The following is a 279,639-nucleotide window of genomic DNA, read 5'->3' as shown; positions in this document are numbered from 1 at the left end:
TAGTTTAATATCTCTTTTCTAATAACAGAATAATAGAATAATATTCTAATAATAGAATATTTTTCTAGACATTTCTATACAGCTTAAAGTGACATTAAAAGGCTTAACTAGGCTAATTAGGTTAACTAGACAGGTTAGGGTAATTAGGGAAGTTATTGTATAATGATGGTTTGTTCTGTAGACTATATAAACAAAATTTCTTAAAGGGGCTAATAATTATAACCTTTAAATGGCTTTTAAAATGTAAAAACTTTTTTATTTTAGCCAAAATAAAACAAATAGGAGTTTTTACAGAAGCAAAAATATTATGAGACATACTGTGTCTATATCTAAAATCTTATCGATATCTAAAATTTTCTTCCTCTGTTAAAATAATTTGGGAAATATTTAAAAAAAGGAAGAGGGGCTAATAGTTCTGACTTCAACTGTATATATATATAATTCACATATATATGGCCATATATGATAACTAATGATAGATAACATAGAATTTTACTAATTATAATATTTTAGCTAATATATAGCTAATACAGGACAGATCCCATGACAAGGTTTAAGAAAAACCAATGCAATCTCACAGTAATTCATAACTATTTGTTTTAGTGGCTAATTCATATGAATTCGTACAATCTAATTCGTACAATTTAGTACGATTTGCTCATCACCCAATGACGGTTGGGGTTAGGGGTGGGGTTAGGTGCCATGCCTACTTTTTAAAATCATTCATTTTTGTATGACTGAACTTGTACAAATTTGTACGAATTAGCCACTAAACTGACAAAACGTAAAATACTTGCGTTTTCTTGTGAGATCAGGTTGGAAAAAAAAGTTTAAACCTTTCACAAAATGGACCAATTTTATGCTACAAAATAGTAAATGAAGAAAAGTAAAAGTAAAAAATAATAATAATGTTGTGCACACCAAAATTATAGCATCAAGGAACCTTACTGTGAAGCAGCAAATTTTGAGCTTCACAAATAACACCTTTAAAAAATCAAACAGCTTGCACTTGTACAAAGCAGTCCTAAGGTTAAAAAAAAGGTGTTGAAGGTGGGTTTTCATTTATCTCTGAGTTTTCTTCAGTAACGAGGCATCTCCAAATGTAAAGTTGTTTTCCTTCATGCTTCAACATTATATTTAATACTATTATTTATAATAATAATGATAATAATAATAAATAGGCATACAAATTAAACAAAAACATACACAAATCATGAACCAAGCAAAAATTCACATTTAGCCTGGGTTGCAAAACATTTTGCTATATATATTTTTTAATAAATGTTTAGTAGGAACGAGTGCCAGATTTGCCATCTTCCGCTTGGCCAAAGGGGTTGGCAGAGCTTCCAGATTGATCGTTGTGGTCAATAGACTGGTAGGCATCTCTGTTTCGAGATATTGATGGGAAACCTGAAATTTAAAAAAATAAGAAAAATAAATCCAGAATTAATGAATGGAAAGTCCAACTCAATCTCATGTACAATTCTTTAATGATTAGGTTTACTGGGGGGGACTTCCATGCTTACTGTTTTCAAGAAACACACACTTAAAAAAAATAAAAATACATATTGACATTGTTAACTCACCATATGATTTCTTGATATCAGCAAGAGCAATATTCAGAACCTAGCCTAATCTTTTCTCATTCATCCAGAATGATCATGATCCATTAACTGAAGAAACTTCATTAGTAAATGAGTAAACGGACACTTTTTACTGCACATTTATAGTCTAATGTTCTAAATGACATTTTAGACCTTATTTCTTTAACATGCAAAACTACTTTGTAAAAAAAAAAACTAGTAATACAAAAGGAAAGAAAAAAGAAATCAAGCCAAGTAAAACGGATCAATTTGATTTTGCTTCTATTTATTTAAGCACAACCTGAGAAGTCCAGTCTAAATAAAAAATTATTACACGATTCCCTTATAATGTGCAATAAAAACACAGGCAAATATTGACAACTAATTTAAATGCAATAAATCAGCACTTCTGTGCCCATTCAGTCAGACGTTATACAGCTAGAAAATGAACTGTTGTGTTACAGTGTGGATATTTTCGAGATAATCATGAGGGGGGACCTTCGAGACCTTCATAAAACAGTTATTATTATTATAGCAATACAAAAGTTATTATTATAAATTCCTTTTTAACATAATATTATAGCTAATTTAACTGCTGTAAAACATGTTAAATAACAGTTTCCGTATTTCGTGATTCACAAGCATTTATCCATTTATTTACGAGTAGGAATTGCATTATGGGATCTTGATCTTTGCTCTGTCGACTTTTGATGTTGAAAATTTATTCACACTTTAGTAGTTTGAAATAATATAATGTATAAGAAATTATATGTAAAGAGTAAAGAAAAAAGTCACAGAAAATGTACCATAATGCATTTCAAAAACATAAATAAACAGAAAATAAAATAAAATACACAAAATATGGAAAACTGCTAATTTAAAGGGCACCTAAACATCGTTTTTAAGCAGTTTGAACATAACTGAGTTTAGGTATAATTTGTCCACAGTCATATTGAAGTGATAAAAATACACTAAGTCTCTTTTTTTTAATTTCCTGACAGTAAAATAGGATCCAAATTTTCCCCATTTTGCGGCCCACCACAACGTGACGTAGGAGTGTGGTTCCCGTACCCACCAAAATGATTGACGTCGCGTATTAACATGTCTCTGTAGTAACGCCTATAATCATATCAACAAGACAGGACATACACAAAGAAACTGGTATCGCTGTGAACATCAATCATCATCAAATATGATCAAGAATGAGTTTTACAAATTTAAAACCTTTTTAAAACTTTATTACAGAGATTTTACCGTCTTTACTTTATCACCACAGCCACATATCAGTACAATTATAAAAGAAGAATCCCGGTTATGGACATTAAATCAAGTTTAATATGTACATTAACATAACAGATATCCACACAGCAGAGGATATTAACGTGTATCCTGTCACAACTGCGTGTGTGTGTGTGTTTGTGTGCGTGAACTAGAGGTCTGCATTCAACCCGACCAGATTTCTGCGGTGCGGTAATACATTTCCGAATAAAGCGCGGGAGCGGTCGGTAACTGGTTTAATTTTGGACGGGAGTAACTGTCCAACAATATCGCTCCCGACTTCCGAGCGAGCGAGCACGCGTATGTATGTGTGTGAATGAGACAGCAGCAAACAAGCTAAACACAGCATCACTCTGTGTGTGTGTCTGTGCGTGTGTGCGTGTACGAATGAGAGAGAAAGCTTTGTGCTGTCTGTGTGTGTGAGTGAGAGAGAGAGAAAGAGTGTGATGCCTATGTGTGTGTGTGTCACTTGCTTGGTGCTTATGTGTGTGTGTGTGTGTGTGTGTGTGTGTGTGTGTGTGTGTGTGTGTGTGTTTATACAGACAGTTTGTTATAGGCTGTCTGGACTCTGTATAGCTGGGTGGTTTTCGGTTTTGTTCTCCCCCCACTCGTTAGTGGAAACGGGCGCGGCGGGTAGAAAACGGGGCGGGTTCTCTAGCGTAAACTTTATGCAATGATGAGTCTCACACAATGACGTTCCATAGGCTTGAATTAACTCCACAACAAATACATCAAATAATATTTGGGAAAGTTGTTATTGTAGTATTTCTCACAAACGTTTAAGAGATCTGCTTCCTTCGTGTCTGTCACTGTGCTGTTTATCTGATGCAGCTGGAGCCTGAGGCACACTGACAGCCACGTGGGAACAGTGGGCAGGGAGAACTAGCATTAAAGGCACAGGCAACAAAAACAGCTACATTAGCTATGTTTCCAGCCAAAAATGTGAATTAACTTCATGCACAAAACTGAAATATCACACAAAAGACGTGTGAATAAAGAAGTGTTTCCATCCAATGAGTCAAAGAGAGCAATATCATCACATCACAAGTGACTTGCACCGCAGAAGACAAATGCTGACATGCAATGAACTTGTGGTGGCATTTATAGGCCTGAGACGCGGAGCACAGACTCTCTTGACAGTCCTGGAGGTAATTAATAAAATAACACTAATACTGAAATTACTGTTATGGCATTTTAGATTGACCAAATCAATATTTTCAATGCTTTACAGTGTGCTCAGCCTGCTGGTTTATCCTTTCACACACATTTTTACTATCACATGATCTCCTATAACAAAGTCACATGACCTTTTTTAATGTACATAAAAATAATTTGTTTGGTAAAAGTGTTTCCATCGTGGTTTATGCACATTTTTTTCTTGCCGTTTCCATCAACCATTTTCTGGGCGAATGTCTAAAATATGCATAAAAATAGATGGAAATTACAATATTCTGAAAGGTATTATAAATAATCTGATGGTTGTTTTGAGCTGAAACTTTCCAGACACAGTAAATGAACACATCTTAAATATTGAAAAAGGGGTAAAATATGTGCCCTTTAAAGTTTAAATTAAGTTTTTCAGCTTTATCTTTATTTTTTAGTTTATACTTTATCTTCTAGATATTAAAAATACTTAAACATAAAAAAAAACAAATAGGTACGTATGAACACGTTTAGAACAATGACCAACCAAATACTACTTGAATCCAAGTTACAATCTGTTGTTGAAGAATTTCGTAAATAATTTCTAACATTGATGATTGGAACCTCCTGTAATGCCTTAATGAATAAAGTACTGCCATAAAAAGACTGTAATGCTGAGTGCATTGTATTGTATCTTTACGCAGACACTTCTTGATCAAATAAACTTCACAACTGATGATTTTCTTTACACACACACGCACGCACGCACACACACACACACATTCAAAGAGAATAAAAGAATGTCATAGATATATAAAAACAGAAAAGAACAAAAGAAGACTTACAGGAAACACTCAAATGCACAATTATTTACAATAAGCATGGTGATGGGATGCATAAATACAAAAACACAAAATGTGAATAGGAATAAGAAAAAAATGAAATTAACCACAACAGTTCACAGATGAAAATGTCCAGTTATTAGAGGAAGCTGAAGAGGACTGCAGGAGGGAAAGAAGGGAAGGTTCAGTAGCGACGGCCAAGCAATGTGCTGTCCGCACTGTCTGTGGTGCAGCGACTATCCATGGATGTTTCCAAGTCTGAGAGACAAATACAGAATACAGCGAGACAGCAAGCAGGGCAGTGAATGAAGAAAAGAAGTCACATACAGAACATGAAGAATTAAAAAGAAAGATGAATAATGGACACACGAAAACCACATCAGAACCCAAAACTAACATGATCAGTGTATAAAATAATAAAAAGTAATAATTAAAAAGTTAATAATTGAAATTACAATAAAAGTTCAGAATAAAGAAAAATAAAGAAAAAGAAAAAAATACATCCACCATACAACAATCACCAGTTGGCAACCTTAACATCATACCTAAAATTAACCCTGACATTATTCTGCTTTTGTTTACTGAATTAATCTAAAAAAATATGAATATAAAAATGATTTTGAGTTTAAACTAGTTGATTATGTAATTTATTGGAGAGATGTAAAGGATTTTCATATTTTCTTTGCAGCAAAAAAGCAGAAATGTATGAAAAAAGCCAATGTAATGTATGACATGCCACAGCCATGTCACCCTGAAGCCCAAGACCTTTTACTCACTGAATCTAAGCAGGGCTGAGCCTGGTCAGTACCTGGATGGGAGACCACTAGGGAACACTAGGTTGCTGTTTGAAGTGGTGTTAGTGAGGCCAGAAGGGGGCGCTCAACCTGTGGTCTGTGTGAGTCCTAATGTCCCAGTAAAAGTGAGGGGAACACTACACTGTCAGTGGGCGCCATCTTTTGGATGAGATGTTAAACCGAGGTCCTGACTCTCTGTGGTCAATAAAAATCGCATGGCACTTCCAAAGTCCCTCTATCGGCCCTCACGATCATGGCCTCCAAATCATCCCCTCCCACCGAATTGGCTCTATCACTGTCTCTCCACTCCACCAATAGCTGGTGTGTGGTGAGCGCACTGGCGCCGATGTCCTCTGGCTACCGTCGCATCATCCAAGTGGATGCTGCACACTGGTGGTGGTGTGGAGATACCCCCCCTCATGATTGAGAAGCGCTTTGGGTGTATGGCCATACACAATAAATGCGCTATATAAATACACATTACATTACATTACATGTTCAGCCATTCTATGCGTGGTCCACATAAGTGTGTGTGAGAACTAAACATAGCATGTGAAGAGATGAAGTCAAAATTATAAAAAAAAATTATTTAAATAAATATATATATATATATATATTTCTTAAGGGGGCTAATAGTGTTGTAAACTGCTTTTAAAGCCACAGCCATATCACTCTGCAGCAAGATCAGTTACTCACTGAAGTTAAACAGGGCTAAGCCTGCTCAGTACCTGGATGGGAGACTACATGGGAAAACTAGGTTGCTGTTGTGGAAGTGGCATTAGTAAGACTAGAAAGAGGTGCTCAACCTACGGTCTGGTAGGTGAATCATTTCAGGCTTGACTGTATATTAGTTTATCATATTGGAAAAATACCAATGTGCGCCAGCACCAAAGCCAGCTTTGATCTTATGTATTTTTCCCGAGGAGGGCCTGAGTCTGGAAACAAATCAGCTGGCAATGTGTGGAAGCAAAAAAGGTTCTCTGAAATGTGTCCATATGTGCTAGACCAGGGGTTCCCAAAGTGGGGGTTGCGAGACAATGACAGGGGTCACTTGGTAATTTAAAAAAGTAAAAAAAAATGTTATTAAACTATTTAAATAACAATGTTTTAACCAAAAACCATAGAAGAAAAAAATAGTACTTTTTAATAGTAAAAAAACAACAACAAACAAATAAAAAGCCATCAGCCTTTACATTATTACATTACATTATTTTTCATAGGACTGAGTGTTACTTTAAATTTTGATTTAAAAAAACACCAGGGTAAACTTTCTGACACATTTATGGCAATCAAATAAAAATAAATACCACAACTGAATATTGAGAAAGACCTCAGATTGGCGGTCTCCAAAATTAAACCAAGAATAGATTTGTGCTAAAAACATTGTGTCCACCAGTCTCTTTAGTTGAGGTTAATATTAAATGAAACAAATTAATAAATGACTATAAAAATAATATGGTTGTTAGGCTGTTGCATGTTTTCTGTGTTGTCAATATACTCATGTTTATATAGGTCTATTGTTGTATGAGCAATGTTTGCATATTTATAACCTTCTAAGAGGAATTTGGGTGTCATTTTAAACATGAGTATCTGTACTTCTGGTTGAGTAAAGGATGTGTGTAGTTGTGTGTAGCATGTCTGCTGATTTCATTATAAATCAGGAATCAGATCGTACAAGGAGCCCTGCATTAAATTTAAATTTTCTGCACCATTTCATTCAAATATGGAAATGTATATTACCCCAGTATTTTCAATAGAGTTTCTGCGCTAGCCTGCTACTAATGAGGCCAATTGCATATCTCATTACCCTTTATTTACATTTAAGTGCTGTAAAAGGAAACTTGTGAAATTAAAAATAGTCACAACCTTTCACCAAAAGTTTATCATTGGCTGAAAAAACATTTACATATTGTAGGTCATCAATTCACATACATTAAGGTCATCAAGGCCAATGACTATATTGTCAAACGCTGTTCTATTTTATTTTATTTTTTAAAGATACCTGGTTCTCCACAGGAAAAAAATAAATAAATTTGTGCGGCTTTGCCTCAAGGACACCTCACAGTTCATTGCCAGACTACACAGTGCCCTGAGGCAAACTCGACTGCTCTTTTTGTGTGTATGAAATGCAGAACACAAGACCCAGGATCTGCGGCTAAATGCAACATTACACAACTGGAACTTCTCTTTCTGCACTTCTCACAGTAACACAAGTTTCAGAGAGACATGCTGGCTCTGAACTGAAAGTCTGATGTGCAATTCTGCAGGTCTTTTATAGCCCTAACTGTGGGAGTGGCTGCACATGCAGATTGCAATCACCATTTTCATAGGCATTTCAATTGACCCGTTTCATACAATTTAGGCCATGCCCATTCTTATCCAGAAACTATTATAAAAGGGAGTTTTTCCTGTCTTTCTTTAAAAAGAATCTCTGTCCACATCAAAGCGCAAAACCACCACACAATGATCCACTGTCAAGGGCATTAAATTAAATTAGAGTGAGACCGGTGATAGTTGTAACAAGGGTCAGTTGTAACATTTTCAATCTCTAAAATCAGGCACTAGTTACAAATCAGCTGAATTACTTCACACATGTTCATATTCATATATGAGTCCCGTAGCAAATGCAGCACGTTAGATGGAAAAAACTACATTTCACAGAAAGTCATAGTTTTATTGAAATAATTTTTGGGATAGCAATGCCTGATTTGTAGTTAAATCCATCAAAGCTAAATGATATTTTAATGTATGTTGTCAGTAATTATGCTTTAGCTTTTAGCTGTAAGTTGAGCAAATTCATGTCTGCAAGACTATAGGGAAGTTGTAACAACAAACTCATGGTTAGCAACATCAATGAATTGTTACCACCAACCCCAAGCAGATTAAAAAGTGTATTTATCCATTAAATTTTCCTTCGGCTTAGCTTCTGATTTACCGGAGGTTGCCACAGCAGGATGAAACTATTCCAGCATATGCCTTTCCAGCCGCAACCAAGTCTCGCATTCCCACACACACTCATACACTACTAACAATTTAGCTCAATTTTTCTTTAGAGCAAGTCTATGGACTGTGAGGGAAACCGTAGCAACCGGAGGAAATCCACACGAACACAGGGAGAACATGCAAACTCCACACAAAAAATGCCAACTTACCCAACCGGGACTCGAACCAGTGACCTTCTTGCTGTGAGGCGACAGTGCTAATCACTGAGCCACCATGCCGCCAACTGTATTTATATGATTTAATTTTATTATTTCTACAGGTCTACAGAAAGACCTCAAAGCCAAATAAGTTAGTCTTCAGTTGCTGACCTGTTCTCTGCGGGCTCATAAAGCCATGTTGAAGCTGAGACACACTTGCACATTGTATTCAGCTTTGCAACACAGAGACACACAACAACTATGCTGAAAACTCAGTGTTGAATAAAAAGCTTTTAAACTCATTTTTGAAATCATAATTCTTATTTTATACAGTTACTTCTCACCCTGGGGGGAAATCCTGATGTTATTTAAGCACATGGTGATTAAGAGGTGAATTGTAAGATTTCACTCATCCTGTTTAAAACTAAACTAAGCACTTACTGTTTGTGCTGCAAGGATAACATTTATGTAATTAATAGCACTTTTCATTAAAGTTTTGAATGCACTGGCGTAAAAGATCTCAAAGATATATAGAGAAATGTAAAAAATGTTACAACTATTCCCGGTCTCCCCTTCTGCTATTATGATTTGCTGTGTTCTTACATTATAAGTCAAAATTATTTCTGAAAGTTTCATATTTGTGTGTTAAGTGGCGAACAGGGGATTTGATTTTAAATGTTATACTATAAGCATTATCCTAAGAAAAGGCATAAGAATCATTCATTCATTCAATGCACATACACAGACTGTATACACACACATGCACACACAGTAGAAAGGAAAATTAGGGAACTACAATTTCCTAATTTTGAGGTCATCGCTTAGTCCTTTTTTACGTTATCCTAACAGGACTACAGGAGCAGTTTTAAGCATATTTTTATAACGTTACAATCACCAGCAATCTAGCTACCGCGGATTGCTGGTGATTGTAACGTTATAAAAATATGCTTAAAACTGCTCCTGTAGTCCTGTTAGGACTATAATTACACCTCACTCACTCACACTAGTTGCTGAGTCTTGTTGTTCTACCTGTAGCATTACAAAGTGATTTGCCTTGCTGTGTCTTGATTTCTTGCTTTGTTGATTTTTTGATGTTAGCTGCCTGTACCAATCTCATGTCTGGTTTTGGCTACTCTTTTGGATTGTTCTTCGGATTCGGTTTGCTTCTTTGATCGACCCTTATCTGCCTGACCATTCTTTGTGTAATAAAGACTCTGCAATTGGATTCTCACCTCCGTTGTCAGCATCTGTATGTTACACATTAATTCCAAATATTTGGTAACACTTTTTTCCCCAGTAATGGATTGTGACTGGAAGGGCTACGTAAAACATATGCTGGATAAGTTGGCGGTTCATTTCGCTGTGGTGACCCCAGATTATTAAAGGGACTATGCTGAAAAAAATGAATCAATAAATGAATGAATGGTAACACTTTATTTTGATGGTTTATTTGAGTATTAGTATACTGTCTGCTTCATTTCTGTTGATACTGCACCTTCAACAGACATTTAACTGACTATAAGAAACTTCACAACTTACACTAACCCCAACCCTAACCCCAACTGAACAGTCTACTTATAATCTTTTGATAATTAGTTGGCATATAGATGCAATGTAACTTAAATTCAACAAACTGACTATTAAAATAAAATGTGACCATTTATTTTAAGCAGAGTTCTCGGAAAAGTAAAATCTTGAAAAGCAATTTCAGCCTAAGCAAGAGAAGATTCCATAACTATTATTTCTAAAATCTTTACAATCACTAATTCATTCAAGTTTCTTCAAAAGGCAGGTCATTCACAAAAAGCAAATACACAAAGGGACAGGATTATGTAAAGATTCTCGATGGCCAATCAGTTTATTCTACAAATACCAACTCAATTGAAACACAGCCAACCCAATTTAAAATTGAATCATTCATTTATTTATTCTCCTTTGGCTTAGTCCCTTTATTATGAACCGCCAACTTATCCAGCATATGTTTTACACAGCGAAAGTCCTTAAAGCTGCAATCCAGTACTGGGAAACATCATACACGCTGATTCATACTCATACACTATGGCCAATTTAGTTTATTCAAGTCACCTATAGTAGTCCGCATGTGTTTGGACTGGGGGGGGGGAACCAGAGCACCCGGAGGAAACACATGTGAACAACATGCAAACTCTACACACAAATGCCAACTGGCCCAACCAGGGTTTGAACCAGCGACCTTCTTGCTGTGAGACAACAGTGCTAACCACTGAGCCACCGTGTTGCCTTTGAGCCATTCAGTCAAATCATTATCACTAAATTACTGTGAATCATAGCAGATAAACTATACAAATGCTAACAATTATTGCATTACAAAAACGTACTTGTTACAAGTTACTTGTCATATTTCAGTTGTAAAAAAAAAAATCATTCATTCATTCATTTATTTTCTTGTCAGCTTAGTCCCTTTATTAATCTGGGGTCGCCACAGCGGAATAAACCACCAACTTATCCAGCACATTTTTCACGCAGCGGATGCCCTTCCAGCCGCAACCCATCTTTGGGAAACATTCACTCACACACTCACACTCACACACACACACACACACACACACACACACACACACACACACACAGCTACGAATAGACAATCACTCCCTGTCCCCTCATCCAACGCCTTCATGTGCTTTCACCCACTGGAGGGGTAGGCGGGTCTGTGACCAGCTCCTCCATGGCTACAGGACCAGATAGGGCTGTGACGGTCACCTTGATACACTACGGACAATTTAGCCTACCCAATTCACCAGTACCACATGCCTTTGGACTGTGGGGAAAACCGGAGCACCCAGAGGAAACCCACGCAAACGCAGGGAGAAACTCCAACACAGAAACGCCAACTGAGCCAAGGTTCGAACCAGTGACCCAGCGACCTTCTTGCTGTGAGGAGACAGCACTACCTACTGCGCCGCATTTTAAATAATAATAATAATAACGGGTGAGGCAGTGGCGCAGTAGGTAGTGCTTTCGCCTCACAGCAAGAAGGTCGCTGGGTCGCTGGTTCGAGCCTCGGCTCAGTTAGCGTTTCTGTGTGAAGTTTGCATGTTCTCCCTGCCTTAGTGTGGGTTTCCTCCGGGTGCTCCGTTTTCCCCCACAGTCCAAAGACATGCGGTACAGGTGAATTGGGTAGGCTAAATTGTCCGTAGTGTATGAGTGTGTGTGTGGATGTTTCCCAGGGATGGGTTGCGGCTGGAAGGGCATCCGCTGCATAAAAACTTGCTGGATAAGTTGGCGGTTCTTTCCGCTGTGGTGACCCCGGATTAATAAAGGGACCAAGCCGACAAGAAAATAATGATGAATGAATGAATAATAATGAGGTCACTTCTATGCTTTTATTTGTATGTGAATTATTTGTCGATAGTTTGTGTACAGCATAGGGGAATCATAAGTACTATATACCAGCAGTTTACAATGTTAGCAAAATGAAACTGCTGACAGTGATTAGCCTGCATTACATCCAGGAAGCACATGATCATGTCGTCAATGACCATAGACATAGAAGTAGGGGGAAAAAGTCCTCAATTGGAACATTAGCTTTTTATTTTTGTCATGCTGTTTAAACATTAAGCAGAAAAGAACGGATAAGAAATATCATGCTAATTGACTGAACATTGACTATGTTTACATGGACATCAGTAATCTAATTATTTGCTTTAATCTTAATAAGCCAACAATATGATTAAGGTGTTTACATGAAGAATGTTCCTTTCATGATCCCATTTTACATGTCATAGCACATAATTCGATTAACGTCATTGCGTCACCAGGCTATCCAATGTTTTCTATGGAGTTTTGTGTAATTTTGTGTGTTTCATTTTTAATTTGTCGACTTTGACTGCAGTTTGACACTTGGCCCCTCTATGCAGGTGTCTGTGGTCCTTCACTGGCTCTGTAGGTGTAGAGAATAGAGTCAAACAGCCATGCGTGTATAGACTATTCTGTCGCAAAATGCAGCGAAAATCACTACACAACGGTTGTAGTTTGATTTTGGTGTTTACATGTCTAAACTGCACTTCAATAATGCCAGTAAAATTGGCATACTCCACATGTCTTAAATCTGATTTCTGTTTAGTTTGATTATGAACTTAATTGGATTAATCAAAAAATGCTGTTTACATGTGTGATGGCCTATGTGGTGGCCACACATTGAGTAAGGCAAGCACGCACACATGCATACACTTTTATACACACACACAAACACACACACACACACACACACACACACACAACATATATATATATATATATATATATATATATATATATATATATATATATATATATATATATATATTAGCGCTGTCAAAAATGTGGATAAGACCAAGGAAGCACTTTTTGAAGGAAAGTTTTACTATAAAACAATTAGTTGCATTAGAGGTCATTCAGAGTTTCATGCAATTTCGGGTGTTTCATTTTTAACTTTCGACTTCGGTTGTAAGTTGATACCGCATGGCGAACAGAAAGAAAATCCTCCACATTTCGTGACTCGGTGTTCCTTTAAGGTTATAAAATCGCTGCTTAGGCTACATGGTAGACTTTTAATAAGAGTATAATCTTAATCATATTAAAATCGGAGTATTGGTGTCTTATGTAAATGTACTCAGAAAGTCTCTGGTGAAGTCGCGAACTGTCAAAGACAGGGCATTACTCTGCCTTTCAGCATGAGCCCTCCATGTTTAGCATGTTTCCTCATTAAACACAACAAAATCGTTTGCTTGGCGCTGTTGTGTCAGAATGCTTGTGTAATACAAAAATACTTTAGGACGCTTAGTTTAAGCAAATTTGATGAACGCGATCATGCGTGTTTAATCTGAAGGGAGTCCCTCCAGCGTGTTGTGTGTGTGTCTGTCTGTGTGTCTGTGTCAGGCTCATTGATGGGTGTCAGGGGTGGAGTGAGCGATTTGCGGGATACTCCTAGTCTTAGCAACTAGATAAATGTATAGGAGGATTAAGCAAAATTGTTTCTACTTTATAATTAATGTTCTCAACTCACAGCAATAAAACCTTACAATGAGTGCAACTGTTTGTATTCAATAGTTCATTATTATAATTTTCCATTTTCCATATCTGTAATGCCTGTATTTTGGCATTTTTTTGCAGTCCACTAAGAATCCAACATGGAAATCAATGTTTTTTTTATTGGCATTGATTGTTTTGAAATTCAAATGGCATTAACATGCCTCTGTTTTAATTTCTGTAATAAATATGGCTGTCAAGCCAGGATCTTGATGGTTTATTGTGGTTATGAACAAAATTCTAATAAACAATTATATTTTGAATTGAAATAGTTTTTGTCTTGTGTTTACAGTAATTTTACATTTGAATAGCCAAAATGACAAGTTTCAGTATTTTAAATGCGATTAATCGTGATCATTTTTTTTAAAAGGTGCAATTAATTAGTTTTTTTAATCGGTTGACACCACTAATATATATATATATATATATATATATATATATATATATATATATATATATATATATATATATATATATATATATATATATATATATATATATATATATTTATACACACACACACACACACACACACACACACACACACACACACACACACACACACACACACACACACACACACAAACAAACAAAATACACATTCATTTAAGCTAATTTCTTATGTTGCCCAGTCATGAAAATAAGCTGCTTGCAAAGTGGCAGGGGCTGTATGAAATCAAAAGGAAAGTGGGTCCTACCACACATGAAGTTGCATCTGACCATGCTCATTCTACACGTACACTGCATATAAATCTGCTTAAACAATGGTTTCCTCATCCTCCTGGATCTAGCCACAGCTTGATGATCCGGCAAGACAAAGAAGAGGATGATTCTGAAGTATTTCTGCACCAGTCAGCTCTAGGAGATGTGGATCTGAGTCACCTGTCCCCACAGCAACAGCATGTGGTAAGAGACATTTGTTTAACAGAAGTCTTTTCAGAGTACCTTGGCTTTACTATCTTGATCGAACATAATATTAAGTTGAAACTCGATGCTGTAGTGCGAAGAATGAGTTACAGGGTCCCTGAACGTCTCCAAGAAGCACTGAAAGAGGAGGTGGATCTCATGCTGAGGCTGTGGATTATAAAGCCCTCTAAAAGTGAGTGCTGCCCCCCTATGGTCCTTGTTCCGAGAAAGGATGGGTCTATAAAGTTCTAAATAGACTTTCGTTACCTCAACTCTGTGACCAAGTTTGATGCTTACCCTACTCACGAATCACAAATCAGTGATCTCACTGATCGACTGGGTACCTCAAACTGATCTTTCAAAAGGTTATTGGCAGATTCCATTGACTCAGCAGTCCAGAGAACTTACTGCGTTTAAAACCCTCTAGGGCCTATTCCATTTTAAGGTTCTAGCCTTTGGACTGCATGGGGCACCGGCCAGCTTCCAAAGACTAATGGACCAGGTACTGCAAGGACTACCATTTACAGCTGCTTATCTGGATGATATTGTGGTTTACAATATCACATGGCAGCAACATCTGCAGCATCTCCAGGAAGTTCTGCAACGCAGAACTGACAGTTAATCCCCAAAAGTGTTACATCGCAAAGGCAGAGACAGAGTACTGTCTGTTATCAGTAAAGGGGTGCTCCGACCTCAGATGGAGAAGGTACGGGCCATTGAAGAGTGTCCACAGCCACAAACTCATAAGGAGTTGAGGTCCTTTTTGGGTATGGCTGGGTTCTATCACAGATTTATTCCCAACTGCAGTATTGACAGACATGGTTGGTTCAAGGAGTCCCAATCAGCTGAAGTGGACCCAAAACACCGTTGCAGCTTTCCAAGATCTCAGAAAGGCCTTGAGTAGAGATTCTGTCTTGCATAACCTCGATTTACACCAACCCTTTGTTTTGCAAACTGATGCTTCAGATCTAGGCCTGGGAGCTGTATTGCTGCAGGGTAGCTCTGACACACGACGCCCAGTGGCCTTCTTGAGTCGAAAGCTCTTCCCCAGGGAAGTTTGCTATTTCATCATGGAAAAGGAATGCTTGGCTGTGAAGTGGGTATTGGACTCTCTGAAGTATTATCTGCTAGGCTGGGAGTTTATACTGAAGACCGATCATAAAGCACTACAATGGCTTCAAGAAATGGCTTCAAGAAATGAAAGATACCAACAGTCGTATTACCCACTGGTACCTGGCCATGCAGCCCTTCCGTTTTTCAATCAGAAAATCTTTTTTTGTCAAAGAAAACCTTATGGCTGACCATTTGTCCCGATGTGCCAGTGACATTCCCTAAAGGAGGGAGTATGTGATTGGCCAGTGTGGTGGCCACACATTGATTGAGGCAAGCACGCACACATGCATACACTTATACACACACACACACACACTACATATATATATATACACACACACACACTATACACATTCATTTAAGCTAATTTATTCGTTTAGTTCAATGAAGTTGTTTTATATTTAGTTTCTTTCATATCTGATTTAATTAAGACACATACACTTTCTGTTTCTTATTACTTTACTTTATTATTCACAGTACATGCATTACTATTTTGGGTGCACACTAAATCGGTTATCTGTACTGTATGTTTTGTTAATTTAGTATTCTTTTGAGTTTAAGTTACCATGCTGCAGTGCCGATGAGGAACAGTTTCAGGAACAGTGTTGTCCGACAAACAAAAGGGCTGATGTGCCGCCAAGTGCTGTCTTTTAGATTCGTCTACCGATACCATTGGCTTAATGGCTTGGAGGGAGAGCTGATGTTAAGTTTAAGTTCATTAATAATTTGCAGTGTTTGTTTGTTCAGATTTATATTTATTTTTGCCTTATTTAGAATTTATTTAACTATTTAGATTTGTATTTAGATATTTGGCTTAGTTTATTGTTTTTGCAAATTGTCTGTTTTTGTATCCCCCTTCTTGTTTACTGTGGACTAGTCCCTCTTGTATAAATGTGGTCTGTCTTGTCATTTCATGGAGTTCTGTATTTGGTTTAGACATGATTTGTTTGGTTTGAACTCAGTTTGTTTTCTTTGTTTAGTTTATTGAATTTTCAATTGATTTAATTATTTAATTCATTTGTTTTTTAATTTGAAACTTTTTTTTTGACTTTATAAAAAATAATTGTTTTGGCAATCTTCTTTTTGTATGCCCCTTACTATATGTGCTGGCTCGGTCCCTTACAACATGGTAGACTTAAAAAATTAAAATCAGATTATTGGTGTCCATGTAAACGTACTCGTTGTGTGCAAACAATAAATAGTTTGGGGTTAATGGTATGATGACAACAGGTCAATGTTATGCTAGTTCTGTTTAGAGTTTTGAAAATGTAACTACAGATTGGAAAAAGCAACATTAGCAATTAAAAGAAAAAGTGTAAGAGAAATTTGACTGAAACCTACTCTGCAGTGGCTGAAGAAGAAATAATCAAAATGGTAGACTTTCGTTTGCTGAGGAACATGAGGTGTGAACAGGCGAGAACTGGTCCAAAGTTCAATTTAGTGATGAAATCATGTTTCATTTTATTTGGGTCAGTAAATAAATATTTTCAAGAATGTTTGTCATTAAATTGAAGAAAACTGAAACCTACATATATAAAAAAGTTGGTGAAATGTGGATGAGGAAGTGTCACGGTTTGGGAAATTTTCTTCTGCAGCAAGACCAATATATTTAATCATAGCAGTGTGAGATACTATTAAAGTTCTTTGTACGCATCTGTGCTGGTCATTCAAAGCAAGAGCCTGCATACTTCCTGCTGCTTTCAGATATGCTGCAAACTCAAATGTTAGTTGTTATCTTTCTCCATGCTTTCTCTATTGCTGTTCTATAATCTCCATCACTGTGTTTTCCACAAAACTTTTTATATGTGCCTTTTGGCTATTTTCCAAAACACTGGTCTACTATGATATCCACACAGCTAAACTTTTGAACTATGAAGATTGGATGATTTCTCAAAAAACAAAAACTTTATTTTATTTTTTATATAGGCCTATACTATTAAAAAACCACAATCAAACCAACTATGATCAAGGATCATAAAGATCTAACAGTAAAGAGTCAGTGAAAACAGGCCTAATTCCTTTAGACCCAATGCTGTTCTTAAAATTATAGTCAGGCTGTTATTTCTGGGGGCCACTCTGTCAGGCATGTGTCTTGTGACCGGTTCTAAAATTCAATTACCCGCTCCTATTTTTTTAAATACTTATTTTTCTTTCCATATTCAGTGAAGTACTGCTCAGAACTATATAATTGAAATAGGCTCAATAATGTTTTGGACCCTGAGCAAACAATGGTGGTATTTTATCCCTACTGAAATACTTTTCCATGCATCACAAACCACTATGGACCAAAATGAATCAGTCACCAATTATTCTTTCTTCCTCAGGCCTTCGGTTACTCACCAAAATTGACATTGTATTCACCCCCTCGCTCACGGTACATTTGGTAGACAAAGAAGCAGGAGACAGGTTTGAGCAAGAGGCTCAGGATGGCCATGCCTCCACTAAAGCGGAACAGGTCCCGTGTGGATCTCTCGTATAGGAGTTCAGCTGCTGCATAGTAGATCCCAAAATGAACAATATCAGTCAAGATTGTCACTGCCAGTCCGATCAAGAACTTCATGGAAGAGAGCAAAGACCAAACATTAGTATAGCAAATATATTACACACACACATGCACACACACTAAAACATTTAACCTCGACTTGAAGATATATACAGTAACAGTAGTCATCAACTTTTTAACCTTACACTGAATGTTTCCTGGAATTTCTTGCTACAGTATACATGCTATTCCAGCTGTTCTTTTCCTTAGAGCATTGTGCTTAGCTAAAAAGGGCTAAGCACCATGCATTAAAGAAATGCATTGAGGAAATATACTCACGGGCCACTTTATTAGGTACACATTACTAGTACTGGGTTGAACCCCATTTGAATATAATGAATTCATTGTCATGTTCAAGCAACCAGTCTGAGATGATTCACGATTTATGACATGGTGCGTTATCCTGCTGGAAGTAGCCATTAGAAGATAGGTACAAAATGGGTACCCTGTGGTCATAAAGGGATAGACATGATTAGCAATGATACTCAGGTAAGTTGTGGCGTTGACACCACGCTCAATTGGTACTAACGGGCCCAAAGTTTGGCAAGGAAACATCCCCCACACCATTACACCACTACCACCAGCTTAAACCATTGATACAAGGCAGAATGAATTCATGCTTTCATGTTGTTGACACCAAATTCTGACCTTACCAACCGAATGTTACAGCGGAAACTGAGGCTCGTCAGACCAGACAACGTTTTTCCAATCTTCTATTGTTAAATTTTTGTGAGCTTGTGCGAATTGTAGCCTCAGTTTTCTGTTCTTAGCTGACAGAAGTGGCACCTGGTGTGTTCTATTGCTGCTGCAGCCCATCCGCCTCAAGATTCAACGTATTGTGCATTCAGAAATTCTCTTGCATACCTTGTTTGTAACGAGTGGTTATTTGAGTTACTGTTGTCTTTCTATTAGCTCAAACTAACCTGGTAATTCTTCTCTGACCTCTTGCATCAACAAGGGATTTGCACCCACAGAACTGCCACTCACTGGATATGTTCTCTTTTTAAGAGCATTCTCTGTAAACCTTACAAACAGTTGAGCATGAAAATCCCAGTAGATCAGCCGTTTCTGAAATACTCAGACCAGCCCGTCTGGCACCAACAACTATGCCACATTCAAAGTCACTTAAATCATCTTTCTTCCCCATTCTGATGCTCAGTTTGAACTGCAGGAAATCGTCTTGACCATGTCTACATGCCTAAATGCATTGAGTTGCTGCCATGTGATTGGCTGATTAGAAATTTGTGCTAACATGAAGTTGGAAAGGTGTACCTAATAAAGTGGCCGGTGAGTGAATAGTCAAAAGTCTAGTTATGGATTTTTCATCGGTCGTTAATAAAGAACAAATCAATTGCCTAAAAAGCCTTCATGCATGAAAAAACCCACCTACCAATAAAACAGCATCTATGGAGTCTCTCTGTGCTATGGCCCACACTCCCACTGCAAGAACACTGAAGTTCCCCAACACATAAGAAGCTGGGAGCCAGGAAAGTAAGCATGCCCTGTGTAAGCACATATTCAAACTGTTAAAAAAAACATTGTACTAACATAGCACTCTCCTTTAACTCAATTTGGTTTATTTTTTTGTAAAAAAATATTGTGTTTAAAAAGTACACCAATAAATGGCTTCTGTTTAAAACAAACAAACTTATTTATACATTTTCCTGTTGTCAAGATTAAAGTTCCAGAAATGCACAACTATGCAAAATTACCTGACCTCAGACCAATTGAGGTGACATTAAGAATGCAGTTTCTAAAACAAAACCCAAAATTTATAGGAACTGCGGGATGTAGTTTGTTTAATATACTGTATAATGGCTAAAATAAAAACAAAACCGAACTGTTTCTGTGTGCCTGAAGTTGGCTGACTCTTTTGATAATGATTATTTTTATCAATTTCCCAGTCAATGGGCTCTATGCACAGCTAGAGAGTTTAAGCCGACAATAAACGTCCGGTGAAAGTTCAAGGTGGCTATTTTCAATTTTACAAGGTTGATTTTACAGCACTGATGTTGTAATGTAATTACAATACATTCAGTTAACCACTTAAACTCTGCTGCTATTTGGGGATTTCCGCCTGGATTTTGCCTACCCAAATTTAAAAGCTTTTCAAATCCACATAAAGAGGTGTAAATGCAAAAATTTGGTATAATTTTAAAGAAAACCCTTTGAATTTTCATAAAACACTATTGAAAGTGTTTAAAATAACTGTATATGTTGTCTGTGTTATAATAAACACCTAAAAAAAAGAGGCGCTTTATGTTTTTTTTTTTTTAAATCTAATTTGAAAGTGTACCTTTTAGGTTCTGTGTGGTCTAGCGTGCTGTAATTAATTTTAGTGGTTCCTGCACATGTCTAAAAAAAGAAAAAAGTCTCTACCATAATCTATGCAAAAGTTATTGCATTCCAACTAATGAGAGGTGCTGTACAAGCCACAGGGACCGATCATTGTTTTCATATTTCACTATTCTTTTGTTTGATCAAATATAATTCACTGAGTTTGGACCACATCAGACATATAAAAGGATTACTTATGCACATCACCTCAAAAACAGAGGAGAATGGCCCTGAAGGGCACAGCATAAGGTAAGAGATGACAGCTGTCTGTGCTATCTGGGGCTGCTTATTGATCATAAATGTATTGTTTACATTTCTGCGCCATGGAAACACCACAATTCATTCAACAACTGTTTGGAATATGAATATAATTCAGTAAAAAGAATGCTAGAACTGAATGAGCACCGGCAAGAGATTTCAATTGAGCTATAACTTGTGACATGTGTCATATAAAAAAAAATATGAAAATGAACAATGTAAAATACCTAGCTGGGGTATCCAAAATACTGTGAATTTAAGTGTAAATAACTTTTATACAGTAGAATGAAAACCAAAGTGATGCATATGTTGATAAAATCTAGATTCTACACTTTCAAACCACACCACTTACGGGGGTCTGGTGCAATGCTAGCCCTTTAAATCTGAAAGCGAAAGTCGATAACATTCACAGACTTTAGCATTCATTTAGTTGTTTAGGTGTAAAACAAGATGAAAGACCGTTGTAACCACTAGGACTGTCAGTAGCAACAGGCTACGCAGACACTTAATTGAAAATACTGGGTAAAAATAAACTGTCATATTTTAAAGAAATGGCGGGAGGAAATGTAATTTAATGCAATTCTTCTTCTGTTATATCTAACAGGCAGTGAAGATTGCTGATTTTTAAAGAAATCAGATCTTAAATGTTACAATTTTGTAATGAAAAAACAGTTTTACTGGAAGCCCTTGGGCTGCCTGGCTGAAAATTAAAAGTCTGTGTGCAAATACCCTATATAGCCAATATATTTATATCCATAAATCCCTAAAATCTATATCCATTAAAATAAGAGATTGGCCACCTAATTTCTTTAGTAATAGAAAGCTAATACAACTAAATTCAAACATTAAAATAAAAAACCCAAATTCTAACTAAATTCTCTCTTTTTAATGTTTTAAATTTTTCCTGTTTATTAGAATTGTGTGCAATATTTTTCCCAACATAATAAATTGGCCTGTACATATTTATGGACTGTTATCTGTCATTTTTATTTAATTTTGTTAGATTAGTTTCAGTTTTAGCTAATCCAATCTACTGTATATGCTCAAATATATAACTGTATAGCATCCTACGGATTATATTAATTTCAAAGAGAGATCTGTGAGGGGCGTACTCATTTAAACAATGGCTATGGAACTAAATATTTCTTCAGTAATTTAAACTGATATGTAAAAATGTATTTAGAAGTAATTCAGTTTAAAGAAGAAAATATTAAATATTAACTATTTTTTGAACAGCTGAATTAATTTGATTGATTTGCCTCCTCGAAAAATGCACACAGTATTAATGAAATACTTTGACCTTTAACTGAAAGTGTAAAGCTTCCACTATATTTAAAATATGCAAATGGGGGATATTTGAAAATATGTGCACTTTAGTCACTTTTTCAATGTACTACTACTTAAGAAAAACAACTGTATGTTTAGGTGTTTAACAGATATTTAGAAAGCTTCAATTTGAAGAAGAAATATTTCTGATGAATAGAAAACTGGAAGATAAACATTCACCGAAGGTGAAATTCCTCAGGTTAGTGATGAAAAACAGCAAAAATGTGCCATAACTCTCACCAAACTGTCAGTATCCAGTGAACCAACAAAATGGCCTGCAGAGAGAACACATATAGTGCAGTTCATGAGTAAATGCACACATATAGTATATTATTTTCTAGAGACAGTGTGTTGCTGCACTTATAATGTGGGGTATTTATAAAACAGAAAATGTGTTATGGTCAGCATGCTTTGAACAAATTCTGCTTTAAATCAAAAGAAAGAGCAAGGATTTCCTTGTGTTTCCATTCAGAATGTTATTGTTTCCTCGCTGCACCCTCACAATAACAACAATCAACTTAATGTAAAAGCTTGCTTGCAGTTATAACAATAGCAGTTACTGATAAATTCTTTAAGAAAGTGATCTTTGAAGCCTCCCATTTGGTTTCATAAAATGTAGACTCATTTTTAAATGACAAAACCACAATGACACCACAATGACAAAACTTTTTATCTTTAAACTTTTAATGGATACTTTACCAATCAAATAATTATTTGATAATGAATAATATCAATGTACTCACTGTAATGCACAAATGATTGAAAATAAATTACCTTCAGATTTATGGCTGGTATCTCCATATTTTCACTGCCTGTTCAGAATTAAATGGTCCTATGTAGTTTTCAGTATTTCACTAAGGAAGCATGAAACACTTTCATCATAACTGTGTGTAGAAATTTGTGCTGTTCTGAAGTGACTGCAAACACAAACCATGTGACTTCAGCCTGACAAGTGTCATGTGACTACACCTCCCACCTCTGCTCATTACTCCTTCAGAGCATATAAGCACAACTAGAAAACCTGAAACAGAGTGTTATTTTAACATTAGATTTTTTTTCCTACAACAACATACAGCTAAGCGATAAATTTACATTTTTTAGGCCTAATGATACTGGAATAAAATTATAAAAACCCCATAGGTCGGCTAGTGTTAAGTAATTTTAAAATGGTAACAGTACAATTGTTTTTATTATAGATATCAAATTTATGATTTGTTTATCACAGAAAGATATTTCCAGGAAAGTTTTTTTACTCAGAAGACAAATAAAAAACTTAAAACCAGCTAAGAGATCTTTTGTATTTGAATATATTAAGACTGCACAGCTACCTTTGGATGTTTAAGAAAACAAGTTTCTTGCTATGGTATGAACTTGCCAGCTAATATGAGATTGCAATTAACCTATTTTAGTTTTAATTAATCTTCACACATTACCTTATTATAGCTATTCTTTCACTTCCACTGTTTTCTTCCTTTTATCTGTTTTCTGCTACAGAAGGATTCTTCAGCTACATCAGTCAGTTATACTCTAGCTGTGTGTGCATCTTTTTAGCATAATATTGACAATTTTTATTCATTGACAGAATATTAACAAAATACAGTAATAAAGTAGTGGGGCCCGAAGCAGGGACATACATGAATATTTATTTTGTCAATTTCCATTCCAGAAAATTTTATTGTGTTTACAAAAGCATTTATGGACCACAAGTTGTTTTTCAACAAGGTAATTGATTTTCAGCATCAAACAATGTTTGATGAAATTGTTTCATGTGTCAAAATTAATCCACGATAAAATTCATTCATTTTCTTGTAGGTTTAGTCCCTTTATTGATCTGGGTCGCCACAGCGGAATGAACCGCCAACTTATCCAGCAAGTTTTTACACAGCGGATGCCCTTTCAGCCGCAACCCATCCCTGGGAAACATCCACACACACATTCACACACACACTACGGACAATTTAGCCTACCCAATTCGCCTGTACCGCATGTTTTTGGACTGTGGGGGAAACCAGAGCACCCGGAGGAAACCCACGCGAACGCAGGGAGAACATGCAAACTCCACACAGAAACGGCAACTGAGCCGAGGCTCGAACCAGCGACCCAGCGACCTTCTTGCTATGAGGCGGCAACACTACCTACTGCGCCACTGCTTCGCCCACGATAACATTCAATAACTAATTTGCCAGAGGGATCTTAGGCCCTGTTGACACCTGGTATTAAGCTGTGTTTTCGCCAAACAATTTACCATTCACACCTGGGGCCTCATGTATCAACGCGGCGTACGCACAAAAACTTTCCGTACGCCAGATTTCACACTCACGTTTGGATTTACTAACAATGAAATTAACGTGAGAATGTGCGTTGGTCCACTCTCACTTCATGTTGGGCGTATGTGTATTTCTTGTGTGTGTTTGTTTTATTTTAACTGGCGACTCCTAGGGGCAATCATGTTAATTCGCACACTACAAAGTATCTTTGAGCCGTGCAATGCCAGCTATATAGGACGGGATCACCCACATGTCTAGCAGGTTTCCATACCATGCAGTTGACCAGCCAAACAATAAAGCGCAATTTGCAGTGATCGCCGTTTTTTCCAATGTAATCAGAGCGATCGACTGCATGCACATTGCTATAAAGGAGCCATCTGAAGACGAATTTGCATTCGTGAATCGGAAACTTTTTCATTCAATAAATGTGCAAATAATATGTGATGCTCAAATGCGCTCAACAAATATTGTAGCAAGGTGGCCTAGGTCAACCCATGATTAATTCATTCCCACAAACAGCATGATTGGGATGAGGCTACAAGATGGCAGGCACTCGTTCAGTTGTAGAGCAGGCAATTGGGCAACTGAAATGCCGGTGACGTTGCCTGATAAGAGCTGAGGTGTTCCCCTAATATACATCTTTGTCTCCCACAAACATGGAAACTACTCCAGACAGTAAAGTGTTTCCCACAATTGAGGCAATTCTCTCCTCAAAGGGTGTTAGTTCAGCATTTCCTGTTCCCCCGCCTGTTTGGTCCACACTTTGATGGTGCGCCACTGTTCTCCTCTTAATCTGCACTTTTACATCGAACCATTTCTTTTTATTTCACTAACATTGAATTCACTTACAGAATCGCAGAGAGACGCCACGTTTTTGTTGGCAAAACAAGTGGAAGAACAAGAATTGTTTGGAGACATGGGTCATCAGTGTTAGGTTTATAAATGTGCTTCAACAAAGGTTTTGTTTTAATCTCCCGCTATGAGTACGCAGCTGGGGTCTGTTCTTCGTAGTTGGATTATTCAGTTAGCTGGATTTGTATATTGACGATATGACATGATCCAGGATTGTTTAGTTCTTCAAAATTCATTTTAGATTTGTTGTCATAGCAACAGTTCTGGTAGCTTAAACCTGGTCGGGAGCAGGCTCATTCATATAAACAGGATTAGAAAGGGTCATTTTAAGCAAAGATAATACTGAAAGTATGTACCAAATGCTAATATTTTCTCACAGTAGTTATATACAATTGGCAAAATAGTAAACATAAAGTAAAAAAAAAAAATACAATGAAACGTATGCACTCTGCACTCCAAAATAAAGTACAAAGATTGCCACCTGGTGGTTCAAAGAGAACATTTATCGATATGAACTTTTTAGTTACAAACGCATACATGCACAATATTCAACTTTTTAAAAAAAGGATAATTTATGCAGTCATGCACGTGTTTTGACCGCTAATACTAGCAGTGATTTGATACTTCACAAAAGTTGCAGACACCTTTACCATTATAAAAATGCTTTTTTTTGGTAGCAAAATTTATTTATACAGTTATTCCAAACACCGATTAAAAAAACTTGAGTAGGCCTATATAGGCTACTTTAATAAAGTAAATCTTCTCTAAATGTAGAACTAAATATACATTGATATGCATTGAAATACATAATGAATACTCTTGACACATGAAAGTGTAAAGCCTGCAGCCCACAACAAACGTGGAAAGTTATTGTGTGTTATATTTAACAAACCGTTTGCTGCTAATTTGATGTGATTTTGCTCACATGGATAATTGAATATTAATCAGATGATGTCATTATGCAGCTGTGCCGTCAACCAATCTTTACATTGCTGGTCATGATTTTGAGGATCGATAGATCTATTCTTCCCAACACACGCAGCGATCTCAGATCAGTTTATCCAGACATTTTAATCTGATTTGTGAACTTGTTTGAAGAACCAAATTAGCCAGAGATCAGTTATCAGGATGAACTGATCCAGGATAAGGCAAATCATCTTAGATCATTTAAGCGAGGTACGAAGAACAGACTCCTGGACTCACGTGTGGATTTCAATGCACGACAGAAATACATTTGTAAGGAACATTTTTTACCCGAGAGTTTTCTGCATCTTGAAATGGTGAAATTCTGATTTGCCACATTTCTCCTTTTAAAAAAGAAGCAGTTCCAGTTCCAGTTTGTGGTAATTGTCCTGTCTCTACAGATTTGGTAAGTAAGCAATCTTTGTTTGTTTATTCAGATGGCAAAGTTAGTTTCTATCATCAGCAGTAGTCTTTCAGTGTTTAAACAAATACCTTAGTCAAAATGATTTAGCTACTAAGTTTACAGTACGTTATTATCACTATTATGGACTGAAAGATTCACTGTAAATGCTGCTCTCCGAGTGTAAACAAAATCAGAGCGTGCCCAAACAGAAACTCCCATTTTTATGCAAATTCTTCCCTCTTTCCCTCCCCCAACATTCCCACCTAAACAGAAATGGACACACCCAATTTCCTGACTTTTTCCAAACTAGAGGTGTGAAAACACCCTGCTGAGACAGAGGGGTTTCGTGGGCCTTTAACTCTAGGGCAGGCCCGGCGCTACGGGGGGGCAAAGGGGGGCATTGCCCCCTCAGAAAGAATTTGTGCCCCCCAGTTTTTATAAAGGATTGTTCACTCAAAACTGAAAATTCTTTCTGTCATTAATTACAAACACTCCCGTCGTTCCAACCTTTAGAACACACATTTAAATATAAAAAAATATATGACATAGCAATTAAATTGTGAGATTAAAGCTAGTACTATAGTCCAGAGATCCGGTCCCCGCGTCAGGTCAGGTGCGCCCCTAAATAAAACGCGCACACAGCGATGGAGGCGCACTCAGCTCACAAGGGAGAAAAGTGGGTGACATGAGACGATCAGCTTAATTAATTGCATGTTTTGGTCAACTAAATCTTTAAACACAACTCTCTTGAGCTCTAAAAGGAAGAAACGCAGAAGAAATTTACTGTTAAATAAATTTTAGCAGAGCAACTGCCAGTCATTTTCACATTAGTTATTCTGGAAGATGTAGCCTAATAAAATGTTTTAATAAAAATAAATATTCACTGCACAGTGCCACAGAAGGCTACACTATAAATAATATTTTAATTAATTTATTAATATTATTATTAATATGATTACAATTAAGCTAAAATTGACAAAAAGCATAGCCCTTTGAATGTTTGCTTTCATTTTGACATTGCTAAAAAGCGCACTTTTACAGTTGTGTAGAGAAACATCCCATTATGCAGCAGCAGTCTAGGTATAATAAATGCCTTTTGCATTTAAAGATGATCAGCCTGCGAAGTCAAGTTTGCAGTGTTATAAATGGAATAGGTATATAGTGCTAATAGGCTACCTAAAGCGGAATGACTCGGTCAAGCTGATTTTACTATATTTATTTACGGTTATACGAATAGTCTGATCGTGGGTCAGCTTGCATGTGTGGGCATAATTTGACCTTTACCTAAAACTTTTAACATTCATATGCCTGCTATTTGAAATAAAAGTGAAATAAATAAGGAGAAAAACATGATTTAAAGCACTCGTTTGGCACTGAAGCCATGATCCGTCTGCATTAATAAGCGGTATCGTTGCATTACCATCATTAATAAAATCAGTAATAGTGAAACTGTGCATATTAATATTACTATTAAAACGTATATTACTGCCTTAGGTCAGTAACAAAGTAAAGTAATAATAAATGTGAATAAATAGCCTAAATGAAAGGAAGAGAGACCAAAATCAGCCACCAGGTCTAGTGCCCCCCTATGGATTTAAAATGCCCCCTCAGTTCTGATATCCTGGCGCCGGGCCTGCTCTAGGGGCTCTATTTTGACGGTCAATGAGCAAAGTGCAAAGCGCAGGGCGCAAACGCTTTCAGGGCATGTCAGAATCCACTTTTGCTAATTTAAGGATGGAAAAAAATCCGCTTTGCGCTGTGGCGCATGATCTAAAAGGGTTGAGCTTATTTTCTTAATGAGTTACAGGTGTGTTTTGAGAATAACCCAATCCGAGTCTCATCTCCCATTACCTTTAAGAGCCAGTTGCGTCGTGCCATAAGCCCATTTGCTATTAACATGACGACTTTGTAAGTAAAAAAAAGTGATAATTTCACTAGTAAGAAAACAGTTAAACAGAGCATCTGCAGCCTGAGAATGAGAAATAAGGCATCACACAATCTACTTTCACTTTCGCTCTTGTGGATAGGGAAACCTTGTAGGCACAGACATCCATTAGCCTATAAATAATTAATTTAGTTTATTAAGCGCAAAGATTTGTGTCAAAACTATTTCTAAATGCAAACAAATAAATCAACAATAATAACAAAGTGTGTTCAAAAACCTGAGTTATATCCAAATACACATGCTGTGCCCCATATGGTCTGAAACCTGAAAGGTGGGCAAATGTAAGCTTGTTTTTAATAAAAAAATATAAATAATCATATAATAAATAATACTGCTAATAATGATAACATTATACAAAAGCAAATTGTTATAAATTAACTGAAAAAGCCTCCCGAGGTGAAGAAGGCATAAAGGCACAGTTTTTGAATTTATGTGGACGAGAAAATAATATGTTTTGTAATATTTTAATCCTTTATATTTATATCCTACATATATCCTTAATATTTTAATTTTATTTCATTTGTAAAGATATTTGTGTATTGCTCTACATCTTGTGTGTATTAAGCAGTGTGTAAGTGAGGCGCACAACTAACACACTCTGCGGTGGACAATAGACTGGCTTTGTTTTGGTCTATTGAAAAATCTTTTATAGTTTCTCAAAATAGCAACTTGCCAGCAATGCGCCTCAGAATGCCTTACTTTTTAGACCAGAGCGCCTATGGGCAACATCAAAACGTCTTTTGCACCAAGCTGAAACTAGCAAAAAACTATTGCATCGCGCCTTGCTCCACATTGCGCCGGGTGTATGATAAGGCCCCAGAACCGCCGGAGGTCGCAGTATTCCTAAAATTGCCAGTGTGGGTAAATGTTACCCAGCACAAATTGCCAGTTAACAAAAAATGTCTAGACTCATGAAGTTTCAGGATGACAAGATTATTTTAGGGAGTAGGTTATGACTAGGTTAAAATATCTAAATTTGAGCCATCATCCTTTGATGCATAACTTATTTCTCCAGACTCTCCATCATTCATTGCAGTTTGTGTTTTTAATAGCTCTACAAATCGCCTTCTTTTAGTCATTGTGACTTTATTCATTTATTATAACAACTAATTCAGTGAGTAAAATTGAAAGTAAATGTCATTGGTGAGTAATTTCAAACATAAGCAGTGCATAAATACAAGTATTTTTTTTTATAGTTGGTAAATTTGACCCCCACTGGAGCTTCTAGGTATAAATGTAATTGGTATAAACTTTTTAATTTATTTTATGTGAACCTTTTTTTTTTAAATTTGGGAATTGTAAATAAGGCAATTTTAGTAAAAGTCAGTGACTAGGAGGTTTGAATGTTTGTTGTGTACATTTGAATAACAGTGATGGGTAAAATTGACCCCATGGTGTTTCTATTGTTAAGCACTTTCAACCATTTCTCTGATAATAGTGGGTCTGTTGGAAGGGGTTGAATTTCTCTTACTTTTTCTAATTTACAAATAAAAATATATTTTTTAAAAGTACCACAGCAATTAAATCACAATGGGTTACTTTATGCATCAACTAATGAAATTATAAAAACATTTATTTTCTTTCTGATAAACTATTATTAGTCCCTTTGATCTGTTTTAGTTTTAACATTTATATATGATGTTTGTTAATAGCATTTGTTAAACAAATCATCACGTTGGAATTATACGGTTCTATCTGCATTCTAAAAGATTTTGAGATATTGAGCTTCAAAGTTTTTGCAATCCATATAGCAAACAATATGATCTCTATCATACATTAACATGACAGAGACCCTAAATGAACTCTAAATGTAAATGATCAAAATTCTCTCCAATTTTCAAATTGGGGAAAAACAAACAGGGCAAATTCAGATAGAACCTTCTAAAACGTCATTTTTTGCTTAGAACTATAAGGTTCTATCTGGCAGATCATTAATTAAAGCATTAATTTTCAAAAAATACAATCACTCTGCTGTTGTAACAATATGTTGATGTTTTAGAAAGTTACATTTTTGCTTTCTATAACTTTTTTTTTATGTTTTAGGATGAATATGTTTTTCTTGTTTAAATTAATCATACAAGGCTGTGCTTAATATTTTTCCAGTGCAGGTGTTAATTTTATGTAATTAATTTGGTAATCTTTATTGAATTGTATGCTTTATATAAATTATTAAAGTAAATTTATTGAATTATATGCCACATTCATTAAATTAAGTATTTACTCTTCAAGGCTTATCAAATGTAAAGACTTTAAAAGAAAACAGACATTGAGCAAACGAGATGTTTAACAAAGTTTAATAAAAACTGAAAATGTTTCACTGACTAATTATACTCACACACAAATTTATTTATTTTTACATTTAATAATTGCGTTAATAATTGCGTTTTTTAAATAACTTCTTTTTCAACAATGTGAAATTTTACATTTCATCTCCATGTCAAAAAATGCTTCTAAATCATGGCATTTACACACATCTTTTTAGTTTCAGGTTTCTTCTCAATTTTGTGTGGAGTGGCATTACTTTGTTGATTATGTGTTTCTTTCCTGTCTTTCCCACTGTCAAAGGAGAAGTATGGCGAAATGACAAAGAAAGCTGATACTGATTGGTCCTCGTACCTGTAATTAAAATGCTGATTGGCTCACCGAAAGAACCTTATAGAGCCAAGCTAGAGTTTGTTTGTTTGTTTGTTGTTTAAATAAAAAGTCTTAAAATTAAAACACTTTATAAAAAACATCACAAAATGTAAATAAGTTGTCATCTAATAAGAATATGTGGATAACTCAATTTTGACAAAAATGTCAGAAAGAACCTTATAATTCTAAGCTGAAAATGTTTTAGAACATTGAAAGTAATTCAATTAGGTGACTAAAAAAAACTTATGCAAAGAATTGGAAAAAAAATGATCACACAAAAAGACTAATCATTCAAAACATGCAGTAATTTCACCTTTCTGAGAGTTGCTCCGAATAAAATAAAATCATTAAAAGGGCAAAATCTTACAAAAAATACTAGCTCATAGCTCTGCATGAGATCTGCTGCATGTTTGAAGAGAAGCCATGTTTCCGTTGTAGCCAACAGATTCAACCACCATAAAGATGGTCGGTTTGAAAAGGAAGAAAGGTGATTTAAGTGACTTGGAACATGGCATGGTTGTTGGTACCAGACTGGCTGGTCTGAGTGTTTCAGAAACTGCTGATCTACTGGGATTTTCACATATAACCATCTCTAGGATTTACAGAGAATGGTACTAAAAGAGAAAATATTTAGTGAGCGGCAGTTCTGTGGGCGCAAATGTCTTGTTGATGCCAGAAGTTAGATTAGAATGGCCAGACTAGTTCTACCTGAGAGAAAGGCAACAGTTACTCAAATAACCACTCGCAACAAACAAGGTTTGCAGAAGAGCATCTCTGAACCCACAACACATCAAACCTTGAGGCGGATGGGCTACAGCAGCAGATGACCACACCGTAGGAGCCACTCCTGTCAGCTAAGAACAGGAAACTGAGGCTACAGTTTGCACAGGATCACCAAAATTGAACAATAGAAGAACAACAATTTTTGAACAATTGAACAATTTTTGCTGCAACATTCAGATGGTTGAGTCAGAATTTGGCATCAACGACATGAAAGCATTGATCCGTCTTGCCTTTTATCAGTGGTTCAGGCTGGTGGTGGTGTAACGATGTGTGGAATATATATATATATATATATATATATATATATATATATATATATATATATATATATATATATATATATATATATATATATATATTGTAACATTTTTCCTTATATATATATATATATATATATATATATATATATATATATATATATATATATATATATATATATATATATATATATATATAATTATTATTATTATTTTGCACATTTTGGACCTATTAGTACATCAACGCCACAGCCAACCTAAGTATTGTTGCTGACCATGTCCATCCCTTTATGACCACAGTGTACCCATTTTCTGATGGCTACTTCCAGCAGGATAATGCACAATGTGTTAATAAATTACATTTGGTTTAAAGGATTACAATATCATTCGAAGTATTTAAAGATGAAAGGTGTTTCACACAGATTTGACTAAAGCAGAATCTAATAAAGCATCTTTGGGATCTTCCAAAATATTATTTAGAAATACATATAGAAAACATCTGGTTCCAGTGATGGAGAATAATTTTTTTTGACTCTACAGAAGTTGAATGTGATTATATGGAGTTTGTTCTCATATGTTATTATTTTATATTCATATATTTTTTCTTCATACATGTGTGTTGCATGTGTCATTTATTTATTTATTTATTTATTTTGGTGTGTTGACAAATATTACGGTAAAGCAATAGAATTTTGTATAAAAGCTTATGAATTTTTGATAGCAGACATTTGAATTTGAATTAACATTGCATCAACAGTCAGGTTGAAACTTTAGCATTGAAACCATGCAGGCTCATCTGGTGGCAACCAGGGGTTCATTCTTTGTACCTTGCTTAAACGATCTAAGATGATTTGGCAGATCCTGAATCATTTAATCTTGATAACTGATCTCTGGCTAATTTGGTTCTTTAAACAAGTTCGTGAATTAGATTAAAATGTCAGGATGAACTGATCTGAGATCACTGCATGTGTTGTGAAGAATAGATCTAGCGGTCTTCGAAATAATGATCAACAATGCATTGATTGGCTGACCACACAGCAGTGTAATGGCATCATCTAATTAATATTCAATTATCCATGTGAGCAAAATTACAAAAAATTTGTGGTGAACAGTTTGTCAAATATGATACGCAATTACTTTTCATGCTTGTTGTGGGCTGCAGGCTTTACAGTTTCATGTGTCGAGAGTATTTAGCAGTTTATTTAGTTTTACATTTTAGATCGGATTTTCTTTACTATAGTAGCCCAGGCCTATTTTAATTTCTTTATCGGCTTAAGGAATTAAAATTAATTTTGCATTAAAAAGCATTTTGATGTTGTTAAAGACTTCTGCAACTTTTGCAAAGCATCAATTCACCATCATGTTAACATGTGCATGACTGCATAAATTATTATTCCGTTATAAAAAAACAAATATTCAATTTGTGCATGTCTATTATCTTACAGAAACTGTTCTAAAGCTGGATCGGTAACTTTAAATAGCACGCTTTAAATTGTATCTAAAAAAATCCATATTAATAGATGTTCTCTTTGATCCCCTTGGGGAGAGCCACCTTTTTTTTTGTACTTTTATCTACTAAGTTTTATTCATATATATTTTTTAACTTATAGCTATATAAACATAAATATTATGAATTCTTTATTATATGAAATATTATAAATTATTATAAATTATAAATGTGATATATAAACTTTTTAAAACTATTTTACTTCCCCCCCCAATTGTATCTAATCTATACTACTGTCAGAAACTACAGTCTCCCTATTTATTTGTGCTTTTCTAATTTCATGTTCAAGGCACACAACTGGATCCATTGTATTTCTCCCCCTCCTAAACCCACTTAGGTATTTAGAAATACATTTATTATTTTCTACATAATACATTAATCTTTCATTCACCATTTTCTCCACCATTTTCCCAATATTAGATGTTAAAGCAATTGGTCTGTAATTTCCTGCATTTGTCCAATCTTTTCCTGGTTTACGTATTATCAATGCTTCTTTCCATTTTTTTTTGTGGTATTTTTTTCTTTCTCCCAAATTTTATTGTACATTCTTAATAAAACTTCTTTGGGTAATTCACTAAGATGACTTTTCATTACGTACCATATTTGATCTTTGCCTGGAGCTGATTTCTTCATTTTCCTCAGTACACGATTTAACTCTTTATAAATGTCATGTTTAATTGTTCACTGTGGCCTTCCTCAAATTGTGTTAGTTCCTTATACTGTTCTAATGTTCTTAACCTTCCTCTTTTTCCCTCTTCACAAATATTGTCATATTTATGAATTTTGACAAAAAATTTTGCCAGCATTTTCGCTTTCTCCTCATTTCTCACAGCAGTTTTCTCTTCATGTCTCAATACTAAATAATTAAATTATCTCTTTATTCCACTCCATTCCATTTTTTTTATCATTCCCCATACTTGACTAATTTCTGTTTCCTTCCTACTGTATTACAGAATTTCCTCCAATATTCCTTTTTACTAATTTTATAACTCTTCTTTACATTTGCTTTCTCTTTAAAATTCTGAAAACTATGGTTCTTTTTTTTTTATTTTTTAAAAAGCTTTATTTCGAAATTAATGTGCTTTAACACATTTGTTTGTCCACCATGGTACAATCTTCTTTTTTTTCTTATGCCCCTTCTTCGGAATAGCCTGATTTGCTGTATACAAAATAGCATTACAAATATCATTATTCACCTTGTCAACATCTTCATCAACTATAATATTTATAATTTTTTGCTCACTTATATCTCTGAATGTCAGAATCCCAGTCAGTTTCTCTTAAATGACATTCTTCTATACTTACCCTTATTTCAACTACTATTGGTTAATGGTCACTTCCTAATGTTGTTTCCCTAAACATATCCCTTAAGCATTGTCCTGCTAAGGAATTTGAAACAAGCTTTAGGTCAATGGCAGTTTCTTTTCCTGATCTTACATTAATTTTGTACCTCTTCCGTCATTTAAACATACAATTTCTTTGATCTCCAATAATTTCTCGATAACTAATCCATTCCCATCATTCTCATTGCCCCATATCGTGCTATGAGCATTAAAATCTCCACAGCATATAATTTTCCCTTCTAAATGTACCATCAATTCATCTAAAACTTCAAGTGATAATCTTTTACATGGGTTATAAAAATTTATAATTTTAATAGTCTCTTTATTTATAAATACTTCTATTACTATGACTTCTAAATTTTTCCCTTTCTCTAAAACTTGTATACCTTGTTTAACAAATATTATACATCCCCCCCAATCTCTTCCTCTCTATCTCTACGTACATTCTCATACCCTTTAATATTAAAGTCCAATACAGGTTTAAGCCAGGTTTCTTGATTATGTCTATTTATTATTGTCTATTTATTATGTCTGGTTTATCCCTAATTCCTTGTATAAAACCTTTAAATTCGTGTCCGTTAGCTAATAGTCTTCTTGCATTCCATTTTCAGTTTGGTTTATTTCCAGCTCCTCCTGTTCTACCCTCTGCTTCTAGCCTTTTATTGATTACCTCCCATGATATATTGTTTATTCCAAAAAACTTTTCAGCTCCTTTCACAATTATTTTTATTTTCTTGGTTTTGTGTTTGACTTAATCAGTACAGTTAATTACATAGGCAATGAACAAAATCAGCTTATCAAGTGTCAGTGTTGTATCTTCTTCTACTTGGTCATTCTCTTTTCTCACTATTTCTTGCTTTTTGTGTACTTGCACTTTTCCATTGTTCTTAGACCTTCTTCACTGCCTCTGCATAGCTTAGATTGTTTACAGCTCTCATTTGTTCAATTTCTATCTGTCTGATTTAATAATATATATATATATTTTTTTAATCACCTGACATACCGGGAACATAATGTGTAACACCTGACAATAGACAACTGAAACTAATTATGAGCCATTAGTGACTTCTGAGACAACTGATTAGCAATTGCTAGTTACACACACTATAGAAAGGCCAGATCAGAAGCATCACCACATGTTGTGTTGAAAGCTTTTCTTTTTATTTTTTTGTGAACAGTGCATGGTTGGTTTGACCTGAACTGGCTTACTATGGGTGCAACAACAATGTGGATTTTAAGGTATGTTGTTTTAGGATTTGTTTATTTATTACTTTTTTGCAGTTTAACATTTACTATATGGCTGATGTTCTTTTTGCAGTTACTATTTAGCAGTACTTGTAGCCCTTGGTGCATGTGATGTTGCAACAAGTATTATTATTATTATTATTATGTCCAGCATTACATAATTGATCTGATGCTAATGGTTTATGTAGTTTTTTGCATATAGCCCTGGTAGCAATGGTGGACTTCCTGGACCTAACAATCCCAGCAAGAGTACAATTTACAGTGCTGCAGTTAAAGGGGGTTATGACGCCGAAAGCTACAGTTCCCAGGCTGGCTCTTCAGGCATTCTCATGGCGGTAGATAAAACGGGCTCTGATTCTTCCACTAAAAGCCAACTTCAGGGATCTGGGGCCTCATGTACGAAGACTTGCATGGAAATCTTACTAAAACATTGCGTACGCACAAAGCTGTAAATGTGCGTACGCAGAAAAAAATGTATGAAACACTGCGTACGCCGAATCTCACGCATATTCTTTTGTACATCTGAATGAACGTGAAACTGAGCGCAACATGCACGAGCACAAAACCCCTCCCTGCCTCCTCCCCCGTATGAATATGCAAATGACTATGCTAATGGCAAAACCCAACGAAAAAGCAATGTCAAAAGCAAGCAAAAAGAGAAACTTTGAACAGAATGTGAATTGGAGGTGCTGCTTTCGGAGGTAGACCGGAGAAAAGCGGTGTTATTTGCAAGTTTGTTCTCCGGAATTAACAACAAAAGAAAAAAATAGAGTGGGAGAGTTTAGCTGATGCGGTCAACACAGTTGGGTCTGAACATCGCACTGAGTGCATTAAAAAAAGAAATAGTGTGGTTTATATCTGTAAAATGTTGCAGTACGCTTAACAGTCTCAGTGGCGCTACTCATAAGACGAATGTGATCATAAATTGATACGTTCGAGCATGAACTCGGCTCGAATTCAGCGTCTGATGAACTCATTTTTGTTTTTTCCCCGCTACATATCAGATTTTGCCAACTATTTATCACGAGAAAGACAAGTAGGGATCATCAGTAAGTTCATATCAATAAGCATCATATTTTATTTGCACATTTATTGAATGGAAATGTTTCTGATTCACGCATGCAAATTCATCTTCAGATAGTGTCTTTATAGAAATGTGCGTGCGGTAGATCGCTCAGATTACATTGGGAAAACAGGCGACTGCTGCAAATTGTGCTTTAATGTTTAGCTGGTCAAATGTATGGTATGGAAACCTTATATACCTGCTGAACCCGTCTCAGGCCCCGTTTACACTAGTGCGTTTTAGTTTTAAAACGGCGTTGTAGAATGAAAACGATCCGCGTCCACACTCGCGTTTTACCCAGCATTTCTGAACAGCTCTCCGTCCACACCAAAACGCTGAAAACGCACATCAAGTGACCACACACACACACACTCTCGGGCAAGCGCTCCAGCATTTCTACCCAGATAAGAGCTCTGCTTGTCGGACTGCTCATCAAGCATCTCCCGCTGGATCTAATCTCCCTATATTTGCTAAACGTGATATTTCATTCATGTTGTTGACTTTATCTAACGACATAGGCCAATTCCCTGACTTTGATCATTGGAATCTATTAAGTTACTTGTTCACGGGTAACATGTTTTGGTTAAGCGCAAAGATAAGTTAATGATTAATCCAGGTACATTGACGGATCGCTTGCCTTTATTTCCTACAATGTATAAACTTATTGTATGTTATACTTTTATAATTATCGATTATTAAAACTGATATTCAGCAAAAGAGAGGGTGCGTTTCGTATTTTCACTGAAATTGAAAGGAGGCAGTTGTTATAGGCTCCGTTTTGTTATAAATATCCACACAGTGAAGATGACGCTCATATTATACAGCACGACGCCTCAACATTTCTGCTGTCTGTTAAGTTGCTAATATTAAAAAGAAAATAGGCAGTTCCTTAAATCATGTTTACATTTTATTGTTGAGAAAGTGAAACAACGTAGCCAAGGTGATGTGAATGAAGTTATAAAGTACACTGTTCCCTTTGAAGATTTACCCGTGTCCTCTGTATGTTTTCCATATCAAACTGGGAAGGGGGAGACTGCAGCCTTGATCAAACTTGCGAAGTCTGAACTTACAAGAAGAGGATGCGAGACTGAACTGTGTGTGGGCTACTTAATATTGAGGAAAAGCCCTAATCAGATAGGCGAACGTTTGCAGCCCCGCCTCCGTTTTCAGATGTCTCCGTCTTTCCCCATCCACACTGAGACGGAGCAGCAGCGTTTTAGAATGAAAACAGCCTCTCCAGCGTTTTCAAAAAGCTCCGTTTTCGGCACTCGAGAACTCCGGCGTAGTGTGGACGGATGGCATAACCGTAGCAAAACTTATGCGTTTTCAAACTAAAACGCACTAGTGTAAACGGGGCCTCATACAGTTGCCATTGCAAGGCTCAGACACTTTGTAGAGAGGAATTTAACACAACTGCCTCTAGGAGTCGCCAATGGAAATAAAACAGACACGCACAAAAAATGTGCGTATGCCTGCCAGAAAGCTGCCGTGAAGCTGCGCACATTCCCACGTTCAGTTCATTGTTAGTAAATCCAAACGTGAGCGATTCTGAGCGTGAAACCTGGCGTACGCAAAGTTTTTGTGCGTACGCAGCGTTGATACATGAGGCCCCTGGTGTTTATTCAACGGGAAGTGGTAGTCTTGTTTATGGTACTGTGGGTAATGCAGTGAATGTTGGCATGTCTGGGAATGATGCAAGTCCATCAACTAATGTCCAACAATCTGAAGTCATTAGTTCTTCTGTCTTGATGCCATTTTAGCAAAGCAGTTATTCTGTTCCTAATCCAGTGCTGCTGACTAGTTCCCAGTCTGCAGTGCATGCTGGTAGAAGACCCAATAAGCCTCTAAGTGGTAAACGCCACCAATCTGGTTCCAATATTGTTTTAGGTTCCAGACCAGTTCAAAATCCGATATTTAACACTTTGAAGCCTCTTAAACCAATATTAGAGTATGGCAGTGTGCCAAGTAGCCTAGCAGTGGCCAGCTATGAACTTGTCAGCCAGTCCAGTGGCCAGACTGCAAATCAACCAAACGGTGTGCAGCCTATAGATGTTGTTGACATCTCTGTGGTCCAGCCCAGTAGCCAGCAGCTTATTCTAACAAGCCAATCTAGTTCCCAGTTAAATGACCAGCAACCAGTTCATGGTAGTTCTGTCTTTACGGCTCAGCCCAGTGGTCCAACTCCCCTCAAGCACCATAAAGGTAAACCTCAGTTTGGGTCCGAACTTCCATCCAGTACAAGTACTCTCCATACACCGAGTTCTGGTTTTGTAGTGCAGTCAACTAGCCAAATGCCAGTACAAACCATCTACCAGTCTGTGCCCCAACCTGCTCTACAACTGCCAGTGCAAGCCAGCTACCAATCAGAGGCCCAGTCTGCTTCTCAAAAGCCAGGACAAACCGGTTCCCTGTCTGTGCCCCAAATTTTTGTCCAACCAGCCCACATCAGCTACCAGTCTGTAGCCCAACTGATTGTGCAACAAGCCAGCTATGAATCTGTGTCTCTTTCCAATGGAGCAAAACTTGTACAGGCTGGCTCCCAATCAGAGGCCCAGCCAGGACCTATCAGCTACCAGTTTGTGGCCGAGCCCATTGTCCAACAGCCAGCACATGTTAGCCTTTCTGTAGTTCAACCGATCAACCAGCAAGCAGGACAATCTACCTATGAGTATGTTGTCAAGCAGAATGGGCATCCCCTTCTCAAGCCAGTGCATTCCCATGGAGTTCATCAGATTGGCTCCAAGGTTTATTCATGCCAAGAGTTACCTCAGCATGGTTACCAGAGGAGATTTCAGTCTCCACCTAGAACAAGTCTTTCAGCCCTAACTCGGCACTCCAAGCCTGTTGCACAGTCCAGCAACCAGGCACCTGCAAAGCCTAACCATCCCAGACCACTCGCATCTACTCTACAATCCATTTTAATCCCAGCTCAAGCGTTATCTAGCCAGCAGTTTCTTTCTTGGCCCAGCTACACTCCCCAAGCTTTGCTAGTGGAACCCATGTACCAACCTCTGGCACAATCAAATTCAGAGACCATCTCCCTCGCTGAACACCTGATATCTCCTGTTCCAGGGCAGTTTGTTTCCTAGCCTCAAATGCTTCCTAGTAGTCAGTCTCTCACTCAGTCAAGCTCTTCTTCCTCAGGCATGCCAGTGCAGTCCAGCTACCAGCCTCTGGTATCATCAAGTTATGAGACCGTCTTACAGCCTGGATTTCAGATCTCCTCAGTGCTTGTGCCATCAAGTTACCAATCTACAAGTTCCAAAGCATCGAGTGGTCCGTTATCTTCAAGCCATGAGTTTGTGTTTCAGTCGGTTCAACCTGAACTTGCAGTTCCACTACAGGTGGATTTATCAGTCTGTCACAGGCCAAAATGCTCCTGGAACTGCTCAAAACAATAGGCATCCATCCCAGTTGTTCAGGCTGTTGCAACAAGTGAAGTCCTAGATACTTGTGTTCTGGTTCCAGAGTCATGTTTGCTGTCTAATGTCAATAAAATATTATTTAAATATCTTTGTGGATCTGTTTTATAACTTACCTTTTTATTGGCAGTTGCATCTGCAATATCAAAATACAAAAGTTGATCTACGTTGCTGTCAACTTCATTTTTAAATTGCTCCCAATAGTTTCTTTGATGGGTTTCATGCAGTGACAAGTCTGCTGATATAGTAAGGTTTTATTTGCTAAATACAACTGACACTGCAACCAGACATGTAACGTGTACTTCAAATAAAAAATGATCTAAAATGAAGTTTTTGCAATTGAAGTTTTTTCCCACTATGGGAACGTTTGCAATATTTAAATTATCCACAGGTTTAATTATTTTAATGTAAAAATTATTTAATTATTGATGTGGTACACAGCTTTTTGTCTATTTTTAAAATTATAACTACCTTCCAGTTTATAAGCCCAATAAAAAATTTGTTGTGGACTCCGAACAATATTTTACTGATCACACTTTCCCCACAGAAATTAATTTATTGCATGCAATCTTCAAAAACAAGGATAATATGGTCTTAAGGCAAATCTGTATATGTTAACTTTTAAGTTCATGATCTTTTTAAGTTTGAAAATGCGTGAAATGTATCTGCTTTATGGTGAATATGCTAAAATAACCAAATAAAACACTTTTTTTTTTTTTTTTAAATCTGTCTGAAATAACTTCTATAACTAAAATGTGTGATTTGATTGCTGCTACAAATAATGCACCGTAGTGCCAGTTTTCTAACGCATCTGTTTAAATTGTTCTGACACGGCTAAATACAACTCTCACCACAGGGATGGTTCTGCAAGATATTTCCTCACAATACATTTGAATTAATTGGTTAATCAGAAAAATAATATCAGTAAACTAGTTAATAAGCAACTTTATATAAAAGTGTACCACTTCCATGCTTGTGCCATTAAGGTACCAGTCTATCTACTAGTTCCCAACCATGGAGCAGTCCAATAGTCTGCGCTTTCAATCTGAACTTGCAATTCCACTACAGGTGGATTATCAGTCTGTCACAGGTCAAAATGCTCCTGGACCTACTCAAAACAATAGGCATCCATCCCAGTTCAGGCTGTTGCAACATGTGAAGTCCTAGATACTTGTTTTCTGGTTCCTGAGTCCTGAGTGTTTGCTGTCTGATGTAAATAAAATGATTTAAATATCTTTGTGTGGACCTCAGTTTTATAACTTGCCTTTTATTGACCGTTGCATCTGCAATAATAAAATACAAAATTAAAAAAAAAAGTTAATCTTCTGCATTTTTTTTTAAATGGCTCATACATTTCTTTAAAAGATTTCATGCAGTGACACGTCTGCTGAATATATTATAAAGTTTTGTGAAATACAAGTAAAACTACAACCAGACATGCAATGTGAACTTAAAATTATCTTTTTAAACGCTTTCTTTTCCCCACTATGGTAATGTCTGCAGTGTTTAAACTATTCACTATCTTTTAATGTGTAAAAAAATAAATTAAAATTGAGCATTGTCAGTATATCAAATTGTCATTTTGTTTTCTTTCTGATTTAAAGTGCTATTTTGGTATATTGAAACATTTGGGTAGGTAAATTACTTTTATATGAAAATTAAAAGTCCACTTGAAAGTTTTCATTTTATCTGGATTTACAATTTATAGATGCATGTGTGCTAACAATGGTATGATAGAGGAGTGTTTGGTACGCAGCTTTGTCTTTCTCTGATTTTAACATCATAACCACCTACCAGTTTATGAACCCTATAAAGTTTGTTGTGGACTTTTTCAGAACAATATATTATTGATCCCACTTTTCTGACAGAAATGTATTTATTTCAAGCAATCTTTAAAAACAAGAATAATGTGGTCCTATGAAGTCTTAAGGCAAGTCTGTATGTTAACTTAAGTTCATGAGCTTTTCAGGTTCAAAATAATGTAAGGCTTCAAAAATAATCACACAGATGAATAACCTGAAATGTTTCATGCTGAAATTGCTAAAATAACAAAATAAAGCACTTTTTTTTTTTTTATCTGTCTAAAAGTAATAACTGAAACTAAAATGTATGGTTTGATTACTACTAATAATAATGTACTGTAGTGACAGTTTTCCAACACATTTGGTTTTTTGTCTCAAAAGTTTAAACACATCTGTGAAAATAGTCCTGAAACACAGCTGAATACAACTTACACCACGGGAATGGTTCTGCAAGATAATTCCTCGCAAAACATTTGAATTAACTGGCCTACCGGACATGCAGTTAATCAGCAAAATAATCTCAGGAAATTAGTTAATAAGCAAATTTTATTTATTAATAAAAAAAGTTTACTTTTACCTTTAAGAATATTTTGATTAACACAACACAAATCATTTGACTTCAAACCATCACTAAAAGCACATCTGTTTTAAAAAATGTTTAAAGTTTTCTACTTAGGATTTTTAATTTTTTTTTAATCAACTGACATACCGTGAACATAATGGCTTACACCTGACAATAGACAACTCAAACTAATAATGATCCATTAGTGACTCCCGAGAGAGGTGATTAGCAATTGCTAGTTGCACACACTATAGAAAGGCCAGATAAGAAGCAGCACCACATAGTGTGATGAAAGTTTTTCTTTTATTTTGTTGTTTTATTTGTTGAGATTATTGCATGGTTGGTTTGACTTTGCTTACTATGGGTGCAACAACAATGTGGATTTTAAGGTATGTTTTTTTTAAGACATGTGTTTTGTGCGTAGTTTAATATTTAATAAGTGGCTTTTGTTCTTTTGCAGTTATTGTTTAGCAGTACTTTTAGCCCTTGGAGCATGTGATGTTGCAGCTGGTATTATTATTATTATTATTATTATTATTATTATTATTATTGTTGTTGTTGTATTCTTCATTGTATAACTGAACTTCTGTTCGTGGCATTGTTTTATGTAGTGTATGCATATAGCCCTGGTAGCAATGGTGGACCTCTTGGACCTAATAATCCCAGCAAGAGTACATTTTTACAGTGCTTCATTTAAAGGGGGCTATGACACCGGAAGCTACAGTTCCCAGGCTAGTTCTTCAGGCATTCTCATGACTGTTGATAAAACAGGCTCTGATTCTTCCACTAGAAGCCAACTTCAAGGATCTAGTGTTGATTCAACAGGAAGTGATAGTCTTGTTTATGGTACTGTGGGAAATGCAGTGAGTATTGGCACGTCTGGAAATGATGCGAGTTTGTCTTCTACTGTCCAAGGATCTGACGTAATCCGTTCTTCTGTCTTGATGCCATTGCAACAAAGCAGTTATTCTGTTCCTGAGCCAGTGCTGCTGACTGCCCAAGTGCAGACTGTCCCCTATTCCAACAGTCAGCAACCAGCAAGTTCTGAAACCATGGCCCAGTCTAGACCTCTGCTGTTGTTCCAGTCTAGTGACCAACGACTACCACAGCCTAGTTCCCAGACTGCAGTGCATGCTGGTAGAAAACCCCATAAACCTCTGAAAGGTAAACACCAGCAATCTGGTTCCAATATTGTTATCGGTTCCAGGCCAGTTCAAAATCCAGTATTCAACACTTTGAAGCCTCTTAAACCAAAAGAAGAGCCTGCATCACATCCTAGCTTACAAATAGTAGAATATGGCAGTGTGCCAAGCAGCCTAGCGGTAGCTGGCTATGAACTTGTCAGCCAGTCCAGTGGCCAGACTCTAAATCAACCAAGTGGTGTGCAGCCTCCAGATGTTGTTGCCCTCTCTGTGGTCCAGCCCAGCAGCCAACTTATTCAACAGGCAGTTGACACCTCTGTGGGCCAGGCCTCCAGCCAGCAGCTAGTTCTGACAAGCCAATCTATTTTCCAGTCAAATAACCAGCAACCAGTACATGGTAGTTCTGTCTTTACAGCTAAGCCAAGTGGTCTGACTCCTCTCAAGCCCCATAAAGGAAGACATCAGCTTGGGTTCATGCTTCCATCCAGTACAAGTACTCTCCATACACCGAGTTCTAGTTTTGTAGTGCAGACCCCTAGCCAAATACCAGTACAAGATAGCTACATATCAGGAGTCCAGTCTGCTTCCCAAAAGCCAGGACAAACCAGCTACCTGTCTGTGCCCCAAATAGTTGTCCAACCAGCACAAATCAGCTACCAGTCTGTGGCTGAGCCCAGTGTCCAACAACCAGCACATGTTAGCCTTTCTGTTGCAGCGTCTGCTCCCCAACCGGCACAACCCAGCTACCAGTGGGTGGCACAGCTAGGTCTCCAACAGCCAGCACATGTCAGCTTATCTGTAGCCCAACCAATCAGCCGGCAAGCAGGACAATCCACCTACGGGTATGTTGTCGAGCAGAGTGGGCAACCTGTTTTCAAACCAGTGCATTCTCATGGGGTTCACCAGATTGGCTCCAAGCTTTATTCATGCCAAGACTTGCCTCTGCACGGTTACCAGAGGAGATTTCAGTCTCCACCTAGAACAAGTCTTTCAGCCCCAACTCTGCACACCAAGCCTATTGTACAGTCCAGCGACCAGGCACCTGCAAAGCCTAACCATCCCAGACCACTCGCATCTACTCTACAATCCATTTTAATCCCAGCTCAAGCGTTATCTAGCCAGCAGTTTCTTTCTCGGCCCAGCTACACTCCCCAAGCTTTGCTAGTGGAACCCATGTACCAACCTCTGGCACAATCAAATTCAGAGACCATCTTCCTCGCTGAACACCAGATATCTCCTGTTCCAGGGCAGTTTGTTTCCCAGCCTCAAATGCTTCCTAGTAGTCAGTCTCTCACTGAGTCAAGCTCTTCTTCCTCAGGCATGCCAGTGCAGTCCAGCTACCAGCCTCTGGTCTCATCAAGTTATGAGACCGTCTTACAGCCTGGATTTCAGACCTCTTCAGTTTTTCAGTCGGTTCAACCTAAACTTTCAGTTCCACTACAGGTGGATTATCAATCTGTCACAGGTCAAAATGCTCCTGGACCTACTCAAAACAATCTGCACCCATCCCAGAAGTTGTTCAGGCTGTTGCAACAAGTAAAGTCCTAGATGCTTGTTTTCTGGTTATGTCTTATGTCAATAAAATATGATTTAAATATCTGTATGTTTGGACCTCAGATTTATAACTTTCATTTTTATTGTCCATTGCATCTGCTAATATAAATTTTACAAGATGAGCTTCTACCTTGTCAAACTTAATTTTCAAAGTGCTCCCGATAGTTGCTTTGATCGTTTCCATGCAGTGACATGTGTGCTGACAGGGATGGGCAGAAATGCATTAAGTTTATCCACAGAATCAGTTACCTCATTTTTACATGATCGACTTAAACTACAAAATACAGCAGGCACAACATGTATAAATTAAATGCTTTATTTTTGGAAAAATACTTTTTTTTAAATTTTTTTTTTTTAAGTATAACACTGCTTTGCAAACCTCCTCTCAATAGGCATATTTAATTGATCCCTTTAGTATGTTTGACGGCAACTGTTTCTGAGCAAGTTTAAATTCCCTTCTTTGCCACCTCATTCACCTCTACTTCTGTACATTTGAAGATGATCTCTTTAACCACAGTGAAAACCATGTAATGCAGATGAGTTGGATTTATAGTACTATATCTGATCTTGAAAATTGCCACCATCTCGTAACAGTTCTCTATTTAAAAAGGGTGAGAAGTTATTTAATTCACAATTTTTAATAGATCCCCCTTTTTTTTTTTTTTTTTTGCACTGTAGGACTTATGTTTATGTGTTTGTCTTATTTTCTTGGAATCTACATCAGTAATCCATCCAACACTACTGTATGTGCAGTTTACTTATTGTCCCAAGATTTAATCCGTTCTTTAACTTGAAGATTTCAAGTTTTATTGTGAAAAACTGGGATAGTCTGTCATTTGTGCACAATGAAGCAAGAGATGTCCGAGCTGCACATGGAAAGCAGGCTAGTGGAGTCATCGGCCATGAGGCCCATTTTCTTTACCATGTTTATATAGAGCCTGCGAGTAAACGGGTGGTTTCATCTTTGAACTTGGATGCTCTGGTAAGGGCACATCATGAAAATGTTACTTGCGTTGCTGACTTCAAGAGGTCCGCTAAAGGTCTACGTATTACTCATTTAAATGTAAGGAGTCTTCTTCCAAAGATTTCTGAGCTAAGACTGTGTTCGGATAAACGGTTGTCAGTACTTGGGTGCAGTGAAACTTGGTTGGACGGTTCAGTGTTGGACTCAGAAATTGAAATTACGTATTGTAGTTTGATAAGAAGAGACTGAAATCGTAACGGTGATGGCGTATGAGTTTATGTAAGATCTGATTTGTCTTTTAATGTTAGAAATTATATGAATAATGCATCCACTGAAGCTGTGTGGGTGGACGTTTAAGAGTAAACCTATTTTATTTGGAACCTTGTGTTAACCACTAAAGTAATTTTTATGAATTGTTGGAAGGATTTTTAAATGGTTTCGTGAAACCTCTCGGAATGGAAATTATAATATGTGCGGATTTAAACACTAAAATGTGAAATATGGACTTTTCTGTTGTATAAAGCTTTTAAACATTTTTTTAGATTTCTTTTTGATTAAAGCAAATTAAGGTACGAACTAGAATTACTCCCAAATCGCAGTCTATTGTTGATTTAATTCTGACATCTGATTCAGCTAAGATACGTTGTAGTGGTGTAACTCAGTGTAGTATAAGTGATCATTTTGAGTATATTTATGTAGAAAAGTGCGAAAGGCAAAGTTTATGGGCCATAATACTGTTTTAGTGAGGTCAATGAATAATTATAATCTTAATTTATTTTGTGATATATTAGATAAAGTTGATTGGTATGGGGATCTAAGGATGTGGATGCAGCTCGGGGTTGTTTTAGGGATCTGTTAAGTATGGCTTAGAATAAAATAGCACCACATAAGAAAATAAGAGTTAAACAAAGATTAGACTCGTGGATTACAGATGAAATATTACAACTGTTAAAGATAAGAGATAATAGTTTTGCAAAGTTTAGGAAGGGGTAGTGAGTGTAGCAGTTACGAGTTTTTATAAAATAAAGAGAAATGAGGTTAGGAATAGAATAAGAAAAGCAAAAAGGTTTTTTTATGAATAAGATAAAATGAAAATACATTTGAACCAAAAAAAAACAAAAAAAAAAAAAAACCGGGGGGTGTATTGAAAAATCTTGATTATTCAAATGCTATAAGTAAGAAATCATCTAAACCTAACTTAAAGGTGGAAGACAAATTAATAGTTCATCCAAAGAATATTGCCGAATCTTTTAATCAGCAATTTTTATTGTTAGCAAAAAAAATTAATAAATAAAAATATGTGGTCAGCTTCCAGGGCAACCAGCTATTTACAACAAAGATAGAGTGATTTCTTTTTATAGACAATGGGGCATTTTTCCGGATTCATTTCAGTTTGATTGGGTTACAGAAAGTGAAGTTTTAAAAATGATTAGTGAGTTAAAATTAAATAAGGCTCCTGGAATTGATGATATTACTGCAAGATTTTTAAAAGACTCTTTCACTTTGTTAAAGTGATTGCCCCCTTGGTATCACATATTTTAAATTTATCTATTGAACAAGGAACAATACGATGTGATTTTAAAAGTGCTAGAGTTATACCATTATATAAAAGGTTGTAAGTTAGATATGATTATTTACAGACCTGTTTCAATCTTGGGGGTGATGTCTAAAATTCTGGAAAAAATTGTACACAAACAGATAGTCAGCTATATTAATAAAAAAGCCTATTTTGTATGAGCTACAGTCAGGATTTAGAGCATTACATTCCACTGAGACTTATATATATTAATGGTCTAAAATAGCTTGTTCAGAGGAACTTTATATTTAAGCTAATGATGCTGCAATTTTAGTATTTCTTCAAGACATAAGGGCCCTGGAAGAAATCAAGAGTTCCCAGTTAAGAAGTGTGAACAACCGGTTTTTAGATAAACTTTCTTTACACATAGGTAAAACAGAGGCTATTTTATTTGCTTCAAGAGTGAAATCAAAGAAAGATGATAGTTTTGTAGTTAGGATTTATTATAGAAAAATTGGCAAGAAGTTAGGTTTATAGCAAGGTAAGCTGCTCTGTCGGATGTTCATTCTTTAAAATTATTGGCAGCAGCTTTGATTCAACCCCATTTTGATTATGCTACCTCATTTTGGTAAAGTAGCTGCTCACAGAATATGAAGGAAAAATTGCAAAAGGCAAAAAATAAATGAGTATGACTAGTTTTAAAAATTCACTCTAGAGCACATTTGCACAAAGATTTTTTTTAATGAATTAGTCATGTTAACTGTTAGTAAAAGTATGTTTTTTTTATTATTTAAATGTGGAGGTACTGTTTGTTTTATGCATCATCTGTATTTTGAAGCCATACTTTGTTTTATTTAACAGCGAGGACCGCAATGTACTTGTATTTTTGTACAGATTGTCTAAAATATGTCAAATAAAATTCAATTCAATTCAACTGGACGAGTCTCGGTTTACCCCCATAGTGAACACCAGTACACCATCTTTAGGTGTTTTATTATTCTAAAGTTCGTAAGAGACTGAGAATAATTATGTACTAAAGGCTCTTCATCCTGTTCTTAAGGACTGAAATTTTATTCCATCTAATTTCTTAAGCAAAGATGTTGATTCAGAATTGTACACTATATTGACATCACATGCTGTATAACTGGTCTAGGCATTGTGCAGTATTTTTAATAGTTGTTGACTTGCTCTTAAATTTACCATGGCATTTGTCAGTTATTTTCTTTATGTCTGCATAACTTCCATCCATACTCCAAGCATTACCCATTTTCATAATCAATTTTCTGTTCTGATCTCAAGCCTGGGCAAATAACAAAAAGCTTCAATCTGAGGCCGCATTTTTTGGTTATCATGTAGACTTCTTACAAGGCATTTTACAGTATTATATAAACCTTATTAAATACAAAATACAAAATACTATTTTGTATTTAAATACATATTTGAAACACTTGTTTTATAAATACTACCCATCTGTCACCGACTCAGTCCCAGTCATTCCCCTCGCTGTCCAGCAGAGGTTGTCATCCCCGGACTTCTAGCATTACATCATTCACTTAGACTGATTGTGCAGACACCTGAACTGAATCACAGTAATGACCCACGCCACCTATATAAGCCACACTCAAACCACTGTTCAGTGCGAAGTCTTGTTTAGCCCCGGCCAGCATTTCTGAGCGTTCTTTCCCGCCTGATCTCTTGTGCATAACCCCGGACTGTTTCTGACTCTGAGTTGCCTTCTGCCTGCCCACGACCCTTGCTTGATACACGGACTCTGAACCACGCTACCTGCCCTCGACCCACGCCTGTCTTAAGGATTCTGAACCACGCTGCCTGCCTCTGATCTATGCCTGGTAAATCACTCTGTGTCTGTCAGCCGCCAGCCCAACGACCTCTATTGATAACTGTTGATGTGAGATCGCACTTTAGTGCGTGTTGTAAGTTTGACTGACTAATAAATACTGCAAAATGGATCCCTCCGTGCCAGTCTCCCCGTTACACCATCCCTGCCTGCTGATATTATTATATTAAGAGACCAGCTCCCTAGCTAAATACCAGATATCTCCTGTTCCAGGGAATTTTGTTGCCCAGCCTCAAATGCTGCCCAGTAGTCAGTCTTTCATTCAGTCCAGCTCCTCTTCCTCAGGCATGCCAGTGCAGCCCAGCTACCAGTCTCTGGTTCTATCATATTATGAGACCGTCTTACAGCCTGGACTTAGACCTCTTCAGTGCTTGTGCCATCAAGTAACCAGTCTAAAATTTCCCAAGCATCGAGTGGTCTGGTAGTTTTAAGCCATGAGTCTGTTTCAGTCGGTTCAACCTGAACTTTCAATTCCACTACAGGTGGATTATCAGTCTGCAAATGCTCCTCAACCTTTTTAAAACGATCCATCCCAGAAGTTGTTCAGGCTGTTGCAACAAGTGAAGCATAGATTCTTGTTTTCTGGTTCATGTGTCCCATGTTTGCTTTCTGATGTCAATAAAATATAATTAAAATATTCATATGTGTGGACTTAAGTTTCATAACTTTTTTTTTTTTTTTGACCGTGCCATCTGCATTATTAAAATATCTATTTCTATCTATCGCCATCTTTTTTTTATATGGCTCTCAATGGTTTCTTTGAAATGTGGTGACATGCCTGCTAATATAATATATTTGCTAAATACAAATGATACTGCAACCAGACATACAATGTGAATTTTAAGTTTTTTCATCTTTAGTAAATGTATTTATTTTATTTCTCTAAATCATGTTTTTTTTCTCTCTCTTTCCCCCCACTGTACATACTTTACTAAATACAAAGCATCTGGACAGTATTCATTTTTTTATGTTCCAGCCTTATTCCAAAATGGATTAAATTAATTTATTTTCTCAATTCTACACACAATGCCCCATAATGACAATGTGAAAAGTGTTTTTTTTTTTAAATTGTTGCAAATTTCTTAAAAATAAAAGTCACATGTACATAAGTATTCACAGCCTTTGCTTAATAATTTGTTGATGCACCTTTGGCAGCAATTACAGCCTCAAGTCTTTTTGAATATGATGCCACAAGCTTGGCACACCTGTCTTTGGGATTTTTTGCTCATTCTTCTTTGCAGTACTTCTCAAGCTCTATAAGGTTGGATGGATGGAAGGAGACTGTTTACAGCCATTTTCAGATCTCTCCAGAGATGTTCAATAGGATTTAGGTCTGGGCTCTGGCTGGGCCACTTAAGGACATTTACCAAGTTGTTGTGAAGCCACTCCATTGATATTTTTGTGGTGTGCTTTGGGTCATTATCCTACTAGAAGATGAACCGTTGCCCCAGTCTGAGGTCAAGAGCACTCTGAAGCAGGTTTTCATTCAGAATGTCTCTGTAAATTGCTGTATTAATCTTTCCCTCTATCCTGACTAGTATTGAGCAAAGGCTGTGAATATTCATGTTTCATGTGATTCTTACAGTGAAATTTAAAGGCTTAAGCAAGTCACTTTAAAAGAGACTTACTATTAATATTGAGCTATTTATGGTACACACACTGTACATGTATTTGGATGTGGGCACACCTTTGTTTAAAACTGATTAATTTTTAACTGACATGCTTTGTAAATTTGGTCATTTTTCCAATTCATACTTGTTTTTTCTCTGTTAAACAACTGATGATGGAGGCAGTGAAAGGAATGAATGTTGAACCATTAGAGGAGAACACAAAATCTTCTGCCAAAGGAAATAATGTATGTGGCTGTGGTGTTAGAGGAAAAGGTCGGTTGTACTTGAGGAATGTGTCAAATGCTTTTGCTCTGCTAATAGGGATTTTTATGTCCTGAATATCACTTATCCCAGGGTCAAATATACATTTAAAATCCTCTAAAAAGTGATCATGAAAATTGCTGTTAAAGCTCTGCAAAAGTTCATGGAGTTAGAAACAAACTCCTAAGTGTTTTTGTGATTTTGCTCTACCATGCTCAAACTTACTGATATTCATGTTGTCCATTCAACTTTGAGGACTAAATATCAATCAAATGTAAGTTGCTCACTCTAAATTGAAAGGAAAAAAATCTGTTCAATGATAAGCAACTTCAGAGTAAGTTATTATTTGTTGCTTGTTTTTACATTACACAATTCAAATCAATGAGTAAGATATAAAAACAGAGGTAAAATTGCACTTTAACGCAAACTGAGTTTGAATAGAATGGCTGTAACAGAATGTTTATTTTAATATCTGTTTGTTACAGAACAGTTTTAATCACACTTTTCATTATTAGATTTTATGACTTAGTGTAAGCCTTTAAATTGTTGAAAAAAAGAAAAACATTTCATAGGGTTCATTTTAATCTTTTTTAAAGTTTGTTGTGATTTCAAAATTTTGGCATGATATATAAAAAATAATTACAGATTGCATCTTTTTGCTTTAAGGAGTTTTAGTATTAAGTTATTGAACTAATATGACTTTATTTTTGCTTGAATGAAAATATTTTCTTATCCATGAAAGACAGAAAGTGAAAGTAAAGGCCAATTGTAGGAGGCTTGTTCATTATCCTCATGCTGCAGATGCTCTGTTTAACTGTTTTCTCGCTAGTGAAGCATTCAGTTTTTCCACTTACAAAGTCCGCCATGTAGATAGCAAATGTTCCATGGCGTGACGCAACTGCTTGTAAAGGGAATGGGAGATGAGACTCTGACTAGTTTATTCTCAAAACACACCTACAACAGAGAATAAGCACAACCCTTTTAGACCATGCACTGCACAGCAGACCGAATTTTTCCATCCTTAAAATAGCAAAAGTGGATTCGGAGATGCCCTTAATGCTTTTGCGCCATGCGCTTTAGACTGTGCGCCTAGATCGTTAAAATAGAGCCCACAGAATGTCAATGGTATGGCATGCAAATAGTCCAGACCACAATCCAACTGAAAATCTTTGGTGGAAATGAAAGAAAATGGTCCATGACAAAGCTTAAACTTGCAAAGCCGATCTGGCTGCTAATAAGATAAAGATGGAGACAGATTGATGAAGAATACTGTTTGTCATAGTTACAGAGAATCAACGCCTCAAAGAATTTAAGCTGTTATAAAAGCCAGAGGTGCTGCAACAAAGTACTAGTGGTGTTTTTATTTGGTGATTCCATGTTACAATGTTACACATACAATGTTCTTTCTTTTTTTAAGGAGTTTCATACAGCCAGAAGGATGGATTGTTGAATATAAAGTTTTGTGGCATGTATATTTTTTATCCTACACAATTAAACATTTGAATGAACATCTTCCAAAAGTGGTAATTCCATACTTTTTGCCAGGGGTTGTAGAAAAAAAATGCTGTCTTTAAGAAAGTTATAGGTTTTAAGGTAGAGGTAGTATTTGTTTCAGTTTTGTGTGGGCAGTTAGCTCTGTAAATCTCATGACAATGTCATTAATAAAATAGACAACAGGTCTTTAGGATGTGCTAGTTTGGGTAAAAGACAATAATGCTGTTGTGACGTAAATACCTGCAATAATATGTACAACATATCACAGTTAAATTGCATTAGAACATGTATAAAATAAATGAAAATGCTGTTACAATGTTAGTGTTCTTAGTGATGTTTATTTAGAGATTTTCAGGTAAAAATAATTGACAATTGGGGAGCTTACATTTTAAGAAAAAAATATACTTTAAGACAAAAAGGATGTTACAAAGACTAAAGTGTCTCTAGCCCCACTAACTTAAGTCTATCAAACAGTTTAATCAAGACAGCGATGGGACACAGAGATGAAGCCAAAAGTCATAAAGAAGCTCAGTGATTTAAAATGACAACTCATTTATCTTTTCCTTAATTCTCCTTGGTCCATCTCTATCCCTCTAACCTATAGATAAAACTCACTTATCTTTCAGTCAGGACACACAGACGATTAGAAGTCCACATTTCCAGTCTACAATAAGATATCTAAATGAAGAAAGCTGTTTGGTACAACAATAAATAAAGTATATATTACAAATAAGTCACACAAATTAACCACAGAGTTCAGAATAGAAGAGTGGCTAAAGTTATCGACAGTGATTCAACATTACAAATCAGAAGAAAAAAGCCTGTAAACATTTAAACAGCAGGTTTGGGCAACTTGTTTATGATTTAAAATGGCTTATTTTTTAATTATAGGAGCAGACTGTAGAGTTAAGTTACTCACTGTCAGAATAGTGAAGTACAATTTAAAAGACCAGATTTACTAAACTGTAATTAGAATAATCCTTTTATAACAATGCATCTAACTATAGCAAGGATGCACCTTGTGCATCAAAATGACACAAAATGGGTATCTTGTGTACTATAAAGTAATTCCAAGGGCCCAAGCATAAATTGGATGTAAATGTGTTGCTCAGATCCTCCATCAAATTCCACTGACTGCGTGTGGATGGCTTTTCTGAAAACGTAGCCCTATATACGTTTTTAGAGATCACAAATTATGTAGCCGGAAGTATGATGGCTGCATTTCGTCTTTAAAATAAACGCTACGATGCAGTATGACCCGGTTTTCGTGCTCACCAGCTGACCGCGTACCTTCGTGTGGATGGCTTTCCCGCTGTTACCAGTTTTGCCAGTTAGCTCGACAAGTACTTTGGCGGACTTAAGATGCAGAGAGGAGTTGACTATGACGATGGGGTTCGAGTCTAGCGAAGAATCATTTCAGAAAGCAGGTAAGACAAAAACCACTGCCTCGCATGGTTGCCACTGCCTCGCATGGTTCAGGATTGGTAGAGCTACGCATCGATGAATTGGCTCTTAAGTGTTTGAACTCTCAGTAATGATTAAATCACACTGAACTGAGCTAAACTGAACTGAACTGTACTTAAACACTAAGACATGAACCACACTGTTCCATTTACTATGACCATTTATGTGAAGCTGCTTTGACACAATCTACATTGTAAAAGCGCTATACAAATAAAGCTGAATTGAATTGAATTGAAAAACAGAAGCCAAATGATAAAATAAACAAGTATGTAACAGGGTGAGAAAACATAGTGAAAGTCAGACGAGGGCTTTTCTTTTTCTGGATTGCTTTTTAAAACCGTCGGTTGGGTTTAGGGAATGGTTGGGCGGGCCAATCAGTGCTTATGGAAACAATATTGGTTGGGTTTAGGGAAGGAGGAGGGTGGGTCAGTCAAGCCTTTAATGGATTCACGCTAGAACAGCAGGCGCAATGGCACTGGAGAAGGAAATTTGAGATCCTAAAAAGCATGCACAGCGGCCTCTGGTGGATTTGCTAAAACAAAAACTGCAAAAAAAAAAAAAAAAAAAAAAACGTAGCTCCTGGAACGTATTTGGCGATCTCCAGGAAGGTATCTAGCAGTAAGTTTTTCCGAATGAGCCTGGGTTGATTTTAAAGCTATTCAAAATTTGAAGTCTGAAAATTGTTCAACCCTCATGGGAAGATGAACAATATCTGTACATGTATACTGTAGGTTGACTTAAAGCAAGGATTGATTTATGTTTAACTATAATGCACATTTTTCAAGGCTCATTATTAGTTTTTAAGTTTAATTAATTTGAAATATGTATAAAGATGCCATTTGTGTTTAAAAACTTTAATCAAATATGCCATTTTGTTCTCACATGCAAAAACGTTTACCAACTTGCATAATAGGTCTATCAGTAAGCTTATCATATTTTTTTCATCTGGATACAGATATGAGATATCCTGTTGAGTCAGGTTCATTAAACAGGGTCAAGAATCAAGTCATGGAACTCCTTTTGTGCTTAAACTACTTTAAAGTAAAAGATTTTCACCTAAAAGTTAAAATAAGCTGTTCAATTTCTCACCCTCAGGCAACCCAAAATTTAGGTAAAATGTTTCTTCAGTAAAACAGTAAAAACAATATTTAGCTGAAACTGTAGTCCTCTGGTATATAATGGTGGTCAGTGGGTGCCATTACTTTGAGAGAAAAAAAAAAAACATGCATGCATGCAAAACATAAATAATCCCTACACTTGCATACTCTCTGACTCTGCTGTCGCCTCACTGCAAGAAGGTCACTAGTTCGAACCTCGGCTCAGTTGCGATTGCGTGGGTTTCCTCCGGGTACTCCGGTTTCCCCCACAGTCCAAAGACATGCGGTACCAGTGAATTGGGTAGGCTAAAATTGTCCGTAGTGTAAGAGTGTGGATGTTTCCCATAGATGGGTTGTGGCTGGAAGGGCATCCGCTGTGTAAAAGCGTGCAGGATAAGTTGGCGGTTCATCCTGCTGAGGCAACTCCGGATTAATAAAGGGACTAAGCCGACAAAAAAAATGAATGAATGAATTACGTTTTGCTTGCGTATTTTTGTACCTCAAAGTAACAACATCAACTGACTTACATTTAATGTATACCAGAGGACAACATGTTTAGCTAAAAATCTTTACTGTTCTACTGAAGAAAAAATATCACCAACATCTTGGATAGTTTGAGGAGGTATTTACAGTAAATGTTTATTTTCAGGTGACTATCTAGCAAAATACACTATACATACATTATTCAATAAATGCCATTATTGGAAAAAAAACAAGCATAAATCACGAGAACTTATGAGTTGTTCCCTAGATAAATAGTTATATGATGTCTAGTAATGTGCTGATCACACTTATATTCAAGGGCAAGGGTGCCAAATTATTATAAATAAAATTTAATTTAACAGCTAAACAGCTAACAGCTAAAAAAAAGCAAAACTTCAGAAATGTTTTCAAGGAAGGGAAAACACCCAAGCAGACACACAACATCTTAAAACATTAATATCAGGTTAGATTTAGGTCATAAGCATCTAATGACAATGTTATTTTGACGTCCAAAAACGTTGTGAAATGACATTGATATTTTGTTGGTTTGGAAAGTGACCAAAATCCAAAGTCGGGCCAACATCTTAAACCACCATATTGATGTCAATTACTGACATTCAATCACCAAAGTCCAATGTCATATTGGTAACATCCACACAACGTCAAGCTGTAACATTATAAGACATTGATATTTTATCGTTTTTAGATTGTGTTGGAAAGTAACCAAAATGCAACGTCTGTTTGACATTGGACATTGACGCTGGCCTGACTTTGGATTCTGACGTCAACCTGATTTTCATTTCCAAACAAAATGCAACGTCCCATGATGTTGGGGTACAACATCAATCTGATGTCATGTTTTGACATCCTGTGCCTTCTAGGATTTCTTTATCTCTTTCTTAAGTTTATCAAATGACACTGTTAATTCTGGTTCTTTGAACTATAACTTGTAAATTTAGTTTGTCTTTTAGTGTTTCCAAAGGATAAATTACTTATAATTTAAATAAAAAATATCAGCAGTAATTGTGTAGTTTATGTAAACACATTCGATGAGCAAGTCTTGCATGTCTGGTAATGGGGTATTAGGGTATAGGCTCTCATCTGTCTTTATACTGCATTTGTTACAGTCAGACGGTAATAAAAGCTCCTTGGTTGCTGTTGACTGATTCAGGGTCCACACAGCGACCACGTCTTCGGGTCACTCTCCGCTTGCGGTGGAACTTGGCGTAACATCGGAGACCTAAAAAAAAATAAAATACATTTGTACTGCTTTCATCATTCATTTAGAAGACTTTGTGTTGTGAATTTATTTGAAATATGAGTGGAAAAGAGATTTCAAGATATAAAAATGTACAGAATATTTTCTTTCATTTAGAGCTGTCAATCACTACTTAAAATATAATTTTCAAAAACCCATAATCAGGGCACTTTAATTCTGGACGCTTACCTAAAGTCAAATGTTAAACAGAAGTTTAACATTTTGACTGTTTAACATTTGACTTTAGGTTTTAAAACTATATTTCATGTAGTGATTGACAGCTCTAAATGAAAAAAAAAACTATTCTGAAAAGTTTTAAATCTTGAAGTGCACAGTAAATTAAGTTATTTTTTCTCGAAAGAAAGAGTTAATTCAGAGTACAGTTTAGACTTAAAGGTGCTGTGTGAAAGTTTTTGACTTCTCTAAAACATAAAAATACCATAATATGTTTGCAGATATTTCAGAAGCATGCTAAGTGAACATAATTGTTTATCTGAAAAACAATGCTTAAGTCAGTTATTCTGCTTTGAAAATGTCTGTTAAGTTCTGGAACAGCTGTCTTTGTTTTAGTTATTTTAACCCACCCAATGCCACTTTAGCCAATTTTATTTCAGCACCTCAGGTTGTCTTCATTCATTCAGTCAGAAAGGCTTTCAAAGTATGTGCCCATGACCAAAATGCAACCTCCGGTGGACAGTAGCAGCCTCCGAAATGAGACACAGATTCAGAGTTCCACATGAAGGGGTTATTAATTAGCAAATCATTTAAATACTACGAATGTAAACAATAGGTGAGCAGGTTACATTGTAACCCGTGTCCTAACAACATGCTACGTGATGAGATTTGCAGTGATACGCAATTTGGCTGTTTGCACCAGACAGAACGCCAATGAAATGGTAAGGTTTATAATCTACATAATACATATTAACCCTCTTTAACATTATTATTGTACAAGCTGAATCACTGATATGTGTGGGTTTTGAGTCATAGTTCTAAAGTTCAATTTCAAATGGTTTATTTTATTTTCAAGATCTGAGGTGAAGATCTGCTGCTGCTTTCATTATAGCAATAAATGTTATGTAAAATGGCATTCAAACTAACATTCAAACTAACATTAGTAGCATTTAACACTAAATAAAGTACATCAGGTGTACCTGAGCTGATCATTGTCAGTTTTCTGTTGTTCAGCTGCAAGAAATAAAAGCTGTTTCTAAGATATAAATTTCAGGTGTTGGTTAAGACAAAAACTTCTTTTAATATGGAAATATTCCTTTTATCACATGCTGTTCCTTTTATTTAGAACATGATTTAAATCAGTCTTTAATCAGCTATTAAATCACTCCCTTTGGTCCTCAGTCTGGCAACCTGCTCTAGCGTTTTTTTTTTTTTTTTTTTTGATCCAGCAATACCTAGTTTAACCACTGGGTGTCAAACTTACATACTGCACATTTAAAACCATTTATTTTCAAAACACATACAAAGCCTTTTCATCTTGATTTCAACATGAAACTTTAGCAGAGTGTCTGCCCACTTGTTGCATGCTTTCTCTTTCCAAAATGTGTGGCATGCAGTAGACCAATCACAATTGAACCAATTACAGCAAAATGTTCAGTTGAGTAACTTGTTTGAGAGTCATAAAGCAAATAAGGTAAAAATACATGCATATTTTAAGACAAATAATTAGTTTGTGACCTTGCATACATGTCAGCCTGTTCTTGGGGAATCTCAAAAACAAAATAGTTTTCAAAATCCTTAATAGGGGTGCTTTATTGTAAAAATCTTATTAGTCCTAAAAAATAAAATTTATATATACATATCTTTGTGTAAAATACTAATTAATTTAAATGTTATTGGTGATTTGACACGGACATGTTTCTTATTCTTTATCTAGTTCTCTAGTGTCTCTAACAAAAAACAAAATGAAATAGTCATACCCACCCTCCTCACACATGCAGTCATCAAAACACTTGTTATTTAGGCCACGGTTGTGAGGTTTACATTCAAATTCTCTGAGGTCACAACAGGAACCTGGTCGAAGCACAATAAGAAAAGTTTAAATGTAAACAATATCAGACATTATTTATCATGTTTTATCCATGTTTATCCAACCACTTATGTTGAACAACAAAAAAAAAAATAAATCATTAAAACCTTAAAAAATGAGTTCTCACCCACTACTACATATCATTCCTACCCAAATGTAACACTTTACAAAATCCTGACCACTCGATATATAAACTACCCTGGTATGCTGCTACATTATAAACACCTTCAGCCCAAAAAATTGGCGGGGTGGTTATAATGTAGAATTGACCCACTTTTCCAACTTAAACCACAAATTCACAATTGGGTTAATGTCAACGCAAGGCAAGTTTATTTATATAGTTCATTTAATACACAGTGGCAATTTAAAGTGCTTTACATAAACAAGAATAAAAAGACAAGTGTTGGGTGAATTCACAAGCTAAGGCATTAAGAGAAATTCACCAGCATGTTCCTTGAACCACTCTTGAACCATACAAGCTTATGGCAAAGTTATTTAGGTTCACTAACTGCACCTATGTTCAAATATTGATAGCTGTCAGGCATTGTGCTAACAGGTGATTGAATGAAAGTGGCCCAAGAAAACCTTCACCACAGTGTAAAGCTGCGGTCAAACTAGAGTTTGAGCATGCAAAATTAAAGAAAGCAAGTGTCTGGTCCATATTTTAAATTTCTATACTGAGAGGTCGTGTTTTGATCTTCTATTGATTTCATGCAATCACGTGATGTGATTTTGCTGGTCAGAGTTCACAAACCTTGAACTTTACAACGCAGCAAAATGCAAAACTTTTTTAGTCTGCCGCATTTGCATGCATATGAACAGAACTGCTCTGAACCCGAAGTGCAGTGTGAGGTGGGGTGCCAGACCAATGTTTTCACAACAGATGTAGCATGCTAAGATTACAACAGTTCACTTTTTCAAAGTTGAAATATTAAAAATGACCAGCACTGTCATCAACCAGATAATGTGACTGAGGGAAATTTGGTGGAATCTCAGATACGCTGTAAACGCTGCTCTCTGAATCGCTGTCCATCTCCCCTGCGTCTGTGTTTGGGTAACCGGTGTAAATTAGTTTTTTTATGCAAGTGTAAGAGTTAAAAATGTGTTTAGATAATGTTGGATTCTACTCTCGCGATATCTCGTGTACAGAGGGAAAGGAAAAAAGAAAGAGAACGAGAAGTGAAGCGAGAGAGTTGCACGAGGGAGATGCACAAAAGTAGTCTGTGAATTCATGCAGAGATTATGCTGAATAACGCTGTGAAAATAAACGTTCCAAGGACAGAAGTTGATTGGGACTTTTCTATCTAATGGCCTTAACAGACCGGGTAATAGCCAAGAACCCACGGATAAAACTCGGTAAGCACGAACTGTATAAAGCTTCATCGGGCCGAGTTTTACACTAGTGGCAGCGCGGTTGGCTATCTGTGCTTTCGTTTTTTGTATGGATGTTTTCTGCTTGACTTTGTACTTATACAAAATACAATCACATTGACTTGCTGGCACGTTTGTATTGTTCACAATATTTTACGAGCTATAATTTTTTTGCAAGCTGGACTACGTGCCGTTTTTTTCCCCTCTTTCTCCCCCCTTTGCTGCCGCTGCTCACACGTGAATGTCTGACGACGACAATATTGCAGCCGCAGCCACAAAACGCGATGCTTGCTGCAAATTTAAATGCGCCATTTTAGGATAGATCTTCCTGCTCCTTTTTCGGGTGATGGTGTTGAATCATTTGGCTCATGGATACAGAGATTTGTAGTTGCATTGAATGTCTCTGCCACACCACCTGATAAAGCTGCACTCCTTCCTGCTAAACTAACAGAACCTGCATTTGCATACTGGCAGTCACTTTCTCCTGCTCTTAAGACCGACTATGATCTAAGATTCAGCCAGATTGAGTGCTGTTTTTGGATGTGCAACATTTTTTGCCACATTTCAAACATATCTGAATGCTTGACCACGCAAATCTCAGGAACCCCTTCAGGTTTATGCAACCGAACTGGCTAGCTTAGTGACCGAAGCTTTTCCGCAATAATACGTCACATCTCAAAATTACAATGAATCATTCCAGCACAGGGTTTACACCAATTTACTTAGCGCATAGCGGTGAGGCCCGGGTCCCACATACTGAGACATACTGTCTCATAATAGCTCCATTGTCACTTCAGTGACGCCTGAAGTAAACCTGCACGCCTGCAGCATTTGCCAATTCACTACGCCAAAGATTGTCTGCTGCTCATCGTTCAGCAACTGCTTTTAGAGACAAGAACGTCAGCGACATTATAAAGATTGGCATGTTAAATACAGCCCCTACCAACCTGGTGACAGGGTGCTCATTGATGACCCGGCCAACATGCATAATAAACTTCATCCTTACTGGGTGGGTCCTTATAAAGTTCTACAGTCAGTCGCACCGCCTGGTACCTTGATCCCTGTAGATTTCACTGTTCGTGACACATCCAAACCGCATACAAAGCCTAAAGTCATTCACTATAACTGTATGAAGCCATATATCACTAATCACTCACAGACATGCACTCACCCCTCACCTTAGCCCATCCCCAAACCAACAACCCTGAACACGCTATCAGTTCTCCTTCTCCCCTTTTTTACGCCAGTGACCCCTGGGCCCCCCGCCGGATCACACTTGCCAGAAACAAACAAACTTGTGGTGGAATACAGCTCTTTACAGGATATTGTGCCTGCGAATGCAAGAGTCATTGCTCCCACACCACCCGTAGTGCAGACAGCCAAGCGCCAACCTTAGTGGTTGGGGAAGGACCAACTCGGGCCCCAGTGCCTTCTGTCACAACACACAGACATATACGGTCACATCGACCACCTGCTTACTTGAAAGACTTTCAACTCTACTAGATTACGTACTGTCACTGAACTGCTTTGCCTTGGTTATACTTTTAAGCTGTTTGTCTAGGGATATGGGTGTGTGTTGTTACTAACCACTGTTGTAAGTCTGTATAATTGGTTTTAGGGCTATGTTGCAGTGTTGACAGATTGTTTTATTGTTTTCAGTTATTGGCTGGTGTTTTTGCTATGCAATTTGGGAGAATATACTATTATCACTATTCTGTAATGACAAAGTAAGTTGAAAAAAATTTTAAAAATAAGGACATTTCTAAGAGGAAGGGGAATATTATGTTATAATATTTATTATTAATGTTAAAAATATGTTTAAATAAAGTTGGTTTCTACTCTCGTGATATCTCGGGTATGGAGGGAAAAGGAAAAAAAGAAAGAGAACGAGAAATGAAGCAAGAGAGTTGCACGAGGGAGACACACAAGAGCAGTCTGTGAATTCATGCAGAGATTATGCTGAATAACGCTGTGAAAATAAACCATACGTTCCAAGCACAGACACGAGTAATATAAAAATTCGGTAAGCACGATCTGTATAAAGCCTCATCGGGCTGAGTTTTACACAAGTAACGAAAATCCGCTGGACTTCCACGTCTTAACAAAGCTGGGTACACCCACTATCCTTACTTTTTTCAAACTAGAGGTGTGAGACAGAGAGTTTCATGGCCTTTTAGAGAAACTACTAAAATTAGCATTTATTATTATTGAGGTACATAATAATAGTTGCTTTGTTTTTTAATAAATGTAAATTAAAACAACTTTTGTGACCTAATCTGATGTGAGGATAATTTATGCCTATAAATCCCTTATAAATGACAATTAAAGGTTCAGTTTTATTCTAAATTGAAAAAAGGAAATAAACAACTGAGTGATTCAGAACAAAAAAAAATATTTCAAGATACACAAGTGAAACCCTATTAAATCAAAAAGCTATATTTGGGCTGGGGGAAAGAAGTACTGAATGCACTGACCAGAAAGGCAGTCAAGATGATGGTCACATGGTTCAACAATTCCAGCCTCAGTTGTTGTGTTTCCATTGCTCTTGTTTTTGCTGCGACGTTTATCTTTTAGGAAAACAGACAGACCACTTTCTGTGAGTTTGCAGGTTATTTATGCTCAGATGTGAATAATAATAATAATAATTATAATCTAGAGAAAATTTATTCAATATTAAAATCACATTTTTAATCACAGTATATATCTTGACATACAACTTCTAAAGGAAGCTAATTTTAAAATAAGTCTTACTGATTTAACTTTGAAAATGTGTTTTCTTACCTTTTCTTTTGTTTGATGGCCAACTGTCTGCAGGCTTCATATCCTCATAATCAGTCCAGTCAAAGAGGGTCATGTCCAGAGTGGGCATCACTTCACCTTGAGTCCTGCCTTGGCTTGACTTCTGAACAAAACATGATTAAATAAGTTTATTCTGGGTGACCCATGTGATGTCACTTTTAGCAAAGTGTTAATTTAAAACAGCATATAATAACTTTATGCTAAATTTACATCCCTGAACAGCTGTGGAAAAAAATGTCAGCAATGAATATTGCACATGCAATGAGTGTTAAAATGTGGTCCAAATTTAACAAAGAAAGTCTATAAGATACTTAATAATATATACACAATCTTAACTTGAGTTATTTTGAGCCTGCCCTGGCTCACATAGTCAGACAAGGCATCACAAGAACCAAGTTTAGAGACAGAGCCACCTAATGGTCATGAAAAAATTATTTTGAACAAAGCTTTGCTCTGTTTCTCCAAGATGTCCTCGCTGCAGTCTGTATCACGATGACGTACTGGACCAGGTCCAAAACGTAGTAGACATTGTAACCCCCACCAACATAATGTCCATGCTACCGTGACGGTTGGGTTTAGGGTTGGGAGAGGTGTAAATGTTTTTCTACTATGTAATGGACCTGGTCAAGTAGGCTATGTCCTCAAGCTGCAGCAAGGACTGTCTCTGTTTTTCTGAGCAAAATTAGCTGTAGGTTGTGGGACACATTCAGTAAAGCCAAATGTTATAAATTCAAATTCCACTTTTATCTTGAGTATGTTCCTTGTTGGAAGTTTCACATATTTACATATCAAGACCCCTTAATGTCATACTTCGGAGCCCACCTCTCCAGCCTTTATTGTTTTAACTCTAAAACAGCTAACATACTCTGAGGGATACATGCAGTACATTTTGAGAGGCTCTGGTGAGAGATTGAGTGTGACTAATTTCTTTGTTATCAGTTTGAAAAGTTTTTGTTGTGAAAGCAAGAATTTGTTTTTGTTGTGAATTAAGGCCCAATTCCAATTCTACCCCTCAGCCCTTCCCCTTACCCCTTGTTTTGCGCGTTCACGCCAAGGGTTAGGGGTGTCCCAATTCTCTTTAGCTTGTAAGCGTAAGGCTAAGGGGAAGGAGTGAATAGCCCTTTGAATGAAGATTTTTTTCAGATTAATAAAGGGACTAAGCTGGAAAAAAAAAAGAATGAATGAATGCTGCTATTAATTCCAATATCACTTGAATAACTTTTAATACAGTTTATTTGTATGACATTATCTACACATGAATGTATAAAAGTTACTGTGACCATTGTCCCCCACAAAATTTCAGTTATCCCAGAACTTGACGTTCTTAAAATGGTGATAGCGAAAAAAAAAGAGCATAACATTTTAGAACTCTTTTTAATTAATTTGTGCCATAAAACGTTATGGGTCAGTCAGGATAATAAAAACATGTAGCTACAAACATAAATCATATGAATAATCACTATTCAGTCGACTTTACTATTGTGTGCCAAGTGAAAATTAGTAATTAAATGACTTACTCAGTCTAATTTTCAAGAAGAGCCTTTACCTCTTCTCTCATGTTTTCTGGCCAATTTGCTTCTGTCTCTTGGTATCTTGATCCATTTGCACAGTTTCATCTTCTCAAGATCTTGTTTGATTAGGCTCATAATCAGATAAAAAAAATAATTAAATATGCGTGGCTACCTCTCTGCTATTTTAAAAATACAAATATTATTTAGATTGGTGTTGGCCACTTTGCTATTATTTATATTATTTATTTTCGCTGCACACGCAAAAAAAATTATCACCGATTAATGAGAGTGATTATAAACATAAGAAAGCTGATTGGCTAAAAATATTGTTAAGGGACCAATTGTTAATTGTGACTTTTGCTTTAAATTGCATATAGTGACTACCGTCATGTGTGAGTGCGCTCAGACAGTCCACACAGCCTCTTTCACACACACACATGTACTGTAAGTATTCACCACTCACAAGTTGAAACCGAATTATGGAACAAAATCAGTGCCAAAAGACTTGAATTAAAAAGCTTGTTGAATGTCACAAACTGAAAAAAATAATTCACCGTATTAACAAGTTCTTGCATTTTAATGACTTGAATTCCAGGGTTTGTATTTTTAGGTCCTGCAATTTAACATATCTGTTTATTTAAGCTGTGAATATTTCAACGAAAAATATTTCAAACACGTTTTCATACTTAAAAATTCAATAATTCATATTCAATTTTCAGATTTCACTTACAAAATATTCAATACCCTTTAAAAATACAATGTATAATATTCAAAAGTTAATTTTCAGTTCATTTTATTTCAGTTCAAATATTCGCTTCTATAAATTCAGTGAATCAAATTCGACTGTTAAAATTCAACATTACATCCGGGAACTGCAGGAGAAGCAATAGATTGCAGATTGAAGATCGCCAGCTGCTCTAGCTTTCACCAGCAGGTGGAGATGGAATAATGTAAGATTTTTAACCCAGTAAACAGGCGAGAAAAAGGCTAATAAAGGCACAAAAGTAGGATTTAGTATTAATATCAATGCCTTGGACATTATAAATGATAAAAAGTATGAGTAAAATGAGTAAATGCATTTCAGGCATCTATATTTGCCCTTATGTAACAGAAGCCAGCTGGTGATCTCGTAAATCTCAGTCCTCGGATCCAGCGACAGACGTTGTTCTGCAATCTTTAGCATCCTCGGAGCTTGTCTCCCATGCCGGCTCGCTCCCTGCTCGGACCGGTGCGGTTACTTGCACATAAACCGTCTTTTGATGAATATGATGTTAAACATTGTCTATATTATCTACTGACTCTTTCTTCCATAGACGCAAAGCCATCTTAACCATGCATTCGCACGTTATGTTAAATTATTTTAAATTAGACGCCCCATCCATAACCAACCTTAAATCATACCTGAACTCTGTTTAACAGTTCCAAGTAAACTGTTTTCTGTGACATTCTCATAAAATCTCTAATTGTTCTTAGCCCTGTCAATGTTTATCTATTTTGTATTACTATTATAATATTTCCTCTCCTGTTTCTCTTACGTTTATATTCTTTAGCTCACTATATAATACTTTGCGTCTATGGAAGAAAGAGTCAATAAAGATAGACAATGTGTAACATCATATTCATCAAAAGACGGTTTATGTGCAAGTAACCGCACCGGTCCGAGCAGGGAGCGAGCCGGCATGGGAGACAAGCTCCGAGGATGCTAAAGATTGCAGAACAACGTCTGTCGCTGGATCCGAGGACTGAGATTTACGCGATCACCAGATGGCTTCTGTTACATAAGGGCAAATATAGATGACTAAAACCGCATTTACTCATTTTACTCATACTTTTTATCATTTATAATGTCCAAGGCATTGATATTAATACTAAATGCTACTTTTGTGCCTTTATTAGCCTTTTTCTCGCCTGTTTACTGGGTTAAAAATCTTACATTATTCCATCTCCACCTGCTGGTGAAAGCTAGAGCAGCTGGCGATCTTCAATCTGCAATCTATTGCTTCTCCTGCAGTTCCCGGATGTAATGTTGAATTTTAACAGTCGAATTTGATTCACTGAATTTACGGAAGCGAATATTTGAACTAAAATAAAATGAACTGAAAATTACCTTTTGAATATTATACATTGTATTTTTAAAGGGTATTGAATATTTTGTAAGTGAAATCTGAAAAATTGAATATGAATTATTGAATTTTTAAGTATGAAAACGTGTTTGAAATATTTTTCGTTGAAATATTCACAGCTTAAATAAACATATATGTTAAATTTCAGGACCTAAAAATACAAACCCTGGAATTCAAGTCATTAAAATGCAAGAACATGTTAATACGGTGTATTATTTTTTTCAGTTTGTGATATTCAACAAGCTTTTTAATTCAAGACTTTTGGCATTGATTTTGTTCCATACACAGGGGTGTTGCTGTCTTTAATTTGTGTTAAAAATCAGCAAAATGATCATTTTGGTTTCACCGCTGGCATAGAATATCTGAGACAGAAAGAATATGTGTGTGTACAAGAAAATAAAGAACTAATCAAAGTAGAAATATAATACATCTGTTTAACACTGTATAGAGTCACTGTTTAATAAATGACAAACAAATATTCACAAAGCTTAAATTCCTAAAACAGCCACTGAAAGAAACTGTACATAACTCTGTACTGCATAGGCTAGATGAAATGAACATATATATAGCAGTACCTTAAATGTACAGCAGGTGGCATGTCTATTCAAAAACAGATAAATGCAACAGCACTTTTTTTCATGAATATGTCTGCCAAGCATACACTGCAAAACACAATAGTCTACTTTATCAAGTGAAATGAATGTAGTTTCAGTAACTCAAAATTTACTGAAAATTAATTCTACTCATTTGAAAAGAGATTTGTATGTTCTCCCCAAATTGCTCTCAATGGTTTGTAGCAATCGGTTTCCCCAAATGGTTTGAGTTGCCTTAACTTATTGGGTTTTACAGTACTCAGTTGGTTTGAATTCTTTTCATTTATTGGGTTTTACTGTGCTCAAATTGTTTTGTTTACTCATATGTAACTCAAAAGTTCACAGTACTCATTAGAATGTTTTTGAACTTTGATGGTTTGTTGCAATCGGTTTCCTCAAATGGTTCTAGTTACCTTGACTTTGTGGTTTTACAGTGTATGTAAATCGCTATTTTCACTCATTTATTTATTATTATAGGGTGAGTAAATAATAAAAAAAAAACTATTTTAGGCTGAAACATTTGAAATACTCTAAATATAATAATAATAAAAGTTGTCAGTAAAATTGGTAAATTTGTAATTACAATAATGGTGTTTTTATCATTCTCTCTGCAGTTATATAATTATTATACTGTAAGCCTTCAGGTGATGGAACAGCTCTACTTCACAAACCTTTGAAAAAATCTAGTCAGTTTCACCTTTTTGCAAAGAAAGAGGTCTGGCTTTGAAAACAACATCATGGTTTTCCCTGAAGATGCTTTGAGCAACAATTCAAAAGCTGATCCAGCTGAATGAACTGCATGAGACCAATCAAGGATCCAAACATGAACTCTCTGGACAGAAATTTAAAACATGGAGCAATCACTCGCTTTTTTAAATGTCTAATAAACTTGTTTAATCCCGCCCTTATTCGCAGCGCCGCACGACAGAATTTTGGAGTATCAAACTCTAGTTTGACCGCTGCTTTACGCTTGTTTGATGCCTTATATGTGTTGAAACAGGGCTGGAACTAAGCTCTGCGGGATTGCGATGCTCCAGGAATTGAGCTTGACACCCCTGGTTTAGTTCATTCTTTAAATTTTTTTTCAGCTCAGTTCCTTTTTTAATCCAGGGTCGCCACGGCAGAATGATCTGCCAACTTATCTAGCACGTTTCTACGCAGCGGATGTGCTTCCAGCCGCAACCCATCTATGAGAAACATCCACACACACTCATACACTACGGACAATTTAGCCTACCCAATTCACCAGAACCACATATCTTTGGACTGTGGGGGAAACCAGAGCACCCGGAGGAAACCCATGTGAACACAGGGAGAACATGCAAACTCTACACAAAAATGCCAACTGACCCAGCCGAGGCTCGAACCAGCGACCTTCTCTACCTTCTTTGCCACTGCGTCGCCAACCATGGTTTAGACATTACATTATGTTAATAGCTGAATATCCCGATTTGCACACAGAAAATAATCAAAACTTGTATTTTGAATTTAAAGTTGCAATTTAATAGTTATGTGTTTGTAAAATGTCATTCACAAAAATACAAAATGACAGACACAAAAGTCTACGGCAGTTTTACCTACAGTTTTACCTACGGCACTTTATAGTAGTTTCGTTGTACAACCAACTCAAAATTTGTTGGCCACTTTATTAGACACACCTGTCCAACTGCTTGTTAACGCACATTTTTCAATCAGCCAATCCCATGGCAGCAACAATGCATTTAGGCATGCAGACATGATCAAGACAATCTGCTGCAGTTCAAACCGAGCAAGAAAGGTGATTTAAGTAAATGTGGCATGGTTGCTAGTGCCAGACGAGCTGGTCTGTGTATTTCAGAAAATGCTGATCGACTATCTCTAGGATTTACAGAGAAGTTGATGCCAGAGGTCAGAGGAGAATGGCCAGACTAGTTCGAGCTGATAAAAAGGCAACAGTAACTCAAATAACTACTTGTTACAACCGAGGTAAGCAGAAGAGCATCTCTGAATGCACAACACATCAAACCTTGAGGTGGATGAGCTACAGCATTATAGAAGACCACACCGGGTGCCACTCCTGTCAGCTACTGAGCCTATACTTCACACAGGCTCAACAAAATTGGACAAAAGAAGATTGGAAAAATGTTAGCTGATCTGATGGGTCTTTATTTCTGCTGCAACATTTGGATAGTAGGGTTAAAATTTAGCATCAACAATTTGAAAGCGTGGATCAACCCTGCCTTGTATAAATGGTTCAAGCTGGTGGTGGTGGTGGTGGTGTAATGGTGTGGGGGATATTTTCTTGGCACAGTTTGGGCCTATTAGTACCAATTGAGCATTAGCCGCATTTCCACTATCGGGCCAGTGCGAGCCAGGGCTTTTATCGGGCCAGGCCGGGCCAATCGCCCTGGAGGTTGAGCAGTGAGGCCGAAATCATGTCGCGTTTCCACTGTCGGGCTAGTAGCACGCAGCGCGTCATGCCAGCCCCGCCCCCAGAACATCCCCCGAATCGAACGTCACTCAATCCGCTCACTTCAGCGGGAATCAGGCAGATAAAGCACACCACATTATCACGAAACTATTAAAATTAGGACAACCAAAACAAACAAATGACACGTTACTGTACAGCAGTACAATGTATGTCTATACTCACATGCCTGTGTGTTCTCATTCATCATATTCATTTACTCGCTGACCGGCTGTTGGCATCGAAATCCAGTGGTCTCGCCACTAACGGAGGGACCCAGCGCAGGGAGCGCACACTGACACATCCATAATATAAAACCACATATATAAAATTCGCTGTTAATAACTCGATATAAAATGTATTTTATAACATCCTCAGTTAGACAGACGCTGTCCAAGATTCATCCCAAATGCTCCAGAGAGAACTGAAACATGAATTTTTCCCTATAGGCTTTATGACATTTAATAGGTGATTCCCTTTATTTAAAGATGTTGCTTATTATATCTTAAGTAAAGGAAAGTGTTCAGTGTTTCAGCACATAAGAGCAGCACGTTATGAAATATAACCTATATTTCGATGCGCTCAGCAGCTATGCACTAATAAAGCTCTTTATGTATTTAAAATTTCCTTTTTTAATTTTACCACGTCATATAAAAACATACGCACTTGTTTGAGGACACAGAACACATTTTGAATGTGCAGTTTTCCCCGATGCGTCAAAATAGTGCTGCGCAGCTCCAGACAGAAAAAAAGGTCACCTAGTTTCTGCTTTCACTCACCCCGAAAATGCTCTGTTTGCATGATTTGATTAATATCATCGTATCCAAATACTTTATAAATAATATTTAAAACATTCTCCGGTGTTTATTGTTTTTAGAAAATATCTAAAATGTTTTTTTTCAGAGAGGCTTTTGAAAAACGAACGTTTAATATGGTTTTAAAATAGTTTGGTATAGTACCTAATTGTTATAGCTAGCTTTTGTTAGTTTTATATTGGTTTATTTATTTAATGTGACTTTATTATATCTGATATTTGTAATTCTTAAAATTATTTCAATATAGCTAGGCTATTTTATCTAGATATGACACTATTGTTTTGAGCCTACAAAAGTGGACATTTTTGTAAAATTTGTAAAGTTTAATGTCTTTCTGTTGTATTCATATTGTGTATTATCTCCAAAATAAATAAAAACAATAAAAAGAAAAGGAAAAAGCCGGTCACGGCATCAACAGAGCTGTGAAGGGAGCGCTCTTTTCCTCGGTCTCACACTCACATACAGGCATCTAAACGCGCACAAACACACCTTTTAATCTTGACAAAAACTTTCGAAAACCTTTACTGTCTGCTGTGTCTGTAATATGGTGTAAAGATTATTATGCATTATTGAAACATCAAGGAGGACGCAGCAAAGAAGTAACTTATAAATTAAAACTACTTTATTATTTTATGCAACAGCCTTACATTTAAAAGAGAAACATAAGGGCGATCATACGCAAAAAGACCCCAGCCTATAATTTGTTCCAGATGTTTTCTTTCCCTTATTTATTTATTTATTTATTTATTTTTTATTTATGTGTATGGCGCATGTAGTCATATGCAATCGGAAAAACTGTGCCCGCCTCTCCTTTCACTCTGCCCCGAAGCCCCAGTTGGCCCTCTTTGGCCCAAGGTATTCAGCGGGCCGAAAAAGGCCGGCCGCTGGCTCCAAGTAAGCCCCGCTTTTGCCTGATTAGGCCCCGGAAGTGACAGTGGAAACGCGACTGGCCTTGGCTCGCTCGCTTTAGGCGTGATAGTGGAAACATGGCTATTGTGTCAATGCTACAGCCTACCTGAGTATTGTTGCTGACCATGTCCACTTTATGACCACAGTGTACCCATCTTCTGATGGCTACCTCCAACAGGATAACATGCTATGTCATAAAGCGTAAATCATGTAAGACATGACATGACAATGAGTTCACTGTACTCTAATGGCCTCCACAGTCCCCAGATCTCAATCCAATAGAGCACTTTTAGGATGTGGTGGAATGGGAGATTCGCATCATGGATGTGCATCTGACAAATCTGCAGCAACTGCATGATGCTATCATGTCATATGGAGCAAAATCTCTGAGGAATTTTTCAGTATCTTGTTGAATCTATGCCACAAAGGATTAAGGCAGTTCTGAAGGCAAAAGTAGGTCCAACCAGGTACTAGTAAGGTGTACCTAATAAAGTGGCCAGTGAGTGTAGAACCTTAATCTATTATGAAGCAGCTGTGGCAGCTTGTTAAATTGTATAATTTGGTTGCTTGTAATAACATTATTTTTGCTAAAACCAATAAGCTACCTGTTTGTGATGCAATGCTTTGTTAGACAGTAAAATTATTATTTTTTATGGTTTTGTTATTTATTTATTGTTTCTATAGCTGTGGTGTCATTATGATGTTATTAGGAGGTGGATTAATTAATGTAGGATGCCACTGAAGGCCTAGCTGTGAAATGTACAGTCTGCCAATGGCTTCTGGCATCACATTTGTGAGCAAGTAAGCTCATGGAGAGTCTGTGTCTTTGCCAGCGGCACTGACATAGCACAAGTAAACAGAATTGTGGACAGTGATCCTTTGGGAGTCAAATGACTGGAGAGGTGAAGAACAGAGAGAATTTAAACAAAGAAATAACTGAATTCAAATCTATATTTTTGGTGTGTTATTTAAAGTCCCTTTATGTACCATTTTAAAGGTTCCTCATTTTGTTTTGAAAAAGACCTAAAATACACTGTCTGAAATAAAGGTATACATCACATCGGTACCTGAAATATAAACACTGCTACTTAAAAGTTAATATTAGCATTTAATGAGATTGGAGGTTTTACATGCATCCAAGGTTAGAAAACATTTTAATTTATCTCATTATATTAAACAACATCACCTAATTTTTCAAAGACTTAAAGATTAATGTGGGTTTAAATTAAATGAACTACTAAGTTGGGCATTTCTGTATGTCCCCCCTGTGTCTCATACGGTTTCCCCCACAGTCCAAAGATGTGCTTTAGGTGAATTGGGTAAGCTAAATTGTCTGAAGTATGTGTGAATAAAGCCGTACTCACACTAGGTACAGTTGCCTCGAACCGGCAAAGCACGCTTGTCCCCCCTCCCGTCTCCCCCGACGGCCCGCGCTCACACCACAAATGGGGTTCGGCATGCTTACGTCATCGCTGCTGAGCTGTTCAGTAAGAAGCGCTCTCTCACTCAGCAGCACAGTGGAGATTTCTCTAGTTATATCGTTTCAGTCGTTTGATATGCCGTCAAATATTTCGCCAAACAGTCCTTAGGGATGTGGGGACACGCAGTCAGATATTTTGCCGAACAGATCCGCCACTTTTGACGCTCATAAACAATCATAAAGCTCTCGTGCTGCAGGAATGAGGAGGTCTGCTGAAGGCGCGCAGCTGTCGTGAAGTGAGGAGTTTGCGTCTTTAATAAACTACGGCAGTTTGCGTTCACAGAACAGTAAGAATGATTAATAAATCCATATGAAACAGTCCCTTAAATGTCACGTCTCACTTTCAGTTTCGGGCTTTGGCGCGTTTTGCACACACACACAAGCCTACCGCGCCAAAGCCCAAGTAAACCGCGCTCAGGCACACCTCTTCCAACCGGGCCAGGGCCGGCCAAGCGCACTCACACTTCTCAAACGATCCGGGAAACGGGCCTGGGCACGGTATGGATGGCATAGTGTGAGTAGGCCCTAAGTGTTTCGTAGTACTAGGTTGCAGCTGCAAGAGCATCTTCTGCCTAAAACAAATGCTGGATTAGTTGGCGGTTTATGCCGTTGTGGCGACCTCTAAAGTAGAGCTTTATCCAATGAAAAAGTGAATGAATGAAGGAATGGATGAATGAATGAATAAATGAATGAATGATATAACCAGGGGTAATAAGGGATATGCCCACCCTAAACCCTCCAACCCCCGACCCCCGTTAACCAAGTTGTCAAATCTCATGTATCTTTTCTTCACTGTATAGATGAAACATTCTGATTAAAAAGCAGCATGTCTTTGGACTTGTGGGGGAAACCAGAGCACCCAGAGGAAACCCACACAAACGCAGGGAGAACATGCAAACTCTGCACAGAAATACCAACTGACCCAGCCGAGGCTAGAACCAGTGACCTTCTTGTTGTGAGACGACAGCACTACCTACTGTGCCACCACATCACCCTTTTTAGATGATATTAATCTTATTATTTATGTGAATATGTCTGTTTAAACACGCACCCAAAACCAAGAGTGTCCACTTTAGCTCTACTTCAAATCACGTGTACAGAAAAACAGCGTCTATTTATCACTATGGGGTGCGTCAGCTGACAGTCACGCACCGCTACATGAACTGACTGTTTTGAAGATTGCATAGGAGGGGCGACAGCACCTGTAATGAAAAGGAAAGGAATCCAGCTGATTTTGTATTTATTTCAATTTGTTTTCATGCCTAAATAAAATGAAAGTACAGAACAAATTCACATTTACGAGCAATTAGCGTCCCCAGGTGGTTCAGCGGTATGGTTTGTGCATAGAGAGGCTCGGCTCTTTAATATTTATTGCCACCCTTCAAGATTGAAAATACAGGAGAAATATGGGAGAAAACCTTCATGGGATGACAGCGAGATGGAATAGTAAAATACAGGAAAATCCCAGAAAAAACAGGAGGGTTGACAGGTATGGGTAAGCCCCTCACAGATCTCTCCCATATCTGCAAATAGAACCAAAGTCCACAATAGCTGCTTTTCCACTATCATACCGAACCATTCTAAGAACACTTCGGTACGGTTACGGTTGTTTCTCCACTGAGCCTGGAACGGCGCGGCACGATTACAAACCGTTCTCGGCCCGGAATTCTCAGCACGGTTAGACAACCGTGCTGAACTGTGCCGACAGATTCTGTGTGTTGACGTCGCGGCTCTGTTGCTAAGCTACCACAGCTGGCTCAGCAGAAGCCCGCTAGTCATCAGACATCCTCAATAAACTACAGTAAATTTATTATAAAATAATGATCCAGGTCTAAACGATACAGTTTGAAAAGGGTTTTAAAACCATAGAGCAGTCTCTATGGCAGATAAGTGAATAACTCATCACATTCTTACGAAGATATTTTATTCATTAAAGTTATTATTTCATTGACTTGTATTTCACAGCACAAAACTCGATCTGATCCGGGAGAGACATGCCAGCGACTTGCGCTGCTGACTTTTTTTCCTGCTGCGCATCGAATAAAGCGAATAAAGACACGCTTAGCATCGTCGATGTCCAATTCCACAACAACATCACTATATCCATGGAACACGAACTTGCAGACTCTTTTAACAATGAGGAAATAATTGCACTTTTTAATTCAAAGCCAGGACAGCTTGTTAATTTAATACTGGCAAAACTACCTGAAGGACGGCGTGTTGTAATGTTGGCCGTCCAAAAGACTTTGCTTGAAAGCTTTACGGAGCGGCACTGTAACTGTCCAAGGTACTGTTGTATGATTTATATTGTAGCATATGCACTAATAAACAAGTCAAGAGAATGAATATTGTGAATATTGTGGTGTGCAGCCCTATTGTGCTGACACCAGAACACCCCATAACAAAATTCTTAATCCAAGAATTTGATGCATTAAGTCTGATGCATTCAGATACTGAAAAAGGTCTGGACGACGGGGATGGACTGTTTTAGTCCCTACACAATCAAATAGGCAGACGGCATGGAAAGAGATGTGGCATAATATTTAAGTGTCTCATTGCAAGGTGTGTTCATCTCGAATCGTTATGCAACATAGATGTAGATTCCTTATTATTAGTCCTCAAGCGCTTTATAGCAAGGAAAGAAAAGCCTTTTGAACTCCTCAGTGACAGAGGTACCAACTTTAGAATAAAGAAAAGTGAGCTCTCAGAGGCTTTTGCTGAAATGAAACCATTCCTCTGAAAGCAACTAGCTAGAAAAAAATCCACTTCAAATTCTACCTACGTCATGCATCTCAATTTGGCATAGTATCGGACAAATCGGTCAAGGCTTGCCTCCAAGTTGTACTTAAGGATCATACCATCTCCAAAGAAGTCCTTAAGACTGTTTTCTTAACTAAATCTGTATTGACTTTACTCTTAACACTGCATCTTGAATTTGAAGCCTCTAGGGTGCATATCTGATATAGTGGATTTGCTGTTTATATATTCATCATATTTATTTTTATTCTCTGACAGAAACCACACAATTTGTACATATCCACACAAATGAATAAACATAAAGAATGGACATGGTCACTCTGGAGTAGCTGCAGTTCATTCTAACAAGAGAACTAGGCCAGTTAAGTTCCAACTTCAAACTCCACACAGAATATCTAAACATTTTTATTTAAGGCAAACAACCTTCTCCAGCAAGAAGTGCCACCATGGTATATACAATTGTTTTCTATTTGCAGTGGAAAGACACTGAATTGAACTGAGTGTTTAGAATTTTATCAGATGTGGCATGATACAGTTGTGCTTATCATCAGGTGTGTGAAGGGTATTTAAAATCTAGTACTGTGATAGTACAGGTGCGTATACATTTGTACCAGCTCTGCTTCTCAATTTTCCAGTTTATTCATGTTGCTAACTTAGTGTTGTTGTGCTGGATGTTTTTTTCCTGTCTGACTCTGAACTGTGTGGATACGAACCACAGGAAGGAAAAGAACCAGGACCAGTGTTGGCTCAAAGATGTTTAGGACCAAAACAAACTTCCCCCCAAAAATTGCTTTGGTGAGCTGTTTCAAACTGCTGAAATGCTGAAACTCTAAATGAACTTAGTTCGATTTAGTTCGAAATGACATAATTTCAGTTCCTGATCCTATTTAATTTTAAACAAACTACCTAAAAGAATCTGTGTAAACGAGATGTTTTTGCTCACACACAAATACGAGCAAATTTGACTAGCTATAACAAATTATATGTAGTGTATTTTGAGCTTTAATTACAGACACATTCTGAAGACACCAGAGATTTATTTGAAATCTTATAAAAAAAAGCATAACAAGTTGAGCCAGACAGCTCAACTAACAAAAGGTTTTTGGTCTTTTGGTTTGACTGTAATTATCTATAATAATCCAAAACACTTACATTTTGCCAAAACTACTCCTACTATTGATATTCTGTAATAGTTTCCGATTCTAATTTAATCTAAATAACAAAAGATATATATTTATACAACAGTTCTGTCTGGTTCTTGAATCTTATTGGCTGATGGCCATGAAATATTCTGCAATATCAGAACTCCTAAAGCCTGTTCACTCTTGTGTATAACTCCGCCCACAAATAGTGACAGCAGATCAATAAACTCACTACAGTTTGAAAAATATTGCTGCTGTTGGACAACATACTGTACTTTTGAAATTTTTTAAGCGAGAATGTAGTTGTTGAATGTAGGCTGATTGTTATTTTTATAAATATTGATCAGTATTTCATTGAGCAGAGCAAAGACGGTTGGCTTTGTCCATCTACAAGACAGTGACAGAGGTTGCATAATAGGAGAAAAACCCAACGTAATTTCTAAATACAACTGATCAGATCATTATAAAACTGGTAAGTGAAATTCTAAGTCGATCTCTCTCTTTTGTATGTCATAGTGCTGTATTTATATCCATAACTGTAGTGTATTGAGTGTGAGACAGGACTCACATATTAGGAATGGATGTCATTTGTGTTGCCTCTCTTTGTATAATCCTGAGTTTTTGGTTTGTTTTCTAATTAGTCTCCTGTTTACGTTACTGCAGACTAGTTCAGTAAAAAGAAAGCGAGAAGAAATGCCCGCATGTCTTTAGCGTTTTTTTCCCTGTTTTGTTATCACTTTAGACATTCAAAAATAAATGGAAAGCAATTGACAAGAAAACAAGCATATTCACAAAATAACTGAGATCCACAAATAGATTTCACAAACATGAATGAAATTCACAATTTTATAAAAATCAACTTGCAAACAAAAAACTTATTCGCAAATATGTTTTAATCTACAAACACAGCTTTGCCTGGTATTTTTATGTGTGAATTACATCCAGTGCATATATAGCGCTGCATGCATTGCAGTTAGTATGATGTGCATTTGTTAATTGTGCATTAGGTGTATTGCGATATGACCTTATTCAGTTCAACTGTGCAGCTCAGTGATTGAGAAGCATCTTCACAGCTTTAAGAGAAGCATGCTTGTGCATTGTGTTTTTTTTCCCTTAATGGGTGTTCTTGTCCTACGGGTGGCTTTCTTAACTTGTGTTCATGCTTTGCAGGCAGCTTCAAATGCCATTGTGATGTATTTAACAATTTCCTGGAGAGTTGTTTGGCTTACCTTTTTTCAAGCCACAGATTAAATCTACATTTGTCATTGGAGATATGTGCAGTACAGATAGTATCTAGTTCATGTAAGCTTTATTTAGGCTGTAGGATATTCATGGCTGTCTTTTTATTTATATAATAATTGTTGCTGTTATGTATGTATGTACGTGTATATATATATGTGTGTGTGTGTATATGTGTGTGTGTGTGTGTGTGTGTGTGTATATATATATATATATATATATATATATATATATATATATATATATATATATATATATATATATATATATATATACACACTATCGTCAAAAGTTTGGGGTCAGAACAATTTTTAAATGTATTATAAAAAAATAAGCTTATTCTGCTCACCAAGGTTGCATTTATTTAATCAAAAATACAGTAAATATTTATTTTATAATTGTGAAATGATATTACACTAATTAATAATTGTTCAAAAGTAGTTTCATCATTAAAATCATATTCAAAGATTTTAATGATTATTTTTTTTATTTTTTACATCTAATAAATGCTGCTTAATGAACAGATTAATGTTCTTTAAAAAAAAATTAAAAAATTAGTGTGTAAATACTTTTTAATCTTTATAAAAACAATTTTAAGGTCAATGTTATTAGCTCCCTTAAACAATATAGTTTTATATTTTTGATTGTCTAAAGAACAAACCATGATTATGAAATGATTTTCCTAATAACCTTAACTTTCCTAGTAAACCTAATAAACCCAGTTAAAACTTTCAAAGTTATTAAGTTTAATAAAAATTAAACAGCCTTTCTTTGGCTTAATCCTTACCGTTTTAGATTTGTTTTAGATCTTGTCTTGACAAGAGACCAAAATAAAGCTTTAAAGGTCACAAAGTTTACCCTGTTTTCAAGATTTAATATTAATATTATGGTTCTTTTGAGTTTGCCAGTTAAGGGTTAGTTCAACACACAGTTCAGATTTTTTTATTATAATGTGTTAAAAAGTGTCATGTTGGGGTGTGTACACAGTTCGCTGTTTAAGCTTCACATTGCTTCACATGAAAATAAGTTTCGGCTTCCCGCCCAACGTAACAACAAGGGGGCGGAGCCAAGAGCTCCCCCGCTCTGTGTTTGCAACAGACAAGCAGACAGAGAAAAGCAAGCGACATGAGTGAGAGAACATCATTCAGCCGGACATGTATGACTCGGACACAGACCAAGCAGAGAGTACAAAATCATTTGTGTCTTTGTATAGTTTTACCACCAACTGTGTGCTAGTTTCAAGTGCCGAGCTTGTACACCAAGACAAATAGGGGAAGTTCGTTATTTTATTTCCAATATAGAGATGCGCACTAGGCAACATGTTTGCACATTTCCAGCTGCACCTAGTTAAGATCACAGGGAGCTTCTGTGATCGCGAGAAATACAAACGGCTGAAGTTTAAGGTAGACGCAATGAAAAGTAGACATGCTTGCAAACCTACCTAAAGGTACAAACAATAATTCCGATTAGAGCGATAATGTGGAGAATATTGATCTTGTGTTGAGCCCAATGAGCCTTACATCTAAAAATAGAACAAGGATGTTCCTTTAGTGATATCGCTTTGACTCACTCACTGAAAATGGCGGACGTGAAAAAACAACAAACTGAGTATGGTGATGCGCCTGTCAATCAATAATGGTGGGTGGGGGGACCGCACTCCTATGTCAAGTTGCGGTCGTTCTGAAATCCGCTCTAATTGGCCCAACGTTTTTATGTAGTTAAATTGGGAAGAAAAAGGAGTGGGTGTGTTTATATCAAACCAATATGACGGTCTATAAACTATATCTACACACATGTCTGTCCAAACAGCTTGAAAAGTAGATTTTTCACCATAGGTACCCTTTAAATAAAGCTTTATTTTTATGATTTGTGCCCTTGTTATTGTTTCAGATTGCACACCTAACATACAGTAGTATGCTATCTAATATGGTAAATATATATATATATATATATATATATATATATATATATATATATATATATATATATATATATATATATATATATATATATATTTATTAGTATTTTGTTCATTGCAAAATTGTCTGCAAATTTCTAGGAATTACCGCCACAAAATCAGTCATTTCTATCATGAAAAATCGCAAAAAATAAATAAATAAAATAAATAAAAAATATTGAAAAAAAATTAGGGGGTCTGTATACTGAAACTTATTTAGTAAGTTACTACGTACTGTCATCATGGCAAAGAAAAAACTAGGTGGTGTGGTCGAGTTTCCTTAACATCTTAAGGCTGAGGGTTAAACAAATTATATTACTTGTTTTATTTTAATTATTATAACAATATTCTATTTCTATTCTAGTCTATTTTAAAGTTTTTAATTAGCTATAATTAATGTTATGTGCCTGTTCCCACACTGATTGTTAAGCAAAATGTGATTGGTTGCTATTGGTGGTTTGACAAAATTTGGGCGGTTTTGAAACAGAAATTTTATATGCAACTTATTTAACAAAACATAACTGTGTGCTCCTACTCCATTCCGTTAGTAGTGACTAGAGCATAGCGCAAACAGAGTGGGTCCACCCGCAAGAGGAGGTGAAGGAAAATTGTATCAAAACCTTCATCATGCAGCGGCTGCAGTTAAACTCACAGTGGTTTATCATGACACTTTTATTGACAATTTTTTTTCGCAATTGACAGTAAGAAAGAACAAACATAGAAGCATTGTCTGATTGACAAGCAGCAACTAATTATGTTCGAAGGAATTCAAAACGCCAAAATGGGATGAATTTATACCCCATTTTAAAAGTCTTAAAATCCAAAATAGGTTAAACAATTCACAAACTCATAATGTGCTATTTACAATTGCACAGAGAGCTATCCCAAAATGTATGCAGAAATGCACAGGACACGTAGTCTCAATTCTTATTCATGTTTGTAAAACAAAGATTTCCTCATTCTATTTATTGAGTGAATATACTTTGTTATTATCAGGCACACTACATTTATTTGCAGATCATATTATATATATATATATATATATATATATATATATATATATATATATATATATATATATTCTTTATAAGAAAATGCCCGTAACAAATCACAATGGTATCTTTTGAACAAAAACAGAATACATTTTCTGCCTGGTAAGCATTTCTATTTTCATGAGGAAATGGAAATGTAGTTTTTAGTTATCTAGTTATTTATATCAGTAACTGGGCATATTAATGGTTCCCAAGAGAATTTGAATAAATACAGGGAGTGGTGAAACGATATCTAGAGAGGAGAACAGAGCAGAACAGATGGCTGTGAGAAAGAGGAGCAGGAGGATGGGCGAGCGACACCTCACTCTTCACACGGTCTGGTGACAGCTCCCCTCCTCCACCTCCTCTCTGGCGCCAAGTGAGCGGGGCAATTTTACTTGTGTACAAACCAGCCTGGGGCGGGTAATAAGCACAGCACAGAAGCACAGGTGAATAAATCTGTGTGATGAAGCACCACACACCACAAGGATGACAAGCACCTCCACTACTGCCACCAAATAGCATTTCAGTATCTATAGCTGCCACAGTGTGAGGTTCAAATAAAGATGTTCACTTTGGAATGTAATTTACCATAGACCTGAAAGCAGCAAGTATCATAGGAAACAGACTAAGCATTTCTAAAAATAAAATCAGGGTGACAAGATCTTGTTTAAAATAACATATCTAAAAAAATCCTAAGTGTATATGAGAGGAATGACAGCATCTTAGAAAACAAAACACTCAGAACAGAACAACAGACCTTTATATTCAAGGTCGCTTCTACTTGCCAGGGTACCTGGGGTTTGGTGGAGGCTGGGGGAAGTGTTGGGGGATGCCCTTTGATTGCCGTGGTTACCAAAATAGGGGAGAGAGGGGAGGGAACTTCATTGAGAGGGACACTGTTGTAATTGGGTGGAGAAGTGTTTAGACCATCCTCAAATGCATTTAAGTCCTTCAGCAAGGAGTCTAATTCTGGTTCAGGGTCACTGAGATCCCCTAGGAGAAAAAGATAATTAGAAATTATAGTTCTGACTAGGAAAACAACTGAAATGGCTTAAAAAACAGAAAGATACTCACTATGCAAACCACAAATTAAGACTAAAACATCCTTATTGCTACACATATGCCATATTGAGCCCAATGGACACCTCAGGGAATTCTTGTAAAATACATACATTTTTTTCCACGCATATCGAGCAGTTCGACAAAAGTCACTGACAAAAGGCACTGACAAAAGTCCAGAATTTGTCCCATACATGAGCTTATTTGTTCTATTTTAATTGCTGTGCCATCATAAATTTTGAGAATAACCAGTCGAAAAAGGCTTTACAAAGTTTTAAGTAAAATTTAAGACACTTTAAAGAAAATTATGAATGGAATTTTAGACTTATACAGGGCTAAACACTAATGATTATTTCTAATGGCCTGGTTTGCCACAATAAAAAGCAAATGTAATTATTTCTTAATTACATACTGTACTTTAATTTGTCAAAACAAGAAAATTGTAGCTGTAAACACTATTTTCTTTTTATGACAATTTTAATATTGTGAAAAGTATATTTATTGAAGAGGGAATTACATAAATGATCAAAAATATATATTTGTAGGCTTTTAGTCCAAATTAAATATATACCTATTGCATTTCTGTTATAAAACCTTAAGCTCCATGTCTATTGTGTCTATTTATAAATATTACGTCTACTCCACCTTACATCTGTAAAAAAGTTTTTGTATGAATGCAAAATAACATAAAGAAAATAAATTGCTCTGTTATTATCATGAGGAACTGTGTTATTGTTTTTAGATTTCTTTCCCTGATTTTGTTAGGATGGATTGATGGTGTTAGTGTTTAATAATGGCCCATATTAAATTTAATTTGAATACTAATTAGGCTATTGTTGTTATCTATTAATTTTCATTCATTCATTTTTTTTTTAGCTTAGTCCCTTTATTAATATGGAGTTGCCACAGCAGAATGAACCGCCAACTTATCCAGCACATTTTAACACAGCAGATGCCCTTCCAGTCACAACCCATCAAGAACATGCAAACTCCACTCAGAAACGCCTACTGACCCAGCGAGGCTCGAACCAGTGACCTTGCTGTGAGGCGATAGCACGACCTACTGTGCCACTGCATCGCTCATGAATTTTCAAATTGACTTTTATAGATAAGAGGTTAGGAAAATTATCACTATCGCTTTTTTATTATTTAAATGGCCATATTCAACAAAAAAGAAAGTTGTGCTTGCTATTTTGCTATTTGTGTAAAATAACAATAGGACACAGTTTTTTTTATTTAAAACTTTAACAGATTCCTATTTTTGCTAATGATATATGATGTAATAAATAATTTGTATTTAAAAAAAAATCATACTTCTTTATTCTAAATTTTAAAAAAATATAAATAGAAAAATAGAAAAAAAGGAGAACAACAAATGAGTGCACAGAGTGTGTTGATTAAACTGTTCTTTGACATCTATATAGTAGGTATGTGCCTTAGGTAGATTTAAAAAGTCCTGAAATGTTTTTATAATATTATCTAAAAGCCACTAAAATGAAAATTTCCATACTGATCATATTTGAAAGGGTCATGGATAGAATCATGGAAAGGTTTATTTTATTTTGAAAGAGTAAGTGAGATCTCTTTAAGCCGCCCAAGTAAATTATTTTTGACTGAGGTTTTACACTCAATGGCTACGCAGTGGAGCAGTAAGTAGTGCTGTTGCCTCACAGCAAGAAGGTCGCTGGTTCGAGCCTCGGCTGAGTAAGTTGGCGTTTCTGTGTGGAGTTTGCATGTTCTCCCTGCGTTCGTGTGGGTTTCCTCGGGGTGCTCCGGTTTCCCCCAAAGTCCAAAGACATGCAGTACAGGTGAATTGGGGAGGCTAAATTGTCCGTATTATATGAGAGTGTGTGTGGATGTATCCCAGAGATGGGTTGTGGCTGGAAGGGCATCCGCTGCGTAAAAACGTGCTGGATAAGTTGGTGGTTCATTCCGCTGTGGTGACCCTGGATTAATACAGCGACTAAGCTAAAAATGAATGAATGAATGAATTTTACACTCATAGGATTAACATGAGAACAAGGGAACAGTGGTGTTAAGGCCCCTTTTACACTAATTCGCTTCAGTTTTAAAACGCTCTAATTTTTATACGGTTACGCCTTCCATCCAGACTACCGCAGAGTTTTCCAGCACCGAATAAATAGCATTTTGAAAAGGATGAAAGGACTGTTTTGGTTTTGAAACACTGTTGCTCCTTGTCAGTGTGGTTGGGGGAAAACGGAGACATCCGAAAACAGAGGCATGGCTGCAGACATTTGACTGGGGCTTTTTCCTTAATATTAAGTACACAAAGTTTCCTTGTAATTTCAAACTTCACAAGTTTGATATGGAAAACAAACACCTGAGAACATATCAGAAATATCTTCAAGGGAATAGTGTACTTTATAATGTCATTCGCATCCCCCTGTTATGTAGTCTTAACAATTAAATTAAATCATAATATAAGTCATGATGTAATAACATGATGTAAAAAGTCATGCAGTTCTGGAGTAATATGAGGCTGAGCCAATGTTAACAGAACTGTCATTTTTCTGTCAATAATATCTTTAACCTTTTTTGTAGAATGCAATATGTGACTAAATAAGTTAGTGTGATCAAGAAAATCTCTATTACCTTTACCTCGACCTTTGTCTTTTTTGCCTCCATGCTTTCTGTGCTCAGCCAGAAGCCTGTGACTATGTCGTCTGCCTTTACGATTTAACTCTCCTTCTGCTGGATGACTTCCTTGACGCATTTGAGCAGAAGCCCTGACCTCACCGTGAACTTCTGCCTTCATAGTGTCCCCAGGTCCCATCTCTAGCCTTACGGGGCTCAGACCCTCCATACTTGTCCCATCATCCTCCAGTCTGTCCATATGCCTTTGAGAAAACAGCCCAGCACTATCCCGTTCTTTGCCTGACCAGTGTCTCTTTTGTTGTCTGCCACCGGTAAGTCCTGTTTCAGGGTGTTCCTTGGAGGTAGTGGTGGAGGTGGTCAGACTCTGTTTGAAATTGTCAGATGAGATTTCAGAGCTGTGCGAAGTGTGAGACAGTGTTATAAGAAGTAGAATGAAGAGTTGACACAAGCCAGGAGCCACCATTTTCAAACACAGGGCCACCTGCAGATAAGAGCAAAATCTAGTCAGTTAAGAATATACACCCAGCTAGCAAAATCCATGTGGCTCAAAACTGGCCCACACCAGACACTTACATCCGACCCACATACGGCATGGATTGATGTCAGTTGGGCAGTCCCCTCCTGTTTGCCAGATCTGGGCCACAATTAAGCCATAGCAATAACACACACCAGCCAGAATTCAACTAATTGAACCAGAACTGACCCTATTCTGGGCCACAGTTTGCTTTTATTCTGGCCCAGATTCAGCCCACACCAGACACTTACATCTATACCACATACTGAATGGAATGATGGCTTTAGGCGGTTCGCTCCTGTTTGTCAGATCTGGGCCACAAATAAGCCATTGCAATACCAAGCATTAGCCAGAATTCAACTAAATAAACCAGAACTGGCCCTATTAAATGCTTTTCTCTATGATGGTGACTTTAGTCTATGTGGTCCACATATGTTTTAAGATAACTGGGCCACATTAGCCATATCTCCTCTGGGCCGCTTTAGGTTCACAGCCACATTAGCCAGAGCTAACTGTGCCAAATATTCGCCAGAAGTGTCCCACATATGTTTTAAGACAACTGGGCCACATTTGCCATATCTTCTCTGGGCGGCTATAGGCTAACGGCTGCATTAGCCAGAGTTTATTGTGCCAAATTTCTGCCAAAAGTGGCCCACATATGTTTTAAAATGACTGGGGCACATTTGCCATATTTTCTCTTGGCCTCATTAGGCTCACAGCCGCAATAGTCACGCCCTATTCACACGGGGCTTCAGCGTCAACGCTTGACAGAGGGCGTGTCTGAAGTTGGAGCTGAAACGATCGTCATAGAAGCGTCAGCCAATGAAATTCAGTCAGCAATAGGCCACTGTCTGAGCTGGTGTATTTGCATACAGCGATCTGATTGGCTGACGCTTCCGTCGGCGCTTGAAAAGTTGAGCTGGTCCCAACTTCTGCAGCGAGGAACGCTTCTGAAGCGGCGCCGACGGATCCACAATGCAGTTCGGCAACGCCTGACGTCACCCATTCAAAGTGAATGGGAAGCGTTGACGCTGACGCCCCGTGTGAATAGGGCGTCAGAGTTTACTATCCCAAATATTTGCCAAAAGTGACACATATATGTCTTAAGATAACTGGGCCACATTTGCACCTACATGTGTGAGCCAGTTTATGTTTAGACCTAGATTACCCTTAAATGACTATGCTACATTTTTGCCAACTGTGGCCCACATTTGTCTTATGTCATTTGGGCCAAATGTATAATTTTCTACATGGGCCACATAAGGCTCACATTCATTTTGTCTGGGCCGAAGGAATTCCATCAGTGCCACATAACTGCTTAAAGTGGCCCACATTCGTATGCTATCTGGGTATACTTTATATATGTTAATTAGACAGACCCCCTAGCAATTTTGTGATCGCTGAATCCAACACAAAATCAACAAAAAGCTGCACAGTTTTGTGATCCTGCAATTTTTTTTTATTTAAACCAAAATAATCGTAAAAAAATGTAAATAATATCATAAAACATCAAATTCCAAACCATATAATCAAATTATATTTATTTCAGTTTGCAATTAACTGTTTCACATGAGAGGTTATAGAGGTTGCATATGCAACGCACATAATGTATTTGGTGTCTCTCGAAAAATGACATCTACCTGTGCCCACACTCCAAACATAACATGAAATGCTTGTGCAGTAAACAGACGTGGATGACGCAGGTGATTTATGTGTGAAGTTATAGCAAAGATGGGATTAGACATCCTGTGGCACGAATGAGGCGTTTTGAGCATTTGACGCACTTCAGTCTGCAAAAGAAAGTTAGAGTAAACATCTAAAAAAAGGAGTAATGGAACAAACAGATGGTGATTGGTTCACGAATGACAGCCACTGACCGAATTGAAGGAAATTATTATCGCTTTACATGTATGGCTGGTATAATGATGTGCATCAAATAAATAAATTATGTTGTTTAACTCTCTCCTCTGCAGTTAACGAGACATAACGCTTCCTTGCCATTGACTAGTTTTATGGCAATCCATGTTTTAGGTGTGTTATGGTAGGGGAAGCCCGAACGCATATTCTATGTGTGAGGTACATGATGTCAGATGCTGCGGGGAGTGAAATCTGAGAGAGAGAAAGTAAGATTGTGGATAAAAATAAGAGTTACACAACCTTCATTTGGCTTAATCCCTACCGCTCCCCTTCGGTTGGGGAACTTCAGTGCTATTAAGTGGATTTGATATTAAAAAATCCACATATGGGAAGGATTCGGTTCAGAACCCGCTTGTCTGAAACAGTATTGAACGAGCCAATGAATGCAATGAATTGGCAGCGTAAGCTTGCACAGGTGTGCTTCATTGCCAATTATCCCAGCATATAAGCACACCTGGAGCGAGCAAACGCCATCCTTTTCGCTTCAGAGACTTTCTGATCGAGTCGATGGGGGTTTCTCCTGCTGTGATCCAGCAATTCCGAGCGAACAAGAGCATTCTCCTGGTCCAGAGTGTGTACACGCAGCGGCAGATAGTCGAGCTGGGTTTCTCCCTTGCCTGGCGTTCTTTGGGTCCGGTCCTCCAGAGCGGTGCGTATAAAGTTGCAAACTTCACAGAAGGAGCAACACAGTCGTGCAGCACGTCCTTTTTAGGACGGCGGTCCGACTGTGCGTTTCTGGATGTGGTGGTTTCCTGTCCTCGGATGACGGGCACGGGCACTGCGTTGCATGCCTGGGGGGTCCAGCATGTTAATACGCTGCTCGCGGGCAGTTCATGTCGTCATTGCGATGCTGTGACTGTTGCGCAGTAAAGATCGCGGCTAGCCTTTGCAAAAAAGCAAACCACCCAAGTTGTCCCCTGCTCTGCAGCGGGCACTCGGGCAGATCTGAGGATTTTAGCGAGAAATAATCCGTCGCCCACGGGCCCGTGGACCTCCCGCTACTCTAAGCGCTCCATCCAAGCTTCGGGCGGGGGAAGCGATCCGTCTAACAGATGGTAGCCCTTACGCTCGATGACACCGGAGACCAGACGTCCACCGCGGCATCGGAGGGTGGGCTTTCATTGACCGATGATGATCCAGACCTGCTTGCCCCCTCCGGGCAGGTGAGCGGTGTCAAACGGATCCTGAAAAGGACATGTTAGCAGTGCTTTCCCGGGCTGCTTCGGCCGTGGGTTGTAGATGGTCCAACCCAGGCTTACGAACTTCGCACCGCTGCCGACTTAGCTCTTTGGACTACTGAGTCCGCTGCGTGTGCATTGGGGAGGACGATGTCCACATTAGTGATCCAGGAGCGCCACCCCTGGGTGATATGCGCGAAGTCGACAAAGTCCGCTTTCTTGACTTCCCCATATCCCAAGCCATGTTCGGCGACACCGTCTGTGAATTCACCCAGGAATTCGAGGCTGTGAGAGAGCAGCTGATGGGTGATGTCTTATCAGCGGTCCGTAGCCCGCTCCGCCCGCCGTGCCATTCATACCTGCTCCTCGCCGAAGGCACCCGCCTACGAGAGCTGCACCGCCCCTGCACACGCCTCTGGCTAAGCGAGCGCGTCGAACACCTCGGAAGCAGGCAGCCCCCCTGCCCAGAACGCCGCTAAGTCCAGCAACGGACCGCGAGGCGTCCCTGGGACAGGCCATCTGGAGAAGAGGAAACTTGCTCTTTCCCCGCTGGAGTGCCGGGACCCATTTCCAACGGCACTTTTTACTGCCATGAAAAAATCATGAAAGTACTTTTCCACTTCCCCGGATGTGACAGCCTGAAATCAGCCAGTCTGGGACGCTATGCTTTCTAGCTTGCAGATTCGGTGCGTTTCGCCAGTGGCTCACGAGCGCTGGGAGGAAGATCAGGAAGATGTGGCTCATACGCACAATCAGACTCGGCTATACGATTCAGTTTGCGAAACGGCCCCCCAAGTCACAGGTGTGTATTCACCAGGGTCAGCCCCCTGTCCACCCCTGTCTTGCGAGAGGAGATTGCTGTCCTCCTGGCGAAGGATGCAATCGAGCCGCTCCCTCCAGCCGAGATGGAGAGCGGGTTTTACAGCCCACACTTCATCATGCCCAAAAAGAGCGGTGGGTCACGGCCAATCCTAGATCTGCGCGTTTTGAACCGCTGTCTGCACAAGCTGCCGTTCAGAATGCTCACGCAGAAGCGCATCCTCCAGTGCGTTCGTCCTCTGGGTTGGTCTGCAGCATTAGACCTGATGAACGCGTATTTCCATGTCTCCACTCTTCCTCGTCACCGTCAGTTTCTGCGGTTTGCGTTTGAAGGTCAAGCTTAGCAATACAAAGCCCTCCCCTTCGGGCTCTCTCTGTCTCCGCGGGTCCTCACCAAGCCCGCGGAGGGTGCAATTTTCTTGACGACTGGCTGATTTTTGCCCTCTCTCGGAGCAATTGATTATGCACAGAGACAAAGTGCTCCGGCACATCCACCTGTTGGGGTTTCAGGTCAACCGAGAAAAGAGCAAACTCGCAAACTCGCCTATTTAAATGGCGGACTTTGTAAGTGGCAAAACTAGTGAGAAAAGAGTTAAACAGACCATCTGCGCGAGGATAAAGCATGAGCCTCCTTCATTCGACCTCTTTACTTTTTCTTTATTTTACTTTTACTCTTTACACCTTTACTTTTGTGGATAAGGAAACGATGTTGTGCACACTTTGTTAAAGACATCCATTAGCCTACATATTTAATTTTGTTTGTTAAGAGTAAAGATTTGTTTCAAAACTATTTCTAAATTCAGATTTATTTGCAGCAACCAAATAAATGAACAATAATAATGTGTAATAATAAGTGTGGTCAAAAAACTTATAGTTATATAAGTTAGTTAAGTTATATCCAAACACATGTCCTAATCTTATACCCCATACAGTGATGCAGACAGTATGTCTCAAAAACCAAGACAAATCTAAACTTTATTAAAGCAAATATAAATATGCACATAATAAATAATATTACTAATAATAATCACATTATTATTTTATTTATTATTATTTCACAAAATAAATTCTATTTATTTTTGTAACATTTTGCATTAAGGGATTTTAGTGCACTGATGATTCCGTTGATTTGACTGAATCAACAAACATCCCAGTCAGAACAACTACTAGTGCCTTGTGATTAGACAGCCTGTTAAGAAACAAAAACCCCAAAACTCTGCTTCATCTCTCACCATTACAGCCTAGTTGGTATTATACATTAATTCATTTTCCTTCAGCAACCTTCTTGCTGTGAGACAAAAGTGCTAAAAACTGAGCCACCATGCCACCCTAATTGGTATTATATTATATTATATTATATTATATTATATTATATTATATTATATTATATTATATTATATTATATTATGGCGACGAGGTGGTGCAGTACATCCATACACTCTCGCATTCACGCACATACTCTTAGGCCAATTTAGTTTATTCAATTCACCTACAGCACGTGTCTTTGGACTGTGAGGGAAACCAGAGCACCCGGAGGAAACCCACACAAACACGGGGAGAACATACAAACTCCACACAGAAATGCCAATTGACCCCTCCTGGTACAGTTGAGGCTCTAACAGCAACCTTCTTGGTGTGAGGTGACAGTACTACCCACTAAGCCACCGTGCAACCTTATATCATATTATATTGTAAAAATAAAGCATACCATATAACAAATATATTGAATTTTATGGGAAATGCAGTTCGGCATTCCTATTGTTTTTACTCTAAACATAACAGCAAATTAAGATGGAATTTGAAGTGCTTTGCATGGCCCAGAAGCTCTTTACATATGCAGACATTTTATTTAGATGCACTACAGTTTGCAATAAGAATACATTTATTTGGATTCATGATTGTCTAATGCCTGATTTATACTAGTGTGTCAAGTGTTCTCTGTACTCAGATACTTTGCAAATAGCCAAGATTCTATCTGTGCTGCTCTGGCAATACTGGAAGTGGGGTTTCTATGTTCCATTTTGTTAAGTTTCTTTGCCATTATTTTAGGTTTAAACCAAAAAACTAATGTAGTGCAATGCTACTGTAGAAGGCGCTCACACTCACATAAGGAAGAAAGTTCAACCATGTTGAATGTTCAACATCTTTTATCATAAAATAAACAAAATAAAAGACACTACCTGACAAAAGTCTTGTTGCCAATCCCAGTTGTAAGAACAACAAATAATAACTTGGCTTCTAGTTTATCATTTAAAAAATCACAGAAGGCAGATTTTTCAGATGAATCATCTGCTGAACTGCATCCTGATCATCACAAATACTGCAGAAGACCTATTGGAACCCACAGAAATCAGTCAAGTTTGGTGAAGGAAACATCATGGTTTAGGGTTATATTCAGTATGGGGGCGTGCGAGGGATCTGCAGAGTGAAAGGCACAACATCAACAGCCTGAGGTATAATGTGCTGTATAATGTGCTGCCTATTACATTACAAACCAACAGAGAGGGCAAAATATTCTCATACTTCAGCCTCCATATCAAAGTTCCTTAAAGCAAAGAAGGTCAAGGTGCTCCAGGATTGGCGAGCCCAGTCACCAGACATGAACTTTATTGAACATGTCTGGGGTAAGATGAAGGGGGAGGCATTGAAGACGAATCCATAGAATCTTGATGAACTCTGGGAGTCCCACAAGAATGTTTTCTTATCCCACAAGAAAGTTATTTGAGTCATTGCAGAGATGTATGAATCCAGGCTCATGGGAGTCATACACAATATACATTTTTTTCCACTGCAACATGACTTTATATTCTATATACATTATTTCTGTTAAGTAACAAGACTTTTGTCTAAGCAAAGTCAGACTTTACTGTCCTAATTAAATCATTAAAAATTAAGGCATGGTCATATTTTATTTTGGTCAAATAAGCGTAATCTAGAGGCCTTTGACTTTCATGTAAGCCACTTCTGACACCAAATGATCAACTAGAACGATAGACGACAAGACTTTTGTCAAGTATTGTATACATCCAGAGCTCCTCCGCAGGACTTGACATTGTTAAACAATCGCACTCCTCACTCATAACTGCTACAAAACCAACCAGTCAAAGATCTTGCACCCTGCATCATTATGTTTATAAATTTTTTGTGAGGTCCAAATCAAGGTACATCTAAATGTATGTGACTGTATGAAGGCAACATGCTGAAACTACTGCATGCACTTTATGCAGAAGTATAAACTGGTCTTATACAGTTTGTAGATTGCAGTAGTGTTTCTTTTGTGCAGTCATTGTAGTGTAAATACCAGTTTCTATTGTGTTAGGGCTAACATTAGCATTAGTATCAATTAGCATTGGTATTGAGTTATTGCACATGCTTTTATTGTCTTACAAGTGTGTTTACATTGTGTTGATGTCAGCATTAGTGTGTTTGGCTCTCTGAGATATTCCTCAATATGGGAAAGGGTAGTTCATCAAACTGGCAGCTCACTCAGGCCGTTATTCTACTCTGTGAAGACAGAAGTGTATGATAAATCAATGGGGATGTGGTATTGAGTTTGAGTGGGTCGATAGTTGGACCAGCCTTATCAGCCACAAATCCACCTCACACTATGCAGAGATGGTTGAGTATGGTTGCTAGTCAGGGGACTATGATGGGATATAGTTAAGAACTCATCCACAAAGACTAAATGAAGAAAACAGCATATGTGGCTGGGTAACAGACTCCTGCCAGAGGAAATTTGTACCAAGATTGAGGGTGCTTCATTTGGTAAACCCACTGACGGCTTTGGGCTGTATTAGCCAGTTGAACTCACGGTGAGCTTTTCACAACAAGAGAGTGCTTAGAGCGACCACTGAGCTTTAGTCTTCACACAATTGCTTAACTCTATTCAGAATGAGCACTGCCTCGCAGACATTGTTAGTATGACAGTGTGTTTGTTAATAGTTCATTAGTCTCTCATCCACAACATAAAACGTTAAAGATAATATTACGTTAAATGTGTATTATAATATACCAATAATGCAATTATATATATATCAATATAATATACTATTAATAATAATTTTAATAATCAATCAAAACCACAAAAATTTCCTAACATGCCCTAAAATTATATACTGTGGGTATAGTTTTCATACATTTCACAAGATATTTTTAAATAAAATAAATATTTCTGTTAAAACAAGTAATTTGTTAATTTGTATAATTTGTCTATATTCATTCATTCATTTTCTTTTCAGCTTAGTCTCTTTATTAATCCGCCACAGCGGATGAATGAACTGGCAACTTATCCAGCATATGTTTTATAAATGCCCTTCCAGCTGCAACCCATCTCAGGGGAACACACATACACTCTCATTCATACATATACTAGGGACAATTTTAGCTTGCCCAATTCACCTGTACCACATGTCTTTGGACTTGTGGGGGAAATCGGAGCACCCAGAGGAAACCCAAGAGAACGGAGGGAGCACATGCAAACTCCACACAGAAATGTCAACTGACCCAAGCTGAGGCTCGAACCAGCACACTTCCTGCTGTGAGGGGACAGCGCTACCTACTGCGCTACCATGTTGCCATCATTTGTTTATTAATTGTAAATTAAACATATGTATAACACTTATCCTTGAGATATGGGACAAAACATATCAAGCAATTATAACCGCCATTAGGTTTAAAATTGAAAATAGTTTCACTTGTAAATACTATGATGGGAAAAATTTGATTAATTTAACACATCTATCCCTTTCAGTTTAACTTTTAACTTGTCACTATAAACCTCTGCATAGTACAGTATCATTGTCAGCCAGGTTCTGATAAATGTTATAGTTTACATAATATTATTATTAATGACAGTTGTGTATCCTTTTTCACAACCATCATTTGTCAACACTGTCACCTAGTTTCTAAGGAAATTATTTTAAGATTTTGAAGCAGGCTGCATCAAAATAAAGTCCATATGTTTAGTGTCAAAAAAGATTATCTAGATTAGATTAGATTAGATTCAACTTTATTGTCATTACACATGTACAAGTACAAGGCAACGAAATGCAGTTCAGGTTTAACCAGCAGTGCAATAGCAGCAAGAGCAGGATACAGGTATAAGTTATAAAGTGCAATTATAGAAAAACTATGGTGATATTTACAGATAAATGTACTATGAACATATATACAGGTTGTTTTAGCTATTGTATAGCTAATGAAAAGAGATTTACAATAAATGAATATATGCACAGGTTGCTAATAATAATCAGAAGTGTGCAGATAGATAAACATAATTACAAATGTATATGTACAGTGGGTGTGTACATAATTACAAATGTCCATGTGCAGTGGGTATGTACAGTTCAAATAAATAAATCTGTGCAATGAACATGTGCAATTTTAAATGTGCAAATGTTAAATAGTGCAGTGATTATGAGAATTATAAGTTAGAGGACAGTGGGGGGTGTATTAGGGGGGCAAAAGAGTCATGGAGGGACAGAGTTCAAGAGGTTGACAGCTCTGGGGAAAAAGCTGTTCCTCGGTCTGCTGGTTTTTGTCCGGGGGAGCCTAAAGCACCTGCCGGAAGGCAGGAGAGAAAACAGTCTGTGAGCAGGGTGAGAGGAGTCTTTAAGAATACTGCGTGCTCGGTGCAGACAGTGTTTCTTCTGGATGTCCTCAATGGCTGGCAGTGTGGTCCCTGTGATGCGTTGGGCAATTTTCACCACCCTCTGCAGTACCTTACGCCCATCAACAGAGCAGCTTCTATACCAGACTGTGACACAGTTGGCCAGGATGCTTTCTATCGTGCAGCAGTAGAGTTCACAAGACATCTGATTAAAGCTGGTTTTTCTAAAGTTGCCTTAAGAAAAATAGGCACTGGTGAGCCTTCTTGATTTGAGATGTGGGTCCCCAGGAACTTGAAGAATGACACAGGCTGGGATCATGTGAGCCTGTTCATCCTTTCCTGAAGTATGTTGACACATTTAGATTTTCTTAAATCTGAATCTTGATAGAAACTTGAATCCTAAAAAAAAAGCTTTCTTAAAACAACATACTGTCATTTTTGCTCATAAAAAGCTAAATTGTTGCTTCAACTCTGGGTTACCGCTATTCATTTCCAATGCAGAGGAAAGAATTGTTTCCCCACCTCCGATTCCACCCACAGCTATGAAATATCACTGACCCATTTGATTGTCAATATTAGACACTAAAATGCAGTCTAACAGATTACATTTTTACATGTGACCAACAATTCATGAACATATTTATAAAATAATTTGTAGTAAAACAATGACCCCACCCTCCTACACAATGATCAACCTAATATGCTGGGGAATGAGTAGCAAAATAAATGTCGGACAATTACTATGTTTGTATGTGAAAATGTGAAACATTATCAACACTAAAACAACTTGAGACTATGTCTAACTTAATAAAATCATTTGCATTCTGCCTGTCAAATTGTATATGTTCTTTGAATCTTTAAAAAAAACAATTATAACTCATTGCAATATAATGTCTTTATTTTACATATATTACCTGCTCCACATTATTGACAGCCATCTGTCAAACAGTTGTTTGTTAACAGACTACAGCATAAAATAATAAAAGGCTCAAATAATCAGGCAAAAACACATGTGAATTTTCTTAATATAACAATTAAACCAGAATATCCAGGATATTTAAACCATGCAACATGCGGGACAAAATACTGCACTGTACAATGCAAAACCGTGCAGGTGGTCATTCTACTGGCTTCTGTGTGTTTATCTGGCAGTATATACAACTTAAGATAAGGATTTTTAAAGTTGAAAAACATTACACAGCAACTATTCAACATTAAATCAAACAAAAATAAATAGTATTTGTCATGGTTCGGGTTAGGGGAAGGAGTGAGGACTGAGTGCAGGAACAAAATGGGCTTTAATAAATGATAAAATAAAATAAAAGGTAACAAAAAAAAAAGGCAGTGGGGGAAAACATTAACAAACACAAACTAGACTGTGCTGGCAGGCAACAGCAGGACTGGACAAGGCTGGACACGCCACATAGTGTTGCTAAGGGGAACATCCAACATGACAGACAAGAAACACAACATGACAAAACAAAACAGGCAACATTAACAAACAACACAAGACAGGAAAGTGAACAAACTCGATATCAGGAAGGAAGGAAGGAAGGGAGGGAGGGAGGGAAGCCATGCCAAATCCAGCAACAACATCAAGGGAGGGGTGGGAGGGGAAAGCCAGGGAGGGCCAGGAGGTTCAGGGACCCTGGCTAACAGAAAGGGCACTGCAGCAGGAACCTGGATACAGGTGGAGAACTAGGGCAGAACCAAAGGGACAGACCAGGGTGGGTTCAGCAAGTCAGGGACCCCGACAAGGGGCCAGGGTGAAACTGGTGTGGTGACCCAGGGAGGATCGTCAGGGGAGGCAAGGCAGGAGGCCTGAGGGGAGACAGCAGGGCTGGAGGCCTGTGGGGGGTTAGCAGGGCAAAGAGTCTTGGTGGTGTAGGCAGGGCAAGGAGTCTTAGTGGTGCTGACAAGGCAAGGAGCCAGTCTGGGGCCAGCAGGGCAAGGAGCCTGGGCGGAGCAGGCACTGAGTTGTGCTCTTGGGCAGGAACTGTCACTAGCAGGTGCTCTGGGGCTGGAGCCATCACTGGCGGGTGCTCTGGGGATGGAGCCAACACATGGCGGGTGCTCTGGCACTGGAGCCAACACTGGTAGGTGCTCTAGGGCTGGAGCAGACACTTGCGGTCGCTCTGGGGCTGGAATCGACACTGGTGGGAGCTCTGGGACTGTAGCCAACGCTGGCGGGAGCTTTGGGGCTGGAGCTGACGTTGGCAGGTGTGCTGGGGCTGAAGCCTAGAATGGCAGGGATGCTAGGCCTAGAGTTGACACTAGCAAGCACTCTGGGCTGGAGCTGCCTTTGCTGAAGAGACTTATCTCTTCAGTTTCTGGTTCTGAGAGCAGTTTAGCCCTTGGGGGTTGGGCATAGGCTGTGAGGTGGTGGTGGTGGCTGGAAGAGGGGTCCATTCCCCCTGCAGAAGCTACCTCTCTTTCTGCAAATAAACATATTCCACCACCTCCAAATAAATCCATGTCCAAAAGTTGCCTAGCCTCTCTCAGTCAAAAAACTCTTCCAATCCGGCCAGAAAGAAATGCATATGGGTGGTCTCACTAAACCCAAGCCCCTAGACTGCTTCAAGTAGACATTGTGCATAAACCCCAAAAGGGGTGATGGTTGTGGTGGTGCTGCAGTCTTCTGGCCAGGGCTTGGTCTTGGGGATCCTCTTGCTAGGAGAGAGCTGGGTAAAGAAATAAGGTGAAGGATACCACAGAGTCCTCTTAATGGTCAGTTCATTCTGTCACAGTTCAGGTTAGCGAAAGAAGCAAAGACTTAAGTGTAAGAACAAAATGGGTTTTTACTAATAATAAAATTAAAATAAAAAATAAGATAACAAAAACAACCCCAAAAGGGAAAACAATAACAAAAAACCAACTAGACTGGGCTGGCCGGAAAGAGCAGGACAGCAGACAAGAGGGTGCTATATAGGAGAATGAATTAAAAAACAAACAGGTGAACAGAATAAACTAATAATGGGTTAACAAGGAGGGTGCAGAGATGTATAAAATACTAGAGACCCAGACTTAAGTAAAAGTAGAGGGCTCTATCAAAAATTGACTTAAGTAGAAGTTGAAGTGCTTTTTAAGCACCATACTTAAGTGGAAGTACTAAATTATTCAACATTTTTGTATTGCAAGAAGTTTATTTCAAAATTTACTACTCAAGTTCTAAAAGTAGAAGTACAAGTATTGTGTAATGTAGTTATTTAAGAAAGAAGTCAAAAGAAATCATATTGTTTTGTTTATTTCGAATATCTTTTTTTGGGGCACGTGATTAAGCAGAACGAAAAGAAACATGGCTTACGATTTATATGAACTAGGAGAACATTTTTCTCTTGTGCTTGAACCACAGATATGACAGATTATAACAGCTTTAACACACACCTTTCAAAGTTGTGTGTTACAAAAATACTCTGTAATCCACTCAAAACACTATTAAAACCCATTTTCGGATTGCAAAATACCAGTTGTAAACGATGTAAACGGAAGTTCTAAACATTCTACAAGAAGACGCTAGCCGGTATGGCGCTCTCCATGCAGCAGCCAAGAAAAAGATCTATAATTGTAATGTGTAGGGGTATGAATCTGTGGTTTGGTTCGTTTACGATTATGCCATCAATCCGGTTCAATTCAATATTTCGCTGCATTACTGTGCATTGAAAATTCTTTCCATAAATACTTAGATTTTTTCTTCACAACACAAATTTTTTTTTTTATTAAAATCTGTAAATATATTTATATTTATATATTATTTATAATACAATTTTGATCTTTAATACAGCAGTAAGATATGTGCCCTTAATTTAACCTGCTCAATAAAAGCACTCTTTCTGAATGTATCATACAAAACTCCAACACATACACAGAAGACAGCATGAGCATTTATAGCAAATAAACTACTGTAAATAGTATCCTGCTTGCTTTTTGAGCGCTGACAGGCGAGGTCTTACACCCCTATGACTGGTCAATGTCTTCACCTGCTCAACAGAAAGGGCTGCGTTCGGCTTTAGAAATGAAAGCGCTGTTCACTGATGAGTCACGAGGGAAGAACAGCCGCAGTTACAGTCTATATGCGCATAATACGCGGTTATCACAGGTAATCCATAATAGACACATTGGAGAAAACTTGCACCTCAGGCACGCTCATGTGTGGATCCAAAAGTATCGCTTTAACAGCCAAAAGGAGAGGAAAAGTTACCTCACAAACAGGCCAGAGGGTCAAATGTCCAAAGTGAGAGAGAGAGAGAGAGAGAGAGAGAGGGAGATAGAGATGGAGTTTTACAGCAATTCTCCATAGTAATGAAATAGCAGCTCATGTGGTGTGCCGCTTTCACTGTAGTAAGAGCGTTATTTACTCGCCCTTGCCTCCTCCATAGTATTCTACTATGACATCGTGCATAGGAGATAAATGACATCAGTACGTAATAACCATTATGATCTATTACTGAACTGGTATCTATAATTTTGACACCCCTAGTAATGAGTAACGATGCAGCACATAAAAAATCTATCAGAGTAAAAGTATTAAACTCTTCGAAAATATGTACTGAATTAAAAGTGGTAGTGGGAGAAAAAACAATACTCCAGTTATGGCTGGGCGATTTTTCAGATTTTTTTGATTAATTCGAATTTATGTTTTAAGATTTAATTTTGAATCAAATCGAGAAATCGCGATTTAAAAAAATATATATATTTAATACATTATAATGGCACCAATGCGCTTTGGTTCATTCTGTATGAAGCAGGAAGCACACCAGAAGCGCCTCTCGGCGACACGCCGCACAGCACCACTCCATGGATTTTAGAATTCTAAACAGGTTTCTAAACACACACCGGCGCCGCCCAGCCACGATTCACGAAGCAGTTCATATTTCAGCCGGCCCACAGAGCGCCATCTGATTGGTTTCATGTTAAATATCATGCGAATGTGCGCGTTTGGTGTGTGTTAGTTTAAACTGTTATGTCCGCGCCGTGTCGCGGCGCTTCTGGTGTGCGACCTGCTTGACTGCCTGTTAAAGCGTGAAGTCATGTAGGGTTTTACTTGTTGGACGTCTGTGTGGATTGTCAAGATATTCCTTCATCAAGTCGATAAACTCGATCTCAACATGTATGAAGGACGTAAAAGCCTGACATGTGAAAAAGCGCGCCGATCTTTTGGTTTGAACACGAGTAGAAGTGAGGGACTGTAGCAGTGAAAATGAAAATACTCGCCCCCATGCCGTCATTTAGCGAACCTAGTCGAAAACCAGACAGATCAGGCAGCATCAGAGAGTGGAGCAAAGCGCATCAAATGATCAGTATTTAAAAGGGGAAAAAAGAAAAATAGATTAAATATATTAATTTATATTAGACACACATCTGGTGCTTGTGTTTACTCCTGCTATACGTCCACAACTTCACGCATTGGGTTAAATTAGGCTTTACAGTTTCCATGTTCAGTCCTTTACTTCCACTGTATCTTTTTAAGAAAAAGGCAGCAGCATTACAACCTGTCATTCAATCAGAAGACAAAGTTAAAGCGGAGCTGACAGCCAATCTTTCCTAGGCTCAGCAAAACTTGCAAAAATACCTCTGTATTCCTGCAAGTACAATATTTACACAAATATTTCTTATTCAAATCTTCAGCAACGCTATTTAACTCGTGAATTTGTTTTACATTTATTTACACCTTGACCGATTTTTGTATGACATGGCTATTAAAAATACAATGTTCCTTAACCAGATGGTTCTTTAAGTTACTTTTAAAGACAGTTTTACTTCAGTCATGTTGTTGTAATGTTTTGAGAAGACTAGTAACACAATAAAAAAAAAAATCGAAATCGTGAATTGGTCAAACTATAAAAAACCTAGATTTTTTTTTTTTGCTAAATCGCCCAGCCCTAACTCCAGTAGAGTACAGATACAGCCTTTTAGTACTTAAGTACAGTAGTGAAGTAGTTCAACTTCATTTCTATACAAATCTGGGAGGGTGGGACTAGACAATAAACAGAAGAGCACATGGTACAAAGGCAAAACAAAGCCACTTGCTCACATAAAACAGGACAAGAACACGCAGCCAATGAGAACTCATTGACTACATGTTCACACATAACAACACCATGTGACCAAGTGTAAACACAGGCAACATTCAACAAACAACAGCAACACAGACAGAACGCAAGACGCAGGTACACGACAAGTAAAACAATTATGCGATGTGCATGTTCCGATCCCAGTGCCAGCCAAAACAGAAACCAACTTGACAGAAGCATTGAGAATGAAACACCATGCGCTAACAAAACAACAAATACAAGGACAAGAGAGAATGCTCGCTACAAAGACAAGACTACGAGGCTCACTCAAGACCATGCATTCAAAACAACGACAAAAGACAAAAAACATGACCAGCGGCTGGACTTCGCCAAAAAACAAGAATTAATAACAAGACAGAAGTGGCAGAGTCTTGACAGTATTTATTTTATCCACGGTATGAACGGATGTGACATTTTTGTGGCGCTTTGTGGCCCTTCCGGTGGGTCTATGCTAGGGTTGTAACAATATACCGGTATGACGGTCTACCACGATTTGAACGTGCACGATTATCATACCATGAACAATTGCATATCAACGGTTTTAACCCTTAAAGACCGAGACAGCCGCCCGCGGCTAAAAATAAGTATTGCTCTTAAATGTTTAATAACTTTTGATCCGCTGATCCGATTCATACAATTGAAAGATTGGCATAAAGAAGAGAATCTCAGCTTTCCAGTGCTGTATAGTGACATAATCCGGAATCAGTGAGGTTACGTCATCAAAATTTGACAGTGACATAATCCGGAATCAGTGCGGTTACGTCCTCAAAATTTGACAACGCTGATTTGACAAAGAAACGCTCGTCACTGTGTCTCCGGACAAACCAGACATGATACATTGATGCATTGTCCCTCCTCCATGCCCAGATTGGTTCAAACTCGCTATATCACAACCAAGAAGCATAGGTTTCGCTTTTGTTTGTGGACCAACAATGAGCTTTTTGAACAACACGGAATGAGAGATAGGCATACATTTATGCGCGGCTAAATAAAACGCAAAAAAAAAAGTTTTGCATGAAATAATTCTCATACTAAGTACTTTTGCATGCACAGCAGCACAGAAACATGACAAAACAGTGACACAGCAAAGACGAACTGCTGCTCTTGCTGTGTTCAAAAGACGCAAATGAAGGTGCAGCCGTTTGTCTGCATTGCAGACAACCATATCCAAATCCATATCCACAGACAACCATATCCATGCTGGCACATAAAACCTAAGGATGTTCCATATTGAATCTAGTTTCGTTATGTAACTATTTATAGTATAGTAAATATTTATATCTATTTTTTTACTGAGGATTTGCACCATGTTTATTTGGACTTTGACACATTATTTATTATTTTCTTATTTTTTTATTTGTTCATTGTACAAATGGACACATTCTCTCACCTCAGCAGTCAAGATTAAGTCCTGAAAATCTCAACATGCTTACATTTCTTCATCACAACCTAGACTGAAAAAAACAACGCTTTAAATACATGTTTACAGCCATAAACTTATTGCACTTTTGGTCTCCCATTTATCCTGCTTATAAGGAAGGACAGTTTAAGTTTATTTTTGTCTAATCTTAAAAGACCTTGCTTGTTTATTCCTTCTAATTTAATTTATTAAAATGGGAAATTTTTCAGTTTATTTTTATAAAAGACTTCTATAGTTCTATTAAAATGGTTCTTTCAAAAGTTTGTTGAAATAAAACCTTTGTTCAGTCAGAAAACGTGTTCTTATTCTTTTCAGGGTCTTTGCTATGAGAATTACTATTTAATACCGTATACCGCGAAACTGTCAAACCGTGGTATTGTTTTAGACGATTATCATACCGTAAAAAATTCATACCGTTACAACCCTAGTCTATGCACAGCGGGAGCATTATAAGTTAACCAGGAAACTTCACTAGTAATATGACTAAAACAACTCTGTTGACTTATTGTGTTTTAAGCGATGTACAGTAGTTGCACACTAACAACAGAGAAATAAAGAACTAAGAAAAATCAAGCAAAAAGTTTCAGTATGAAAATACATTCAGTACATTCATATGAGATTTAAGTAGTACAACAATACCACAAACAGAGATGTCAGTGGATTTAGAACAGTAGCAGGAGGCAAGTTAAGATTATATAAGATGGCACTGTAAAATTCAGTGAGAGGCAACAAGACTGAGAACTTTAAAGAGAATGAAATAACAACAGAAAGAAACAGCAAGGCGGTGGAGTTACCATAGAGGTTGTTTGAGAGCAACATGGCGTTCAGACACTTCAGATTCTACCACTGTGTGAATAACTGATAAAAGATCACCCAAAGACTTGGATAATATTGTGCAAAACTTTGAAAGGAATGTAGAGCTTACTAATGAATTCATTGACATCTCAAGAGGAGGGAGAGACCTTCCACTGAGGTCTTCAACATATTCTCCTGCTGAGATCTGGGCCTCCATAGGCCATCTGTTGAACCCCTGCTATGTCCAAAAAGCACAAGGAAAAAAAAGCTTTTCAAAAAGATCTAAGGTTTAAGCTTTTCTCTCTCCATACTTCCTCAACTGGAAGATCTAAGAAGGTTACGACTTTGTAAGAGCTTTGTGAGAGAACGAGGCACAGACAACATTTTCAGTCTTTACAACCTACAACAACTGGTTTCTATTCAAGAAAATTTAAAGGTCTACCTTGGAATTTACTTAAGTTGGTGAATGTAGATCCTGAACAGGTACTGAAGGAAGAAATGTTGAACAAAGTCATTATTTTGTGTGTTTTTTTTTTTGCACAAAAAAATGTAAAAATGCTGCGCAAAAATGTGCAGGATACGTTGGCGGTTCATTCTGCTGTGGTGACCCTGGCTTAATAAAGGGACTAAGCCGACAAGAAAATGAATGAATGAATGGTGGAATAATACAATTAAAGTAAACGATTTAGAACCTAATAATATTAATTTATGTATAAACATTTATTGCACTGTTTCCCAGTACTGGATTGCATCTGGAAGAGCATACGCTTTGTAGAACATATGTAGTTTGGTGGTTGGTGGTTCATTCCACAGTGTCGACCCCTAATAAATCAGGGACAAAGCCGAAAGATAATGAATGAAAAAATGTATTGCACTGACCACATGGCCAACAAGTAAGTCTAAAACTAAATGATGCTTGTCAAGGATGGATGGATGAAAGGATGGATTTTTATAGATATACAGATATTTTATAGATTTTTATAAATATAATTATGTTTACACAATATAGACACAAGCTTTATTTTAATGAAATACCATGAATATCTTTCGGCAGTTGAAACACTGATTCAGCAATGGCATTAGATTTGATATACACTCATCGGCCACTTTATTAGGTACATCTGTCCAACTGCTTGTTAACGCAAATTTCTTATCAGTCAATCACATGGCAGCAACTCAATGCATTTAGGCATGTAGACACGGTCAAGACTATCTGCTGCTGTTCAAAGCATCAAAATGGGAAAGAAATGTGATTTAAGTGACTTTGAACATTTCTTGAACATGACTATGAGTTCATTGTACTCAAATGGCCTCCACAGTCACCAAACCTCAATCCAATAGAGCACCTGTGGGATGTGGTGTAACGGGAGATTCACATCATGGATGTGCTGCCATCAAATCTGCAGCAACTGTGTGATGCTATCATGTCAATATGGACCAAAATCTCGAGAGGGATCTGGATGCAGACCTGGTGCAGTGCAATCTGAGCTGCATCCGAAAAAAGGGTACCAAAAGGCGGAACTAGACATACAGCTGAATAATATTGGTTTACAGAGATACGTCATTCGCTTACGCAACATGGCAGAATGAAAACAAAAGAGCCGCCATGTTTAAAATACACAGCCATGGTTGACCTGGGGTCTGTTCTTCGTACCACGCTTAAATTATCTAAGATGATTTGGTAGAACCTGGATCTTTTAATCTTGATAACTGATCTCTGGCTAATTTAGTTCTTCAAACAAGTTCGCCAATCAGATTAAAATGTCTGGATGAACTGATCTGAGATCGCTGTGTGTTGTGAAGGACAGATCTATCCATCCTCGAAATCATGATCAGCAATGTAACATTTGGCTGATGGCACATCAGCATAATGACATCATCTGATTAATATTCAATTATCCATGTGAGCAAAGTTACATCAATTTAGCAGTAAATGGTTTGTTAAATATGATGCGCAAATTACCTTCCACATAAGCTGCAGGCTTTACACTTTCATGTGTCGAGAGTATTCATCATGTATTTCAATGCATATCAATGTATTTAGTTCTACATTTAGAGAAGATTTTCTTTATTATAGTAGTCTAAGCCTACTCAAGTTTTTTAATCAGTGTAAGGAATAACTGTAAAAATTTAATTTGCATCAAAATAGCATTTTGATATCGGTAAAGGTGTCAATTAGTGATCAAAGCATATTAGTGATCAAAACTCATGCATGACTGCAAAAATTATTAAATTATTAAAAAAAAAAGTTGAATATTGTGCATGTATGCGTTTGTATCTAAAAAGTTCGTATCAATAAATTTTCACTTTGAACCACCGGGTGGCAGTCTTTTACTTTTATTTCGAAGTGCAGATTGCATAAGTTTTATTAATATATATATATTTTACTTTATATATATATAGTTTCAAATTGTATATATATATATATATATATATATATATATATATATATATATATATATATATATATATATATATATATATATATATTTTTTTTTTTTTTTTTTTTTTTTTTTTAATATATATATTTTTTTTAGTGATGTCAATCGATTTAAAAAATTAACTAATTAATCGCACTTAAAAAAATTATCACGATTAATCGCATTTAAATGACTGAAACTTGTAATTTTGGCTATTCAAATGTAAAATTAATGTAAACGCAAGACAAAAACTATTTAAATTCAAAATATAATTGTTTATTAGAATTTTGTTTACCTTGTAACACAGATTTCTTCAACAAAAACAACAAACCCAGAATAAACCATCAAGATCCTGGCTTAACAGCCATATTTATTACAGAAATAAAAACACAGGCATGTTAATGCCATTTAAATTTCAAAACAATCGATGCCATTAAAGAAAAAAATTTTTTCCAAGTTAGATTCTAAGTGGACTGCAAAAAAAATCCCAAAAAACATGCATTACAGATATGGAAAATAATAATAATAATAATAATTATAATAAAGTATTGAATACAAACAATTGTACTCATTGTAAAGTTGTATTGCTGTGAGTTGAGAACATTAATTATAAAGTAGAAACAATTTTGCTCAGTCCTCCTTACATTCATCTAGTTGCTAAGATAGTCCAGTCCAGACATCCCAAGTCTCCCGAAAGTTGCAGGAGTATCCACAGATGCAGAGACTCCCGCATGCCCGCAAATGAATGATAATCTCCTGGAAATCACGCGTCTCCTGCCCGGTCCTTAAAAACGTTGCACACCCCTCTCCACCGTATCCCTCCTAGCTCTTCAGGTACGTTGCGCGTAACTCACCCCCACCGCTCTTCAGATACGTCGCGCGCAACTGACCTCCACCGCTCTTCAGGTACGTCTTGCGCGCACACGGCCCTACTCAAATACGTCGCTTACTCAACCCCTGACACACACAACCAGACACACACAACGCGCCGGAGCGACTCCCTTCAGGTTCAACATACATGATCGCTCTGGATAGCCTGGCAATGCTTCTTCACATGCTGAACACGTCCACCACAACAGGAAGTAAAAAAAAAAAAAAAAACCTGCAACTGCGTTAATTACGTTAATTTTTTTTACGCGTTAAATATTTCATATATTTCGTTAAATATGACAGCACATATATATATATATATATATATATATATATATATATATATATATATATATATATATATATATATATATATATATACACACACACACACACACACACACACACACACATATTTATTATTTTCCCAAGTGTATATAAATGCTAGGAGTGTAACGATTTATCGTGGTACGAAAAATGTCCCAATATGCACCGTGGCGTTATGACGATTTTATTACGATATAGGGTTGTAACGGTATGAATTTTTCACGGTATGATAACCGTCTAAAACAATACCACAGTTTGACGGTTTCGCGGTATACGGTATGTTACAAATGTTACAAAATAATAGAACAGTGAAGCAAATTTGACTTTTTCCAAATAATATATTTTTAGTTACTATAAACAACACCACTTACAATGAACAAATAAAAAAATAAGAAAATAATAAATAATGTGTCAAAGTCCAAATAAAGTCCAAATAAACATGATGCAAATCCTCAGTTAAAAATTGATATAAATAATTACTATACTATAAATAGGTACATAACGAAACTAGATTCAATATGGAACATCCTTAGGTTTTATGTGCCAGCATGGATATGGTTGTCTGTGGATTTGGATATGGTTGTCTGCAATGCAGACAAACAGCTGCATCTTCATTTGTGTCTTTTGAAAACAGCAAGAGCAGCAGTTCGTCTTTGCTGTGTCACTGTTTTGTCATGTTTCTGTGCTGCTGTGCATGCAAAAGTACTTAGTATGAGAATTATTTCATGAAAAACTTTTTTTTTTGCGTTTTATTTAGCCGCGCATAAATGTATGCCTTTCTCTCATTCCGTGTTGTTCAAAAAGCTTGGTCCACAAACAAAAGCGAAACCTATGCTTATTGGTTGTGATATAGCGAGTTTGAACCAATCTGGGCATGGAGGAGGGACAATGCATCAATGTATCATGTCTGATTTGTCCGGAGACACAGTGACGAGCGTTTCTTTGTCAAATCAGCGTTGTCAAATGTTGATGACGTAACCGCACTGATTCCGGAGCCTCTGAAAGTCCGCGAATGTTATGTGATACAGCACTGGAAAGCTGAGATTCTCTTCTTTATGCCAATCTTTGAATTGTATGAATCGGATCAGCGGATCAAAAGTTATTAAACATTTAAGAGCAATACTTATTTTTAGCCGCGGGCGGCTGTCTCGGTCTTTAAGGGTTAAAACCGTTGATATGCAATTGTTCATGGTATGATAATCGTGCACGTTCAAATCGTGGTAAACCGTCATACCGGTATATTGTTACAACCCTATTACGATATGACGTCGGTTTTCTCTTATTAGTTCAGCTATTTGCACGTGAGCTACGTTCCACCAGCTGTCGCACATGAGTTCATATTGCTTCATCTAGCAGCAGCAGTAACGTTAGCAGACCAAGATGAGTGGAGATGAAATAGAGAATGGCCCATCCTCTCAAAATCGGATGTCTGGCATCATTTTGGTTTTACAGTCTTTAGACTCGTCCACTTTTTGACATGCATACTGGGTCAAACTAGAGCTGGGTGATATGGCAAAAAAAAAATTATTACGATAATTTTTTTCATATCAGTCGATATTGATATTTATCACGATAAATGTAAAATCTTTATTTCTATCAATTATATAAGATTTTCAGCATGCCAATGGATTTGTGCAGCTGATTTAACACATTTAGTCAAATGTTTTAGCTGTCTGACAATATAAATAATAAAATAATAAACAAAAGAACAATCTTAATTCAGAATTTACTTGTTCAAGTTTTCAACAACCAAAGACTTTAAGTTATTGGATATTATTGTTCAACATCAGAAAAAAAAAAAAAACCCGGTTTGGAACAACGTGAGTTAACGGTCACAGAATTTTCAGTCACACTTTACAATAAGGTTCATTAGTTAATGTCAATGCACTTACTTACACGAACAAACAATGAACAATCCATAAAGTCATCCATAAAAAACCTCTCACACAGATACACATAAGTTCAGGATTATCTTATAGAACTGCTGACTACTTGGAAATGTAGATTTTTTTATTTTTTGTACACACTTAAAAATGCAAGTGACCAAGCAAAACCGTAAGGTTTGTTAAATTCAATTGAATAGAAAGCTATTATTTGTGCACCTTTACTTAAATTGTTCCTTAATTTTGTCTCTGTCTTTTTTATAATATTTTATAAAAAGTTTTAAAATTGTTTTATTTTCCAGAGACAGGCCTATTTAATTTTTTTTCTTAAAGAAGGTTCAGTTTAAATGAAAGAAGTTGAAACTAAAGAAATACATAAAAATTGTTCACTTGGTAATTTAAAAAAAAACTTTTTAATAAAATTTGCATTTCAGTCTCATTTTCAATTTTTATTCGAAATATTGTGATACATGAGCTGAGTTTATCGTTACACCCCTAATAAATACTGTAAGAAATTATCAGCATTTGGTACATACTTTTAGTATTATCTTTTCTTGAACTGACCCAGTCTAATCCTGTTTATTTGAAATAAACCTGCTCCTACGCAGGTTTGATCTATCAGAACTGTTATTATGACAACAAGTCTCAGATGAGTTTTGAAGAACGAAACGATCCTGGATCATGTCAAATCGTCAACATCTAAATCCAACTAATTGAGTAATCCACGTACGAAGAACGGACCCCTGGGCTCAAACAAACCTTGTCGTCTTGATGAACAGCCACAATGCCAAAAAAAGAGCAGATATACCTCGTGGCCCTTAGTTTTTTTTTCCAGCCAGTCTGAATCGCAAATGGTTCAGGAGAAGCCAGAAAAAAGGAGCACATTATTTTTTCAGCAAATGTGAACAAACGTCTCGGGTTACGTATGTAACCATAGTTCCCCGAGAGGGAACGAGACACTGCGTCTAACCAGAACGCTAGGGGAACACCTCTTTTATACGCGTCTTGAAGCACATGTGAAATCAATCTAATGTAATTAAGCAGGTGTCGTCAGACCAGAGAGTATAAAAGCCTGTACTGAGCATTCAGTATCAACTTTTAATTTGCTTGAAAGAAGTAACAGGCAGAAGAGAGTATGGCAGAATACGCAGTGTCTCGTTCCCTCTCGGGGAACTATGGTTACATACGTAACCCGAGACGTTCCCCATCTAGGGAACTTCAACACTGCGTCTAACCAGAACGCTAGGGGAACGCAATACCTACTAGGCCAGACTCACTGCTGACTGTGAACGCACACTACGCAGTGAGAATAGAAGACCCTGGTGAGGGGTCTACATTGAGTTGATAGTGACGCACAAATGTATGTGGTGTCGACCATCCTGCCGCCAAACAAATGTCAGAAAGGGCTGAGCCCGAAATAGAAGCTTTGGAGGCCCCTACAGCCCTTGTGGAGTGGGCCTTAACAAATTTAGGTGCGGGACGTCCAGCAGCCTGATAGGTAATTGAAATAGTCTCAACTATCCAATTACTTATTGTCTGCTTATTCCCCCTCTTTGAGGGTCCGAAGCAGACCAGTAACTGTTCACTCTTTCTCCAGTTGATAACCCCGTTAACATTTGTATTCAGAGCGCTAACTGGGCAGAGTAAGTTTAACTTCTCTTGGTCCGACGACTGAAATTGGGGCGGGTGAAAGGCCTGCAGCACAGCAGGTGTCGCCAAATGAGTGGGCACCTTAGGCACGTACCCCAGTCTAGGATAAAGAAAGGCTTTGGACATGCTTGGAGCAAACTCCAGAAATAAAGGTGTAACCGACAAAGCCTGGAGGTCACCAACTCTTTTTTAAGGAAGAAATAGCTAATAAGAAAGCTGTTTTTAGTGTCAGAAACTTATCTGACGCCTCCTGCAGTGGCTCAAATGGGGGAACAGAGATGCCCTTGAGCACCATTGTTAAATCCCATGTCGGTACCCTGTGTGTGCTGACAGGCATTAGCCTTATGCCTCCACGAAGGAAGCGACGAATTAGCGGATGTTGTCCTAGTGACTCATCATCTAGGGGAGAACGGTAATATGGCTATAGCTGACACGTACAGTCTCAGAGTGGATGCAGCTAACCCAGCAGACAGGCGATCTTGGAGAAATTCCAGCACTGAGGCTACCTGACAGCTGACTGGGTTCAGCTGGTGTACAAAGCAGAAAAGAGAGCCCATTTTAGGGCATAAAGCTTCCTTGTGGAGGGAGCCCTGGATCTTAGAATGGTCTGAGCAACCTCGGTTGACAGTCCATACTCTATGAGGTGGGCCCCCTCAGAGGCCACACCCACAGTTTCCACAGGTCGGGTCAGGCATGAAGTATCATTCCTCCCGCCTGGGACAGAAGGTCCCTCCTGATGGGGATCTCCCAATGGAGACCCACCAGCAGGGCTATGAGGTCCGAAAACTAAATTCTGGTAGGCCAAAACGGGGCTACCAGCAGTAACTGTACTCCGTCTTGACGGACCCTCTCCAGGACTCCTGGGAGCAGAGCGACCGGGGGAAAAGCATACAGACGTAGCCTCGGCCATGTCTGAACCATGGCATCCAGTCCTAGAGGGGCTGGATGCGAGAGAGAAAACCACAGTACGCAATGCGTGGTTTCTTGGGAAGCAAACAGGTCAACCTGCGCTTTTCCGAATCTTTCCCAAATGATCTCCACCACCTCGGGGTGAAGTTTCCATTCCCCGGATCTCACCCCCTGCCTCGAAAGGAGATCTGCTCCCATGTTTAGATGGCCCGGGACAAACATTGCCCTGATGGACAGAATTTTGTTCTGGGCCCACAGGAGGATGCGATGGGCTAGTTTGCATAGCATTCGAGACCTCAGACCCCCCTGATGGTTGATGTAAGCGACCACCGATGTGTTGTCCGTGCGGACTAGAATATGATGGCCACTTAGATCTGGGAGAAAGTGTTTTAAGGCCAGAAACACGGCCATCATCTCCAGGCAGTTTATGTGCCAGTAACGATGATGTTCTCCCCATCGTCCCGCTGCGGGAAGCCCCCTCAGGGTTGCTCTCCAGCCCGTTAGAGAAGCATCTGGCATAACACGATGACAGACAGCCCCGAACACTGGGCCCTGGGACAGGAACCAGGGCATTTTCCACATACTTAAGGCTCGAAGGCAGCGCCGCGAGACCTTGATCATGCGGAAAGGATTCCCCTTGAGGGAAAACCCCCTGGATTTGAGCCACCACTGCAGGGGTCTCATGTACAGCAGACCGAACGGAATTATGCTGGCTGCTGCTGCCATGAGACCCAACAACCTCTGAAAGTGTTTCACAGTGATGAACTGGCCTAGTTTGACTCTGTGTACGGCTAACTGAATCGAAGTGATTCGTGGCGGGGACAGACGTGCTCGCATCGTCATGGAGTCCCATAGCACACCTAAAAAAAATGGTCGTCCTGGCTGGAACAAGCACACTTTTTGCGGTGTTCAACCAAAACCCCAACCTTCTGATATGGGTGAGAACGACATCTCGATGTCGAACTGCCATATCGTGAGTCTGAGCTAGAATTAGCCAATCGTCTACGTAGTTAAGGATACGTATACCCAGCATACGAAGTGGAGCTAGTGCCATTTCGACTATTTTGGTGAAGGTTCGAGGTGACAGAGCTAGGCCGAATGGAAGAACCCGATACTGGAACGCTTCGCCCCCGAAAGCGAACCTCAGGTATTTCCTGTGTTGGGGAAGGATGGACATATGGAAGTATGCGTCTTTCAGGTCTATCGTCACGAACCAGTCCTCGGACTGAATTTGTGACACCACGTTTTTGATGGTTAACATCCTGAACCTGAGGGCCCCGACGGACCGATTTAGATTTCTCAGATCTAATATGGGACGCATTCCCCCATCCTTTTTGGGAACTATAAAATACCGGCTGTAAAACACTGACTCTCTGTCGAGTGGGAGACCACGCTCTATTGTGCCTTTCTTTAATAGAGCCAGTACTTCCTGTTCCATAACCAGAGCCTGTTCTGGCTTCACTACGGTGGGTGTAATACCATTGAAGTGAGGTGGGCGTGCACAAAACTGTATTTTGTAGCCGTGTTCCACTGTGAACAGGACCCACTGAGACACCATCGGCAGGTGTTTCCACGCTGCCAGAAAATGTGCTGGGGGTACCAGCCTCTCGAGACTGGCCTCTGGTTGTTCTTGGGGGGGGGGGCTTGGGAAGCCTGACTCCCAACACATCAGGACTTCCTTTTGTCCTTCGCCTTCCTTGAAACTATTATCGTCCTCGTGGGAATTTTAGGGGAAGGCTCAGGCTGAGAGCGTGCTCTCCAGGCCCTCTTTTTTTGAGGGGGAGCCCGGGAAGCCACGCTCTCCTTTTGTACCGCACGGTATGAGGAGCTAATTGACGGCTGAGGCTGTCTTTTAACAGCCCCTTGACTTTTTGGTCTTGGGGGAAGAAAGTCCCTGAGGGAGCTAGAGCATTTTTTGACTCGGTCAAAGGATTCGGCGACGCGATCGACGGCGTTGCCAAAGAGCCCTGAGCTCGATATTGGAGCGTCCAGGAAAATAGCTCTGTCTCTTTCTGACACCTCTGCTTGTGTCAGCCAGAGGTGCCGCTCAGTAGTAACCAGGGTGGCCATAGATCGGCTCAAACTAGAGGCCGCCTCTTTAGTAGCCCTTAAAGCTAAATCCGACGCCCGAAGAGCTTCTCGAAGCTATTCGGGTGTCGCTCCCCCACCATCTAGGCACTCTTTAATTAGGTCAGCCTGATATGCCTGCAACACTGACATAGTGTGCAGGCATCCGACAGACTGACCAGACGTCATTAATGCTTTGCCGACTAGACCTGATGTTATCCCTAATGGTCTAGACGACAAAGGAGGGACCCTTGCAGATTTTAAATCTGGACGCAGATGACGTGCTAAATCCTCTTCTATTAAAGGCATTTCTTTACATGCTTTTTCCCTAAGCCCACAAACTGCTGAATAAATAACCGTTTTCGGTGTCATTAAACGTGCTGAATAAGGATTTTTCCATGATTTAGAAACAGCCTCATGTAGCTCGGGGCAAAAGGGGAGGTCCCAGTGGAGGATCTACTCTGCTGGGTAATTCTCTCTCATCCAGCATTCCTGTCAGATGCAGCTGCTGCTGCTCACGTGCTGGCTGCCACTCTATTACGTCCAACCTGTCAGCAGCACGTGAAATCACCTCCACTAACTCCTCATATTCCACTTACTGGGGCGGCAGATTCCCCGACCCTCTTTGCGTTTGCTGCTGCTGCGTCTCTGTTTCCTCGGAAACGGAGGACGCCGCCCTACCACGAGGCGCAGAAGAAACCGCAGAGCGTGCTTCTGACGCTCCCGAAGGAGGATTAGATCTCACGGATCCAGAAAGAGAAAGGACAGAGTCCGTCTCCATCTCATCCGCCAGATCTATTTTCTGTATTTTCACGTGCATGCTTTTTGTAAGCAAAGAAGTTGATACTGAATGCTCAGTACAGGCTTTTATACTCTCTGGTCTGACGACACCTGCTTAATTACACTAAATTGATTTCACATGTGCTTCAAGATGCGTATAAAAGAGGTGTTCCCCTAGCGTTCTGGTTAGACGCAGTGTTGAAGTTCCCTAGATGGGGAACTGCCTTGTTTAACTATTGTCATTACCTTTTATACTAATATGAACTCAGAATGATGGAAATACTCTCTAACAGATGCTACGCGTGCTGCTGAAGATTACAGACACAGATATCAGAGTCAATTTTCACTGACTGTAGGCTGTGTTTTGTGTTGTTTTTGAACCTACTTTGATTATGGTATGAGCGACGTGGTGGCACAGTAGGTAGTGCTGGTTGCATGTTCTCCCCGCATTCGCATGGGTTTCCTCCGGGTGCTCCTGGTTTCCTCCACAGTCCAAAGAGATGTGGTTCAGTTGAATTGGGTAAGCTAAATTGTTCGTAGTGTATCAGTGTGAATGAGTGTGTATGGATGTTTCCCAGAGATGAGTTGAAGCTAGAAGGGCATCAGCTACGTAAAAACATGTGCTGGATAAGTTGGCGGTTCATTCCACTGTGGCAACCCCTGATTAATTAAGGGACTAAGCCGAAAAGAAAATCAATGAATGCATGAATGATTTTGCAATTTTCAGCAAGATAGAATGCTATTAAACTATGTTTAATTGCATCTGTGTAATTACCCCATTTCTTCCTTTGAGGGCGGAGCTCACATTATCACCTGCATTCTAAGTCAACCATCAGTTATGTCATCAGTTATTTAAATTGTTATTTAGAAAAGGTTTCAGTTATGTTTTATGCAAGTCTATTAAAAACATTCTACCTTAGAAACTGATAGCCAAAATTTTGGTGTCAATCTGTTTTCAGAGCACATCATAGTACAGAGAATGCCCGTTTTAAAGATCATATATTTATTTAACTACGAATTCAGGAAAAACGAACAGTCCTGGCATTGCTTGATCTCAGTGCTGCATTTGACAACATCATCTCAAAAACATTGCAATAATTAGATGCTTTGTTTCCATTGAGCACTTGAAGAAACTTGTTCATGCTATTATCACCAGCAGGGTGGACTACTGAAATGCACTCCTCACTGGCCTTCCCAAAAAGACAGTCAGAAAAATGCAGCTCATTCAGAATGTTGCTGACAGGATTCTGACCAGAACCAGAAAGTCACATCACACTTGTTCTCAGGTCTTTACAGTGGCTCCCAGTTACAGTCAGAATAGATTTGAAAGTATTACTACTTATCTATAAATCACTAAATGGCCTAGGACCTGAATACATTACAGATATGCTGACTGAATATAAACCTAACACTCATAAACAGATCACTCAGATTATTAGGATCAAGTAAATTAGAGATTCCAAAGGTTCAATCAAAGCAGGGTGAATCTGCCTTCAGCTACTATGCCCCCTGCTGCTGAAATCAGCTTTCAGAAATGAACAGATGTGCTCCAACATTAGGCACATTCAAATCAAGCCTGAAAACACATCTGTTTAGCGGTGCCTTTACTGAATGAGCACTGTGCTACTTCCGACAGATCACACTATTATGTCTTTATTTTCTTTTTAATTCTTTTGCAACCGGTTGTAACATTGTTTTTTTATCATCAGCACTTTGAATTACCATTGTGTATGAAATGTGCCATATAAATAAACATGCCTTGCCTTGCCCATCAAGTGAAGTAAATTTAGCTCAAAGAGAAACATTAATAGTTAATCATAACTAGTCATACAGTAAATAATTGCAATATTTAGATCAGCTGTACACATATATACTTGACAGGTCTCTGGGTTAAGTGTTTATTTGCTCAAGGAATGTTGATTTCCAGGAAACGGAATCTTCTACAATACTCAGAGCATGTAGCAAAAATAGACTTGATTAGGGAATCCGGTTCTGAGAGGCTTTAAGCTTGATACAAGTAAGGCATTAGTAACTACATTAAACACTTTAATCAAAAAACGAATCTAACATACACAGCATACACAAATATTTGTTTCAAAACTATCTCAAATTCAGTTCTAATTTCCAGCAAACGAATAAATGAACAATAATAACGAAGTGTGTTCAAAAACCTAGTTATATCCTAAAACACATGCTGTGCCCCATATGGTCTAAAACCTGCAGGTGGGCAAATCTAAGCTTGTTTTTAATAAAACAAATTTAAATATGGATATAAAAAATAACACTGCTAATAATAATAACATTATTTAAAAGTAAATTGTTATGAATGAACTGAAAAAGCCTTCCGAGATGAAGAAGGCAAAAAAAACTGTGTTTTTTCATATTTATGTAGGCTAGAAAATAATAAGTTTTGTAATATTTAAATTCTTTATATTTATATATTCTTATTATATCCTATATAAAGGCCTATCCTTAATATTTAAATTTTTTCAAATGTAAAGATATTTGCGTATTGCTCTACATCTTGTGTGTAGGCTATTAAGCAGTGTGTAAGCGAGGCGCAACACTGCGCTGGAGTTTAGACCGGGTTTGTTTTGGTCTAATGAAAAATCTATTATAGTTTCATAAAATAGCAATGCGCCAGCAGTGCGCCTCAGAACGCCTTTCTTTTTAGATCAGAACGCCTATGGGTGCACATATGAGTGCAAAAACGACTCAAAACGACTCTTGCGCCAAGCTGAAACTAGCAAACAAATATTGCGCCGCGCCTTGCGCCACATTGGGCCGGGTGTATGATAGGGCCCATTAACTTATATTAGCAAACAACTCTTAAATTGTTCTTTGCTTGCTACTAGATTAAGTGTCACTAGCAATACTTTTTAGCAAGACGCTCCTCATATAGCTGCCTGTGGTGCTTTTTTAGGTGCTGGTTGTTGTATTTCCTCTTGGTGTGGCAACAATTTTGCTATCACACATGACCTGGTTTAGTTTGGTGTCTGTGACTTTGAAACCAAGATATTCCCATATTACTGACATGCTGTTTTCTTTGATATTAATTAGTCTAAATTATGGCAGATGCCATCATCCCACTCATTCACATGTTCCTGTTTGTTTGTTTGATTGATTGATTGATTGATTGATTGATTGATTGATTCTGGGCGTTCCACATAGTTCTGTTGCACAATTCTGATTGGGCAGATCGAAAGTGTGCTCACTCAATTGGCTAGCAAGACTATTGCACAGATGGTCATGCATTTGCTGTGGGTGGGAGAAGTTAAATAATATATATTTCATATTGCAGCCTCTTTTGATTAGCTAATCACAATGTTTCAAATCGCGATTATGACAATTGACCCTTTGCTAAGCCACAACTGAAAACTGCCACACACCTTTCGTGGCTTAGCAACCGTAGCTACGCGCAGGATGTCTGTCAAGCTTTCGAGCGAGGGAAACAAGCCAAAGTGTTGTGCATATGGATTGTGCAAATCTGATACCCGGTATCTTAAACGGGGTGAATGGGGTGGTGGAACTTTTTTCCCTTTCCAAAACCTAAAACCCAAGGGGAGAAATGCCAGCATGGATCAAGCTTTGTGAAGGGCACTAAAGGAGCAGGGTTAAGTTGGTTTTGTTTTTAATATTCCTGAAACATTTAGTGATAAACAGAAATATCTCAAAAACCTCTTACCCTAAAAAGATCTAAACTGTGTTTCCTACATAAATACAAAGCCTTTTTGACCTTTTTTTCCGCTCTATATTATGAGCACTGCTCCGTCTAAGCCCTCACAATAGCTGTAAGAGCAAGCGCAATCCAGTCATATTTCCATCTGTTTCAAGCTACGAATACTTGAAATTACATATTAACAGAACAAAACAGAAATATGATCACAAACTGAGCACTATCGCGGGTTAGTGTAAGCTTTTATATTTGGTGGCGGATTAATATTTGATATTAGGGGAAATCTATTTGTTCACTTCTGCTATAAATATTTTGATTTGCATTTCAATTTGTTTATTGTTTCCTCTTAACTGCAAATTAGAATAGAAACTGTATAAAAAAGCACACAAACATACTGACAGTTATAGGTACTGTACATTGTTATGGGACAATGATGCTAATATTTGGCACAAATCCATGAATTTCCCCTTTCTGGCTGTTCTTTCTATAAATAAATTATGTATCACACTGTTCACGTGTGTTTCCTTGTCAGTTAGTAATGCTTACTAACTAATTTCATTTCACAACAATAATCTATCAGGCTTCTTGGCAAAAAAAGAGAAATAAAGGTTGTTATTATTAGATTATTTTTGAATTTCTTTCACCTCTCCTGCTGTGCATGAACTAAGCTGTTGAATGGTCAGCGTATCAGGCTAGGCTAACCTGGCTTCAGTTTTGTATAAGTCATTTCGTAATCGGTTGTGTATTAAGTCATAAATGGGTGATTCTCAGGAAAACGTAGTTTAAAAATTTTCAAGCATGAATTTTTAAAAGATGTTTAAATAAAATTTTGGTTTTGCAGATAATTGAAACAAAGTCTGGAGTATTTGTCAACATTAATTTAAAATATATATACACACATCATTTAGTACCTTTTTGAGCATAATTTCCAAAACAAGTAATAAAAAATCTCATTACCGCAACAGTCTGCTAAATTGATTATTACAAAAAAGCTAATTCAATTTGACATTTTTTAAAAAGGAATTATTAACAGTGATGTGAAATTATTTTAGATTCTAAAATAACATTTATTTTTAAATTAACAGGGTTTTTTTTATTTTTATAGTTTTTTCTCATTACCAAAACACCGTATACAACTGACAACACTTTTTAAATTTATTTTGATAAAACCTGATGTGTTTTCAAAATAATGTGGCTAACCTGAAAGGACATAATTTGTAGATCATGCACATGCATTGAAAAGCAAACAATTAAAAAATATTAATAAAATATTACTTAAGGAACATTGGTTGCTGTAATGATAAATAAGTTGCAGAATTCAGGTTAATCATTTCAACATTGATTTTAAGTACATTATTAGATTTTGTTAAACATTTAATTTAGAAAAAAACAACACTGAATTTCAAATTTGCTTTATTATTAGGGCTTTAAAACATAACTTTGATTTCAAAGAAAAATGAGAAGCTGAAATAAATCATCATCCTCACTAGATAGTGTTGTCGCTAGTACAACTTTAACCCTCGGGTGTCCCTTATTTGGGAATCAAATTTGTGGGCTTAGCCAGTCAAAAAGGGATGAACAACTAAAGTACCAACAGTTTTTAGCTTATTATATTTAGCTAAAATGATTTAGCAATCATATTTATATAATACATGGTTCCCACTACATTCATTCTTCCATGGCAAGACGCCACGCCAAATTCATCCCACCACGACTACATTACAGCTTCTTACTCAAAACATTTTATTTTTTTAATAGCAGCTGATACTCGCACCAAAACGTACTAAAAGGTAAGTGAATTATAACAGCGCAAACTTCTTTTTTGTAACTGTAGTTGTGCTGTGCATCATTTGTTTAACCCTTAAGGTTATGTGCTGACTGTCTGACTGACAGGTGCATGATGCATGAGGCCAGCAAACGACGTATAGCTGTTTCACTTTACTTCAGGACACATTAATACTGCTCTTTAGGTCTATAAGAGACATTCATAAATATTCCTTGCAAATCTAATAAATGCTGGAGACATAAACACACTAAATCGCACTTCAGCAGAGTTTATTTGAGAGCGCACAAGAAGATCTGCATGCTCTTGAAGCGGCTAATATTTGAGGGGGTGTGCAAGAAGTTTTGTGCACGAGCAGAGGAAATCGGCATGCAAGCAAAGAGATCCCCATGCTGTAGGCTATTACATAAATGTGATCTCGACTTGTAATACTGCGCTTACAACATTTGTCATTGAAATAACGCCACAGGTAGTTGGTAGATCTGTGTAAAAGGCCTGCCGCCACAGCTGGAAAAAATCCTAGAGGAAACACTGTAATATTTTTATTATTTTGAATTTTGTTTGGGGGCATTGTGGTAAAAATGTATATTTTTGCAGTAAATTAACATATATTTTCCCTATTGAAAACAATGGAATTTTTGCAATTTTTATTTTTTATTCAGTTTAAATTAGTGCTGTATTTTCGAGTAGGGTCTGTCTGCGGACTGCAAGACAGGGGCATAACATGAAGGGGGCATAACTTGTAGTAGAGGCAGAATTTAAAGTCATGGAGACCCACATGTCACTTTATGTTGTCGGCATGATGGCGATGTACCCATCAGTTATTAACATCTACACCTACTCCACACCTAAACCCAACCATCACAGTGATTAACGCCTATACCAACCACAACTCTAAACACAACCATATACTTCATACTTGAACTCGCAAATGAATTGCTAAATGAATGAATATAATAATATATCAAATGAATTGGGTGTGAATAAATATGGAAAAATTAAGTCAAAATTAAGTCATTAAAAAAGTTTGTTTTCATAAAAATTTGCAAATTAACAATTATGTAAATGTAGAAAACTACCTGTTTCGGTAATGATAATCAAAAAGTCGTGTAACCATTTTGGCAGGGGAAAATTTTACATTAAACTGGAGAGATATAAAAGATTTTCTTTCCTAGCAGTCATCTTAAAACAACTGGCCCATGTGCTTCTTTATTCAAAATTAAACTTTATTTAAACTCTTTATATGTGTTTAAACAGCACTTTAAAATGGTTGCGGAGGATGAGAACATCTGTCACGGACACATCATTTTTCTTTTTTTTCTAATTGTCATTATACATGAATATAAGCGGGGAAAAAAACAGGCTTGTTGAAGTGCTTGTTTGTCAGGGTTCTTGTTTGTCACAAGTGCTTGTTTGTCACTCTGGTCTTGTAAAGTCTTGTTTTGGTGGTGGCAGAGCTCTGACACTACCCATGTCTGGTCCTGTTTCTGTCTCTGTGTGCGAGCGAGCCGTCGTGGGTGTACGCAGAGTGTGCGCGCTGCCGCTTGGAGGCTGCGCGCGCTCTGTGTCCCTCAGACGCGCGCGCTCTTGTACTCGTGTTTGTGTTTTCGTCTGTCTGCAGCGTGGTGTTTCATTCCCAGCATCTCAGTCTTGTTGGTTTCGGTTTTGGTCGGCGCTGGGATGAAGCATGCACGCTGTGTGTGTGAGCTCACGGTGAGTGTTTTCATTCATCGTGTGCTCGTGTCTTGCGTCTGTTGTCAAAGCACGTGGCTCTGTGTTTACATTGTGGTCACGTGCTTTTGTCGTGTGCTTCAGTGTTGTGCTTGTCTTGTCATGAACATGCGGTTAATGAGTTCTCTCATTGGCTGCATGTTCTTGTCCTGTGTTATGTGAGCGCATGGCTTGTATTGTCTCTCTGTGTCATGCGCTCTCCCGTCTATTGTCTAGTCCCACCCTCCTTGTTTACTCATTATTAGTTTGTCATGTTCACCTGTGTGTCAATTTACTTTTTGCTTTATAATCCCCCTCATGTTTTCAGTCCTTTGCCAGTTCGTTGTCTACACTCCCCGTGTTCCTGCTCCAGTCTTGCTTTCTCTTGTCAGCCCAGCCAAGTTTGTGTGTTTTGTTAATGTTTTCCCCCTCGGGGTAGTTTTGTTTTGTCTTTTATTTTTATTTTATTATTAATAAATACCCATTGTTTCTTTGCACTTGAGTCCTTGCTCCTTTTTCCCCTCACCGACCGGACACTTGTTAAACTGCAGAAGCAGGAGACCCGTCGACTAGAGATGCGCGGATGGGCTATTATTTCATCCGCAACCGCATGACGAAATTCATTATCCGTCCGCCATCCATCCGCACTAACATTTTTGACCAATTTTTAAAACCGCACCCGCCCGCCATCTGCTGACTGAGCTCTTTATTTGAATGGCTTATTCCTTTTTTATTAAATGAATGTTTCTTTATTAATCATTATATAATAGAGAATGACTTTAATGTAGACATGCAGTTAATCCAAACGTGCAAGTCATTAATTGACGATGCTTTGAAGTTACGCTAAAGATACGAGGTCGTGTCTTTTCACTTGATTCGATTCCTCGGTTCTTCAGTTTTTTCCTTGCGTCCTTCCCTCGTAAAGTTATCCCGGTGGGGTGGAAACACGAGGAAAGAAAGCAAGGAAAGGTAACGAGGATGCACAAATAAGAAATGAGAAGCACCCGAGCTCTCAGAATATCAGCAGTGAACTCTGTCTCCAATCGGCTCACAGGGACAAAAATAAATAAATAGCCTAAATTAAACGCGCTGTACTATACAACTTTTTTTTTATTGTAGCCTAATAGAAAACGCATTGACACATCATTTCAACATGCTGCTATTTAGCCTACTACTAAATGCCTATTTCACTTTATTTTTTAGTAAATAGATAGAATAATAAGTCATTTACATTATAGCCTAATAATGTTTACATTTGTAGTTGTCCATAGCAACCCCAAAAACGTACCTGCTTGCCTTGCACATCTAATTAATGGGCACAGTTTTTCGACTATTTTTTATTTTTGGCTGTGGATGTTATTAAGCTTGTAGAAATCGGAAACAACACAGTTCTGCGACACAGATAAACCTTTATTGATATCTCTATCAGACAATACCTATTTTATATGCCAAAAGAAACAACAGGCAGTAAAAAAAAATATTAACATAAATATCTTAATGTAGGCATAGGCTATAGTCGCATGCTTTGGCAAACAGTTGAAATTTTTTTAATAAAAACGTCATATCGTGCCTAAGCCTTGTAGGCTCAGTCACCCCCACAATTAGAAATTAAATTAGAAAAATAGATATGCCATCCCTCTTTGAGCGAACATAGTCTGACCAGGCTAAAGTGCATGTATGACAAGTGCCCCAATAACCCATAGACTTGATCATCCCCATTCCCCTCAAACTTGAAGCATAACGAAATACTAAGCCATTAAAGTTGCGACAAAGAAATTCTGGCAAAATAACCTTAGCCTCGGAACGTAAAAGCGAGGCCAACATGTCTAGAATAGAATAGGCTAAACCAATATGAACGTAAAATTATCAGCTGACCGAACTCAAAAGTTTATATTGAACATATGTGTAGCCTAAATAACATAGGCTAATTGGTTTAATATGCCTGACCTTAGGTCTAGTTCGATTTTTTTCTTGGCACAATGCAGGAATAAAATAGCATCTGTGTCAGGATTCAGACGGGAGCGCCTGCATAGCCACTATAATGCGCCCTGCTGCACTGAAGGAGCGCTCGCTCGCAGCACTTGTTGCTGAAATGCATAGAATTCTCTTGGAAAGGTGCTGTAGTCGTGGGAATGCCTGGCCTTATTTCTCCCAAAAGGAAAGTAGATTTTGCTCTGAATATCCGTCTATACGGAAGTTTGTAGAGGAATACTTCTGTACACTTCATCCAGAATTAGTGTATCCAATTCCTCCTCCCATTCTGTGAAGTCAGTCCTAGGCTTTTTCGTTGGTGCGCCAGCTATGTATATAAAAACAGTACAACCGCCCGCCACCCGCCCAAATTTAATTAAAATATTATTTTTTCGTAACGTCATCCGCCCGATCCGCGGTTTATCCGCGGAGTCCGCGGCTATAACCGCCAACCGCGCATCTCTACCGTCGACAGAACTTAAACCCTCTCCTCTTTCAATGAAGTTGCCGGTGTGTAAGCATTTTGGAGTTTTACAAGCTCTGCTATGTACGTATTACGTACGGTTCGTCCGATAGACAACACCAGCATCATGATCCTCCGCCCACCCCCATTGCAAATCCGCTAGCGAAAAGTACACACTCAGGCCCTGTTTACACTGTCTTTGTTTTTAAATGGCATTTTAGAACGACAACGATTTGACATCCACAGTGGCGTGTAGCATTTCTGAGCAGCCCTCCTTCCTCTCTACCTCTGAAAATGCACATCACGTGACCACACAGACACAGACGCACTCACAGCCATGCGCTCGAGACAGCAGGTCCAGGCAGTCAGAGGACTGCTTCAATCTTTCACTCACTTGTACTTAGTCATTTTAGCGAACACCTCAGATACTGTTGGCTGGTTCCTGTTGGTTGTGCCTCTTTTTTACCGACGCCATTATAACGACACAGATCACTGCCTATTCACGAGTCCCGCAGAAAAAGTGATTGACATGTGGTAATTATGTGTGTATCTTGCCTTTATTCATTTACTGTATGATTTGTTTATGGGTAAAACAAAGACCATGCAGGTCAGGTAGTTTAAACGGTAGGCTACAAATAATTAATTGGTCATTAATTAATTAATTATTCATAATCGAAAATCGAATCGAACCGTGCCTTCAGAATCGAAAATGTAATCGAATCGAGAATTTGGAGGATCGTGACACCCTTACTAATTTGTTTAAATCACAACATAACACACATTCAAACATGCATGGATACGTTTCGGTAATGAGAATTTCAGTAGAAAATCCAGTAAAATGATTAAAAATAAATAAATTATGTTGAAATTACACATTGTGCTTCATAGAGAACAGCGTTGTCTTTATTATAATGCTTTTTTTGTTAACAAATTACTAAGTTTTATACTTAAAATCTTAAGTGCCATGTTGTTTTACTGGTTTCGTGAGAATAACCCAAATATACTACTGCAATGCATACTGCAGTCCTTTTTGTCTGACTTTCTCAGATATCCCATCTGTTCTACAAAAATGACTAATTATATCCCTGGGTATGTCTACAACGCAAACTTGAGTAACAATGTCAAACCCAACCACTAGGTAAAATTTATTAAATAAATAAAATCCAGATTTAAACCAAATCTTGGTTAAAAATCAAGCATTTTTACAGTGCTATATATATAGAAAGGGGTTTTTGACAATCCTCAGGTGGTGCGAGTGAAATCAGTCAGAATGAGGAAGCATGTGTGTGTATGTGAGCGAAGAGCATGTATGAAAATGTAGTCCAATAAAGGCGGATTAGTAGTCCATAAGTATTGTTTAGGCGGTAGGTGGAGCGGTTTAGCAGACAAAGATGGGTCAAACACTCACAGTGGGTCGGAAGGCTTTGGTTCAGGAGGCAATGGTTCAAGAGACACTGGCCGTTCATCAAACTCCAGTGGGTCGGGAGGCTTAGAAAGCACTGGCAGTTCTTTAAACCCCAGTGAGTCAGGAGGCTCAGGTTAAAGATGCACTGGCGGTTCTGTAAATCCCAGTGGGTCAGGAGGCTCTAGGAGGTCACACGGCTCTGGGAAAAATCACACGGCTTTGGGAAATCATATGGCTCTGGCAGCCATTCGTGAAACTGAGGTAGCGGCAGCCATTCGGGAAGCTCAGGCGGCGGCCATTCAGGAAGCTCAGTTGGTGGCCATTCAGGAAGTTCAGGCGACTGTTATTCAGGAAGCTCTGGAGGATCTGGCAGCTCTGGCAGTGACTGAGGATCTGACAGCTCTGGAGGAACTGGTAGCTCTGGCAGTGACTGAAGATCTAGCAGCTCTGGCGGATTTGGCAGCTCTGGAGGTGGCGGTGGCAGCTCTGGCAGTGACTGAGGATCTGACAGCTCTGGAGGTGGCAGCTCTGGAAGGTGGTGGTGGCCATTCTGGTGGCTCAGGTGATGGCATTTCAGGAACTGTAACAGGAACTATGGCAGGAACAGACTTGGAACAGGAAGCCATCTTGTGAGCAGGTAGCGGATTGGTGCTTACCATTATGTGAGCTGGAGGGCTGGTTTTGGCCACTTTGTGAGCTGGAGAACTGGAGGCAGCCATTTTGTAAACTGGTAGACAGGAGGTGGCCATCGTGTGATCGGGCAGACTAAAGGCGGCCATCTTGTGAGCTGAAGGACCAGCGGGTCCTCCTGTTTATTGCCCCACACAAAAAAAACATTTAGGGGTCTCCTCCTCCTCACCCACCGTGAAGGGGGACCCACTCAATTGCAGTGCAAGATCGATGTAAACTTCTTAAGTCCCGTGGGGTTTGTACAAAGGCATAGTAGAATAAAGGGGCTCTGAAAGTCCTCCACAAAAGAAAATCATTAAACACAACTCACTCATGGAAGTTAGATGTGCCAGTCCAATGAATTCCTCCACATATTCTTCTATAGACCGGGCTTTCTGACGAAGATGCATGATTGCAATACTTGCTGGATCCATGTTTGGCTGAGTCTTCTGTAACATGTGGAGTGACACAGACAACTAAGGTGAGGATCCGCCTGCAGGTTTATTTGGTAGTCAGGCAAGCAATGGTCAATATGGGTGCAAACTGGTGTATGAGGTAAGGGTGTAAGGATATGCATATTCGCATTAAATCGTTCGGTACGAGACTTTCGGTTCGGTACGCATTACAAACCAAACTATTCAATTCAGACTAACATCTAAAAAGATAAAAGAAAATAAGTACAAAATATAATGTTTTTAGTGCAACAACGCTCAACATGGCATCCCTAATGACGTGTCAGACAACATGCTGCCTTCCCCGCTGTCATGTTAAACAGTAGACCATCGCTTTTGAACTCAGAATATCAATTTATTAAAGCATGCACTCATTAGCAATCTTGATGCCTTCTGTGTTAGCCTGCTCATGCTGGCTCCGCCCCCGTTGCCACAGCAACCCTGGACCTCGACACAAAACAACCAAGCTCAATAACCTGTTCACATATCACCACACCTGCCCGCCTCCAAACACTACTCTAGTCAGGCACACGCTAGACTAGCTCGCAAAATGGCTAGTAATGTTAATGTAATCCTAGACGTCCTAAATCTCCCGGAAGTTTCGGGAGACTCCTGAATGCCTGCAAATGAATAATAATCTTCCGGAACTAATGCAGTTACCCCCCGGTCCTTAAATACATCGCGCACCCCTCTCCACCGCATCCCTCCCAGCTCTTCAGCCCCCCCCCCCCCCCCCCTTAAGTACATCGCACACACATGCCTCCACCGCTCTTCAGATACAACACGCACCATCACCGCCATCAAGAGAATGGTGGAAAAAACATCTGCTATGACAGTATGCTATTTTAGTGGTAACATTTGAGCATATTAACTCATTTACACTGACATTCCGGAATCAGTAACTGGAACAGCATTCAGACAGGCAATACCTACAGATTCGAACAGGACAACACAGAGACGAACTTTACATTTATTGCTGTGCATATGAGAGATCTTAATCGGTAGAGGAAATTTTGGGTTTTAAGAAAATGTTAAATGTAATAGAGCCCCGTTACATTATTCCTTTATAAGCCCTTTTCAGTGAGATAATTCCTGCTTTTAGGTCCACTAAAATAGCAGGTGACAGTCAAATCAAGCAGATCTGTGCTGTCTAAAGAAAAGGTGGAAACTCATCTTTCTGAAAAAAAAATATATATATATATTTAAAAATGGATTGAAACTGAGATCCTTATAAAAACTAAAATATTATTTTCTTTTTATTTGTTTAACTACCATAATATATAAATAAATATATATATATATATATATATATATATATATATATATATATATATATATATATATATATATATATATATATATATATATATATATATATATATATTGGTTTTGAGTATAAAGAAGGATTTGTTCCATTTGCTACTAAGCAGAAACCCAGAAAAAAAAATTTATAAATAAAAAAATATATTATATATATATATATATATATATATATATATATATATATATATATATATATATATATATATATATATATATATATATATATATATATATATTCTGTTTAATGGAGAGAAGATTTATTCAGCAAATTTCTAAACATAATAGTTTTAAAAACTCATTTCTAATAATGGTTATATTTTATAACAGTAAATAATATTTTACTAGATAATTTTCAAGACACTTCTATACAGCTTAAAGTGACATTTAAAGGCTTAACTAGGTTAATAAGATGAACAGAAGATCCAGAAGATAAAATATTATCAGACATACTGTGAAAATTTCCTTGCTCGGTTAAAAGTCATTTGGGAAATATTTAAAAAAGAAGAAAAAAATTTGAAGGGGGCTAATAATTCTGACTTCAGCTGTATATATGTGATAATCTGAGAATGGTTTAGGATTTCAATCCAAACATTGCAAAAATCAAATAAAAGTATGCATCAAAAGGGGGAAAACCCATCTACAGAATTAAGGGCTTTTCCGTAAGAAAAAGATTCATCAATTTCACAACTCATATTTTTTGTTTTAGCCACTCTTAAAGTGTCAATCCCATAAAGCATGTAACAACAGGCTAAGTGTTAAAACTGCCATAAGGAGCATCCTTTTGGTGCCAAGAGAGCTGAGGAAACGACAGAGACTCTACTTCCAATATGACGGCTAACAACACAAATTGTTCCTTATGCGACTGCCATTATCTTCTTTCAGAGCATCCTAGCAGAATGCTCCTCATCCTCACAGCAGGGAAACCTCCTTCATCCTGTCCCAAAAACACAGAAGCACAAACACACACACACACAAACTCCAGCAGGAGTGTTGTCTTCATAGGCATATTGTAAGGCATGAGTATAACAAAAGAAATAGAACACGAAGAATCATGCCATATGATAAAACCACAAAACTAGACTACACTGAAAAGTGTCTGCTGAGTAAAAGCGATTTCTGTAGAAGTGAGAGAGAGAAGGATAGTGTCCCACTTGTTTAAGCAACAGGCCAGCTGTCTCCAGTGTCCAACAAAGAATGATCCCCAGTAAGCCAGCAGGAGATCGAGGCTAAACAAATCACACAAAAGTCTTTATTGACCTACTTTGGGGTCTTAATAGATGTAGTGATTGGAAGTGTTTTAGGGATAGTCTACATTTGGAACATCTGTTCTCTTGTAACAATCACCCTTTGGCCAGAGTAAACAGAAGGTCACTCAATCACGCCTATTGATGACTTTGACATTTATTCAACATAGCACACTTAATGTTTTGATACCAATGCATGGCAATAACAATATTTGTATCATCCTAAAAAACATAAAAAAAAAGAAAAAAAACATTATTTTTTCAGAAGTTTGGCTTTGCAAGTAGAACACACAATTACCAACTTTTCCTTTTAGTTCTACTTTAATTTTTAATCGAGTTTGAGATCCAAGAGAATAATTTTGTTGCTATACATGACATTAAATGCAATTACAATACAATTTATCATTGTTATATATTTATTACAACACACCAACTTTCACTTATTTTCAGTAAAATGCATTGTTTTTAATTCTATCATAATTTGCCATATAATTGGGCAAATTGTTATTACAGTTAGTTTTTTATTGATAAATAAGACTCACTAATGATATAATCTACCAGTGGTGTAGTACTGATGTATTGAGAAAGAGAAAGAATCTCAATGAAATCTGTATTGCATGCTTTAAAACTCGGAATTGACACAAAATAAAAAATAATAATAAACTGTCAAAATACATTTGGACATTTTAATTCTACTTAAATTAAATAAAACTTACAACATTTAAAGACGGTTGGAGAACAAGAAGAGATGGCGAGTGTGTAAAGGGAGTATCCTGCATTTGGCAAACGTGAAATGATCTTAATGGTGAAGTTTAAGAAAGAAAAATGTTATCCATTCCATCCTATAGACGACAATCGTCATTTTGCCATTTGAACATAATACAAGTGAGAAATGCTATTTAAAAGCAAGACTGGGTTTAAAACAGGCAAAGTTATCCTCTTGCTATAATAACCGATAAAACCCCGTTCACACAAACAAAACGAACGGAAACAAACCAATCACATAGCTTTAAAATGTTTTCGTCAAAAGAGCAAACAAAGACAATGTAACATGTTCTGCTATGCAGCAGTATAAGTGTAAGAGCAAGTTTCTTACCGTTTATTAATCCACTGAGAAGGAGCCGAGTGAAGAATTGGATCACTGAAGAAACGTCTGGGCTCTGATTCTCTGAGCTCGAGCGCGCTCCCTGATGCGCGCCGCTGTGAAGGCTGATGTCAGAGATTATGGCAAATATATAAAACAAATAATCATCGACAAAGTTTACTGCTTAGTGAAAAAAAAAATCAGGGTTCATAAACTGTGGAGAAAACATGAGGAAAAATTATTTTGAAATGTAATATAGCTTATGTAAAATGTCAATAGATTCCTGTATTTAAATATTATTGGTACACATATTATGGTGCAAAATGAAATCGTGATTATTTACATTTTGGTGCGCGGTCTTAAAGGGATAGTTCACCCAAAAATGAAAAATAGTAAAATCATTTACTCTTCCTCATGTGGTTTTAACCTTTATGAGTTTCTTCTGTTGGACACAAAAGAAGGTAGTTTGAAGAATGCTGGTTGCTGGCACCATCTAGTAAAATAAATAAAAAATAAATAAATAAATAAAACGTTTTCACCAGTAAAATCACTACTTAATTTGTCTCAGCCTCAGACATCACGCCAAGCACCGCCCACAAACATTTGGCTAAACGTCTGATGCATATGGCCCACATTTTCTGGAAACATTTTCGCAGATCCCCAGTCATGCACTGATATAAAATGAATATAAAGGATTTCTGGGGGTGTGCAACAATCTTAATCAGCCTGCCAGGAAACAATTCAGGTAAAAAGCTGTGACTGTTATACTGATGACAGTGCTTATTAATAAACATATTACTTTCAGAGATATTCATGATTTACTGCATGCCCACCTGTGTATTATATTGTGGATAACTTTGTGACAATGAGCATTTAATAGTTTTAGTTAAATGCTGGATTATTAAATGTATAAAATATTCACTGCATAAAAGCTTTAACCTAAACATTGTTTTAAAACAGTAAGAGTTTTTTTTTTTTTTTGTGCATACTCATAAATACAACAAAATGTCATCTCAGTCTGCGTGATGTTTATGTTTAAATGCATTAAAAAAAAGAATCTCAGAAAAGTCTACCTACATTTCCTGCTGATTTTCTTTGTGTATGCATCATTGTTGTAAACTTTTAAGTTTTGTGATGAGCTGTTATTCTGAGGACACGTTCACAAATTTCACAAAACGAAGCATGATTGATTGGTTAACCTGTCAGTCTAATAACATAGTGTGTTACACTTGACCATTCAAAACAGCCAAAGTTGAGTACAGTGAACTCATTATCATTTTCAAGATCCAGTCTGAGATGATTCGCACTTTATGAAATGGCGCGTTATCCTGCTGGAAGTAGCCATCAAAAGATGGGTCTATGAACATAAAGTGATGGACATGGCCAGCAACAACCCTCAGGTAGGCTGTGGTATTGATACGATGATCAATTGGTACTAATGGGCCTAAAGCGTGCCAAGAAAATATTCCCCACACCATTACACCACCACCATCAGCCTGAACCGTTGATACAGGGCAGGATGGATATATGCTTTCATGTTGTTGACGCCAAATTCTGACCCTACCATCCGAATATCTGAATGAGAATGCAGGCAACATTTTCCAAATGTTTTGTCTAATTTTGGTGAGCCAGTGCAAACTGTAGCCTCGGTTCCCTGTTCTTAGCTGACAGGAGTGGCACCCTGTTATGTTTGTACATTTACATAACAGTAATGAAGACAAGGTGCCTTTGGCTGTCGCTGAATTTGCTGGCATCCAGAGCATGCCTTAGCAAGATCTTAAAATTGGCGATCTAGCCCTGGCCACCAAACATAGCTCCTGGCCAGGGTTTTCATTTTAACAACACCTAAATGTCCTTCATGTAAGGCAGTGAGTACTTTGGCTTGTAGCTTATGTGGCACTATCATTCGAGTACCCCACATGACACATCCTTGTGTTACAGAAAGCTGTTCACAACAATTTGAGTAGTCCAATAGTTGAGGATCCCCTTTAGCTGTGCATCCTTTCATGGTCAGCTCAAACACCTTGCACAGTACCGGGTATCGACAAGTCTCATTTTGAATTTGAGCCCTTGGTGCTCACGTGACTGGTAAAGGTTCCATTTGAACAATGCGAAACATGTCAGTTTCATCTGTAACATCATCTGCATTCTCCTGAGGATTTCCATGGTGCTTGGTGCCCTTGAACTCAATCGAATTGTCATGACCATCTAAAAACAATGCCATTGTTGTAGGCGTGCTGCAGCCATTACTGGAACGCATTTGCTTGGGCTGAAAATGGCCACTAACGGCTGATGATCTGTAATCAGAGTAAAGTGTTTAACAAACAAATATTGATTAAACTTCTTCACTCCCCATACTAAGGTTAAGCCTTCTCGATCAATCTGTGCATATTTGCCTTCTGACACTGTCAAGGATCTAGTTGCGAATGCAATTGGCTGCTCAGATCCATCAGTCATTTTGTGAGACAAAACTGCATCTATGCCGTATGGTGAAGCGTCACATGCAACACGTGTTAACACAGTATCTATCCTATCTCACAGTCCTTTGACCACACCCTTTTACTTGTCTTTTGACGCAAAGATAAACGAATGAATTGGTTGACGTTTTCTGCTCTTGGTGCATTAAGTACAGCACTATTTTGTCTGGAGACTTGTGAAGGCCTGCCTTGTCAATCTGGTGTCCACAGTACTCAATTGAATCTTTGAAAAATTCACATTTGCACCTATTTGGATTCAGACCATACTCAGCCAGTATTTCCAGAACAGCATTCAAGTTTGCCAGATGGGTTTTATTTTCATGGCCCGTGAATATAAGTCATCTAAAAAGCACTGTGAGCCAGCAACACCCTGCAAGACTTGATCCATGGCTCTTTGCCACTCAGCTGGTGCTGACAAGACTCCAAATACAAGTCTGTTGTAGCGAAAGAGACTTTTATGCGTGTTTATTGTCAGGTACTTTTTAGAAGATTCTTCCATTTCCATCTACAAATACATCTGGGCAAGATCGATTTTTGAAAAATGCTGCCCACCTGACAGTGATGCAAAGATGTCATCAATGAGAGGCAATGGGTACTGGTGTGCCTGTAAGACTGGATTAATTGTGACTTTGAAGTTGCCGCAAATTCTTACATCATCACTCTTCTTAACAATTGGAACTATAGGTATAGCCCAGTCAGTCCAGTTTACCTTATGGCTCGTTTCCACTGACTGGTACGGTACGGTTCGGGTCTGTACGGGTCACCTTTATCAGGCTTGCGTTTTCACTACCAAGGGTACCCTTTTGGTGGGCGTGGTGTATGACAAAGTTTTAGTCGACGTCATTTTCGCTTGAGAAAATGTCTACAGTAATGCTGCACAGGTCGTTCACATATCATATGAAAAGCACTTCTCACAAAACAGATGCTTTACACACATAAATACTTGTGTATAAATGTTTATTACTAACTTTTCTATAACTTTTCTATAAACAGGAGTTGATTATAACTGCAGATCAATGACGGTGCGAAATAGCCTACTGTAACGTCTATAATTATATTAAATAAATAAATGAACATATATGAACACATACAGACCTTTACAATCTCCGATATGTTACCAACTACAGAAGAACTACACAAAGCAGACATTTCGTCGTTAATTAGGTTCAAAACAACACAAAGTATAGCCTACAGTCAGTGAAAACCTCTCATCTGTGTCTGTAATCTTCAGCAGCACATGAAGCCTCTGTTAGAGAGTCATTCCATCATTCCCAGTTCATATTAGTCCAAAAGGTGATAATAAAGATTAAAACAAGGCAGTTTGTTCACGTTTGCTGAAGAAATAATGTGCTCATTGGCTTCGCCTTTTTTTCCGCGCTCCACTCTCGCTTTTGTCCTTTTCTTTCTGAATGTGTCACTCGCGTTTGTCAGCTTCTCACAGGATCGGGTTTCCAAAGCTTGTCAATAATCAAGTGCATGTTATTATTATCAGATCAAGAAGTTTGTTATTTTAGATATAGACGCGCGGCGAGCGCAAGAAAGAAAGCAATACCACTCGGGCTTCAGACTGGCTCGTTAAAAACTACGCCGCACAGGGTGAATCTGCTCTTCTCCATGGCTTTGTAGCTGTTTATCATGACGACGACAGGGTTTGTTTGCAGGATCGACCTTGGCTGCATATGTATTTATAATTCTGCTGTAATTTCTCGCTGTATGTTTCAAACATGGCGGGTCCTTTGTTTACATTCTGGCTTGTTGAGTCTACGAATGACATATCTCTGTAAACCAATAGCATTCAGCTGCGCGTGTAGCTCCACCTTTTGGGATCCTTTCTGCAGTTTGGGACCCTTTCGAAAGGGTCCCGAAAAAGTGGTACGGTACGGTTTGGTTCGGTACGGCTTTTAACAGTGGAAACGGCCATAAAAGCGTACCAAACCGCACCGTATCGTACCACTCAGTGGAAACGGGCCATTAGACAGGATAACTTGGTCTTCTAGTCGCTTTAGCTCCGCCTCCACTTTTGGGCGTACTAAATATGGTAAAGGGCGTGCCTTGTAAAATTTTGGTTGCACATCACTTTCAACCTTGAGCCTTGCTTTAATGTGTTTCAGAGTTCCAATTCCATCTTGGAAAACTTGTGCATGTTTCACTAGTACCTCCTCTAGTTTGTCTTGCTCAAGTGTTGCTTCCGGGGTAACATGTATGGCTTTTAAGGACTGCCAATTAAGCCGAATGCTCCTCAGCCATTCTCGTCCAAATAAGGGTACTCCCCCTTTTTCAGCACATAAAGATTTAAGACTCGCTTTTATTTTTCACATTTTACTCTCACCTTCAGTTTTCCCATGGGTGAGATTTTCTCTCCTATATATGTCTTGAGTATTACAGATGTGTGCTTTATGTTGAATTTTTCAAAATGGTCTTTGTAATCCTTGTAAGATATTATTGTGCTGATCCTGTATCAAGCTCCATTTTCAGTTTTACTCCTTCAATGATTGGACTTACCCAGATGATTTCACGATCTTTCTCTTTAAGGGCATGCAGTTCAATGTATGAGAGGCTTACAACATCAGAGTTTTCTTTATCAGATTCGTTCAGCTCATACATCTCAGTGTGTCTTTTTCCAAATGACTTTATTTTATTTTCAGTTGGTTTTGTTTTACACATTTTCTGTATGTGTCCCTTGCGATTACATTGTCCGCACTCCTTCCTTTTAAACCAGCATTCAGTAGGGCTGTAGTAAAGTTCGTTGTTGTTGAGGGAAGAAGAAGACAGGTTCGGCGATTCAGGTAAACAAACTGTTTTATTAATTTTATATGCCACCACACATGTAGCAGTGTGTGTGTGTGTGTGTGCTCTCTCCTCTCCTGGCTGCTCCTTCTCTTCTCCTTAAGAAGGGTGTCTCTCCGGCTCAATCACAAGAATAAACAGGTGTTATTTATTATTTCTGATTGGCCTGCTGATTAGCCACCAGGCTTTGAGCGCGCTCTCCCCCCCCCCATTGGTTGTTCGATCATGCTTACCTCCCCACATACCCCCACCGCCCGCCTCAGGCCGGGGAGCCGTCCGGCCTGCAGCTCTCTACCCTCTCTTACTGAGTTTGCGGCTAATGTACAGCACCGGCCGTTCCGCTCCTGCCACCTCCTGGGAGAGAACCGCCCCCAGACCCTGATCGGATGCATCAGTCTGTGAAATAAAGGGGAGAGCAAAATCAGGAGCGTGCACTAGCGGCCCCCCGCAAAGTATAGATTTTATCTTTGAGAAGGCCTGTTGGCACTGCTCCGACCATTGGACAGTATCAGGTCCCTCCTTTTTAGTGAGATCGGTCAATGAGCTGACAAGGGCCGAATAATTAGGGACAAAACGCCTATAATATCCTGCCAGCCCCAAAAACTGTCTCACCTCCTTTTTGGTCTTAGGTCTCGGACAGGTTGCTATAGCTGCAGTCTTATCAATTTGGGGCTGCACCTGCCCGTGGAAGCCCAGATACCTTACCTCCACTTGCCCAATTGCGCACTTCCGTGGGTTGGCCGTGAGCCCGGCCCGTCTCAGCGCTGACAATACCGCCCTCAGATGTTGCATATCCCGCTGCCAGTCATTACTGTAAATGATGATGTCATCTAAATAAGCAGCGGCATATGCTGCATGAGGGCCGAGTATTTTATCCATCAGGCGCTGAAACGTCGACGGTGCCCCAACAGCCCGAACGGAAGCGTCACAAATTGGTGTAATTCGAACGGCGTAGGGAAGGCTGTTTTTTCGCGAGATATTGGAGATAATGGGATCTGCCAATATCCCATCGTTAAATCCAATGTCGAGTAATACTGAGCAGCACCTAACCGGTCGAGCAACTCGTCAATACGCGGCTTTGGATAGGCGTCAATTTCGACACAGCATTGACTTTTCTGTAATCCACACAGAATCGGACCGAGCCGTCCGTCTTGGGTACCAAGACAATCGGGCTGGCCCAGTCACTGTGGGATTCTTCTACTACACCCATTTTCAACATATTACTCAATTCTTCCTGAATCACTTTTTTCTTTTCTTCAGGCAGGCGATACGGCCAGGTCCTATTAACCATGCCCGGTTCGGTTCGCTGTCGGCCGGTGCTCTCTGGCCCCAGGTCACCCTCATTTGTAACCAGTGTAGCCAGCATCACCTCCTCCGGCTCCCTCCACTGCTTTAGCAGATTAATATGATATATTTGACGTGAACCAGCCCTATCCGAACAAACTACCTCTTAATCGAGATCGCTGACTCGCCGTGTGACCAGTGGGTGTGGAGTTTTGCTCGTAGGTCCAGGATATATTGAATTTCATTTTTACTCTGTGAAGGTCCATCCTCCCAAGCCTCTCTAACAACATCCAAAACCCCACAGGGCTGTCTGCCGTAGAGAAGCTCAAAAGGGGAAAACCCCGTAGAGGCTTGGTGAACCTCCCGCACAGCGAATAATAAGGGCTCTAACCATTTTTCGCGTTCTCGTGAACAAATTTACGGATCATTGATTTAAGCGTGCGATTAAACCTTTCCACCAGCCCGTCTGTTTGTGGGTGATAGACGCTGGTGCGAATAGATTTAACGCCCAATAATCCGTAAAGTTCGCGCAATGTGCGTGACATGAACGCGGTGCCTTGATCGATGAGAATCTCCTTGGGGATTCCCACTCGGGAGATTATACGAAACAGAGCCTCCGCAACACTCTTTGCTGAGATGTTACGGAGCGCTACTGCTATCGGGTTGCATAATCCACTAGAACTAACGCAAACCGATGCCCGCGTGCGGATCGCTCTAATGGCCCGATGAGATCCATACCAATTCTCTCGAAGGGGATCTCCATAATTGGTAAAAGGCGCAACGGCGATTTTGGGGTGGCCGGTGGTTTTACCAGCTGACATTCACGGCACTCTGGGCCTGGGAACAGGACGGGACAGAGAGAGAGACAGAGAAAGAGGGGGAGAGGAGAAAGAGAGGTTATCTCGCCGACCCTGGACCTCGCCACCAGATGATCCTCTGCCAGCTGGAATGCCGTCTCCAGATCGTTCGGCCGGTGGCACTGGACCCACTCCGATGTTTGGGAGGGGAGGCAGGCGATGAACTGCTCCAGCACCACGGCATCCATCAGCTGGGCTGCAGTTCGGCCATCCTGCACCAGCCATCTGTGGCAGGCGTCACGGAGCTGCTGAGTGAACACAAAGGGCCGGCCACTTTCCGCCAGCTCCATGGAGCGAAAGCGCTGACGTTGCTCTTCCAGGTTGCGGCCGGCCCGCTGGATAATGGCTCGCTTTAGGTGAGCGTATGTCAGAAGATTCTGAGCCGTTAACTGCTGTGCGGCGATTTGTGCTTCACCCGACAGCAGCAGGATAACTCGTACCGGCCACTTGGCCTGCGGCCAGCCACTGCCTCCGCTAACCTCTCGAAGAGGTCCAAAAACACTTCCGGATCGTCCTCCGGTGCCATCTTCTGTAGCGAGATGGGAGGGTTGGCGGCATATGTCGGAGCGGGCCGGATCTCCTGGTTCAGCAGACTCCGGATTAGCTCGCGGTCCTCCCGCTGGGCCTCTACGAGGACTTGGAAGCGTCGTTCCAGAATCCTCTCAGCTCCACCAGCGCATGATGTTGTTGTTGGTGGAGGACCGTGAGCGCCTGCATGACTTCCGCACATGGATCGATAGACGGAGGAACCATTCTGGCAGCGAAGTTTCTTCTTCTTCCCAGGTTTCGGCACCACTGTAGTAAAGTTCGTTGTTGTTGAGGGAAGAAGAAGACAGGGTTGGCGATTCAGGTAAACAAACTGTTTTATTAATTTTATATGCCACCACACATGTAGCAGTGTGTGTGTGTGTGTGTGTGTGTGCTCTCTCCTCTCCCGGCTGCTCCTTCTCTTCTCCTTAAGAAGGGTGTCTCTCCGGCTCAATCACTAGAATAAACAGGTGTTATTTTTAATTTCTGATTGGCTTGCTGATTAGACGCCAGGCTCTGAGCACGCTCTCCCCCCTCATTGGGTGTTTGATCATGCTTACCTCTCCACAATGGGCTATGTGACTTTTTCCTACATCTGAAACACAATGAATTTTTACTGTTCTTTGACGGGAACTTGTTTATGTCACTTTCCGAGATCGCCTTTCTCTGTAATTCTAGCGCATCTTTCACGGCTGTCTCCATAGAGAAGACGATTTCAAGCGCTCGCGCCAACGTAAGCTCTCTTTCAGTAAGGAATCTCTTTTGCGTGCTCTCGCTGCGAATACCACAAACAACCTATCCCTGAGCACGTCAGACAAACCGTCACCGAATTGGCAGTGCTCTGTGAGTTGCATTGATACATGTACTTTTTTTCTTTTATATCACTTTTTCAGAAACTTGTCGCATGAGCTTGCGTGTCCGGTAAAACACATTCGCGTGCATATGAATGGAAGTCTATAGGAAGAAAAGTGCAGTGTGACCACAGCTTAAGTCTGTTTGTGTCATGTGCTCTCATGCCTAGTCCTTCCATTTGTTATCCCATTATCACCTGTTTATTGGCATATTTTTCTCCTTTAAAGCTTCCTTGTGTCTGCTTTCCTGTGTTGTCATATTTTCTGTTAATCCTGGCTTATCTTGTTCTGACCAGCTTTGCCCAGTCAAGTTTGTTTGCTTGCTACTTGGTAGTTTCTGTTCCTTTTTTATTTTATTTTATTATTCATTAAAAACCCAGTTTGGGTGACGTAGTGGCGCAGTAGGTAGTGCTGTCACCTCAAAGCAAGAAGGTCGCTGGGTCGCTGGTTCGAACCTTGGCTCAGATGGCGTTTCTGTGAGGAGTTTGCATGTTCTCCCTGCGTTCGCGTGGGTTTCCTGCAGGTGATCCGGTTTCCCCCACAGTCCAAAGACATGCGGTACAGTTGAATTGGTTAGGCAAAATTGTCCATAGTGAATGAGTGTGTGTGGATGTTTCCCAGACATGGGTTGTGGCTGGAAGGGCATCTGCTGCGTAAAAACCTGCTGGATAAGTTGGCGGTTCATTCCGCTGTGGCGACCCCAGATTAATAAAGGGACTAAGCTGACAAGAAAATGAATGAATGAATGAAACACCCAGTCTGCTGGATTTGAGTCCTTTCCCTCAAAACGCTGACAAAATGACAAGGGAGTCTTATTCTCATTGATTTCTGTTGATATATTGTATCACTCATCAGCAATAAACTTTAAGGCTCACACTACAAAATGAAGAAAATCATATCTGGAACTGTTTTCTCGTGACAGCTTTTTGATAACCCAGTCAGTAATGGATAAACTCGTTCATTTATGAGATCATCTACATCTGTGCTCAGCTTCTCGATTTTTACTGTACTTCACTGCTGGAGACCGAATGTTATGGAATGCATATTGTCAGCTTGACAGACACACAAAGAGCATTTACATATAAAGGCACATGACAAGAACTGACAGATCAGCTTCATATTTTTGTACGGAATATAAATATTTTGGTAGACTAATTACCCCAGACTAACCCAGAACACACAAACACTGCAATGCTTTTTATTTTTTTCCAAAAATAAATATGTGATGCACCCTTAATGCTGAAAAGTACAAAGAGATTTTGGAGCACAATATGCTGCCTTCTTTTCCAGGGATGCCCATGTACAACTTTTTTGAAATGTGTTGCAAAAACCAAAATTGGAACACGTCTTCATTAATTATTAATAATAATAATAATGAGGAACACATAAAATAATGTGCAGCTCTAATGTCTGCAATGAAATACATTTCAAAGTAAATTTAAAAATCACTTCTTTTGTATTCGCATTTTTCATACTGCCTTAACTTTTTCTGATTTGGGGTTGTAATAAAATCATTGAAAGTTTGTCAGTTCTCCATCTTATTCTCGATGACCAGGGAGCCATCAAACCTTATTACAGTGGTGCCAAAACCCAGGAAGAACAAAAGATTCACGACACCTTTGCAGCTGGGAGAAGGACTAGTGGAGCCACCAGAATAGCTGCAGTACTGGGATGTTAACGTTGAAGGAACTCATCAGTCCAAAATTTAATTGAGTAGTGACCACTGACCCAAGGGTGTAGATTCGCTCTTGACATTGGTGGGGACATACATCCAAAGCATGCACTGAACAGCCCAAATTCTTTTTCACACTTTTAAAAACATGATTAAAGTACTTAATAATTTAAAATAGGCACTTAATATAAAAATAACAATCCTGTCCCATTCTGCAAAAGTCAATTTACATGATTTGAGGAGGCTTTGAGGAGGTATGAATGTAGAGAAATGTAACTGTTTTATCCTGATTATTGTTTTTTATAATCATGGAGGCCAAAATCAAAACTAAATTTTAATTAATCGCACTGCCTTGGTTAATAGTATTATGGTGATCAAGTAGCGAACTTGGTGCATGTGTAGGTTAAGAGTTGACGGAGCCAGTGTGGATAGAGTACTGAAAAATCATACTCAAGTAAAAGTACCACTACTCGCCTAAAAATGAAGTGTAAGTAGCGTAAAAGTAAGTTGTAAATACTACTCAATGTATGAGTAAAAAGTATTCCTTTTAAAAGTACTTATGAGTAGTGAGTATTATGCTGTAAAATGCTGATGTGTTTACTTGTAATTTGTGGATGTGTGTAAACGTAACATTCTGTAGTGCATATAGTTATTGCCCAGAAGGCACACAATGTTGTGATGTCCAGTGACCAAAAATAAATATCTAGCCAGCGTCTAAGGATAACGTTACTTTGATGTCTAATAACAATGTTAAATGACGTTGATATATGGTTGTTTTTAGGTTAAAAGTGACCAAAATCCAATGTCGAGCCAACATCTTAAACCAACATCATATTGACATCAATTCATCTTTATTTGTATAACGCTTTTACATTGTAAATTGTTTTAAAGCAGCTTTACATAGAAAATCATAGTAAATACCAAACAAAACGCAACGTTCCCATGACATTGGGGTACAACGTCAATCTGACGTCATGTTGATGTCTTGTGCTTGCTGGGTGTTTAAGGCCATTTCAGTCCCCTACAGTAAACATCTGTCATCTTCTCAACAGTGATATGCATCTAAACAGTCTCTGGGTCACACATGTAAAGATTTTGGACATCTTCTTGGACACTTAATGCTTCCAAACAGTGTGCTGCATTCATAAATCGCCCATGTCTTGAGGTAGTACAATATGAGGCAATTTACCTTCTTTGTGGGATTTGATTGGACGGGAATTACAGGACTGATTTTACTAATCCCCATAGACAAGAAAAAATAAAGTAGTGACTGCAGGTTGAAGGAAAGTAGTGGAGTAAAAGTACCAATTACTGCACTGAAATGTACTCAAGTGACAGTAAAAGTACACATTTTTAAAACTACTCAGTAAATTACAATTCCTGAGAAAAAAAGTAACTAATTACAGTAATTTGATTATTTGTAATTAGTTACTTTACACCACTGGACTGAAAATTACTTTATTTTGAATTCGAATAAATTATTGGTAGGGCACTGTCTGCCAGGGGCCCGAGCCACTTTAAAAATGTGAACAAACAATATATGCCGTTGTAAATAAAATAAGGTTTAGCCTATTGAAATTGGTAGCCTAATATACAGAAATTAAATGAAGTTATCAAATCACTTTTTTTTAATCACTTTTTCCTTTTTTTTTACTGTATAAATTATATTTATGGTTAAAATATAAATATATTTTATTTAAAGTTACTATAGTTGTTTATTGAAGAGCAGCAAATGAATCTCATTTTGAATTGAATTTGAATTTAATTAAACATTAAATAACAGAGATGGCACTATAAGAATACACAGATGTAAAATGAAAAAATTAGATTACTTTCATAACTGTTTATGCTCATTGAAGACAAAATTTAAATAACATAATTCTTTTGAATAGCTCTTAGCCTGTATGATACTTGAGATAGATACATTTTGTCATAGATAACATCACTATGTTGATGTTACTGCCACCTTTCAATGAAAGTTTGAAAATACAGGAAAATATGGGAAAACAATTAAATGGGATGATAGCTGTAGCATTGGGGTATGCATTGCACTCAAAGGGAAAGTGTAAATCATGTTATTTGTATGCAGATCGATAAGATTGGGTGTTGCCCTGTGTCTTACTTGCTTACCATTTAACTGCATCATTTCTCCAAGTACACGGCAACATCATACCGATCAACATCAGGATGCAAAATAAGAGATGTCCTCCATCTGCTTTGCTAAAAAACTACATTTTGATGATTTTGGTGATATAAAATAATTCTGAATCAACCCTACCATTAATCAAAATTCATGTTACAAGATGTTTACTCTGGAAACATAACTTCTTTGAAACCCTTTTTACACTTCATTTGCTCTCAATTGCTCCCACATGAAAAAAATGGACATACACACATATTCCAGAAAATCTGTAGAACCCCTTTTTACTGTAGGCTCAGGACTCCAGATAGCTGTAGGTAAGAAACCCAAGCCAAACATAAAACCTTCCAAAGCTGCCTGCTTGCTACATACAGAGTAAAATGCAGGAGGAAAAAAAGCACTGCAAGGTTGGTGTATGTGGAATCAGCAGAGACAATAATGCAACTACAATGTTACTATTAGCCTATCACATTTGAGATCAGTTCAATGTTGATGTAAGTGCCATCTTTTATTAAAAGAATAAAAATACAGGAAAAATATAGAAAATATTTTAATTGGATGAAAGCAGGACAGAATAGTAAATTATGGATGGATCTGTTCTCCACAGATAAGAGTGATTGACATCATATGTATGCAAAAATGAATATTGGCACATGCATTGCACTCAAAGGGAAAATGTAAATTCATGTTATTTTTACAGAAATCAATGTGACTGTGTCTTATTTGGTTGCCCATTGACTGCTTCATTTCTTAAAGTTGCACAGCAACATCATACATGTTAACATTGTAATGTAAAATACAATATCCCCATGCATTTATTTATTTATTTTTTGATGATGATGATTTAAAATACTTGTAAATCAACCCTAACGTTAATCGAAAAACATTTTACAAGATATTTTCTCTGAAAACAAAACTTTTTGGAAACTTTTTTTATACTTCCTCTGCTCTCAATTGCTCCCACATTTAAGAACATGGGTACTTGGGACTATTTGCAGCATAGTGCACACATATGCCAAAAAATCTGTAGAACCCTTCTTTACTGTAGGTTCAGAACTCCAGATAGCTGTCCAGCTAAGAAACCCAAGCCAAACATAAAAACTCCCAAAGCTCTTTCTGCTTTGATGCTACACAAGAAGAAAATTCAGGAGGAAAAAAACATTGCAAGGTTGGTGTATGTGGAATCCGCAAAGACAATATCACTACTATTTAGAGCTTCAAACTCAATTGCTGGAGGGCTACAGCTCTGCATAGTTCAGCTCTAACCAGCTCCCACTCACACCTTCTTAATAGTCTCTAGTAGTCTTGAACACCTTGATTGGTTTGATTACTGTGTTTGATAAGAGTTGGAAAAAAACTGTGCAAAGCTGCAGCCCTCCAGAAGTTGAACTTGAGACCTACTGTAGGATCTAGAGTATAGTTGAGCCTTTGGCTAAGCATATGTATGGCTGTAAATGTGGAAATCACTGAAGAATGCTGCACTTCATGAAAGGGTGAAAAAGTTTAACTCAAATAAAAGGGGGTAGAAGCTAATAATTCACATCTTTGGAGAAGGATTCATCTCTTGGTCAAAATTTAGAGGGATGCCCAAACATTGGCTCAAGCTGAAGAAAGTCTGGAATGGATCCTGGAAGATCTGACTTATACCACCAAGGAAGCAAGAGACAAGCTGTGGCCACTGATGAAGCAGGCAAAATGGGAAGGGAAAGATAGAAAGCTGGGTTTCGAGGAATCAATTCCATCATCAATGGCGGACAAGTGTCTGTTAATGCCTTGTAGAAATGTTGCATTACTTGTTATGCAGTACTACTTAAAGAACCTAAGACCATACTGATAATGGATGTAAAGCTTGCTCAAAAATACAACTACTGGGCAAAATAACTTGAGGAATACACCCATAGCATCTTATGATTGATGCTGGTACTCGAAACAGGTTTGAGGGAACCCCTTAGTTTGCCGACTCTGATCCTTTAGGCCAGCATTCTTTTCCAGCTACTCGGACAGACTCAAAAATCTCTTATTCTTCAGAGACAAAAATATCGCATTGGCTTAAGAAATATCCTACTTTCACCGTTAACAACAAATGATACATGTGAATAACATGGGCTTCAAAATAAATTTGATGATAAAAACCATAGGTCTCAAACTCAATTCCTGGAGGGCCGCAGCTTTGGACAGTTTTTTCCAACCCTATCAAACACAGATGATCCAAATAATCGGGGTGTTCAAAAGAGTCATGAACACCTTCATTAGTTGGATCAGCTGTGTTTGATCAGGGTTGGAGCAAAACTGTGCAGGGCTGCGGCCCTCCAGGAATTGAGTTTGAGACTTATGAATTATAAACTAAAGGCAAAAGCTACATTTATAAATAGAAGGGGGATATATTTCTTATTTCTTTAGTCTGGAGAAAATTGCTAAAAAAAATAAATAAATAAAACAAAAAAATAAACCTTTTCAAATGACTAAAGATTGATGGTTGACGCTGAACGGGCATCCGTTGTGTAAAACAAATGGCAGTTCATTCAAGCTGTGGCAAATCTGACACTAATGACAGTTGTAATATTACATTTAAAAATCAAGCCCAAAATAGCCTTGATCACTTTCTTCAGTATTGATCTAGTTTCTATTTTAAATATAGACAAAATACTGAGAAGGCTCCAATCAGAGGCAGTCAAGTTGCATTCTTAGATTTTTTTTTTTTTTTTTTTCAGTAAATACCAAAAACTAAGAAAAGTCACTTTCATCAACCCTATCAAACACTAATGACAAAATGCTACAGATTACAATATGTGTATATTTTTTTATAAACTGTTGAATAATAACCGTCCCTGATGGAAGGTCAATTCGAAGGTGTACGAAAAAATAAGAGACCCAAGCAGAATTAGGACAGTGTAAAATATATTTGACAGAATTATGTGATTGTCAAGCCATTTTTTTCTAAAATCTTGAGTGTCAATATTTGCAAAGAAATTTTACCTTTAATGAACAGATTTCTGTTATATTTACAATTGATTTTACAATATTTAAGAAAAACAAACTTAAAGCATTAGTAAATTCAATCTGCCTTTGGCCAAATGATAAAGCAGTACAGTTTTATTTATTTACCATCTGACTGATGACTTCTTAAATGTGTCACATTCTACGCCACCAGTTTAAAACCTTAGTCAGAATCATGGCACAAATGAAAAACCAACCAATCCGAATGAAAAGAGAAATCAATGTGCTTCTCACTCTTTTACCATTGGCCTGAAATACTGTGCCCACAAATTGATGATTGTTATACATTGTCTTAAACACCATGAAAATATATATTTTGTCTTGTGCATATACACAACTGTTTGTCTCTCTCCAAGCAGAAAAGAGAAGCAACAGTGAGGCAATGCTGGACTGTAAAACCCTGAAATGGATTTTAGATTACATAGACTTCCACAGATGGTACAAAGTGAGGGCTGCACCAGACTTGAGGACAAATGCGTTGCATTATAATGATGCAATATCTGAAGCAGGCACTGCAGACTCTACTCCCGGCATACCCAGCACCTAAGCAAAAAAAAAAAAAAAAAAGATGTCACTTAAACATTTGCCTTTATCAAGAAAGATAAAAAACTAACTGTATACAACACTGACATCTAGTGTTAATGGATCAATATTGTGTGTATTTAGGTCTTTTGTGTAAATCGTTACACCATTCATCATCCAAAAACTGTGGGGATTCAGGAAAATCACTTTCGCAAACTACAGTGCAGTTTCCCCAAAGGTTTTTTAGAAACCAGCTTTTGTTTTTTTGCACTGATAATGTATTAGAACAAAATCCCCGTCCCCATAAAATGTTGTCATGGGAACAGAGGTGCTAGCCATTAAAAGACAACAGCATCTAGATGAGATATAATTCAGTATGGCAGTAACAAAAGCAGTGATACATATATATATATATATATATATATATACATATATATATATATTTTTTTTTTTATATTATATATTTTTATATAATATCATATATATATGTATTTTTAGTTTTTTTTTTTTTTTTTTGGTCATTTCGCCGGACTACTCGGTTGACAGTAGGAAAGACCAGAAAGAAACACAAAATCAGAGTAGACTATATAATGCAGTGCTACACAAAATTGAGAAGAAACCTGAAACTAAAAAGATGTGTGTAAATGTGAGGATTTAGAAGCAGTTTTTAACATTGATATGAAATGTTAAGTTTTAGACATACAAATAGTCACAGGTATTAAAAATGTAATTATTAAATGTAAAATATTTTTATTTGTGTATATAGAGTCGGTAAAACATTTTTCATTGCTTAATAAACTTTGTAAAACAACTCATTTGCTTATTGTCTGTATTCTCTTAAAGTCTTTAAATTAAATATTAAGCCTTTAAGGGCAAATAATTTAATACAATGGGCATATAATTCAATAAATACAATTCAAAAATTTATATAAAGCATATAATTCAATAAATATTGCCATATTAATTACATAAAATCTGCACTGGACAAAATATTTAGCACAGCCTTGTATGCTTAATTTGAACAAGAAAAAAATATTCATCCTAAAACATTAAATAAAAGTCATAGAAAGCAAAAATTTTACTTTCTCAAACATCAACATATCGTTACAACAACAATTTTTTTTTTTTTTTTACAATTAAATTATTAAGCAAACAATTTATTTTTTGAAAAGTAATGCTTCAATTAATTATCTGCCAGATAGAACCTTATAATTCTAAGCGGAAAATGACTTTTTGGAATTAGAAAGTTCTAGGGCTGGGCGGTATATTGGGTTCTGGGGATAAATAGATATGATTCCCCAACGCAATGCAGTATTATTCAATAACGTTTTTATTGATATGGTTTGAGACAACACATGCACATTCTGCGTGAAACAGACCACTCCAAGGTAGCATACGAGCTCCACTTGTACAAATGTGCGCATGCGAAAATTAATGATTCACTCAGTCATACAAATGATTTGTTCAAAATGAAAGAATCATTCAAGAACAATTAATCACTGACGCGACATGGGGGAACATGCAGTGCCGGTGTGGTGAGAAATTTATCTGTATCTGACTCCCCGGAAAAATCTGACTCCCCAACGCGTGCACGAACTTCACAAAGTGCCTGCTGCTGTCACAGCGGTTTATTAGAAATCTTTTATCGATCATTTCTTCCAAAATTGACAGCAAGAACAAACATAAAAGCCTTGTCAAATTGACAAGCAGCACCTGAATGTGTTCAAAAAAATTAAAGGGTACATAGTTTACCCCTTTTTTATGATTTAATATTAATATTAGGGTTCTTCTGAGTGTGCCAGTTTAAGTTCAGTTTAACACACAGTTTAGATGTTTTTATTATAATGTGTTAAAAAGTGTCATGTTGGGGCCGTTTACACAATTTGCTGTTTTAGGGGCGTGTTGCTTCATAGTTTCGGCTTCCCGCCCAACGTAACAAGGGGGCGAATCGAAGAGCTCCTACGCTCTGTGTTTGCAACAAACAGGCTGACAGACAGAGAGAGAGCTAAGTTAAGCTAGGATGAGCATTCAGCAGTACATGTACGAGTCAGACACAGACCAAGCAGAGAGTACAAAATCATTTGCGTATTTGAAACATGAAGTTTCCCGAATTGTCGCGCCACACATTCCAGAACTCCAAACACAAGCCTCCACCAAGGCAAACACAATGGCGCTGCGCCAAGCCGCTGACCTGAAGCTTCGCCGTGTGCACCCCGACAGAAACCCACGCCGAGCCGCTGACCCGAAGCTCCGCCGCGTGCATCCCAACAGAAACCCACGGCGAGCCGCAGACCAGAAGCTCCGCCGCGTGCACCCCAACAGAAAACTACGCCGCACCGCTAATCCGAAGCTCTGCTGCGTACACTCTGACAGAAACACACGCCGCGCCGAGCCGCTAACCCGAAGCTCCGTCGCGTGAACCTGGACAGAAAGCCACGCCAAGCTGCAGACCAGAAGCTCCGCTGCACGCACCCCGACAGAAACCCATGCCACGCCGAGCCGCTGACCCAAAGCTCCGCCGCGTGCACCCCGACAGAAACCCACGCCCAGAACTCCGAAATGCACAGCGCCGCGCCACGAAAAAGGAACAAGCAATAAATCCGATTACAGCGATAATGTGGAGAATATTGATTTTGTGTTGTGCCCAATGAGCTTTTCATCAAAAAAATAGAGCAAGGGTGTTCCTTTAATGATATCGCTTTGACTCACACACTGAAAATGGCGGACGTGCAACAAGAAACTGAGGAAATGATTGCGACGCAAGGCTGTCAATCAATATTGGTGGGCGGGGGGACCGCACTCCTACGTAAAGTTGCGGTCAGTCTAAAAACCGCTCCAATTGGCCCACCGTTTTTTTGTTGTTAAATTGAAAAAAAAAGGACTGTGTTTATATCACCCCAATATGACGGTCTATACACTATACTTGCACACGTCTGTCCAAACAGCTTGAAAAGTAGATTTTTCACTATAGGTGCCCTTGAAAAAAAAAAAAAACACATTATGTTAACACATTTAGCTCTGTGTTCTGATCTGTTATAATGACTGTTTACATTTATATGCTTAACCAGCATTTCATCATAGTACTCTGAAACAATTTCATTACTTCTCATGTCTAAAGTCTATTCGTTTTCATCTCCTTATTTAATATTTAGTAAAACAAGTTTAGTCAAAACAAAAGAAAGTGTATGATTTTTTACATGGATTGAACAACTTTTTAACTTATCTTTTTTACTTATCTTTTTCACCGTTTAAAAATTGTGCACAATACAAACATGTAAATGTGTAACTAAAAAACATACAGCTGATTTAATTGTTGTTTATAAGTCACACAACTGTGGTATACAGGATTACTTATAAGAACACTGTAATTGTGACATCAAACATTGTGTGTTTCATATTTACATTCGATGTGGTTCTTTTCTATACTACACTAATTTTTGTTGTGTTACTACTTAATGTGTTAATTTTTTGCTCTAACAATGTAGCTGTTTTCTATGGTTCTGTTTACTTTTTTTATTTGCACACAGTAGTGCTGTGTGTGGTGTTAAGCAGGAAAAAACCCTGTACTGTATTTATTTATCAAAGATTTTGTTTATAATTTGAAATGTTGTGCAACAGTTTTAAGCAGGAGAAAAACCTGTACTGTATTTTATTTATCAAAGATTATGTGCAGCTGTTATTTGTAAACGGAGAGGGAAACCCCTGTGTTTGAATTATATTTTGATCAAAAAATATTTAATAATGTTTTAATAAATGCTTAAATTCTCAAGTAAACATTTATGGGAAAATATCGGATATATAACGTATACCGTCATTCCTCCTAAAAATACCGAGATATGATATTTTGCCCATATCGCCCAGCCTTAGAAGGTTCTATCTGCATTTTGTTTAGTTTTTTATCCTAATTTGCAAATTGAGGAGAATTTTGATAATTTACATTTATAATACATTAGGGTCTCTGTCATGTTAATGTATGAAAGAGAACTGTTACACACATATTTTTTGCTATATGGAATGTAAAAACCACTTTGAAGCTTTATATCTCTAAATCATTTAGAATGCAGAAAGAAAGGTGACAAAATGGCATTGTTTCTTAACTGTTTTCTTGTATTTGTCAAGTAGGCCTAATTAAATTAATTTAATAAATGGGTGATTAGTCGACGAATGGCTTCAATTAGAAACAATCAAATTTAATCTCAACAGAAGAAAAAAATACTGTACAAATGTCATCCAATGATTATGAGGGACATCACAGGGGAAACATGCACATTAAATTTTACGTAAAAAGGAAAGAAATAAAAAAAACATTACACCAATCACAGTAAGGAGAGGAGGATAAGGTGGTGAGGCTATTTCTAAAGATAACAATTTCATCTAAAAAAGAAAAAAAAAAAGAAAAAAATATATAGAAATAACTCCTACATTATTTAATGTTGCTCTTGGGATTTTGAAGGGACCTCGTATTTGAAGACTACACTGAAGATCTTGCCTCCAAGACGCTCGGCCAGCCAGGAGTTCTTGATGACGGCTAGTTTAAGGCTCTCACAGCTGAGCATGGCATAGTAATTTGTGTGGATTGCTCGACCCATACCTTCAATGATCACTAGATCTGTGCCACGCTCCCTGACAACTGTGGCCAGGACTTTGTCAAGCCGACTGAAGAATTAAGTACAAAAGGAGAGAACACAGTTGTTTCAGTTTTCAACAAATAAAACACACACACGCACGCACACAAATGGGATAAAATGCGTTTTACCTCAGGTCTAAACATGGAGAACTAGAACCATTCTGCACCAAAGCAAGTCGATCCTCTTTGAATGCACTCCTGAAAAAAAGAAAATATTCAGGCTGAATATAACCTGAAAATAACCATGTTATTTTAGTACACTGTAAAAAAAACATAAGGAAGCAATTTCAGAGAAGCCCAAGTCATTTCTCCTTTTGTTGTTTGAAATAAAGCAGCTGCTATATTGCTGCAAAAACATACAGTATAACAGGCTACATCTTTTGGTTGGATAAATCAAACCAGCATTACTAAAATGTATTGATGATGATGATGATGATGATCGTAATCAAGGGTCAAAGGAGGTGTACATTAGGTGCTCTGATGAGGTCTTTACAAATAAATGTTGAGAAACAAAGTTTAGTGGATGGAACACACATTTTAAGGACTTTAAATAATTGACATGATCAAAATTTTTAACTGTGTCCTGCCTTGTGATTGATAATTAATAAGTCTAAGTTGGTAGTAAGTGAATACGATTCAGTATATCAAAAAAAAAAAAAAAAAAACTTTTAAAATGAACTCACTGGAATAAAGAAATGTAGGCTTACTTAATTTATCTATGCATACATTTGTTAAAAAACATATTCAAATTTGATTAATTATGATTTTTGAAGATCAACTTTCAAAGAGACATTATTGGAGAACAATGACATAATGACAACTAACTTCTGCTATACTGTTATTAAGATCTCATTGGTCATTGCAAGAGAGAAAATTTCATGGTACTTAGGCGCATATATATCAAATTTTTATTTTGGCTAAAATAAAAGCAGTTTTTAATTTTTTAACACTATTTTATGGACAAAATATAGCCCCTTTAAGCTATATTTTTCTCAATAACCTACAGAACCATCAGTAAACAATAACTTGCCTAATTACCCTAACCTGCCTAGTTAACCTAATTAACCTAGTTAAGCCTTTCAATGTCACTTTATGCTGTATAGAAGTGTCTTGAAAATATCTAGTAAAATATTATTTACTGTCATCATGGCACAGATAAAATAAATCAGTTATTAGAAATGAGTTATTAAATTTTAGCTATTATGTTTAGAAATGTGTTGAAAAAAAATCTCTCCATTAAACAGAAATTGGGGGAAAAAAATTATTATTAAATGGTTTAATAATATGTCTGAACTTTGTTTTAAAACATACTTCAAGGTACATTTACAATGTGTATGAGAATGTGAGAAGGTACAGACATTTTGGGCTAGGGTGACTCCATTTGTATCTCAATTTACTTCACCAGTTCTTTTATGTCCTGTATTGTGTGTACCAAATACTTACGCAGACAGTCTACTTAAAGCTTGTAGATTTATGTCTATTACAAGCAAGACATTATGACCTATGTTAGTGATATATTAAGTGTCCTTTATCTATTTGAACTTTGGCTGAAAAACATCTTATTAGGTTTTTGAAAAGCTTACATGTGTAATAAGAAACCCTCTGAATTTTTGGTACCGTTTTTAACAGATACTGAAGCTTTGGATGCGTGTTATGATGACTATATAATACAAATCAATATATGTTTAATTTATTTATTACATTGTATTATTTTCCACCTGGGGTATAAATAGTTCTAATGGTGGTGTCAAAGATCATCAACATAGTGGAGACCAAAAAACAACTAAGGTTTAGCATTACACCGGTACAGAAGATACCTAAAATACTAGTTTACAAACTACTGCAATAGAATAATAATGTTTCAAGCTACCTTTTAAGACATTTGTTTTAGTTAAATAAAAACCAATACAAACATTTGATGAAAGACACCTCCATTTTACTGCTGAGCCATAGATATTTTAATAAACAGAATGTCAAATTTTAAAGGTGTAGTAGGCGATTGTCTTTAAAAACTTAGAAAGAAATTTTTTGTTATGCTGGTTGAAAGTGCATCTTGTCAAACATACGTCACATGACAGCAGTAACTACTCAAACACCTACAAACCTGTAAACAAAGAGTCGCTGTCATTTCTGGGGGAGATTCACCATCAAGACCAAGTTGTGAATTACCTCGCATTGGTTTCATACAGATTATAAAACCAAAATAACTTGTTTTCAAGTGCAATTGGTTCATTTAAAAGTAGAGATTGCAACCTTTATGTGGATATATTCCTTATGACAGTTAAGCAAGTATTCATTGAAATTCCAGTAAGTTTGTTGACCCCCAATCTGTTGTAAAAGCACACGTCTGGTCCGAGCCCTTCCCCCAGGGAAATGTCAGTCCATAGCAATCAGTGATTGGCTCCTGTACTAGTAGGCGAGGCTTCATTCACCATGTTGACCGTAAAACTTTTCCCCATTCAAAACTATACGGGGCTTCATTCACCATGTTGACCGTAAAACTTTTCCCCATTCAAAACTATACAAGTGCCATGCCTTTTGTATTCTATAGTCTTTGGCTCGGAAGTGTTGTTCACCCACTGAAATCTTCCGGTGAAAGATTGATGTAAATATTTTGATTTCAAAAGATACCTTTTACAGCATCCATAATGTAGATTCTTATGTACTTTAATAACAAAACAAGTAAATGGCACTATTCCACCTAGCCTGCTTTACTGAGGTCAAGTTGGTTTTTTATGTTTTAGTAATAAGTGTAATTCCTGCATGCCGCCGACCAACCATTAAGCATACAGTAGTCGCTTTAGGACAAAGTGCATGAGAGAGTGAGACCAGTGATCCTTGCATGCATGAAATATACACATGCACATTATGACAAGTTTTGCTTGCTACACAACTGAAAATGTGCTAGATATAATACAGTTTTTCGTTCAGAATTGTGGTATTATAAAGTACTAAATAATTACATGATCTAGTGGGTTGTTTACTGTCACCTCTAAGGTGCATGTTTGGGATTTCAGGAGACATGACTTTAGACAGCAGAAGAGGGACAGTTTTTTCAAAGCTATTATAGTAACGGATAGCATTTTGGCCTACTACACCTTTAAGGCTATTTTTGCAAGATAATTGTTTGGGGTATCTTGAGTCATTTAAATCTGGTATGGGACAAACTATACACAAATTTACATAAAAAACAAAAAATCAATTAAAGGGCACCTAGGTTATCCCTTTTTTAAGATTTATGTGAATCATTTGTGCCTCCAGAATGTGTCTGTAAAGTTTCAGCTTTACATCAGATTTTTTATTATACCTTTTATAAGATTCTGTTTTATACATTTTTGCACTGTGTGGTGGTTTTGCTGTACTGCGCCTTTAAGGCTAGTCCTCCCCGCCCACCGTTTCTACGTGCCTTTCTGTGTTCCCTTATTTCCTCCCTCGGCTGTGTCAGACAACAAACAGACATAAAAGAAGCAAATCTCACGTAGCGTTTGTGAGAAATAGTACAGTAAGAACTTTAGGCGGCCTCACTCCTACCTCAAATTGCTGACGGTCTGAAAATCGCTCCAATTGGTCCACTGTTCGTATGTTGTAAAATTGAAAAATAAAGGACTCTTTGTGTTTATATCACCCCTATATGACCGTCTATACACTATACCTACACATATTTCGGTCCAAACAGCTTGAAAAGTAGATTTGGCACCATAGGTGCCCTGTAAGGTTGAACACTCACTGAATGACAGGGTCCATGGCAGCAATTCTCTCCGTTAGGATCTGCAGCTCACTATTAGTCACATCATTCAGGGCAGGACCTGAATTGCTGGCAAGCACAACCTAAAAGTAAATATGCTCATGTTTGTAACTAATACAAAGCAGCATAAACCTTAAAAAGCAGTGGTGAACAGTGACAGATTTTTTTTTTTTTTCATTTAAGTTTATTTGTGCTGTATCTCAGTTTTTTAAAGCACACGCTTTTAAGTAAATGACTCACTAAAATAAATGATTCGGTCAGAGTCTCCTGTTAAAAACTCACTTATTCAAAGTAAGCCCACTTCAAAAATAGCTCAATAATTTCACATGTCCATTTCCAATTTAGTTATTATACTATATGTGTACAAGTCTTGTTAATAAAATAAAACTCAGTAAGTACATTTATCTTCAAAATTGAGTTACATTTTATCTTGTCCACCACTGATGTGAAAGCCAATAACTCAAAGAATATCGTAAACCATATTGTTGACTTACCTCTGTGCCTCTGAGGAGGAGCTCTCTAATGAAAGGGAAAACCCCGAGAATAATGTCTATTCCACTATTATCTACGAAAAACAATGCACATTTATGAGGAGGACCCTGTAAAAGAAAGCCAGCAGGCACAGTGTTTAATCAACAACAGGAAGAATTCATACACTGTTAAATATGATTTCAGATCAAATGTTAAATTTTAAATACACAAAGTCTTAAAATAGATTTACCATACTTTGTTTAGTTAAAAAAAAACCTGGGTAAATAGCCTAAGCTCATTATAGGCCCCTTTCATAATAATAATAATAATAATAATAATAATAATAATAATAATATTGACAAATACAATAAAAACGACAAGAAGAATAATGAGAATAATTACACTAACAATAGATTTGATAGGTGTCCCCTATATTGTCACACTGCAACTTTAAAGCAGTATAGACTGGTGAGAATGCCTTCAAATAATATTTTTATTGTATTTAGAATCCCTTTCATTCATATTTAATATTAGGGTCGTCCAAGTTTTTTCGTCATTTTTCTATTTAAAAAGTAACACAATAGTTCCTTTTATAATTATGAAACTCATTCAGTTGCTATTTGTGAGAGATAACTAGTAACTATATAACTAATTACATTAATAATGTGCACAACACAGCTGAAAAGCCAGTTGTCTGCTGTTTATTCGCTTGACCAGGGGACAATAGGTCCCCAGACTGAACTCCATGTCTGACGGCATTACCTCATTGCTTTATAATGGTGGTCTTGCTTTCAAAATACGAGGACATTTTGAAATTTTGTCTTGTTTTTTATTTTTTTAATAATTTTTTTTTTTTAAAGGACAAAAATATTATTGATGTAATCTCATGAAATGTTGTGTACAATCAAATGCTTGAGGTGTTTCCATTAATGATCCTATGCAGATCATCAGTATCAGTGTGTTAATTTATTTTTTCTTAATCATTTACATAAGAATGTGAAAATGATTTTTGAGGCTCAAGGTATGTCGTTTCCATGGTCTGAACTCTTAAATCTAACTCGAACTCTAAAATAAATTGGACACATCAAGTCAGGAAACAGTATATGAGGACAGCTAAATATAAAGTTAAATATCGAAACTGAGATGCTTGATATACTCATTGTTTATTTTGGGTCTGACCTTCATTCTCTCAATCCACTGGCTGTAGGCATCCACAAGCCATGGCCTCTCTGGGAAAATAAAATAAACACTAAATTGGAAATTATTAAAACTACAAAAAAAAAAAAAAGAAAAGAAATGAAATGTTTCCTGAGCACCACATCTATTGGCATTGAAAACTGTGATATTAAAAACTGGATTAATGGCTGCTGGATTGCAGCTTTGCCATCACAGGATCAAAAGTATGTTAATATGCATGCAAAAACAGAAAACAGTTTTTTAAATTGTATAATTATTTACTTGTAAAACATTGTATAAGGAGATTTTAGGCCTGTTTACGTCTGGTCACTTCATTTTTGTATGATCCAATCTATACAAACGGTTCTATTTACATTTGGCCACATAAATGCATCGCCGTTAAAAACATGATTCCGATCTTTAAACCTTGTGCTATATGCAAACAGAACTATTTTACATCGACTAACGCATCAGATACACCGTATTTTAATTCAATATTTTTTTTACAGAAACATATGCTATACATCTTATTTGGCCTACAAATGCATTTACATTTATTAATTATATTTCAACATTAACAAATGTATTATTAAAATCCAAACTCATGTTTGTCAATATTAGTTAATGAATTGTCAGCTAACATGAACCAAAAATTTATGACTTAAATATACAAATACGTATTAAAAAAAAAAAAAAAAAAAAACATTGTTCATAGTAAATACATTTAGGAGACTAAAATGAGCCTTTCAAAAAAAAAAAATAAAAAAGTGATTGTTTTTGGAAATTGGATTGTTCCCTTGATCAGTAAAAATCGTGCTACATCAAAAAATTAGAGCAGTCCTAAAAACCCCTGGTCTGTCTCTTTGTAAATATTACATTAAGTTTTACTAAATTTAATGAAATATATTTGCATAAATTAATGTTAAAACAATGTTTCTTGAAAAGATTAATCAAATGCAAACTGTTTTTGTTCAAGTAGCATCAATTTCATGATCAGGATAATACAATACCTCATTGCCTCATTGTAAGCCAGGACAAATCCTGTGTGATATTAAAAAGTTTTCATACCTTGCAGTTGTTGTTTTGCTTGCTCAAAACCAAACTCTGGATCTGTTTCAAGTACACTGAAAAAATTAAAAAAAAAATACACTCAAATGTAAACAAAACATCTAAAAGATACCTGAAGAATTCCAAGCATATTTAAAGTACACTCACTCCGACACTGCTTTGGCTCCCCAGTCAAAAACATTGCCAGCCAATAGGCCTTTGACCAAAGCAAACTGCCTCTGCTCCCAGCTCAGCTCTTCTACTGACTTCACCACTTTTAGATAATATTTCAGGGCCATGTCATTCTCCTTCTGCTTGATCTACAGGCAAACAGAGAATTAGATTAACTTCTCATTTATATCAGACAACAACAACAACAACAACAACAACTACAAAACACCCAAGCTGGACGGCCATTTAAAATAAAAACAGATTCATAGAAATAGAAAAATCAAACACAGAAAATATTTATAATACTTGAGAGATTGAGGGGGACTGATAAACTGTATATTAAGGCACCACAGGGAAGGTAAAGGATGATTTAAAGAAAACCTTAGAGTAGGGGTCAGGAAAGTTGAACTCGTTTAAACAGTGTTCTCTTGTGTCTAAAAGACTTCTGACGGTGAGGGATCCATAAGCACTAGAGATGAGAGGAGAGGCAAGCTACATTAGTAGAAGAAACACTCATCCAGCAATAATTAAGCCCACACACACAAACACTGTGGCTATGTTTACACAACAACATTGTAGACAAAAGTTTTCTCCTTGTGTAAAAAAAAAAAAAGACTCAACAATGTTTGTCTCAAAATGATGACGTGTACACATCAGTAAAGATTACTAAAACTAAATAAATATATTTTATAAAACAAATAAAAAAAATAATCCACACAAAACTACCAATAGTGTTGGATATCATTAAAATTATGTCGATTACGATTCTAATTTCAATTCCGCTTATCAAAGAAGAATTGCTAATAACTTTGTCTCCGTACACAAGCTACGTCTCACAACCAAACACATGTGAGAAGTGACACAGAAACAATGCGTGGCCGACAGCTCCAGATATAAAGCAAACCAAATATCTCACTGGTGTCGAAAACTCTCTTGGATCATGTCTTCGACAGTTCACACTGTGCGATTGTTACTCACGTGAACAAGCACTGATTTGCCTGTGATTTCAGGCTTTTGTCAGCAATTTTTCAAAACCTGTCAGCGAATTAAAATCAGGGCTAAAATCATGCAGTCTGAACTCGACATTAGCTTTGCTATCGTTTTTCACCACGTGGCCTTAAGCACACATTGCAGTTCATCTTATGTTTAGATTACAGTTAATTCAAGGCTTTCAAGTGCAGAAGTTCCAGGCAGATTGTCAAAATTTAAATAAAAATGTGCGCATGTATAAAAAAATCAGGTAAGAAAAATCAAATAATTCTAATTTTAAAACAAGTATTGGACTTCATAATCGAAACTAATTTTCGATTCCCAACCACAACTACGATATACTCTGCCACGCACACGCATGATGTCATCTTTTCAAAAAAAATAAATAAACTTTAATTCAAAATCTGTTTTCATACTTATGTATTTAGAAATGATGTTGCCATGTAAACAAACAGGCAAATCTCATTAAAAAATTGCTGTTTTTTTTTTTTTGCTGAAAACGTTGTTGTGTAAACCGTTGTAGAAATCCTTTATCTAGTAAAATATCCTAATCTCTACTGGGATATGGCAATAAAATTTAAATATCAGTCAAGCTGAAGAATGAGCACAGGATAAGCCTTGGTTGAGGAGGAACGTTTATGCTGCACTTACAAAGGCTGGTGACGAAGAGTCTGGAGTTTGTGACGATATTTCTGCCGAAACTTCTCCGCCCTCTCCGCAGCTTCTGGTTGGTCTTTTTGACTAGCCACCGCCCGCTTCACCACCTGTTCATAAGCAAAGTAATTACATATGTAAGCAAATAAAAAAATAAAGAAATTTATTAGCTATTTTTTCGCCACATATTTTACATAATGTGTCAAAGCCAAACACGTATACATTCACTTTTTATTCAGCTTAATGTCTCTTTAAATACAACTGACCATTTAAAATTTTAAATTTTGATTTAAGTAAGTTTAGGAAAAAAAAGATTTGTAAACACACAGACACACACAGACACACTAAAATATATAATATATAATATGAATAAATATATATATATGAGCAATATCACTCGAGTAGCAGTGCGATATGGCTGTATATCGGCACTGGTGGAAGGTGTGCGTTGTGCCCCCACCAGTGCAGATATAGACCTTTTTCTTGGAACGCAAAATTACCCATTATGCTTTGCGTGTATGCGCAAGGAGAATGCAAAGAACTTCCGGTCGGCAGCTGATGCGTGTAAACAGTCACATTTGGACAGCTTTGAACCAATAGTTTTAATCTATTTTACCTGCTTTTATCCTCTTTGAACTAATAATGTTTCCATCAGCACCATCTCCTGGACTGATCATTTAAAGAAATGCGATCTAATAGGATGGAAAACAGCTGCTGTGAGGCATTTTCCCCTTGTTGTCAGACGGCATCTTCTGCATTTTAAATGAAGCCTTGTCATCGCTAAAGTCAACATTTTCTCTTTATTTCAAATATATAACCAGCCCAAACAAATGTAATTCTCCAAAATGTTTGACACACACACACGTAGCCTGTACTGTGCCACTGACACACTGATTTTAAAACTGTGACAAAGGGAAAATATAGGCTAGTGTCATTTTGAAATGACAGAAAAACACAAACCGTGGTAAAAACAACACACGAAATAAAACACAAACGGCTCGCGATTAGAATGAACCGCAAATCAGCCAGCAGAGTATCAATAACAGACTTTTATTGGTCAGTTTTGTAAATTAAGTTTCATGCCAGTACTCTGGTTTGCTCTCTCTCTCTGTGTGTGTGTGTGTGTGTGTGTGTGCGTGTGTGTGTGTGTGTTAAAGAGCCGCTGAGCTAACAGCTGACAGGCCGGGAACGCACACGCACACTGTATTTCTGACAGCAGACACGTGAACTAGGAGAACGTTTTTCTCGTATTTCTGACGTGCTTGAACCACATGTGACAGACTATAACAGCTCTAACAGACACATTTCTAAGTTGTGTGTCACAAAAACACTGTTATCCATTGAAAACGTTATTGAAACCCCTTTTCGGAGTGCAAATTGCCAGTTGTAAACGCTGTAAACGGAAGTTTTTAGCATTATACCGGAAGACGCTGGTCGCTATGGCGCCATCCATGCAGAAGCCATGAAAAAGGTCTATACAGCCATATCGCACTGGTACGAGTGTGATATTGCGTTTATACAACAGTTTGATGGCATAATTGTGTATATAAAAACAAAATCAAACATGGAGAGTCTCAAAAACCCTTTTGTATGAGGAACTACTGTCTTCCGGATTCAAATCAGTAGCCCCTTTCACACAGTGATACCGGTAAATATCTGGAAACTTTCCGGAACGACTTTACCGGTATATTCAAAAAAGCGCTGTTCACACAGGCAAGGACGTTACGGAAATTTTCCAGAAAAGAGCATTCACACATCCATTCCAAAATACCGGTAAATTCTGACATCATTCACCACAAATGAGCTTTAAACGGCTGCGGTTGTATTTGTAAACATTTAACTAAATTACAAACTCTGTGGATGATCAATATTGTGAACAACTTTCGCAGGATCACTTTCGCATGTCGAGATGTTCATAATATGTGCGTGTGCAGGCGCTCACAGGCTGTTTCACAGGCACACGCAAAGCTTAAAGGTAAACAAACAACGGCTTGTCATAAGCATCTCATCGATTATTTACACAGTTGGCATTAAGAAGAACATATAAACGTGATCTAAATAACTTTTAGCAGCTAAATGTGTCTGGAAAAATATTCAAAGGCTTTTATTCTCACAAACTGCGCGGACGTTAATGCGTCTGACTGTTGTGATTGGCTAAAGCAGACGTCTCACGTCAGCACGTTCTAGACGTGCACGCGGTTATTACGGCAATCTTCCTTCTGCATTCACACAGTGCAGCATTCCGGCAAATTGGCGGTAATGTTACAACTTCTCTTTCCGGAAAATGGCCAGAACGAATTTACCGGTATTTTCAAAAAGGACCTGTTCACACATACAACCTTTCCGGAAAATTGCCGGCAATTTTCCGGAAAGGTCTGTATGTGTGAAAGGGGCTAGTAGCTGACAGTTAAACAGTTGAGCGTGCATCTTTTAAACTTTAGATCTGTAGTGTCTGCTTTTTGCTGGCTGTATATGGGCGGAGTAATACGAAAAAGGGTAAAGAGGCTGTAGGTGTTCGGATATTGCAGAATATCGCACGGCTATCAGCCAATCAGATTTGAGAACCAGACAGAACTGTTGTATAAATACACACACACACACACACACACACACACACACACACACACACACACACACATATATATATATATATATATATATACACACACATACATACATATACATACAAGGCTCGAAATTAACCTTTTTGCTTGGTAGCACATGTGCTCCTAACTTTAAAAATGTATTCGCATCAGCCAAAATTTAGTCGCACCCACCAATTATAAGCACCGTTACTACAAGTTTTATAAAACTATATTTACTGCATTTGAAATCAACAATAATTAAACTAACAAGCAAAAATATATATGCATGCGTGAGGAAAATATATCTCAACGAAATCCCGTTATCACATGAAAATACATTTTTATAACATATATATATATATATATATATATATATATATATATATATACACACACACACACACACACACACACACACACACACACACACACACACACACATATATATATATATATATATATATATATATATATATTTATATATATACACACACACATACATTATAAATATATATATATATATATATATATATATATAATATATATTAGTGCTGTCAAAATTAACGCGTTAACGCATGCGATTCATTTGAAATAATTAACGCGTTACAAAATTTACGCAATTAACGCTTTTTTTGTTTTTGTATGTTTTTGATACAGCAAAAAAAGAAAAAAGCCATTGGATTTCTCTGATTTAAATTTTTTTATGTACTAAAACTAAGTATGATCTTGTTTTTTTTTCTTTTACTTTAAACATTGAACAGTGATAGAGCTATACTTCTGGGGTTTCTGCTTAGCAGGAAATAAAACAAATCCTTCTTTATGCTTAAAACCAAAAAGCTGCTTAAGAATAAAAATAAATGTAATATTGTAGTAGTTAAACAAATAAAAAGAAAAGAACAAATTAGTTTTTATATGGAACTCTGTTTCAATCAATTTTTAAGTATTTTTTTATTTCCAAAAAGAGGAGCGTCCACCTTTTCTTCAGACAGGACAGATCTGCTTGATTTGACTGTCACCTACTGTCCACCTTTTAGTGGATCAAGGAACAATGTAACAGGGCTCTATTACATTTAACATTTTCTTAAAACCTGAAATTTCCACTACCGATTAGGATCTCTCAGATGTTTTTTTTTCCACCACTCTCTTGGTAGTGGTGATGGAGGCGTGTGCGTGTGATGTACCTTAGTGGGGGTGAGTTGTGCCCAACGTACCTGAAAAGCTGGGAGGATTGTGGTGGAGAAGGGTGTGCGACGTATTTAAGGACTAGGGGGGAGACACACGATTTCCGGAAGATTATCATTCGTTTGCGGGCATCCCAAGTCTCCCGGAAGTTTCGGGAGACTCCTGGATGTCTAGGATTACATTAACGTTACTAGCCATTTTGCGAGCTAGTGTAGTGCATGCCTGGAGTAGTCTTTAAAGGTGGGCGGGTATGTTGATATGTGAACAGGTTATTAAGATTTGTTGTTTTGTGTCGGGGCCCAGGGGCGGAGCCAGCACGAGCAGGGTGACACAGAAGCCATCAAGTTTGCTAATGAGTGCATGCTTTAATAAAGTGATTTTCTGAGTTCAAAAGCGATGGTCTACTGTTTAATACGAATAAGCGTATCATGCATATTACGCCTCAGGATGATTATTCGCATCTTTGCATTAACTTAACATGTAAACCACTTATGCCTGATGCTAGGGCTGTGCAATTAATCGAAAATCCGATTTCGATTTCGGCTTTTAACGATTATGAAAAACCATTAATCGAGATAAACGATTATTCCATCACGTACCGCCCCCCTTCCAGTTGTACACGTGTGAAAACTCTTTGCCTCTGCAAAGCAAAGTTCCACGTGAAAATGACTAAAATTATGTGCTGTAATGTAACTTTTGCCGTAAGGGATGCGCAAAATTTTTAAAAGCGCAAAAGAGCATGTGCTGTTGTGTGGCCACACTCAGCCTCGGACAGAAGAGCACACACACATCTAACGCGATATTAATGTGAGCTCTTTAATGGTCAAATACATGCACATTTGTGTCAGAGCGCGGTGTTTAGTGATTATTTATATTATCCCTCATTTGTGTAATAAACTAACAAGTTAAGAATCAAAAGACACGTGAAAGAGAAACCATATCAGAGCCGCACTATTCTTAAAGTGACAGTGTGTGATATTCATGCAGCTGCCGACTGTTTTTATTATTAATCAATAATAAAATCAAAAATACAGTGAAGATGCTTAAAGCACAGTTTAAACATAACAGATTTAATAACTCATTTCTAATAACTGATTTCTTTTATCTTGTCATCTTTGATGACACCACATTATATTTTACTAGATGTTTTTTAATATACTAGTATTTAGCTTAAAGTCACATTCAAAGGTTTAATAGACAAGTCATTGTATAACAGTAGTTTCTTCTGCAGACAATCAAAAATATATATTGCTTAAAGGGCTAATAATATTGAGCTATTAAAATAGGTTTCAAAATATTCAAACCTCTTTTATTCTAGCTGAAATAAAACAAATAAGCCTTTCTCCAGAAGAAAAAAATATAGGAAATACTGTAAAAAAAAAAAACCTCTGTTAAACATCATTTGGGAAATATTTATATATAAAAATAAATTCACAGGAGGACGAAAAACTTTGACTTCAACTGATTATCGTTTTGAATAATTGAATAATTGATTACAATTATGACCAAAATAATCGTGATTATGATTTTTCCCATAATCGAGCAGCCCTACCTGATGCTTCTTCCACGTCAGGTGTGAACGCAGCATTATACTGTGGCAAGTCTGTACGTAAATGGCCTAAGCCAGGGGTGTTCAAACTCGGTCCTGGAGGGCCGGTGTCCTACGGATTTTAGCTCCAACTTCGCTCAGCACACCTGCAAGGATGTTTCTAGAAAGCCTAGATTAGCTTGATTAGCTAGCCCAGTTGTGTCTGATTGGGGTTGAAACTAAACTTTGCAAGACACCAGCCCTCCAGGACCGAGTTTGGACATGCCAATTCTAGGCTCTCTTATTAAATCAAAACAGCTGACAAATTTTACAAAAATCGTATAAAAATGTATGAAGCTGTTTTATTGATGCTGACGCAGTTTGAATGACAGGAAGGGCTGTGCATTTTTATTATTTGATAATCATGAGGTTCAAGGTTTTGCTTTCGGTAATAGGGTGACGTAACGTAGTTATTATCATTTACAAAAAAACAACATGCTCACAACATCCAATCAGATAAAAGGAACTGAAAAGCAATATGGCGTTCTGTCCTTTATCGCCGGTAAAATTGAGCAAAGCTGATATTTCTCTGCCAGTTTGATGTTGATGACAAAACCAAACTGGCCAGTTTTAATATGAAAACACTCACTTCACATGAACTCACTTCGAGTGAGACGGAGAAAATAAAAGCACTGCAAAACTGAGGAAAAAATCAGATGCTCAAGGCATAATCTTTAAAATAATGATTTGTGTTAATTCATTTATTCATTCATTTTCTTGTTGGCTTAGTCCCTTTATTAATACGGGGTCGCCACAGCGGAATGAACCGCCAACTTATCCAGCAAGTTTTTACGCAGTGGATGCCCTTACAGCCGCAACCCATCTCTGGGAAACATCCACACACACTTATACACTATGGACAATTTAGCCTACCCAATTCACCTGTACCGGATGTCTTTGGACTGTAGGGGAAACCGGAGCACCCAGAGGGAATCCACGGGAAGGCAGGGAGAACATGCAAACTCCACACAGAAACGCCAACTGAGCAGAGGTTCGAACCAGCAACCATCTTGCTGTGAGGCGACAGCACTACCTACTGCGCCACTACAACAATAACAGTGGAGCATTAATTAAATCCTTATTTTACATCTAGCGAAACAAATCATCCAACTGCACAGCTGTATAGCAGACGAGCATGACCAAGATAAATAGCTAGGCTACACTTCATAGAGCCACTTACATTTTTGTTGAAGAAAATATATTTTTGAAACAGATTTTGCTTGGTATAATTTTTTGTTGGTCAGTTATCTAAAAAACAAACAAGAACAACAAATAACATTTGAGCCGCATCAAGACAAGGTCTGATATGCTTCCACAACCAAAACACAAACTGGTTTGTTGAATGAAATTATAATATAGATAAAATAAAAGTGAAATTATTTAGAATAATTATAATTAAAAAGTAAAAATCAAAGAGTAGCCTTTCATTTTAAAATAATTTGAAGATAGATATTCCCAAATTATAATATAGGGTATAGAGAATAGCACGCAACATACATGCATTTAAAAAATGAATTACCCACCCCAACCCACCCCACAAATTAACTGAAATTTCTTTAACCCGCCTCAACCCATGGTTTGCGGGTTATGAGAAAACTTTTAATTCTAGGGGTAATTTCTGAGTTTATAAATGAGCGTATAAAATTAATTTCTGGACATTTTTCTGCAATGTGAACATGGCCCATGTCTACAAAATAATTTGACTAATTTCTTGAGTGTTTTTATACATGACTCCAAACAGAAAGACAGTGCTTTGCCATTTTCCCCCCACATTCAACAATTAATGTTTCAGATTAAAACTTGCTTGTTTGTCAGTATAAAATACACGTTACTGTTGTCTCTATTGTGAGTTGTGCTACTATCTATCTTTCTAAGTTAGTAATGCAAATTATAAAACAAGGTTGCAAAATGATAGCATTATATAAGCAGTTTTTTAAAAATAATAATAATTTAAAATAGAAATCTTACCCCATCTAGCGCATCCTCAAAGCAGTAGAGCCAATAATCCCGAGCCAAAGCATCTTCCGTCAGGTCCACAGTGTCTGGGATATAAGAGGTTGGGTCATGCAGCAGGGGGAGGTTCACTAGCTGTCTTTCCAGACGGTCCATTTCCAACATGTCAAACTAGAGAGAGAGAGAAAAAAAAAAAGAGGATTAATCACAATCGACTGATATGCAATTTTTGCAAGAATCTAAAAAGAATGCAACATATAATCTGCAGACAATTTAGTGGCAATGAGGAGAAGTTAAAAAATACAAGAAAAAACAGGCAAACACACAAATCAGGGGGTTAAATGGTGATATTATAAGAATTTGATAATTACAAAAATGAAAGCTAACAAAAGTAATTCAAATCATGATGCATTGCAATCGTATTCATTTCTGCCAGAGTACAATAGCTTAAAAACAAAGCAGATTTGGTTGAAAGTTGTTACTGGAAATATTATCCAGTAACAAAAGCTCTGAGAAAGTGGCAGCACTTGTACCATGTTTAACCTTCAAATTCTTTTCTGAAATGCTGAATGAAACGCCAGCATGGACGTGGATTGTTTTCATTCTAAAAAGCGATTTTAAAACTAAAACACACAGTAAACGTGTAGGAGAAAGCTTTACCTACAGTCACTAAACTATGATTCTCTAATTTACACCATTAGCTCCGAGCATACAAAGTCATGCAAAAAAATTTAAATTAACCAGCTGTCTTCTATCTTAAAAAAATGTAATTAAATAAAATACATTTTCACATAAGCCAAAGGAAACTTTTTTAGGATTCATGATTTTTTTAAACAATTCTGAAAATAATATACTCCATTTCACCTAACAAATAAAACGAGTGTACCAAATGTACCAAAAAAAAAAAAAAAAAGCATGACCTGGACCATTTCTTCATATACTCACAGCAGAGATAGAGCTTGGAGAGCTAGAGAAAATCAACTCACAAAAAATATCAATTTTACAGACGAACGAAAAATGCAGTTAGTCTCCACAATTTAGCACTGATGAGAAACCAGCAAGTTGGAATACATTTTCCCCCATCTTTACCATGTAATACTAAAGTAACTAATGGGCATCACTGGCAGAAATGTGGGATACTTATTTCAAAATGCATTGAATGTGAAGCTAACATTGTTCTAAATGTCTTTAGGCTGTTATTTAACAGCAATAAAATTAATTATTCTTTGCTTGGGTACTGAGGTTGCTATATTTGTGAATAACAGTGGGATAACTTTGATTTAAAAAATGGTGGAGACAAAGACAAGTGGTGGTCACTGAAATGTAGGCCAATATTAAATCAATCAAGAAAAAAAGCATTCAACTGTGCCATAAAATACTTTGAATATGAATTGCTGTCAGTGACCACACTTTACTGATGTGAGTGGCTGTAACTAGTACTGGTACAACTGCCATTTCACTATACAAGACCCCTCACAAGAAACTAGAGTTTGAGCATATTAGTGCCAATACCTTTAAAAAAAAATAATAATAATAAAAATAGTAGGGCCTAGCACCCTTTTGGGCTTGGGCCCTTATAGTCCTTTAGACTGGTTTATACTCTATGTATTCGCTTGGGTATAAGGTGTGAATGTACAGTCATTGCAGTGTTGGCTTTGGTTCACTTTGGGAGTGCGTGCCATCATTTCGGCTGGTGGTTTGTTGTGCAAACTTTTTTTGTTGTGCACCCAGTGTGAATTATTCACAAACTGGATAGATGGGTTTGTTATCCTCAAGTCTCATTCACAAACTGTGCTTGTTAAATTACACTGTAAAGACATGGGTTGTAACAAATTGCTCTGGCTGTCAATTTTGACTCAACGATTATTTTGTGGCATACAATTCTTCATCAGTGAAGTAATCACTAGAAATGGCCTATTCACTTAAATCTATTAATTTAATTTTGAGAACTGTGCCAGTTGTTTTGGCTATTTAAATAATTATATTTGGTGTGCTTGAATTAATTTTTCTTAGGAACTCAGCATGATGAAACAGCACAGAATCCTATTCATTTGCGTTATCAATAAATTTCAATGTCATTGAAAAGTTGATTCTAGTAAAACAATATGAAAAGGAAAATTCAGATATTCCACAGATTCATTGTACTCAGAGCGATTTATTTCTTTTAATTTTGATGATTAAGGCTTACTTCTAATGAAAACCCAAAATTCAGCATCTCATACATTTTGAATATTACTTAAGATTAAAAAAAAAAAAAATTTAACAGAGAAATGTTGGACAACTGAAAATGTAGATGTGCAGCACTCAATCCTTGCTCTGGGCTCTGAAATACTGCAACAATGTGACGCATGTACTGTAGGCAATCAGTTTCTGATATGAAGAATTTAATTAAGGATCTGAGAATCCTTTTAAAGAACTTGTGCGTGTGTTGTTAAGAAAGTAACCAATTCGTGTTGTGTTAATTTTTTTTATGTTTATATTTATTTTATTTAATCATATGATCATTAGTCATTTATGTAATTATCATTTTATTGGTCATTAGTTAATGATTTGATCAGTGATTGATTGATTGTCATTTGATTATGTTTTATATTTTATTACCATTTTCCTATAATTATTGCTTTATTATCATTTCATTTTTCCATTTTGTTATAATATTATGAATGTTGATTCAAGCAACACTTGTTTTAATGAGTAAGAGATACGAGAATATCTCCATTTCAAGGTCTGCATTGTCTCTGGACAACGTTGTGAAGCAGTAATTTTCCTTTGCTGTTGCTTGTGGTATGATAACACCTATTGGAATTATCCTAGTCAGACAAAGTCTGAGCTTTGAATCATACGCAACTAAGCTTATTCAATAAACTTCTCTTTTTTTCCTCATCATTACTTCAACTCCTAGAAAGCTAGAGAGAAAAACTGCTCCTCTCTAGCTTTCTCAGTCAACTCCGCCGGTTTGTCTACCTAAAACAGACATTTTCTGAGAGGATCTGGCGTCCGGTGCTAGATCTTATTTATCTGTCGTGGAGACTGTTCTAACAGACAGCATCCTTCAGCTCTTTTGCATTGTTGTAATTTTTGGAGATACAGACTTTCAGGTTTGCATTAACAACAAGTCAATAATCAAAATTAAAAGAAATTAAATTTTGAAATGTATCAGCATGTGTGTCATAAATCTACATAATACGCTGATATGAGTTGAACTTTTTTGAATTGTATTACTGAAATCCACTTTTCAATGATATGACAAGCTATACAGGTGTATACCAATATATCAAGTATTTCCAAGTTTTCTTACTGAACCCGAGTTATCTAATGAAATGCATTACTTCTTAGAGAAAGTATTTTGTAATTGTAGTGAATAGATTTTAAAAAAGTAATCTACCCAGTTTTGCATATGAAAAACTTAATATCACCATGACTTTTAAAATGACAAATCACAACAGTTCCACATATAAGGCCGGGTGGAGTTTTTGGCGCATACAGGACTCTATATTTATGACTATTAAAAAAATCTTAGCAGTAATAAACAGGTGGTGTTTTTAAGCAAAGAGCATCCAGAGAAACCAAAAGAAACATGGATAGGAAAGTACTTACTGGAAACTGAGGGAAAAGTTTAGGAAATAGATGGATGATGGATGGATGGAGAGGAAAAGAAAAAATAAAATGAAATGAGATCAAATAAAAACATTACAGAGAAAATAAAAAGTTTTGTAGGACACATAGCAAGCAATTAATTTGTTTTAATCTATAAATGTAGTGCACCTAAGACAAACACAAACTTTAATCTGCTTTGTTTATTTAAAAAAAAAAAAAAGAACAAAACACTGCTGCAGCAAAATTACTGCGAACCTTTTCTTTGTTCCGACTTACCGTTCCGCTACGAGCTCGCTGCACTGGATTTAACTCTGGAGATACACTCATGAGACCTGAGCTGCCAGCATAGTTCTCTCCCCAGCTGTACTGGTTAGGGTCTAACACAACAAAAATAAACCATTAAACAAACTACACTTTATGAAGCAAATACAGGTGCACCTCTATAAATTAGGATTTCATTAAAAGGCAGATTTCAGTATTATAAATTCAAAAAGTGAAACTCGTACTATATTCATTTATTGCAAAAACCAATATTAGTGTAACAGGACTTGACACCTGCCCACGCTGCCAAAATATTAATACAAGGTTTATGGCCCAGGGTATCCCCATGCTTGATTGGCTATTGGTGATTCACCTATCAAAACTCATAGAGAATCTATAAAATATTGTGAAAAGGAAAATGCCAGACATCAAAAACTCAGAAGAGCTGAAGGTCATAGCAACCTCGGCTTCCCTAAAGCCTGGTTTATATTCGACTCTACCCTAGTTTTTTTGAATGTGTGCAGTAAATGTAATGTAATTGGGTTGTTGGTTGAGGTCGCTTTGGATTTTTTGTAACTTTGTTCATGGCTCCGCATTGGAAGATGCACAATTTGGAGCAGAGTCTGGCCAAGCTGAAAAGACCATATGCAACACCTTCAAAATTCCAAAAGAACTATCTAATGTAAAGTCCTTTTAGTTTCCTTTGAAGCTTTGTTGGAAAACAATACATATATTTTGTGAACAGGCTGTCCAACACTTTTTAAGAAAATTATTTATTTTAATGTATAAAAGGTTGCATCAAAGGTGCTGTATGCAAGTCTGTTACTCTTTTAAAGCATAAAAGTACCATAATATGTTTGCAGATATTTCAGAAACATGTCAAGTGAACATTTTTGTTTATTTGAAAAAGTCAGATATTTTGCTTTGAAAATGTGCGTTACGTGTAGAAACTTTACTTTTTTCATTTAACCTGTCTAATGCCAGTTTAGCCAATTATATTAAACTGCTTATTTTATTCTATTTTATTTTATTTTTATTTAGTTAGAAAGGCTCTCAAAGCATGTGCCAGTGACCAAAATGCGGAACTCCAGTGGACATTAGCAGCCCCAAAATAAGACGCAGATTCAGAGTTCCACATGAGGTGGTTATTAATTGGCAAATAATATAAATATTATGAACATAAACATTAAGTGAGCAGGTTACATTGACACAAACCTGTGTCATAACAACACGCTATGTGAAGAGATTTGCAGTGATCAGCAATTTGGCTGTTTGCACCGGTCGCAACACGACAGAAATATAAATACAGCCATTCAGAAGCACAGAATAGTCCACTCAATGCACTCTAACGAAATGGTAAGGTTTATAGTCTAATTAATACATATTAACATCATTAAATGTACATGCTGAATCACTGATATGTACTGGCTTGCACTGAAATTCTATTTCAAATGATTTATTTTATTTTCAAGACCTGAGGTGAACTATCTGCTGCTGTTTTCATTATGACAATAAATGTCATGTAAAATGGCATTCGAACTTACATTATCAACATTTAACACTGAATAAAACACATAGGGTGTACCTGAGTTGATCATTGTCAGTGTATCCTGTTGTTCAGCTGTAAGAACTAGAGGCTGTTAATATGGAAAATTCCTTCTATTGCGTGTCGTGTGCTTGCATTTGTTTTGAACCAGGTGTGCAATATCTAATTCAACCACGGGGTCTCAAACTTACATACTGCACCTTTAGGTACGCAGTTAGCTTGGATATATAAAATGTAGCCCAAGTTATTAATTTCCCCAACTGCGTTCTTCAAAATTATCCACAACATATTTATTTTAATTATAGTTGAATACATTTATTTAGCAACTCCACTTGGTGACGACTTCTTTACTACTGTTTCATCATGACAGTAACTTCGAGTAGCCCGATTGTTACAATTGATACTACAACCCATCAAGTATTAAAGTCTTCTGGATTCTCAGCTGTGCGCACGCAGTCAGTAAAGGCTCACGCTACGAACCCAGACACTGCTTTTCTTACTTTGATTTTTTTTTGTCTCATCTAATCCAAAACAAGTAAATGAATTTGTCAATGGCATGAGAAAAATGTCAAAAGAAAAGATTATTTTGCTTGTTTTAAGGAAAAAAAAAAAAATTTATGAATTGCATTTAAACGCAATGTTTAGCCTGTCTAGAAATCGTTTCTTGCTTTAAAAATGTTTATATATGTGCACTAGAAACAAGACAAAAATAAGAAAAGCTTTTTTTGCAGTGTATTAACTGCTGTACATGTCCATACTGTACGTTTAGTAGTCCAACATTTCTAAACTTAAAACTTAAACTTTTTATAGGTCTTAGGTTTTCATTAGCAGCATGCCATAATCATCAAAAATAGGAACAAATTAACACCTTAATTATATCAGTCTGTGTGTAATGAACCAATACAATATGCGTTTCACTTTTTTAATTAAATTAGTGAAATAAGTCAACTTTTCAATGATATTCTAATTTGAGATCCACTTGTACGATAAAGTTTGCTTATTTATACAACAAAAACCACTTACTATCTTCCTCTGCCCCCTTCAAAAAGGCCCCAATAGCACCAAGATATCCTTCATGTCTTAGAAATAATGCCTGGACCTCCCCCTAAAAATAAAACCCAATTTGTTATTAAAAATGGCACACATTACAACATAATAATCTCATATCATACAGCTACCTTGAGTGCAAATAAAAAAAATATCCTGCATTCACTTTTGTATTAAACAAGATACATGAGAGATGACAAAAAACTACATATGAATCGAGTAAATTGAATTGAACAGTGACTGATGAAACAAATAATATTCACAGAATGGCACATTTGACCCAACCAAGTTTTCCAAGTAGCTGTTTAATATTGGTCAATTCATTAGCACATAGCTTATGAATAAAAAAAGAAAAGGCTAGACACCTTAGTGAAGAAGTTGATGCTATACGTTATGGTGTGCATGGTAACAGGGTGACCTCGAATGAAGAATCCTCCAAAATAGACTCTGGTAAGGTTATGCAGTTTAGCGTAGAGGCAGGCCAGCTGTCCAATGTCATTACTTATCATGTGCAGTAGGCTCTTTGCCATGTCTTCCTTGGAGAACTCTGAGCAATACATAACAAAAGGTCGATCTAAGATATGATACGATAACTGCCATGTAACTATGTTTCCATTTTGGCTAATGCTGCTAAAAAAGTGCATAGCAAACCCAAATAATAATGTAATATTCATTCAAAATACACTCTGCTTGTTTATCCTTTTTAAAAACTTCAGAAAGGTCATTTCCCTTATACTTTGTGAAACCATAGACCTTTGACTTAATTTCACACTAACAACACTGCCAACTGGGTAAAAGGTCAAATTACACTTTATGTGTGTGGAAAAACAGCCCATGCAATAAATTGCCACTTGTTACAACCAAACAGAGGACCTTGACTCTTTTGCTTTACCTTTGTCTGTGGTGGCTGATTTTCCAAAGCTGCTTGCAATCAGGTCCCCAGTTAAACCTAGGGACCCATAAGCACCTCCATAGATATCTTTAACAAGCATATCCACATTTGTGTGTTGTCCCTTTGAAGCTAACTGAAGAAGTTCATCAAACCTCTAAAACATAGAATCGGAAAGAAAAAAAAATGCACATAAAGAAAAAATAATAATCTGGTACTTCTATTCAGTCACAATATTAAGTTTACAAAAAGTCACAACCTTAGTTTTTGTGAGTAAAGCTCCAAGACCCCAAAAAGTGCCACCACCTATAGAACTCCCACCAATGCGCTCAAACTTGTCCTCTGATTCAACCTTCAAATACAGCATATGAACAAGTCCTTTTAGAATTCCACAATATGCAAACTCAGCATTTGTATCATGTGTTAACATCAAAGAGGCATATAGATTCAGAACCGTACAGATATACCTTTACTATTGAGACTCCAGAGCCAATATTTATAAGTAGGTAAGGGAAGATATCTGGGTGTGTATTCTGAAACCGAAATTCAGAATCAGCATGCTTGGCATACACAAAAGCTTCATGGGGTATATTCTTCAGAACAAAGTTGCATCCTTTAATCAGACAAGTCATTTCATCTTCTTTGTCCACTCTGAAAGAAAAAAACAAAACAATAATACATTATATATAATATGTCTGTTCATGCATTTATGTGTGGGATGTTGTGTGTGTGTGTATGTATATACACACACATACATATATATTAGGGCTGCACGATATTGGAAAAAATTGACATTGCGATATTTTTTTCCCCTGCGATATATATTGCGATATTATATATATATATATATATATATATATATATATATATATATATATATATATATATATATATATATATACTTAAAACTAGGGCTGTGACGGTCACCATGACAACCGCGTCACGGCCGTAGTACGTGACGTCACGCACTTTAAAACACAAATTACTGTTATGTTGCCAAGTATTACATATCTGTTAGAATATAACATTAGGCGCGATTCAGCAAGTTCAAGTTCAACCATGAATCTTGTTAGAAAACGAACTCTTACATCTGGGAACATTTTGGATATGTGCCGACTGAGAAAGGTGAACGAATCAATTTGGATTAAGCTTTTTGTATGGGGGTTTTAAGTAAAGTGTGTTTTAATATTCACTGCTGAGAGTCCAAACACTGAGGAGCAAATCCATCGATACGCAGATCCACGGGTCCCGAACCATGCAAGATAGTGGCGATTGACGGCGAGGGAAAAAAGCCATGTAGGCTTAATCAACTCCTGTCTTCTAAACGCAGAAGCCCAGCTCAGGCATGGCAGAGGCATTTGCAAAAATGGCCAGATACAAAAGAGAAAGTGATAAATGGAAGACATTGACGAGAAATGGAGCAACATATTTGGTAACTACTTAAGAACGCGCCGCTCCGCAGCGTAGAGAAACCTGCGTCGCGAGAAATGCGGGCGGCGGAACAGAAGGAGAAGCCCTCTCTCGCATGGTTGTGAAAAAGTACCCTGTCTGTGCATTTTCGCTACAAGCACACCGTCTGACAGTGTATTGCTGGAAACATTATAACCCCATTCTTCACTTAAACCGGACAAAGTCAACATGTTAGTTTTTCTAGCAAATAATTTAAAATATGACTACAAAAGGTGGAGAGAAACTACGCTGTTTTTTTTAACATCTGACTTATATTGTTACTAGGTTAATATTTTCTTTGTACTTATAATTATTAATATTTATATTATTATTACACTTATTAGTAAAGTGCCATTTAGACTATTTGTTAAGTTCTTAAAAATGTAACGTTTAATTGTTATTATTATACGGTTTCAAGCAGTTAAAGTAATTTAATATTTAACTACAATATTTATAAACAGTTTTGTGTTGTTTTATTAACGAAAGTTCAAAAATAAACATGTAGCCTACTTTTATACGGATATTTTATTTATTAATATTTAATTAAGTTATTCCGTAATTTTTACATAAAAGGTAAATTAACTTAAGTAGGCTACATTTGTTGATGTACGAGGTCATGGAACATGTTTGCCAGTAAATAATGTTCGCACCACTAAAAAAATAAATAAATGATTAACTAGCGAAAAGGATGCAATAAAAAATGCCAGCGCTTGATATTTCTTCACAATCGGATTCGTACGTGCAATAAGCCGAGACTATATTGCGCCGACAAGAACAAGCCCGAAAACTAAATCTAGAGAGAGAATTAATACTAGTTAATATTAATGATTATAAACACGAACTGCGTTGTATGATAAACCCATCACAATGATGTCGTGATCTTTGCTGAAGAACTGATATGTTATTGCCGTCTCCCCAGCCAGGTTTTCATCTGCTTTTTTTTCCCCCTTCTTCTGGATACAAACAATAAAGTATCAGCGCCAGACCAGTGGTTTAAATTATATTTTCCTTTCCTGATTTCTTTTCTTTTCATTAAAAAATAAATAAATGTTTAAAGTTTTGTATTGCATACCCTATATATTTTTTAAAGATTATCATTCAGCTTACCTGCAGCGCATGATGTTGTGTGCTGGGCAAATCCCCTTTACTCATGCTACCCATTTCATTTATGACACTGTAAACTTGACTTGGTAGGCTGATCATCTTTAAACTCAAAAGACTGCTTTTGCATAATGTGATGTTTCTTATTACAACTGTTAGCGGTGTTAAAATGAAAGCAAACATTAAAAAGGGTTTTGTTTTATCAATTGTATAGTTTAGTTTTAATAATAGCTAATTTATATAATAAATTATAATATTGATTATTGTGTAGACTACAGTGTCCAACAAAACAATTTTATTAGGTTACTCTAATAGACCAAATCCCTAACTGAAAAACGAATGTGAAAATGACAGGCAGTTGCGTCTTTGCTAAAATTAATTTAACGACAAATTTCTTTTGCTTTTTTCCCCTTTAGAGATCAAAAGAGCTGTATTTAAAGAATTGTTTAACGAAAACATGAATTGAATGCCCAGTTCTTTTCCGTGTGAGTTTAGTGCGCCTCTGCCGCGTCTGCGTTTTTAAGGTTACAGGTGCACCCTGACCTGACGCGGGGACCAGATCTCTGTATTGCTTTAATTTCTCAATTTTCATAACTGCATTGCATTTTCATATGGTAAAATATCAAAATGTATGTTCTGAAAGTAGTAGGAATGACGGGAGTGTTAGTAATTACTAACAGAAAGAACTTTCACTTTTGAGTGAACTGTCACGTGTTATTTTAGTATGATAAAATAAACAAAAATAGTAATGCAGAAAAGTATTTTTCGCTCTGCCAAGCCTTCTCTGTTGCTGTATAGAGAAGCAGCTTGCTCAGTCTCCTTACCCCGGCCCCACCCCGCCCACCGACTCCTGAACGTCTCACTCACTCACTCACTCACTCACTCACGCGGGCATGCACTGCGGTCTCATGAGGAAACGCAGCTTTTTGATATAATGTTTTTCTTGTTCCCAAATACAAATAATTTATCAAGTATTGTTTGAAATAAGTATTCGTAAAAACACGCTATTCGTGCTTTTCCGAATACCGTATTCCGGTTCGGCTTCACCCATAATATATATATAGATTTTTTTTTTTTTTTTTTTTGCTTTGCATCGCACCCTCCTGCGATGTGACTATCGCGGATGCGCACATCGCGATTTCGATGCTAAAACGATATATCGTGCAGCCCTAATATATATATATATATATATATATATATATATATATATATATATATACATATACATATATATATATATATACATATACATATACATATACATATATATATATATATATATATATATATATATATATACATATACATATATATATATATATATATATATATATATATATATACATATACATATACATATACATATATATATATATATATATATATATATATATACACATATACATATACATATATATATATATATATATATATATATATATATATATATATATATATACATATATACATATATATATATATATATATATATATATATATATATATATATATATACATATATACATATATATATATATATATACATATATACATATATATATATATATATATATATATATATATATATATATATATATACATATATACATATATATATATATATATATATATATATATATATATATATATATATATACATATATACATATATACATATATATATATATATATATATATATATACATATATACATATATATATATATATATATATATATATATATACATATATATATATATATATATATATATATATATATATATATATATATATATACATATATACATATATATATATATATATATATATATATACATATATACATATATATATATATATATACACATACATACATACACATATGTATATACACACACAAACAAAGAAACAAACACAAGCACAAACACACACACACACACAAAAACACAAACACACAAACACAAAACCTCTACTGTTAAATTTACAGTGTTCCCTACTCCAAACTTGATTTGTGTTGATTGAGTGTACTCTGTTTAAGTTTTTTAATATTTAAATTTGAAATTGTATGGCTGTTGGTATGGCAAAGGTTAAATCATCTGCATAGCTGCCAGTTCATGGTAATGCAGTTATGCTTTAATTAAACTCATTTTAGTGTATATGTGGGTTTTTGGCTGACTTTTGAAACGTGAGAATAGTAACTATATTGTAATGAATAGAACACTAGTGTCTTGGAATGTCATAAAGGGGTGGTCCAGAATGTAATTTTAAGACTTGGTTGTGTTTATAAGATGCAAAGCAATGTGTGCTCATGTTTCACTTAAAGGAAATCACGTTATTTTTTTTTTTAATATCTCACTTTGATTATACACAGCTACTAAGCTAACATGAAAACAAATTTCCTAATTCCTCTGAAAGGCCCGCCCTTAAGTGACTCTGATTGATCATTGCCATAATGTGCTGCAATTAGCGAATCGGCTCCACGTCACGCCTGCGCTCTAAAATAAAATCTGACAAGTGTCTGTAACGAGTGGAAATAGGGTGAGGCTCCTTTAAGAGCGTTTACCATTGTGTGTGCGTCTATGTGTGTGTGTGTGTGTCTGAAGTTATTTCTGTTATATATCGTGACAGAAGAATAAAGCACAAGATTTGGGATGCGACCTGTGTGAGCCTTGATTTATTTTTCTGCTGCTACCAGTCAGGTGAGCTATCCTGTTTTTTTTTTAACGCTATGCGTTACATGACGTCTTTCACATATATCCAGAATATGCAGGTGTAAGTAACATGAATCATCCACATATCTTTTGCGACTTCATTATCTGAGATGTGAAAGGCATGGAAAAGCTGCCTGAAGACAATAAATGCAGTCGCGCACACACATAAGAGACACGAACGTGCTGGTGGAATGTGTGTGTGTTTACAGCAGTTTGACTGATAAATATGAATTTGTAGCTAAATCGGTTGCCCGCAAAGCAGCATTTGTCATTGTTTACATCGTTGCTACAGCATACTGTTAACGCTAGACACTGAACAGGGCCGGAGTGGGACTCCTTTTCAGCCCTGAAGTTTCAAGCCTCAGACCGGCCCACCTCAGTTCACGACTGACTAATATGAAATAAGGTCATTTCCAATTCAGTTTCTAATGACACTATCACGTCTTTTTTTGAGAAAAGAGCTGCTTTGGAACTTCAAATGTTCAACAACCCTAACAATATTATAAGTCTTAAGAATAAAAATGAAAAAAAAAAAAATTACTCAGACGAGGATCAAACCCGGGTCGGTGGTGTCGAAACCTAACTTGTTAACCACTCGACCACAACAGTTATATGATCATTAAGCTGCAGGCTGCATCTTCCTCACGAGGCTGCGAGAAAATAGATAAAATAAATAAATATTAAAATATAAAATATTGAATAAGTAGACTGTGGTCAAGTAAATAAATACATTAATTTAAAAAGTGTGACTGCTGAGAGCAACAGATCCTGGAGCAAGGGACACCGGCCCTTGCAGCCAAAAAACGGACCGGCCCACCGGGAATTCTCCCGGTCCTCCCGATTAGCCAATCAGGGCCTGACACTGAACATGTCATGATCAATTTTAGCAAATAAAAACACTTACAGATTGTAGTTCACAGCTTCTGCTTTGAGGAGATTTTAGCCGAATCCAGCACTGAACTGGGAGAGATTCTGGAGCTGTTTTGTCAAATCATGCTTGCTACGTTTTTTATAATTCTCTGGAACATAATTAATATTGAACTGTAAGCACTTCTGTCTTTGTGTTGTGTCCTTTGGAAGCCCAAATACAGAAACAGACGAAGCTCTGTGAAAACAGCAGTGTTTGGACGCATTTTTAGCTTCATCTCTGCTATAATGTTACAGCGCCTCTGGCCACGGCCCTTAGTTGCGTAGTGTGGGTGCGCAGTAAACAAACCTTTGTGATCTCACAGGGGGCGGAAGTATTTTTTGTAGTCCCCAAAATTCGTTCATTGTAGGCTTTGCTAAGCTAACTCTGTAAAAACCAAGGTCTCCCTTTGCATTGAACTTAGAACTTTTTACATTTAGAGATGTTGTTTATGTTCACACAGCTACATTACACATCAACTAAAGTTTAAAATATGATATCATAGTGGAACACCCCTTTAAAGGTGCAGTATGCAAGTTTGACACCCAGTGGTTGAACTTGATATTGCACACCTGGTTTAAAAAACACGCGCAGTTAGCTAGATTGATGACATCTCTATCTAGCCTAAAGGCTGATTTAAACCATGTTCTCAATAAAAGCAACGGCAGGCAATAGAAGGAATATTTTCCATATTAAAAGGAGATTTTGTCCTTAAAATTTATATTTTAGAAACAGCTTTTATTTCTTGCTGCTGAACAACAAAGGATAAACTGACAATGATCACCTCAGGTACACCTCATGTGCTCTGTTCAGTGTTAATTGCCAATTCGGCAAGTTGGAATTCCATTTGACATTACATGTACTGCCATACTACTAAAAGCAGCAGCAGATTCACCTCAGATGTTGAAAATTGAATTGTTTAAAATTGAACTTGTGACTGTGAACTGTGACTCCGTGCAAGCCAACACATGTCAGTGATTCAGCATGTACATTTAATAATTTTAAAGAGGTTAAATATGTATTAATTAGATTATAAACCTTAGCATTTTCAAAGCAGAATATCTGACTTTAGTATTGTTTATCAGATAAACAAAAATCCTCACTTACATACAAAAACTTACATACAGCAGAGTTTAAATGAACTCAAAACCACAGCCATATCAATATGTTAAACAATTCTACTTACTTTAGTTTTAGCTTTTTTTCAATCAAATCCTTGAACTTGTATGCCCCTCCACCAGTAGCTTTGATGACTTTGGTTTCAGTGTTGACAAGGTGATCCTTAATGAAATCCAAGCAAGTTTCAATGTAAGCATTTTCAAACTTGATGAAGTGAAGACGGGCAGTGATCTCTTCCTGTACAGATATCTCATAAAGAGGGTCACCATCTGTTTCCTGAAATCCAGTAAAATAAAAATTAGAGCTTTTAGTCTACATGACAAGATAGAAATAAAAATACCAATATTTCAATTATTGCTAATACTTTCTTTATTATAAAACATATTTATTATAAGTTAATTACAACTATTATTTTAAATAATGTCAATGCACAGCAACATTTATCAATACCAGTAACTGGTTTAAATAACGTTACGCATTGTTTATGTTATTCTCTTTACAATACTGTCTAGTGTGATTTGTTTGAGCAGGAAACATGACTCTTAAAAAGTGCCACTCTTGCTGTTATGTATGAAGCTTTGGTCTTTGCTACATAACACCTGTGCAGTTTAAATGGAAATCACTGCCTCTTGGAACATCTTAATAGACTGGAATATAATGCTTTTATTATTGTTATCATCATCAACATCATTATTATTATTATTTGTAGAATTTACCCTGCATGCAATAGCTCTTATAATGTTAACAATACAGCTATACATCTAGTGCAGTAAAAATATATATTATTAATTAAATTTACACAATTGAATTAAAATACGCAAAACAGTGAAGATAAATTTAGATGTAATATTTGCAATGTAAGGCTAAAAGCTCAGCAGAAATCAGTTTATTCTTAAGCACAAAAACATCCAGACTAAAAAAACATTTATAAATAAACAGCACCTTCACCATCTATATGAATGAATCCAAAATACACACTCATATGCCAAATTTTTGTTTGTTTTTTACTTTACATTTACTCTGATGAAATATATTTTACATGTTTAAAAAAATGGATCCATGAAACCTTTTCATGGTTGTAAAAAGGCTGCTTTTTATCATATTATTTAACAAGTAAAGTTATATTATATTATAATGCTGCAAATTATTGTAAATTAACTATCTATATTAGCAGTAAATTACTTATCTAGTAAAGAAAAAGATACTGTCATTTTATTTATTTTTGTCATTAGCAAAACTGAAGAGACTGATCAAATAAAAGACAAATTAACAAAAATGTACTATTGTTTCATTAGTATTTGAATTTAATATGTTTATTTATAATGTAATATATGCTTATTGAAATGTTTATTATAATGTATTTTTATGTTCATGTTATTATCATTACTTTAAGAAAAATCATTGGTGTTAGACAAAAGAAAATATTTAATTGACAATCAAATATATAGAACAAATATATATATATATATATATATATATATATATATATATATATATATATATATATATATATATATATATATATATATATATATGTATGGAAATTCCAATAAATTAAGTCAAAATGCCCAAAATGATTTTAAAATCATAGAAGACAAAGTGAAATTCTACTAAAAATAAATTTGAATCTCCATTAAACTTTTTAAATTCTATAGGACAAACTGAAAATCCAATAAAAAATTCTGAATGTCCATTAGAATTTTAGAAATCCATTAGGATCTTATAGGATGCTAAAGGATTAACTGAAATTCCAAAAGGATTTTTTGACAATGATAAAACTATACATGCATGTTATGTACAGTAGATTAATTTCTGATTATTATTTTTTTTTTACTGCTATCATTATTTCAAAAAAGCGGAGGCCACAAAAATTTGGATTTAAGTAAGAAATCTTACCTGAAAGCTTACCTTTGCTGAATGATCAAATGACCTGACTTTTGCAACTTTGTGCTGAACAGTGGAGTAATAGGCCAGTTTTGTCAAAGAGCCACCTGTCAGATAAGGCAAAAAGGTGTATATACTATCTTTTTCTACACACACTTCCTTACCTAATACAATTATAACTTAATTATGTTATACAACGATAGCATTAGTGGTTGCCTGCGTTCATGAGAACAGAACAATTAAGATGTAACGTACTCTAGTTCCAGCAGAGTACACAAACCCTTTCAGGTTCAAGTTCAACATTATTACGTTATGTTTTAACAGTTGATATTTACAGCCTCTATCCATAACGCGTGTGTTATTTCTCACAAACATTGAACGAACTGTCAGATTAGCAGCACGTGCTAACAAGTTTAAGCGCAACCCTGCCCAACAAACTCTGACACGTCCAAACTTCACAAGTGACTTTAGTGCGATTAAAAATAAATCTTAATAACAAGGGTGCGAATTTGCAAGTGATGATACCTATGTCTATAGCGAACCTCTTGGCGTTCTCCAAATTGCGGAAAATTTCATCTGGAGGGAGTATAATGCTCTTATCCATTCTGTGGGATCCTCTATCAGTCCCTCCAGACAGCGCCATCTTACTCTAAATCGGCGAGAAACTGTTCATCTTAAACCAAGCTTAAGATGATACCGCCACCTACTGTGATGGAGTGTAAAACAAAGATCGTTTCTCAAAGTTGCTATGAATTATATTTTACATATACTAACACATGTCATACCCTTATTTGTTCACTGCATTTGACCCATGATTTAAAATCATGCTTAATGTAAATTCAAATTACACAATTTCTTAGCAACTTTTTATTTAGACATTCTTTCCCCTTATGGATTTTTTTTAACTGTCAGTGGATCAAAGGATTTTCAACCAGTTTGACATTAACGTATTGAAAGGTCCACTCTTACAAAAATTTACGTGGTAAACAATTAAAAGTACAACACAAAAATTACGTGATAATTGTGTAGCAAATTTGTTGAATGTGTGGCTCATTTTGAAGCTCAAAATGCAACAACAAGGACCCTGCACATTTGGCCACCTTAAGACTTGTTTGCTGCAAGAATGGGACAAAAGTACACCCAAAATACTTCATAACTTGGTGTCCTCAGTCCCTAAAGTTATTTTAAGTGTTGTGAACAGTAACAGCAACATTACAAAGTGGTAAATATGGCGTTTCTGTTCCAAATCATTTGAAATGTGTTTCAAGAATCAAAATTGGAATAAACGTTCATTTAAAAAAAAACAAATGAAAAAAAAAACAAGAGAAACATTAAAATTTTGTCATATTTTCTGCAATGAAATACAAGTCAAAGTAAATTTAGAGATGACTAATTTTTTTTTTTTTTTTTGCATTCTACATACTGTCCCAATTTATTTTTTCTGATTTGTGGATGTATATATATTCACTCATGGAAGGTAAATATTAATAAGATCATAAATATATATATTTTTTTACATAAAAATATAGTACTTTTAAAGGTATATATAAAAATCACACACACACACACACACACACACACACACACACACACACACACACACACACACACACACACACACACACACACACACACACACACACACACACACACACACACTAATATATATATATATATATATATATATATATATATATATATATATATATATATATATATATATTAGAGCTGCCAATCGATTAAAAAAAAAAACTAATTAATCGCACTTCTAAAAAAAATTAATCGCGATTAATCGCATTTAAAAGACTGAAACTTGTAATTTTGTCTATTCGAGTGTAAAATTAATGTAAACGCAAGACAAATACTATTTAAATTCAAAATATAATTCATTATAAGAATTTTTTGTTTACTTGTAACACAGATTTCTTCATGTAAACAACATACCCACAATTAACCATCAAGATCCTGGCTTGACAGCCATATTTATTACAGAAATAAAAACACAGGCATGTTAAAGCCATTTGAATTTCAAAACAATCAATGACAATAAAGAAACCATTGATTTCCATATTGGATTCTAAGGGGACTGCACAAAAATGCCAAAATACAGAAATTGCAAATATGGAAAATTATATTAATAATAATAAAGTATTGAAAATCTGTGCATGCCCTTGAATAGGTTTACCCACTCTCATTCTATAAAAGGACAAAAGCCATATAAAGGAAATAACGAGAGTTGACAAATTAAAAAAACTACATTTTTTTATTTATTATTAAAATAAAATTATAATCCACACTGGAAATGTGGGTGCCTGTGTGTTTTGAGGGGGCCTAGAAAATAATGAGCATAACAAAAACTGCCTGCTGACGCACACAGTTAATGTTGATTAATAAAATAAAGATAAATAATAAAAGCAATGTATCAGAGACCCTTAAAAAACATGTTTAACTCAACAATAAAACATCAAACGTAGCTAACAGCTTTTACATTGTCAATCAAATGAACTTAAACAATTAAAAAATGCAACAAATATTTGTTTGGGCAGAACTACAAAAACAAATGTAAAAAAAAGTTGCTTAAGTTGCACACTAGTTTGGTCATGTATAAATATCATTATATTAACCATATTGTATAAATATTATTGTCACTATAAGCCTACATCATGCTGACGATCAAAAACACTGTCATGATATCTCCAGCGCTTGTCTTCTGACCGAGTGCATCTTAAAATACATGAATGGCACCCTTCATAAAAATTGAGAAGCAGACATTTTTTATAATTTGTAAAATAAAGACTTGCAGGTTCAGGAAACAGCAGGAGGAAGTTGCCGCGGCTATGGTGCAGATTAAAAGTTAAAAAAAAAGTATATGTATAAGGACAGATAGGTAACTAGATAGAATAGACAGGAATAATCGTGATTAATCATATTCAAAAGACTGAAACTTGTAATTTTGGCTATTCAAATGTAAAATTAATGTAAACACAAGACAAAAAACTATTTATATTCAAAATATAATTGTTTATAAAGTAGAAACAATTTTGTTTAGTCCTTCTTTACATTCAGCCAGTTGCTAAATAAGTCCAGTCTGGAGCAGGGGCACTTTAGATCATTTTGGAAGGGCACTTTCTATCCAAGACTAAAAGGGCATGTGCATTGCACAGGTTGAGCCCTATGTGTGCATGTGCCTGGTCTACCATGTAAGCACTAAGCAGCGATTTTTGATTACCTTAAAGGACCACCGAGTCACGAAATGCGAAGGTTTTTCTTTCTGTTCGCCATGCGGTATCAAATTCCATTAAAACAGAAGTCGAAAGTTAAAAATGAAACACCCAAAATTGCATGAAACACTGGAGGAAACCCTGGAGAGCCTGGTAATGCGACATTGTTTTATACTGAAACTTGCTAAAAAAGTGATTCCTTGATCTTATCCAAATTTCTTTGCATGTTAAGCACACATCGACCACAACACAAAAAAACCTGCTACTGCGTTAACTGCGTTCAAATTAATCGCATGCGTTAATGCACTAATTTTGACAGTACTAATATATATATATATATATATATATATATATATATATATATATATATATATATATATATAYACACACACACACACACACACACACACACACACACACACACACACACACACACACACACACATCTTTAATAAGCTATATAATAAAAACGTTAATTTATAGATTTGATTTTATGAAACACAGTGTAATCAATTCAATTAAAGTTTATTTTCATAGTGTTTTACATATATTTTGAATATAATTTATACAACATTTTTAAACAATATCAGGGCTTAAAATGTAATGTGCTTGAGTGTTAAATAAAACGCATTATTATTAATATTTTATTATCAATGAGAGCTCAAGCAAGCATAAGTGAAAACACCAGATGGCGGTAATGCATTGAGATGCAACTTGCCATAAAAAGAAGAAGAAGATTCCACCAGACACCGGAAGATGTCATGATAGTAAGTGATCTAAAAAATCGCCGTGCCATCTCGCTCTAGAGCCTTGAGTAGAAAAGTGACAGCTCCGTTACGTGAGGGGCTCGACAGGTATCACTGAGGGCAGCACGTGGGAGTTTTTCAATTCCCAAAGCTAGTTTCTTGTCCGAGGCTCTTTCGTGGAATGACCCAGTCCGCTGGAGGGGTTGAGGATAACTCCAGCTGAATAAGCTAAAGTTCGTCGGGTTTATTCTGGCCGGTGTGTGAAGGTAGGTAGCTAAACAAGCGCGCTAACAGACACTATCATGAGGACCATTAATTCGCACAATAAATTCATTAGTTTTAAGCAAGATATATTGTGTGTAATGGGACTCTATTTGCCATATTCCCTTCCAATAGTATGTTGTGTTTTGAATTAAAAAGTGATGCTGAGTGGTTTTAATTGGCTTCAGTCGTCTTAGCATATTAGCCTAAGTAAGGAGTGAAGTTCATCACGTCAAAAGCTGACAAAATCAAGCGCCTATTGGCTATATTACCTGACACTGTTTTTATACTAGTTATTTTTTGTCACTGCAAACAATTAAATCATATGTAAATAACTTGAACATTCTATATATGTTCACATACTATTGAATAATAGTAATGTATTAATTCCTTAAAACCACATGCCCAAAGTTAACAATTTAGTCAAGTCAATGTTTTACGTTCTTTATCACATACTACTACCTTATGAGGTTTAGCTTGTGTGGATCTGTTTACTAACTTACTACAAACTGTAGCTGCTTTTTTTACAGGTTTAGCGATGAAGCTTTGAGTTTTCTTTACAGTGAAATATTTGTGCAATGCTTCCTTTAAGTGACTAGTTCACATGTATTGATAAACGACTATGCATGTGTGGCTTACTCCTGTTAAAATAGGATAAGCCTCACTCATACGATTCAGGCTTCGTGTGTTAACAAAACCAATCTGTTTAAAACTAGTGTTTAACCAAATGTTGTACTTGCAGTAATCTTTGAAGTCATTTTTCTTCCCTTTTATTTGTTGTTTTTCCAGATTTTTTTGATAATTATTGCATTATTTCTCATTGGCATTCTTTTCTGTTAGGGAACCATGGGTATGTGTTCAGTAGTAAATCCCTGTCTTTATTCAGATTAGTAAATGTAATAAATGTGTTTACTTTTTCACATGCTTTCAAATAGGGCTGCACTATATATAATTTTAGCATTGACATCGTAATGTGCGCATCTGCAATAGTCACATTACAAGATATGCAATGTTAAGTCTGAACTAATGTTGACCAGGAGCTAAAGAATTGTATTTAATTACTGCATTTTTAGAATTTTTGTATTACCTAGAATTTTTGTCTTGTTTTTAGTTCAGATGTACATTTTAAAGCATAAACAAGATTGTTTACACCACTGGTACATAGTTTTTTTTTTTCATGGAAATGCTTTTAGTTTATTTATTTATCTTTTTTTAAATATTTTTTTATAGATTGGATTTAACTTAATTGTCATTACAGTTTAGGTCTAACCAGGAGTGCAATAGCACAAGTGCAGGGTATAAGTTATAAAGTGCAATTTTAGAAAAACTATGGGTAATATTTTTAGATGGATGTTCTACAAACATTATACACAGGTTGTATGAACTATGATCAGAGATATTCAGTAGATTAATATATGTACAGGTTGATATTAATAATCAAAGAAATGCAGATAGATATGAACATAATTACAAATGTATATGTGCAGTGGATATGTACAATTCAAGAATTATTAGTTCAACAAAGTGCAATGAACATGTACAGTTTTGAATATGCAAATATTACATTGTGCAGGGATTATAGAGCGTATAAGTTATAGGGAGAGCGTAGGGATTCACGAAAGGGGCCAAAAGAGTCAGCTCTACGCAGACAGTGTTTCTTCTGGATGTCCTCAATGGCTGGAAGTTGGGTCCCTGTGATGTGTTGGGCAGTTTTAACCACCCGCTGCAGTGCCTTACGCTCAGCAACAAAGCAGCTTCCATACCAGACTGTGACGCAGTTGGTTAGAATGCTCTTTATTACGCAGTGATATAAGTTCACCAGGACTGCTGAGGACAGCTGTTTTTTTATGTTGCCTTAAAAGTGCTGTAGTTCATCTGCCACAATGCTAATGGGTTAGCATAATATCTTTGAAACACAGTGTCTGCGTCCAAAAATGCCTAATACTCGGTATGTACTGCATTTAAATTTAAACATACTATTCTTCCGTTACAAAAATACGTTCTATACAGTATGAATGTGATCAGTATAAATGGAACTCGTACGTGCTACATCTGCTATTTTGTCATGGTCATGTGACCTACCTGCGGCAGTTGTTGCATCATGGGATAGCGCAGTGTGCATCGGATGCGCAGTTCAGAATCTTGCATCCTGAATTCTAATCTGTACATACTACTTGGCTCACATACTGATTTTAGCATATTATGTAGTATGGAAGTATGTGTTTCAGACCCAGCCAGTCCCTCCTCTGATGTCCAAAGCATGTCTCCTGAAACACGAACGCACACACCTTAAAGATGACAGTAGACAACCCACTAGTTCATTTGCCAGTTAGAAATCTTAAAAAGTACTTTATAATACTATAATTCTAAACAAAAAAATTGTATTTAGCACTTTTTCAGTTATGTAGTTAGCAATCAAAACTTGTCTTAATGTGTTAGATGTCATGCATGCAAAGATTGCTGTCTCACTCTGTCACACTGTCCTAAAGCAACTACTGTATGTTTAGTGGTTGGCCAGCAGCGTGCAGGAATAACACTTATTACAGCCAAACTTGCATGCTATTTCAGACAGAATATTTAGGCCCAATCCCAATTCTATTTTTGTACCCCTACCCCTTCGCCTTGGCCCTTACAACCGAGGGTTAAGGGGAAGAGCTTAGAATTGGGACAGCACTACAGCACCTGCACACGTCATCATATGTCCTCACGATTTCTCGCTTTATATAAATTCAGACAATCGCGACTGCTGGATTGATTCCAGTTGTGTTATTTTTTTTGTATTTATCTTCAGGAAATCACTGAAGGCATATATTATGTTATCATAATGATCTAGAGTGGCAATAAGATCGTAATACTTTGCATTTAACACAGTGGCCATATTCATTTATGTAAACCAGGTGTGACCAACCCTGTTCCTGGAGATCAACTTCCCTGCAGATTTCAGTTGCAACCAATCGGCAACCTCCCGCTCTCTTTCGGGAAGCCAATACGGAAGTAACTAAAACTGCAATTCATCCGAAATTCCGCTAGTACTGGCCGCTCCTGGCTCCATAAAAGAGCAAATTTCAATTGAGCCCACTGTTAGAATGGCCAACTTTACAGCAGAAAAAAAGGTGTTTACAGCCTGGTACAAAAAAAGATTTTGGTTAATACAGCTTATATTACCCTTCATGACAACTGTGAGGGGGTGATTTTTTTATAACTCATCCGTTTCCTTTATATTAGGCTATATTAAGTTTGTATAATTAAGGGAGTGGCCACTTGAGTGACAGCTAGGTCTAGTTGGTCGCCGTCACTTCACCTCAGCTGACTTCGGCAGATTAGCCACTGATCTCGGCATATTTATCGTATTTCTGTGTTGTTTTATGTAGCTTTACACAGTCAACTGCCTTTTGAACTTGTTTCCTACAATTATCATATGGCATGGCATGCTGTGTGCACTTAATTGTGTTCACAAACCATTCATGTGGACTCCGTTTCCCATGTGAGTAAAGTTATATACTTGTATACCATCTCTATATATGTATTTGTTTTATTTAAGATAGTTTATCGTTTATATTTATATTTAGAGCTGTAATGCACTCCAGAATCTGACAGATTGATGAGCTGTAGGCTCTAGAACAGTCATCTGAAACAATGTCATACAGTGTTATGCTGGATTTCATCAATAGCCTTGCATTTACTAACACAGACTATATCTAAAGGGTTTGGAAGTAATTCGCGTTTTCCTCCTGTTGAAAAACGTCATAAGAACAATACTTAGTGGCTCTGTGTATTACTACAGTGTTTTTAAAAGTCTAAACACTTTATTGATATAGTGTACAACCAAGCATAAGTGATCAGAACACAAACGAGTCACAGGTAATAAAGTATTAAGCGTTCTCCCAAAGTAAAATGTGTCTGAACCAGGTCCAAACAAACTGCCAGCAAGTGTCCGTAGCTCTGCTCACTCTCCGCCTCTTTGCCCTTGTTTGGTATCCCGCCGTGAGTGCGATGACGTGCAAACAAAATGGCGACGGTTGACCGCGCCTACTTGTGGCTTCTTTTGCGCTCTTCAGAAACCTGTGGGTGACGTCACGGATACTACGTCCATATATTTTACAGTCTATGGTCGCAACCCATATCAATTACACCTGCTTGTAATTATCAAGTGCTGTTCAGGTCCTAATTAATTGGTTCAGGTGTGTTTGATCAGGTTTGGAGCTAAACTTTGCAGGAAGGTTGATCTCCAGGAACAGGGTTGAGCACCACTGATGTAAACGCACCAAAAACAGCATTACAATTATAGCAGACACTGTAAAAAGCTCATTGACAGCCACTAAACTTTTCTGGTGTTCCAGTGTCATTGAGTGTCAAAGTTGTGGGACTGCTGTACAGGAGTTATGATTAGGGATTATAGCTTGCAAATAGATTGCGAAATTTAGCGTTTTTTATTTTAGCATTTTTTTTTTTAAAAAAAGCATGACGGTAAAACATGAACGCGGTTATAAATATATTACAACATGTGTTTGTTTGTGGTAAAAATTCGTAATAATGACAAAAAAATACTAATTTGTGGATCTCCTTACTTCCGGATGCAGCTGGAGCTAGTGTAATCTGTACCTCTCAAGCTCTATCAGGTTGGACAGGATGCGACAATGTACAGCCATTTTCAGATCTCTCCGGAGATGTCTGGGCTCTGGCTTGGCCACTCAAGGACGTTTACCAAGTTGTTGTGAAGCCACTCCATTGATATTGTGCTTTAGGTCATTGTCCTGCTGAAAAAAACATCCCCAAAGCATGATGGTGGCACCACCATGATGAGCCTTGCCTGGTTTTCTCCAAACGTAACGCCTAGCATTTACTCCAAAGAGTTCAATTTTAGTCTCATCAAACCAGAGAACTTTGTTTCTAATGGTCTGAGAGTCCTTTAGATATCTTTTGGCAAATTCCAGTCAAGGAGTTGCTTCTGTCTGGCTACTCTATCATACAGGCCTGATTGGTGGATTGCTGCACAGATGGTTGTCTTTCTGTAAGGTCCTCCTCTCTCCATAGAAGAACACTGGAGCTCAGACAGAGTGACTGTTGGGTTATTGATCACCTCCCTGACTAACGGCCCATTTACGTGATGCTTCCCATTCACTTTGAATGGGTGACGTCAAGTGTTACTGAAACGAAATGTGGATCCGCCGTTGCCGCTGCAGAAGTTGGGACTTTCTCAGCTTGTCAAGCGCCAACGGAAGCATCAGACAATCAGATCGCTGTATGCAAATGCAAGTCAAGTCAAGTTTTATTTGTCACATACATAGTTATACAAAGTATGACCAGCAGTGAAATGTAGGTCAGGTCCGCTCCAGAGATAGTGCAAGTATAGATAAACAAAAAATTTAATATTAAGGAAAAAGAAGAAAAAGAAAAAGCGTGCAAAAAAAAGATGTGCAAAAAATTATACAAGGTAATAAGAATAGCAGCAATATGATGTACTTATGAATATGACTACTACAATGATAAATACGAAAAAATCATGTAATGTGTAACACCGGGTTAGAATTTAGTAGCCTGATGGCCTGGGGAAAGAAACTCCTCCTAAGTCTCTCAGTTTTTGCCATCAAGCTACGAAATCGTTTTCTAGATGGAAGCAAAGTAAATAGATAATTGTCAGGATGGTTTAAGTCCTTACAGATTTTAACAGCTCTATTCTTACAGCGTTTAATATAGATATCCTGCAAGGAGGGGAAAGCAGACCCTGAGATGCGCTCAGCTAAACGCACAATTCTTTGAAGTGCTTTGCGGTCTTGGTTTGAGCTGTTTCCATACCACACTGAGATACCTTGAGTCAGAACACTTTCTACAGTCCCTGAATAGAAAGTTTTCAGGATTGCTGGAGAGACCCTGAATTTCCTCAGCTGTCGCAGATGGTACAGTCTTTGCCTGGCTCTATTTACTTGCCTTTCAATGTGTGTAGTCCAAGTCAGGTTCTCAGAGATAATTACACAGAGATACTTAAAACTACTCACCCTCTCCACGGGGGTCCCACTGATCATAAGAGGAGTGTAGGGCTGCTGTTGTCTCCTCCTAAAGTCCATAATCAACTCCTTAGTTTTGTTCACATTCAGAAAAAGGAAATTGTCCTGGCACCATGATGTGAGCCTCTGAACCTCATCCAAGTACGCGGTCTCATCGTTATTGGAGATGAGGCCCAAAACCACTGTATTATCGGCAAATTTGATGATGGATGTGGAGCTATGGGAGGAAACATAGTCATGCGTGTAGAGAGAGTAAAGTAGGGGACTCAGGACACAGCCCTGTGGGGCTCCTATGTTCAGAGTGATGGAATTTGATGTGAACTGGCCAACTCTCACCACTTGAGATCTACCGGTGAGAAAGTCCTGAATCCAGTTACAAAGTGAGGAATTTAGACCAAGGTCAATAAGTTTGGATGCCAGCTTAATGGGAACAATAGTGTTAAAAGCAGAGCTATAATCAATAAAAAGCAGCCTTCCATAATTCCCATTTTTGCTGTCCAAGTGTGTGAGAGAAGAGTGAAGAACATGAGAAATGGCATCGTCCGTGGATCTATTTAGACGAAAAGCAAACTGAAAGGGGTCCAGAGTAACAGGTAGGCAGGAGCAGACATAGCTCTTCACAAGTCTCTCAAAAACCTTCATAACTAAAGATGTGAGAGCAACTGGGCGATAGTCGTTCAGGCAAGAGGGTTTATTAGTCTTGGGCACAGGGATTATTATTGATTTTTTTGAATGAGGTGGGGGACCACGGAGGTAGCAAGGGACTCGTTAAAGATGGAAATAAACAAACCAGCAAGCTGACCGGCACAGGACCTCAGGACACGGCCAGGTATCCCATCAGGTCCAGCTGCCTTCCTGACATTCACTCTTTTCAGTGCCCTCCGAACCTCATCTTCCGAAACGGTGATTACAGGATCATCGCAACCCTGCCTAACGTTTCCTGACGCACTGGTCGGCAAAATCATGCCGCCGCAATCAAAACGACCATAGAAAATGTTTAACTCATCGGCCAGCAGCGGGTCTGCCCTCACCTCTGCAGAGGATTTGTTCCCGAAGGTACAGATAGTCCTCAGTCCCTGCCACATCTGTCGGGAGTCATTGAGCTAAAAATGAGACTCAATTCTCTCTTTATATTTATGTTTAGCGGCTCTTACTGCGCGTCGAAGAGCATAGCACGATGCTTTGTACTTGCTCATATTCCCCGACGAAAGAGCCTCATCGTAAGCGGCAGTGCGTGTGTTAACCGCAGCGCGGATTGTTTTGTCCACCCACGGTTTTTGATTGGGGAATGACCTTATCGTTATTGTTTCTGTAACTTGCTCAATTAGCGTGTTTATTAAACTCAGAGCTACATCCGTAAACTCACTGATATCAAGAGAACTCACCTGGAACATGTCCCAGTCGACGTAATCAAGTGCCGCCTGCACCAGTCCGATGCACCAGCTCGGACAGTAGCCGATTGCTGACTAATTTCATTGGCTGATGCTGAAGCCCCGTGTGAATCGGACGTAAGGCTCTTCTACCCCGATCACTGCTGCTTAGATGGCTGGCCAGCTCTAGGAAGAGTCCTCGTGGTTCCAAATATTTTCCACTTAAGGATTATGGAGGCCACTGTCTCATTGGAACTTTCAGAGCACCAGAATTTTTTTTGTAACCTTCCCCTGCCTTGTGCCTTGGCACTATCCTATCCCGGAGGTCTACAGACAATTCCTTCTACTTCATGCTTGGTTTGTGCTTTGACATGCACCGTCAACCCTGAAAACTTATAAATACAGGTGTATGTCTGTTCAAATCTTGTCCAATCAACGGAATTTACCACAGGTGAACTCCAATCAAGTTGCTGAAACATCTCAATAACAATTAGTGCAAATAGAATGTACCTTAACTTAATTTAGTGCTTCATGGTAAAGGCTGTGAATACTTATGTACATGTAATTTATTTTTTATTTTTTTATTTTTTTCCAGGTTTTCTATTTTTAATAAATTTGCAACCATTTCCAAAAATCTTTTTTTTTGGATTGCAGAGATGGAGGACTTGAGTCACATGAATTGACTCGAGTCAGACTTAAGTCACAAAATTTACGACTTGAGACTTGCTTGACAAATATCCAAAAAAGACTTGACTTGACTTAGACTTGGCTGTCATGACTTGAGACTTGACTTGGAATTCGGTTAAATGACTAGAGAAAAACTTGTTTTTGTTAAATACATAACCGTTTGTTATACATTATGCTTTATGCATTTAAAAACAAAACCGAAAGTTCTAAGTTACGCATAAGCAGCATTAACACCTCATCAGTTCTCAGATTGGTCCGAAAGATATGTTCTCTGTACTGTTCTGAACACAGCACTGCAACCAACTAAGGGATTTTTTTAAGTAAGTGGATAACTTTGGATTCAAGTTTTTTTCCATGTCAGAGGGCGTGCCAGGCAAGTTAAAAAGTAACTTTAAGTAATTTGTGAATTAGTTTTTATTGGAAATGCAAACCAATTAAAATTAATCTGTTGGATTTGCTGAACTGGATCAATCAGTTCATTAAGAATAACATCTTTAAACGATTTATTAGAACGATTCAGTTGCTATCCGGCCATCAGATAATGCAGTGACAGAAGGCGCTCTGTCTTGGCTAACGAAAGTTTATACTATTTGTATAGTCTGACTCGGTGCTTCCCACACATAGACTTTACTTGGGTTTACTATTTTGCCTCCGCCTAATATAACCAAACATCCGCAAACGATGTAGTGGAAAATCCTCTCTCGTTACACGGTTCGATCTCTGTGTGCATGTGAACTGTCAGCACCCCCGCACTGCAGACCCACAGAGACGTGTGCCTTTTAGGCACTTAAAAAAATTTGTCCGGCTGGGTTTCTAAATCTCCCAAAATGTCTGGTATTTGGCTTTTGCTTTTTAAAGATGTAATCGTTTGCGTTTTTTGCTTTATCTTTTTATTTAAGCCTATTTTAGCTTGGCTTTGCAGCTGAACGTGCACAGTCAGGAGAGAAACATTAAATAATTAATTCTTGAATCTAAACGATTGGTCAATACTGGCTGCAAAATATACCTACACCATTAGTAATGGTTAATCAAAGTATTTGCCTTATTTAAATAATCTACATGTTTTAATCTTGTAATTATTGTAATTTTTTAAGATATTGCCGTTTTTTTAATTTTTCTGTCATTTATTTTTCTCTACATCTTATTAAAGGGCACCTATGGTGAAAATCTGCTTTTCAAGCTGTTTGGACAGACGTGTGTGTGCGTGTGTGCGTGTGCGCGTGTGTGCGTGTGTGCGCGTGTGTGTGTGTGTGAGTGTGTGTATAGTGTATAGATATATTGGGCTGATATAAACACAACCAGTCTTTTTTTTCAATTTAAAAACATAAAAACGGTGGACCAATTGAAACGGTTTTCAGACCGACCACGACTTGACTTAAGAGTGCGGTCCCACCACCCACCGAATTGATTAACAGCTGTTGCATTAACATGTCCCGGTAGTCACGTGTATAATCATGTCAACAAGACCAGACATGTGCAAAGAACTGGGAATAAAAGGTCTGTTCAGTTCGCTAGGATCATCAATCGTCATCAAATGTGATCAAGAGTAAGTTTCACATGTTTCAAATGTTTTAAAACAGTGCACGTGTGTAATAAATTACAGCGATTTACTTCATCAGCACAGAACAATTATAAAGGAAAACCCTTCAATCCCGGTTTTGTGCATCCTGTCACTTATGCGTGCAAAAAGAGTGGGGAAAAAGTGGGAATGTAAAGGCGCTCTGTCAGTGTCTGTGTGTGTTTGTGTGTGTTTGTGTGTGTGTGTGTGTGTGTGTGTGTGTGTGTGTGTGTGTGTGTGTGTGTGTGTGTGTGTGTGTGTGTGTGTGTGTGTGTGTGTGTGTGTGTGTGTGTGTGTGTGTGTGTGTGTGTGTGTGTGTGTGTGCGCGCGCGCGTGAACTTTGTAACAATATTGTGTGTGACTAATCAATGCAACTGCACAACAAATACTCATTGGTAAATTTCTTACTGTAGTATTTCTTACAAACGCTACGTGAGATCTTCTTCTTTTAAGTCTGTTGTCTGACGCAGCCGAGGGAGAAGATTAAGGTACACAGAAAGACGTAGAATAGGTAGGCGGGGAGGACTCGCCTTAAAGGGGTAGTACGACAAAACAACCTCCTGGTGGAAAGATGTATAAAACAGGATCTAGTAAAAGGTATAATGAAAAATCTGATGGGTGTTTTGAGCTGAAACTTTACATACACTTTCTGGAGACGCAAAACACTGAAAAAAGGGGTAACCTAGGTGCCCTTTAATTTGATGATGTCATTAGGCTATATTACATAGGCTATTTTATATACATATCTAAAATGCTTTGGCATTCAAGTTTGCTTTGAGCTTGAGAGATAAGCAGATTTGACCTGTCAGTGGTGCACATGGCTCCTGAATAGAATAAAGGTAAGAGAAAGTGGATGTCTTTTTTTTTTTTTTTTTTTTTAACCTTAAACCATTGAAAACAAACGGTGTATGTATAGCATTGTGTTAATGAATGAAATGGAATTATGTTTTGTTTGTCACATATAGTTAACTATTTATGTGATGTGGGTAAATGGTGTATTTCAATCTGGCTACCACCACAAGTATATTAAATCTATGGGAAGCACTGATATTATTGTATGTGTGTGCTAATGTTTAATATTTAGGTTTTTGACATGTTAGGGGGTAACTTTAATCATAAAATAAGATTGCATTAAAACAATTAGTTAAATGCTATATTCCATTTTTTTTCTCAAATACATATTTTTTTCTGCCAATACATTTTCAAAAAAGAAGAATTAAGTAAGGCAAAACAAGAAACCATTTTAGATCATGGATCTCAAAATCTGTCTGTAATGTGTGAAATGGCATACACACACACACACACACACACATATATGTATATGTATATATATATATATATTAGTGCTGTCAATCGATTAAAAAAAAATAACTAATTAATCGCACTTTAAAAAAAATAATCACAATTAATCGCATTTAAAATACTGAAACTTGTATTTTTGGCTATTTAAATGTAAAATTAATGTAAACGCAAGACATATTTAAATTCAAAATATAATTGTTTATTAGAATTTTTGTTTAACTTGTAACACAGATTTCTTTATGTAAACAACATACCCACAATAAACCATCAAGATCCTGGCTTGACAGCCATATTTATTACAGAAATTAAAACACAGACATGTTAATGACATTTAAATTTCAAAACAATCAATGCCAATAAAGAAAACATTGATTTCCATGTTGGATTCTAAGTGGACTGCAAAAAAAATGCCAAAATACAGGAATTGCAGATATGGAAAATGAAAAATTATAGTAATAAACTATAGAATATAAACTGTTGCACTCAATGTAAAGTTTTATTGCTGTGAGTTGAGAACATTAGTTATAGAATAGAAACAATTTTGCTTAATCCTCCTTTACATTCATCCAGTTGCTAAGACTAGGAGTATCCCGCAAGTGGACAGAGACTCCCAAATGCCCGCAAATGAATGATAATCTCTTGCAAACCGGTTGTTAAATACATTGCACACCCCTCTCGCCCCTACTCAGATACGTCGCTCACTCCACCCCTTACACCCCTCAACGGGCCTGACACAGACACACGCACAGACACACACACAACACGCTGCAGACGTTTTGGCCCCAACGGCCTTCCATACTGGAGCGACTCCCCTCAGATTCAACACGCATGATCACGTTCATCAAATTTGCTTAAACTAAGCATCCTAAAGTATTACTGTATTTCACAAGGATTCTGACACAACAACGCGAAGCATACGCTTTCGTTGCATTTATTGAGGAAACACGCTAAACTTGGAGGGCTCATGCTGAAAGGCAGAGTAATGCCCTGTCTTTGACAGCTCGCAACTTCACCAGACGTTCTGACTACATTAACATAAGACACCAATACCCCGATTTTAATATGATTAAGATTATACTCTTATTAATATTCTACCGTGTAGCCTTAAAAGGAACCTTACCTTAAAGGAACACTGAGTCACGAAATGCAGAGGATTTTCTTTCTGTTCGCCATGCGGTATCAACTTACAACAGAAGTTGAAAGTTAAAAATGAAACACCCGAAATTGCTTGAAACTCTGGATAACCTCTAATGCAACTAATTGTTTTATACTGAAACTTGCCTGAAAGTGCTTCTATATACATACACACACACACACACACACATACATACATGCATGCATACATGCATACATACATGCATACATTCATTCATTCATTTTCTTGTCGGCTTAGTCCGCATACACACATACACACACACACTTATTGTAACGGGGAGACTGACACGGAGGGATCCATTTTGCAGTATTTATTAAGTCACACTTAAACATCAACTCGCACGGCTGTGCGGACATACAACATACACATCAAAGGAGGTTTAGCAGATAACAGACGCAGAGTGATTACCAGGCTTGGGTCAGAGGCAGGCAGCGTGATTCAGAGTCCGTGTAACAGGCTTTGGTCAGGGGCAGGCAGCGAGAATCAGAGTCCGAGGAAACAGGCTTTGGTCGAGGGCAGGCAGAAGCAGAGCAGAGTCGTGAAACGGGCTGAAGTGGTAAACGGGAGATCAGGCAGGATAGAACGCTCAGAAATGCTGGCCGGGGCTAAACAAGACTTCGCACTGAAGTGTGTGTGTGAGCTGCTTATATGTGGTACGTGGGTCATTAGTGAAATGGAGAACCGGTGTGCTGGGATCAGGGTGAATGGATGACGTAATGGTTAGAAGTCCGGAGATGGTGACCTCTGCTGGCCAGCGAGGGGAATGACTGGGACCGAGTCGGTGACAGAGCCCCCCCCAACGAACGGCTCCTGAAGTGAGGCAATTCTCGACGCCGGGGTCTTCCACGGGGGCGAGGGGCCGGCATCTCCGGATGTTGTGAGTGGAACTCTTCCAGTAGTGTGGTGTCTAGGATGTCCTTGCGGTTAATCCAAGATCTCTCCTCCGGGCCGTACCCCTCCCAATCGACGAGATATTGGAGTTGTCCACCCCGGCGTCTGGATCTCAGGATTTCGTGGATCTGGTAGGCCTCCTCACCATCGATCATGAGAGGCGGGGGACCCTGTTCACCGGCTGCCACCTCCCTATCCGCCTCGGCTGGACCAGCAGCAGGCTTGAGCAGAGAGACATGGAAAGTGGGAGAAATACGAAAATGATTAGGGAGTGTCAGTCTGAACGAAACAGGAGATATTTGTCTTTCAATTTGGAACAGACCCACGTACCTGGGACTGAGCTTCTTGCAGGGCAGTTTGAGGCGTAAGTCACGGGTGGAAAGCCATACCCATTGTCCTGGGGAATACATGGGACCAGAACGTCGGTGTCGATCGGCTTGTTCCTTGAAACGCCATACGGCGTGAGAGAGGTGAGTGTGAGCTGCGTTCCAGACCTCTTCGCAGTTTTTAAACCAGGTATCCACAGCGGGGAGTTCAGAGGTCTCGCCGGACCAGGGAAAGAGAGGAGGTTGGAAGCCCAGTACGCATTGGAATGGAGTTAATCCAGTAGATGCCTTTCTTAGGGAATTTTGAGCATATTCTGCCCACATGAGAAATTTAGCCCATTCACTCTGGTTAGAGTGACAATATGTGCGGAGGAATCTGCCAATTTCCTGGTTCAAGCGCTCTGTCTGCCCGTTGGATTGGGGATGATAGCCGGATGTTAGGCTAATATTAACCTGGAGATTTTTGAAGAATGCTGACCAGAGTCGGGATGTAAACTGGGGACCTCTATCCGACACGATGTCTTCGGGGAGACCATAGTACCGGAACACATACTCACAGAGTAACTCGGCTGTTTCCATGGCTGTAGGCAGTTTGGGTATGGGAATGAGACGGCAGGATTTAGAAAATCGATCTATTACTGTGAGGATGGTGGTTTTGCCTTGTGATATGGGTAGGTCGGTGACGAAGTCGATGGCGATGTGTGACCAGGGACGGTGTGGCACCTCCAGGGGTTGGAGTAATCCAGCTGGACGGTGACGGGAGTGTTTAGACATTTGGCAGGGTGTGCATTTATTGATGAAGTTGATGACGTCTTTGTTTATGGAAGACCACCAATAGCGGGATTGAATCAATTGTACAGTGGCTGTGCTGCCTGGATGACCGGAACTGGGGTGGTCATGTACCTCGGAGATGAGCTTTTCTCGAAGTGACGGAGAAACAAAGATCTTGTCTTCAGGACAGGATTGTGGTGTGGGACTGGTTTCGGCTGCTTGAAGGATTTCATGTTCGATGTCCCACTGGATAGGAGCGACAATGAGAGGATCTTTGATTATGGGTTCATCATTGTATTCGGAGGTTTCATCGTCTGAGAGGCGGGAAAGAGCATCTGCTTTGATGTTTTTTGAGCCAGGGATGTAGGTGACTTGGAAGTCGAATCTAGTGAAAAACAGAGCCCATCGAGCCTGTCTAGGATTCAGACGTTTACAGGAGCGGATATATTCCAGGTTTTTGTGATCGGTGATGACAGTGAAGGGATGTTTGGCGCCCTCAAGCCAGTGTCTCCATTCTTCTAGCGCGGCTTTCATGGCGAGGAGTTCTCGGTTTCCCACATCGTAGTTCCGTTCAGCGGAGTTGAGCTTGCGAGAATAGAAGGCACAGGGATGGAGCTTCTTCGTAACTAGTGATCTTTGGGACAGGATGGCTCCAATTCCAGTGTTGGATGCGTCAATTTCAACTACAAAGGGTTGCTCGGGATCAGGATGACGCAGAATGGGTGCACTGGAGAAGCGGGTTTTGAGCTGAGTAAACGCTCGAACAGCCTCTGGGTTCCATTTGAGGCGAGCGTTGTTAGCTTTTACCATGGCGGTAAGTGGAGCAGCGACTGAACTGAAGTTTCTTATGAAGCGCCTGTAGAAGTTAGCAAAGCCCAGGAATCGTTGCAGTTGTCTTATGGTTTCGGGTTGTGGCCATTGTGTCACGGAGTCGACCTTTTGCTGGTCCATGGCCACGCCTTCGGGACTGATGATGTAACCCAAGAACGAAATGCAGGTCTGATGGAATTCGCACTTGGAGATCTTTGCATATAGCTGGTTTTGAATGAGGCGTTCGAGCACTGCCCTGACGTGCTGAATATGCTCAGATAGCGAATTTGAGTAGACCAGGATGTCGTCAATATACACTATGACCCATTTGTTGAGCATGTCTCTAAATACCTCATTTACAAAAGCCTGGAACACGGAAGGACTGTTTGCTAGGCCGAAGGGCATAACGAGGTATTCATAGTGGCCGTCGATTGTAGAGAACCCGGTTTTTCACTCGTCTCCCTGTCGTATGCGGATGAGGTTATATGCACTACGGAGGTCCAACTTAGTGAAATTCTGGGCGGATCGGAGTTGCTCAAGGGCGGCTGGAACCAATGGCAAGGGGTAGCGGTATTTGACTGTGATCTCATTTAAGCCTCGGTAATCAATGCATGGGCGTAAGCTGCCATCCTTCTTCTTGACGAAGAAAAAGCCTGCTGAAGCGGGTGAGGTAGATGGTCGGATAAAGCCCTTTTCTAGCTCCTCAGAGATGTAATTCTTCATAGCTTCAGTTTCAGGTTGAGAGAGGGGGAAAATGCGACCACGAGGGGGCGTGGTGCCTGGTAGTAGTTCGATGGCACAGTCATTTTCACGATGTGGAGGGAGCTTGGTAGCCTTCTGTTTATTAAATGCCTCAGTTAAATCATGATAAGCATCAGGAACATGACAGAGTTCAGGGTCTTCGGTGTTGGTAATTGTGTTGATCTGGACAGGGGAAACAGAATGCAGACATTGGGTAAAGCATTGATTGCTCCACTTTGTGATCTCACCAGTTCTCCAGGAGACTTGAGGGTCATGTTGTTGTAGCCATGGTAACCCAAGAATTACAGAGTGCTTGGGGGAGTCGATGGCAAGAAGGGAAATCTCCTCTTCATGGAGAGAGCCTGTTTGAAGAGAGATTGGTTGAGTCTGGAATTTTATGTGTCCCTCTCCCAAAGGGCGCCCGTCTACAGCAGTGATGGCTATGGAGGAATCACAGGAGGTTAAGGGAATGGAGTGAGTGGTGGCAAACGTGTAATCAATAAAGTTGCCAGCGGCTCCTGAATCGATCATGGCCATAGTCTCAATTTCATCTCCATTGTTTCTCAGAGTGACAGGCAAATTCATAACATTATTAGTGGTAGTGAACATAGTGGTTGCACTCACCGAGAGGGTTTTAGGGAGAGGCTTGTTGGGACATAAAACCTTCGTATGACCTGGAAGTCCGCAATAAATGCACAGGTGATTTCTTCTCTGTCGTTCTCGCTCCTCTGGGTTCAGGCGGGTTCTACCCAATTGCATGGGTTCAGCGGAGGTCTCAGGGGATACAGGACTGGAAGCAATTGAGCACAGTGGATTGCGAGTGCGGAGGAGAGTGTCTAGCCTTATGGAAAGTTCGATTAGTTGATCCAGTGTTTTTCCCTCGTCACGACATGCCATCTCTTTCTGCAATTCTGGTCTTATAGCTTTTCTGTAGAGCGTGGTAAGCGGATCATCAGCCCAGCCAGTTTGCGCTGCCAAGGTGCGGAACTGCAGTGCGAAATCAGCTGCGGAGCGATCTCCCTGTTGGATGCACAGTAGCTCCTCGCCAGCGTTACGACCACCCTCCGGATGATCAAACACAGTGCAGAAACGTTTGAGAAAGTCATTAAACGAGGGAAATATCGGGGTACTGTCTGGCCAAACTGCAGTAGCCCAGTCTAGCGCTTTCCCAGTGAGCAGTGAGCACACAAAAGCAATTTTCCCATTCTCGCCCTTAACAGATGGGGCTGTTGGGCGATAAACAGTTTACATTGCAGTAGGAAGCCTTTACATTTTGCTGGGTTACCTGAGAACTTGTCAGGGAATGCCAATCGAACTCCGGAAGTCATCGGGGGTTGTGCAACAACAAGTGGACTTGGAGAGTAGTTGGCGGTGGGTTGCGCAGTGGCAGCAGCTTGCAGGTTTTGTAGGGATTTCACCAGTTCGTCTGTTAACTGAGTTAGATGTGTTAGTTGTTGTTGGTGAGTAGACAATACCTGAGCTTGTGCTGTGACTTCGTGAGACAAAACCTGGATGGCTGCGGGATCCGTGTTGGGCGAAGTCTTCTGTAACGGGGAGACTAACACGGAGGGATCCATTTTGCAGTATTTATTAAGTCACACTTAAACGTCAACAACTCGCACGGCTGTGCGGACATACAACATACACATCAAAGGAGGTTTAGCAGATAACAGACGCAGAGTGATTACCAGGCTTGGGTCAGAGGCAGGCAGCGTGATTCAGAGTCCGTGTAACAGGCTTTGGTCAGGGGCAGGCAGCGAGAATCAGAGTCCGAGGAAACAGGCTTTGGTCGAGGGCAGGCAGAAGACGGAGCAGAGTCGTGAAACGGGCTGAAGTGGTAAACGGGAGATCAGGCAGGATAGAACGCTCAGAAATGCTCGCCGGGGCTAAACAAGACTTCGCACTGAAGTGTGTGTGTGAGCTGCTTATATGTGGTACGTGGGTCATTAGTGAAATGGAGAACAGGTGTGCTGGGATCAGGGTGAATGGATGACGTAATGGTTAGAAGTCCGGAGATGGTGACCTCTGCTGGCCAGCGAGGGGAATGACTGGGACCGAGTCGGTGACACTTATATACTACGGACAAATTAGCCTACCCAATTCACCTGTACCGCATGTCTTTGGACTGTAGGGGAAACCGGATTACCTGGAGGAATCCCACGCGAACGCAGGAATAACATGCAAACTCTACATAGAAACGCCAACTGAGCCGAGGATCAAACCAGCGACCCATAAGATAAATTATATATGTATAATTTGATTGACTTGAAAGTGACTTGATAGACCAAGCTATGACTTGACTTGACGTGTCTTGAAATAAGTAGTGACTTGACTTGAGTCTGACAAAAATTGACTAGACTTGTTTGAGACTTGAAGGTTATGACTTGAGACTTGCTTGTGACTCGCACATGTGCGACTTACTCCCATCTCTGCCGCATTGTCATTATGGGGTATTGTGTGTAGAGTTTTGAGGAAACAAATTTAATCCATTTTAGAATAAGTCTGTAACATAAAAAATGTGGAAAAAGTGATGCGCTATGAATACTTTCCGGATGCACTGGATACTGGAGCAGTGGGGACATACTTTGGTAGCCCGACTGGAAAAAAACAATATCCCCCGAATGTTGGATGAGCAATTCTGTGAGCCTTGCCACATCTTTTTATGGTTTTGTATGCTATTTAATAATACATTTATTGTTGCAGGTTGACGCACAAGCATACAGTACTCCACAGAGCTGGGCAATTCATCCTAAGAAACCAGAAGTTTAGATCACATTACTGTTTTTGAATCACAGATTGGCCTCTTTTTTTTTTTGAGTCAGCCATACAGGGGGGGAGACAGATGTAATTTGCTTTTTTTATTTATTAATTTGATTTATCATTTGTTGAGGCGATTTGAGATTTGATCTATCATTTGTGGAGTCGGTTTAAGGATTCGATTCATCATTTGCAGAGTCGGTTTTTAGGATTTGATTCATCATTTGCAGAGTCGATTTGAGGATTTAATTCATTGTTTTCAGAGTTGGTTTGAGGATTTGATTCACCATTTGCAGAGATGGTTTAAGGATTTGATTCACCATTTGCGGAGTAGGTTTGAGAATTTGATTCACCATTTGCAGAGTCAATTTGAGGATTTGATTCACCATTTGCAGAGTCGGTTTGAAGATTTGATTTGGATGTCTGTATTCCCGCGGTTGTACCGCGGGAGCCACGGGACCCAACCAGATTTCTTTGGCACGGGAATACCTTTCCGAATAAACCACGGGATGGGTTTGCAACTGGTTTAATTTTGGACGAAAGCGGGCGGTCTAACAATATCGCTCCAGACTCCCGAGCGAGCTAGTTAGCACTTGTGTATATGTGTGTGAATGAGACAGTGTGATGCTGCGTTTAGCTTGTGTGTGTGTTTGTGTGTTTGTATTTGTGTGTGTGTGTGTACGTGTTTTTGTGACTTATCAGGACACAAATCTGTATAATGACATGGGTATGACACAGGTATTACAAAAAGAGGTGAAATATGAGGACATTGGTGACATCCTCATTTAATCAGAGTGAAGCTGCACACAGTCTCCTGTAATGGTTGGGTTTATTGGTGGGGTGGGGTGAGGGCAATATAATATACGGTTTGGACAGTATAAAATAAATGGAAACCTATGTAATGTCCCCACTTTTCACAAAAACAAACGTGTGCGAGCGACAGACAGCTTTTTATAGGCTTTCTGGACTCTGTATAGCTGGGTGGTTTTTCAGTTTTGTCTGTTTCAGTAAGGAGGTTCAAACAACTCTGAGTTTAAACATGAACTCTAAGTTGATTTACTGAGAGATTAAAAACTCAGAAGGTTTCAGAATAGCTGATCTGACTTTGGTCAATCAACTTTAAGTAGACCAACTCAGAGTTAAGCTCGCACACCTTGACTATAAAAAGGCATTATCAATGGAGTGCAGATATTACGAGTGACTATGGCAACATCTGAAAAAAAGAGATCACTTTTTCCAGCTGAACTTGATGTGATCATGCAAAGTTATAGCAAATATGAGCGTATATATTTCAAAAGAAGCAACCATCAGTGAAACAGACAGTTAGCCTGGGAGAACAGCTGCTCAATTTAATGCACAATTTTACATCTAAAGTATTTAAATAAAGTATAATAAAATAATGTAATGTGTGAGGTTTTATAATTTTGTATACACGTTTATCAGTTTTAATAGATTTAACAGTGCACTTATGTCTGCCTTTTTTATTGATCAAGTGATAGGGGTTGATATAACATTTAGAAGGTAAGCAGTACTAAAAATTGTTTTTAGAAAAAATAATAATCCCATTAGTCTAGTAACAGAACATGTCGAAGGTCAGTGAATTTAGGTTAAGTATTTATTGAAAGGGAAAAGCCATTCTCGTACATGATTTTGTTCTGTGTGTGACTGAAATGTTGGCAATCTATGTTTCCATCCAAATATTACATAAATTTATGTGCAAAACTTGAATAATGCATAATAGATGCGAATAAAGCAGCGTTCTTCACTTTCTGATTAACTGGCGCCAAATATCAACAGTAAAAACAGAATTTCCTGGGGTAGAAGAACCTACGTCAATTATTTTTTTATTTAATAAATGTACTTGCGCCTCAGAAGACAATGCTGACACACAATGAATACGTGGGGGCGTTTTAAGTCATGAGACGCGGAGACTCTTGACACGCTCCAGACGCTCGGAAGAAATTATATACATTAATACTGAAACGGTTAAGGCATTTTAGAATGACTAAAACAACATTTAAGATGTGTTACAGTGTGCTCAGCTTGCTGGTTTGTCCATTCACACACATTTTTATCATTATATGATCATGACCTTTTTTTTAATGTACATACTGTAATTTGTTCAGTCAAAGTGTTTCCATCGTAGTTTATGCACATCTTTTCTATCGAATAAAAGTTTATCCTACTTGGTTATGTGAGTTTTTATGCATATTTTCAAAAGTTATGTGCATCATGACGTTTCCATCTATCGTTTTTATGCACATCTCCAAAATGAGCTCTAAAATAGGTGGGTGGAAACGTAAGGCTAAGGTGAGAAATACAGCTTCGTCTTTAAAAAAGGGAAGAGACCGACAGAAACTTCGAGTTTAGAGAATAAAACCTGCTCCTGACCAGGTTAGATTCACAGAGTAAGTTACCACAGTAACTGACTCTGAGTTAAAGTTACCTTTCTTTTAGAAACAGGCTTGACTTACCCTGCTTTCTAGAGTTTAACAAACCTGCCATTTTGAAACGGAAAACCCAGAGTTTCTCTTACTTCAGGGTTAAAATACTCTGAGTTTTCACTTAACCTCCTTAACCTCGTCATGTTAGGTTGCCGCTGAGCTCAGAACATGCATGTAGCATCTGTGAGTGCACAGTAAGTGTTTTGTTTATTGTGTGCTTGTGCCGTTACGTGGCTTTGTTTACAAGCGGCAACGTGCAGTTTTGTGTGAACAAGTGGTTAATGAGTGCTTTCATTGGCTGCTTGTTCTAGTATAGTTTCATGTAACAACTTGCTTGTGTCTTTGTACAATGTGCTCTTCTGTCTATTGTCTAGTCCCTCCCTCCTTATCTTGTTATTAATTTATTCTGTTCACCTATTTTCTAATTTGTTCTCCTTTAAAGCTTCCCCATGTCTGCTGTACTGTGCCAGTTCGTCGCTGTTCCTTACCATCGATGCTTCCCTTGTTCCTGTCTTTTCAACCCAGCCTAGTCCAGTCCAGGCCAGTCAAGTTTTGCATTTGTGTTAACGTTTTTTGTTTTGTTGCCTGTAGTTTTATTTTAGTAGTAATAAAACGCATTTAGTTCTGCAGTTGAGTCCTCGCTCATTCCCTTCCCAAAACCCTGACAATCATATTGTCACTAGTAGGGGTGTAACGGTTCACAAAAATCACGGTTCTGTTCGATACGACAAAGTGGTGTTACGGTTTGATATGTTTTCGATACAGCAAAAAAAGAAAAAATCCAGAGGATTTCTCGGATTTGAATATTTTATGTATTAAAGCCAACATCATAAAAGTATGATTTTTTTTTTTTACTTTAAACATTGATAGAGCTATACTTCTGGGGTTTCTGCTCATCAGCAAATAAAACAAATCTTTCTTTATACTCAAAACCAAAAAGCTTCCTATAAAAAACAAATGTGATATTGTAGTAGCTAAAAAATAGATAGAAAAGAACAATTTAGTTTTTATATGGAACTCGGTTTCAATCTATTTTTAAGTAAAGAAAAAAATTCTGACATTTTCGTGGATCTGAGAGCAGGAATTATCTGACTGAAATTGGTTTATGAAGGAATAATGTAACAGGGTTCCATTACATTTAACATTTTCTTAAAACCTGAAATTTCCACTACCGATTAAGGTCTAATTGGGCTTGAAATTAACCTTTTTTTCGTGCTATACCTAGTGCTCTTAACTTCAAAAGTTTAGGCGCACCAGACAAAATTTAGTCGCACCTACCAAAAATTATGAGCCCCGTTACTACATGTTTTATATTTACAGATTTTATTATATATTAACACTCTAATCACAACTAACAAATAAACAAAAATCTGCATGCGCTCACCGGTCCTGCACGCACTGCTTGATGTGAATGAGATGAACTGAATTAACAATAATCACTGTGTTGTTCTCACAGGTGGTGTCCGATATTGCACAGATGATATTATAACTTATTATTTGCATATGTCATCCTCATAGCAGTAACGGTCCTTTCAGGGGCTGAAATATTAGTTTCATCTCAGTGAATGCATGCTCTTTAGTGATGGCGAACGTGGTATCAGTCGCACGATTGACAGCATTGTGACGATTAAATAAAGGATTAAATAATGTTAGAACATCTTGTGCCTAAAATGTGTAGATTCAGTGACAAACACTGTTATCTGACAACTCTGTCCCACCGGCTTTACGATGAATGCAGGCTTTTTTGTCCTTATTCTCTTTCATCTTTTTAGATATTAGTTTGAATCGTTCGGTTTGCAATGCGCACTGAACCGAAAGTCTCGTATGAACGGTTAAATACCAATATGTGTATCGTTACACCCTCAGTCACTGAGGATGCTAACGATTGCTCTCAATTTTATCATTGAGAGCCCTTTCAATAGATAGACCTTATCGACCGATTAAGGGTGGACATTTAAAAGAAAACTTCTGATTTGTGCTGTGAGATGCGTTGCAGTTTACTGTACCTTATGGATTCGTAAAACAATGTTATGCACACATCTATTGTATCGTCATGTCTGGTAATCACAAAATAGGTTGCGTGATATTTAGCCCAGTTATGGGTGGGTCGCAGGTGGGTAAGTTTGATTCATCAGTAGCAAACTTTAACTACTTTTTCAAAAATATTAAAAGGTTTTAAGCAATTTTATCTTCAAAGACTGGTACAATTATGCATAATCTAATTTTAAAATTATGCATCACAACCAAGTGGCAACATCTTGCTCTTCCCTGTGAAGCTAATACAAAAGTAACTGAAACTGCAATTCATCAACTGGCCTTTGGGGGCTGGCTCCAGATGTTCACTGACTGCCATAATAAATTGGCCAATTTTACAGCTGATAAAAACATATTTACAGACTGGTTCAAAAGATTGTTTTTGTGCATATAGGTAATATTTCCCTTCATGAAAACTGTGAGGGGGTGAATTTTTTATTTATTTTTTTAAAATAACTTATTAGTTTTATTCATATGAAGTCTGCTTAATTAAGGGTGTGGCCACTTAAGTAAGTTCAGGTGAGGGTATGCTTAAGTAATACTGGCTATTAAAGGCTGTTATTTTACCAGAAATGAGGCACAATAGTGGCAATACAGATTTTAAAAATAATATCTTAATATTAAATAGAAAGAATTTTTGACAAAAACAGCTTTTTTTTTTTTTTCCAATGTCGTAACGAATGCCCTTCAATAATGTAGTGTAGTTGAGAGCAAGCATCAAGTTTTTGAGATTGTGTCATCTGTCATACTGTATAGGTCTTTTCTTTACAAAAGTTTTAAACAGAATGTATGTTTACCATATTGATCTCTGACAGGGACTTCTATTTAGCATGTAGCCTCCTATATAGTAGTTTAGATTTTTTGCATAAAATGTTCCATTTATTAAAATGTCTTTTAATTTTTGTATCATATATAATGAATGCTTAGCTTATTTCGCTGTTATCATTATGCAAGGATCGCATGTTCAGTTGATTCTTCAGTAGCCTAGATTCATAAAACATGTGTTTTATAAATGGATTGTTTATCGGAGCTGCTTTGATTTTTAAGAGTTCATACTTTTAATATCCCCCAACCTTGGGCTACTAACCAAGTTGCTATCTACTATGCACAAATTAAGTCGTATCATAATGCAGAGACCCATTCAGTCTTTTTGTCTTATCTTGTCTGTAGAGCACTGCGGAGGCTGGTAAAGAGACCCTGCCATGCGTGAATACAAGCTTGTGGTGTTGGGCTCTGGTGGTGTGGGCAAGTCAGCCTTGGTAAGTACATTGTACAATGTCCTCCTCACCAAATTTCAAAGCACCTAGACTGATTGGCCAAGCAATATGATGATCCACAACAATGATCATCATTACATGCCCATTTTTGTAAAAAAAGTAATTATCACGATATATGCTGGATATAAGGAAAGCACTGAGAGGAATTTTTTAGCTGATATCAATAACCTATAACTCTTAAGATTTTGAGGCCGATAACCGATATAGCCGATAAATATAAATATATAAAAATGTTATATTTTTAAACGGTAAACTGTTGATTTCATTTTAATAACTTCATAAAATTTTGAAAAACTGATCTTATGAACTGAATAGTCTACACAAAGTAAATACAGTTCTTAACAATTACGTAAAATATCAGCTTAAAGATATTGGCATAATTCTGACATTAGACCGATAAAGATAACATTTACAAATAACATTTATCTGCCGATAATGATATGGCCACTAATATATTTTGCATCCCTAAAATTTGACATGGTATTTCATTATAATCCACAGAACGAGTTATGTCTTGTACTGATTAAAGTGGAGATAATAATAGTTTTCTTTTTAATCTCTTGTAGACTGTTTAGCAGGTCAGTGTGAAACATTCTCAGTGTAACTTTATTTTTATTGCAGACCGTCCAATTTGTTCAGGGGATATTCGTGGAGAAGTATGACCCTACAATTGAAGACTCCTACAGAAAGGTACCAATACTGTACCCATCTCATGAGATTTTCTTTAGTACCTTAGTAGGCAATGAAGGGTTATCCATGTTTTATACTTACCCTTCTCTTCTCATGCAGCAAGTTGAAGTTGATGGCCAGCAGTGCATGTTGGAAATCCTGGACACAGCAGGAACAGTAAGTGCTTTTAACCTCCCTGATGTCATTTTGGTGGGTTCATCTAGGATTAGCTGGCACCATACTGCAGGTTTCTTCATTATGTTTGGGGAGAAAACATTGATATGCTTAAAGATTGTTTTTTATTTCTATTTTTTTTTTTTTTAGTTCATTCGTTTATCAACTGCATTCAGATATTTTTTGGAGCTGTTAAAGTTAACACATTAATTTTATCAGCACTTATTTTATTAATGCACTATTAATGCAGTGTTTTTTATTTTTAATCCATGGCTTTGTCCGTAGTTTGAAAAATATGCAGCCAGTAAAGGGCTGAAAGCGCAAATGCTGAAAAAGGGTGCAGCATCAATTGAAATATCCATATACGATTAGAAATTGTGATAAACCTTGAAAGCCAGGAGGTAGACCTATATTAAATGCAATAAACATTACATGAAGTATAATTAAATATTTAATGAACACAGGAGATGAAACATTTAAGTATATTGCTACACAGAAAACCTAAGTAATAAGTTTAGTGATGGCAAATTTAAACAGATAAACTCACTTTTGTCTCCTCAAATAGAGGTAACCTGAAGGGTAAGTAGTCATAGCAGATTCTCTAGAGCAGGTTGTGTTTTTGGATTAAATTGCTTGGGTTTATGTGCATTTCTATATGTCTTGATTTCTTAATTAACATGGTGATAAAATAATTATTTAATTATGTATTTATTTATTTATTTAATTATTTTTGTAACAAGATGCTTTTATAAAGTCACAAATGCAATTTTATTAAAGAAACACTTTTCATCATTCCTCATCACTCCTCATCAAACACATTTAAAAATTGAAAACTTTAAACAGAATTCACAAGCTAAGACGTGATTTAATGGTAACAAAAAATAATAATAATAATGCTTCGTGAAGTTCTCCATGAACATATCTGTATGAAATCTATAATAGGCTATATACATGACATGTAATGCAATGTTATTTTTCAAGTGCAAGCCCAAAATGGAAGATGTGTGACAGTGTGAGTATCATTTAAGGTCTGTCAGTACCTGTGAGGGGTCTCCAAATTTGATGCCTCATAATTCTTTGCGGGAAAACACTTTTTTCACACACTCTTGACAATCTTTAACAAATGAAAATGTAAATCCCATCCTGTCGAGCTTTGTAATTCCCCATTTTGTTTGCAGTGCAGTGCCTGCTTTCGGTAAATGATGTGTCTGCCTTAGTCTAAAGAGCAAGATTGTTTATGAGAGTTCCACATGTCAGAGCCCTAACACAACTTTGTTTTCATCTAAATGTTTAGCTGCAGTATTGTTTAATTGACTAGTCTTTAGCATTCTTGATAATTTCATAATGCAACATTGCAAAGAAATAACATGATTGTGGAAGATGTCTCTGGCTTATAGAAGAGGTATTTTTATAAAAAAAATAATTTCTATAACTGGTGAAATTAAAGTTATGCACAGCAATAGGCCATGCACGATTCTAAAATAAAATATCATGATTAATTATGGTCACATGTTCATAATATTCTTTAGGGGTAAAAAAAAAATCATCTTGGATTTTTATTTATTTATTTATTTTTTCATGTTTTCCTTTCAGGAGCAGTTCACAGCCATGAGGGATCTGTACATGAAGAACGGTCAGGGCTTTGCTCTCGTCTACTCAATTACAGCTCAGTCTACATTCAATGACTTGCAGGACTTACGAGAGCAGATACTACGTGTAAAGGATACAGAAGATGTAAGTGTGAGAGGACAAAGTACATTTTAATTGGATGTTGTATAAATGCCTATGCAGAGGTGCACTGCACATTATTTAACATTTTCTTTAATATTTTACTTATTTACTTTAATATTTATTATTTACTTTAAAGTCACCAGTACAAAAATATATTTCTAAAGTATTATTAAGCAAATGCGCCTGATAGCTGCTTACAAAGTGGTAAAAGTGCCATTACCTTTCTCGCTCTCCAAAAAGGGCAGTAACATTTAGAAAACCAAAGATTTTAGAATATATTTCTACTAGGGCTGTAATGATACACCAAACCCACGATTCGGTTCGTATCACGATTTTTGACCCACGATTCAGTTCGTATCACGATTTTTTTTTTCGTGGGGGTGGGAAAAAAAAGATTTTTAAAACTATTTTTTCTTAAATAACATTTGAAAAATCTTTATGAACTGAACATCAAAGTACAATATTAACTATGCAAATTATTAACAATAAAAAAAGCCATATATAAAATAAATAAATAGCCAAAGCTAAATCACTTTTGTTTTCTTTGTAACAAAATACTGTTGAAAAACCAAACAGAACTAAACTCCATTGTGTAGATGGTTCAAGCATGTTGAAAATTCTTTTTCAATTAAGTTCTCTTACATTGAAAAAGTAAATTAAATGGCTACTAGGGATGCTCATTTCGGTTAATTTTGCTAACCGACAACCGCCGCTCATTAATCGGTTATTAACGGTTAACTGGTCAGATTACTATTAATTTTATATTAAACAAATTGACGTTTCTATTTTGTGTCTGACACATTAAATATTGCATTTTAAAATACTGATTTATTTTTAAATGCTAGCATATTAATAACAGAACAGAACAACAGAGCATCTTCACGCACCTCCAGTGTTTAGCACAGAAGAGCAGAATAATCTAAATAAAATGAATAAAATAAATAGGACTGCCATAAATTATTTTCACTTAAATAATTAATTTTATATTACAAAACGAAAATACTGACTGATTTTTTTTAATAACCGGCATAGGCTGTTTTTTCCAATCATATGTTTTTTTCTTCCGTCAAATAAAAATCGCAGACTTCCTCAAATTGGACGCTCCACGGAACATATGCATTTATTTAATGCCCCGCTTGTATTATTATAATCACAAAACCTTTTTACATTTTTAATAGAAATCATTATTTTAAAGATTATGTCTTGCTATATGGTTTCCTCTCTCCCTCGCGGTTTAAGTGCGGCTGCGTGATGAAAAGACAACCTCATCGCGCGCATATGTTGACTTTTTGTAAACAGTTTTGTTGTTTAAATATGATATTACATTAATGTGCATACATGCTTTATAAGCTGTAAAATAAAAAGTAAAGCCTATTTGTTGCGTTTATTATGCAGATCCAGGTCAACATCAGCGCTGGTTTAGCATCAACACGTCTATATCAAACAGTAATATTCTTCTTCCATTTTGCTTCTTTGGCAAATGTGTCTGTAGGCACGGGTTATACGTTATCGTCCTGCAAGTTAAGTATGCCTTGCAGTTGAACAAGGGGCCGAAAACAAGGCACACCTCACTGCCTTTATGTTGACAAGAAAAAAAGAAGAGAAGAAGCGCGGTCCTCTTATGACACGACTGAATCAGCTGGGTATCGATTGTGCAGAAGTGTTGCTGTATATGTTGTTATAGTTGTAATATTTAATACTATTGTGATATTCAAGATTTGTACATTCATTCAGCTCTGGATAACTGAAAACAGCGATTAGACCTTCAGAGCGGCATTAATGCGTCCTGAAGTAAAGCGAAACGGCTATAAACTCCAGCAAGATAGAGTGATTATATACAGAGCCATATACCTTTATCTATAAATAAAGTATAACTATAGAAACTGTGTTCATCTTAACTGAAAGCTTTGTCATGTTTCCTGGCCTCACGCATCGCGCACCTGTCAGTCAGCACGTAACTCTCAAAGGGTCAAACAGAAAGCGCACAGCACGGTTACAGAAAATTTTGCGCTGTTATAATTCACTTACCTTTTGGCTAACAGTTACTGTTTCACACTGAGGTAACTGAGGCTTAATGCCTGTGCTGCAAACCACAAATCAAGTAAACATTAAACAAATAAACAACTTATTTCTCTCAAGAAAACCAAACTCGTTTGATTTAAGGGAGTTGAAAATTCTTCAGAAACACCATCATGTCAACATTGCAGTGAAAAAACGTGACAACTTTCCTTACTCTGCAGAGGAGTCGGGACATCTGGTGAACGCCCATCCCTCTCTGCGCAGCCACATTAACAGTGTGAGCAAAGCATCGTATATGCGGTGAAAATCCGGCCGCTTTGACAGCATTGGCAATGTTTCTGTCGTTGTCTGTTGTCAAGCGGGGTTACGTTGGTTTTGTTTTTGATATTCCTGACACATTCAGATGGTCCCTTACTAAGAGCTCTGTGCGAGCTCTCCCGGCTAAACGCATATTGCGAGGGCTTAAACGCAGCAATGCAAAAATTTTGCTACTTGGAACAAAACACATTTTGCATTCTCATAAACTTATTAACACAATCTTGGTTAAACATTGTTTTATTTCAAAAGACTTGCAATAAATGTATTTAAATACATAACTAGCTTATCTGGTAACATACAGTAGCTTCATATTCTATGAAAAACCATATCAGTAAACATGAAAAATTAAGTGCAGTCATTTACAGAAGTATTGTATTAAACTGAATCTGCTTGCATCTAATAGACAACTGAATCTGAGACAGTCAAAGGTTATGTGCTCTCTGTACAAACATTTCAATGTGTAGCACTGTGGTTACTGATAAAATGAGTACACAAATATGAAATAAAATCACCAGTGGGTGGCAGCAAATCTTAATGTGTCCCATTTTCCAAAATTAACACAATCTGATATTTTTTATGATATAATTTTGTGTTGACAAAATAAAGCAAAACATAAGAAAAATCTTTTTAAAATGTGCTTAATAGTGTTTTGTAATATGTACTGAATTGTTGTATAAAATATTTAATCACCACATGCATATGAAACAATCCCAACTGCAAATAGGCTAGATATTTATTATCTTATAAAATATGTATAGATATAATAGGTATCTAAAAGTTTCAATAGCATCGTTGTTAATACATTTGGTTAACACTTTATAATAACTACATACTATGAATCACTTATTCATCATGTATAAGCAAATAGTTAATTCATTATTTAAGCATGAACTCTGCATTAATAGACATTGGTATGCAGTTTATAACTACATCTACAAATGCTGTATTCTTGACTTGACTGTGTTTTCACACTTTGATAATGATTCATTTTTCATTAATAATTAATTATTGCATTTTTACAAACTTGTTTAAGAATATCTTGTGTTTAAATCATTCATAATGCATAAGTAAATGATTAATGAACTATTCAAACTAACATTTTTGTATTACTATTTCACCATTATTTAATCAGGAAGTCTCATTGAGATTTAAAATCTCTTTTACAAGAGAGACCTGGTCAAGATCACAGCCATACAGTAAAACAGTTTTAAAATACATGAACACCACATAACATTTCAACAGTCCTCTCAACAAAAACAATCACATGCTTCCAATACCACTCTCTAAAATATATTTTAAAGTCATCGAAAGACACACTTTTATTTAGTTTTACATCTTTTGACAAATTATTCCATGCCCAAGGTGCACAATAAGAAAATGCAGTTTTTCCCAGCTCTGTACAACATCGGGGTATATTAAAAAGCAGACACTTGCAAGAGCATAGATCATAATTTGCCTGAACTAAGACAAAGATAAGCTGGAAATTTACCTAACATAGCTTTATAGATAAAAATGTACTAGTGCTGTTTTCTGAGTACAGCTAGTGATGTTCATCCAACCATCTCATATAAAATGCAGTGATGAGTATGGCATTTTACATTTGTAATATAGCGTAGTGAAGCATGATATACTGAATCAAGTCTTGCTAGAATAAAAGGTGCCACATATATGTATAATACACTCATCGACCACTTTGAGTATACCTTACTAGTACCAGGTTGGACCCTCTTTTGCCCTCAGACTGCCTTAGTCCTTTGTGGCATAGATTCAACAAAGTACTGGAAATATTCCTCAGAGATTTTGGTCCGTATTGACATGACAGCATTATGCAGTTGCTGCAGATTTGTTGATGGCACATCCATGATGCTAATCTCACGTTCAATCACATCCCAGAAGTGCTCTATTGGATTAAGCTTTGGTGATTGTGTAGGCCATTTGAGTACAGTGAACTCTTGTCATGTTCAAAAAACCACCTTGAGATGATTCACGCTTTTACAAAGCGTATTATCCTGCTGGAAGTAGCCATCGGAAGACGGGTACACTGTGGTCATAAAGGGGTGGACATGGTCAGCAACAATACTCAGGTAGGCTGTTGCAATGACACCATGCTCAATTGGTACTAATGTGCTCAAAGTTTGCCACAAATATATTCCTCACATCATTACACCACCAGCCTGAACCTTTAATACAAGGCAGGATTGATCTATGCTTTCATGTTGCTTACATCAAATTCTGACCCTACCATCTGAATGTCGCAGCAGAAGTCAAGACTCATCAGACCAGGCAACATTTTTCCAATCCTTCTTTTGTCTAATTTTGGTGAGATTGTGTGCATTCTAGCCGCAGTTTTCTGTTCTTAGCTGACAGGAGTGGCACCTGCTGTGGTCTTCTGCTGTTGTAGCCCATCTGCCTCTAGGTTCGACATGTTGTGCATTCAGAGATGCTCTTCTGCATACCTCGGTTTTAACAAGTGGTTATTTGAGTTGCTCTTGCCTTTCTATCAGCTCAAACCAGTCTGGCCATTCTCTGGTATCAACAAGGCATTTGTACCCACAGAACTGCCGCTGAAGGGATATTTTCTCTATTTCAGACTATTCTTTGTAAACCCTAGAGATGGTTGTGCATGAAAATCCCAATAGATCAGCAGTTTCTCAAATACTCAAACCAGCCTGTCTGGCACCAATAACCATGCCACTCTCACAGTCACTTAAATCAACTTTCTTCTCTATTCTGATGCTCTGTTTGAACTGCAGCAGATCGTGTTGACCATGTCTACATGCCTAAATGCATTACGTTGCTGCTAAGTGATTGGCTGAATAAAGATTTGCGTTAATGAGCAGTTTGACAGGTATACCTAATAAAGTAACTGGTGAGTGTATATTACCATAATCAAGCACAGATAAAAATAAAAAAAGCTTTTGCAAGTTACTTTTTAGCAGTATAAAAGTAAAATTAGATTTATTTCTAAAATAAAAGCCAAGCTTCAGTTTCAGCTTCCTTATCAGAGTAGCAATGTGTACGTAAATAAAAGCTTATCATCAATACAGATACCGAAGTACATGTAAGAAGGTACTCTTTCAGTTGGTTTTCCATGAGATGTAAAAATACTAAGATTATCAAATACTTGTGCCTGAGCTTTTGAAGAAAACATAACCTGTGTTTTCTGTGAATTAAGTAATCATGTAGTAAATGTCAATTCAGCATTTGAACTTTGAGTGGGTAAAAGACTTCTGGTGGTTAAAGTCTGCAATGAAAATGACTAAAGCATTCACCATAAAGTCTTTGGGACGAAGTTTTGGAGGAAACAGTGTTTGCCACTGAATCTACACATTTTAAGCACGAGATGTTCTAACATTATCGAATCGTTATAAAGCGGTCAGTTGTGCGACTGACACTGCGTTTACCATCCCTGAAGAGCATGCATTTACCGAGATGAAACTAATATTGCAGCTCATGAAAAGACCGTTATTGCTATTAAGATGACGTATGCAAATAACAAGTTTTATATCAATATCATCTGTGCAATATCAGACACCACCAGTGAGAACACGGGACAATCATTATTGTTAAATCTCATTCACGTCAAGCAGTGTGTGCAGGGCCGGTGAGTGCATGCAGATTTTTGTTTATTTGTTAGTTTTAATTAGAGTTGATTTCAAATGCAATAAATCTGATAATAATAAATGGTCTGTGCGGCTAAATTTTGTCTGGTGCGCCTAAAGTTTTGAAGTTAGGAGCATTGGTGCTACCAAGAAAAAAAGGTTAATTTCGAGCCCTGTACAATGTAAAAGTTGTTCTGTGGTTAATTCATAACAAAAGAGTCTGACAGTGAAGAGCCAAATGTTACGTCTGAGAAACCTAATGTCTCAGAACTGCAATTTATTCAAAAATGCTGCTTAACTACTAAGGCTTCTTGGCGAAATAATGGATTCACCCATTTGCTATTTTATAACTTGTTTTCTCTCTCCAACATAGGTGCCAATGATCCTAGTTGGCAATAAGTGTGATCTGGAGGATGAAAGAGTTGTGGGGAAAGAACAGGGGCAAAATCTAGCCCGTCAGTGGAACAACTGTGCCTTTTTAGAGTCTTCAGCCAAATCAAAAATCAATGTCCTTGATGTAAGCATGTAATAATGTCTGTTTGCTTGATGCTCTCAATTCAAAACATGTTCCAGTCATTTGTCATGTTCATATTGTGTTCTTTGTTAAAATTTTCACACACATTGCAGATCTTCTATGACTTGGTCAGACAAATTAACAGGAAAACACCAGTGGAAAAGAAGAAAGCAAAAAAGAAGTCTAATTGTGTTCTCCTGTAGTGCTGGCGTCTGCTCTGAGTAAGGTCTGACTTGTTTTTTTAGCCAGCATTTAATTACTATGTACAGTCTCAACTCCCGCCTACATTATGGACTGCTGGATTGCACAGATCAAATAATTTGATCATTAATCAGAAATTGTAAAGCTAATGTTGCTACTTTAAAGGGGCGGTCCTATGTGTATTTTTAAGGCTCAGCTACATTTATAAAATGCAAAGCAATGTGTGCTCATGCTTCATTACTAAAAAAAATCACGTTATTTGTTTATATATCTTACTTTGATTATATACATCTACTCGGCTAACATGAAAACGAAAGTCATATTTCCTAATTCTTTAAAAGGTCCGCCCTCTAGAGGCTCTGATTGGTCAGATAACATAATCTGCTTTGATTTGCGGATTGGCTCCATGTCACAAGGAATAGTTTCATGACTTTAATAGCACGCACTGTGCCTCTTCTCTGTAAATAATGTCAATCAGTTTAGCTGTTAGCCGTATCAGTTTGAGCCTGAATCAGACAGAAAATGAAGAGGACAAAGCTGAACTTCTAAATGCCTGGGGCTTCATTTACAAAGACTTGCGTCAAATTCATACTAAAACATTGCGTACGGAGAAATCTGTAAATGTGTGTACGCAGTAAAATGTTCAGATGTATGCAAGCATATTCTCTTTGTACATCTGAATTAACATGAAACCGAGCGCACAAGCGCAAAACCCCTCCCTGCCTCCTCCCCTTTATAAATATGGTAGTAAATCTACTTTGAAAAAAACGAACAAAAAAGCAATTGCAAAAGCAAGCAAAAAGAGAAACTTCACAGAATGTGAATTGGAGGTGCTCCTGTCGAAGGCAGCCTGGAGAACAACTGTTATTTGCAAGTTTGTCCTCTAGAACTAATAACAAAAGAAAAAAAGAAGATTGGGAGAGTTTAGCTCAAGCGGTTAACGCAGTGGGGTCTGAACATCACACTTTGAATGAATTAAAAAAAGAAATGGTTCAATGTAAAGGTGCAGGTTAAAAGGAGAACAGCGGCACACCATCAAAGTGTGGATTGAAGAGGCAGGGGATGCTGAACACCCTTTGAGGAGAGAATTGCCTCAATTGTGGGTGACACTTTACTGTCTGGAATAGTATGCGTGTCTCTGGGAGAAACAGATGTATTAGAGGAACACTTTGTTAAGGCAGTATAGCAGCGCCACCGGCATTTCAGCTGCCCAATCGCCAGGTCTACAACTGACCGAGTGCCTGCCACCTTGGAGCCTCATCCCAACCATGCTGTTTGTGAGGATGTATTAATCATGGGTTAACCAAGGCCACCTTGCTACAATATTTGTTAATGCGCATTTGAGCATTGCATATTATTTGCACAGTTATTGAATGAAAAAGTTTCCTATAAGGGCTGGTGTGGGACAAAAAAATCAGCCCTGGCATTTTGGGACAGAGTGGCCCTCTACATCAATCAAAATGCTCCCCATCTGTGCACGCTCTTGAATATGTTTACCAACTCCCATTTTATAAAAGCACAAAAGCCCTATATAGGAAATAATAAGAGGTTATAAAATAAAAACTTAAAAAATGTAATTTATTATTAAAATAAAATTATAATCTACACTGGAGGTCCATCTTGTGTGTCCCGGTGTGTTTTGAGGAAACCTGTTAAATAATGAACTTAACAAAAACTGCCTGCTGATGCACACGGTTAATGTTGATTTAATAAAATAAAGATAAATAATAAAAGCAATGTGTCATAGACCCTTAAAAAATGTTTAACTCCACAATGAAGCATCAAACATAGATTAAAGATTGTACATAGTCAATCTAATGAACTTAAACAATTAAAAAATGGCAAGAAATATTTGTTTGGGCAGAACTACAAAACTAAATGTAAAATAGAATTAGTTTTGCTTTAATTGCACACTAGTTTGGTCATGTATAAATATCAATATAACTATAAGCCTACATCATGCTGATGATTAAAAGCAAAATCCATGATATCCCATGCGATTGTCTTCTGAGTGAGTGCATCTTAAAATACATGACTGACACTCCTTATAGAGCTTGAGAAGCATACATTGTTTTTAATTAGACAATCTGCTAAGTGTTTCATAGGCTGATCAGATCATAAGACGATGATCAGCCCGGCCCAAAAAGTACATCAGCCCAGCAGGAAACTGCCTGGTCTGCCAGATGGCCAGTCCGCCCCTGTTTCTGATGCCTTTATCACAATGTGCGTGCAGTCGATCGCTCGATTGCATTGGGAAAACTAGCGATCGCTGCAAATTGTGCTTTAATGTTTGGCTGGTCAACTGCATGGTATGGAAAACCTATATACCTTCTAGACATGCATATGTCTGTAAGTCCCATACAGCTGGCATTGTACGGCTTAAAGATATTTTGTAGTGTGCAATTTAACATAATTGCCTCTAGGAGTCGCCAATGAAAAAAAAAACCACGCACAAGACATACACGTACACCAGACATAAAGTTGGCGTGGACCAACGCACATTCTCACGTCAATTTCATCGTGAGTAAATCCAAACGTGAGCATGCAATCTGGCGTACGCAAAGTTTTTGTGCTTACGCAGCGTTGATATATGAGGCCCCTGATCTCTAAAATATAATCTGACAAGTGTCTTTCATGTATTTTTGGGTTATAAATCAATAAAATGTTCACATCATTTGCGATTTTGTTATTTGAGACATAGAACGCACGGAAATCGGCTGCATATAGAGATATTGAACTGGGAGAGATTCTGGAAGCTGAATTTGCAGCATTTGGTCTGCATTTTAGCTTTCTCTGCTATAACATTATAGCGCGTCTGACCATGCCCCTTTGCTGCAAAATGTTAAATATTTGTTTTGCTGAAGATGCAAGAAATGTTTAAAATATTATTTACATGATATGCAAGAGTTACTTGATTTGAGATGCTTATATTTTCTACTTTTAATATGAAAAACATTGAAAATAATAAATTTTCTTTCCAAAAGTGCCTGTTATTTATTTTGACTTTTTCATAAGAAAAGTTAATTTTAGGCAATGTGCGTTTTAAAGCAGCCACACTGAGCAGCTAAGAGCTGTGGCCAGAGGCGCTGTAACGTTACAGCAGAGGGAGAAATGCCATCCTGCTTTTTCCACAGAGCTTCTCTGTTTCTGTATTTGGGCTTCCAAATGACATGACAAAACACAGAAGTGCTTACAGTTATTTATATATATAATATTTATTATGTTCCAGAGAATTATACAATACATAGCAAGCATGATTTGACAACGCAGCTTCCAGAATCTCTCCCAGTTCAGTGCTGGATTCGGCTAAAATCTCCTCAAAGATGGAGCAAGGAGACGCTGTGAACACCTGTAAGTGTTTTTATTTGTTAAAATTGATCATGACATGTACAGTGTCTAGCCTTAACGGTATGTTGTAACAAAGATGTAAACAACGGGAAATAATGTTCGCCACCGCCAACGATTTAGCTACAAATCCATATTTATCAGTCAAACTGCTATAAACACACATACACATACACTCTTGACCAGCACATGCGTCTCTTTGTGTGAGACTTCAGTGCTTCTCTACACAGGCAGCTTTTTCATGCATTTTACATCTCAGACAAAGTCACAAAAGAAATGTGAACGATTCATGTTACTTACACAGGCATATTCCAGATATGCGTGAAAGACGTCGTGTAACGCGTTGATTTAAAAAAAAAAAAAATACAGCAATGCTCTCCCAACTGGAGTGTAACAGCAAAAAATAATCAATCAAGGCTCACACAGGTCTCATCCCACATCTTGTGCTTTATTCTGTAACCAGCGTCACCACAGAAAATAACCTAATCCGACCATGAGATAAAAAGAAAAATAAACATCGCTCCCGCTCACATGCGCATCTGGGGCCTGTTTCAGTAAGGAGGTTCAAACAACTCTGAGTTTAAACTTGGACTCTGAGTTGATTTACTGAGAGATTAAAAACTCTGAGTTTTTGGTTTCAGAATAGCTGATCTGAGCTGGGTCAATCAACTTTGAGTAGACCAACTCAGAGTTAAGCGCGCACACCGTGACTATAAAAAGGCATTATCAATGGAGCGCAGATATTATGAGTGACTATGGCAACATCTTAAAAAAAGAGATCACCATTTCTTTCTCCAGCTGAACTTGATCTGTTCATGCAAAGTTATAGCAAATATGAGTGTATATACTTAAGAAGCAACAGTTAAACAGAGACAGGTTAGCCTGGGAAAACAGCTGCTCAAGTTAATGAGTAATTTTTTATTTAAATTATTTAAACATTTAAGTATAATAAAATAAGTAATATAATGTGTGACATTTATACTTTTTTCTAAACTTATACACATTTATCAGTTTTAATAGATTCAACAGTGCACTTGTGTGTCTGCCTTTTTATTGATCAAGTGATAGAGGTTGATATAAGATTAAGAACCTAAGCAGTGCTAAAAATAATTTTAAGACATAATAATAATCCCAATAATCTAGTAACAGTACATGTCGAAGGTTAAGCTAAATTTTTATGGAAAAAAGGACAAGCCTTGTACGTGACTTTGTTCTGTGTGTGACAAAAATGTAGGCAATAGCTATGTTTCCATCAAAATACAGGCTTACATAAATTTGTGCAAAACTGGAATAACGCCTAAAAGATGCGAATAAAGCAGTGTTTTTATCCAACGAGTCAAAGAGAACACAATCGTCACTTCCTGATTAACTTGCGCCAAATATCAACAGTAAAGAATTTACTGCGGTAGAAGAAGCTGCATTAATGATTTTTTATTTAATACTTGCGCCTCAGAAGACACAATGAACACGTGGGGGCGTTTGAAGCCAGGCGTGGAGATCTTGACACGCTCCAGACGCTTGGAGGTAATTAATGATATACACTAATACTGAAACAGTTAAGGCATTTTAGAATGACTAAAACAACATTTAAGATGTTCTACTGTGTGCTCAGCCTGCTGGTTTGTCCATTTACACACATTTTCATCATCATCTCTAACAAACTTTTTTTTAATGTACATACTGTAATTTGTTAAGTGCACTTCGTAGTTTATGCACATTTTTTCTTATCAAATAAAAGTTTAGCCTACTCAGTTATGCATATGTTTTATTATGCATATTTTCAAAAGTTATGTGAATCATGACGTTTCCATCAATCGTTTTTATGGGCATCTCCAAAATGAGCTCTATAATAGGTGTGTGGAAATGTAAGGCTCAGGCAAGAAATACGCTTCATTTTTAAAAAAGGGGAGGAGACCGACAGAAACTCAGAGTTTAGAGAATAAAACTTGCTCCGGACCAGGTTAGATTCACAGAGTAAGTTACCACAGTAACTGACTCTGAGTTTAAGTTACCTTTCTTTTAGAAACAGGCTTGACTTACCCTGATTTCTTGAGTTTAACAAACCTGCCATTTTGAAACCGAAAACCCAGAGTTTCTCTCATTTCAGGGTTAAAATACTCTGAGTTTTCACTTAACCTCCTTTCTGAAACAGGCCCCTCGTGTTACAGATAGTTCATAGTGTACACACACACACACACACATATGCACACACAGGCACACAAACACACAAACACTCTTAAAGGAGCCGCATCCAATTTTCACTCGTTACAGACACTGTTGACTGACTTACTTGGTGTTTATACAAAGCGCGCATGCTTGTCCAGGCATGACATTGAGCCGATCCACGAATCACAGCACATTATGACCATGACCAATCGCTTGAGGGCGGGCCTTTCAGAGGAACTAGGAAGTATTACAGTCGTTTTTATGTTAGCTGAGTAGCTGTGTATAATCAAAGTGAGATTTATGAAAAAATAACTCTCTTCCTTCAAGTGAAACATGAGCACACATTGCTTTGCATCTTATTAACACAACCAAGCCTTAAAATTACATTCTAGACCACCCCTTTAATTTCAGTTGTTCGACATTGTTGTTTAATAAATAATCAGAGATCGTAGATGGTGTGTTTCCTTCAGTTATTTTAAAGTCAGTTAATGCACCCTTCATTCAAAAATATCTCACTTCTAATATGAGCGTATTTACTCTACAAAACCTGTCTGTGAGCTATGAGGGCAAAAAATAAATAATTTTATTAATCGTAGTGAGTTAAAATTTTTCTATCAAAAAAGATTATTTTTATGCCAAATCGCTAAGCGATAGCGCATAACTTTTAATTTTTTTTTTTTTTTTGTAGTCCTTAAACTTTGTTCGCTGTAGGTATTGCGAAGCTAACTGTGTAAAAGCCAATGTCTCCCTTTGCTTTGAATTTATTGCATTTAGAGATGTTGTTTATGTTCACACAGCTACATTACGCATGAAGTAGTTTCAAATATGATATCGTAGTGGACCACCCCTTTAATATAGTGCTCATGAGATTACAACATTGTATGCTGCAGTTTTGGTTTACTGATCGTTGCACAGAAATTTAGAATTACACCACTTTGCAGTACATGAAATATTTTGTCATATTTTGTAATGTATTATAAGTCTTTATAATACTTGTAAAGACTTATAATACTTATAATATTTTATAAAACTTTCTTAAAATTTACCCTCTTTGTAAACTTTTGACAGTTTATAATAGCTGTTTGGCATTTCTTGTTTTGCCCACTTTTAACAATTATAAACCACATAAAACAGAAACATTTTGATGTTCCGATAGTGATTCCTATATAGAAGAATCCCTTCCTGCCCTGCATTTGAATTTTGCTCGTCATCAATGACGTCATGTGAAAACAACCTAGAGTATAGGGTCTCACAATGTGAACCAAGCCATTCCTCTAAACAACAAATTGTTTAACAAGCTTTTCCACTAGTTGGCAGCAGTTACTTAGACTACAGCAGTTGAGACATCTTCACTTGACCCTATGTTTTACTTGTGAAAATGTGCCATTATTACTTTATATTTATTGCATTTGTTTTCTTTGGCAGAATGCTGTAATGAAGATATGTCAGCTTGTTTGGATCATGCCAGCATTCCCATCCTCAGAGAGTGACTCAGTGGAACAGCTGACTCAAAGGAGCACTGGACATGGGAAACGAGATCACCAGTCACAGCTCTCTTTATTTCCTGTTCCTGTAGACAAGCAATTTCATTAGAATTGGGAACATCTTGATGCTTCCCTGAGCTTCTGGACTTTTTACTTCAATGACTGTGTGGATGATGAAGAAATTGCACATCAAATTAACATAGTTATGAAGATCCATAAAGCACACATTTTCATTTACTTTGTGATTCTTCATCTGGTTTTTGTTTTGTTTTACTTTTAAGATGGCAATAATTGAAGTCTTTCAAGGAGATGAATCAGAATTTTCACCACATTTTTATTCCTTTAAACTGTGCTTTTCAACGACCTTATCACCTGTTGAAAATGCAAAATTAGACATCAAATTAATGGTGTTTGTTTGCACAGTACTGTGTTTAAGGACATGGAATAAGACAGTGTTCAATTTCCAGTTATCAGCGAGCAACATGGCCATCTTTGTAAATGTAAATGATGTCAAATTCAAAGTTTCCTCTTAGAAGTTGTTGTTCTATTCTTGATACAATGTGTACATTTCTATAGATGACAAACATGTATTTAAATAGTGCTTTGCTGACAACTTTGTACACACTCGCCAGAAAGTGCTGACCCCATAACCAATGTAACATTGAAATCAGTCACTCAAATCATGTAAATGCCATCCTGTTTTGTAAGTAAACAGGCCTTTTATATGACATGCAAAATATGGGGTAAGGAAAGAAATCAGTTTGTCTATCTTGACTGAAATATATTGTACAAACCAACTAGTGCATCTTATGTTTATTGGTCAAAAGATGTTCTGCTTTTAAGATTATTAAATTTTAGTATCTTTTCATTATTTTGGCCATTTTGCATTGTATTGGTTTATCTGCTTTTTCTCTTTCTCCACTGGTATAATGTTTGTAAAAGTTTTTTTTAGGGGTCTTCGTTATCATCATCATCACAGCAGATGACCTGCTTAATTTTGGATGTCTTTCAGGGATGTTATTGTAGGCCTACTTAGGCTACTGTGTATATACCAATGATATTGTGTAGTCCTATAATGTGACACAGCCGCTGACAATATGCAAGATAATGAAATCGCATTAAATGCGTGTGCTGCTGTGCGCACTTTACATGATAAATACAACTGGAGGACGCACATTTGTTGTTATTCTCTGCATGTCATCTGTCTTTATGTTGACAATTAATTCAGTGCTACATCTGAGCACCTCAAACTTAATACCTGAAAGTTTCTTAAGTTTAGATATTACAAACTTTTAAGAGCATATTTTATAATTACTTATAACCTAAAACAGGGACTAAGCCGAAGAAAAGTAAAAGTGATAAATTTTTATTAGCGATGTTTGATATTTTTTTCAGGATGGAATTTTAAAGTATATTAGGCTACTCAATTCAACTGGACTTAATATTATTATAGTTCGAATTGTTGACTGACAAGGCATTATTGGGGACTACAGTCTGGGAGAACAAACTGCCTGGCGGTTACCAGGACTACATCAAGGAAAACTGAGCGTGGCTGAATACTCCGTTCAGTTCTAAACATTGAATGCAGAGTGTCAGTGGAATTTGGTTGCCCAGTATGATGCTTTTCTTCACAGGTTAGCAAACCATATCAAGGACGAGATCTTCACTGTGGATCTTCACTCGTGTAATTCGATAAATTAATTGTGTTGGCCATGCGAGTCGACTCCCGCTTTTGTCAGAGGCATCTGAATAACTCAAACCGTAAGGGAAACCCAACTGATGATGTCACTCGGGATTCCAGCGGTGGAGAAGGAGCAGATGCAGATGAGTCGTGCCAGACTGTTCAGAGCAGAAAAAGATTGCCGTTTTAATTTGGTTCTCTGTTTCTACTGTGGATGTGCTGGACACAAAGTGCTGCATTGTCCAGTAAAAGAGTCATCTTGGCAGTATGTAAGGGGTTACTGTCGGGCGGGGCAAGGTTGAGACCTCTTTTGCTGCTACCTTCCAGGGAGTGAAATTGGAATTTTTGGGGGAGAGTTTTCAGACACAAGCACTCATTGATTCTAGATCTGAGGAGAACTTCATTGACTCCATGCTAGTGTGACGCGAGGGAATATGGGGGGAGAGAAGGGATTAACAAATCATTCACAAAGCAAATCAGACTACGCCACCTGAGAAGTTTTCTCCCAGGAAATAGAAACTGGCTCAAACATTACTCTTAGGCCACACAGGTTCAGTTCACATATGAATAGGCAAGAAACGCGAGTATAGTATAAAAGTACAAAATTTATTTTCAGAATTTGTGGCAGATTAAAATAGTCACATAAAATTTTCTGAACATTCTGCCAGCACCCCCCTCCAATGTAAATAAAGAATTAATAAATAAAAAAATAAAGAAAATAAATTTATAGAAAACAACAACAAAAACAAGTTATTACAAAGTAAATATGAAAATGTAATTAACCGGAGAAAAAAATTGAATAAAAAAACTTACAGGGCTGAGGTCACACATAGGAGGGATCACCAGTGCTCCATTGTGTTCAAAAAGCACACTTCCACACACACACACACACACCACACCTGCACACTAGATCCACACACTCCACACTCCCAAACCGTCCACAGCAAAATGTCAAGTGCATTGACACCACCACCACCTCAAGATCCTGCACCCGTGGGACCTCAGTTCCTGCAAGAAAATCAAATCAATATACGTGATAAATTATACAAGAGGGAAACAAACAACAAACCAAAATTATATCAAAACACAAGAAAATAAAAGAAAACCAAATACAGCTTCTGTAGTTTCGCTATAGAAAAGCAAGATTAACACAGGACACACAAAACTCACTCTGATGTCGCACACAGAATCACACAACCATACAGAGCAAAAATCACAAATTATATAACAGTAGCAATGGTAGCAATAGGAGATAGTAGTAGCAGGTTGTAGTAACTACAGCAGTAAATAGAGCAGGTAACAGTAATAGCAGTTAGCAGTAACTGTAGCAGTTAACAGTAGCAGTAATTGCAGCAGTAGATGTAGCAGCAAGCAGATAGTAGTAGCGGGTAGCAGTAACTGCAGCAGTAAATGTAGCAGCAGGCAGATAGTAATAGCAGGTAGCAGTACCTATAGCAGTAGCAGGTAGTAGTAACTGCAGCAGTGAATGTAGCACCAAGCAAATAGTAGTAGCAGGTAGCAGTAACTATAGCAGTAGCAGGTAGTAGTAACTGCCGCAGTAAATGTAGCAGCAAGCAGATAGTAGTAGCAGGTGGGCAGGAGTAAACAGCAGGAGTAGTTCTTTCCACTAGAGATCTCAGGATAACAGAATCTTTCAAACACGACCGGAGTACAGATACCAGATCTGCACATATAATTGCCCAGGACAGAGAGGGAGAATCCTACAAGAGATATGCACATGCAAAACGGTTACTGCTTGCAAAATCACACGCTAGCATTCCCCTTTAATCCCTGCATAAGAAACTTACCAAGCCAGGAGTAGTACACTCATTCACAAATTAGTCATCTCCATTAATGCTACAAGCAAACTGAATGGATGGCAGTCATTAACTCCATGGCAACCGACAGGAAAAACCAACGAAAAATCAGGCTAAAATGAAACCACGACGATTAATCCAAACGTTATCGAAAGAGAAAGAGAGAGAGAGGGAAAGAGCTAACTGCTAACATACCTGAAACAGATGTCAACAAATGCGGAACGAGAAAGGCGGGGCTGGAGGTGACACATCACCTAGCACAGCCAACCGGCTCTAAAATAGGCAACACTGGCCCCTGATTGGCTGTTATCAACGTCAATCACTACCACTTATCCTATACACTTTCACACTAGCTAAAAGACATAAACTTTATTTAAAATATCTTGTCAATTCAGCTTTATTTGTATAGCGCTTTTACAATGTAGATTGTGTCAAAGCAGCTTCACATAAATGGTCATACTGACTGGAACAGTGTAGTTCAGTTTTTAGTGTTTAAGCTCAGTTCAGTTTAGCTCAGTTCAGTGTGATTTAAAATCATTACTAAGAGTTCAAACACTGAAGAGCAAATTCATCGATGCGTAGCTCTACCAATCCTGAACCATGCGAGCCAGTGGCGACAGCGGAGAGGGAAAAAAACTTCAACTGATAGGAGATTGAAAAAAAAACCTTGAGAGAACCAGACTCAGTTGGGCACGACCATTTTAATTTCTCCGCTGGCCAAAAGTCTTGTGCAGAGCTTCAGTCAGCACGGTGGAGGCTGGAAGCTGGCCTCAGCGAAAACTCATCTGTCCCTGGAGCGTCACTGGAATCAGACTCATGTTCTCCACTCCCCATGACCATCAGCGCAGCAGCAGCTAAGGATATGGCCTGGTCCCGGATGTGGAAACCTTGGGATCATCTCGTCGCTGGTCTTGGATCCAATTAGTGACTCCGCATAATCTGAGGACCTCAGGATGAGTATCCCCAGGTGGAAAAAGAGGATGGAGAGATAATTAGCGTAGCTGCTGTTCATAGTGTATATAAGCAAGATACAGAAGCCTGTGTGGAACCCGCCAAGTGATGCATTGAGTGTATGCTTTACTAAACAGATGTCTTTAATCTAGTTTTGAACTGCGAGAGTGTGTCTGAGCCTCGGACATTATCAGGAAGGCTATTCCAGAGTGTAGGAGCCATAAAGGAGAAGGCTCGACCTCCTTTACTCGATTTTGCTATTCTAGGTACTACCAGAAGCCCTGAGTTTTGAGATTTTAAAGAGCGAGTTGGATAGAGCGAGTTATCTAATCCTATCACTATTCAGTCTCTTGGCGGTTAACCTCTTTCATCTATTACCCTTTGTATGGACAATATCAGACTTATTACCTCACACACACACTCCGGTGATCCTGGGACACCCCTGGCTCATGCATCATACTCCTCAGATTGACTGGAGGAAAAATATTATTATTTCTTTAAGTGCGAGTTGTCATTTTTCTTGTCTATTGTTTGCCCGTTCTATTGTTTCTTGTACTGTCTTGCAGGAGGAGAGCATAGATTTATCTAACGTGCCACCTGAGTAAGTCTCGAGCTGCTTCTCTACCTCCTAATCGTCCCTAAGACTGTGCCATAGTTGTTATTGCCAGGTACGTCTCCACCAAAAGGCAAACTTCATCCACTCTCTATTCCAGAGAGGGAGGCTATGGAGAAATATATTTCTGATTCCCTAGCAGCCAAGATCATTCGCCCCTGTTCATCTTTTTTTGTGAAGAAGGATGGTTTGCTCCATCCCTATAATGATTATTAAGGGTTGAATGACATCACGATTAAGAATACCTATCCTTTGCCGTTGATGTCATTGGCTTTTGAGCATCTGCAGGGGCGACCTTCTTTAGAAAATTAGATCGCCGCAATGTTTATCATTTGGTTTGTGTAAGAGAGGGATGAATGGGAGACGGCTTTAAATACTGCCAGGGGGCATTTTGAATGTTGCGTCCTTCCTTTCGGACTATCTAATGCTCCCGCTGTCTTCCAAGCTCTCGTCAATTACGAGACATGCTCATTTATGTCTACCTGCATGACATACTGATATTTTCTTCTTCTCTTCAGGTACATGTGCAACACATCAGGCGAGTGCTTCAGAGGCTGTTAGAGAATGGTCTTTATGTCAAGGTGAAGAAATGCGTATTTAATGCGTCTGTTCCTATTTTAGAGCATACCGTGTCGAATGAGGGAATGCGCATAGATTCCTGCAAAGCCCTGCAGAGGTTTTAGGGTTTTGCCAATTTTTACTGATGTTTTATATGGAATTTCAGCCAACTGACCGCACCGCTGACTGTCTTAACCCTCACCAAAACTCCATTCAGGGGGTCAAGCGCAGCACAAGCACCGTTTTCCAAATTAATAATTTTTCTGTCTTTTGATTTTTCTATTTCTTACAAACCAGGTTCTAAGATCGTTAAGCCTGATGCACATGCTCGCATTTTTGATCATTCTAAGTACATCTCCTGAGCCCATCATCTCTGACTGCAAGATCGTCGCTGCTGTCTCTAGAGAAATCAAGATGAGAGTCTGCACTGCTCTTAAAGTCATAACGCTTCCGTTTGAATGTCCACTAGGTCGGTTATTCGTGGTATAGTTTCTTCCGTCTGACGTTACCCGGTGGGGTCACTCTTCTGGATTAGCTTGTCATCCAGGGGTAAGTCGCACGTTATTATTGATCAAACAAGGATTTTAGTGGCCACTGATGGCTCGTAATGTGGGCAATTTTGTTTTGGTTTGTTCCGTCTGTGCTGTTTCTAAGACTTTTAATTGTCCACTTTCTGGGCTCCTACAGCCTTTGTCTGTGCGTTCAAGACCCTGGTCTCACATAGCTCTAGATTTTGTCACTGGACTCCCGCCATACAGTAGTAATATGGCAATTTTGACCGTAGCGAACCGATTCTCGAAGGCAGTTCATTTTATAGCTCTGCCCAAATTACCATCAGCCAGAGAAACAGCGGCAGCTCTCATTAATCATGTCTTTCATATTCATGGCCTCCCGAAAGACGTGGTCTCTGACAGAGGACCCAATTTATCTCCAAATTTTGGAAAGAATTCTGTCACCTTTTAGGGACCACGGTCAGTCTTTCTTCTGGTTTCCATCCCCAGAATAATGGTCAGACAGAGCGAGCCAATCAGGATCTTAATTACGATGTTTTGTTTCCTAAAATCTGGCCTCCTTGAGCCAGCAACTCTATTGGGTTGAGTACACACATAACTCATTGCCAGTATTTGCCATGGGCCTATCTACATTTAAATGTAGCTTAGGTTATCAACCACCAGTGTTTCCCAGTCTGGAATCTGAAGTCATGGCCCCTCTTGCTCACGCATTTGTCTAGAAATGCCATCGTGCTGATCGTTACCCGTCTAAGCCTCCCATCTATGTTGTCGGTCAAAAAATGTGCCTTTCATCCAAGAACATTCCTCTTTCTGAGTGGTATTCTGCCTCAAATTGCCTCCGGCGTACAGGAGAGTTCACCCCATTCTCCATGTTTCCAAATAAAAGCATGTTTTTCATACATCAATTAACCTGCCTTCTCTGCCCCCCGAACCCCCACCACCTGAATGTTGAACCGAGCAATTCTGTAGCAAGATTTTAGATGTCACCCCTATCCATTCATTGTTAGGGTTTGTGAATTCAGTAGCCGGAGCCATAGGACCCTGTATGTGATGGTGGAGACTAAAGATATTTTTTTTTTTTACAAACAGTTATACACCATTGAGATAAGACAAGAAATTTAAAACCGTAATAACAACTGTTCAAATTCATTACATTTATAGTTCAGGGTCCATGGGTAGTTAGTTCTTTTGTCTCTCCAGGTGTGAACTATTCATGACCATTATCACTGTAGCACATTGCTGCATGGATTATTCGCCAATAAACAATGTAGCAAATTATAATAATGTAGATTAAGTTGCACTCATATCTATATTCATAATCTGTAACAAATTATAATGTAGATTAAAGTGCTTGCATATCTACATCGATATTACTGTAACAAATTAGCTCAAGGTTATTCTTCCCGCGCCTTTTCCACCGTTATAATGTAGCGAAATATGATTTTGATTACAGTGCTCGAATTGCAAATCAATTGTCCAGTGATCGTTCGAGTGGACAGTCGAGTTTATTATGGCTATTGCTATCAAAATAAAAACCCATTAAGTTTGAGCGGGGTAACAAGGTCGAAGTTTAAGACATTAGATTCATAAATATACACAGGCATCTTTATACAAAATTAAACTTTATTGACTAATCTAACAGAAACTAACACCTAACACAAACACACATTCATACAAGTGTATAGAAGAGTAAAGAAGGTAAAGTAAGAGGTTGAGAGAATGTAATGATGGGAGAACCTCGGAGTTTGTAAGAGCAAACCAAACATAATCAAATTCAATATAACCCTTCTAGGGTCTTTTAGAGTTGCATTTAGTCTACATCAGTTCAGATGGAAGTGTACTTGCGTGTGTCCATGTGATGTAAGGAAGCTCCCTTGGTTAAGCATGTGGTTCTGCTGGTTGCTTCTTGTTCTGGCGAGGGTTGGAGTGGGGTGAGTCGATGTTTGAAGTTGAAGCGGCAAAAGGGGCCAGTTGTGCTGACCACTGGTTTGCGACACACTAACTTAACTAGACTCTCGATAGAAAATAAAGGAAAGAAGGTATCTGAGATGTGAAATGTCCGAGCTGTGCATTTAACCCTTCCCATCTGGGTCTCCGCCTGCTTTCTTGGAAAACATTGCAAAACACATGATTACACAAAGAGAGAGTAAAGTTCTTGGAATCGGATTACCACTGACCATCGAGTCTTCCTTGAGCAAAAGTTGTCTCATTTGTTGAATAAAAAGCAAAATAATTATGTGTCTGGTCGGCCATATTTGTTACAATCACTCATGCATAGAGCTGAGGTTGCCCAAAACAAGCTAAACAAAATTTAACCCTTTGTAATGTTTTCTTTAAATGTGAGAACATAATATTTTTTACATAATTGGGAAGTAAATATTCTAGCCTACAAAAGTCAAAATCAAAACAGGATCAAAAAGTCAAACAGGATAACAGTTTCAGGGCAGCATGCTACTTAATTTATCAGTCATTTTATATCATTAACACCAAAAGCAGCAAGAGATTGAGAGAACAGTCTTAACAACAGCACCTGGCTTCTGCTTGATAAATCTGTGAACCATTCCCAAGATGTGCAATCTGTCTAGACCGGTCCAATCCAGTTAGGGTCATATTTTATTGGGATTGCTTCTGCTGCATTACTAATCAATCAACTTTCCCCTGATATTTCTTGGCAACTTATCTGACTATTGCAGCCACTACTATCTAATGGATATATATTTTAATGTTAGTTTTATTTATTTTTTTATTCCTAATAAACTGACCAACACTATCTACTACTAAATACAAAAAACAGTTTAAGTTTTGTCCCCGAGAATGTTTCCAAGACTCTTACACACCCATCAAGTTAACTCTGGGTGGGGTAGGTACACCTTTAAATTACTGTTGTCAGTATCAGTATCGTTATTGTTGTACCATAATAAAAAATGCACCAGCTCTCTACGGCATTCCACACAAATCTTCCACAAATTTTGTGAATCCACCGATGCCTTTCATTCATGTCTGAATAAGAACCACACACTGTTCCATTAATGCCTACAACTTCACAGACAATCCCTAATCTATAATATATTAAATCTTCCTTACTACCTTTTTGCTGATTAATCAAAGGTGTCACCAGTAAACCAATGCCCGCATCCTCCACCAAAAACTGTAGGGATAATTTAAAGTTTTAACCCAAAGAATGTCCAGTCTGTCAGGTGAAGAAGAGCTTCTTCACCTGAGTCAGAGATTCAAATAAATAAAGTTTATATCCCTATATCTCAAGCATGAAATTTATTCATTAGTCGAAATCTTTTCAAGGTTAAATACTGATTCAAATAATCATATTAATACAGTAATAAGATAAAGGATAAACTTTGATCCATGCTGGGACTGATTGAAAGGCAGAAATCCGAATTCATCAACTGCGTGAGTAGCAATTTTCTTCACTTCATTTCAGGCAAAACAAAAGTATTACTTATAGGGCTAAAATCCTGTACACAGCAGATCTCACAACTCGACCTGCAATTAGAGGGGTACAAAGTTAGCATTGGTTCTACTGTAATTTATTATTTCTGTATTTCTGTATCATTTTTGCAGGTTTGGTCCTCCATAGAGGAGCTTCTAGTGAACAATGACAAGGTATACAAGCAAAAAAAAAAAAAACTTCACAGGTTCTGCAGGTTGCGCTATGACATCAATTTGTATGCAAAAACCCAGAAGCCATTCCCTCATAACAAAGTCAATGGGTTTTTTGAATGGGATATCAGTTAAATCTCTTAAATAAGGTTTGTGGCTACCACAAACTCAAGATACTTTTACGTTTTATTCTTTGACATAAAATACATCAGTTACATCACACTTTTGATTTTTTAAAATTGGTTACACTTCTTTAAAAAGACTGTTGCTATTAAGTATATATATGAAACTTCAGGCGGTGTCTGAGACTTTATACGTCATCAAGCTGAACTGGTCTGGAACAGCCCACTTGCGTTGGGCATTTAGATATTTCTGTTGTCTAAGTGTTTTAAGTAATAGCATTTTTTTTTAGTTTGTAGTTTTTTTTTCTAATTGGGAATTAATATTGTGTGTAGATAATACCTTAATTTGTAGAGACTGTCATGACGGATTAATTTGTTAATCATTTATTTTAATAAAACTATTTTTGAAGATACAGCCACAGTGTCTTTTTCCTTTATTCAGTAATGCAAATGTGTGAATAAATTTGTAAAATACATAACTATTAACTGTCATTTTAACGTGATCAATTGATTCTTCATAGTTTTTTTCTTCAGCTGAACACATCTGAACTCATAACTGCAATATTTACACTACTTAAAATGTATAGCATATGTGACTATGGGCTGCTTTTCACTGCACTTTGTAAAAAAAAAAAAAGTATTGATTGTTGTAGTGGCACACCATTCGTGCAAATCCTTATGTACCACCTTTTGCAGCTTCTATTCCAATAACCAGTATTTGCAAAAACGCGAGTAAGACCGAATCTTCTTTTAAAAAAGGTTTACTGAAGAAATGCAAACAATAATACAAAGTTACAATAGACTCATTCAGCTCGGTCAAAAAACTATGTTACTTCCAACATCCATAACTGCAATCTGACTTAAACGTATGAACTAATGACCTCATGACGTATTGCTGTCGGAAGCCAAAATAGCAAAGTAAAGGTTTTTAAACTGTATCAATTAATAAATTATGCATTTTAGATCAGTGGTTCAATTGAGCAAAATTTAAATAATCATTTAAAGTTATTTATTTGAAATATTTTTACTATTATGTTATAATTTTAAGCATGTGTTTTTATTTTTTATTTTTTTGGTACTTAAAAATACATATATAATGGTAGGGCTGCTCGATTTTAGGAAAAATCATAATCACAATTATTTTGGTCATAATTGTAATCACGATTATTCAAAACGATTATCAGTTAAAGTCAAAATTATTAGCGCTCCTGAGAATTTTTTTTATAAATATTTCCCAAATTATGTTTAACAGAACAAGGAATTTTAACAGTATTTCCTCTAATATTTTTTTCTTTTAGGCTTATTTGTTTTTATTTTAGCTAGAATAAAAGCAGGTTTAAATATTTTGAAACCTATTTTAAGGTCAATATTATTAGCCCCCTTAAGCAATAAATATTTTTGATTGTCTGCAGGAGAAACTACTGTCATACAATGACTTGCCTAATTACTCTAATTAAGCCTTTGAACTGCACTTTAATCTGAATGCTTGTATTGTGAAAAAAATCTAGTAAAATATTATGTGCTGTCATCATAGCAAAGATAAAAGAAATCAGTAATTAGAAATGAGATATCAAAACTATCATGTTCAGAAATAAGTAAAAAAATAAATAAATAAATAAAAATTCTTTCCATGAAACAGAAATTAGGCAGGAAACGTTAATATTCAGCTAATATTCAGGAGGGCTAATAATTCTGACTTCAAGTGTATACATACAGTTATTTTCCACCCTGCAAAGGAAAGAGAAATAAATACAATAGAATAAAAATATGAAACAAACTGTGCTTTAAGCATCTTCACTGTAAGAAAAACACTTTAGCTACAAAAATCCTTCAGTCAAGAGCAGAGAAACATTTTCTCGTTATGTTTGATTAATGATAAAAACAGGGGGCAGCAGGAATATTTTGTGCTGTCTCTTTAATGGTTTCTCTTTCAAGTCTTTTGATTCTCAACTCGTTTGTTTATTACACAAATGAGGGTTAATATAAATAATTACTATACACCGCGTTTTGACACCTATTTGACCATTAAAGCACTCACGTTAATGACTTTAGATGTCTGAGCTCCTCTGCTCGTCTCAGTGTGCGAATAAGAGCGAATGCTGACCAGCCGCATGCTGCTGCACATACACATATGCACGCGGTCTTTTGCGCTTTTAAGAGCAACACATTTACAACTGGAAAGGGGGCGGTATATGATGCATATAATCGTTTATCTTGATTAATGTTTTTTTATAATCGTTTAAAATCGAAATGGAATTTTCGATTAATTGTACAGCCCTATATAATAGTGGAGCATTTTTATGCCTTTCTACCTCAACACTTACTGTTTTAGATGATACAATCACAATGAATGCTTATTATATTTACATATCAATTTTTATCATGTTTTAACCTTTTTAACTAAATTATTATCACAAATGAATTATGCATAACTGGCTCTAATTGTTAATGGTCCCTAATTGTTAGGCTGGAGGACTAATCAATTACAACTAAAACATTAAGAGCCAAACAACTTAAACTTCAAATGTGTGTAAAGATCAACTTGTCTTCCTTTGTTACTCTTCCAATGTTGCTTCTTTCAACAGGCACAGTTTATTTACGGATCTTTCCAGAGTGCGGGTTCTGGTCTTCAATTTCACTCTCCGCACTATTCCAGTGGAACCTGGCAGTGTTTCAACTATTTTCCCCATTACCCAAGAGTTGCGGGGAGATGAACTATCCACCAATAGCACCACATCTCCAATCATGAAGTTTCTGCAGGGTTTCAGCCATTTCTGACGCTCCTGAAGAAGTGGAAGATATACTCGCATCCATCTAGTCCAGAATAAATCTGCAAGATACGGAACTTGCTTCCATCTTCTTTTTGCATATGAATCATCTTTGCAGAAGATGCCTGGGGGCATGATTGGTTGAGACTTTAGAAGCAATAAGTAATTGGGAGTTAAAGACTCAATGTTGTTTGCATCATCTGAGACACTTGTGAGGGGCCTGCCATTGATGATACTTTCAGCTTCACACATTATTGTCTGAAGACAGTCATCATTCACTGTTTGCTCCTTCAATAGGGAATTAGAAATTTTTCGAGCCGTCCGGATTTGTCTTTCCCAAATCCCGCCTTGGTGAGAAGCAGCTGAGTTGTTGAATATCCATTTTGTTCTCTTGGGCTGCAAAGCTCTTTCGATCTTATAATTGTCCAGCTGTTGAATAGCTTCCTTTAATTCTCTTTCAGCTGCCACAAAGTTTGTACTATTGTCAGATCTCATGATGGTGACTTGACCTCTCCTACATATAAAACGGCGAATTGCATTGATGCAGGATTTCGTGTTGAGGCTGTCAGCTACTTCGATGTGCACAACTCTGAGCGTTAGACAAGTGAACCTTACCCCATATCTTTTAAGGGTAACCCGGCCCCGTTTAATCTGAAATGGGCCGAAGAAATCAAACCGGAAATAACCGGTGTTAGTAAAGGGAGGTTGGTGTGGGAGGAGCCGATCTTCAGGTAAGTTAGCCATCTTTTGCTCACCAACCTTTCCAGACATTGTACGGCATACTGTGCATGTGTTGATTATCTTTCTGATAGCAGAATTGGCTTGTGATATCCAATATCTGCATCTTAGTTGTGCCAACACATAGTTGCGTCCACAACGGCCTGTTCTTTGATGTATGTCGCTCAAGATCAAAGTGGCAACTTTGCTGTGTTTAAAAAGAATTGCAGGATGTTTAGCATTTTCCGGCATAGCAGATTTGTTCAGTCTTCCACCAACCCTTAACGTGCCGTCGTAAATCACTGGATCTAATTTAGACAGCTTTTTACTTCAGCAAGTTTTAGTTTTTTCATATGTTGCTTTAACTTTGATCTTTGCTTTTCAGGGTCTTTTTCAGCTTGCTTGTTTTTTAATGCCTCTTTTCTTTCTGTTTTCTGTTTCCACAGATAACTCTACTTTTCCAATCCAAGCCACTGCTCGTTTAACCTTACTCCAATCTGAATAATGGTTTATCGGCTGGTTCATTGGTTCTACATTCTCTTCAACTTTAACTGTGTTAACAACAACTGCACTTTTGACCTCTGGGTCATTGTCAAGACTTTCATTCCTTCTCACAGGTTGTTCCGGCCAATCCTCTTCATGCAACAGAAAGTCTGGTCCACTTATCCATGTTCCCCCTTGTGCTAAGCTTTTCGCCTTCAGGCCTCTGCTGGCTTGATCTGCAGGGTTTTCATTTGTTCCGACATATTTCCATTGCGATGACTTGGTTGCTTCTCGGATCAAGGAAATTCTGTTTACAGAGAAATGAGATGGTTCATTTTCTGAATCCTTCAGTTCCTTTCTTACAGAACCATTCACCACCCAACCTATAGCTGTCTTCACTGCAAAAGGAACTCCATCTTGACTATTAATAATGTGGTAGGGTTCCATGGCTCTTGAACAGTTAACTCCGATAAGCAGACCTACATCAGCTTCTATTTCTGGTAAGCTGACTTTCTGAAGGTAAGACTACTCTTTAATATCTGACTGTTTGGGTATATTGGGCTATGAGTGAACACTTTGGATAACTCAATGAACAATGTGTCTTCGAGCCCGCACACTTTTAAGTCTGATATCACAAAACTGTTCAATAGCGTTTGTTCTCCTGATTTATCTTGTCCCATAGTGCTAAGAAGTATTCTTGTGGGTTTCCCTTTAACATTCAATTTCCTTTGTAGGTCTACCGTGCAGAATGATGCTGTGTTTCCCGGGTCCAGAAAAGTATATGTTTCTATATGCTTATTACTATTCTTTGATTTGACTTTCACGGGTACTATTGATAACACACATTCAGTTTCTCCGGCTCCCATAAGACCACATGACTCTTGTGTGATGGGAACGTCTATACATGACGCTTCTTTACGCTGAGCACCATCTTTATTTTCTGATGAGACAGAACTTTTCTCCTTCACTTTGTGCAGAATATTGGGCTGCTTTAATGCACATTCTTTGCACTCTAACTTTTGTTTGCAGAATTTACTGAGGTGTCCAGGAACCAAACATCCAAAGCATAAGCCCTTTGCTTTCAGAAATTCCACTCGTTTTTCATGTGGCTGACATTTAATTTTACTGCATGAAGCAAGAGTGTAAGACTGCTGGCAGTACAAACATGGTTTAGCAAAGACATTTGCTGGTTTAATTATGTAAGGAGGCTTGATAGGTATTTTTTTGAGGTGCTTTACTTTTGGTAGCAACACTAATCGCAAAACTGCTTACTCTAACCTATTTCCTTGCAGGCAGCTTTTCACTTAGATTCAGCTTTCCAGCTGTGTTTGGGCGGCTTTCTGAGATGTTACCAAACATAGGATCAATAGCTATCTTGGCCTGGCGGTCTATGAAACTCACCAAATCTGCAAACCATGCTCTTCTAGCTCTTCATTCTTTAAGTTCGAAAGCTTCAACACGCCATCTTTCTTTAAGTTTGTAAGGCAGTTTGGATATCACTGTCCTCATGTTGGTAGGATTATCCATTTCTTCTAAAAATTCAATAGTTACAATACACTCGATCAGCTCGGTCAAAAAACTGTATTGCATCCAAGTTACATCCATAACTGCAATCTGACTTAAACGTATGAACTAATGACCTCCTGACGTATTGCTGTCGGAAGCCAAAATACCCAAGTAAAGGTTTTTAAATTGTATCAATTATTAAATTATGCATTTTAGATTATACAATTACAATGAATTCTTATTATATTTAAATTTAAATTTTTATCATGTTTTAACCTTTTTAACTAAATTATTATCACAAATGAATTATGCATAACTGGGTCTTACAATTGTTGTTCTCTAATATCCATGATGAACTTGCAGGCATTTCATAAACCTTGCGCTTCATCACTAAGGTAAGTGGGCTGTATGGACGCGCATACACTTACTGTATTTACATATGTCTTGTGATAATACAGTGTAGACACATTTAAGAAACATACAAAACATGTTTTAAAACTTTTACAACAACCATAAAGCAAAAACAAATATATATTTCCCATGTAAAAACTATCCAAAAGGCACTATATATATATATATATATATATATATATATATATATATATATATATATATATATTTATATATATATATATATATATATATATATATATATATATATATATAGCATACTAGGTCTATATGCAGATGAGTTTTTGCGTATACGTATTTGTTTATAATATTTATAGCATGGATTATATATATATATATATATATATATATATATATATATATATATATATATATATATATATATATATTTATGAGGCACCGTGTAGGATTTAAATCAAACTTTGCTTATCAACACACACATAAACACGTGCATATACACCTATAAATTACTCACATATAGACCTATACTATTGGATTTTCAAAGCAACATATATGAAACTTGTGTATATACATATAAACTTGACGCACGCATACACCCACTCCCACACGCGCATACATATAAACTCCATCTATGCATACACACCCACATTAACACACGCGCATACATATAAACTTCATCCATGTATACACCCACATTAACACACGCGCATACATATAAACTTCATCCATGCATACACACCCACATTAACACACGCACATACATATAAATTTCATCCATGCATACACCCACATTAACACACGCGCATACATATAAACTTCATCCATGCATACACCCACATTAACACACGCGCATACATATAAACTTCATCCATGCATACACACCCACATTTATACACGCGCATACATATAAACTTCATCCATGCATACACCCACATTAACACACGCGCATACATATAAAGTTCATCCATGCATACACCCACATTAACACACGCGCATACATATAAACTTCATCCGCGCATACACACCCACATTAACACACGCGCATACATATAAACTCCATCTATGCATACACACCCACATTAACACACGCGCATACATATAAACTCCATCTATGCATACACACCCACATTAACACACGCGCATACATATAAACTCCATCTATGCATACACACCCACATTAACACACGCACATGCATATAAACTCCATCTATGCATACACACCCACATTAACACACGCGCATACATATAAACTCCATCTATGCATACACACCCACATTTACACACGCACATACTTATAAACTCGGTCCTTGCACACACACGCACATACATAAACTTGATCCTTCCACACACCCATAAAACAGTTGTACAAACTTTACATATATATATATATATATATATATATATATATATATATATATATATGTGTGTGTGTGTGTATGTGTATGTGTGTGTGTGTGTGTGTGCGCGCGCGCGCAAGTTATTTCATATGTGAATGCGCATGAATTTTTCACTTTAAAAGGAAGGTGTTTTAGTATAAAAGGAAGTTATCTCAGTTTATAAAATAGAAGTCCTTCAGTGTAAAAGTCCCAGCCTAAACGAAATGTATCATTATTTATAATTATAAGCATGTATCAGGTAATTTCAATTAGTTGTGTTGTAGTGAAATTTATCCTATCGTTAAGCTTATGAATTATAAATAATGTGATTAATTGAGGTATTAGGTTTTTTGATTATTGAAAACATGACATGACTGCTCCAGCAAAATGTTTATTAAAAATCCTAAAATAAGTGAAAGCAGTAAGTTTAATTAATACAAAGTCACATATGAAGTATATCATTTTAGTTATTATTAGAATACATTTTGTCTAATATGGTTTTCTTTATGGTGTCGCTATCCTTAATGGGTTATTTTGGTTATATTATGTGCTCCACACTTCAGTCCAGAAGGTGGCAGGAATGCACCTTGTTGGTTTGCCAGCTGCCATTAATCAAAAAATAAGACGAAGTAAGCTTGATTTTACCACGTTTCTGCATTTAACCACGATGAACAGTGATAGAGCCAACCTTACAGATGCGGTTAACATTTTGCGAAATGTTCTTGCTTCGCCGACTATAATTAGATCCATATCTAATTCAGTGGATTCAAATGCGTCCCCTTCAGCTGAACTTCAAACAGAAACAGAATCTGAATTGCGCAATTTGTTTCGGCCATCTAGCACTCAAAGCATCAGGCAATCAATGTCCGCCGGTGAAGGACCACGATACCATACTCGCCAGCAGTATGGCAATTGGCAGTCTCGGTCCAGAAAAAGGTAAGAAATAACATGAACTTTAAGTATGTGGTGGTGGGGGATATTGCACTAAAAGTTTATAAGTAAAAAGTTAGTTCGTCTAGCGAGCCTTCTGACCATTTTGCCTTTTCACGAGATAAGAAAGCCACGATCTTCACTTTGTCTTGCAATGCAAACGTGGAAATCGCAACAGTAATGCCCAGTTTCAGTCCCGCGCTTCCACCATTTTGGATTAAAAGCAAACCGGCGTCCACTGGAACTTATTGTTTTTTAAACGCATTAAAGCTGAAATACAACGTGAACGATATCAGTAATGTTAACTGTTACATAACAAACGATCACTACATAAATAATCATCCAACAATAGTTTTTTTTTTTATAGACGTAACGTACGTGTTCTTTACACGTTAGTTCTCTCGAAACCTTTTTGAAAAGTCACTTTCCATTGAAATTATTTGTAACGATAAAAGATTAGCATAATACAAATGAATTCTGCGCTGGTTTGAGCCCCGACTGGGCCAGTATGCATTTCTGTGTGGGGTTTGCATGTTCTCCCCCGTGTTGGCATGGGTTTCTTCCGAGTGCGCTGGTTTTCCCCACACTCCAGAAACATGAGGCTACAGGTGAATTGGGTAGGCTAAATTGTCCGTAGTGTATGTGTGTGAATAAGTGTGTATTGATGTTTTGATGTGTTGCAGCTGGAAGGGCATCCGCTGTGTAAAACATATGCTGGATTGGCGGTTCATTCCGCTGTGGCGACCCCAAAGGGACTAAGCTGAAAAGAAAATGAATGAATGAAAATTAGTTCTGAATAAATGTATAACAAATTGACAGTACAATGTTATTGCGGTGTTATGTTGTTATATTTTATAGGGTTTTTAAAAGGATCGAGTAAGGTGCCAATTGGTAATGTTGCGGAAATAAAATATAAAAATGTCAATAAGTTCTTTTCCCGCTAACAATTGAGCGCGTTTTTCTAATGGAACATTTTTTATTCATGTGCTCAATAGATATGGCTGTGATTGTCCAACAAGGTGCCCCGCTCAAGTTTTATGTTGGCTTAAAGGTTCAGGACACCCCGGAGAACTTTTTTTTTTATATTAACAGATGTGTGTGTGTTGAGCATTAGTTAAGACAATGTTAGCACCTGTCAGCTTTAATTGTGGGGTAAACTGGATAATTTTGAGCTTTTGTAAGCTAATTTCAGCTTCTGGGTTTAAAATGATTTTTGGGGCGGGATCAAAATCGGCGATGTAGCGCAGTACTGCAAGTGCAATGATGACGCGTCGGTTTCTCATTATTATTCATAGCGGAGTTTTCTTATCCTATGAGAAGAGCCTACTGCTTAATTATTCATGAGACCTGCCAGACCTGCCAGTGTCAAGCCCGAGCTGAGAGACACGGAAACCACGGCACAGTATTGAGCCATTCATGAAGGCTCATATGCGTTTGTTTCCATGATCCACGGGGTTTGTTGCATGTTTTCCCCCGCGATCTTGTCAGGGCCGATCATACAGCAAAGCTGTGTGTGTGCTGCTAGCATTTTTGTCAGGAGAGCAGCTCGAGAATTAGAGAATGGCGGACGCTGTCTTTTATCAGGAGTTCGTTCACATTCAGACACATCACTGTGCTGCTGTGTTTGCCTAAATCCTCCAGATTACCAGCAGGGTTAATGGTTAAAATAGACGGATCAGGAGACCTGCTGCACTGAGTCTGCTGGATACGGTGATTGAGGGAGAAGTCCTCATTTATAGTGTTTACATGAACACGATTATCTTTATAATGATATAAATTGGGGTTGTCTGTATATGAAATTAAGAATAACAAATGTAGCAGGGCATTAAATCACTGTTCATTTCTTTGCATTTTAACTTTGTAAACTATAAACTCATGCGTCTCCTCTTTGTATCTCATTTTGTGAGCTAACGGACAACAGCAGTTATTCGCTCCCCTTCTCCCCTGCTGGCCACGCCCACTCCTGCCCGATGCTCGCGGAGCTCCACGCCCATTAATCATGCATCTTTTGAAAAAATTCTGAAGTAGACTTTAACCGAAAGAGGGGGGTGTCATGGCCCTTTAATGGAACAGCGAGGAGTTGTAGTATAGCCTTGAAAAACCAATTATGTTTATATTTTATCCCACTAGTGTAGAAAAAAAATGTAAAGATGTCAAGTATTTTATGACATGCTGTTGAAGCTTGCTCTAAGCTTTTTGTTTTTACAAACCGAAGACAATACCATCAAACTTTTAACTAAGACGTAATCTTGTTGACCTCCCCTAATGATAAAAATGTTGTTAAACAAAGGAAAAAACAGCGCTTACATGAGATTGGACACATATTAAATGCTTTCAAATTTGAAAAAGCATGGGACAGTACTATGGTTTTAAGAAGAATTAAAGAAGGCTTCAAAGAGAAAGTGCCATTCGATGTAAGGTAAATGTTTTTCTTTTTCTTTAAGTTGTAAGTATTGTAATTGTATTACTGTGTATTCATGTTTTACTGAGTCATTATGTAATGATGCATTAATACCAATGACTTTCATTTTGTGTAGTTTGGAAATACTTATGGGATGTGGCAACAAGCTGATTAAACCACAGTTAACTGAAGGTCAAGAACTGGATGGCCGAATTATTTTAAAGGTCTTCAGGTTGAAGGCCTTGTATGTTAGACCCTCAAGACCACTACTCTTGGTAAGTCAGGTGTAATTGTTTAATTGAAATGAAACATATTTTTAGGATTATTTTTGGCATAATTGTTTCTAGACATGCCAATATTTAATAATTCAATATATTGTTATGATGAACATGTACAGTTTGGATATCATGGGTACTTTAATGTAGTATGGATTATTAACTTCTTAAACTTTTAAAAGTGTTTTCAAGAATATTCAGATTGCAGGGGCGTAGCAATCGGGGGGACGGGGGGATATGTCACCCTCACTTTTAGAGACAGACAATTCAGAAACAGGAGATCTTTTTTTCTCTCTCTCTTCTTGCTGTTAATTTAATGCAGTACCCAAACATGGCTAATGAGAACTTTTTTGAAATAGTGTTACCTATATTTTACTTTTATAATCCATTTGCAACTTAATTTGGTAGAAATATTTGTTTTCTCTGGACATGAATATAAGATAAAGCAATACATTATGTATTCGTTGTTTATTATACCTGTTAAACTAACCTTGGTTTTCTGTACTGTATTATTTTTGAAGACTGAAACAGACTGCTCTGATGACAGCTGCTTTGAGGTTGACAGTCCAGGTGAAAGTATCCACCAATTACCAGGAACTGCTTCTGATGAGAATATGAACACTGACTTCAATGACCAATCTTCCACACAAAACTCTGTGAGCCTATTTTGATTTGATGCTTTTTTTTTTTGTATACTTCAGCCTAGGGCTGCACGATTCTGGCTAAAATGTGAATCACGATTTTTTTTTTTTTTGCTTAAAATCAAGTTCACGATTCTTTAGATGTAAAATAAAGGTTAATATAAGTAGACTATTATTATTCTTTTTAATTCTCAAACATATCATCACCTTGGAATTATAAGGTTTTCTCTGCGTTCTGAATGATTTTGAGATAATGAGCTTCAAAGTTTTTGCAACCCATATAGTACAGTATGTGTGTAACTTTTGCTTTTTTTTAAGTCTTAATGTAAGCAACGATGTAAAACATCCCATATTGTAAATAAGTTTTCATTCAATAACTCAATTTTGACAAATGTCAGATAGAACCTTATTCTAAAGTGATGATATGGTAAAACAACAACACTTATAATATTAGGCTTATGTGTAGGTGAACTGTTGCTTAATGCTAAATTCATTCATTTTCTTTTCGGCTTAATCCCTTTATTAATCAGGGGTCGTCACAGCGGAATGAACCGCCAACTTATCCAGCACGTTTTACGCAGCGGATGCCCTTCCAGCCGCAACCCATCACTGGGAAACACGCACACACACCCTTTCACACTCATACACTATGGCCAATTTACTTGATCAATTCTCCTATAGCGCATGTGTTTGGACTGTGGGGGAAACCGGAGCACCTGGAGGAAACCCACGCAAACGCAGGGAGAACATGCAAACTCCACACAGAAACGCCAACTGACCCAGCCGAGGCTCAAACCAGCAACCTTCTTGCTGTGAGGCGACAGCACTACATACTTTGCCACTGTGTCGCCTAAATCAGGGTTCCCGCGGGTCTTTACTAAGTAACTTAAAATGTCTTAAATTAAAATCCGGGAAATTAAGGTCTTAAATTGTCTTAAATTTTTCCGTAAAGTGGCTGTAGGTATTAAATTTTCAGCCCTTGTGCTTAATGACGATAGGGAAGCACCGTAGTCCATCGTAAAACATCTAATAGTTGGTTAATTTAGTATGTGTGAAACAGGAGAGAAATGACAGTCTACGTGATTTTTTTAGCTTATTACAGGAGGTCGGCTACAGAGTACAGACGCTTATGTCGGTCTGCACCTGCGTGCTGTCATTACGAGGTTGTTGATGTGAGGTTCAAAATGCAAAGATGGGGAAAGTGTAAATTTAATAACTTGGCAAAGAGGCAATGTGTAAATTCTGCAAAAACACCTTTTCGTTAGGGACCATGGGGCTCAAAGTCGTTGAGTCACCCATGAAAGGAGGAAAGCAGTTAAGTGGAAGTTGCAGCAGCTAGTCATACCAGGTTAATTCCTGCATTGTTTGCAGCTCGACCTACCAATGTTACTTGTTCAGACTAGAGCTGAAGATCTTTGTTGGGTTCTGACTTTATTTCTATCATTTTAGACGGGTCGTGCCGGGCTTTGGCTTGCGCAGTAAATGAACAGTCATGTGATGCATTTCGAATAGCTCAACGAAGTAATCAAATTGTTTGTTACAACATTGAAATCCATCCCTGCAAAGGTGAAACCAATGATGACAGAGATGTCAAAAAGAGCGAATTATGTCAGCGGTCAGGCCAGCCAACAGTTTAATTCCAACAGTCACTCTAGCCGCTAAGGTATTTTGGCGGTCGCTCATACACTGCAAATTACTGTAGAGCAGCTAAGGAGCAGTGTCCAGCAAGCTGACAGGAAACATGACGAGGTCACTCGCTGCATTGAAACCGCTGTCATGGAATTGAAATGGATGCTCTTGACTGGTGGAAGATGAACAAACAATCCTACCCAAAACATGCTAAATTAGCCAGGTCAGTAGTGCATCCTGGCCAGTATCAGCAGCAGTGAAAGGGTGTTCAGTGCTGCTCAGTGAGCAAAGGACTACACTAAAGCCATTTACAGTGGATTCAATAATGCTCCCCCACAAAAACACATAGCCTAATCTTGATGAGTAAAGAATTTTAAATTATAACTAAATATTAATAAAACCATAAAATCATAATATATGCAGAGTATACAGGCTAATGCTGCCATTACTCTTATTATTCAGCTTCACCATCGCCTTATTGTGAAGAGAAGTAGCAAAACAAATCCCACAGAGCCTTTATCTTAATTTCGTTAGTGGCAAAAACCCGTCATCATTTATCATTTATTTTTAATTAATTTGCTAAGAAAGACTTATTTTTATTGGTGTGTTGGCCCATTTAAAGGTTAAGTGTATGTACCCAGGCCTATTTAGAGTGTTAAGATGTTACAGAGGGCTTATTTTTTTTCTTTGTGCCAACTTGGCCCATAGCCTATGTTATAAATAAGTAATGTTAACGCATATAAACAACTCATTCATGAAAAAAGACAAAAGAGCTGTGTGCATGTGCACATTTGGATAATGTTGGGCTTTAAACAGGCTTTTAAAAAAAACTCAATCAAAATGTACTTGTTTGGTTCGGGCTCTCGGGGCTAACTTTTATAGCCTGATTACAGCTCTAGTTCAGAAGCCCCCTTACAGTCAGCTATAACAGTTTCATTTCACCACCAGACACCCAAAAGGCAGGTACTGTGGGTTATCCATACTGTGATGAGGCACAATTTATTAAAATCTAACGAGAACAATAAATTGAGTAGCCTATTCCAAAGAAATTATAACATTTTTGGGTCTTAAATTATATTTGTTGAGGTCTTAAAAAGGTCTTAAAAAGTATAAAATTTTACTTTTGAAATGGTGCAAGAACCCTGTAAATGCAAAACTTTGTACAGTCATTATGGCAGACTTTAACAGACTTTCAATATGTCCTGTTTGTTAATTCACAGTTAAATGACATCTGAATACAACTTTTCATAATTATAAAATTGATTTATTATGGTGAAGACGTCCTTGCCATCTGCCATTGATGGCAGTATTAGACCATTTGTTTTCACTGGTAAAATTTGTCATTATCAGATTTCTTCTTGCATTATATTCAACATTATATAAGCTAGACTAGTTACACTGACTGTTAAACCTTTATTTTCTTGCACAACACTGTGTTAGCTATGAAAGAAAAACATAAATGCTTGTCGTAATCATAACAGTTAAATGCATTATGATTACTTAAATTATGTGCGGCCAGGTTCATTTTCACTTCCTAGTGCGGCTCATGGCTGCCGTCACTGTAATAAAACATATACACATGCAAATCATTCTTTAAGCGCAGCTATCAAACCATCGCTCTGTGCAACAAACTAAATGTTATTAACAAATTTTATTACCTAACTTTAACTTTATTCACAGCCTATGCAGGTTCTGTTCACTAAAGTAGCTGTTATTGGCGTGCTGCATGCGTGCGCGTTCACGGCAGTAAACAAACAGCCTCACGGTCAGCTCACGTGTGATTGCGCGGTAGTGAATACATCATTACATGAAGACAGAAATGACATTGCTGGGTGAATTATACCTTTATAAATACAGTATATGACACTTCTAACGGCATTTGAAGATGTTCATGTTCCTGTGTAGACTTGTGCGATTGCTTTTTTGCTTCTCTCCTGACCTTGAAAATATAATTGGCTGAATCGTAAAAATCTGAATTAAGATTGTGTGTAGGGTCGAATCGAGATCGTTATCTTTTTCGATTAATCGTGCAGCCCTTTTTCAGCCTTATCTAATGTACACTCCATCTTGTCTTTCTTTTCAGTCCTCCACCAGAGTTCAGTCATCCACAAGAACTCAATTCTTCACCAGTTTCAGCAGTGCACAGCCCTCCACAAGTTCCAGCGACACACAGCCTTTCACTAGTTTTAGTGGTGTACAACCCTTCACCAGTTCCAGCAGTGTGCTGCCCTCCACAAGTTCCAGTGGTACACAGGCCTCCACCAGTTCCAGCAGTTTGCCGCCCTCCACCAATTCCCGTGGTTTGCAGCCCTCCACCCTTTCCAGCGGTGCGCAACCTTCCACCAGTGGCCAGCTTTGCACTAGACGTAACGCACCAGCTCAATCCTAGAACACGGACCAGTCCTTTAGATCTGCTTCCTGGGATGGTGACTATGATACCTACATTTCCCTCCTCCGGGGAACGTCTGAAGATGAGGAAGAAGATGAAGATCTTTGCTGCACTATAATGGCCAGCATTGAGGACCAGATGTGAGTATTATTTGTTCTAATTTTAATTTTGAATCACAAGTAGCATGTCATTTTTAAATATATTGAAGTATTACACTTAAAAGCACAAAAACAAAACGACAAGAAAAATCAATGGCCATCGTCATGTTAAAGCCAATTTTGTAATCAGCAGTAAGTCTCCAGCACGGGCTTTTAGATATAGATTTTAGATAATATACATTTATATATTTTGAATTGGATTGATATGTTTTTATTTCATAATAAAATATAAATAATATATGATGTTCTTCAGATTTCCCCCAGCAGTTGAAATCCCAATAAAGGAAATACTGGAGGAACTTGCATCAAAAATAAATGGCAACCAAACCTGCAAGTTTAATATTAATCGTGCATCTGTGTTGGATGGTGCTATATGGGAATTTACACGAATTTTCTACAGTCCAAATAACAGAATGGTCATTAGGTTCTCCAACGATAAAGGAAAGTTTGAAGAGGCTGTTGACTTAGGCGGCCCTAGACGAGAATTTCTACGACTCCTCCTGGTGGCACTAATGGAGTCATCAATGTTTGATGGAAAAGAGGGCAGTATAAACTTGGCACTTGATTCACAAGGTATACATTATATTTTTTGTAAAGATTTAATAAGTTGTATTCCATGTTCCATAACTGTTATTTTAAATCTTTTAAGGCTGTTGTATTGACACTTCTTCTTTAATTTTATGTCAGCCATGAGGGAGGACAGATATTTCATTGCAGGGAGAGCAGTTGCAGTCAGTCTTGTGCATGGAGGACCTGCACCTGGTTGTTTTTCAAAAACGCTATATGACAGTTTAGTTCAGGGACCAGACATATGCAGACCTGGCTTGGAGGATGTAGCTGACCCTGAGATTTAGAGTAAAATAAAAAAGGTTAGGTTACAACTGTTTAAAGTGTACATCATGGATTCTCTCATTTACTTCAGTATGTTCCATCTATATTAAAGACATAGCTTAGTTTTAAAATATTGTTTATAGAAAAGTTTCTCTGGTATACTTGTAAATAAATTTGAAATGCACGTGCTATTTGTTTGCATACAGCTTTCTGAAGCCTCAACTGTGGAAGAGCTACGAGAGTCAACTGAGCCCATCATAGACTTCCTAGCCAATGCTGGTTGTCTTAGACCTATAAAGAACATTGATGACAAGGACAGGCTAGTTGAAGATCTGCTTATGTTTCAAGTGGTGAATCGTGTCCGTGGACCATTTGAAAGGTTTGTTATAAATAATTTAATAACGACTTAATTCTCTTGTAAAGACTGTGACAACGCACCTATTTTTTATGCTTTATATTAAGCCAAGCTAATATAGGTCCCTATTATAGGTTCAGAGATGGCCTGAAAACACTTGGTGTCCTTGCTAAAGTCCAACAACACCCGGAATCGTTTAGGTCCTTGTTTTGTCACCAGCCAAAGCAGCTGACTGCAGACATGATGGATGACCTGTTTGAAATACAGTGGTCAGAAATTGGGAGCAACAAACGGGCTAATGAGAACAGGGTAATTGCCATCCATGGATTCTGTCAGTGTTCTGATCTGTTCACCATCAACATTGCGTGCAGCAGCAACCACAGCCTCCCAGACACTGTTCAGAGAGGTGTACTGTTTTCCCTCTTTGTAAATCTCACATTTGATGACGGACCACAGGTTCTCAATGGGGTTCAGGTCAGGTGAACAAGGAGGCCATGTCATTAGTTTTTCTTCTTTTATACCCTTTCTCGCCAGCCATGTTGTGGAGTACTTGGACGTGTGTGATGGAGCATTGTCCTGCATAAAAATCATGTTTTTCTTAAAGGATGCAGACTTCTTCCTGTACCTCTGCTTGAAGAAGGTGTCTTACAGAAACTGGCAGTAGGACTGGGAGTGGAGCTTGACTCCATCCTCAAACCGAAAAGGCCCCACAAGCTCATCTTTGATGATACCAGCCCAAACCAGTACTCCACCTCCACCTTACTGGCGTCTGAGTCGGACTGGAGCTCTCTGCCCTTTACCAATCCAGCCACGGGCCCATCCATCTGGCCCATCAAGACTCACTCTCATTTCATCAGTCCATAAAACCTTAGACAAATCAGTTTTGAGATTTCTTAGCCCAGTCGTGACGTTTCAGCTTGTGTGTCTTGTTCAGTGGTGGTCGTCTTTCAGCCTTTCTTACCTTGGCCATGTCTCTGAGTATTGTACACCTTGTGCTTTTGGGCACTCCAGTGATGTTGCAGCTCTGAAATATGGCCAAACTGGTGGCAAGTGGCATCTTGGCAGCTGTACGCTTGACTTTTCTCAGTTCATGGGCAGTTATTTTGCACCTTGGTTTTTCCACACGCTTCTTGCACCCTGTTGACTATTTTGAATGAAACGCTTGATTATTCGATGATCACGCTTCAGAAGCTTTGCAATTTTAAGAGTACTGCATCCCTCTGCAAGATATCTCACTATTTTTGACTTTACTGAGCCTTTACTTCTTTTGACCCATTTTGCCAAAGGAAAGGAAGTTGCCTAATAATTATGCACACCTGATATAGGGTGTTGATGTCATTAGACCACACCCCTTCTCATTACAGAGATGCACATCACCTAATATTCTTAATTGGTAGTAGGCTTTCGAGCCTATACAGCTTGGAGTTAGACAACATGCATAAAAAGGATGATGTACACTGTTAGACCTTACCGGGCGTTTTTACAGTAGAAAACTGGCAACACTGTTGCCAGTTACTCACTGTAAAAGTTTGGTTACAGTAAGTAACTGGCAACAGTGTTGCCATTTAATTACTGTAACCGAACCATTACAGTGAGTAGCTGGCAACAGTGTTGCCAGTTAATTACTGTAATAGAGCAGTAGTGGTAACTAACTGGAAACTGTGTACAGTTAATTACTGTGCTGTAGTGTTACAACTCACAGCATTATACTGCATACACATTAATAGTATGTCATAGTCTTACTAAATTTAATTAGTATTCTTACCTGTTATTAAAAATAGAAGGCATAAAAATTTAGACAAATGTATTTTATTGTTTTGGCAGCAAACAAATATACAACAGAAAATGTATAACAAAATTAAGAAATCAGCAGATATAAATATTGTCTTACATATTAAAGGTCTGCACAGTAAGGCTGCGGTCACACTAACGTTTGAGCATGCAAAACTCTGTCATACGGCACTGCGAAAAGAAGTGGGATTAAACAAAATAATTAGAGATTAAAAAAGCAAGCGACTGGTCCATAGTTTAAATTTTTGTTCAGACAGGTCATGTTTTGATCTTTGATTCATCTCAAGCAATGACATGATGTGATTTCGCAGGTCAGAGATCTCCAAGTTTGAACTTTCCAATGCTGCGAACAGTGAAATTTTTCGCATGAGCTAGCATTACAGGTCTGCAGCATTCACATGCGTATGAATGGAAGTCTAGAGGGAGAAAAGTGCAGTGTGACTGGGACTTTAAGCTGTAACTCTAATTGAACACACCTGATCAAACTAATTAAGGCTTGTTAGAAATCTACAGGTAATGTTGAAGCAGGGTGTGAACTAAACTCTGCTGAGCTGCAGTTCTCCAGGAACTTGGAGTTTGACCCCCATGGTATATAGCATATTTTTAAAGCAACTGCCAACATTTATCACAATCACATATCAAATAAAAAAATGCACGCACGCACACACACACACACACACACACACACACACACACACACACACACACACACACACACACACACACACACACACACACAAACAGAAAGTGCTGCAGTAAAATGTGTTTCTTCTCAATGCTGACCATGCAAAAAAAGAAAAAAGCAAAAAACAAAATATTTTATTTTTCAAAGTTTCAAATTATTAAAAAATAAGCATATGAAAAGAACACACACATACTCTCTCTCTCTCTCTCTCTCTCTCTCTCTCTCTCTCTATATATATATATATATATATATATATATATATATATATATATATATATATATGTAGAAACATGTTTGTCAAACACAGGCAGATACTGTCAATTCTCACTAAAAAGTGTAAAATAATTATAAAAAACAAAAACAAAGTCGGCAACACCGAAAATCCAAAGGATCCAATCTTTTATTGTTATAATTATTATCTACTTTAAAATCTCATGACCACAAACTTTTCTATTGTTTCTAATATAAATTCATAGGAGGAAACACAGCTCTGAAAAGTACTTAGCAACAAACTCACAACCTGGGACCTGACAGTGGAGCTTTTGTGTGTGGATAGTTATTTGTATCATATTTTTTGTGATTCCCTGTGATGATTTCTGTACACATGTTACCTTACTGAGGTGATGGAATTTATTGGTTTTTATGTGCATAAACTTTTAGCATCTGTACATTATTGCAATATGCAATATCCAATAAATAAATATACTCAAAAGCGAGGAGAGGCTAACTAGCTAACAATGTAGCTTTCAAGTACACAGTTCACAGTTCACAGATAACAACAATATAACTTAAAACATAGCCTTATTTTAGAAACCCTCAAAAACATTTTAACACATTTTACTTACTCATTGTAGATTCTTATTTAAAGCCTAAAACATCAGACTCTACATCTGAATTGATAGACAGAGAATAGAGCACACTCAGCAGTAAACAAATCAAACACCTGACTCCCTTAAAGAGCCAGCATTTTCTGAAAACTTTTTCTAATACCTTTGTGTTTAGAATAAGACAGCCTGTGGGAGTGTGGTGAGGCCTAAATCATTGTCTTCTGCCTTTAAAATGCACGTCTCTGCATCAGAGTAAATGGGACAGTAATGGTTGAACAGTAATTTGCCATTTATTGTCACAGTATATAAAGTAAATTACTGTAATTTATCCTTTGCATTACAAAATGTTATACAAACTCTACTCCTTTTACAGTAAAATACTGTTTCCTTTCATTACAGCAAAACACTGACTATTTTGCAGTTATTTACTGCATAATCTACAGGGTAAGAGTGCAGTTAAGCTTTAACCCTAATTAAGCACACCTGATCAAACTAAATCTAAAGGTAGTGTGTTGAAGCAGGGCTGGAACATAATTCTGCTGGGCTGCGGCCCTCTAGTAGTTTGACACCCCTGGAGCATAGCATATTTTCAAAGCAACTGCCTACATTTATCACAATTATGCACATATTGTTTAATAAAAACAATTAAAATATGCAAACTTCATCCATAGGAAAAAAATGATAATAAATAATCTGATCCTCATGTCGTTCCAAATCTGTAGTAATAATAAAAAAACACAAAAATGACATGATTTATACATTTGTTTAGAAAAGCCTTTATACTATACTGTTAATGCCACTTTTACTTACTTTAATTGAAGTTTTCCAAACAAATTCATTGAGTCTCTGCAAACATGTATGTACGTGCTGTTTAAGATTTTTTTTTAAATAACACATTTTTACTAGTCATTTAGCAAAATACTAATATTCAGTTGAAAGTGCAATTTAAAAGCTGAACTATAGGTTAAATTAGGCAAATTAGACTAATTATAGAAACGTAAACAAAGTTATAAGAATTATTATGACAATTTCTTTGCTCTGTGTGAATATTTTTGCCTTTAAATGCATTTCATCCATATCTTATGCTTAGCTTTTAATAATCTCTGTGGCATTGGTTGACTCCTGATACTCAATGTTAAAATATAAAAGAAACCAAAGAAAACACATGGCTGCAGTAAAATTCAGCTTATTATCAATGCAATGTCCCACTCTCCCCTCAATACTGACCATTCACATATCAAAACTGAACAGTAAATATATAGAAATATATAAAATTATATAATAAATATAAATAGCAACATAAAGCATCAGAGTAGATGGGGCAGTAATGGTTGATCAGTAATTTACCATTTATTATGACAGTAAATATCTGTAATGGGTAGATAGAGTAAACTACTGTGATTTATTCTTTGCACTACAGAATTTCATACAAATCCTGCTCCTTTTACAGTAAAATACTGTTTCCTTTCATTACAGCTAAACACTGGCTATTTTACAGTTATTTACTGCATAATCTACAGTAAGGGTTAACAGTGTAGTCAAAATACTCATTTGCCTAATAATTCTGCACTCCCTGTAGTAAGTTTTTGATATCGTGCAACCATACTGTAATACGAAAGTTGGAATTTTTTTTATCTACTATTGCACCTTTAAGTGTTCCGTTGGCTGACAGTGACATTCAAGGGGTTACAAATATCAGAGTTTTTTAGCTTATTTCATCAGTGACTAAATCTATGATGTATAAATGTTTCTTTTTACACCGAGGACAGTAATTGGTTTATACACCTTAAATATGAAGTGATGAAAAAATTTAAATGAAGGCAATGTGATGCATTAGGAGCCAGGTCAAAAGCAAAAGATAGCCATTAACAGCTATCAGAAACATGAAGGGTGTTAATTGTTCAAGTAACATCATGCATCAAAAACAAAAAACAAGGTTTCTGCTATTCTGTAATTCAGTTATTTTTTTGTTGTGTATTGTCTGAAAATGTCATGTAAAGTAGCATGGTCAAGACAGAACACATTAGTTTTTATTATACCTTTTTAATGTTTACATTTGCAGGTTTCATAAAGGGTATTGCTTTCTTAAAACTGCAACAGTTTTGCAGTTATTTTCTTGACTAGCTGAATATACTGTATAGTTGTTGATATTTTGCTTTTTTTTTTTTTGTTTACTCAAGAGGAAGGAGCACAGAGGCTTGGCGCGATCTTATCCTTTGCCACTGGATCAGATCATGTCCCACCAATTGGATTTCATCCCCAGCCTTCCATTGCCTTTCACCATGACTCTGAACTTCCACAAAGATTTCCAATAGCCAATACTTGCATTAACTGCCTTCGCCTGCCTTTATATAGCACCTATGGTGCTTTTAAAAGCAACATGGAATTTGCCATCAACAATACACATGGATTTGGCAAGGAGTAAGAGAGACCTAAATGCCAAGATGTTAATATTAAGCCAGGGTTCTTATTGAAGCAATAGATTGCAAGAGATGGTTCACCCAAAAATGTAAATCTACTCACTATTTATTCACCACCAAGTGGTTCCAACCGTGTTTGACTTTCTTTCCTTTGTTAAACATTAAATAAACTAATTTGAAGAACTAGACTTGTAACTATTAACTTCAAAAGTAGTTTTTCAGTGGTTTCAGGTTTTCAGTATTTTTTATAATATAACTTTGTTTGGCAAAAGAAATTAAGTAAACATTTTAAATTAGTGAAGGATAATTAAATAATGGCAGTTTTCATTTTTGAGTGTACTGTCCCTTTAATAATTTTCAGCAATGTTACAGTTAATCTTAGCAGTTCTTGTTTCAACATTAAAGGGCTACACTGTTAGACCTTACCAGGTTTTTTTTACAGTAGAATACTGGCAACACTGTTGCCAGCTACTCACTGTAAAAGTTCGGTTACAGTAAGTAACTGGCAACAGTGTTGCCAGTTAATTACTGTAACTGAACCATTACAGTGAGTGGCTGGCAACAGTGTTGCCAGTTATTTACTGTAACTGAACCGATACAGTAAGTAGCTGGCAACAGTGTTGCCAGTTAATTACTGTAAGAGCAGCAGTGGTGACTAACTGGAAACTGTGTACAGTTAATTACTGTATTGTACTGTTACAACTCACAGCATTATACTGCATACACATTAATAGTATGTCATATATAGTTATTGTAGTGTTACTAAAATTAATCAGTATTCTTAGCTGTTATTTAAAAATAGATGGCATAACATTTTTTCAGACAAATTTATTTTATTGTTTTGGCACCAAACAAATAAATAACAGAAAATGTTTAACAAAATTAAGAAATCAGCAGATATAAATATTGTCTTACATATTACAGGTCTGCACAGTAAGGCTGCGGTCACACTAACGTTTGAGCATGCAAAATTCTGTCATACTGCACTGCGAAGTGGAATTAAACAAAGCAAGAAGTAGAATTAAACAAAATGATTAGAGATTGAAAAAGCAAGCCAGAGAGGCCATGTTTTTATCTTTGATTGGTCTCAAGCAATCACATGATGTGATATCCCGTTCTGCGTTCTCCAAGCTTGAACTTTCCAATGCTGCAAATTATGAAATTTGTTGCATGAGCTACCATTCCAGGTCTGCAGTACTCACACGCGTATGAATGGAAGTCTATAGGAAGAAAAGTGCAGTGTGCCCGGGACTTTAAGCTGTAACTCTAATTAAACACACCTGATCAAACTAATAAAGGCTTGTTAGAAATCTACAGGTAATGTTGAAGCAGGGTGGGTACTTGGAACTTGGAGTTTGACCCCCTTGGTATATAGCAGGGGTGCTCAATCCTGTTCCTTGAGATCTACGTTCCTGCAGATTTCAGTTGCTACCCATATCAAACACACCTGCCTGTAATTATCACGTGGTGTTCAGGTCCTAATTAATTGGTTTAGGTGTGTTTGATATGGATAGCAACTGAAATCTGCAGGAAGGTAGATCTCCAGGAACAGGATTGAGCACCCCTGGTATATAGCATACTTTTAAAGCAACTGCTAACATCACAATCACATATTCAATAAACACACACACACACACAAAGTGCTGCAGTGAAATGTGTTACTCTCTCCTCACAAAAAACACATTTTACTTACTCATTGTAGATTCTTATTTAAAGCCTAAAACATATCAGACTCTACATCTGAATTGATGGACAGAGAATAGAGCACACTCAGCAGTAAACAAATCAAACACCTGGCTCCCTTAAAGGGCCAGCATTTTCTGAAAACTCTTTCTAACACCTTTGTGTTTAGAATAAGACGGACAGCCTGTGGGAGTGTGTGGTGATACCTAAATCACTGTTTTTTTTACAGTTATTTACTGCACAATCTACAGAGTAAAAGTGCAGTTATACTAATTAAACACACCTGATTAAAACTAAATCTATAGGTAGTGTGTTGAAGCAGGGCTGGAACTAAATTCTGCTGGGCTGCGGCCCTCCAGGAGTTTAAAATCCCTGGTACATAGCATATTTTCAAAGGAACTGCCTACATTTATCACAATCATGCACATATCATTGAATAAAAACAATAAAAATATAAAAACTTCATCCAACGCAAAAAAATAAATAAATAAAAAATAATAATAAATAATCTGATCCTCATGTTGTTCCAAACCTGTAGCAATAAATAAATAAATAAATAAATAAATAAATAAATAAAATAACCTGATTAATACATTTATTTAGGAAAGCCTTTATACTATACTGTTAATGCCACTTTTACCTACTTCATTTGAAGTTTTCCAAACAAATTCATTGAGTCTTTGCAAAAATGTATGTACGTGCGGTTTAAGATATTTTTTAAATAACACATTTTTACTAGTTATTTCGCAAAATACTAATATTCAGCTTAAAGTGCAATTTAAAAGCTTAATTATAGGTTAAACTAGGCAAATTAGATTAATTATAGAAAAGTAAACAAAGTTATAAAAATGATTGTGATAATTTGGTTGCTCTGTGTGAATATTTTTGCCTTTAAATGCATCTCGCCGATATCTTTACCTTTTAACTAGCTGTGACATTGACATTGGTTGACTCCTGATACTCAATGTTAAAAACATAAAAGGAACCAAAGAAAACACAGAGATGGCTGAAGAGAAATTTAGCTTATCATTAATGCATTGTCTCACTTTCTCCTTAATACTGACCATACACATACCAAAACTGAACAGTATATATATATATATATATATATATATATATATATATATATATATATATATATATATATATATATATATATATATATATAGCAACATAAAGCATCAGAGTACATGGGGTAATAATGGTTGAGCAGTAATTTACCATTTATTATCACAGTAACTATCTGTGATGGGTACATAAAGTAAATTACTGTAATTTATTCTTTGCACTACAAAATCTCATACAAATCCTGCTCCTTTTACAGTAAAGTACTGTTGCCTTTTATTACAGCAAAACACTGGCTATTTTACAGTTATTTACTGCATAATCTACAGTAAGGGTTAACAGTGTAGTTTATATAAAAATAATTGTCATTTACTCTTTACTCTTCACTTTTCAAACGCGTTTGAGTTTCTTTGGTTAAAGGGTTTAGCTTTATTCAAAATGTTTTTTGTTCAATAGAAAAAAAATATCTCAAAGGTATAGAGCCAATTGAGGGTGTGTAAAAAGTGATAAACTATCCCTTTAACTAGGAATTAACATTTTCAACCTTTATGCTAACATGTTAATGTGCCAGTGTTCTTGAGGCATTTGTTTAACTCATTGTTAGGAAGTTTTCATCAGTTGTGATCAATCCTAACATTACTTTTTTTAACTGATGTTTTCCATGTTTTGTGTTTTACAAGCATTTGTGTAATACATTTGTAAATGCATGTTTATGAATTAATTACATAACATTTGCTGTGTAGTAAATAAAGCATTTGCAGGAATAAATTGCAATAAACACTTGCATTACAAACATTGTTACTGTGTCTCAACCTGTTGTCTTACCAATAATTGTACAAGCGCCAAAAACAGATCAATTCCATGATTTCCATCATCTTGCAAGGGGTTAAATGTTTCGAGAATGTTTTTCATTGTAGTGTCATTTGGGTGGTAAATATTTTCAGGAACTACTATATTATTCCTGCTCTGCAGTTCTGGAATTGGTCGGTTTTTGTTGACGTCCCAATGATCATCACTTTCGAACACACCAGATATAGCAGTGTTGTTTATTCCAATATGGCTAACCACACCTCTGTGCCATAACTGCAGAGGGGTTTGTCCTCTTTCACTTGAGAGTCCATGGTTATTCCACATTTCCCTAAATTCCCAAACTGCCCTCTGGATCCGAGGCAAGTAAATAAAATGCAAACAGAACACGTGAAGCTCACACAGAGAATCCAGTATACCGTGGTCCTCCATGAAAGTAAACAAGTCCGAATAATAATATGAAACAACTCTGTTCAACTCTGCCCATAAACGTTCAATTCGTTGATTATGGACACTGCGGCCCGTAATGACACTCCCTCTATTTAGTCCTCTTCTATTTAACATGTAGCGCGCAACCTCTGTGTTCTCCATGCCGTGGTCGCATCTAACCCTGGATGGTAAACCAAAGTTTTGAACCCCTTCTTGGAACAACGACAAAACACTTAATGCTCTATTGTTGTTCAGACACTCAAGATAAATAATACAGCGACTATATCCGTCAACACACCCGTGGAAAACCAGTTTCCATCTGACCAGTTTATGATTTCCGTCTATATGCCTGTAAAGAGAGACCACTCATTACACGTTTATATGCGTGTGTGTTTCATTGTACCGTTTTATGTCTTGTAGAATAGCCTCTTAGGGTAATTTATTAACATTATTAACATTAACACTTTATAATAACTAAACACTATGAACCATTTATTAAGCATTAGCAAATTGTGAATTCATTATCTGTTAAACATTAACTCTACATATTAATAAACGTTAGTAAGCAGTTTATAACTGAACCTACAAATGCTGTATTCCTGACTTATAACCACATCTATAATGTGCTCACTAACTTTTATACTTTGTTAATGATTTATTTTTCATTTTTAAATTAAGTATTGCGTTATTTACAAACCAGTTATTTAAGCATAGTTGGTTGTTTTTAAGATAATTCAGAATGAGTTAGTAAATTATTTATAAACTATTCAAATTAACATTTATAATTCTTATTATTCCGGCATATACTAATTGTGTGTTAAGAAATGCTTTATTAACTCAACTTCATCCAGTTTTGTGACAATCTGTGAGGACTATTTATGCTATAAATCCCGTATAACTGACTATTAAAGGCTCAGTTAAATTCGAAACAGGAAAAATTACATAAATTACATTATTCATCCCTATTTGTTTAAAGATACACATGTGAAAAATTTCTTTGCAACCTTATCTAAAATAAAAACTAATGTAAAGTTTAAACTTTGCATCCTATTATATTGTTAAATCATGTTAAATTATTATATTGATGTTGTTTTATCCAAATATGTTGTATTTTGACACTCCTGTTATTTGGCAATATTTGAACTTTACAGTAATTTTATTTTATTGCAAATATTATTTTTCTTTTGATACTGAGCCTATAATTGTCATTATAAGGGATTTATAAAGCATGAATAGTCATCACTTTAAGTCACAAAACTGCATGAAGTTTAGTTAATAAAGCATTATTAACATATATAAGCATTAATATGTGCCTGAATAATACGAATATATAAGCGTTGATTTCAATAGTTTATTAATAATTTACTAACTCATTCTGAAAAATCTTAACCACATAGGCTACTATTGAAAACAAATGGTTTGTAAATAATGCAATACTTCATTTAGTAATGAAAAATAAATCATTAACAAAGTATGAAAATACAATTAGTAAGCACATTATAGATGTGGTTATAACCCAATACAGCATTTGTAGCTGCAGTTATAAACTGCTTACTAACGTTTATAAATGTAGAGTTAATGCTTAACAGATAATGAATTCACTATGATATGCGTAGTAGCCTAAATGATTCATAGTGTGTAGTTATTATAAAGTGTTAACCCTTAATTTACTAATGTACATTTCAATTAAGTTGTCAAACTGCTGGACATACCACAATTGGTTAGGTGTTTGCACAGAATAAATTCTTCTTCTGACAGCACGTCGGCGCCTTAGTGACCTTCCAATAGGATCTATCTCATGTAAACTTTGTCGGACCCTCCGACGCTGGATGCGGATGGAGCGAGACCGGAGACTGCCCAGAATGTAGGTCTCGCCTGCATTTGGGGTTCTTTGTAAAATCTCTCTGACAAGTGTTTTTAATTCATTGTTAGACAGCTCTGCAAATTCCAACTGTCTGATTCCAAGACGCTGCCTGTGTTGAAACAAAGTGCGGCGGTCTATTGCTAATAAGGAAGCAATTCCCTGCCAGTTAAACCCAAGTCGCAGACAATGGCAAAGCTGCTCATGTGAAATGTCATAGCGGGGACGACCTCTGGCCTGTTCTAGATGTCGGTGGTGGGACTGCTCCTGCTGAGACACCTCTTCCAATTTCAAGCGATGTTATTTGGCGCAGTGTGCGGTACAGCGTCTCGAGAATTAAGATGCATTCTCTAGATTGGGGATTTCCGTTACGAACTACGGACAAAAGGCTGTAAATTGTATTGGCATGATTATCCAAGTCGCGACAAAGCGACTCTCTCGGCTCTTGCTGTATACGCGTTAAGCAATATAATACAATATTAAAGAAATCGACTATATCATCTTCATTGCAATTGGCACAAGTAAATAAAGCACCGACAAACGCCACGGTTAACAAGATCACTCTGAAATTCATGTTGATTTGCACGAGAAAAAGATCACTTAATGCCTTCCGTTTGAACTGACATGCCTTCCGTTCACACTGATAAGTTACGCACATCCACATATATGCAGGTGATTTCTATGCATATACACAACTTTGTATATCTTGTTTTAGATGTTTGCTCTACTGTTTAATTGGTGTTCATGCATGTTGGGAGTTGTATGCGCGTGTTAATGTGGGTGTGTGTATGCATGGATGGAGTTTATATATATGCGCGTGTTAATGTGGGTGTGTATGCATAGATGGAGTTTATATGTATGCGCGTGTGTTAATGTTGGTGTGTATGCATGAAGTTTATATGTATGCGCGTGTGTTAATGTGGGTGTGTATGCATAGATGGAGTTTATATGTATGCGCGTGTGTTAATGTGGGTGTGTATGCATAGATGGAGTTTATATGTATGCGCGTGTGTTAATGTGGGTGTGTATGCGTAGATGGAGTTTATATGTATGCGCGTGTGTTAATGTGGGTGTGTATGCATGGATGAAGTTTATATGTATGCGCGTGTGTTAATGTGGGTGTATGCATGGATGAAGTTTATATGTATGCATGTGTGTTAATGTGGGTGTATGCATGGATGAAGTTTATATGTATGCGCGTGTGTTAATGTGGGTGTATGCATGGATGAAGTTTATATGTATGCGCGTGTGTTAATGTGGGTGTGTATGCATGGATGAAGTTTATATGTATGCGCGTGTGTTAATGTGGGTGTGTATGCATAGATGGAGTTTATATGTATGCGCGTGTGTGAGTGGGTGTATGCGTGCGTCAAGTTTATATGTATATACACAAGTTTCATATATGTTGCTTTGAACATCCAATAGTATAGGTGTATATGTGAGTAATTTATAGGTGTATAGGCACGTGTTTATGTGTGTGTTGATAAGCAAAGTTTGATTTAAATACTACACGGCGCCTCATATATATATATATATATATATATATATATATATATATATATATATATATATATATATATATATGTGTGTGTGTGTGTGTGTTTGTGTGTCACAGTGTAAAACATAATCTTTGTAGTCTTATCTGTATTTTGCATGTGTTTGTGTAATGTGTATATGTTGTTAATTGTCAAGAGTAGCGTTGTGTTTGTGTAAAAATCTCACTTTCATTTCAAACAATAGCCCATATCATCTTCCCCTTCACACTCAAATAACCACTGACACCATTTCTTTTAAACATCATTTATTAACCAAACATAGAAAGTTTACATACACTTACCAGTTTCCATTTCACAGCAGCAAACCTGTTTAAATTTCAAACAAAGCCATTTATACAGATTTTCCCGTCTTCACTTTGGAGCAGCCATCACGACCCCCTGGTCAGTGAATAAAAATCATAGTTTTGTTGTTTAAGTTTGTATTGGTTATTTGTTGTGTTGTTTTTTGAGTTTTGTATGCATATTCATTTACTTGCATTAATTTATACTTTTGTTTAATGTCTTTTTATGTATTTTTTGTCTACATGTTAACCTACAACCCGTAAAATGGTTGAACCCATGGGCGGGACCAATACTATAAAATGGCCCCAAACCTTCACTCTGTGTGGGTAGTTGTAGGAAAAGATTGTATTGTGCAAGAGATTGTTTAACAGATTTTTGTTGAGGTCATAACTTTGATTTAGCTGAACAATCTTGTAAAATACTTTGTAAATATTGTATAGTTTATTTTTCTTTATTGTTATTTTGTCACGTTCACCTTTTTGCTGGATTTTTGTCTTCACTTTGTGTAAAATAAATCACTCTTCACTTTCACCAGCGGCTTATGTGACACTTTTTGCCTCCATCCTCCCGGTCAATCGTAACAATATATATTTTGTTATATTTCAAAAATGTTATATTTCAAATACAAATATTTTATTATTTGTTCACTGACAGTGTTCTTGTCTTCTTTGTAAAATTATTATAAAATATTGTATAGACAATATTATAAAATATTGTATAGACAACAATGAGCAAATAAGAAAAACAGTGTAAAATATGTAAATAAAACCCCAAATTTAAAACTTTCCATCATATACTTTAGTTAAACATTTTAAAGCTTGAAAGTATTGTTTAAAAATTAACAAAAAGTGTCTCTATGGCCTTAAAAGTATGTGGTAGTTTTGCCAGTGCTATTGAAAATTATTCATCGAAAAGAAAATGAATGAATTAATAAATTTTATTATAGTTTTTTACAAATTTTATTGTAGTTATATATATATTTAGGTTTTTATATTTTAAAAATGTCTTAGTTTTGGTTTAGTTTTTATTTGTTTCAGTACTAGTTTTTATTTTTTTTCTAAATGAGGATATTTGTTAAGTGCAAGATTCAAAATCAACAGGTCAATCAACAGGTCAAACTCAGTCATACATTTTTTCAAACATGTATTCAGAGAACACATGAACACTATCATCTACCACTAACATCTACTAGGGATGTAATGGTATTGTAAATACCGTCATACCGCAATAGCAATTTTTTTCGATATTACCATAGACACATGACTCTGTAAAACTATAGGTCTTCTGAGAAAATTTGCTTAGGCGAATGAAGCAAACGGGAGGTAGCAGAAACTACAATTCTCATCAGCCCAGGCGTGGCCATCATCCTTTGCGGTCTGTTGTCGCTACAGATCCAGTAATGCAGAAATGGTGTGCTGCTAGCAGCGGGGATGAAAAAGAGCTGGAAATTATCGAACCTAAAGCGGGTGTTGTCGCCGCGCGCGTTCTGATCAGCTGTGTTGTCGCGCGCGTTCTGACCAGCTGTGTTGTCGCGCGCATACTGTAAAGCAGAGAGGGGGGGTTGAGCGTGCATACTCAAGAGCGGTGTTATTGTGCGCCTACTGAAGGGCGGGACGGAGAGTGTGTCACGTCGCGGGGGCACTTTTGATTATTTTGGAAGGGCATTTTCTATCCAAGACTAAAAAGGGCATGTGCACTGCACAGGTTGAGCCCTATGTGTGCACGTGCCTGCAAGTTGGGGAATACGACTAATAACAGTCATGGGGACTGCAGAAACACAGCACACTGTTCAGATTGATGCAGACATTGACTTGTACCGCAAAGAGACCTCTATCTCACACATGGCTTGTCCTCTCAAGTGGGGGAAAGACAATGCACAACGTTACCCACTGCTGTTAACCTGGGCCAAGTCATATCTCTGTCCCAGAAACCTCAGTCCCAAATGAGAGGGTTTTTTTTCTGTTGCAGGGGACATTGTAAATGCCCAGAGATACCAGGTTTTACCAGATTATAGTAATATGATAATTTTCCTTAAAACCCATCTCTATCTAAGTGAGTAAGTGAGTGATTAAATGTTGAATGGGCTGAGTTTTCAACAATACTAAATTGAAATTTTATTTTTTTACATGGTTTTATAATTTTTTTGTTATTAAAATTGAAGTTCCTGTTTCAAAGCGTACAGATAGATGGCTAATTTGTATGTCATTGACACTTTTGCCACTTTTTTGGAGTATTTTTGTCAAGGGTCTGGATGAGAGAGAAGATGGTTCAGACACAGATGCAGGTCTCAGCAAAGTTTATTAAAGCCCAAACACTCAGGGGGCAAAAAAGTTGGCAACAAAAAAATCTTCAAAAGGAAACTAAAAATTCCTCCTTAATGGAGTTGACAAAGAAGCCCAAAGTTCACAAAAAACTCAAAACTGAGATATAAAAAAAAATTAAGTCTTTAAAAACGATTAAATAAAACTACTCCGGAGAGGCTAGAAGAACAGTCTTCAAGAGGGTGCAATGCCCTGATACCCGACAGGGGGCGATGAATCTGGCCGCCACTGACTGGGACAGAATGGCCACGAGGAAGACTGAGGCTTGGAAGCCGGCGAGAGAGAGTTGAGGGCTGGCAGGATAGAGACGGGGAGTCAGATGGGCAGCAATACAAAAACAGACGGGAACAGGCTTGAAGGCAGACGGAGAAAAAACACTTTAGGAGAAATCAACAGGATGACATCAGACACGATAAAACTCACAGAATTAACAAGGAACAGGACTAGACCAGGAGATTGCCAGACATGCCGGAAGGGGAAAATCTATGATCTGACACAGAACTATGATCAAGGGAGGGATAAATAGGGAGAGAAATTAAGGAAACCAGGTGAGTGAAATTAGTTTGATAGACTAATGGAAAGTAATAGAGCAGATGGGTGGGGAAGCGAGAGGTAAACAATGCAGGGTATAAGTGATCAAAACAATACGAGTGAAAGGGAAAGAGTACCACAAAGATCGAACCAGTGATCAGACCGAGATTGTGACAATTATCATAAATTTTGTTTTTTCTGTAAATGATTCAATAAATACCGTACCGTGACATTCATACCGAGGTATTACCGTACCGTGAAATTCTGATACCATTACATCCCTACCATCTACCCATCCTCAAACTCAAATACATCAGCCCACAAGATAGCAGTCTTAAGTACAATAACTGTGCAAGGATGCTCCTGAGGTAAGACACACAGTAGTGACGGGCAGGGCCGGATTAACCAATGGGCATTATGGGCACAGGCCCAGGGGCCAGTCCGCACTTAGATTTTGCATACTCTTCATCACGAGGAAGACAAGTGGGAATAATTAATAAATTTGTGTATTATGGAGGACTCAAATTTCTAGAACTGGATTGGAGAGGTGTTATCCAAATCATGTGCATTATAAGTTTGTAGAAGTTATACTTTAAAAATACCCTTAAATATAAATTTTAGTACTGCTTCATTGAACTTGAACAAGTATATTAAAATCCAATTATTTTGACAAGTTGTATTAGTATTTTTTTTTCAAAATGTGTGCTTTAAATGTTTTAAAAATAAGTAAAATCTTTTTAGACTAGCAATATATGTACTGTATATAATTTATTTTAAACATGCGGGCAATACATTATAAATTAATTTTATTTAACAACTATAATATTAATCTTATATTTTTTACTTCAACTATGGTGTGTGGCTATAGGGGGCCTTTAAGACATTGTGCCCAGGGGCCTCTGAAATAATAATCCGGGCCTGGTAATGGGAAATTCAGATTTTTTAGCGAATATAAGGACTCTATACATTGTGTTGTCAGCAATAGTAATTTCATTCAGTTAAATCATCTCCATGATCTGAAAAATGTCTTTACAGTAAAGTTTTGCAACCCATCTGAATCATTATTTACTTATTTAAATTCCATTCGGATTTTCTGTTATGAAATAAACTTACGTTTTCACCAGATCCCCTTGGTTTACTTGCGCTGCAGTTGTTCCAGTTCAGTCAAAGAGCATAGAATCACCAAGAGGCGACACACTTGTGTAATTTGGGAAACAGCCACTAGAGGGCGCGGTGGCCATTTTGGAATGGAAACTACAATAGAACAACAGCATATTATAAGTCCGTAAAATAAACTATTAAAAGTGCTGATGATTGTGATAATAAGTGTTGTATTGTCAACTTTCAGGTTGCATCTCTGCTTTAATGCACTTTTTAAATAAATAAATAAAAAACAAAGCAGCTACTTGCCATGGCGACAGTAATGAGATCCAATGGATGGCCGATCACTTTCACTCCAAAATGGCGGAATCCAGAGCTGTTGCTGGGCGCTGCTATAGCAATGGAACGTTCTATTGAGTGACGCCTTTTGGTCATTCTAAGCTCTTTGGTTCAGTTCAGTCACACTGCAGGCTGTACTGTTTTAGTTTGGTTCACTGAATCACGCATGCGTAGTATTATCTGTTCACCGCTTCTCAATGTAACGTTGCTGTTCTAATAACTGAATGAGAGTATATTTTGGATTATTTAGAGTCAGAGGGGGTATTAGGCTTTTTATAAAGTAAGTAGTTTGTGGATAAGTGCTTACTGGAAACGGGAATCGTTTAAATGATTCAGTTCGATTTGGTGAACTAGTTTAACCGGTTCACTTAGAAGATCCGGTTAAAAAGATTCGTTCGCGATTGTGATACAGAAATAAAACCCATTATTGGGCACAAATGTGTTAAAGTAATAGTTTAAAGTGTCTGTATTTATTGCTGTCACCGTGCTGCTGTCATGTCCACTCGTTGTTTTAGTCGCGGTAGCAACAGCGAGGATGACTGGCGGAGAGCTGGCTCGATCTGGCCAGTGGACGCAGGAGAGGTTTGAAAGGGTCAAACACAAACACCTGCAGCGTGGATAATATTTACGTCAAAAAGGCTTACAGTAAGATTATGTACTAAATACATTTATAAATACGAAGAAGGTTTTTGCTATAATTTTAGTTTTAGTTTGTTTTGTATGTACACAATACAGTTTCAGTTAGCCTAGTTCTAGTTTTTTTTTTTAAAAACTCTCGTTTTTATTTTTATTTCTGTAAACAACGATTATTTTACATTTTAGTTTTTGTTTTTTCGTTTGTTTTCGTTAACTATAATAACCTTGCTGCAATGAACCAGCTTTGGGGGACCCAGCTTGCAAAAGGTTGAGAACCCCTGGTTTAGAAGATCAAACTTTTAAAAAAAAAATGTGTATTTGATATATATTGAGTCTTATTAGATTTTTCTAAAGAACATAGTAAATTTACTTCTTGATCTACAGCAATAATACGAGGAACAGACACTTTTGTCAGATATGTGGGATGAGCAGAAGTCTAAAATTGAATTTTCACTTACTAGTGAAAGAAAAGGAAGCATCCCGGGGATGTTGTCCGACAGGAGTTCAGCTCCAGCTCTGCTGGGGTGCAGGCCATCAGCATGGAAAAGCCTAGGACTCATTCAAAGAGTCTACTGAACCTTTAATTTTATCGACTGTAAGCAGAAAGCGCTTCAGAAACTATGATCTGTGTTGTGGGTGAAATGCGTCAAACCATTTCGATCAGGATTGGAGCTCAGACTGCCACAGCACAGTGTCATTTGTCCCCACGTGAAGGTCGACAGCTTCAAAGCTCTCGAAAAGCAGGTACCTTAGCAAAAACCTCCTTAACAGGAGCACCAGGAAAGCAGCGAGTGCACACATCGTTGCCTTTAGTAAAAGCTGCACAATCGTGACGAACGATGGAATCACCGATGATGGTCTTGTCTTGTCTCGCGGAAGTGTTCGAAGCAGCTCTCTTTGTGGGGATTTCAAAGAGAAGGAGGCAGAGGAGAACACCTGTAAAAATATATATCATGCGCTATCATCAGGGAGAAAAGTGAGATGTTAAAAATTAATTATTAAAACTATTATGTTGCAAAAATCTCTTCGCTCTGTTAAGCAACCCTCTGGAAAGGTTTTGCAAAGAATTAAATTTTTCACAGAAGGGCTAATAATTTTGACTCTTCAACTGTATATTTATCAAAAGCATTGAGTTTATTGGTTTGGATTTTCATCGTGTTTATGCTGCTCTTATTTCAAGTGTGCTGCAAGTTTGAGCTGAAGCTTAATTTTGATTTTAAAAAACAAAATGGCAAATCAAACTGCAAATCGTTATATCTGCCTTAAATCACAGTCTGCTGCAGCTTTTCAAACACTGGAAAGAAGCGCTCTTTGGCCTTTTGCTGTCTTACTGAAGGGTTTGGGTTTGTTTTTGGCTGCTGTGAACAGATACACCATCATCATCATTCCATTCGAATTCAGTTTGTCTTGATTTTTAGAATGCTTTTTTACTATGTAGATTGTGTCAAAGCAGCTTAACATATTTTTTATTTATTTTATTTGCTTGTTTATTTAACAGAGACAATACACATGATATTGTTATACAAAGACAACTGATGTCTCATAAATAGGGCATAAAGCACAAAACTAATTTGCAGCTCTTGTCCCTGGTTAGGCTTTACATGAAAAATAAAAACATAAACAAGAAAAAAAAAACATCACAACAAACATGTACAGTATATATAGAGCCACAAACATAAAATGCAAATCAATCCGCAAACCAAAGAGAAATGTAAACTACATTGTTACCACATTGCACATGGTGGTGAAGTTAACAGATGAAGTTCTAGTAAATTAAAAAACGGTTGAACACAGTTAAAGTTCGGTTTAGTTTGGTTCACTGTAATGTATATGTCACCGCTGAACATCGAAACTCTGTAGAGCGACTCCACCGATCTGCAGCTCCACTGGTCACAAGCTAAGTGAGTGGCAATAGGGGCAAGGAACTTCAGCAATCAATACAAGTAGAGGAAAAAAAAAACACCTGGAGATAAACCAGTCTCGGCTGAGCACAAAAGTATCTCCTCTGGCCAAACGTCTTGTGAAGAGCTGCAATCTGGGCGCCGGAGGCTAAAGAACGATGGACGTCCCATTGTGGCGCGAAGCTGCAGATCTCAAGTGGTCACCAGCGGGTCATATGACCAGCCCGCGGCCTCCATGCGGTGACTGGTCTGTCACTGGGGTCATTGTAGGAATCAGTGTCATCTTTGTTTTACACCTTTAAAACTATTAATTATCATATCACGTCTGACAGTAAGTTGGACAACATTTATATGGGTACCACACTATTATGCCTTTAATGTGTGCTAAATTGTGAATGCTGTGTAAAAAGATGCTGACAGCCTCATCCTTGTAAACCCGCTCGAAGGATCTAGAAAGACCCAGTCGAGCCTGTGATGACCTCCAGTATTCCTTTCAGAGACGCTGAGGGCTGATGCATATATGCTGGGGAAATAATGCAAAAGTTTAAATCATGTTTATTAATCATGTACATTTTAAAATGTACCATATGATTTTTAATATAACATAATATAGAATACTCAGTTACAATTGCATACCCCTGGGTAGTGAACTGCATACCATCTAACAAATATAGATTGTATCCATAATAAGTTGAGCATGTGTGAACAAACTTACATTTTTCAAATTTTTTTTTCTTCTACAGGATGAATATTCCTCATATGTAAATAAAATGTGCCTTTTCTCATTGACAGGTCAGAATATTTTTACTCTCAAGTGGTTCCAAACCTTTATGACTTTCTTTCTTCTGTTGATCACAAAAAAAAGAAGATATTTTGAAAGCTGAAAACCTGTACCACTTACTTCTATAGTAGGAAAGACAGATCCTATGGAAGTCAACGGTTACATGTTTCCAATATTTAAGTATTAAAAAAAACGGTTTAAAAAAAAATCAAAGATAGTGTTTGATGATTTAACTGCCTGCATTATGTAAAAAATATTCTAGCAATTACTAGCCCTTAAACAGATAAAACCATTGTGCAAAAGACCATTACGTAAAGTTGACTTTCAGAGACTTCTATTTTGAAATCACGGCAAATACCAAAACAGTGTTCTGGAGAATTCAGTTCCCCCTGTTCCCCCTTCACAGCGAATGTGCAAATTATTGATGGGAAGTTCGGATAATTTTACTGACTCGGATCTTTGAGTCTCGTTCATCAAGATGAACAAATCTTTTTTCGAGTCATTTCGTTCATTTGGTTCAATTTGCCAAAATATTATTAAAATGTTACGAATTGCTTGCAAATACATCTACAACTAGCCCAAAGGGTTGATTGCACAACAAATAAGTCATAAATAGAATATAAGAAGGAGAAAATAATAATTCAATGTTGACCTGCTGTTTTGTCTATGAAGGTATTGTTTTCTCTTTGCTCAGCTCACCTCTTCATGTCTTTAAATGTCAGGGGTTCATTCATGTTACACTGACAGTCACATATAATCTTAGTCAATGCACAGTCTAAGCCGATAGGAGCCATGATCGTTCGTTCATCATGTGACAGAATGACTCAAACCCGAGGACTCGAGAGATGAACGGTTAAATTTTTTTTTTCCGGCTCTAAACGCATATCATTGGCCCGTGATGAACGAGTGACTCAGACGCGATAGAAGACTCGAAAGAGGAGTGGATCAATTCTTTTTCCGACTCTAAACGCGTATGATTGGCTTGTGATGAACGAGTGACATAGACCCGATAGGGGACTCGAGAGGTGAGCGGATCAATTCTTTTTCCGGCTCTAAACGCGTATGATTGGCTTCTGCCAATGTAATGAAGACTTGAAATTAATGATACTACCTGCACAAATGTGCGCAGAAATCGTTCAAGAACGACCCATCCCTAGCGCAATTTCAGTACATGCATGATGGCGCAACGATGGTGCCCCAGCAGAGCAAATCAGCAGCGTGGTGTGTGATAAACAGATTATGTTGAATTAAACATTAGGATGTTTACATTTGGGGGGGAGGTTCAAGATTGCATAGTGAGCGGTTGCATTAAAGCAGGCTCTGTGAATAATAGTTCAAAAATGTCCTAATTTTAATATTGATAAAAAAAACTTAACTAGTAGTCAAGTGACTTTAAGTTAAATCATCTTGAGGAACAGTTACAGGAGCATCACAAGTTTTTTCACCCAATTTCCTGTAAAGGTTCCTGTAAAGGATCATGGTCACAACTTGCATGCCCTAGAAGAGGCCTGTGATCAAGAGGAAATTGAAGATATGATCCAAGAAAATGTCAAAACTGAATACGGCCATACACCGCTACCTAGTCTAAATCCAAAGAAAGCAAAAACAAAGGCAAAGGACAGATGGAGAGGTAAACAAGCTAATGAAATAACAAATAAAGTAATTTTCGATGTAATTCAAAACTCTAATTAAAAGATTTGACGAGCAAAATCAATGGATGAAAAAAATTGAAAAGTCAATGGAAGAAAATGCATGTGTGGTAAAAGAGAATACGGAAGAAATCGGCGAACTAAAAAAGGAAGTAGCAGACATGAGAAAAGAGAACAACTCCCTGAGACAGCAATGCTTGGAGCATGCCAGGTACAAGAGAAGGTGGAATCTTAGAATGATCGGTTCTTACAGAAAAAGAAAACGAAGACGTTAGAGAAACGGTGATTGGAATTCTTACCCGGCTAATTCTGAGATCAGTGGAAACACTCTGGCAATCGGTGAATATGGTGCATCGGTTAGGAAGAAGAAATTATGCTGCCACAAACAAGCTAGACTAGTAATTATACAGTTTGCAATGCAGACTGTGAGAGATGAAGTGTGGAAAAAAATCTAGAGATGCCAGAGTGTGTAAGGAGATGAACATTCAATTTAAGGAAGACTTCTCTAAGGAAGATCGCGAAGCTCTTGCAAAGTTGTGGCCAAAAGTGCAAGAAGCTAGAAGAATGGGGAAGAGAGCCTTTCTAAAAGAAGACTATGCACTTATTGATGGACTCAGAGTTGACCCGTTACTGGAAAAAAATGAATAAATAAAAAGGTTACAAGTAAGCACTAATGAAAATAAATAAAAAGGCCTAATATGAGATGGAAATAAATGGTTAAAAGTAGAAAGAATAAGGTGTTTAACTTAAAGTAATAATATTTGACTTAGCTGATATGGTTTGGTTTTTGATAGGTTAAGGACAAAGACAACAAATTCACTCCTGCACCTAAAAGTGGAGTGTGTGTTCTGAGAGTTTGGCTATTTGTTTATTAAAACTATGTCTATCGCTTTTCTTTCGTTAAATGTTAGGGGGTTAAAGTGTTAAGCGAAAAGCTATTTTCTTATTTTACAAGAAACAAAAAGTGAACTGTGTTTGCTTACAAGACACTCATTCTGCCTTAAATGATGAAAGATTTTGGAAAATTCAATGGAGTGACTTAGCCTTATTTGCACATGGTTCACATTCAGCTGGAGTGATGATTTTATTTAACAGATTTGAAGGTTCTGTAATTGCGCATAAAGGTGATGCAAAAGGCTACTGGTTAATGGCAGCAGTAGAAATTCATGATAATTGTTATATTATACTTTTGTATTTATGGATATAACAAAGTGGCCAATAGAGAAATGTTTCAGAAAGTTATTAATATGATTAATGAATGGAAAAAATATATATAATACAGAAAATGTAATAATAGGGGGAGACTTTAATTTAGTTGTTGATTTATGGCAAGATATAAAACCTTAGAGAGGTTCACATTCTGTGTATAATGATGTTATATTAAATTTATGTAAAGATACAAATGTGGTTGATTGCTGGAGGGTAACTTACCCAGAAAGTTTTAAATACACATTGTTTAATTCTTCAAGAAATGAACATTATTAAAGATTAGATTATTGGCTAATTTCTGGTGAATTATGTAAAAATGTTATAGAATGTAAAATTTCAGTCCCCCCTTTTACAGATCATTGTATGGTTACTCTGTCCTTAACAGTGCTTAAGAAGCCTCAAAAAGCATACAATATTTGAAAGTTTAATAATGACTTGTTAAACAATGATACAATTAAAAGGTGCTGGCTCTCATTGATGGGATTGAAAAACTAGATATGCCAAGTTTAAATAAACGGAAATGGTTTAAATTTAAGGTCAAAAGAAAAGCAGTGGGTATAGGTAAATTTTTGTCATTAAGGAGAAAACAAAAACAGAGTGAACTGATTTATGAAATAAACACATTGCGAGACAATACACAAGAATCACAAGAAAACTCAACAAAATTACAGCCATTGAAATCTCAATTAAATCAACTATTTTCAGGG

At 37.3% G+C, this 279,639-nt stretch overlaps 5 protein-coding genes, 3 long non-coding RNA genes and 1 pseudogene across 23 annotated transcripts; 5 read left to right on the top strand and 4 right to left on the bottom strand.

Moving 5' to 3' along the window:
* Nucleotides 1-1,261: 1,261 nt before the first annotated feature.
* agtrap (angiotensin II receptor-associated protein) lies at nt 1,262-23,242 on the bottom strand. Of its 2 annotated transcripts, none has more exon segments than NM_001201345.1 (5): nt 1,262-1,410; nt 18,186-18,399; nt 19,778-19,889; nt 22,549-22,583; nt 23,083-23,242. In NM_001201345.1, coding segments are annotated over 5 exon segments (513 nt in total). In that variant the 5' UTR covers nt 23,110-23,242; the 3' UTR covers nt 1,262-1,285.
* A 13,205-nt stretch (nt 23,243-36,447) lies between these two features.
* zgc:173544 lies at nt 36,448-41,049 on the top strand. Its single transcript, XM_073916601.1, is given in 5 exon segments — nt 36,448-36,501; nt 36,581-36,630; nt 36,697-36,896; nt 39,178-40,920; nt 40,922-41,049. Coding segments are annotated over 5 exon segments (2,118 nt in total). The 5' UTR covers nt 36,448-36,472; the 3' UTR covers nt 41,018-41,049.
* A 2,587-nt stretch (nt 41,050-43,636) lies between these two features.
* Nucleotides 43,637-46,097, top strand: LOC110438914 (uncharacterized; annotated as a pseudogene).
* LOC141376582 (uncharacterized) lies at nt 44,336-48,792 on the bottom strand. The gene is made up of 2 exons (XR_012387107.1): nt 47,238-48,792; nt 44,336-47,127 (listed from the first exon to the last, which is right to left on the bottom strand). It is a non-coding gene; the product is annotated as an uncharacterized lncRNA (long non-coding RNA).
* Nucleotides 48,793-56,815: 8,023 nt separating this feature from the next.
* On the bottom strand, nt 56,816-131,038 carry draxina (dorsal inhibitory axon guidance protein a; the record flags this gene model as incomplete). The annotated part of the gene is given in 7 exon segments (NM_001033727.2): nt 56,816-58,039; nt 59,996-60,085; nt 63,947-64,039; nt 64,254-64,374; nt 83,071-83,270; nt 85,950-86,433; nt 130,973-131,038. Coding segments are annotated over 6 exon segments (1,083 nt in total). The 5' UTR covers nt 86,416-86,433; nt 130,973-131,038.
* Nucleotides 131,039-146,436: 15,398 nt separating this feature from the next.
* Nucleotides 146,437-184,449, bottom strand: pank4 (pantothenate kinase 4 (inactive)). Of its 10 annotated transcripts, NM_001328387.1 has the most exons (21): nt 184,301-184,449; nt 183,788-183,882; nt 181,959-182,167; nt 175,072-175,255; nt 174,864-174,956; nt 174,608-174,761; nt 174,081-174,262; nt 173,692-173,773; nt 171,138-171,238; nt 170,862-170,867; nt 167,280-167,435; nt 159,954-160,066; nt 158,694-158,781; nt 158,310-158,461; nt 158,163-158,218; nt 157,098-157,147; nt 155,942-156,046; nt 155,430-155,530; nt 151,832-151,900; nt 151,498-151,731; nt 146,437-147,096 (listed from the first exon to the last, which is right to left on the bottom strand). In NM_001328387.1, exons 1-20 carry the CDS (start codon nt 184,416-184,418, stop codon nt 151,503-151,505), a joined length of 2,343 nt encoding a protein of 780 aa, NP_001315316.1. In that variant the 5' UTR covers nt 184,419-184,449; the 3' UTR covers nt 146,437-147,096; nt 151,498-151,502. The 10 variants fall into 10 exon arrangements, 9 of the variants coding, with proteins under 9 accessions (NP_001315316.1, XP_005155852.1, XP_005155853.1 ...); XM_005155795.5 differs by lacking the exon at nt 170,862-170,867 and having other exon boundaries at nt 146,438-147,096; nt 184,301-184,426; XM_005155796.5 differs by lacking the exon at nt 170,862-170,867 and having other exon boundaries at nt 146,438-147,096; nt 183,800-183,882; nt 184,301-184,426.
* A 3,288-nt stretch (nt 184,450-187,737) lies between these two features.
* On the top strand, nt 187,738-229,226 carry rap1ab (RAP1A, member of RAS oncogene family b). 6 transcript variants are annotated; one of them, XR_012386745.1, is made up of 10 exons: nt 187,745-188,008; nt 209,264-209,361; nt 212,026-212,114; nt 212,754-212,822; nt 212,922-212,978; nt 214,569-214,709; nt 221,019-221,162; nt 221,273-221,380; nt 224,590-224,711; nt 228,297-229,226. XR_012386745.1 is itself a non-coding variant. In NM_213405.2 (9 exons), the coding sequence occupies exons 3-8, from the start codon at nt 212,058-212,060 to the stop codon at nt 221,360-221,362; spliced, it is 558 nt and encodes a 185-aa protein (NP_998570.2). In that variant the 5' UTR covers nt 187,738-188,008; nt 209,264-209,361; nt 212,026-212,057; the 3' UTR covers nt 221,363-221,385; nt 228,297-229,226. The 6 variants fall into 6 exon arrangements, 4 of the variants coding, with proteins under 4 accessions (NP_998570.2, NP_001230108.1, XP_068080240.1 ...); NM_213405.2 differs by lacking the exon at nt 224,590-224,711 and having other exon boundaries at nt 187,738-188,008; nt 221,273-221,385; XR_012386744.1 differs by lacking the exon at nt 209,264-209,361.
* Nucleotides 229,227-248,508: 19,282 nt separating this feature from the next.
* On the top strand, nt 248,509-249,711 carry LOC141376580 (uncharacterized). Its single transcript, XR_012387105.1, has 3 exons — nt 248,509-248,798; nt 248,917-249,055; nt 249,577-249,711. It is a non-coding gene; the product is annotated as an uncharacterized lncRNA (long non-coding RNA).
* A 3,697-nt stretch (nt 249,712-253,408) lies between these two features.
* LOC141376581 (uncharacterized) lies at nt 253,409-254,741 on the top strand. The gene is made up of 3 exons (XR_012387106.1): nt 253,409-253,854; nt 254,126-254,445; nt 254,560-254,741. It is a non-coding gene; the product is annotated as an uncharacterized lncRNA (long non-coding RNA).
* The last annotated feature ends 24,898 nt before the right edge of the window (nt 254,742-279,639 follow it).

Source organism: Danio rerio, chromosome 11 (genome assembly GCF_049306965.1).
Source record: "Danio rerio strain Tuebingen ecotype United States chromosome 11, GRCz12tu, whole genome shotgun sequence".
NCBI lineage: Eukaryota > Metazoa > Chordata > Actinopteri > Cypriniformes > Danionidae > Danio > Danio rerio.
Note: the sequence above shows the minus strand (reverse complement) of the source record. Positions and strands in the feature narration are given on the sequence as shown.

Coding starts and splice junctions, on each gene's coding strand:
- pank4 (NM_001328387.1), bottom strand. CDS start 184,418: ATGGCGCTGTCTGGAGGGACTGATAGAGGATCCCACAGAATGGATAAG. Junction 175,256..181,958: donor GAAAAAAAGCTAAAACTAAA/GTAAGTAGAATT, acceptor TTTTTCTTTCAG/AGTGGACAAAGAAGATGAAA. Junction 160,067..167,279: donor TTGAGGATGCGCTAGATGGG/GTAAGATTTCTA, acceptor GCTTATGAACAG/GTGGTGAAGCGGGCGGTGGC.
- agtrap (XM_021479671.3), bottom strand. CDS start 23,109: ATGGAGATACCAGCCATAAATCTGAAG. Junction 22,584..23,082: donor TACCAGCCATAAATCTGAAG/GTAATTTATTTT, acceptor TTCTCTCTGCAG/GCCATTTTGTTGGTTCACTG. Junction 5,105..18,185: donor TGAATACAATGTCAATTTTG/GTGAGTAACCGA, acceptor TTTGTCTCTCAG/ACTTGGAAACATCCATGGAT.
- rap1ab (NM_001243179.1), top strand. CDS start 212,058: ATGCGTGAATACAAGCTTGTGGTGTTGGGCTCTGGTGGTGTGGGCAAG. Junction 212,823..212,921: donor TTGAAGACTCCTACAGAAAG/GTACCAATACTG, acceptor CTTCTCATGCAG/CAAGTTGAAGTTGATGGCCA. Junction 212,979..214,568: donor TCCTGGACACAGCAGGAACA/GTAAGTGCTTTT, acceptor TTTTCCTTTCAG/GAGCAGTTCACAGCCATGAG.